General features: G+C 40.1%; 2 protein-coding genes and 2 long non-coding RNA genes across 12 annotated transcripts; 1 reads left to right on the forward strand and 3 right to left on the reverse strand.

Annotated features, from left to right (window-relative positions):
• Nucleotides 1-43750: 43750 nt before the first annotated feature.
• On the reverse strand, nt 43751-49538 carry LOC105356905. The gene is made up of 2 exons (XR_910956.3): nt 49394-49538; nt 43751-45359 (listed from the first exon to the last, which is right to left on the reverse strand). It is a non-coding gene; the product is annotated as an uncharacterized LOC105356905 (long non-coding RNA).
• A 674-nt stretch (nt 49539-50212) lies between these two features.
• meis2 (Meis homeobox 2) lies at nt 50213-125367 on the forward strand. Of its 8 annotated transcripts, none has more exons than XM_020713483.1 (14): nt 50213-50303; nt 50668-51510; nt 51987-52213; nt 53651-53792; nt 53990-54040; nt 54281-54331; nt 54744-54893; nt 62491-62605; nt 81742-81887; nt 101466-101542; nt 118218-118276; nt 119870-119980; nt 120354-120445; nt 123519-125367. In XM_020713483.1, the coding sequence occupies exons 2-13, from the start codon at nt 51499-51501 to the stop codon at nt 120410-120412; spliced, it is 1200 nt and encodes a 399-aa protein (XP_020569142.1). In that variant the 5' UTR covers nt 50213-50303; nt 50668-51498; the 3' UTR covers nt 120413-120445; nt 123519-125367. The 8 variants fall into 8 exon arrangements, with proteins under 8 accessions (XP_020569142.1, XP_011488535.1, XP_011488534.1 ...); XM_011490233.3 differs by having other exon boundaries at nt 50231-50362; nt 81745-81887; XM_011490232.3 differs by having other exon boundaries at nt 50232-50362.
• A 10186-nt stretch (nt 125368-135553) lies between these two features.
• Nucleotides 135554-190533, reverse strand: c22h15orf41 (chromosome 22 C15orf41 homolog). Of its 2 annotated transcripts, XM_011490238.3 has the most exons (12): nt 190227-190533; nt 189877-189977; nt 178240-178285; nt 177120-177184; nt 176267-176327; nt 173028-173100; nt 166586-166665; nt 166225-166274; nt 164838-164905; nt 159016-159081; nt 158677-158782; nt 135554-136665 (listed from the first exon to the last, which is right to left on the reverse strand). In XM_011490238.3, the coding sequence occupies exons 2-12, from the start codon at nt 189975-189977 to the stop codon at nt 136503-136505; spliced, it is 879 nt and encodes a 292-aa protein (XP_011488540.1). In that variant the 5' UTR covers nt 190227-190533; the 3' UTR covers nt 135554-136502. The 2 variants fall into 2 exon arrangements, with proteins under 2 accessions (XP_011488540.1, XP_011488542.1); XM_011490240.3 differs by lacking the exon at nt 159016-159081.
• LOC111946850 lies at nt 161233-162537 on the reverse strand. The gene is made up of 3 exons (XR_002872633.1): nt 162359-162537; nt 161918-161979; nt 161233-161274 (listed from the first exon to the last, which is right to left on the reverse strand). It is a non-coding gene; the product is annotated as an uncharacterized LOC111946850 (long non-coding RNA).
• Nucleotides 190534-287761: the final 97228 nt, after the last annotated feature.

Raw genomic sequence — 287761 nt, forward strand, 5'->3', positions numbered from 1 at the left:
ATTCATAACCCCTGTTGTTAAAGTAAATTATGTCCAACACAAGAGGCCTTCAGCTCTCATCTCTGTTTGCCTAGCTGTTGGACAGGACAAGTTAAAAAAAAATAAACAAATACCGGAGCTATCGTCAGCGACACCTAAATAACACACGCTCTTTGACATAATGCAAATCTTCGATTGTTTACACAATCAACATGAATCAGCTGATTCTGACATGGAGAAAAGTGGCTCTTTATACGTTAGTAAAGTGTTGGATAATGTCGCAAAGCCACTTTTCTCTGCAACAGAATCGGCTAACTGCATAGGCTTTTCACCACTAGAAAGTGTTGCATTTCAGCGCAGGGCTGCTTTTCTCAAAATTTACTAAAGTGTTTTTGATTGTGTAAACAGTTTCAGACTTCTGCTACATTCAGACCAGTCGCGGCAACTCGCATTCAAGTGTGAATGCCCATAAATCCACGTTTTCGGCTTCTGCGTTCAAAACCCTTGTATTCACGCATCGTTAAGCAAGTTTTTAAGTCTGTTCTTGGGCTCTCTGTACAAACAGAGCATTCACTCAATGCATGCTGAGAGGTCAACCAGCTCAATTTTCGACTGCTTGAATGTCAAACAGTTAAACTTTGACCAATCAGGGACTTGGATTTGGTAGTTACGTCTGAAAAGTGTCATTTTCAAAACATGGATATGCCAACCGTTGTAATCATTTTCACGGAGGGGAAATCAGTAATTGCAATTTGTGCTTGGCCGGATTTGTGACACCATTTCATATATTGGAATAGAGAAAGAAAAGAAAAAGCCTGTACCAAGATTTGAGAGATTTGCACCACTTTGACATTTAACACCGAAGCCTCTTCCAAATGTAAGTGAAGGACAACCGCTAATAAACAGTAGAAAAACAAAAGAAGTATCCCCTGCCTGCCGCTGCCTGCCTATCTGGAGCTGGTCCAGTGTGAACCCCACAGGCTCAATGCTCTTTCATGAAACTGTGTATGGTACATTCTTTAGCGCACAACACATACCTGTTGTGAATGTAGCATTACGGTGGTCGAAAGATTGTAAACACTAGGGCTAAAGCTCTGTTGTTAAAGCAGTTATTGGAGGTAAATTGTCTCTTTGTCCCCAATCCCCATCCTGTCACTTGGATCCAGTTCTGCACTTTGCCACAGCTCTGGGTATGACCAAACCTCTTATTGTCACATCAAGCTCTGACAGCACTTGGATGAATATCTGCTCTGTGTTTACTCACCTGTTATAATGCACAAGCATATGATATCTTGGCCCTTTGCTATTTTCAACAACAATGATGCAGGTGGAGGAAATTCTATTGTTTGTTGTAGCTATTGAAAAATCTTCCCATCTATGGTCAAAGACTGTCACCACATAAAAGTGCCAACTTGATCCTTCCGCCTTATCCTATTGGTCAGTTTCTTCTGAGACTTTTTTGATGTTCTCAGATTGAGGATGGTCTTCAACATCACTGTTTCGGTCTCTCATGTTAGATTCCAACAAAGAAATAAAAGGTTAAGGGTATTTTTCACAGGTTTTATTCAAGTTTGTCTGGCTTTTCTGACAATGATAATATTGGCTTGTTCGAACCAAGATTCTTGACTTGACAAAGAGCTGATGGGCTTACATTCTGAGAAAAAGGTGTCATCCAGGACTTATTTATCCTACAGCAACACAATGAAAGCAAGGAGTAGATTTGTCTGGTGTGTGCATTTTTTTCTTTTCTTCTTTTGTTTGTGGGATTGTGCGTTCATGTGCAGATCTGTGAGCAACCCATTGTGGCCAGACACCTGCCCACAGGCTCCTTGTCTGACTGATGAATCAGTGTCTTCAAGGTGTCTTTGAGGAGGTCTATTGTATGCCTTTGTTCCACAGCGTCCTCTCCTGTGCCTCCTTCCACACACTGAAGAGAGAATAAATCCAAAGCTGCCACAATGAATGGGCCTCGCCACTGTCCCATCAACAATGTCTTCAAATTCTGAATGGAAAGAGGAAAAGGACGTCTGATGTAGGGGACTGGCTATACTCTGTTTTTTACTTAACTATTTTTTATATGAATTTAAAAAAGGTAAAAAGATTACTTTTGATCATTTTTCCCCCTTTGTTAACTTCATTTCCTTCCTAGTTGTGATGTCACACCTGCTTTCATTCATGCGCTGCATTGTCTGTCACAGCAGATTACATACAGGGGCTTGTGCCTTGACAGCCATCGTACAGTATCAATATTGTGACGGCTGAGGAGCCACCCGTCTTCACATCTCTTCAGAGTGCAAAGACAATTGAAAAGAGGGAAGCGTCACAAACCTGACACCCAAGTCACTTCAAGGAATCCCTTTCAAGAAGAAACAAAACCGCCACCTGACACAGCAAAGCTCATCCCGGACAAGAGTAAACAGCATAAAACAGAGGGTATTTCCACACAGAACAAAGGAAAATACACCTGCAGAAGTGGTTAACATTTTGGGATGTGAAATTAAATGTGCTCTTAAAAGTTCAAGGGATTTTGATTAGGCTACACTACCCTGTTGTGTATGCTTCTTTTAATGGTTTTAAACAATTTTACTTGGAATAAAAAAAGAAAGTCGATCTAACATCAGTGATTTTTTTTTTCTTTTGGTACAATGTCCATCAATTACTATTTTTTACATGTTTTTAACCAAATTTTGTAATTACCTCAAATGTAGTGTAACTCATTAACCCCAATTATGCTTCCTGGAGTCTGTCAAAATCACTTGTTTTTTTCTCCAAAGCCTTCCAATAACTCCAGCTGGTTTTCTCATCAGGCAGTTTAATCTGAGTTAGACTGGGACATAAGCCAAATGAAAAAATGTTACAGGAGGTTAATCACTCTGAATAAGTCTGTGTGTAATTTGTAAATTTTCAAGTTTTTTTCTGCAACTACTTTGCACATGGTTTCAATAAAAGTTAGATTTTATTTTATTTTTATTTGCTGTCTTATAAGAATTTAAGGGGTTTTCTGATTCATGGGTTTAAAGAAAATGCAACTACAGGATTTCAATAAACGACAAACCAGTTTTTAAACCTTTTTGTGGCCCTGAAAAACTATTTTCAGAAAAGCATGGATCAATAACTGAAGTTCCTAGGGACCAAAGAAGAAAGGAAACACAGAGAAACAGAATGTGTCAGAAATATAAGTAATACCCAAGGGGGAAGAAAAACATCCCAGGGTGCTTACAAGATCAGCATGCCACTGTACAATTACTATCACTTTGAATTTGAAATGGCCATTTAAAGGGCAATAGAGCATCCTGGAAAATTAAACTGGAGCCTAATTAGCACACTCCAACCTGACAACAGAACAGCTTTCAGCCTGGCTGAGCAAAGCAGTCAGGCAAGAGGATGTGACTGACTGGAGAACGACGAAGGCCCTGCCAATCCTGCTCTGAACCGATCACCCACTCAACTGTGAGAAACCCTAATGCACACACATGCACGCTGCAGAAGCATTTTGATCTGGTTTATTTCATTGTACTGTGATGTGTTCTTCATAAAATCATTCTGTGATGTTCAAGTGTTAGGATGTTACAATTGTAAGATGATTTAAGGTAGCAGCACATTTTAACAGTGTTTCTACATTAAACAGCTACCATGTAAAGTTAACACTGTCCCAGTTTTCCAAATGCTGTAGTCGGTGATTTGTTTGGTTTGTGATCAGTTTTACTCTTGACCTATGATAAATGAAAACTTTTAAAATGTTAGTGGCTCAGCACAATACCTTTTCTAATTTAACTTGTATTATAGGTTTAAGTTTAAACCTGCTGCAACATTTTTGCATGAAAGCAAAAGGAGTCCAAAGGGGTTAATTAAAAAACAGACAACAGAATAGTAAAGGTAGAATTGTCATTCTCTCCTTAAAGACCCACTCCAATCATCTTTTGATCTATTTTAAGTGTTCCCAATGGCCTTTTAATCATGCAGTTTTAAGACAAAATCCAAAGATTTAGGTTGTTTTCTAGGACATAGTTTCTGCGAAGCAGCATTAGTTCATTAGAAATTAATCTCTGAGTTGGTGTGGAACTAACTCTGATCAGGGAGCTCAGCGCCCAGCGTATTTTCTATGACACAAATAGCTCTTTTCCAAACCACATGTTTTGTCTGCTCCTAATTCACAACAATTTGAATAAAGAAAAACTCAGAAATGCTATTTTGAGGCTAATTTTCTTAACATACGTCCTCTATCGGAAAAATGCCACATAACATGTCAAAAACATGATTTAAATCAGAGTAGGTCTATAAACTATTGACAAATCAGGAAGAAATGGCATTGCACCATCCTGCCAGAGAGGAGGTAAAACTCTGGAAACCAGATAAGACATTGTCAAGACAGGTTTGTCCCTCAAATCTACACACTGGAGAGGTTCAAATCTGTGTTTCTTTAGCAGATTTTTTTTAACAAAGGTCTGTGGCTATGTCGTCCTCAGTCCAGACAAAACAACAGGTTCACTTCACTTAAAATCTTTATTAGCACATTCCTGTTTCTAAGTCTAAAAACAAAATTGAAATTATTTAGATAGACAACAAATAGTTTTAGGAGAATAAATCAGTGCTTTAGCTCTAAACAGTTTTGAATCCCAACAAAACGTGTTAAAGTTTAATTTTAGTCAGAAGACCTTCAGTGTGATTTATTTGTCCTGCTTTTGCAGATAATTCCCTTCCTCCCACAAACCAGAAATGTACATGTTAGATGAACTAAGGACTAATGCCCTTTACTTTTAAGGAGTGGACGTGTTTGCGTGAACCGGAAATGGACCGGTTACCAATGATCTCAAGGATCGTTTTCATCTATTCCCAAAATGCGGGAGTAAAGGGAGCATCCAGAAAAAGGAGAAACAAAAATTCAAAGAAATAGCATCAATGAAATGTTAGGTCTGTTACAGTTTTACTGCACACTTCTCCATATTGATTGTGGGTCAATCAACAAAAGACTATTTCCTCTGGGCAGATCAATTGAAACCTGCTCCAGAGACCTGTGTGACCTCTCCATACCACAGGCATGGAGCACGGCTATTGTCTGAAAGCACAGCTAATTTCATTTGACTCAAATGTGGAGCTCAATCACTGCCTATTAGCTTAGATGTAATTAACCCAAACTGAGTTATTGTGCTTGATGACAAAGAGGTTTCTATGCAGGAACCTCATTGTCAGATCATTGTTTTCATGTTCTATGTCACCTCAGTCAGAGGTTGACAAAAACTAAACAGTCGCCATCATGGATGCAGGTAGTAGAGAAAACAGCCAAATTATATTGAACCATTAGTTATCTGGACATTACAATGGGGGCAGTAAATACTTATATTTTCAGGTACCTGGTTGCTTTCAAACCAAAGTAAACAAGAGTATACAATCAGAAAAAATCAGAAATCAGCTCAGTCAAAAAATTGATAAACAGCAAAAAGATATAACCAATATTATTGTTTACTTTTTTCATTTTTTTTTTTTTTTTAGAAAGAATTAAATTCCAAATGCTGGTCAATACCAAGTACATCCATACTGCTTTTTTATTGAGTTTATATAGGGGCTGTTTATCATTGCAACATCATTGTGCAGACTCCCAACCAAGCGAGACACAAAAGAGAACACAAAAACACAAAAATATCGATCTCAAAGACGACATTTTTTTTGCACCCTAATCTGTAATGAGTTATGATAGAAACTCAATAATGAAACAATAGTCTGTTGCACATCAACTTGCATGTTGGCAAGTGGAAACATTTCGAACAATGGTTTGGGAATAAAGAAAACCAGCAAAGTGGGATTGCTTGGTTTTAATACAAAATAAAGAAAGACAAACTCTGGCAGAATGTAGCTTTTGTAAAGCATGGTTTTGGAGGTGTGATGATCAGGGCCATAACCAAAGGTGCAACTGCACTTTAAAATGATAATTGAAAAATAAAACACGATGTTTGAATGATCTAATTCTAGCCCATGTCATTCTATTCACACAAAAAACCTATTCTATTAAGAACCAATCAAAATTCCTCCAGATGGAAGTAAAGAACTACCTCAAGTGACTCACAGAGGAAATCAAGGATGTACTTCTGAGGTTCTTGATTATTTTATTGTGATTCCCACAAAAAAAGGAACATTAAAGAGAAAGAAGTAAACCTACTGGCACTGATTTGCCACATCATTTCAGTGAAATGTCTGATGTAAGTCAAAGAAATAATAAAAAGGCTCAGATATCAAAAATGCAAATCATTCACTTTCAATCACCCTTAAACAAAATGACACAAATACTATTAAAATCCATGTGATCTTATTTCACCTCACAATGGTGTTAATGCATCTTTCTCGTCTGGAGTGACACAGTGTTTTTTTCCCTCAGTGACACACATGGTAATTGACAAAGCCTGGCTACACTTTGCCAAAGAGCATTGAGCTGCCGTCTGGCAGAAGAATACAAATTCATCTTGAAACCGGAGGTGCTCAACAAAACTGCTGCCAATTATCTGAAGCCCTGTAAATGATAACTCTGTGACCACTCAAGCATAAAACAAGAAGATGAAGATGAATCTTGCTCTTCCCCATCATTGCATCCCATGTAATTGACAAGCTCTCACTCCCTGTTAAATTTAGGAGATTACAAATATGAGCTGAATCTTGAGCACCCAGTCTCTCTGCTCTAATCACACGGAGAACCATCCGCAAAATAATCTACATATTTTAATGAGGTGCCCATACCCAGGAAGGTGTGTGCAGACGTTTAACGGATTATCATCCACCGTCCACTCAGTTCTGAAATTGAATAAATATCTTTCATATAAATACATAGGAAGCTCAGCAGATAATGAGAGCTTTTTTCTCCAACTTGCATATATTCTTCACTATTTCTCTCTTCTTCTTGTAGATAAACTCAGCTTTCGCTTCCCTTCTGAACTGTAGTCTTACACTCAGCCTGATTAGTCCCAAGCACTTATTGGACAGAGAAGATGGAATATCCGAGGCTTACTAATACCGACTGTGCAAGGGTTTATTACTTCCAATGTAATCTTCATGAGAACAGGAGTACGATGTAATGGTTTTAATAAGGAATTTAATCTGCTTTCCAAATCAAGAAGTTTGGGGAATTCTGCAACATAGATGACTAAAATTAGAAAGTCAGTAGAAGAATAAAAGGCAGGAGTTGAGTCAGGGCTGTCAAAAAGATTGAGTTACAGTTTCCCCACAACAGACAGAGTAACTGCAAAAGACTACTTTTTCCCATTTTCTTCAGACTATTAAACCACTTTTATTACACTTTGCTCTATTTTGTTTGATTCTACAAAGTTTTTCTTTCAGAATTTACCTGGTACCTTATTTGGTGCTTGCTCATGTGTTCCAGCTGTATGAAACCAGTGTGACTACCACCGACTGGATACTGACCGCTAAGAGAGTGTACTCACTCATTTGAGGGAAAGTAGTCTTGCAAAATGTGAATTATTTTCATTTGGGTCAGCCAATCAAGTAGGTATGATGCAACTCCTTGTTTGTTTGTTACTTATTTGTTCTGTTTTTTAATCAGTCTCAACTCGTAAATTATGCAAAAGCCAAAAGGTCCTTAAACACGTTAAGTGATTCATCATTTCTGCTGCTGTTCTATCACTTGGCTAAGAAAGACATTGCATGTCATCAATGACTGACAGCTCCCAATTTCATCAGCAGCTGTGGTGGAGCTGCAAGGAAAGATAAGGACATGCTGTGTACATCTAAATGGCAAGACAGGGTCATGAGAGGATCTCCTCTTACTGCTGTTGAATCTGTATCCAACTTCTATTTCAACGTTTGATTGACCTTTCTCATATGATAGTTACTTAGCACTGCTCTACGTGACAAAGACAAAAGCATAAAACAATAAAGAGACCGAAACACCTGAAAAAGAGTCATACTTAATTGTCTTTTTTATTCTACATATCTTGGAAAATCGATAAAGGCATCCAGCATTGTCATAAACAAAACTCCCTTTCTGAGTACCATATTTTCCACACTATAAGGCACACCTAAAAGCTCAAATATTTTTTCAGAAACATTGCTTATGATCTGTAGCACCTTATATATGGATTATTTCTGGTGTTGCTTACCGTACTTATGTCAAAGTGATTTTGCAAGTACATAGTACTCCGTCAAAACGTTTTTTTTTTTTTTTTTCACGATTTGCAAAAAGGTGGGGTGTTCTTGTGAAAACAACAATATCGCTAACATGTTGTAGTGTTGGGCTGTGTTTTTTTATGTGATGCGAGACATTCATACGCATTCACACATCGGTGAAGCAGGGATGGTGAAGTGTCTTGGTCAAGGACACAACAAGGGTTCACTGAGGGGAAAGGGGATTGAACCGCCGACCCTTTGATCATTGGCCTACCTGATTATGTCAATAACTGTTATAGCCATTCTATTCTACAATGTACATTTACATATATAGTTATATAGCTAATGCTCTCTGGATAGATGTGAATTGCATCTTGTTGCTTTGTACTTGTGATATGTGCAATGACAAAGTTGAATTCTAGTCTATTCTATTCTAATCTATTCTGTTCTAAACCTTACCAGATTGAACAATTAGATAAGTGGGTTTTCAACTTGAAGTACCCTTTACTTTTATCTCCTTAAATCTCCTTATTAGGCTTTATACAAAAGGAAAATAATCAATCCAGGGGGTAAAGGGAGGGGTTGCACAGGTGGTGGAGGGGAGCAACTTAATGTAACTTCTATTTAAATCCCTAAACATATGTAGTCTGGACTTAGATCTGTGTCACAGTTTGTTTGCGTGTGCCCTCCCTTGTAATGTTCTTAGCACCATATTAACATGCTGCCTGTTGGGGTTTGTGTGAAGAAATGGTCCTTGGATAGACTACATTCAGTCTTTAACTATGTAGAGTACTCGGGTCAAGTGACTTAACCTAAGTATGTGGGGATGGAGGGCTTTAGAGAGAAAAAAAAGCCAAACACCTAAACAGAAGAACATTTTAATTACAGTTTAGGTTTCACTGTACATCTGTTACTGGAATATTAGGAAAAGCCTCCCTGGTAAGCTAAAAAGGTCAGTAAGATAAAAGCAGTCAACCAGGATATTTTACAGGTTATCAAGAGCACTCAGCCACAGCTTAATTACCAAATTATAAAAGGATTCATTTGAACTATTGTAAAAAATGTTCAATAGAATCATATAGCTTTGATTTCAGAAAGCTGCAACAATCCATGGACGACCTTGTTCATGAAGGAGGAGGAAGAATTTAAATAAAAACAGCAAATGACAGAGGGAAACAACAGGACGTTTAAAGGAGAAACGAGACAAGAAAAAGTCAGGGGTGTAAAGGGTAGAAGAAAAAGGAATGCTTATTATCCCAGTCATTGAGCGGAATAATAGGACAACAAAAAGCCTCAATGAGCCCAAACCTAACAGTCTGCCTGCCTGCCTGCCTGCCTGCCTGCCTGCTCTCCAGTCGGGGCTGATGTAGTTAAAAAGATTTTGGATGATGGACTAAGCTCTTGCCGTCCCTACACCAGTGACCCAGAACAGCCATCTTCCTCTCCCCATGAGACCCCCGCAGAGCAAACACTGCAGGGACATTAAACACTCATACACATTTTTAACCATTATCCTAAATGGCAAGGACTGTTCTTTTCTCCTTCCATAAGGTTTGATCTATTGAATAAACTCAAATTATAATCCATCAATTAATTTGTACTTAGGCTTGTGAATAATGGAGCATTATATCAGCCTTAGAATGAGCTTTGGGGACAATAGATATCGTGTAAAAAAAGTGTAAATCTTTTTGTTTCAGAAGGATTTCCTTTTAAAATGTAGTTTAAAAAAAGGTCCTAATGACTTTGGGGTATCTCCGTCATTTTCTGAAGCCACAGTTCCTCTCGTGAAAAAAGACTTGCATGGCACTGCCATGGACAGCATGCCAGACCTATTGTCAGTGTCAATACTTGGGGGTTAACTCTGTCCCAGAGGAACATCACTTAAATTGTAGCCGTATCTTAACCACCTGTGTCATGTGAACTAAGTTTGATCCCTGAAACATTTCCTGTCCCAGAAGAGAACATAAGCTTCTGTGGTGAAAGGAGGGCAAATTCCCAGTGTGTGGACTTCCTTTGATTACAATAAGATTTGCAGTTAATTATGTACAAAGTATTTTAACAGCACCGGCTGCTTGGCGTTCTGTGTCATATTGGCATTTAAAGAAAAGCAACTATAGGAAAGGCAAGAGTTCAATGAGACCTGTAGACGTTTAAACGTGTAAATGGAAATTCATGCTTTTTCACTTGATATGAAACCTTGATGACATTTGGAAAAGTTCCCTTATAAACTTAAGAAGTATAAAGCAAATTAAGAAAATCAACAGATGTATGAAGACTTTTTTTATGTAGATAATGTGTCTCAGCTGGTCGGGGAATTCCTGAGTCCAGTCAGAAGATTGGAAGAAAATAGTTTGAAAGAAGATGGTTTAACGAGTCGTTCCTATACTGAAGAAGTTTATCAGATTTGGTCTACCGTATTTTCCCCTCTATAGGTTGCTTCGGAGTATAAATCGCATTGCAAACGATGGGAAAAATGTATTAACTAAGTATGGGACCAAAACATTTTTTTTAGCTTCATGAAACATAGGAGGAACTGAATAAGTGTCTAGGATGTCGGCGTAACATATAAACAAAATAATTACCATAACCATGGCGTAAAGAACATGCTAACATGTCATACTATAGATATAATTTCAAATCACTAAATCCATTGAATTCTTCATCCCCGGAGTCACTTCTCAACAAGTCTGCTATACCAAACGTAAAACTGAGCGGCACTTCTTCTGCGTTGTTGTCTGTAGCAAATACTGATCAATGCATCTACAGTGCTCTCTAGCAGTTGTTGCCATTTATTTTTTTTAAATCACATGCACCCACAATACACCCCAACCCAGTTTTGCAAATATGCGACTTATACTCCGAAAAATATGGTAAAGTGGGTGGAATTTGCTGAGATCACATTTGGGGTAGTTTGCTTACACATGAGTGCAAGACAAACTGCCTGGAAAGTCATGCAGCCACAACAGCTGCACCAATCCAATGGATAAAAACCAAGAAAGATATCCAACAACACAGTGCTTGACTTCTCCCTATTTATCATATAGTAATAAATGCCAACAACTCTTCAAATCTTTATTTCCTTTCAATTTGGAATTATGTTTTTTGTTCACACTTCTTTTGATTCGTGCTGTGGGCTTTTTCATTCAGTCCTTATGCACAGCGCCAACATCACTTACTCTTAGTGTTTCCTTTAGCGTCTTTGATAATCCAGCTATACGTGTGACTTCCATTGCAAAGTGAACTTTTTTTCCCATTCAAACCCTGGCTCCATGCAGCTTTCACACTTATCAAATCACGCTGACAATCCGAGGAAATATAGACCAAACTGGAAGTGAAACAACACTGAGATACCGTCAAAATATTCTTTTGTTGGATCACTGGCTGACAGTTCACGTCTGCATTTGGACCCTTTGGAAACAAAGAGGGGTTTTTAAAGATTGTTCTAGTAAAATTGTTGTCAGTTTCCTGCTGCCACCAAAGTCTACCTCCCTGATCTGGCAGAAATATGGTTCAAAGCTAACTGTGAATCAGCTGGTTGACTACTGCATCAAACAGCCAAGCATGTCCAGATGGTTACTGTGTTCAATTTCAATTTCAATTACAATTTTATTTATACAGCCTAAATTCACAACAACAGTCGTCTCAATAGGCTTCGTACAGGTAATTGTACGGTAAACATATATCAAAAAGGATCATAAATGCATAGAATTAAATAGGATAATACTAAACTTTAACTTAATAGACTAAACTAAACTGGCATCCCTGCCCTGTGTTCCAGGCCAAATCTAAAAGTTTTAATTAACAGAAAAGAAAACAGAAGTCCACTTTTGTCAGATATTGCTCTGATTCCCTTGTGGCATGAAGGAGAAGGAAGGGAGCAGGATGGTGAGATGGCTTCCTTTGTGAGGGTGCAAGTCTGCAGACAAGTTTGTGATTACAAAGCGGCTGCGATTGTTAATTTACATCCGCTCATTCCTAGCCGCTGGTTTTAATTCCGCTATTAGAGTATTAAAAGCGCTGCTGCCGGAGGCCCCATTACTCTGTTATGCGGGGGATGTTGGAATGAAACTGTGTTATTATATAAATACCATTGCACTTTTGACTCCAGGAAGCTACTTCCTGAGGTGCAACCCTTGGTCATTCAAGGCCCAAATTTACAGTAACTGGCCAGGGGTGGACGTTCTTTTCTGACACTTTATTTCACCCCTTTGCGCTCCTTCTCTCCCCGCTCCCTTTCTCCTTCCCACCCTTCACAGACACCCAGGTTTCTCATCTAATTTTAGGAATGGAAATCTCACTCTTTGACATGTCCTGGGGAGGATTTTCACCTCAACCAGCGGCACAGATGTCCATCTATGTGACGTCCAGAGGCGAGAATGTTCCGCTTTATTAAAAAGTGTGAATAAAAAAGCACTACTTGGGAAAAGAGAGAGACATCCAAAGGTTGTGAAGACATATTTGTCCAATTTTTATGATATAATCACTTGTTCTTACCCCGAGATGTCTATTTTTTTTAATTGCTGCTGTCCAGTAAGAGTCATATGGGAATCCTTAAGATAGAAAAATGCTGCATAAAGTTATTTTAGAAGGATGATATCAGCTTACAAAATAGGGGGAGGAAAGGGAGGAAATAAAAAGAAAACAATCCAAACTCCCTGTCAATCAAATTAGCCCAAAAAATGGAAAACTGAAGCTTAAAGACCCACTCCAATCATCTTTTGATCTATTTGAAAAGCATTCCCAGTGGTATTTTAGTTATAATTATGCCATTTGTAGCCAAAATAGGAAAACCTGTATAGTTTTCTAGGACATAGTTTCTGCAGAGCAGCAGGAGTTCATGAGAAATTCACCTCTGAGTTCTGAGTGGGACTGCCGGCACAAAGTAAGCCCACCTCCTTTTTCCATCATCCATGTGTTTACACTCCATTCTGCTAGTTTACAGGCCTTCACACTCTCTGCCTAACAATACTCGTGCAGCAAAAATAGCAAGCAAAATTGCAGCTATCCAGCCATAGTTTTGAGCCAGATGCCACCTCAGATGAGGAAAACAAATATGTTAATAGATGTATTTGTCTACAAGTGGATGCATCAGAATGGAGCGGCTTAGGGAGCTCGTAACTCACCCTAGTAGCTTCTACGTCACAAGTTTTTTCCAATGGCATTTTTTGTCTGCTCTTGATTCAAAAATATTGAATTGAATGGAAAAAATACACAATGATAAATGTTGAGATTGATCTTCTTTATATATGTCATCCATCAGAAGAATACCACAAAAACATTAAAAACCCTAAAAACACAATTTTCTTGGGAGTGGGTCATTGAAAAGTTAAGTTTTGGAACACCATAATCTCTTCCTGCTGACTGTACAGAAAGCAACAATTATGGGCTCATAAGAGACAGTGGAAGAGGCAAAAAAGAACCCAGGAGAGACAATTAATATTCATCCTTTTATTCAGATGTTGCCACTACACTGACAGCCTTACCGTCTCACTGGTTCACAAATGCAAAGCTTGGCCATCAGGAAAAAAAGCTTTGTTTTTCTTAGTGGCTTTAAAAAATAAAAATAAAAAAAAGACAAACACTGTTTGGCAAGAGCTTTAGTAAGGCTTTAATTCAAATACAAAAATTCCTAGTTCTCCAACAGGGAATGATGCTATTTCCCCCCTGGTGAGTCTTTGGAGAAATCTTCAGCTCCCCTGTGCCTCTCTAACTCTCAATTCATTTCAAGAGAGTGTGTGATTAGAAACTCCCCCCTCTAAATTACAGTATCGCATAAAACGGTATAATTAAATTAATATTGGATGTAATAATTACTTTGTGGATTCTCATTTTTCATACACACAGCTGCTTTGTTGCTCGAACCATTAGCATTTGTCTGCTGCAATTAACAAAGGCTCTAATGAGATTTCTGTGGATGCATGAGTGTGTATGCGAGCGTGACTTTACCGGGCCTTGTTGGAGTGCGTTAGCCCCGTGCGCCAGCGTATGTGTGTAAGTGCTGAGGCACGCAGATTTGGCTGCACGGTGTGGGTTAGCTGGCAAGCGCCTCACACGGACAAATATATATAACAGCTCTGCTTCTTGTGACACGTTAAAAGGGTTTTGTCATCGCAGATTCTTTACGAGTATCTTAGGACATAGTAATTTAGCTTCAATGAGAACATGAACTTTAAGGAAAAGGTGGAAAAGTTCCTTCTTTTTAATGACTAAAGGTTGAAGAATCTCAGTGGTGCCAAGAAAGGTACATTACTCTCAATCCCAACTGTAATGTATTCCACTACTTGTGAAAAATAGCTACATTTGTCTAATGCATGTCATGGAACTGACTTAACTCTGAATGATGACCCTTTCCACTGATTTCGTTCACGTTCTTGTGCTCACCAAGGGCATGAGCCATTTTCTTTAAACTGTAAGTGGAATATCCCTATTTTTGTTGCTAATAGAAGGAAAATGCACTTCAAGTATGCGCACACTGAAGCCTGAAACAAATAAATTAACATAATTTTAAAATAATTTGAGCTGTTTTAATACCAGCACGCTGATGTAGCAAGTTGCTGCACTCTTCGATTCAGCTCTGTGTCCATTAAAGAGTACAGCGGGTGTCAAAGTTGTGTATTTGACTGACAGGTGAAGCTCTCGTTTCTTCAAACAAGACAGCTGTCTCCTTCTCTTCGTGTGTCTCTGTTCTTCCGTGTACTGCAGATGCACGTTTGTGCTGCTAGTGTCAGCAAGGATGAAAATGTCGCAGTTATCTCCGTGTATAATTGCCGTCTTATTTGGTCAGGAGATTAGAGGGCTGGGACTCTTTGTGTGGTCTTGCAGATTGAACAAACACGCTCCAGTATGAGCCCTCTGTCCAGAAACCTAAAGACAGACTCTTGTCTGTGTGCTGATAGTGAGCCAGATGGACTGGCGCAGGTGATAATTTTAGTGGTGGGTTTGTTGATCGACCATATTTGGATTTGCCACTCTGTGATGTTATGTTTCCAGATGAGAAGTTTATCTTACCTACCAACTTGAACTCTGCTCATGAATGCATACTTATTCCAGCTCATTCTGATCTGTTTTAAAACAGAGGGAAAAAACCCTACGGGCTTGCATTTGTTAGTTTTCCTTGTAACAATATTTGCCACCATTAACTGCTTTGCTCATAGTGCAAAAAGCTGCTGCACCTCTCCAAGCGATGAAGTCTGCTTTGCTCTTTTGTGTGCTGTCGCTAGTCAGAAGTGACAGGCTATATTTTAACAGCCTGCACTTTCCCTCACAGTCTCTGAGGGTGGTATCCCATCCACAGCCTCACTCTCAGCCCCTGCACAATGCTACACTTAGGTCCTCACTATTAAGGCAAATTTCCATTCCAAGCCCTCCAATCTTCTTTAGCGCCCATGCTTTTATTTTCCTGCTCTCGCTCCTTCTTTCTGCTTTTCTTTCTGCTGTCCTTTCTGACATGAAAAGCGAAGGGAACGTCAGGCTCCTCTTGTCACGGTGGCTCCAACCAGCAAGGCAAAGCTAAAGGATCATGTTTGATACTGTCAGATGGGCTGGAAAATTAAAAACCCAATTAAAGTGGCAGTCCAGAGGTCAGCTCTTCTGCATATCAAAAGCCTTCCTCTAGTTATTCTGTACAAATTATAACCGTTAACAGCTCTCTTTGCTTAGGCTGCAACAGCACAGCACTTAAGAAGTAAAATAAGTGCTTTCCCCTCTCCCTTCCTTTCCAAATGGAAGCCTGCAGTCAGAGGGAAAAGAGATGAACAAATCATTAGCACATCATTCTTTTTGTTTCTTTTTCTTTGAGTGAAACACAAAAAGTGTCATTTGTGTGTTAATAATGTGGTGAAGGAAAAGCAACTACAACAGGGAGTTTATTTTTAGATTCGTGCCGCTGGATTCTTTTTTCTTGATCACATGTGATGTGCTGCATTTCTGTTCATATTTATCTTTGGCTTTTGAGGAATAGCCACAAAGCAAGCCCCCCCATCTCTCTTCCTCTTTCTCTATCCCTCTTGTTCTTTTGTGTATCCTGTTTTACCCACGATTCATTAATTCCTGTACAGTGGAAGGCAAAAGGACAGAGAGAAATGGCCAACCAAGCTTAATGGCATGCTTCTCAGTCCTGGCCATTAATATTCAGCTTAATGTTTCTGATAACAGGGCTGGGGGCCATAAGGAGCTGCTGGTCCAGACAGACTTATTAAGCAGCTGGAGTGGAAAGATGCTCGCTCATGTCGGTGATCAAATGCATGCGTAAACACACACACAAATAACACGCTTCCAATCGTGGTCAAGACACTTTGCTTTGGTGCTTCAGACGACATTAGGCTCTTTCCACTGTATCACCCCCCCATCACCAGACTTCCCTTTCATTTGTGTAAGAAGCAGCCTCAAAGGAAGTTTTACTGCATCATCTGATAAGGCTTTACTTTACTGTCACAAGTTGGTGTGCTTATGAAATGTTTGTCTCCACAAATCAGCCAAGTCTTTTTGACATCCTTCTTCTCTCCTCAGTCTTTTTCTCTTTGTGCGGAAACTCTGAATTCTCTCTTTTAGCTCCATCTCATTTACATTTAATGACATGATAATACACATTAGCAGACTATTTCCAATAATTACAGTCTTTCTGTTGCTTTTTCCTCTCACCTCTTTCCTCCAAATGCTTTTCGAAATGTTCTGGGTTTTTCCTCAACATTTTATGTTTGTGACAGAAACAATAGAATTTACAGCTCTTCCATGTTAAATCTTTTTAAATGCAAGCATAAAGGAGCAATTTTCAACACCGTATTGATTTGAGGGTAAAAAGAAAAGATGTTCTATCCTTTTAGATTCATTATATTAGACATTTTAGTGTCCTAAAATTCTTTTGAATGTTTATTTTTTTATGTAATTTGTTGTTTCCATCATTTCAGGGAATAACATCCCATTTATCTTAAATGTGTTACAACCATTAAAGATAATAACTAAAACTGGACAAATGAATCCACAATATGTAAAAATCTTCAACTAAGAAAAACAGGCTGATAAAAGGCTCGAGGTTGTCTTACAGCAAATGATCCCACCTCTCACCAACTGCAAACATTTGTTATAGTTTTTAACCAGAGACACAACCAAATAAACAAAAATAAATGAAATAAAACCCAACCCAAAGAGCAGCACCATATAAATCAAGATGCAAGTGAGCCAAGTCCTTTTACATTCGAATGATCTGTCCGGCTCAGCAAAAATAAACGGTGAATACCAATCAAATGACACCTTTTGATTTGGCCTGGAAATGTCAAGCACTTATGACAGAGGCTCATTTAGGAGAGGAGGTCCACACAACACACTCATCCAGGGAAGGGGAAAAACAGAGATAAAAACCAGCAGGTCTCACTAATACTCTGGCTATCTGCATCGAAGAGGTTTCAGCTCCTCACTGTCACATTATAAACACGACATTCTGAAGTCGTTGTGATTGGTACTTTTCAGGTTCGAACTATCGGCTTTAATTTTTTGTTACTTTAAATCGGCCACAGTTTTTTGCGATAGTCACAACTGCCCATACAGGTGGGCAGTCTACGGGCAGACAAAGGGCAAACCTGTATAGGCCACGCAGGAAATATAAACCACTTGGTGAATCCATATAACCAAATAGTTCATGCACATTTATCTCTACTGGCATGCAGTGGGCGACAGTCCATAGTAACACTTAAACAAAACGTAAAGGTGAGTAAGGGTAAAGTAGGTGAGACGCAGGTATGCTGTACGGATTTTATTATCTCTACCCGGCCAAACCTTGCACAAGGGGCCCGCTAGTGCAAGTGATAAGTGTGGCTCCTTTTGTGCAGCCTGACATTCAGAAATGAGGAAATTAGACAGACTGTGGCTTATGTGGTGGATCCCATGGGTGGCCTACGAGCACTAAAGTATCACCTGCACACTCCCACGCATGCAGCATTTGATCGGGACTAGTAAGGACCCAGTGCTTCCACTTTAGTAAAGACTATAGTGTGGTGTAAGGACAGATAGACTTACCACACGCACGGCAATGGCATGTTCCATTTTCATGACGTCCCTTGAGGTGGTCATACAAAGCCTCAGGAGAGCTGCAGGACACACCTTTGCACCTGCTTACGACCATCTTCTCCCGACAACCCAAAAATTTTGCCAAATGCCTGCTCAGACTACAACAACAACAATGGATCCATTTGTTTGCAAGTGAATGCATTGGAATAAGCGAAGCAAGGAGCTCTGATTGTAGTTTGTACGCAACAACTACAAGCTTTCTCTAACAGCAATTTTTGCACTGCTCCTGATTCACCATGATTTGAAGAAACAAATACTTAGAATTGCAGTATTAATCGTAGTAGTCTATATATATGTCCTCCATCATAAGAAAAATGCCCAGAACATGTTAAAAACACAAAAAAAACAATTTTCATTGGAGCGGGTTTTAAAATAATCAATTTGCATTCACACTACTGCTGATTAGAATTTGCTAGTTTGGTTTTCAACAAATCTTTTTGACTTGCCAAAGGACTTCCCAAGAAGCCTGAGGCAGAACAAACACACCAACATAAAAGCACATGCATGATCATCCTGAAAAAATGTCAGTTATTCTTTTAACACACATGCAGCGGCTTGGTCCTTTTGTTTTAGGCCTCTTTCCCTTCCTAAAAGGCTCCAATCCATCCTTTTTTTGTCATTTTTTAATTTTTTGGGTCAGGGTCAGTTTCCTTTTTCAGACTTAAAGCTTTGATTGTAAGTCTGACTTAAACAGAAACTTTGTAGAGCCATTAGGGGAAGTCTGGGGTTATTAATCAAAAATTTAGAATTACTCTGGAGACCAAAGTTATTTTTTTTACGTCATCTTGATCAACATCATTTGTTTGAATCTTTGTTTTATATTTTGAACAAAATCAAGTCTTTTTGTTTCAAATAAGTTCCAGGCCCTTTTTTTCTTAGTCGTTTGTTTTATTTCCACTCCATTCAAAGTACCAGTGACACATTCCTGAACTTCATATTTTGGCTCTTTGTTCACCAAGTCATTATTTAATTGAGTGTGCTGCATGGTTTCTGTCTTCTCTGTAATAATACCAAAGAGCTTTTTTAAAAACAAAAACAGAAGAAGTTTTCCCACCAATTTTACTGTTATTTTATCCTTAAGTTAATTTTGGGTAGTAAAACAAAAAAAAAGTTGGTAGTCTGTGCAAGATGTGCCATTTTTTATGGCAAAGTTCTTTTGCTAAAAGGCTGAATCATCATGCACAATCATTTTTTTTACCTTACTACTTCAGAAAATTATTTTTCTTCTCTATATTATGAACAGGATTTTCAGAGAACTCAAATTTTCTTGGCCACAGTTGTGTTCAGTTGTTGGCTCACAGTCAAATTCAAACATTTTCTAAATATCAAAATTATGATGTCTGCGGTTAAACTCAACTTACTGCAAAAACAAATCCCCTAGACATAAGTAAAATATTCCTAAAAAGTGAAAAACCTTCTATAAGCAACCAAAAATTCTCCTACCAAGAATTCTTCGTTGAAAATGTTTCAACTTTTTCTTGAACGAAGATTATTTTACTATTGCGTTTTTTCTTGATATGACAAAAGAGTCTTTAATTTAAAACTCAGTGTTCACAGTGAGTTAAACCTTTTACAACCCTTTTCAGTGTCTTGATGCGTTCTGATGTGAAAAATCTCAATTTGTCGTAGTTTTACTTAATGTTCTTTAAAGTTCTGAACGCTCATTCTTTTAAGTTGCAATCTTATTACTTGATGTCTATACTCCGTCTCCCAAATGTCACAGTTAGCTGAACTTTAGAAAACACATCCAATTCGTGGTTGATATAGAAATAAGTGAAGAGTTGCACATCTCTTTTTACAGATGTGTCTCTTTGTGTATTTGTGTGGTAATGTTTGCCTCACTGGGGTGAGGAGACTTGTTAATTAAATCAGCTTTTCTGTAGTGTCTACTGCATATTGATTTCCATAATATTGTGTGAGAGAAGCAGCCATGTGGAAAAGTGAGCAGCGTTTGCTCGCGGTGCCTCCATGAATCTGTTCCTTGCAGCAGTGGTCAAACAAATTAAACTTAACAGCAGTATAAGAGGAAGTTTTATGCAAATTACAGTGTTAATGTTGTGTGTCGCACTGTTGCTGATGGGTTCTGTGGGTGTCTTGTCTGGTGGCTCTTGTCTACAGGATTAGCTAGAAGAGTCCCGGCACATTTGCCAAGAACAGTCAAAATGTGAAACAATTTTTCTGAACTTATATATTTAACATAATTTATTTTGGTAGAAGAGTGAGTCTGGAGCTACCAGGCAAGAGGTCTAGAGGAAGACTACAGTGATCGAAGACATGAAGATAGCTGGAGTTAGAGTAGAGGATGCAGAAGACGGGGTTAGATAGAGGAAGCTGATTCACTGTGGCGACCCCAAAAAGAAAAAGCCAAAATAAAATGAAGAAGGAGATATTTAATTAGAGATGATTGAAAACTAAATGGCAGGTAAGATTTGTCAACAAAGTAGACTTTATTTCTGTTGAGCACTAACGTCAGATTTGCAGCAACTGAAAAAACAGGAAAACTCAAAGACATGGCTGTATTAAAGCCATTTTCTCTTAGCCTCCTTCAGTCTCTGTTGGCATCCTCCATACCTCTTTGCCTACTTCACATTTCCTCCTCTGCCTGCTACAATTTATCCAGCCACAAAGGAGCGCAGGATTTACTCAGGATTTTTGTTTCAGTCATCTACAGAATTAAGAAGTGTATCTTGCATTTCATTAAATCCTGCTTAATAAGATGACTGAGTCTCCCCAAAGAGCGGATGATAAAGTACCCTATGCTGTGGTGCATAAATTAGCACGGTGAGGTTAAACGCTGGAACTGACTCATGTTTCACAAGAGGACCCTATCCAGCAGTTAAATCCTATCACATAAATACTGCCAAATGCTGTCTCCATTCACCTTCCATACACAAGAGCACTCATCTAAACGAATGTATCATTTTCTTTTGCAGTTTAATGAAATCAAAACAAAGAGGAATTAGGTTACAATTAAATTTGTGGCTTTCTCCTTTTTATGAACCTGCACAGATGTTTTGAGAGACCTTAAATCACTCACTGCTTTAAGGAGTATCCACAGCCTTATTAGAACAGAGGTTTAGGAATTTGGGTGTTTTATTCCTCCTCTAAAGCAGGTTTTAGTTTCCTAAATCTTCTAAGAGTGACTCATAAAGAAGTCAAATATGAGATGGATTCCCATTGAACTCAGTCAACTGACAAGATTTGTGTAAAAATAAAATGAGATTACATCCCAGTTATTTGCACCATTGAAGATGTTGTAGATATAAACTTAATGCAGCATAAATGAACTATAGAAATGCAACTGTCCTGGATCTACAGCACAATCTAAACTGATAAATGTTAAACATTATCTAAACGTTTGGTTTTACAATACTGTATACATAGGCCTAGGATGTAGTTCTGAGTTATTACCTATTTGAGGAATCAATGTATTCAGAAAACCAATAGTTAATTGTACACATATATTTGGGTTAAAAGAATGGAAGTAGCTGTAAGTTACCGTCTTGAAGTCAACTCACAAATAAGTTAGTTGATGTTAAGTTCACAGCCGTACTGTTAATACCAAAAACTTTAATAAACTTTAATAAATATGTTATTGTTCAGTAATCACTAGTTATTTAAAGTGGGGACAGATGGACTTGAACCCACATGAGGATAGTTTTTGACTTAAATGTAAGTGTGGATCCGTCTAATTTCTGTAAAGCACACTTAAGCTGTAGAGTCGGAGCTTATAGTTGTCCTTTAATGAACTTCCACAGTCCAAGTTCTTCGTTTTGAATGTTTAATTCCCAAGAAAGTTGTTACAAAAATGTAAATACAAAAAACATATAAACAAAAGAACTTCAAGTACTAGTGCGCTCTCTAGCTCTCCAGCTTCGCTAACGGACCAAAACAAACCTCCTCACCTACGTCATACCTCTTCAGCCAATAGAACAGCTGGGCTCCAAAGTTGATCTACATATCAGTACAAACGTCTTAGAATGTTTAAAATGGCTCCAACAGTGCCGTGAATTTAAACGTAGTTCGGACACGTGCTCACTATTTTGTAACAGCAAATAGGACGTTGCCCATTTGCCAAAAGAAAAACCTAATAAACATATACAATTTGTGAAACTATTTATGAACCCACTCTATTCTGATGATGAAAACTTGGATGTTTTTATAAAATAAGTTTACATACATTTTTTTCTAATAAAAAATTGTTTTAACCAAAGCGTTGTGGTCTGTATTCGCCAAATCTAGTGAGCATCAATGCATACTAGATTTTTGCTGAGACTTGTGGGACATTTCGAGGGCTCTGGATTTTGGAATTGTTGATTCAGACACCCTGAAAAAATGGTGAATAGTGACAGAATTCAGAAACAACCTACAATTTACTTTAAAATATTTTTGTGGGGGGAGGAAGCTCCCACACGTTCTAGGGAAGATCATGTAATCTAAGATGATTTTTTTTTTAGAGACATTGGAGGTTATTTGTTGATTCCCTCTATTAAAAAAAGTTTTCTTATAGTCATCTTCTAAACAGTGACGTTTGCTCAATGGCTTCAAATGGGATCCATTAAAAAGTGAAGTCTGATAACCCAGTGATTTGGAACAACAACAAAAAAAAAGCCCATTAACAGACCGTACCCCCATGTTTTCTGTCTAGAAGTTTTTATGTATTTATTTTTTAATTTAACTTTTATTTAATCAGGTAAGCTAACAGGGCCATGTTCTTATTTACAATAACAGAAGTGGAGAAATAGGTTGAAAAGTTAAAAAAGAAAATGATGAGGTCATAAAAGAATTACATTGTACTTTGAATTATGGGTAAATAAAATCAATTTATAAAAGTGCACTGAGAAAATGCTAATGTTCCTTAATTTAACTGTTATGCATTGACGTGAATTAAAACCAACTTGTTTGCTTAACAAGCCCCCTGGTGGTTACTTGGTGAACTGACCTGTGTCCATTTCATTTTGTTTTATTCTGCAAGTCAGGGGATTTGGAATTTGTGACAAAACGAAAAACCAATTGTTTCCACCAACTCCTAGTTTCTAAACAAAACTGGTTTGTGAGTTGACCAGTTGGTAAATGTTCAGTACTGGGTGTTGGCCGTTTTTTTCCCCTCCAGTTACACAATCTTTTTACACCCTGTAACAATTTCTTATAAAATAATTAATGTTCAGTTTTTTTCCCCCTTAGTACCTAAGCATCCTTTTGTGTTTGCAGCTGTAAAATGTTATAAGTAATGTGCATCTTTATGCCCCTTCCTGTTTTCTGCTGATGTGGAGCTGAGAATGCACAGTAAGTGTTGTTGATTATTTTGATGCTTTCCAGTTTGAATTAAATCACAGTAATGATGGCCCCACACATGGCTTGTGCACCTTGATGGAGGCATTTCCGATGTTATAGTGTCATTACCGGAGATGAGAAAACTAACCAGATTTCCCTCCATGAGTTCATCTGAGCTGCACACACACACACTTTGACACACAGGTTATGAGGTAGACAGAAAAAACACGAAAAAGAGAGCTGAAGGCATCATGGAGAAGTCAAGAGTGAGGCTCATGTGTGGCTTGAACATCCCTTCTAATTGGAGTATAATTTTCATAAACCTTTTCAAACAGCTGACAGCTTCTCCTTCTCTACAACTCTTTCACTATATACTTTTTTTTAAGCCTTTAGCAGAGGGAGATGGGTTGGAGGGGATGTTGGGAGTTATGCTGATATACCAGATATTTTAGGCTTCTGGGTTCACATGGGTGTAATGGACTTATTCACAAGCAGTTCTTGTCTCTCTAATTAGTTGTCCCCCCTCGAGCCGAAACAAGGGCACTGACGAGAAAGGTTTTTTCCCCAATGATAATGTGAATGGATACCTGCAGGGGGAGATTTCTGCACTGTTCTTCATCCTGTCAGCCACTCTGGGTAACATTGGGGCTTAACGAACCTGAAAACAAGACAGTGTGTGTGGTGATAGGAGTGTGTGTCCGTAAGATTAAATCCACCTGGGTATAGTTGTGTTTTGGAGTTGGCTCTGATACAGAATTAGTTAAAAAGTCTGTTGCTTTTCAGGATCTGGAGTAAGATAGACACCGATGAGGTCACTTGTTTGTCCATGTTTTGGGATTTAAGACACCAAATGCCGTTAACAGGGAACCTGACCACATTCACAGACACATGGTGTACTTTGTGTGAGAGTGCAAGAATCTTAGTCATAGCATGTGACGGCCCCCGCTGCTTAACATGTAATGTGGTATGTGGGTCCTGCCTGTAAGATGGTTTGACTGATGACTTGACACCACGGGGATGCATATCCCAATGCATGCAATGCCACAAATGTCGCGTGTGATCAACCAAACGCTGTACTGTCTAAGTGAAAGGTCACTGCTCTCCCCATACAGCCGCAAGGGAGGTATTGGGACAGACTGCATGGTCAGCACATGGTCACATTTTGGATGCACCATTTTTTCCTGCGTGCGTAATGAGCTGAGCTCTTGTCGGAGGAGCACATGTCACCCATGTGACATTATTCCTGGACATTGCTGCCAGAGCTGGCCACATACTTTAACTTGGCCTTCCCAATAGAGCACTGGACCCACCCTCTGAAGGCTGCTGACACTGATTGATGCGTTTGTTTATTAGGACAGATAGTTGTCATATTAGACACAGTAAATCCCTGCCAAGTGGGCCTTTCCATTTTTCTAGCATTATAGCTGTTGACCAATTTAAACCCAGTGGTTAAATCTATTTAGAAAAAAAGCTAAATAAAGAATTAGGAGGTTAAAAGTAGAAAGTGAATTTTGATGAAAATCGAGGCATGAAAAACTGACACAGAAAAGAAGGAAAAGCCGAGAGACAAACATGGAGGAAGGGAGTCACAGATGTGATGGGGCCTCGGGCAATACAAGTCATTATGGTGTAAACTGCTCCAGTGGTGATGTTGTAGGCAGACCACAGAGGTCAACATCTCGGGGTGTGTCAAACAATACATGCTCGCATACACAAAAGCAGACACGAACATGGAGGAAATTGAAAGAACATCTGGACATGTGCCACCTGCCTGGAGGAAGTCATCTAGTTTACACGCAGTACAGGAGATGGGGGGTGTCCCTTCCTGGATGTGCAACCTTCATGCTAGCCTGCACCACTGGGAGAGGATGGAGGACATAGTGGAGAGTGAAGAGTGTGCCATGCAAGTTACAGGAATTAAGAGTTAAGGTAGGCACAGATTTCGTGAGTTAGGACAGGAAATTGGGATAAATACACACTGTCTGCTCTTTTGATCTCTGCTCGGTGCTGATGCATAGCAAAAGAGAAAAAAAAAGCTGGACAAAAACAAATGAACCAAAAAGTTAGTTTTATGTAAGTAATGTACAGTAAGTTCTTGTTATTTCTAGAGAGGGAAAGTGTGACACGAGCTACAAAACTCAGTACTAAGTATTGACCATCTGGCACCAGCCCAAGCTAGCGTGCCACAAAACAATTGCATTCATTAGCTTAATTTATCATGGTGGTAAGCTCAATTTACTTTTGCTTGTGCAAGAGTGACTCATTAAGATTCAGTCTGCCGTTTCCTCAGGCTGTCCTGTGATCATTCATGCAGAGTTCATGCATTTAGGACCAGATAGGAAGCTCTCAAAGCTATCTGCCAGAGTTAAACTGTTAAAATCAAGACAAGGAAAAGAAGAGGTGAAGAGAGAGGGATTATGGAGGCAAATGAGACAAAATAAGAAAAGAATGGGGGGTTAGCAGAGGAGCGGTCAAAGGAAGAATGTTGCTGGAGAAAAGTGGGGTGAAAGAAAGGCTTGGCCGTCGGTTGACAGAATGGATGTTGCAGGATTGCAGGGGAAGAGGCGAAAGAGCGAGAGAAGGCACGCACGTGACAAAATGTGTTCTGATAACTGAACAGCAGATGTCTCGCATGGAGCTCCTTTGTTGCTTGAACAGCAGGACCCTGCACTTCAGTGGGCTCACTTCACACCGCATTCATTTGCCTGCCAGCTGCCAATTTAGGGTAGAGAGAGTGAAAGGGAAAGTGAAGGAAAGGAAGAGAAAGGACTGTGGCTCACATCAGTCCATTTCTCCCCTCCCTCTGCATGTCTTGCAGAGAAGCTGCCATTTCGTTCCCTCCTTCCCTCGGTGGCCTGTACAATTAGCGATCTGCATAACCACCCACACCTCCACACACTGCCCTCACAGAGCTGGAGGGGGGGCTGCCTTTGTCTTTTGGCTGCTGTACAATGAGTCGCTTTGGACCTGGCTAGAAGCCAGAAGCAGTGGCACAAAACTACATGTTCTTAGATGGATGGCAGATACTCCAGGACTCTTGTTTCCTTATGCAGCTGATTTGGCAGGTCAGAGATGAACTGCAATGTTTTTTTTACTTAAATACCTTATAAAGCCCAGGCAAGGGAGAAGTTTGTGAATGGCAAGTTCTCATTATCCTCCCAGGTACCTTTGCTCAGTAGAGGTGTACTTTCATCATAACCACAAAGCCCACAGTTCATTAACGCCTGCGTGAAAACAAATTTGCACCCCTCTGCTAAGTGATGTGGACCAAGGCGCGATGGCATCAACGCTTTGGTGTAAGTGGCTATGTGAGGCAAGACCCCAGCGACTAAAACTTCACAGTTCACCTGATGATTGTGATCTCTCTGAGAACCTAATCGCATGACACCATGTGCCACAAAAACCCTCCTTACGACTGAGAAAAAAGAAGTTGAAGAAATTAGGACATTTTGTGGGCAATTTTCCATCACTTATCTAATTTCTTAAACTATAAAAAGCCTCGGTGATGAAGGGACTTTGCATAAATTCTTTCACCTTGAGTTCCACTGTACAGGAGTTTTTACTTAAACTGATCAACGACTGGCGGCTCATCTAAACCCTGCTTTCTTGTTATACTACAAAAGAAAGCAAGAGCAGATCCTCCTCATCGCCCACCTTGCCGTCAGTTCACAAAACGAGCAGTGGAACAAGCATTATCCTCACATTCTGAGCTGGATGGGGAGAGAACTTTTTTTTTTTTTTTTTAATCAAGAAGGGATTCTTTTAATTCATTCCAAATCGGGAAACAGGGGGAAAGGGGGGGGGGGGTTAATCTTAAAGACGTCGTTTTACTGCCTATCCCTCCGCACACTCGTCTCAAAGCTAAGGAAGCGTTGGTGAATAATGGGGTGTCCATCAGCTGTGGGCTCAAGCCCAGACTGGTATTTTCTCTGGGGATAATACAAAGCATGGTCTTAACTGGTGATTCATAATGTACAGTTTTAGTCTGGCTGCAGTGGCCGGTATTGTAGTGGGTATTAATGTCGCTGCATCTGCTCTGAAAACTGTTCCCATAACTGCAATATTTGACAGTGGTTTCCTACTCAAGATGGAAGAATAATGAGTTTATAAATATGGATGCCAAGTTTCATGTGTTCTGAACTTCAGAAGACAAATATTTTTTTATAAGTTGTGTATAAAGAGCTCTAAGTTCAGTCAAATGTGCATGGACTTTATGAAAAGGCCGTTTGCAGTGACCAATGATGGTACTTTCATTTGTTTTGCTTTCTTTTCCACCGAAACCAGAAATATCCACTAACACAGCTGTCTGGCTCTGCTGTCACGTGAGCAGCAACTATCACCTACCAGCAAGTGGAGGTTGACGAGACATTGGGGATCCGTGGAAAGGATGCTATCCATCAGTGGTTCCATTTGATATTTAATTTAGACTTTTATGAGCCTTACAGGCTGGGTCATGTCATTTTCCTCTACCTTGCTCTCTCTATAGGCATGGAGGATGAATTCCTTCAATCCATGCAGGAGTCAAACCAAGGCACCCTTAGATTTATAACTGTATGTGGCGTTGGTGATGATGCAGCACACAATTAGTGGTCAACATGTATGCGGCGCACAGGTTCGTGTCTGGGTCATACCTGGTCTAACCCTGAAAAAACCTGCAGCAACTTGGGAAGAAGTCTGCACAGACTTATAACAGATTTTTATTGGTGCTATAAAAGTTGAGCACAAGCATTATTACTTTGACAATAATAGTAAAACAGAACTGTATAGGATGATTTCAAAGGAGGCATCTTAAGAACAATATTCTTGTTAAAAAGCCGCTGAACAAAATCAATTAGTTTAGCATTAATCAAGTGAGTTGCTGAGATTGTACATTGATGTTTTGTCCTTGAGTTATGGATGGTGTGAAATAGGTGCAATTCTAAAAGGGTAACAACGAGTTTTATAAACTAATTCTCTCCTAATGGTCTGTTTTAATGTAATTTATAGCTTCATTCATTACCCCCTTTGTATTAGTAATTATTTCTAAAATACCAAAGAGCCAGCTTTTCTTTTCAGGTTCTTCTCAGGCTCTGATTTATCGCCACATCTCTGCCCTGACGCCATCTTCCCAAGGTGTGACATTTCAAAATATTTATAGCTCTGGCACATTAAAGGCCTCCCTTTGAAGGTGACCGACCGCTCTTCCACACCACTGTAATTAACAGAATCTTGGCTTGTCTGCCTGGTGTTATTTATCCACTGCATACAGTTGAAACACCACAGAAAACAGCAAGCTGTTGGCTCAGCTTCTTCGGCTCATAAACAGGCGTTTAATACCCTGAAGTCCCAGGATGCACTGCACAAATGGGCGACAGAGAGACCAGTCTACGTCAAATCTCCAAAAGTTTAATATTTTATTGATTAGATCGAAACCCTCCGTCCAAAGTGGCAATTAAAATTCAATTAAACTGACTGAAAGCATCATATTAAATTCCATCCCTTTATGAGCTCTAAGATAATGCTGGAGGACTTGAGCGTAATCATAGCCTTTTTAGATTATATTATCTTGTTCATTCACTATAAAAGTGACACTTTTAGGTATACTTTCAATATTTCTTAACAGTAACCTTCTAATGAACACATTTTATAGCCATTAAATCAACTGTTATTGGGCATTACAATAAAGAGAGACGGCTTTTTCCCTTCACTCCACACTAGAAAAGAATGAATTGTAGCCAGTTTTAGCTCATGTAAATTAACGGTCAAGCTGCCCCTGACATGTTTAATGACACTGCACACACAGTTAATAAAATCTTTCAGTGCTGAATCACAATAATTGACACTTTTTTTATCTTTATAATGTCATTATTTGTCTAATTTTCAATTGTAAAGGGTTTCAAATGTGGAAAAGGACTTAGTCCTACATCTAGGTTTATTTACATTCTTTTTGGCAACCCCTTCTCAGTCCCATTCCTTCTAAAAGCTGCTTTAAATTTTGCAGGAGTCCACACTCAACCAGAAAACATAACTTAAAAGAAATAAAATAATTAAGAAAGAAAAATAAATAAAAAACTAATCCTTGATTTTAACTTGAAGATTAAAAGTTATGTGAGTGCTTATGTTGTAACTCCACCATATTCAGTTTCTTCCATGGTTTCATCATATATCTCAGGTCAGGGAAAAGCCACGGCAAAGCCATTGATCCCAAAGCAAGCAGGCCTTTTAGATGTACACAGCAGAGAGCAGTGTGCAACAGTGGGAGAGGCTGTTCTTACCAAGTGCCTCTCCGTCTCCCTCAGTAAGACTGTTTGCTTTGTGTGATTATTTTCCCTCGCTCCCCCAGCATCCTGGCTTCTGTCTCTGTGATAAAGATATTCATTTACCTGATATGAAAATCTTGTTCACTCGGATCCCAAATGACTCTAGATAGAGGAGGAAAAAATTGGGGAGGTGAGAAAGATGGCGAGGTGTGTAGAGAGGAGGTGATAGGGAGGGTGCGCATGAGAAAAAGAGAGGAGCAATGACATGAAATATTAATAACAGCAGGAGCCGATGTGACAGGTGGAGTTTTCCTGATAACAAAACAGGGTTTTGGAGGAAGTTTTCTATCGATTTTGCTGAAACTGTTTCTTCAAGTAAAAACAGACACTAACAGTGTTGCTGTGAAAAATACCAAATTTGGGCATGATTGTCTATCGGACACTAAGAGAAATGTTTAAAGACCCACTTCAATGAAAATTGCACTTTTGGTGTTTTTTAACATGTTCTTGTAGTATTTTCCTCGTGATGGAGGACATATATAAAGAAAATTAGGCTTAAAATAGCATTTGCAATTGAGTATGTTTTTATTCAACTTATTGTGAATTAGGAGCAGACGAAAGCATGCCATTGGAAAAAGCTTGTATAGCAGTAACAGTGCTACAATTAGTAGGCCACAAGCTCCCCGCTCTGCACCATTCTGGTACATCCACTTGATCCATGCATGTCTTCATTTTCTTCGTCTTAAATTGCTCGCCATATTTGTTGCACTGGGGATGTTAGTTGGGATTGTGAGAGGCTGTAAGCTAGCAGGAGAGTGTGTAAATAGATGGATGATGGGAAATGGAGGCAGGCTTGGTCCACGCCAACAGTTCCTCCAACAACTCAGAGGCGAACTCTTGCTGCTCTGCAGAAATGCAGAATGTACCAGAAAAAAAAGTTGTTTTTTTTTTAATTTCTACCAAAAACGATTACAATACTACTAAAGATTATTGGAGTGGGACTTTGCTTTGCAAGTATGTTCACATCTTCCCATTACTAATATAATTGAAATTAACTATGTGCTGACTTTTCACAGAATTGATCCGCATGGGTGAGCAAATAAAATAGATATGTGAAGGGTAGAAATAAACAGCTTCTCTCAAGCACAGGCCCTTAGATAGCAGGAGAAAATGAGATGAAGAGATGAATTGGTTCCTCCCCTTCACAAGGTTTCCAGCCCATCTTCTCTTACTTTATTTTGCTTGGGTATATGGCTCACTCATCTCAGGTTTTATTGTCTCGGGAGTGCTGCTTTTCCCTTTAACATGGTCACCATGCGCAGCACATCAGGCAAGTTCTTGATTCTGTACTCAGTAATTTAAAGGCTTTATGGAATTGCAATTTCAGGGCTCAGTGCTTGTTTTTCTAAAATGTACTCAAGGAATTAGCTACTCCAGCCACAAATCAGTTGAATTTATGCCCAGTTGTAATACACTTTATGGGCTCATGGTACATTGCCTCAAAAACAGCAGATGTGAAATTATGATAAATATAATGAAGCCCCCCCCCCTTCCCTCTCCTCCTTGCTCACCTCTGTTCCCCTTTCCTTCCCTTCCTCTGCTGCGAGGGAGAAGGATGTGATGCGTGTTTACTTACCCCGTACAATACATTTAATGTCTTAGTAAGGGCCGCCAACAAAACCTGATTAATGTCCTCATCTCATTTATTAAAGATAAGAGTGGCACTGCAGTCAGGAGATAGAGAGGGGGCCATAAATCTCCAGCAAAATGAGCAGTCAAATAATCACTCATCAGAAATGAAATCTACATATATTAACACTCGGAGACATTCTGCCGTGAATATAAACACATGGCTTGCGGGCGGTGAAGCCGATTCCATTTATCCACATGCTCGCAGTAAGGGGGAGGTAAAGGTGTCTGAGGAGGGTGAGCACTCAGCTGGCGATGACGTCTAAGGGGGTCCCACCCTGCTAAGCGACAGTCCACCATGATATCCATGTGTCCAGGGAAGCAGACGCAGGATCATTAGAGGAATGGATGGGTTTTATGGCAGAAGCAATTAAGCATCTCCCTGAATAGGACATAATGTTGATCCATTCCCACAATTAATCAAGGCCTGCATTAGACAGTGATGAGCGACCCATGCCTCGGTGACAAAATGATTCTTCGTCCCGCGTTTGGGAATTGGGATCCTGAGGTCCATAATGCGCCTTGGAGGTGCCCCTACGAAATCCTGTCATCTATTTTGTTTCTGTCCCTGACAGCTATCAGCCTGTCTTCTGCCAGCCAAGGAACATTATCCCAACTCCCAAGGCGGTTTGGGACAAAGACTGAGCTCATGAGTGGCTCTCGCAGACAGATATGTAAAGCACGATAATGTTGCGCAGCATCAGCATCATCAGGTGGATGTTTCTGGACTTCACAGAACAAACAATATAGACTACACGCAAACAGAAAACATTTTTGCATGTCAGCCGATGATACTTGAACTGATTGATAATCTTACATTGTAGTATTTCACAGTCCAATGCACTCCTAGGCCTTTCAGAAATCAAGCAATCAAATTTAATCAAGCATGTGCCAAATTTGGATTTTGAAAGCAGACAACAGTTGAGCCGGAAAAGGCCTTTTAGAAAAACTTTAGGCTTATTAATAAAGGTAAAACAGCATTCATAAAACATTAAAGGTCATTGACATTTTGAAAAATATACTTTTGCCTTTTTACTTTGAGCTCTCAATAATCACTAAGAATGTGAAAAGAACCTCCACCACTGACAGACAAATTGTACTCACAGGTCAATATCCATCTAGAATTAGATTTTGGACCACAAACTTGTGTAGAAATATTTTTTTGTTGTATCAGAGTTTGCATGCAGCTCAGCTCAGAACATAGAACCAAGGTAAACCACATGCTTTTAACAACATGTGGTTTTTTTCAAATGTTCATTTTTGACTATATCCAGACAGTCCCATCAGCAAAATATAAAAGAATAAGCCATTGAAATCAGTAAGAAGCCGAGTATCTAAGATTCTTCTACAAAAATATCTACCAATCAGCATAATATCAGCAAGATCCACTCAACACAGCCAAGGTCGTCACCAACAGACAAATGGACTGCCCCAAAACAGAGTACTGGAATCTATAATAACTTAAAGTCTGTTTTTTTTGAGAAATCTTTTTCCTATCATATAAATCAAACATCTTCCCTTTGACAGTTCTAGAAAAGAATCCAGCAGGACAGTTTTGAGTCTGTAAAATAAACCAACTGGGCTCAAAAAACGAAAAGGTAATATATTTTTCCACTTAAATAAATCCATATGACATGGTAAATCCAAAAAGCACAGTTGTTAAATTAGTACTTAAGCTTCTGCAAGTGATATTTCTTCACTAAAAAAATAAAGTGTAATTACTTACAACTAATGGCAAATGTTTTACATATAAATTGGTGGAGATGAGAACAACCAATGCAAAAGGATCAAAAAGTAGTATTTTTCTGTCCATCATTTAGCCATTTAACAATTTTATTATAAGATCTAAGAACTGACTACGCAAAATGCTGAGGGGGTGGCTGTCGCTGTCCCTAGCTCCACTCATTGCACTTTTTATAGTTAGGGGGTTATGTTTTCTCCTACTGACCACAAGTCCAGTCCTGACTACAGTCACACCACCACTATCCTGAGTATACCTGGAGTCCAGGGCTAAGAATCAAGTGTATTACTCCTCTGCTAGGTGGACCATTGGCTAGTGTCTGAAGACCAGTGACTACAGCAGCCAAAGAGTCATACTTTAAAGGCAGATGGACTCTGGCATGACCCAACTGATGGGCTTTGTGTATTGTAGCTTCAGTTTTTCCAAACGGATGTAAAGATGAGATCAGATGTCCAGCCTCTCTGCTTTTCAGCCTTTTTTTCCTCTTTTTCTCTCCACCCATATGGCTACCTACTCAGCTGTGTTGCTGTATCATGAGATCATTACCTCCATCATTGAGCACAGGCATCTGAGAGCCTGTTAACCTGGAACAGGCTCGGCCATGCTGCTCTGTGCTGATGGTACAATATGCTCCTTGTTATTCTAGGATCATTGACGCCAAATCCCTGGCAATCAAGCCAGTTTTGTTGAAGCTCGTTGGCTCAGTGGGGTCCCATCTAATCTGCAGGCTTGAAATGAAGAAAAGACTGTTAAGGTTGGTTGGGTCGTTAGGTAGAAATTCTTTAATAATGGTGCATGTTACATTAGACCTTTTCAAACCAACGATGAGTGTTTTAAAGTCTGTGTAATGTAATTTACGGAATGGCTTTGGTAGATGGGAAATTCTCCTGATGTGTGAATAGTAGACAGGAAATGTTCATCTAAACGTGCGCACAAAACACTGCTACAACATGACAATGAAAGGCGGCTGATAAAAACTTTTTTTTTAATGCAAGTTAAGTACTCTTTGGATGCTTGTCATGGTTATGAGCTTACATAAAGAGCTTACTAAAACGAATTTTGAAATATTTTACTTTCAAAATGTCATTTTAAAGAATCTCTTTGCATTCATAGAAGCAGGCTCTCCCTGAGCCCTCTAAAAGGGCCGGCATTCAAATATCATGAAAGACTCAAGCTTCAGGTATGTAACGTGGGTTCAAAAACACACTAAACGCAGGTTCTTGAACGTGCATTTTAGCCCATTGTTTTCACACTGGACAAGCAGGGAGGGGCTTCTTCTTTTTCTACTGTTCACTAACGCATGTCCGCCACCTACAGTTAGAAGGGGTGTGGTAAGAAATATCAAAGTGGTGCAAATAAATGAAAAAGCAAAAACTCTGTCATAAAATTCTGGGCACAGACTACAATTATTCATTTCTCCTCCATGATCAACATTTAAAAAGGTTGACAATTCCACGAATTAAAAGAGACACCAAACATACTTCACTTCCAAATCCGAGTTCCTGATCGGTCAGAGTTTGACCTGCTTGAACTTTTAAGTACGTAGAGCCCCAAAACGGTGTTAGAAACTTGTGAAACTACCCTTTGAATGCAAGAGTTTTGAATGCGGAAGCCTGAAAGTGCATTTGTGTGTGTTTACATAGCCTTTTCATTTGATGTGGCCACTTGAACCCCCATTGCAGAGGGTGGTGTGAACACAGCTTAAAAGGTAAGGTGGGAATTTGGCAATGAAATTTATTATATACAGTTGCAGGTAACCCACATGAATGCAACCCTTTTTTCAATATACTATTTTGGAATGCACATCACAGTTTAAAGAAAAATAGTGACAATGGTACATTAAAATACAATAGGTAACTGCATAGAAAAGACTGTCAATTAACTATCTAAGTTTGCCTTTTATCACACATGAAACATGAAGTAACCTGGATTCTCAGGTTTACTGTACTCACAGTGCAAGCTGCAGAGGCGAAGATTCTCGTGGTCAATCCAGAACATTGTTGCAGCAGCAAACAACTGGAACTACAGACAAGACAGAGAAGGTTGAGATTTTATCTTAGTGTTACATTTCCCCATGACAAGATGCAAAACTGACAACTCTTCTAAAAATAAGTGGTTTGTGACTGACCACACTACATTATAAAACAATATCCTTTAAAACTGTGAAGATCTTCTCAGACCTGCTCCATCTGTTCTTCATTTTTATTCTTCCTTTTAAGTGTCCCTTTTTGCTTATTAAAAATAAAAATCATTTCTGTCACGGTCAAGTATTGAATAGTGTCTCCTTTTTTGTGTCCTCACTTCTTTTCACGGTATTTTTTTGGTGGCATGTGGACTTTAAAGGTTCATCCAGAAAACATTTACTTTCTGCAGTTTCTCTGTCTTAACGTTGTCTTTTGCTGTTCTTTATCATAAAAGAGGCTTTTATGTTTAAATGTTTACTTTACTGTTGTTTATTAGAACCACTTTCTCAAAAGCAAGCGAACCTGCTGTAGATTCTGAAGATAAGTAACTCAGATATCACAGTTTAACACATGTAGCTTTGTTATCGGTTTTTACTAAGTCCACTACTGTCAAAGAGGCATCTTTGCTCTGCCAAATAAAGGATTTCATCCAGTTACAGAATGAAAATACACATATTTTAGAAATGCATATTATTACTGGCATATTTGTGGGAAAATAACAGATTTTGTTTGTTTTAATTTACGCTTAGCTGTTGTCTTTATTAAAAAACAAAACAAAAAACTTTATCCTATTATGTTGTGAAACCAGCAGGGACCGTTTCATTTAGTTTGTTTGACATACTCTCTGACTGACCTCTAACTCCTGTGCTTGATGAGACCTAATCTGTGCTAGACCTGCTCTGCAGCTTGATCAAGCCCCAACAATACATTCCGGAGTTTGAGACCAACCTGGATTGAGATTTTTTTCCCCCTATGCAGCTCACTGGCCGACTGTTCCCTCCATTCTGCCATTTTCTTTCCCAACAGCCACAGAACAGTCCAGTTGCATAAATCTTTTATCCCCAGCTCAGTGCTGGACATGCAGTACTTTCCTGTTTCTGGTCTTTACCTTGGACCCTTGTCCTTTGTGGCTTTCTTCTTCTGCCATTACCTCTAATCACACACCTGTTGCCCATCAAACAGTTGGCGAGTCAATGAGTAGTTCAAAGGGGCTGGGAATTTCCACTTGTTGCTTCGTCAATGAAAACAGTCACAAAAACATCTAGTCTAAGGTATTTGCAGATGTAAATGTAAATGTCTGTGTTTATTGCTGGTATGAAGCCTGACTATTGTTGTGATATTGGGCTTCATAAATAAAACTGAATTGAATTGAAAGGCCACAGTCAGGCTTCAAATAAACATATTCAAGAAAATATTAATTGTATGAAAAATCCTGAGGAAAGAGAACATTGGAGTCAAAGAGCAAAATGTTGTTTTTGCTCCACCCACCCAACAGCTGACTGTCAAATGTCAGCTGAATGTCAATGGCATAAGCTATTACATAACAATGCATAAACTCTGACATAACCCATTTGGACATAGTGGACTTTTTAACATGGGAATCCATGGGAAGTGTCATCCAGAAACCAGCCTTCTGTGGTTTTTGGTGGAACTGCAATGTTTAGTAGTTCCTGTAAAGTTCTGGAGCAAAAGGTGAGGTCTTGGGTGAGACCAGAGGTGAAGTACAGTCATCATATGTTCCCTGCCTGATATATTGAACAAAACAACAGGTTTAATTTATTTTATACTCAGTGAAAGTAACATCACAATTCTTGTAACGCTGTGTAACTAAAACTTTACTAAAATAAAGGTTGATTAAGGTTACATGAAGCTAAATTAGAGTCATAATGTTTGGCTTATTGTAGTTGAAACTATGTATTACAGTTAATAGAGTTTGAAATTACTGTATTTACAAACTGTCATGTTCTTTTTATTCATTTGGAAGAATTCACGAGGTTGTTTCACTTCTATTTACTCATGTAGCCTATTTTTTAAGTAATATTCTTTTTGACTATGATTTTATGTTGTGTTCAGTCCTGCAACACATGGGTTGCCTTAAACTTTTGTTTTGTATTAAGTCTTACTGTTGTAGTTCATATCTTCAGTGTGTTTGTTGTTTTCTATTTTAAGTTTTTTTACTCTTGCTTTTAAGTGTACTTGCTTAGTTTTAAAAAATTGCGTTGTGCACATCAAAATACTAAATATATCCCAAACATGGTAGTTCTGAGTTACAATAAGGATAATACAATATTTTTTGAAGAAAATTTTTATTCACTGTCAAAGGCAAAAGAATTCTTGTCTTTGCAGATATGAGGGAGATGAAGAAACAATAGTTTCTTTCTGCAACAAAAGAACCTACCTACTTAACCCTCCACATAATTTTCCTGTGCACTCCTTTGCTGACTTAACACAGCAGCTTGAAATTTTGACTTTATTAACTTGACAAGTTGCTCCAAAAAAATCTAATTTGATTTGAATTCTTAAACAATTTTCTCAAGCAACATTAAATGCTTTGCTGCAAGGCTCTGACCTGAATAGACCAACTCACAGAGCTGGATTCTCAGCATTACCACCAGCAGGGGGATGAACCGGTTTTCACACGAGCTCTCCTGTGTGGATGAGAGGCACAGAGGTCATGACATCTGTAAAACATGGAATAGTACATACGCAGTTTGCTGTCATGTGCATGCTGGGACAGTCTCACTGTTCAGGACATCATTCATTCCAAAAAAGAGCCAATTGCCTTTTAGGAGGTGGCGTCAGACATTTGTCAGAGCATATTTATCATCTGACCCCGGCCATTAGAAACAGATTCATCTCATAAGCAGTTTCTGTCATTGGAGTTTGAGCGGCAGATTTGCTGATTGGAGTCACTCTGGCTGCTGAGGGAAGGAGAGCACCAGAGAGAGAGGAGGGAAGGAGGGAGGAGCGGTGTAGACTGTGACACATTTACAGTGAAGTGAAAGCTCTGATGTTGATTAATGGGCATTGCTCTTGTCACATAAACCAAATAAATAAACACCACACAAAAGCAGGGGTGAGAAGCTCATTTACAAACCCGGAAATGAAAAGTTTCACTCAGACAGACTGAGATGAAAGTCTGTAACAGCAGCTGCAAACAAGAGATCACTGCAGTGGAAAAGTTTTCAGACATTCCTTGAACTTTCCGGTTTGCACACAGTCAACTCTTGAATGTTCTCAGGCTGTGCTTGGGATCAGAGCCATGCTGCTGGATCACGGTTTAAGAACAGTTCAAAATATGATATACTAAACACAGTTTCTTTACTTTCTTCAAGCTATTGATAGAGATCAAAATTTCAGCGTTATCTTCATACGCACATTTTGATTGTCTGTTTAATTTGATGCTCTTGTCCTTCTCATAAACATTCTTTAAATTCATTGTGTTTACATAAATAAACATACAGTAATTAAGGTTGTTGCAGTCTGAAAGAGTTACACATTTTCTTATCTCTGAATTCTCATGAGCTGTTCTCTGGAAATAAACTCAAATGAAAGCCATGAGCAGCATTGTATAGCCCATATGCACCACCAGCCCCCGCCTTCGCTGCCCGCCTTCGACCTGCCCTCACTGGCTGAACGTCTGCTACACATGCCTTATTCTGCCCCTTTGCCCCTGCCACGTGATAAATTCATTTAAAAAATATATAAGTTTTCTTTTAAATGGCGGCTTTGTTGTTGGTTTTATCTCCATAGCAACAATTTTATGTTTTGGTTGCCGGGGGTAACGAACAGATCTACGTAAGTTTTGAAGAATCAGCACAACCTCAAAAACTTTTGGATTTCTTGGAAACAGAGGTTTTTTGTTAACCATACCCACATTGGTTGGGTATATTTTATATAGTTTTGTTCCGTTTGAGCCAGGGATTCGAACATGAATTATTATTATGAAATTTCCCCATTGTGGGATTAATAAAGTCATCTATCTATGAAAATCTCACAATATTCTAGTTAGAAATGTGCAAGAAACAGGGGAACGCTACTTTTGCGAGCTTGCCATGTTATGACAGTTCGAAATCTTGAAAATTGTTCCCCAAACTTCCCAAAGATGCCTGAGGAGTTAGGAGGCAATAGAACAAATTTTTCAGGAGAGGTTTAAATATGTAGCCTAAAAATAGTTTTCTGGGGGTAAAATACAAGATTGCATCCTCTTCCCGAGGTCAAAGATCAACGAAACTTTGGTTGTGGTCGTGACTTAACCTGGTGGCATTTGTGTGAAATTTTGTGAAGATCACTTAAATAAAAGCTTTATTTTCCTATATTGTGGGAAAATGTAAAAGTCTCCAAATTTCACACTTTGCCACAAAATGGCCACCAAAGCATAGGTCCTTTGGCCATCTCATTATAATTTCAAAACTTCCTTTGGATATCCCAGACAGGTTTTTATGTTTTTAGTGGATTTGGATTTTTTTTTCCAGAAGGTATTTTGGCCCCAATCTTTTTTTTTTTTTTTTTTTTGACTATTTCACCCTCTGTGATGTCCTCTTTTATGGGGCACGGGGTCGTTTACTTTACTTAAAATTCCTTTTCACTCAGTGCCTGCAAATTCTGGTGAGCTTTTGAGCATTTGGCGATGGGGGGGCCAAATCTTCACTCTGTAAGAAAGAAGAATTGCAAAAACAACATAGTACTTGTAGTCCACAACTGCTCTAGGCCTTAATAAAATGCTTCTTGCAGGAATTAATTTCATTAATTACTATTACTGTTGCATTTCCGTATATTTTGGCACACAAAATGTCAATGAGCATGGCTGCAACAAACAGTGTTCAGGTATTTTGTGTCAGAATTCCCCACAGCTGACCTCATTTGTTCTCAAACAGCGCCATGTTTTGTTTTCATCCTATCTATTACACCCCTTACAACTCATTAGATCATTACTCCTTTTAGGGGAGCACAAACATGCAAGGCTGTCTGAATGTTTTCTCTGGAATGGAGCCAGCAACCACATGACTTAATAAATGGTGACAAACATAAGCCAGGACTCACTGCTGACGTTTTATGGTAAAAGATTTAGCCTGATGATCGGTCACTATGGATTTTCTGTTTATGGTGACCTTTAAGAGCATTTATGCTTTGATCAATGTTAAGAAAATCTTGTCTGAATATGCATAAATGCAGCCTGAGCTTGTGTTTTTTTTTATTAGTCAACAGATATTATCTATCCCCAACCTTGTGCATTTCCTCTTCTGCCTGTTTTCCTCAGCTAGGACTTTTTTTTTCCTCTGTGGATCAGCCAATTCCTCTTTCTACCCAGGCATCCTGGGAGAAGTCATTTTACAGTTCAATCAGAAATTCTAATAAACTGACCTGCACTTTAATGACTAATTCATTGTCTCCTTTACTACCTCCATGGGCATAAAGCAGATTAATGACTTGAGCTAGGTTAAAAACAGTACCACTGTGCTTTTCCTTCAACTGTTATCAATCTTTCTTTAGATTTTCAAGAGACTAACGGAAATGGAAGAAAAATTAGTAATCCCTTTGATAGATGATTAAAAAAAAAGGGAGTATACATTAGATAAGTGTGGTTACGACATTAAATGGAAGTTATTTGATTAAATCACGCTTGGAACTTCTTCTGGTATTTCAGGAAATTGCACATGAGGTTCACATTGTACGGAAAAGGGATTCAAAAGAACCAAGAAAGTGACACAATATTATTTAAAAGGGAAATAGTTTAAACTCCTGAGCCATGGTCTTTGAATCTGAGGTTGTTCAAAAAGGTTGAGACGAAGGTCCAAGGGAACAGTTTGGATGAAAATTTCATGAGAGTTCTTCAACTTTTCGGAGCCTTTGCTTACTTTTCCATTTACTGTCCATCTTTTGTGTTTGGAAATCCAATGGAAAAATGGGAAAGTGGAAGGAAAAAAAAGCAAAAAAAAAGAGGTAGAGAAAGAGAAAGACAACGAAGCGGGATGACAGAGTGTACGGCTGCATCTTTGTTTACCGTTCTATATTCCCATTTCCCGCATGCACGCTCAGGCTGGATCTCAGGGAGCTTTCCACTCTTGGCCCAGTCATTTCTGACAATGTTAATGATTTAGTGGAGAACGCTCCGCAACGGATGATTTGTGACATGTAGGAAGGCTCAGAACGGGGGAGGACGAGGCAGGTTTCTGTGGGGAGTGTTTGGGATCCAGGGATGCCTTGAAGACGGTGATTCATTAAATTTAAGACAAGTGTGACATCCTACTTCAAGGGAGCAGAGCACATATGTATGGAGGGGGTAGGGGATTTTTTTTTTTTTTTGGGGTGGCCAAAGTGAGAAGAGGAGAGGAAATACAAAGGAATGCCTTGGTGTTTTTGGAGATGACACAGGAATAGGAAGCAGGCATATGGAGACGGCAGACTGGAAAATAATGGGTAATGGAGGAATTTAGCCTCAGGCTATATGGCTGCTTTGCCTACTTCTGTATAACTAGTATATTTATAATTCAAATACATACCTTTAATAATTAACCAGTAGTGAATATTAAAGAAGAATATGGGATTTGTCTTTCTGCCGATGGAATCAAGTGAAATTTTTTGACAGTAGAACACAACAAAGAACCAGAGAGTGAAAATAAATAGATTTGAGGCTAATTTTACAGCGGATGTATACATAAATATGTTTTTGTTTTTGTTATCCTGCTGAAAGCAGGGTGGAAGCTGAAAGCAATGTAGGTGTCTCCATTCGTCTTTTGGATTGTCTGCAGGCTGGAAACGTGTGCTCCGCAGTAATCAATAGAAGAACAGCGCAGCATCCAGAGCCTTTTGATTGAGCAATATACCTGATAGATGACGATTAAATCATATTAAACACAGACTTTAGTCACAGCTGTACCCCATCAGACACATTCTCTGTGGTGTAGTTTTAGGGGCAATTCGCGGAGTTCTGTTTTTCTAAAGTAAAAGAAGACACTAAGAAAGGAATTGTATGCTGAAAGAGGGTTCCCTGTACTCGAGTGGCACAGGAAAGCTCCCATCACCTGAGTGAACCAGTGTTACGGAGATAGCAGCAGTAGATGAGAACCAGAGTTTTTGTATTTTTTGGATCTCAAATGTATACAAACTCCATTTCTATCTCTGCTGTTTGTTGAAGCTTATGCGTTTCAGGGACGCGCTTGAAAAAATAACTTCATTTTAATTCATTCTTTAACCCTTGTCCTATCCTAGGCACTTTGACGTTGGGAGTTGGGTCATCTAGACCCACTAGACAGTGCACTGAACCTTTTTTCTTCAATGATTTGTGATCTTCACTGGTGTCCATGGATTTCATGAAATCTTTCCACCTTTATCCACCTTTGTCATGGTAGGGATAACACGTCAATGTAAGGATGGGGTCATCTAAGATAGCCCAAGTGTTACAAACATGGGGCAAAGTTTGTATTTTAGGGTGAATTGACAAGTGAGAAATTGGGTATTTAGCTACTTCCTGCAAATAGGTAGTGATAGACATTTTTTTCCACATTACACTAAAGGAATTGATTACAATAATATTATACTGTACACAGTTTTTTAGAGCGTAAACTGAATTTGTAGGATAGGTATCTCACAGTTTGTTGATTTCATGTCACTTGATGCAGATCAGCGGTTCATTTTATGTCAGTAATGCAATAGAACGTGAACTCTCAAAGAGCTGATCGTATCGAGGTTGTTTTTCTCCCTGTGCTCTTTATTGAAAAACCATTCATTTCAAATCTCCGACAGAAAATTGATCTCTCACAGAGAGATAAATTGACTATTCATTTATGCTTCTAAACAAATGTGGCATGTGGCATTTATTATAATTCTTTTAATTCAGCCGTCGTCGGCCCAGCCCCACAGCTGTGATAGCAGTCCTCTTCTTGGTTTTCAAATGTGGTGTAAAGCTCAGGTAATGACATCTAACCACCTCTCACTGGTGGCCTCTCTAAATCCATCATAGCATGACAGTCTGTCATGAACCACAGGCCGCAAATTTGAGCAGAAAAAAAAAAAGTTAGACAGATGTCTGCTGGGAAAGTTTTCCAGGGAATGCCAAAACTTCCACCAAAATAAAAACATTTTTGAACTTAACCAATGACGGAAAAAGTTGTTTTTCCTGCCCTCTAGTCAACATCTTGTTTTACCCTTTGGTTCACACGTTAATTATTTACTTGTAGCCACATTTCTGGTGTTGTTTTTCATAATTAAAATCTTCTTATCCTATGTCAGAAGACACTTGTGTTCTTTTTTTCTCCTATTTCTGTAAAAAACATGTCAAGATTTGACTTATTTCACCTCAAACTCTTTGCATTCAATATCAGCAAAAAAAAAAAAATCAAGATTCATACACTAATGCATATTACACTTCTTTACTGTGCTTAATAATTAATAGCCCATCCCATCTCTCTATGAATATTTACATGCAAAGTGTCCCTGGGAGCCATCCATATGCCAGGGGGAGGGAAACATGTGTGTTTATAGCATTAAACACTCAAATACAGTCAGCAACCCCATTTCGCCTCCAACCATGAAAACACTCACTAAAGCATTGCAAGTATTTTATTTGTTGTTGCACAATGTAACCCATTCAACTGCCATTGAGACGTGGCAAGTCAAATTACAGAGACTCTTTCTGTGCTGAGTTGAAATCCCAGGACACAGCTTGTCTAGTTTCAACACGACGGGATAACTTTTTTTTTTTTGGTTGATTCCAGAGCAGCAACAATGTTCTCTGCATTCGTCCTCCGTGCCAACAAGCCAAAGGTCTTGCTGTCCATGCCGCTGGAATCAGGGTGTCATCAAGCAGATGAAGGATTTACACGACACATCAGATTATTTCACAAAAGCAGGATCATGTAACGCAATGTAGTGGGAAGAAAATGATTCAAACTACTTAAGGAAGTTCATTTGAGACCTTGCACAACTTTCATCAGGAGGAAAATCAAAGTCAAACATTGCATGTGATGAATGATCATGTGGTCGTGCAGCTAATTTGGCTGAGGGCTTGTGCTGCCAAACATTAATACACTGTTCACTTCTAATCCCAGTGACAGACTTTCCTTTATTCCTCCCTTTGTGAACCAGAACCACAGAATAAATGTTGCGACAGAAAAGCCTGAGTGCAAACTGTATACACTTCCAACCTTTGACCTCTGCGAGAGCCTCCGCAGGATGCAGAAACATTGCAAAATCGCTCTTGCATCTTCACAGACACTTTAAAATGCACATAATCTGGTAATGGATGACTCAGATATCTAATACAAATAAACAGGCTTTTACTAATGAACCTGGGCGTGTTTGGTTCTGTTGCTCCTATTGGCCCTATTTACCTGAAAAAGGAAAATTTGGGTGTTGCTGCTTCCCCGCAGGTCCCCCAGCTCTCAGATCTCCTCTGTGTCTCTGGTGTGGATAAGTAATGGCTGCAAAAGCAGCACTGCTCTTTGATATTTCACTCCTCATTTGAATCAGTGGTCGCTTTATTTGACAATGCCAGGTAATTACCCGGGTACCTAGCTTGATCGTGAGAAGGGTGGTGGGAGGGAGGGGCCTGGGCTGTGGGTATGAGATGGGAGATGGAAATGGTGGAAACAAAAACATGAAAAGAAGGCAAGGGGGACAAAGACAAACTACCAGCATTTGTTTTGTTTACCTGCATTGTTTTCTGAAAGAGTTGCAAACAAGGTGGAGTCACAAATAATAGATGCCCTGTTTTTTTAAGCTTATGTTTTTGAGGATGTTTATGATAGCTTTTTTTTTTGTTGTTGTTTTCAATGGCCTGTTTTATGCTGAGAAGAGAGTAAACATGAGGTCAGGCAGCAACAGTTCTAGAAATGAATGTCGGGAGATACACTTGATCCAAATAAAAGCTTTTGTGCCCGAGTTTGGCTCATTTTATTACCTTTGGGTGACAAAGAGAAAACTGCTTCCATGAGGAAAAGAACCAGAAGAACTCAAAAACAGTTAAAGACACATTTTAATGCATTTACAGTAAAGGCACATAACACAAATATTTACATTTAACATGATTCTTCAGTTGCATAATTCTTTGAGCAGTAAACAATTTTATTCTTTTACACATAAAATAAAGTTCTTCCTTGAATAAAGTATTTGAAAAAGACTGAATGTGGGCTCTTATCAATGACGTTTATTGAATGGGAGAGCAGTGTTTACTCCCTTGTGTGACTAGAATTTCAAAATGCAGCCCTCCACGTGAATGCAGCTGCGCTCAGGCTGCGTCTCCTTGCAGGAATCCTGCAGACAACCCAGGCACGGATCTGATGGTGCACTAAAAGATTCTGCCTGCGAAAAAAAAAAAAAAACATGCCTCTCCATGCTCAAATATTCAAGATGAAATTTTAGTGCTAAAACGTTGATGTATATGTTTTTCACTTCTCAAAATCCACAAAAACAAACTTTGGGTTCTAAGACGGAGTTGTTTCAGACATCGACTGTCTCTAAGGGATGTGCAGCCTAAGTCATTAAAGCTTACTATAAATACCGGAGACTGACGACAGGAGACCAGCTAAATATATCTCTTCTTTTCGCCTTGAAGTTTTGTCTCTTTTCCTCACCTTTAATTACATTTTAATAAAGCAGCTTTAATTTGAGCAGATCAAATATAAATATACAGAAAAGTTTGCCTTCACGCATTTCTGCTGTCAGAATGAATGTCTCCTGACACGGAAGTTTTAACGCCGCACGGATTATAAGGACAAACGCGCACGATTGCGCGCGGCTTTTTTCCATCCCCCTCCGTGCGTTTTTCTTTTTCTTTCTTTCTTTTTTTTTACGCTTCGTTCTCATTTGGAAATCACTAAAGATTTGTCAGTTTCTATTCTCCTCTCTGGACAAACAACAGAGGCCACAGATTTGAATTCGATTCAAAGTGGAAGGAGGAATTAAGACAATTTAATAAGGGCTTAAACCGCCGGGATGTTTCTGAAGCGCCTAAAGACATATTTCCTCTGATCAGCCAAGGAGGGTGACTTTATTGGACATGTTTCTATTTCCAAATCCGCATAACAGCCAGCGATGCATGTATTTCCTATAATGTAGATAAGGGAAGAGAGGGTTTGATATGTAATAAAAGGTGGGTCTGTGCTGCCAGTTTAAGCCTCTTAAGCCTGATAAATGATGAGCGACAGAGGCGCAGCAAGAGGGTCACCGCTATTAACTCCTCCGTTTCCCGGCCTCCACTTAAAGTTCTCTCAATTACACGTGGTAATGTGGCAGGATACGGGCCTTGTGAGCTTTGGGTTGTTTAATTGAACTCAAATAACAATAATAATAAAGGGAGGGGGGGGGGGTAAAGAAAACACAGTCATATCTGCACGCGGCCTTAGGCTGCCCCTAAAGCCGCATGTTAGGAGGAAACAGGGGGATTACAGTCGGTGGCGTTACTAACACATGCACACCAGGTATTCTGGGACAAACAGCCAATGCAAGCTCATTAAATCAGCATTTGGTGTAGCCGAGCGGGCGTTAACGACGGGCTCTAATCTCGGCGGTGACCTGCGCAAAGCGTGTCACACAGCAAAGAGTGCGCGCAGAATGAGCAGCAGCACAGCAGCTTTCAGTTAGGAAGGAAAACACTTTGTTGAGTATTTTTTATTTCCCCACCCTCCCTTTTTTAAACATTACTTGTGAAGATAACGTAGACAAATAAAACAGGAAATTAAAAAAAGTAAAATATAAAAAATGTATCGTTCATATTGTTATTATTATTAATTAATTATTATTATTATCATTATTATTACTGACTATAAAAATGATGTAGATCGGGTTTAAGTTTGTATCTTTTTTCCATACTGTATTTAGATTTTTCCATACGTAAAAGCGCATCGTTTACGTCATATGCCTCATTTAATGTCAATTTCAGTTGGGTTCTATTAACAGCAGAAACTGTTTTTATGGATTTTTTAATTTTATTAGCGTTTTTATATTGATTTAGAGACTTTCGCACAGACTTATCAAAGGTTTTTAAAGAGATCTATCGGAGTAAAACTTTTACGTTTAAGAAACATTATTTATCTAATACAGAAATTAATTTACATTTAGTCACGAAAGAAGATTTTTAGCCACATCAGAAATTTCGCTAAAACCAGAAAAGAATATTAAGCAATGAAAGGTATTATTTAGTTACATGTGGCAGTTACAGTCACTGTGCACGGTTAGAATTTAATCTGCTGTGTAAAAGGTACATAATTTTCATCGAATTTTTTTTTTTTTAGAAAATTGCGGCTAGTTTTTAATTAACCGTGTGCTTTATGTGGCTATTTTATGTCTTGTTAGTGTCGTTTTATGCCGTGTGTTGGAGGCCTCGTCTTACATGCGCCGCACTGCCTGGCACGTTTGTACCGCTTTGAACCGCAAGGTGTCACTAGAGGGCCACAGATTGCTCCCTCAGAGCTGCTGTTCCACGCTGTGCTGGCCTCCCCTCTTCCACTCTGTGCCTGTCTCCCCCCTCCTTTTACTAACCCTCTGACACTAAACTCTGAGAATCGGTGGAGGGGAAAATGAGGCTTTGGAGCTGAAGAATTTACAGTTAGTCGCGAAACTTTTACAAGTATTTGAGTTGTTCAGTCCACTTTCTGGAACCTTATAGTCACGTTTGAATCCGGGGGTCAGAAGAAGTTCAAATTCAACGAACTGATGTCATGTTTGTGAGGAAAATAGATTAGTTGTCTGACACTATTTTTAAAAAGTAAAGTAGTATGAAATATTATTTAAAATAAAATATGCAAGTGGTTTTATTATTTATCTCACGCGTAAAACCAGAACATTTTGAACCCTTAGTAAAAAAAAAAACAATAAAAAAACTTTCTGTTAAATGAATTGATAATTATTTTCTCATTTAGGAGCAGAAAGCTAAACTGGCAGCCAGGTTGCCTCTGCACGTCTGTCCTATCTAGGATCCAACCTTATCTCAGCCTCTCTGCATCAGCTTTGCTCATTTACATAATCTCACATACTGAAGAGGGCCAGAGAAGAACAAAGTTACAAACAAGATTAGGGTGATTTTGTTTGTTCCTGCTGTTGAGCGTCAATTGTTTCTCCCGGGGTGTTTAAGACCACTAAGAGGATTTGAAGCTCGTTTCATATCACTGATCTTTTTTGAAGGAATTAAATCAACATTGCATTTCTCTCCATATTTAGCAACAGGCTTGTGCGCGAACAACCTAGCCCTGCAGGGTAGGAGAGGGGGGCAGTGGGACTGGAAGTCCTGCAAAGAATAAACAGAGGAGTGGAAGTTGGAGCTTGCTTGCATGCAGGCGGTCCCGGTTTACCTTTAGGATGTGGCATGCTGCGGATCCTTAGCTTGGTGACTGTCCCAGCAGTGTTTTCATTGACATGGATCCTCTTCAGCCCCCCACCCCACTCCACCCAAACCTCACCTAATGAATCCAAACGCAGCTGGCCGTGTCCCACACGGACACCGAGCGCTTTAACCCTAAACTGACCTCAATTTGACACCACCAGATGAAATTTTACCGCCTGTTAATGCCATCTACTGATTTTTTTCATCTGCGCTAGAGTTGTATGTGCGCACCTGAAAAGAGCCGCGTCGTGAAGTAATATAAAACTACTTGAAAAGTCTAATTGTCTATGAGAGGTGTGCTACTGGAAATGATCTGCCTTGTAAAACGCAGTCAGGTCAGAAGCGGGAGAGTTTGAGTTGGCACACGTTCTGTTTATGAGGAAAAGATCATTTCAATTAACGACTGATGTAATTAGAATATATTTAAAATAAAGAAAAAAACTCCCGAGCCTATATGAAATAATTTACACACAAAAAAACGTTGTTTGGAAACTTTAACCTATTTCGCAACCTAAATATTGTCACTAATTGGCTCGTGTGTTTATAGATTCCGTTAATTACGCACATAAATAGTCGACAAAGGAGATAGCTTTAAATTTTGACACGGTTTTCGTCATTGCCGGAAGTTTTTCAAGGCATGGATGCGTTTCTGTGGAGCTCCACATCGGGCACGCATAATTAGTTTCTTCTATTTTCACACTCCGGGTGTTTCCATCACTCTCCTTCGGGGCAAATCGCATACTTCAGCAATAAAGCCGCAACATACCGATATAATCTAAATATCTAGAACTGCATAAACTTCAAAATTCTCCCAAATTGTTTTATTTACATTAAACTTGGAAAGAAATCAGCTATGCACTCCTTCCTTTGACTGATAAAGAATGCGTCTTAAGCGTAAATCATAAAAAATATGATATTTTTGGTCTAATAATCCATCTTGAAAGCGTTTCATTTTATTGCGCCGTGAAAGAACGCACAGCAAAGCGACGTATGCAGTAAGATTTTTGTTACTTACCCTTGTTGTCCAAAAGAGGAGGGCAGAAAAAGTCAAGCCCAAGCGCACAAATCAAAGAGAACGACAGTATTTAGCTTATGAAAATATAATTCTTCTGAAGCAGAGTCTGCCGGGTTTGCTGTGTTTACAGAGCGCAAGAGAGACTTGGGAGACGCTGAATGCCTTTTCCCTCTCGCACAGCTCTGCTGCTCCTTCCCGGGGTATTGCGCGTTGAAATGTCCACACAGCCGTTTGTCAAACGCTTCAGTCCTGCACTTCCCACCCTCCCCTTCATGCCAACAAACATAACTGTTGTCAAGTTTTCATTTATTAACTCATTTCCCTTTAAAAAGAAAAAAAAACAGTTTTGTAATCGACCCTGAACGCTGCTTAGTATTTAGATTGTTGGAAGAGTTTATTGACCTTCCAACAGTAGCCACAGCCCATCTCCCTGTGCGTGTGTCTGCCTTAATCCTAACCTGTGAATAATTAATTTCCACCATAAAAAATGTCACGGAGCCACAAATGGAGCCTTTATGTAAGAGCCTATCAATACAGCCATGATGGCATATTATCACCGAAAGAGCTAAATATTAAAGGGGGGTAGATGACCTGGTTCTGTTTCGTGCGTAAAAGTGCTCGGGCTCCAAAAAGAACTTCATTGCAATCGATGGCCGAAGCTTTGCTCCTCCTCTAAACTTCAATCTTCTCACATGATTGATGATCTTGGGGAGCTTTGATAATTGACTGCTCTGAGGTAAGGCACGGGTTTCGATCAAGACGCGGATTGGACGAAAGATACATGCAAAATGACTTTCCCCACAAAAGCTTTTTTTCCTCTTGGAAAAGTTCATTTGGGGCTTAGAGGGGTGCTGAGTGCCGTTTAATTTGCTAAACAGACCAGAGTCATAATTAGCAGCGAGATTAGGAGGTATTACTGTGATATTAAGTATGCACGTTGGCTGATAAACACAAAACAGATTTAAAAAAGTAAGCGTCATAGCTGTCTATTAAACACAGATGTGCCATAGTACTTTCTTTAGACTATAGAGAACTTATTTTTGGACAAAAATCAAAATGAAAGATATCTGTTCATTTTGTTTGGTAATCGTTATACGTTTTGGTGCGTAAAAGCTGGATTCTTGTCGTGCGTGTTGCGCTCTAGCTAAATTTTATTTTGTATTAATATTCTATTTCATTATTCATCGATCTGAGCATTTTATTGTTGGTTTTGAATAAACATTCGCAGCCTAAGAATGCACTTTCAACTCTAACCTTTTCTTCTTTCTCTTCAGGACTCTTCCCGTGGAGGCAGAAATTGTGTGGGAGTTGTGTTGCTGTAGCTTTTTTACCCCCAGTGTGGAGTTGAAGCCGTCCCTGCGCCTCGCACATACTCTGCATATCACAAGATTTGGTCTATCCTCTCTCTTCTCTGGAGCTGCTGTAGGACTGGCTATGGCCACCACTACTTCCGGGATCCGTCACTTCATTCGCCCACCGCTCAGCGCTGCGAACTGACTCTGTTTCTATAAGCAAGCTAGCAGCCAACCTGCCAACACTCGCTGACACTCACTCATCTCAGTCTCGCCAGATAGACGAAATACCTACGGGGGGAAGAAAGGAGAGATCCGAATCGCCATCTTCTCATTTCTACTGCTTTCTTCTACTTTTTTTTACGGCGATAATAAAACAAGATAGCGATCTGGAGGCATTAAAGGAGACGCGGACTTGCGGGATGAAATCGGACTAAAAAGATTCGTCCTTCTCTTGAACATCATCACCGACCGTCATTCATTCATTACCTTGACAACCTCTGGCTTTGATTGACAGCTGGAGTGGCAAAAAGCCATGAGACACGACAGTTTAGTTACATGCAGGTTGTTGATGGGCCGATTGTAACCTTCACGTTGGCGCATTTTTTTCTTTTCTTTTTTTTCCGAGGAAAGAGAGTAAAACAAGAAAATTTGCAAAACTCTTCGATGCTACGAAACCAACTGAGCCGCAGAGGCGAATAGGAGAATTCGCAAAGTTGGTTGAGAAGGAATCTTGCCTCTAAATCACTCTCTAACTGGGACTGGGATATTAAATATACGGACATATTCGGGAGTTTATTGGAGCGCAGCCTGATGGCGCAAAGGGTAGGTTTTAAATCTCCAACACTTACCTGTTCAAACCACAATAGGGAGGCCATGGTGTCGCTTCTTCTCCTGTCGGGTGCTGCTGGCAAATTCACAAAGTATTCACTCTCGGAGTCACTTGTATTTTGACGTTTTTGCTGCGCTCTCACTCTTCAAGCGGAGTGACAGGCTTCGGTTTTTACCACCAGCCTCCACCACAGTCGTGGAGCAGCTTCCCGGGGAGACTCCAAACTAATTCGCTCTTTTCACCCTCCAACCTCTGCGAGCAGAGCGGAGCAGCAAAGTTAGAATGTTTCTGGTAAAGACAATCTCTAAAGCTGAGCTTTTCCACCACACTCTCCCGTCCCGTGCTGCGTAAAAAAACTCTTTCAGGCTCTTTTAGTTTCTCCGTTCCGCGTGTTGACAATGAAGTGTCCGGCATTTTTTTTGTACTTTTAGAGAAGTGCGCTCACTTTTCCCTCTAATTTTATTCCCAGTACGATGAGCTGGCTCACTACGGTGGGATGGATGGAGTCCCGACGTCGATGTACGGGGACCCGCACGCTCCCCGACCGCTTCCCCAGGTCCACCACCTGAACCACGGACCGCCGCTGCACGCCAGCCAGCACTACGGAGCCCACGCTCCTCACCCGAACGTTATGCCCACCAGCATGGGCTCTGCTGTCAACGACGTTTTAAAGAGGGATAAAGATCAAATTTATGGGTAAGCTTTTTGCTCGGACTCTACTCTTCCTAAGAGTTTCCTTAAAGTTTGAGGCTTTTGCGTAAAGTTTAGTTTCTCTTCCGCCGTTGCGCTTAACTGGTGTTTTGGTGCAGGATTGACCGCAATTTGAAGCTCTATTGTTGGTTAGGGGAGTTTTGTTGATGTGTAATTTTACACTCATTGTATAAGGCATCGTGAAGCCTGCAGTAAGTAAGAGTATGAGCCTTGAGCTTGTAAAATAATATGGGAGCTCACTGTCCTAAAGTCAGGGACTGCACGGAATTACAGCAAACACGTTTAACTCGCATAAAAAGGCAACGCACGCTTTTTAAAAACTGAATTTAACCCTGAAAAAAATAATAAAAAGGCAAAAACTAAAAACACTTCCAATAACTCCTGTTCTTCTGTTATATTTGTGAAGGGAATTTGGAGATACACACTCACACACGTAGAAGGATTACGTTCCGACTCAAGTCCACTTTTTATAAGACTATTTTCAAGCACAGAAAGAGACCGCCTGCTCTTCTGGATGAGTGAAAAGTCAAGATATGATTACAGCTGTCGCGCACTAATACGCACACAGAAAGTGCTATAATCCACAGATATAATCTGCGTGGAGTTAATCCCGCTTTTCTCTCCCTAACTGTTTATATTTATGGGAAATATTCCCGCAATCATTTATTCAATATTATAGAAAAAAGGCACAAAAGTTGGTTCTCTGGAGTTTCTATTTAATGCCGATTTTTTTCTGGAATTATTAAAAATAAAATGTGATATTTTGAGAAATTAAGAGAATAAAAAAAAAAAAAAAACGTTTTCTCAATGTCATTGGAGTGAGTCAAAGCTATGGGCCTTTCTATAGTAAAGACTACTCGTAAATTAGCAGTTTAACAGTTCATTGTGAGCGTTTGGTGTATTTTCACTGAAAGTATAATTTTACACATTCCCGCGATGTCTTTCGGCGGTGCCAGTTTGCTGTTTTGCATGAGTTTGTAGACTTGGTCGGTTTTTTCCTCTCGTTTGCACTACAAAAAATGTCAGTCTAAAATAGGCGACTATTCGAAAAAAAACACAGAAAAATAATTTTTATCTAAATATTTTTATATTTTCTTAGTATAAAAATTCAAAACAGTTAAATTGTTTTTAAATATGGCAACCAGGTGTTTTAATTGTGATTTTTACGCACGACTTGTAGCACGACCGTTAAGGAAAAGTGCCAAAAAATAGAAATAAAAAAAATTAAGCAAAGCAAATATCCCAAAAATTGAGAATTGTGAAAATAAAATTCTGTGGTCGCGCCGTCTGATTACATTTTTGGAGAGAAGTAGAGAGTTTAAGACGCGGGAAGCGGGCGCTCGTGCAGGGTGACATCTTTTACAGTGGGCTTTGTGGAGTCGGTGTGCTGCTTGAACTCAAGCTGTGTTTCTCCTCTTGCAGTCACCCTTTATTCCCACTGCTCGCACTGGTTTTTGAGAAGTGCGAGTTGGCGACGTGTACTCCGAGGGAGCCGGGCGTAGCAGGCGGCGACGTCTGCTCCTCAGACTCATTCAATGAAGACATTGCAGTCTTTGCCAAACAGGTTAATTCTGCAAAATGGAGAAAATAAATGTTGTTAAGCATGTGTCACTTTTCTTCTCTCTTCTTATAGCAGTCAAACATATATGTCTTGTTTATTTTCTTGTATATTTCTCCAAATATAATATTTTATTCTAAAAGTCAAAAAGGCTGCATTATTGACATGACAAACTAACTTTGACATTTGGTGTATCATTTTAGGTTCGAGCAGAAAAACCTTTATTTTCATCAAATCCAGAGTTGGACAATTTGGTAAGGCATTTCTCCGATTCCTAAATCGCGTCTTTGCGCACATATGTTGAACGTGTCCACAGCTTTACGCAGTCCACTGAAGTTCCTAGTGACTTCACTTCCAGAAATATGGGATTTAATTCTGTATTTCGCCTTGTGATCTTCCTGTCTGTAAATTCATAACCGCAATCATGTAATTATTGCAAAACATCCTCCCGCTTTGTCACATTAATTTTGCGTCTTTTCTTCTCTTTCTTTCAGATGATACAAGCCATACAAGTATTAAGGTTTCACCTCTTGGAACTAGAAAAGGTAAATTTCAATTGAATAATTATTATCATTATTTTTAAAATGACACTACAGCTAACTAAATAAAATAAAGTAAAATGGCGGAAATATTATGGTAGAATTGTATTTATTTAGAGTTGCGGCGCGTCTTTGCGTGCGTTGAACATTGATATTGATCCTTAGATTTAGTTGCAGTTGCTCATTATCCCTCCAGATCATGGCACGTTGTTTATTTTTGTCGTTCAACTTGTTGCTCTGGTCTCAGGAGAATAATAGCACAGCACCAGTTTCCCTATTGTGTCCTGCCGGCGATAACGCTGCATAACTGGGACTTGTTCTTAGACCGCCACAAGTGTTTCCTGCATCCTAAACAGTTTTCTCCTTTTAGCTTTTTCTCGTCTTTACTTTGTATCAACAGAATTTTTATTCTTCTCAGGTGCACGAGCTTTGCGACAATTTTTGCCACCGGTACATCAGCTGTTTGAAAGGAAAAATGCCAATAGATCTAGTCATTGATGAACGAGATGGCAGCTCAAAGTCAGACCATGAAGAACTTTCAGGATCATCGACTAATCTCGCAGATCACGTGAGTAACACACAGCTGCATAATGTTTAAAAATTGTGATGCGCCTGTTTTGCTTGCGTCTAATTCCTTTGCTGACGGCAGGGCACAAGTGGGCACTTAGGTCTTTAGTTCTGCATGAAACTGGGCATTCTTTCTCAATAATCCACTTTTTTGATATTCATTCCAAAGCCAACTTTTGGGGCAGCTCTGCGCCTCGGCGCAGCGTGATCCCGCTGTGCCGTCTGTAAACAGAGCGTGCACTCTTCTGCAAGGAAGATCTGCCGATCGATGTTCTAAGGTCAAAAGCTATATGTGATACAATGGAGCACGTTATTGTTTTAGCCCTTTGATTTGGAGCAGTCATGTGTGCATAATGCGTGCGTGCTCGCCTGTATGCTGGAGGTTTGAGGGGGAGTGTGCGCGCGCGTAACAGACGGCGCGCCAGTTCGTATATGTGAATCGGTCCAAATTACGCAGCATTGCACGCTCGAAGAGAAAAAAAAGTGAGGCAATTATCTGTACGCAGGTTTTACGTTAAAGCAGGGTATCAGCGGTATAAGCTTTAGCTTTAGGCCAATATTTAAAAAGAAAAGGGCTTTTTTATGTAGGGGCTGTGGGAGCTGGATGTGGCCTGTGCGTAAAGCTGTGGATTTTTGCAGCAGAGGTGGAGAAAGTGGTAGCCTGCTGAAAGAGATCTCAGAGCTAAAGGCTTACCATCAATGTCAAGTTCACAAGGAATATGACGGTTCGTCTGGAGACCTTCCATTGCTGTTGATGTTAATGTGTCTAATTGTTTCGTATTGATTGCCGTGTGGTTTGCCCGTGCAGTTGCTTTCTCCTTTGCTCCCCCGTTTTATGGCCGCAGGCTCCATAACGCTGAATTCAATTATATGCACCTGAAGTACAGTAGCTTTAAATTGAAGATCGATTCTTCAGTTTAAATCGCGCATTTTTGGCGCAATAAGCAGGGTCTCCTTCTGTTGTGTGCACAGAGCAGACAGCATGTATTCAGCTGGATTTCTATGGCTGCATCTTGCATGCTTGTGACAAAATGTATCAGAAGGAGGAAAATTGAGAGGCCACTGCAACAAAGTGGCTAGTTAATAGTGCAACACAAGGCCAAGCCTATTAGGAATTAAATCAGATTTAAGTGTTATGCAAAGTCTCTGCACTGCATCTGTTAAGTCTGGCTAAAGGCCTAAAATCAGTGGATTCCCTGAGAGCCCGACGCCTGAACGGGGCCAGAGTTGCGCGCAGCACCGGGAGAAGTGGGTGAGGATTCCACCGTGTTGGTGTCAGAAACAGTCCAAAACGGCAACAATTGTGATCCTGCAACACAAGTGTAGAAATGAGGCATGCTGTTGTTTATATTGCGGAGATTAGATAAACTGGCCTGTTTAGCTTCCTGGCAGATGGTGTGATACTCAAGCCAATTTCCGATGGAGCCTCCAATGCTCCAACCAGCTTTTGCCACCGTTCCATTTGTAAGAAATAGTCTAATAATTAAAAAATTAAATATGCTAATAAAGCAAATGAGGAGCAGCCATAAACAATAGCAGTCTGCATGACAGGTTATTTATCTTGGAGTCGTTTGGAGTGACCACCTCATTAGGCATTTAAGGTCTGAGGGATTTATTTTACTTTTGTGGCCCTGCTGAACTTTTTATTACTGCTGAACTGAATTTCTCCTAAAGCAGAAGATAGTTTTTCTGTTGATGGTTTCTGTTAGGGGGGATTTTTTTTAAATAAGGGCTGCATTTTCTATGAGAACGTGAACACTGTAGAGCAATAATAATGTTTGAAAAATAAAGAAAACACAGCACAGTGTGTGAGAGAGCCTGCATGAAGCTGACAGTTAAGCAGGATTTATTTTTTTGGAAACCAAACTGTTCAGGTTAATTGTGTACACTAAGCAAATCAGCACTAATTAGAACTTAAATAGTTCCGGCTGGATTATTGTTAACATTTTTTGCATCTATTCTCTGGATTTCTTTTTTATCTGTTTATTTCTGTCCTTGTCTTATTGAGAAAAGGAAGGCAGCCTCATAGTTAGATATGCTAATTTATTTAGTTAGAATCTCTCACGTCCATTTTTCTTTGCTTTGATATGCATTTTTAATACGTAGCCCCGGGCTACATCTCATTTGGAGAAAGTTGGTTTTTCTGGAGATGATGAGGCTTTTCACTGAAGAGGAGGAGGCAGCCGTTGAGCTCGTTTTTATGTATGCACCCCTTCCTTTTTTATTTTTTCCACATCCTTTCCCTTTTCCCTCCTCTCCCCTCCTTGTACCTGACGGTGGAGAATAATAAGCACAGTTTTATTTACACTTGAATGCAGCACTGTCTTGGTGATGATTGGATTATGGTATAGTGAGAGCAGGATGAGGCCTTGCTGACACTGTTGATTTCCCTCATTCGCTGGCGGTGACTATCTCAACCATGTAGCCCACCCATGGCTTCCTATCTTATTGCCCCTCCTCACATCAGCTTCATCCTATTTAAATGGAGGGAAAAAGTACGTGGGATTACACACAAAGAGTGATGGGGAAAATACACAGAGCTGTGTAGTTTCCTAAATGGCGGGCGTGCGTGCTTGTCAACCGTTTGCTCTCTTGTCTTTTAATTAATGAATAAAATTTCTGTCTCCTCTGCGCTACATCCAATTAGGGAGACAAATACAATTAACAGTGTCTGGGTATTATCTGTTTTAAAGAATTAGCCTTTGTGTCTCCTTGCTTCATTGTGCCACTCTTTCAGTAAGTCTTGAATATTAGCAGATGCATTTTCATTTCTTCTATATCTACATTGAGTTCCAGATTAGAAATTTTGCAGGATTTGCAGGCTCCAGTGATTTGTTTTTGATAGATCTCCTCTGGGAGTTCCTAGTTCCCATCCTTGTGGTGTAGGTTTTCTTAAAGCTGCATGACTGGAAAAAGGAAACAAGCTCTTTTCTGTTTGTATTTGAATCTGTGTTGCAGGTTGCAAGTGGTGCACCATGTGTACAGTCAAATGCAGTGGCATTGCACATTTAGTCAAAATAAGTTAATCTTGAGAGGTGATCTAGCATGTAAGAGTGGAGATGGGTCTTCTGTAATGTTCTGTCCTGTCTCTATACGTCACTGTGTGTAGCGCAGCCCTCTGTTTGTGGTCAGCGAGCCCTCAGGCCGAGCTGGCCTACTGAACCGTGGAGTTTCTCAGTTTTTCAGGTGTTCTAACTCGGCTCGCTTTGTTCTCTCAAGGGAGCGACTGCGTTTGGACCTCATGAAAACACTGCATTGTTGACTTGGGCCGCTCTCTCTGTTCCACATGATCGTTTTGCAGTGTTTGGATGTCTGCTCTTACATTTCCGTTTTGATTAGCATTCAGAGGCGAAGCCCTTTTGGCAGACGTAACCAATCATCACCGCTGAGGCTCATGAAAGGCCACGCTCACTTGTTGCACGTCCCTAACTCTACTTTACTTATGGCTGCAGATAATAATTCTTCATTCATAAATTCTTTACAAACATTATTTTAGAGTAATTTGTTACAAAGAGGAAATGAGTGCAAAAACTATCCCTATTTTTCCATCATACTTACACTGACATTTACATGTCATTTCATATTTCAGTGTCATTCTGACCAAGGTTTGCCAAAACCACGAGTCATTACTTTCAGTATACTTTGACACCTTCTTCGTTTGCCGTGTTTGCACGCATTACATGACCCGTCAACAAAAAGAAAGTTAATTCCTGCCTTGGAGAAAGTTTTCAGACTCAACTGCAATCAATTTATCCTTCTTGTCTGTTAAACATGATGCGGTGAAATATTAGCAGCTAAATGAAGGAGTGTTTATACTCTGGGTAATTGACGGTGTTGTAAACACTCAGGTGCTCAATAAAAGTGCACCTACACTTCTCCAGAGCAACTGTGTATAATTATGAGCTCAAGCCCACAAAAACGTGCACAGAGCCTTTTCCCTTCTTGCTCTCTTTGTGCCATGCAGCAAGATATGTCTTGAATTGTCAGCTTGCCTTATGATTTAAGGTCCTGTGTGTGTTCTTTTGGCGCGTCAGCGATTCGGTGCATGTTCAGCACGGGATCTCTGTGGCTGCTCCTTACACACATAGACACACACACACACACACATGGACACACACGCACGCACACACACACACACAGGGTTAGTCATTCTTAGCCTAAGCTTTCGCGGCTGCAAACGCAGACAGATTTCTTCGCTTCCCTGCAGGTTTCAAGGGAATTTGAGGGAAATTCAATGATGCTGCTAAATCAATTTTATTTGAAATTCCTAGGGATGTAGGCAGAGTGCAGTGAAGGAGGTGAGATTGTGCCAGGCAGGTGTTTGTAAATGAGAAACAGGGGACAGGAGTAAAAGAGACAGCAGTATTCTCCTGCTCTCCTGTGGCCTGGTTGCACTACCTGCTCTCCTTCCCATATTGTTTCCTGCTTTTATATTAATTACAGCGTGTATTATCAGCCACCACTTGCTAACCCCAGCAAATAGAAAAGACTGCCCTTGGAGACCATACTTCTTTTGTATTTTCCTCTCTATCTGGTCTTCTGGTGTACGTTTGTGCATGTTGCCATCGGCACGTATGTCTATTTGCTTGCAAGCCTTCTGCGCCTCCTCCTTCTGGTAACACTGCTCTTTAAGACAATTAGTGAAGAGCATGGAGTGAACCATGTTTGACTCCTAATTATGCTCAGCTTCAGGGAATAGTCACATGGGCTATAGGGCCTTTATTCCCCCCTATTTCTCTTTTAGGATTCCATGTGTAGGTGTAAGAAGACTGTTTGGGTGACACGATTTGTTTTTTTGCTACTTGTTTGAACTTTATCAGACCCACAGGGGTTGTGACAAAATGCTTGCGTGTGTTTGTGTTGCGGGGTTTTTGATGATGCACCCGCTGCAGCTCACAGAGGCCCTCTAAATTATTCATGGGGAGGAACGGCTGTTGCTTTTGTCGCTTTTGTGTACTGTGGAAAGTTAACAGTGTTGTTTTGATATTTTGCTGCCTTGTTTCATAGGCGAGGTCATGAATGAACATCGACTTACAAGTTTTATAAAGAAAAACGTGCGCTCAGATCACAGCATTACCTGTAATACTCTTCTTATTATCATATTGAATAAAGTACTGCGGTAGTCTTTTGGCTCTTTAACAGCCAAGCTAACAAATCTCTATATACAGACGTACAGGCACATTAAATCCGCAGGATAGCAAATCACAGCAAAATATCATTCCCATTCACACCATTAGCTGAGGTGTCTTTGAATTTAATTTAGTGCCAGGGCCATTAAAAATGACACATTACTCTGCAATGATAGCTAAATTAAGTCCCATCGATTCTGCTGTTGCATTAAAACCATGCCTCTGCTGCAGCTGGTGAGACAGAAAAAGGGAGCAAGCCTGAGTGAGAGCAGCAAGCATCATTCCTGAAGAATGATCTGTCTTTTGCCTTGCCGGCACTCAGTGTCTCATTGTGGGCACGTCGAACCCGGTGATTTTCTTCTCCTGGAACAACAACAGCTCGGTCTGAGAGTACACAGTCTAGCTCTGCTTGAATGCATAATGCACTCTGGGAGTTTGGGATTTTTATCTCCCTTTCTTCCTCTCCTCCATGTTGCGTATGACAAAGACAAGGGGATTGATGGGCTTTTCCAACATTAGTGGTTTTTACTCAGCCTGTGCTGTGTTGAGAATAACAGAAAATTACTGTAACAACAGACCTAGTTCCCACGTGTTGATCAGTGGCCCAGGGAGTGAACACATTGCAATCAACTGTGCCTTTGAGTGCAAGGACACTTTTCTTTCGGCTCACTCTGGAGGGCTGAAACCCACGCACAGGCTATTGTTCGGCATGTCTTCTTACCCCTCTTTTGAGTAATTCTCCAAGCTCTTTATCTGATTGCCATCCGGTGAACAGCTGACGCTGAGAGGGCCTGGAGTGGTGCAGAGGGTCTGAAGGGTCCTGTGTGTTTCTGTCTGCTGTTTTCAGCTCTAAGCTGTTTGAGAAAACAGCCGGCCTTCCTTTAAAAAACTTAGCAGATAAAAGGGCCTCGCTCACAGGCACGGCAGCAGCCTCGCCTCCACAGCAGAACAAGCAGGAGCACATCAGGACTGTGGACCCAAGGGAGCTTGGCAGCAGCTTGTATTGTAGCCTTTATTTCCTGAGAACTTCCATTACTCCCCAGGATCTATCCTGTGTCTTTCTCCAGTACAACTCACTCTGACTGGAGTACCAAGGCAGGCAGGCAGGAACGTTCGTCTTTGACTGAATTGAAGTTGGACAAAATGGTAAAAATGATCCGTGTCTTGGAATGCTTTTTGGCGTGTACATTTTCACTTGACTTTTGCATATATGTGTGTTTATGTGTGTTTGAGGAAGAAAATACACACAGTGGGAACTGAGAAGTGGGTTGAGGTTTTGGGAAGCCTTGGTACAGACTTGTGTTTGTTTGACTTGGGTTCTGCTCAAGGGAACACTTCTTCCCGGCTGCAGACAACGTTGGGCTGACGTTTGCCAACATTTTGTCATCATTCTCAGGTGACACTTAAAAATAGGAGAAAGCTTGTTGGGCTGCGTGATCTGTGCGGCTGGATCAGTCCTGTGTGCCTTCGATTTAGCCTGTGAGCTTAAGTGTAGTAAATGACGTGATCAGTCTGTCCTTCTTTTGCCTCAATGGCAGAGGAAATTCCACCTCTAGCCTGACTTCATGTGGCACTGATAAAGCCTTTCCTGTACAGTAGAAAATCCTGTTACTGCGTATGTTCTGTCAGGGCATGACTGGGAAGAAGGGGAAGAGGAAGAAAAAAAGCAGGAGGAAAGAAAGCTACTTTAAAGCAATGCTTTTGTTTATGGATTTATTTCAGAAGTTAGCCAAAAGAAAAAGTTATTTCTTTGTCAGAAAGCATTTGTATACATAAAATGAGTGCATGCACTCTTAGTTCTAATATTTCATTAACGTGTGCGTCTCTGCAAGCCCCTGTGCGTGTGCATGTCAGTGTGGGAGTGCACACATTTTTGGCAGATTAGTAGGAGAATCACTGTCATATCTTATTTTAATTTCTGACAGCGGTAATGATTAATGGCAGCTGTGGTGTGTTTGGACTTTTTACCTCTATATTTCCAAGTTGACACGGAAGTCTCAATTGGTTCTGGTATGAATGAACTCCACTGGGCTGTGCCATATGTGTTTAGACGATTACTCACAAGTGCTCCACTCGCAGTTCTCAAAATCAGCTGCCACATTAACAGTGCTGCGTTTTGCTCTACTGCATTAATGAAACCTTCTGATTAAAGTGCTTTGACTTATAGCCAACTGCATTAGAGCAATACTTTCTTTCTATTCATGTATGATTATCAGACCTTCTTTGATTGTCTGAAGCAGAGGAGCTCTTCAGCCTGCATGCCAGGAGAATATAAACAAGCTGAGAAACCTCACAATGCCATTATGGTTGTCACTTGCATGTTTCCAGCATACTCATATGGACTTTCTTTCTACTCCTCCCTTTTTTTTCTCTCTGTAATCCTGATTTGTGGCTCGGATTGGGACTGCGGCTGGATGCACGCATGGATGGATGGATGGATCCAACGCTCTCTCTTTTCACAAACCTCAGAACCCAGCTTCCTGGAGAGACCACGATGACGCCACTTCCACACACTCAGCCGGCACACCAGGGCCTTCCAGTGGGGGACACGCTTCACAGAGTGGTGACAACAGCAGTGAACAAGGTGAGCTGCTGTGGAAATGGGCAAAAGTGTCCAAAAGCATCCAAGAATGAACACATAAAAACACGATAAATGCATATCAATCTCAAAGCATGGAGAAAAGATGACAGCCCCTCACTTTGACCCTGTCTAATGGCAAATCTATGTTGAAAGAGTTTCTTTTTTTACATGTCACAGATCTTCCTTTCGCACTTTGGATTATCTAAATTTTTGACAGGCGTCCATGTAAACACAGTCACACCTAAAAAAGAACACTGTGATACAGCATGCTTGTAAAAGGCTTTCCAAAATGTTTCTATTTAGAGGGCTGAGCAAAAGCTGGTGATTAATCGCAAATTTCTGCCAGTTCTCACTTGATTTTTAAGCTATAATAACTTTGCTCACACAACAGCCCAGAATTATGTCACAGTGAGCGTTGTGTTTTCATGACCTCGACCTGTCAAACAGCAATAATGTATCTCAAATCCAACATATATGAATTCATTACAGACGGTGCATTTAAGCTGCAGCCAGATGTCTAGTATTATTGTCACAGTATATATCAGTTTTGACAGGTGTACTGTAAGAAGCATTCACTATCAGGGTCGTTCAGATTTAACCGCAGTATTAACATGCTGTAAAAAGTCCACCTAAAATATAATTTCCTGGTTAGCAGTAGACGCAAAACAGGTTTAATTTTTGCATGCATTATTTTGTTACCTTTTAGAAAGTATCCAGAGTTTTCTTTACTTTGTCTGAACATTTGTGGGCATGCAAACATCTTCCAGTGTCAAATGTTGGTTCCATCTTGCTGACTTTATCTTGTTAGCTTTACTGCTAAGTCAGACGCAGCGGTTGCAGCTTGGGGTCATTACTTACCACAAGATGATCTCTGTGGTTGGCCTTGGCAGAAGTAGTTAGATAACAGTTTGTACTCAGGCTATCTGAAAACAAGAAGTTTGCGATAATTTACTCTACATTTTGATAAAAGTGTAAAAGAAGAAAAGCTTATCACAATAGGAACTTAAAGTCTAACTCCAAACATTTATTGTAACAGCGTTCCCTGTTTTTAGTCAAAATCCAAAAAACAAAAACCTGTGGCGTTTTTTTAGGACAGGTTTCTGTAGAACGGCAGCAGTTCATCAGAAATTGAGATGTGACTATTGGCTTGTAGTAAGGCTGCCACTAGTTCCAATCACCCATTTGTTTATATTCTCTCCCACGAGTTTACAGCCCCTTACAATTCCAATCTATCATTACCTGTGTAAAAAAAATGGCGAGCAATATTGGAGCAATCCAGCCGTACAGTTTTAATCCAGATACCAGCTCAGATGAGGAAAACAACAACGTACATGGATCGAGTCATCTGTAAGTGGATGCAACAGAATGTAGTGGAGCAGCGAGCTTGTGGCCCATTTTCAACGTCACAGCTACAATCTTTCTCAAATGGCAATTTTTTATCTGCTCCTGATTTATAAAGAAATACTCAGAAATGCAATTTTGAGCATAACTTTCTTTATATATTTTCTATCACATGACAACAATGCAACAAGAGCATGTTAAAAAAACAAAAACAACATTTTCATTGGAGTGGGTCTTTATGTTTATGTCCCCATTTTTCTTGAAATGTGCATATTCAAGCAATAATAAAAAACATACTGAGCTAAATTTGAAATCCAGCAAATAAAACACATGAATTAGGAGAGCAAAGATATCTCTCCTGCAAAAGAAGATATTTTGCTCTCTTCTTTTTGCAAGAGTAAAAAGGATAGAACATGAAGAGAAGCCAAAAGGGAGAGCGAGGGGGATGGGGGTGGAGGGTGAATGCACTGCCTATTGATTATCTTACACACATAAGTACAAGTGACCTGTAATCCACAGAGCACTTATCGACTCCTTTCCCCACCGTATCCAGTAACAGCGGATCAATACAGGCCAAACACAGTTACGGTACGGCACCATGCTCTGGACCGACATAGGTCGAGTCTAAATCACACGAAATGCAACGTCTTAACTGCTCATAATGTTTCATACAGGGAAAAAGTGAGGAGCCTAAAATTGAAGATGTTAAAAGTGTGAAGGAAGAGTAGTTTTAATACAGAGCTTAAAAGTTAAAAAGTAGGCAAGAACAGAAGGAGCAAAAAAAGACAGACACCAAGGGCAACTGATTTAATGGTCTAATGAGGCCGTCCTCCAGCCAGTTGTTTTGTGTGAGGCATTCTCTGACCTTTCGCTTCGCTCGGGAGCCCCGCCGCCTCATTTTTCACATTCTTGCAATTACGTTAACGCTTGAAGCGCTCGCTGACTCCCGACTCTGGCCCTACCATTCTGACTGAGCCTTCCCGCTCCAACCTCCCCGCCTCCCCCTCCCCTTTCCCTGCTCCACTCCACTCCACTCCACTCCGTTCATGAACTCGCCTCCTATCTCAATACGTTTCAACATAAAATTTGTGGTCCGCACTCTCAAGTCCACAGAGAAAATATGAAATGTGTGCTTCACTTCAGTAATGGGGTCTTTAACAGCTTGGCCCCTGTTAAAAGGGGTGACAATGTGTATCAATTGAGAAAGACAGAATGGATGGGTGAGAGTGAAGAAGGAGAGGGAAAAAGTAAAAAGTGTCTGAGACCTACAGAGCTTTTTGCTTGCAGATGGCAAGAAGAAAAAAACTAAAATTTTCTTCCATCTTTCATCTTAAAAGGTGTTTTTATGTGTGGCCTTTAAAACATTTGTTTGGAACCGACACGCATCACAGAGCTGAGTTTACCCCTGCAGTCCACTACCTTCCAAAAATGGAGGCATTTCTTAAAGCAAACAGCTTTCTTGAAAAGTTTTTTTCCCCCCCGGTGGCAGATGGATGTTGATCCACCACTCACATTTTCTATAAAAAGCTTACCTGTGTCTCATTATTGAACATCATCCCAAGTGTGTGCAAGAGACCAATTCAGCAAGCTTGCTACAGTCAATTATGCAGGCTACATCGGCTGTAGGGAGTTAAACATGAGAAATGTGCACGCCTGAAGAAGACACCCAGGTGTCAGTTATACATTAACCACTCCATAGCCAAATCCATTCAATTATGTACTAAAAAAACATGAACTTTAACTGTTTTTATCTTGCTTTATATAAATATACCTAATTTTGTGCCTTAGCTCAGTCGACACTTGTAATTATTAGCTATGCATGACGACTAAATCCATGATGACATCTTGAGTGCCCAGCAAAGGAGCTTTCCTTGCAATTTGCCGGTTCTACTGTAGATGGAAAGGGCTCAGTAGAAGAGAGGAGGGAGCATTTTGTACATTTTCTCAGCAATTGAACAATCCCCATGCTCTGTAGATAGACACGCTCCCCAGAGAGGCTGGAAGAGGCAGTGCTGGAGAGGAAGGGAGGGAACAGAGGGAAAGCTTGAACGTTTGGCTCCCAGAGAGTATGCCGTACACTCGTTGGTATTGTGGCACATTTGTGTGCGTGTGTGTGCGCATATGTGGGGAGTGTGGTGAGCTCCCCCTCAGCTCTGGGTAGGGGCCCCACTCAGCGAGGTCTTTGTGGTTAAGCTCAGTAGAGAAGGGTCATTCCTGGTGGGGACATGACTCCTTGTGTCCCAGCATAAAGAAGTTGGTCTTGTCCTGCATTTTTCAAGACTTTTAACTTTAAACTTGAATTTAACTGGCATACTATGAATTTAAAATGTCTCCGAAATGAAAGGAACAGTTAAAAAGAACACAACAAGAACATCAACTTGTTGAAAACTGTCCACCCTGTGTAAAATGTATATTTCTATTTATTGTGTGTATGTAGTGCGCATGCGTTAGCAGTCTCCCTCTAAGTGCCTGTTAGAGTTTAATTTAGTGTAGTAATTAAAGCTGAACACCAACCCATAAACAACAGATAAACAATAAAGCAGACCCAAGCCCTGCTGTTTCATGGCTCACACTCCCAGCTGTTGGAGCTCTGATAATTTTCACACAGAGGCCCCACCTCCCCACAAAACAATGCTGAAGAACAGGGTGTGAATGTGTACAATATGTCTGCACGGCTGTTTAAAAGGGTGAAGATGGCAGACCTTTGAGAGACCAATGAAAAATATATGGAAAAGGTTCAATTTCACAAAAACAAAGGACTGCAGAAATTGTGTGGGGAATTATCTGCCTTAACAGACACACAAGTGGCTAAATAGCAGCATATTTCACATTAAATCAAGTACAGAATGTGCAATTTACTTATAAATCCCCAATTTTTTTTGTAAGCAGATGGAAGTGGCACACCAAAACATAAACAAACTAAAGATATATTTGCTTAAAGTCCCACTCTGACCTCCTTTGATCTGTTGTAAAAGCATTCCCAGTGGTCTTTTAATTATGATTATGGCATATTTAGCCAAAATGAAATACATTGTATTGTTTGAGGACATAGTTTCTGCAGTAGTTCATTAGAAATTTGCCTGAGTTGTGGGCATGACCGTTGACTAGGAGTAAGCCCACCCTTACCTACCGTCTACTTCCTTTCATCAATCTGTTTACACTCTCTCTCTGTCATTTCCAGCCCCTCACAACCCCAACCTAACAATATAGATTCAACAAAAATGGCGAACAATATGGGAGCTATCCAGCTGTGTAGTTTTAGCCATATGTCAGAAAACAAAGACGGGTCTAGTTGTCTACAAGTGGATGCATCAGAATGCAGCGGAGCAGGGAGCTTTTGGCCCACCAACTGTAGCTTCTATGTCACAGCTACAAACTTTTTCCACTTCATTTTTATGTCTGCTCCTGATTCACCACGATTTGAATTAAGAAATAATCAAAAATACAAACTTAAATTTATATGTCCTCCACTATTAGAAAAATTCCAAAGGACCTGTTAAAAACAACAAAAACACAATTATCATTGGAGTGGGTCTTTAAATGATAATGCTAACTTTTTTTGAGAGCCTTTTGTGAATATTGTGTTTGCTGGGGGAACAGGGCAGTGTGTCTGTCCGATGGCTTGTTGGGAAGAGGCAGGGCAATTGCTGAAAGCTGAGAGGAATTGTTGTGGAGGGGGAGAAAACATGGTACGGAGGGGATACTTTCATGATCCCATTAGCATAAAAGAGGCTAAATTATTCATGTGGAGTGCTTAATCTATGGGGAAAACTATAGTTAATGCACATAGTTTTAAAATGGATTTCTCTTTGCCTCTGCTCTAACGCCAGATTCTTGCTAGATTCAGCATTCGCAGGCATTTACGGGAACGCCAGTCGTTCTGTCTTGCACACACACATTGACTGCGTGAGCATTTGAGCAGGCTAGCTTAAGCACTGCTGCACTGTCAAGGGTCTGTGCTCTTCAGCTCATCCTTCTCATCAAGACCCCTTTGACATCCACCATCCTCTTTTTTATTTTTATTCGTCTTGCTCCTTTGCTCTCACTTCTGTCCCCTCTCTGCCTCACCCTCAGCTCTGCAGACTACCTGGCCCTCATCCAAAAGGTGATTAAAGGGAATGATCAGCTCCCTCTTTCTTTCCTCCCTTCCGCTCTCTCTTCTCTTTTTTGTCTGTCTGCCTTCTTAGCTTGTCAGAGTTTTAAAATAAGGTCAATGTCAAATAATTTTATTTATAGAGTGCATTTGGGAACAACATCGTCAACTAAGGAGGTTAATATTCAAAGTTTATGACGAGAAGGAAAACCATTGTAGGTTCTGCATTGAGTAAAATAGTTTTCCCACTTCCTCATAATGCCGCTTTGTCCTACAGTCTCCTTTCCAATCCATCTGTTCTCCCTCATTTCTTTTTTTTTTGCATCACATGAAGCTCTGTCCCTCTGGTCCATAATCATGAGCAGGCCCTTAGCGTGATCTGCCTATAGCCTGGCCTAACTTGGACAGGAACTAGGTCCTAGAGAGCAGGAAAGACACATTAACTGGGTCAGCTTAATGTGCAAACTAATGTTTGGAGAACATAGGGAAAAAATTACCCAGATTATTCTGACAGCAGCTGAGGAAAAAGCTTGTTTTGCACCATTAAGAGAAGGCTTGGGGGAGATATTTCTCTCTTTGTCTTCTCTTTCTGTCTGCCTCTGAGATGTAGACAAAAGCAGCTTGAATGAGAAAGAGAAAAGTGCATTAGAAAAGTTAGGAAAACATAGTGTTGCAGTATTGCACTGAAGTAAAAAGAGGGAAATGGCTTTTTTTTTTTTTTTGCTGGAGTAGGGGATTTCAGACTAAACAATCAGTTGGATCGGTTCACCGTACAATGGGTTTACACGCACACATGTTTCACTGCTGATTACACCAGGGCATCTGTTGACAATGAGGAGTGCACAGGGGTCTGATGTAATATGGCTAAAAGGGATTTGAGCACTTGCCCCACAGGGCATTTCCATGTCCATTAATGCCGCAGCCCCAACATTTTCACAAGGATGACAGTGCTTCAGTTCTTTAAAGGGGAGAGTGTTTTCCCAGGAAATTTTTGTCTTGTTTCAGCAAGCTAGCCCGAAGGGGGTCAACCAAGAAGTCACCCTTAAGAGGTGATAATCCAATTGCTCGAGCCCTCACCAGATTTGTTTTCCTCTTGTCTGGCAGTCTCTCGGTGTGAGTGTTTATAGAGAATGTAAACACAAAAGTGTGTGTGTGTGCACGAGTGTACCATTGACATAAATAGGGAGGGTAAGACAGCAAGATGCCACTAGTTTCTGTGTCCAAACCGGGGCCCCATTTAGGATCAGAGTGAGGTTATGGAGGCCAAATCTGTCAAAGGCACACCTGCAGGGAAACTCCAAAATCCTGACTGCCAGCTTAGACAGGGCCGGTTAAGGTGTGCTTATTTGGTGTGTAACCCTAACTTCTAATGTCCTTTCCCTCTCTCTCCTTTTGTGTTTGACCAATGGGCCCTGTGCTCTTTTACTCTCTCTTCCTTTCTTCTGCCTCCCTTGGCTCTTTAATCTCTTCCACCATCCCCACCCTCCCAATTCTCCTCCCCCTAATGTCCGAACCACACATCACAGCAAAGGTCCCTCCAAAAACCAGCACGCAGCTGAGTAGAGTGGCTTAGCGGGACTAGCTGCAGCTTGTTCACGTGCTGTGTGGTTTTTTCCCCAGTGTAAACCAGGGCTTACACACCGGAGCATGTTTTTGGAACAGAGTAAAGCAGCTCTACCCTACAGGTAGTGCTTTAACATACTGCCATCGTCCAAGAGAGTGGGAGGATGATAAAGGAACTGTGTTACAATCCGAGTTCTTCCTCTCCGCTGCTGATTTCCATGCACTCATCTTTCACGTTTATGCAAAGCTTTTTAGGGCATTATGCAAGATAAGCTCATTTTCTACCCTGATTCCCACTCTAGTGCATGCTTTAATGACTCTTAAAGCCAAGGGCTGCTTTTTTAGGCATAATAGGAGTCCCGCAGTCCCTCACTTTTTTGTGTAGCCAGGGTGCTTTTTCCACACCTGATCACTTTTGTCTACCCATTTTATGGCTATTGGGGAGCAGGCGGAGGTGAGCAATTTGACAGTGGTTAGTGCCATGAGCCCTAATGTTTATTGGAAGCAAGCGACTAATAATTTGTGATTACCCCAGAGGAGGTATTAGCCATGTTAGTCAGCAAGGATAATTTCTTATTTACATCCCCCAAGCAGAGAGCACTCTGAAGGAACACTGGGGCTAAATGCGCAACAAAACGAATCAAACATGCCAAACGAGATGCTCCATCCCGGCTGGCTGCAGGGCTGATGCTGAGGAAACCTTCATTATGCATTTACCATTATTCATTTAGAGGGTTATCAATTTGCAGAAGAAATGTTTGTGTGTGTGTGTTTGGGGGGGGGGCAAAAGCACCATATCAAACGAAGAAACGAACAAGGAAGAGCAAGATGAAAAGGTGGGAGATTTTCAAGGATTTCTTATGTCTTTGAATCTTGTCTCAATTATACAGTTTTTTCATATTCTGAGGCAGCAAATGCATGTTTAAATGTGCAGTCGCTCGTCTTACCAGTGTTGCGCTCCATCCTTGAAAGAGAATCACTTTCCTCTTATAGAAAGTGGTTTGGCTATTAAATTACATTGCCCACAATGTTTTATTGTGATTGAGACTGCAGAGATCTTCCAGTTTAAATATTGTCTCCTCGGTCATTGAATGGTATTTTTTTTGTCTTTGACTCTGCTCACATCAGGGGTTTCCTACTGTCGCTCGCAGTGTGCATTTCAGGACAGTTACATGTTTTCATTTTTCGCTCTTGGCAACACATAATGAGAAAGCTCTTTTAAAGCATCTTTCCCTTTAACATCAAGCATGGAAGACTAAGGCCCCATTAGAACAATTGGAGGAAATGTATGGAGACGGCGAGTATTTAAAGGAATGAAAGGAGCCAGAAACCGGCACTACCTTGTGATAACCAACTCTTTTTTTGTCATTATCTGAACTCCAAAACCTCCCCCTTGGAAAAACTGAAATCACCATTTTTGCTTCACTCAAAAATAAAACAATGTAAAACAGAAATGAAGAAAAAGCAGGACAATGAAAGAAAGAAAAAAAAACGTTTAACATTTTCCAAAGCGAGGGAGAAAGCTGCATTGTTTAGTACGAATACTTACTCCCAGGGATGCAGTCCTTAGACAACTGAGTGTCTGCAGGAGACATCTGTGAAGACAGACCTTGTGACCCCTGAAAGAATGCTCTTAAGGTGGGGGGAAAACTGCCTTTTCCACTGCATTATGGCCTACAGGACGGCCAAGCGGCAATACAACAAACACAAGCGTGGAAGAACCAGAATGAGCCCAACTGACTGTCAATACCAAAAACGTAAAAAAAAAAAGGATTGGGAAAATGTGTTTGTATGGTAAGGCAGGCAAACAGCACAGATCATGGTTTAAAGGACAGAGAGCTGATGAAATGATTGAAATTGTGGAGAAGAAAGAATGGAAGAAACTGGAGGCAGAGAGCAGAAAACACAGAGAAACTTGGACTGAATCGTGCCTTTTAGGCTTGGCTGCCTTGCACTCCTTTGGTCCCCCCATGAGATTATTTTCATCCTTTATGAGTCAAAAGGAAGCCTGGTTAAAAACGAAAGGTTACACAAGCCAGAGCCCAGGCCCTCGGAGTTAGAGAGAAGAAGATCCCTGCTGCAAGGGCCCTGCTGCTATTCAAAGCACCTGCCATTGTGTGGGCGCTCATCCAGGCCCATTGTTGTGCAGAAATTAGTCGTGCTCCCTTTGGCTCCCTTCGGCTCCAGAGGCATGCGGCAGACCCCCTTGTTGTCTCGGTTTCAAAAATGTGCTTGGTTAGATGCGTGGCCCGACTACCATCACCACTGGCTGCGGACCTTTGCCCTCTCTCTCCTGCAGCACAGTATCGTAATGTTTTTTTTCCCCTCATCCACTCAGTTGTTCACTTCTTAAGACCACTTTCAGGCCAGCATTCCTATAGTTTTTTTCTTCCCTTTTTTCTGTACCCCTATTCTCCTCTCTCCTTCAGTGTATATGCTTATTGTTCTTCAGAGCACCCTCATTATACCCATGGTTAGATATTAGAGGCCTCTCCCTTTGATTCTGGTCTCGTGGGGAGCGAGTGGTGGGCTGCTGGGAGCTGTAGGGCAGGCCCAGCTCTCAGGGCTTTCCAGCCAGCGTCTCAGAGAGTAGGCTTGGGGGTATTCTTGGGCTGAGTACCACCGCAGAAGCACCGGTGCTACTGTTAGTGCAGGGGGTGGATGTGAGGGGAAAATTGAAAAGTCAATAGAGAAGGCTGTCCAGAAAAAAGAATAAAAGAAAGTGTGAAACAAAAGAAGACGGATAGCTGCAAAAACTACTAATTAATAGCTCCAGAAGAGTTTCCTCTTTCCCTCTGGAACTTTATTAGTGTTTATGATCTTGTAAGGTAGGATGATTAAGAAGCAAGCCTTTCTCACCAGTAGAACAATCATTTTACAAAAATCAGAAAGCAAAATATGTGCTGCTATTTTTAGTGGACAGACTTACATCTCCCTTATATGTTGGAATATCAGAAATTTTCTTCAGCTTTAATTTAATTTATATTTATATTTTAAAATATGCAATTTTCGAAAAACAATTTTTACTTCACAAAAATTTTTAAGCAAACCAGCCCCAGAGGCCTTAATGAAAGGACTTGGATTTAGCTCAAAATCAGGGGCAGATGGTTCATCCTAGTCACATCAAGACCATCTCTCTGCATGCCACAGCCCCATTACAACAAGAAATAGTCTGGAGTAAATGTATTAAGTTCCACTTCCACCTTCTAATTTTGCCTGTCCTCTTTCATAATTCATTTGCTCTTTTATTAGGTTTTAATATTGAAAAAGGCTTTTAACTGACTCTTCCGTCTCCTAGGGTCCCCAGTTATTTGTCACTATTAATTAGGCGGATGTCAGTTTATGTTTTATACTGGGTAGACATGTAGTGTGTGCCTTCACTCTTTGGACGATGGAAATTTACTTTCAGCGAGTGATTTATGGTAGAAATGTAATTTTACTGTCCATGGCTGCATTTAAAGAAATAATATCAGGGTGGACGCTCCTGTTTCTGATCAAAATAGATGAATGTACATCATTTAAGGTACTGGTCCTTACAAGAGAAAGGGGGGTGATACCTCACCAATTTAGCTTTGTAGTAGCAGAACCCTTTCTGTGAACCAAACTGTAAATTTACAGTACCTAAAGTCCTACTCCGATCATCTTCTGATCTATTGTAAAAGCGTTCCCAGTGGTCTTTAAATTATAATGAAGCAGTTTTGGGACAAAATAAAGAAAACCTGTGTTGTTTTCAAGGACATTGTGACTGCAGAGTGTCAGCAGTCCATTAGAAAGTTGCCTCTGAGTTGTGGGCGGGACTGTTGTCTTGAAGCAACCATGCCCCCTTAATTTTCTTAATATATGTCCTCCATCATCAGAAAAATGCCAAAAGAACGTGTTAAAACACTGTTAAAACGCCATAAACACCATTTCTATTGAAAAAGGGTCTTTGACAAAATAAAAAACAGGATATAACAAAAAGAAATGCTCTTTTTGACACGTTACAGTTCTTAGAGGATAAGAATACAGCTGGAGGAGGATCAAAAAGCAAGGTACACAATAAGTGGTTGGGTTGAAGCACTTTATCCACATTTCTCAGTGACCCAGAACTCTTCAGATTAATGTTTTGGGGGGGCTGTGTGAGATGGACTTGTCAAAAAAGCCTGTCTGCATTTGTGCGTGTGTGATCGCTTGAAAATACCAAGGAAATACATCAGCAAGAGGGCAGACTAAGCCACTATCAGCTAAGCCAGATCCTCGCTCCTCACCAATCTGACTAATTTATGAGGCCAAAACTGCACTGAGGGAGGGAGAGAGGAGTGCAGGTGAAGGGAGGAAGTTTTCATTGACTCTCAAGAGCAAGGCAACCCAAAAGCCCAAGAGGGATCTCTCTGAGTTTGAACTTTATCAGGGGCTACGCTTAATCAATACTCTATTGGAAAAAGAATTAATTACTAAAGCAGAATAAAACAGCTGCATTTTAAACTGAGGATTCATCAATTCTGTAATCTCTTGGTTACAGCCCAGGTGTCAGGAGGATCATTTCAGCTCCATGTAATGAGGAACTGTGGGAGTTTAGCCCAACGCTATGCCATCCTCCTCCTCCACCAATCCACCTCTGAGGCTTTTCTTCATCTTTCATTTTTTGTATCTTAACTTCTTCGCTGTTTTGTCATTAACCTGTTTTTTTTTCTACAATACTCCCTTCTTCTGTTTTTAATGGACCAACTGTACTCATATACCCCCTCCCTCCCTCCCCAACACACACACACATCCCTGCATTCCCACCAAATTCCTGTCTTGGCAGGGATGGGACAAAAGGGTATTAAACTTGAAATCTGTGGTGCGAGAGCAGACTGGAACGGGACAGTCCCGCTGTTGCAGCCATCAGGATGGACATTCCTCCACTAAAGCTGGGAACCCGCTGCTTTTGCAAAATAAAAATGCACAAGAAATGCAAGAAATGGGGGGGGGGGGGGATGTTTTAGCTGTAAGACTTGAAAATATAACCCTAAAAATACTCAAGTCCGGAATATATTTTCCATGCATGAAATCAATGGTGTGTGGCAATCAAGTAAGGATTAGTTGAAAGGAAATGAATGGGTGGTGAATGTGAAGGGAAAGACGAGCAGCAGAGAAAGTACTTGTGTTAAAATAACCTTGTCTCTACTATTGTCACGGCCACTGCCGTCCAGTCCTTGACCCTGGTCCAAAGCCTGTAAACGGACTCTCCTTGACTTCCCATGATGGGGGATTTCAAGGCAGGTTGAGAAGGGGTTATGGGTGATGAATTGGGTTTTTAGTGAGCTCATTAGGAAACCAAACAGAGTTTAGACTGGCGGAGCGGAGCAACAGTGCAGTAATCAGTTCTGCTCGCTTTGTTCCCTGCCTCCAGGACATTTGTGTGAAAAAAAGGGAGGGTAGAGGAAAAAATCATGGCATTTGGCTGATGAGAGGGCTGCTGAGCAGGGGCTACAATCTGATGGTTGACTTGTTGATTTATAAACGTTTTAATTCATTTACTCTTTTTAACTGCCACCCCTGCACTGCAGTCAACAACCTCCACCCACATCCAAAGGGGCAGGGGGGGGAAGTATCTGTTCCACTTCTCTTTGATGAAACTAACCATCAGGTTTTTGAAATAAATCCAAGTTTTCATCCTCTTTATTTATAAAATGGAGAGTTTATTTGATCTTCAATAGTAATTGAGGGTAGAGAAGCACTTCTGCTGCCATCATTTGTGGTCTCACACTGTTAAAGCTGCTCTGAATCACAAAACTGCTGGTTAAAAAAAGCTAGTAAACAACATACCACTGCTTCTGCTTAAGGTAAAAGACTTTGAAATACAATAGGTTCTAGTGAGGATTATAAAGCCATCTCTCCACTGGCAGATGGATCCATACGGGCCCCTCCTTTTCCTTTTGTTCGAACTCATCTCTTTATTCTAAGCTTTCACAACTTTATCATTCCAAAGATGAGGAACTTGGTAACTTTTTTTCAAGAAAAGCTCTGAAACTGCTTGCTTTACTAATAAGCATTCTTGTTTAAATTGAAGAAGGGCCAAATTACTTCAGGGATACACCAAATCTTAAATATTTGATGCAGCATCAAGGGATTTAGGAGTATTTCTGTGTAACCTTGTTCTTTTCTGTTGTAACAGTTGTAAATTATAGAGTGGGTTTTGCTGATGCAGTTTTGTCAACTTAGAATAGCTCCATTGTGCAATATTTGGGGAGAAGAAAGGCATGAGGTCTTAAATACTTGCAAGGATTTCTCTTTGAATCTGATAATTTTTTAAGTTTTGTTTATGAATAAACAAGCAATGAACTTATATTACCTGGGAGACCAATTAGCCCCATTTGATTCCAACTGAGGGAGGAGCAGCAGCACTGTCGACGGCAGTGTTGAGAGAGCAGGAGGAGCAGGGTGGAGTTGTCAGGGAAGCAGAAAGTGTGAAATGTCTGGTGGATACCAAAGGCCCTTCATTAGCCACTGATCCCTGTCTACTGAGTGAGGGTCAGTCATGGGCATCACCAGTCTTTTAGTTTGCTAAAAAAAAAAAAAAAAAATGCATCGTGAGGGGGTGGAAGGTGTCTTCCCCCATCCCTTGCAATCTAGCCTGTGCCATTCATGCAAATTGAGTCCTGACATCTTTTTTTATACATTTTCATAGCATCTCTTTTTACTGGATGTCCTTTTATAGCACAAATAAATAACTTGCACTGTTTCACACATAATCAAAATTTTTAAAGGTAAACTTGTCCATGTTTTCTTACACAGATACATCTGTGCATGAGGTTTAAACATTTTAGACTTCTTTTTTTCTGTTTTTGGTTGATTCTTTCATGATATTTAGACGTGGAGGCACTTAATTTAAGTAAAGACAAGAAAAAAAACAGTAAGACACCTTACTCCTCCTTTTCTTTTGACTATTCTTCTATGGCTCGGGGGAAGAGTCCAAAAAGGGAGGGTGGCTTTGTTACCGCCCAGACTTTGGGTCATAAGGTAAAACAGTCTAACTGGCTGTTAAAAACATGTTTTATGTCCAACTCTGCCCCCCCCCCCCTTACCCTCTGTTTCTCCCCCTGTACTTCAACCTCACCCTCTACGGTAGGGATGTGCAACGTGGGGTCAACGCTGTGCCTAAGAGAGGCCTTGTAATGCTGGAGAGGCGATAGCGATCTCCGGCATTCCAGGGATGACAGAGAGAGATATCTGCCTGATGGCAGGGTTAGGGGGCTTAGAAGAGGGGTGGAGAAGAGAGGGAGAAGAGGTCCAGGAGTTGTTGAGCAACTGCCCCCCGCCCCCCCTCACTCCCTCACCCCCCTTCCTTCCCTACACGTCGCTCTTGCTGCTTGACTGCCCCGCTTCCCCACATACAGAAAAAACATCTAATTAGAAGCTCTTATTCCAGTTCATTTAAGGGAACACTTAATGATGTGTTGTTTTTTTTTTTTTTTTACGAGGGGGGGGGGTCGTTGCATGCTGTATCTCACGCAAGAAGAAACACTCAGTTTTAGGCCATGACATTCAGATATACAGCCATTTTATGATGCGGCCATCCTCTGATATGTCAGTTTTTGAAGGCGAGAATGTTGTGTTTTCTCGTTCACCTTTATCCAGTGCCCTGATGCCAAAGGGGGTGGCGTGGGGGGGCTCTAGACAGGAGGTAGGTGGCATCCGAGTTTGGCAGGGAGAAGTGCTGAAGGAGAGAGTTGGTTGTAATTGCTCTGACAGGTTTTAAGGCTGTTAATGACTCCAGCCTGAGCGCCACCAATTTGTCAGCATGCGAGCTGTTTACTAAGCTGTTGTTTTATGGTCCAGTGCAAGGGGCTGCTGCTTGTTTAAGCACAGATCAGGAAATAATCAGCATAAAACACAGGCTGCAGCGGTGAAGCCACACTAAAACTGTTCCGTTTAGAGCCCTCGTCTACTGTAAGGATCCAAAAAAAAAAAAACAACAACACCATATGGTGCAATCACACATAGACACAAAGCCACACTAATGGCTTACTTAAAGTTAAAAATCAGATGGTAGTGTGTGTGTGTTTTATCATTAAAGGGATTATGCTCCACTTGTTGGCACTTGTCTATTTTACGTGAGTGCAAAGCACATTGCTAGCATGCGGTTATAGCAAGACGACCTGTAATCCCCAGACAGTGCAGAGCAACAGAGGGTTAGCTGTTCCACCACGGTGAATAGAGCTTCTACACATTTGTGCATGTGTGTACGGGGGATAGATTGTGTGTGGATGTCAAAAGCATGTGGTCCTAGAGCGGGCAAAGAGCCCTTCGTAAATCCTGAGTAAATAGAAGGGGCAACCAGACGGACAAAAGAGGAGCCCCCACTGCTTCTCCCATTCGCTGCCATTTGGGGGAATGAATGTGCTAAACGCCGCTTATGTTGGCTGAAAAGTTAAGGAGAAAAAGAGGAAAAAGGGAAGGTTTTAAATCCCCCTTCTTCTTTTCTCCTCATTCTCTGTGACCAAGCCTGTGGGGATAGAGGTGGTGTAGTAGGAGGGCGTTGGAGGGAGAGGTGGAGGGTCAGAATGCTGTGTTAAGGCAGAGAATCCAAAGAAGCTCCTGCAGCAACGTCTCCACCACATCTTCTCCTCCTTCTCTCTATCACCCTTTATGAGTTTTTCTCCTCTCCCTCTTTGGTTAAGCTCGGGTGAGCATGCCTGACTAGTTTGGGCTGTCATGGTGCGTGGGGGGCTGCTGTAATTAGTCACTTCCATAAGCCACTGCTTCCATACTCTCAGTTCATTACACTGAAACAAACACCAGGGCCCCCCAGTGCAAACTCACTGCACAGCCTTTTATTTCACAACTAACCATAACCATGTTTGAATGTGGTTTCTAGCTATTGACAAGTCATTATTCATTCATGCAGGGGTGTATGGTAGAGCAGATAGAAGGCAAGCTTGGTGTACTGATAGCTGTAATGCGTGTTACATGTGGTCACATCTGTAATACTTTCAGGGCTGACTAGACCATAGTGGCTCTTTCAGGGACAGGGTACCCACAGATGTGAAGCACGGGCTCTGGTGTCATTAGAACTCTGCCTGCTCTCAGCAGAAAGCGAAGCACTCTTTGTACTTAACACATTTTTTTGTACCAGGACTCCTGAAGCGACCCCGAATGTGCCAACATTCGATAAGGCGAGCTGCAATGTGTTTACAGTCCTTCCCCAGCCCGATAATGAGCTCAGCCCTGAGACCAATTTACTCACAAGGAGATATATCTGAATGCATTTTTAATAACCACCCACTGGTGATGAGAGAGGGAATGTATGTGAGCGTAATGTGCACTTGGACTGGTGCTTGTTTGTTTGCTACCATGGACATTCGCTCTGTCTTACCCTCATTGCGTCCGGTCATTGTCTTCCATCTTGCCTGATTACCCTTTCTTGCTTTTTGTGCATATGAAAATACGAACAGAAACTTTTATGGCAAACCCTAAGTCAAGATCTCAACTGAAAGAGAGGAGGAGAGAGCAGAAAAGGTTGAGGGAAAATAGAAAAAGAGGGGTGAGTGGGTGTTGAGGGGGGGGGTGCTGTCTTTTTTTTCCGTCTCCAAGGGCGCTGCTTTTCCAAAAGTGCCTGGGGCTACACTCCAGCACCTCGACTCCCCTAGGCCTTTCTACTGCCTCCTAATAGCCAACCCCCATCTGTGTCACATGGCCAGATGATGGGACGCTTCCCTCTGCTCTGCCCTGCACTTTTTTCCTTACCCAATTTTTTTTCTCGGAGTGCACATCCACGCAGGTTAGAATGGAAGAGTTGCCAGGGAACAGTCAGAAGCCATTAGCGTTTGGGACAATTTGCCCTGCAGCGTTTCTTCTCTTGCTCATAAGAAAGGAGTGGGGGTGGATGCAAAGCACCAGCTCTCCTTTAGATGTAATGAGGTTGAGCAAGTTGGAGCTTCTTTATTCTATTTCTACTCCTTCTTTATTGCTTCTGCTTTGCGTTGCTCCTCATCTTGCTTTCTTTGTTTCTCCTCCTGTTGTGTCCACATCTGGTTTTTCTTCTTTAGTTTGTTGCTCAACGCATACACTATGTTTGTAGTGAAAAAGAAAGTGATCAAACTATTAAAACTGGGTGCCAACTTATTGCTTGCCTGGTTTGTAGAGGCCAAAATGCAGCAGTATGGTTTCATCCTTGAGGGCTGATGCGGGAGACAGTAAGCATGCTGGGTAATAAAGTGACAGGTCAGTCTGTAAATGCGAGCGGGTCGTCCAGGCCCTGGCCAGAGGGAAGGCTATTGCATTGCAGTGAAAATGGAAACGTCAATAAAAATTAATCTGCCAGCCTTTTGGCCACTGTTTGGTTCAATTGGATGAGCCCGACTGCTCACAGCAGGATAGGGATTTGGAGACTCGCTTGAAAATCAACACAAAACCTGGCAGCATGCAAACAAACACCAAACTGTGTATCAACATTATTCAGCAAAGCTCAAAAGGAGAGAAACAAAAGGAGGGTGGTTAAAATTCACAGCTCACTAGTTGTTTTTTAATTGACGTTTGGAAGAAAACTGGGGGAGTTAAATTCAGCTTCCGTCTGGGTCACATTTCTCAGGAAGCCCCTCGCAGTCAGGGTAGGTCTATGGCCAGACCAACGTTTATTGTTTTAGTCTTTCCTGAACAAGGATTTGTACTTAGCCTGGGATTTATGGCATTCGCCACTAATGAATGTCTGCTCCACACTTACAGCGCTCCTCGTCTGTGTCCCCATTCCCATGTGTCCTTCAGGAGGTCTGTCGCTTCTTTAACTTCACACGGAGAGCACAAAGTCGGCACCTCTGTGTTTTCCTCCTTCGTGTGGCTTTGCACTAATGATGTGGAAGGAAAACACTGCCCCGGACAGAAAGCCTTGGATGAAAAAGCAAAAGGGAAAACAAGGAGGAGAAAAAAGAAAAAGAGGAAAAAGTAGTTAGAAGTGTGGGCCCCCGCTGGCCCTGTATTCTTCATTTATTTTGCATTTGATTACGCCACCAGTGGGATCCTTTTTCTTTCCCCCTTTTTAATGTTATTAGTTCAAATATTTATGTGAGATTAAGGCTTGTATAGGTGGTTGTGATTGATGCCTCCCAAAAAACAGGAGGACGTGTGCGTCTGAATTTTGAGAATGTCAGGTCCTTCTCTTCCTTAGTAGAGGAGTTTTTTAGATACATAATTTAGATGCCCTCAAGGAAGGCTTTCAAGGCATTTGTGCCCGGGGGCAAGAAAAAATAACCATGACTGTTAAAAGTAAATCATTTTTGCTAATGCACAATTAATGCTTAGGAAGAAGAAGAAGAAAAAGGCAAAGGACAGGGATGGAAACTTTAATTTAAAGGAGAAAACGTGCCGGTTTATGTTTATGTTTACTTGTGAAAAATCAAACCCTGATGGACATTGAAACAAGCAAAGCGGCCGCTGGCTTATCATGTTAATCTTACAGTGGATGGAGGGGGGGGTGTGTGGGGAGGGATGGGAGGAAGGAGACGACAAGTCCATTATGTGCATCCAACTGCAACAATGAACCTCACCAAATCACATATCAATGCTCATGCACCTCAACTGAATGAGGGGAATTCATGAATGTGTATTACTGTACATATCTGCCTAACTCCATTCTGTCCCCCTTGGCTCTCTTCAAAGAATGGGAAAACATGCGCCATGTTACATCAAGCATGCAAATTTAATTGAATTAATGACATGAGTCCTAGTCTCAACTGTACTTGAAGGCTCCTTGTCCATTTCCTCCCCCCTTTCTCTTCCTCCTTCCGTAGAGATGGAATGAGGAACACAGCGTTTCCGCGTCCAGCCAAAAATCTGAAGTCATTAACCCTGATTCTCTTCTCTCATGCTCTGGGGCACAAAACGGCTCTACCCAGCCTCAGAGTAAACCCCTCACTGTCTGCATGGACCTTCAACTAAGGCCATTCAAATCCCCTCTATCTTGACAACTTCGCTGCACAGCATCGGGTTTACTGCAGCAATTCCTTCGGCCTTAGTGCACCACCTTTGAATTCCTTTATACATATCTGTGGTATTTGTACATTTATCCAGGTTTCGTAAGCCCTAAACTCAGCTTTGACTGCCCGTCTTTGTGTGAGCATACGAATCGCCGGTGAAGTTTGGTCTGAGATGTGATTTAACCCCGGGTTTGGTTTCCGTCCAGGAGATGGCTTAGACAACAGCGTGGCATCGCCTGGCACAGGAGACGACGATGATCCAGACAAGGATAAGAAGAGGCAGAAAAAGCGGGGCATTTTCCCAAAGGTGGCCACGAACATCATGAGGGCGTGGCTGTTTCAGCATCTCACGGTAAGAAAAAGCCTTAATGTTTGGAAGGTAGTGATGTTTCCAAACGATACCTTTGCGGATTCCTGTTAGAACAAAAAGAATTATGCTTACCTGCTAACCTCCACTCTGAATGACCAATTCAATCTATTCAGGCTGGATTGTTTCTTCCAATCAGAAGACTAGACAACAGTAAAGGCTCAACGTTTTCATGAATTAGTGAAAAGAAAATCTTGCCACTTTTTGATTTATTATATTTTTTTATTGGATTGATTGTTTGTTATTGTTTTCCTGTATTCATGAAAAAATGAGAACAGATTTAATCTTGGCACAAATAGACTAAACAAGGAGATTTGTTGAAATATATGTGTAAGACCATACTAACATATTCAGAAGAAATACTGCACTCCGTGTCTGCTTGTCTGTGCATGTCGTTGTAACAATGGGTGGCCCGCATGTCCCCACACCCTTTCTAATGTCAGGACATTATCAGAACATCAGGCTGCATTGATTTTGCTGAACAGGTCAGATTTCAGAAGGAGGTGGCTGCTCCAGGACACATAAGCTGCCTGAGTTGGAGAGGGCCTGAGTTTGTGCCCCTTGTCCCGGACAAGGAGGCACAAGAGGGGTGGGGGGCAAAGAAGAGTTGAGGAAAAGCAAGAGACTTAGTTTTAAGTTTTAGTCTTTTAGATCATCCTTGCATTAAAGAAGGTCAGGTTTCCCTTGTGTACTCTGCAGACCCCCACCATGGCCATCAGTGCCCACTCCCAGCTCAAAGCCCCCTCTCTCCTGATTACCTAACCAAAAGCCCAAGTAATAAGCGGCCAGCAAATACAGCCTAATTAAAAAGGGCTGTAAATCCATTACATATTGGTCAGGGATAATCAGGAGTGCTTTAATCACTTTTATCTATTCAGGAGCAGTGAAGCTGCAACAGCAAAGCCTTGAGCTTCGCAGGCCTTAGCGGCTCCACCACGCCAGTCTGCACGCTTATTATTCTCATCATTATCAAAATGACTTCACAGCTGTTCACAGCTCCATCCTTCCCTGACTGGAGACCTCTCACCTAACTGCACAGATCGGGTTTCATTTAGAAGCTTACAGCAGGAGTGAAAAGAAACTTATTTGTTTTCATCATTTAATTTTGGAGCAAACGTTCCTGCAATAACTTTTTTTCCAAAAAATGCACCAAAAAAAGAAAGACCATGTACAACCATTTACTCTAGACATGAGAAGGGCTCAAACTATTCGATTCTGAATTGTTTTAACGTTGAAAGTGAGGTGAGGAATGGAGGGGGGAGGGAACCCCGGGCGTAGGGCACATCTTTCAAAGACCTGGTAAATTCAGATAGAGCAAGCTTTCAAGGCCCTCCTTTCTCCAACCATTCTTCCTCACCAAATCTCCTGCTTGTGGATCTTCTCCAATCTTTATATGGGTCTTTTGTGCCTGGCTCTGGCCAGTCTTGTACAAATAATAACCCCTCCCTTTTAACCTGCCTTCATTTCTCTGCTGTTGGAAAGGACTAATTCAATTATCCCCCTTCTCTTCTCACCATCAAGCTCTCCCACCCATAAACTCTTACACACACATGCACACACCTATTAACCATTCTCCTTTCTTTTAATTTGTTAAGCAAATGTATTTTCTATAGTTGGACGCATTTGTCCAAGGGTGAATTCTTGGGGACTTTGGCCCCTGAATGGCCTATAGCAGTTCTCTGCCATTCACGCATTCATTAACTGAGGGGTGAGGAGTGAAAGGAGCGGTCTTGTATTTTCTCAAACTGAGGGGCCAGCATGAAGCTCCTCTTCCATGAGCCGCAGGGGTCTCCCTACATATGTTCTCAACATCCAACCATTGTCACATCTTCTGAAAAGCTCAAAAGGACAGGACCCCCCTTCAGAGAGAGACACACAAAAAAAACACAACACGGGCCAATAGTAACAACTGTTGGCTTTTAGATTCAGTATAACAAAATTGCCCTCTCCGAATCCCCTACTTCTCCCCCAAACTTTACTCTGACCTCACACACTTTTGGGAGAAATCACACCGTTTTTTTCTTTCTTTATGACACTCTTGTATAAAAGGTTAACTCACTTCAACTCATTTTCGCCTCCAATTCCACGTCAGCATTCCAGCTTTGGGAGACAAACAGTTTCTGCATCATATTGATCCAGGGAAACATGAAAACCTTCTGCAGAGAGGCTGACCTCTTTATGGTGAGGCCATATGCACATGCACTAGAGAGCACGTGAGCTGGCAACTCTAAATGTCCCACATGTAATTGGCAAACGGCTGTTCGGATCAGCTGGCGTTTGCGGGCAGAAGAGGGTCAGACTGTCTCTCAGCTCCTTTCGTCTAAACTCCCTCCTACTCTCCCTCACAGTGCCCCCCCCCCCATTTTTTCTGTCTCACCATGAGTTTCTGGATATCTTCCAGCCACATTAGGGGAAGGGAAATCCCAGACTGTTGGTATAAGCTTTTCAATACTACTGGGAGATTATGTTATCAGAAAGGTAAACTTCACTGTTAGGGGTAAAATGTTCTGCTGCACTTCAAAAGCATGGGCTACACTATGGAATTAAGGATAAGAGCAGCACAGCAGATGGAAAGGGGCAATAGACAAAAGGCAGAGAAGACGTGGAGGATGAAAAATAAAAGAGCAGCCATGGAAGCTTCTAACCTTTGGAAAAAGGGGATGCTCTTCTGCGTTTGGCAAAAGCAAACCCAACTTTACAATTAGACCCTTGGCGCCCTTGGCCTTTCCTTCCCTCTCGCCCCCTGCTAGCCCTTACTCACCCCTGTAAAGACAAGGGTCGGCCTTGCAATGAAAACAGGAAGCACTCAGATACAAAGATACCACTCTGAGCTCTGGCCTTGTCTTTTGACTAGTGTAAACCCTCAAACACCTATGAAAATAAATAGGGGACCTCAGGAGCAAGCCAGGCCAGTTAAAAGTTTCTGAGCGTGTCTTAACTAAAAGGAGGGAGGGAAGGCCTGACAGAGGGTGAGAGTGGTCAGTCAGATGAGTAAGTTGGAAGCTCTCTCAAGCATCAAGCGTCTCAGGTTCTGTATTGGGTCACCCTTTGGTCTGGGTGTTTGGGGAAATGCTGTTAAGCTGCTAAGCCAGGTATATTGGTCCCCTGGGCTCCTTGAAAGGGAAGTGATATGTCCTTTGGTCATTTGGAGTCTTTTGACTGTTAACTAGGAGTCAGAGCTCAGATTTAAAAAAAAAAAAAAAGTGTGCTTTTCTCATGCTACATACACACCAGGCATGTGATGAGCATTTAAGAATGGTGTTCACACTGGAGTGTCGCTACCCAACACTAGTGCATGTACTCACAGTTGGAAGCAAAGTGTCAAAATGGAGCAAATCTCGTGAATCTTGCTCCAGGCTTTTTCTTTCAAAGCTCTATTCCAATATATGAAAGACTTGGTGTCATTTGATTCCAGCCAGAGACAAACTGCAAGAATTAATTTGTCTTTCATGATCTGTTTCCAAAGTTTTGTGAATTAAAAAGGACGCTAATCCCTGATTGGTCAAAGTTCAACCTTTTTTAATTGCAATTAAAGTTTAATTGGAGTGCAATTTGAACGTAGACTTGAAAACCTTTGTAGCGACGCGTTAATGTGAGAGTTTTGAACTTGGAAGCCTGAAACGTGCATTTATGCAGTGTTTGCTTGAACACACGTTTCTGACGTCTGTGTGAAGATAGCATCACTGTACATAATTGGAGCAAGTCATGTTAGGCTGGAAAGCATTTAAGAAGGAGTTATGGAATAATAAACCTTTAAAGGCTCGTTGCAAAGCACGAAGACCCCTCTCCGGTGGATCTCAAAGATGCCTGTGAAGCAACAGGGGCCTTGCTAATACAGGAGTCCACAAAAGTGAGGAACCTTTGAGGAATTGAGTGCATTGTGCTGCAAACATCATTAGATACACAAGTGACAGTGCTCCGCCCCCTTAACCCACACGCACACACAGACACACACTACCATCCCACGCCTAACATAGCATTAGTCTCCATGACAACAGGGTGTCATCGTCAGGTCGAGCCCCCCTGTGGGAGCTGCTCTCTCTGCCACCCTTTATAGGCGCACATAAAAGAGTAAGCAAGGGTCATTCACACAAGACATGGGTGCAGGCGAGGCCGAGCCTGGCAACGGATGTTTGCCACATATGATAAACAAGTGTACAAGTCCATCCTCAAAAAAGGAGAGGGCATGTTTTTTGTGTGTAGACTAAACAGTCAGCCCCATAGTATCCCTGTTTTCAAGCTCCTCTGGTCCTTGTTGTTGTGTGTTGATTCAGTACAGGCTGCATTTAACTGATGGTGACACACATCTGCATTTAGTTTAAAAAATTCAAATACATTTTATTTTCAAACTGAACAGCTGGAAGTTGTTTATCTCTTGTGTCCTAGACGGCCTTTTTCTTCTTGGCATGGATGACATTTATTTACCATTTTTCTAAATTGAAATATTATACTTGGTGACATCCGTTTGTATGTTTTGCTTAAAATGTGTAGTTTTTTTTTATCCAAGTCCAGAAAGTTTCGGAAAAAGCAAAAGCCCCCCAGCCTCTGTTCATTTGATTGAGAATCGGTTTGCTTTTCCACCTCCTTAGGTTGTTTTGAGTTTGGATGAAGAGAGTTTAGAGACAAAGAAGAAGCAGGGAGTAGGTTTAGGGATAAGAGCAGGGGTGGGGAGGGGTAAAGAGGGGCTCCTAAGGGTCACAGAGGTGGAAGCCTGGAGGAGGCCCACACACTAATCTGTCATGTGCTTGTTTGCTTCTGGAGCCCAAAAGTCAGTTCTCCAGTCACCCGTAGCAACACAGGCGACAGTTTGGTTCACTGCCACAACTTAAATGTGTGACTATGAGTGAAAAGCTCAGGAAAAAGAGTCATCACAATGCTTCCTTGACAAAACCAGCTTCTTTTGGAGTGTTTGCAAAACAGATGTGACTGTTATCTAACACGATTTAGCAAAGTTGAAAAAAAAAATCTGTGGTAATGAATGTTGAAGATCATTGTTAGAATTATGTTTATTCCTCTAGCCACTATTTACCCACATTGGTTTAATTTTGGCTGAAAACCTGAAAACAAAGACACAGGCCACCTCTGTCTGCCATCTGTTCCAGGCCACCACAGTGGGGCTAGCACAACACTGAGAAACACAACAGCAAAAACAGCATGGACATGATTTGTATTTCAAAAATGTGCATACTTTATTAACGTTTTTGTCATAGAGAAGAAAGCGGAGAACAGAACTAGTATCAAGTGACACCACCTCTTCTCAGGCTGAACCCTTCTGCAGTTTCTTTATTCACCATCTATACCAGGGACAGCGCCACCTTTACGTTGCATTCTGTGGTATAGAGATTAAATGTTGAGTTTAAATGAAACAACCTCCAATTTATTTCATGCTCCGACATCAGACCTTTACACTTTGCCCCCTAATCCCGATCTGTCACATTTCTACTTCAAAGAAAAATAACCTCACATGAGCTTCACTCACATGTGAAGCAGCATCAACCCAGCAACATCCAAAAGGGTGGAACCAAAAGCTCTTTTTTTATGCCTCTTTTCTTTGATTTCTTTGTTTTTAATTCTTCATTCCCACAGGCTCACTTATTGACATTTAGCATCTGCTGTTGTGCATGTAAAAATGCTTGGATACATGCATAACCCCAACCCTTCTCCTCCCACATTTCCTCTCATTTCCATCCCTTTTTGTTAATTTTCGCTCCTGCTGTGCACATCTTAATTCAGACTGTTGGTTGTGGTTTTTTTTTTTTTTTTTTTTGAGGAAGCGGCTCAGAGCTTGTTTTTTTATATACATCTTTGCTCTGAGAGAGAGATTATTTAGCTCTTTAAAAAAATGGTGTTTGCAAGAAATAAATCTGACCAAAAATGGAAAAAGGCACTCTGGATAACAAAAACATGTCCCACTTTTCCTAATAGTGGCTTTATGAGAGGGGGGTCTCTTCATTGAAAAAAAAAAAATGCAGCGCGAGTTTGAGTAGCTCTAACAGAAGTGACAGCGCACGTCACAATCACAGCACACTACAAACAGATGAAGCCTGTGGAGGACAGTCAGATTTAGGAAGTCAGAGCTCTGATCAGTAACACACTCCTCTAAGAACACACATGCACAAAGCTGACCAGACTCTTTTAAGGTCCTATGCTCCTTTGAGGATAGACCCCCCGCCATCTTTGAAACATTTCCCTGCTTTTAGTACTGTCAGCTGCTGGTGCAGTCAAAACACAGATAAAGGGTAAGACCCAGCCAAGCTAATTCTATGGGAAAATGCACAGAATGATGTCATGTAAGGGACCCCAAATGGTTCATGTCCCTGATGGGAGCAAAATGTAAGATTATTTGAATGGTTGTGGTGCTGCTTTCACTTTGCTACACTTTGAGGTCGTCTTACTCATAACAAAATCTGCAGGAGGAATTTGGTTTCGCATCTTTGAGTCAGTACACTTAAATTACCCCTTATCCTTTGTGGGGTTCCACCCTGCAGGCCACTCTAATCCCCAATGGATGATTGTGGCAAGACTTGCTAAAATGATCGCTGCTGTTTGCTGGGGACCATGTAGACCAATGATATTCTGCTGCAGGCCTCCAAGCTGCCCCAGCACCACTTTGATATTCATCTCACACCAAGAGGGAAATGCAAAAGGGAAAAGGAGCAGCACAAGTGTGGAAACAGCATCCAGGCTAAAGAGGGAGAGAAGCCTAAAAGAGAGGAAAGTTGATGGATGGAGGTGCTGAGTAAAAATCAAAAACAGACTGTGTTTCACTGTTTTGTCTGTCATGGGACCCTATAGCTGCACAAAACCTCACTCCAACCATGTTGTGTGATTTTTCTTCCCTCCCTTCCTTCTCTCCTCAAATGCATGCTTTTGTTTTGCCCAGCGCTCAGTCCAGAGGCAAGCAGTGGGATTCCTGCACAGTGGGGTCCTTATAACTGGGAGCCATGTCTCTTGTTCTCACCTCTTCCCTCTATTTCCTCACCTTTTCATTTTTTCGCCCTATTGATATCCTCTCTTTTTCCGCCTCTGAGCATATGAACAGTTTTTTTTTTAATTTTTTATTTTTTTTATGAAAGGGCCTAGTCCACATCAAAGAGAGATGCTGAGCTGGTCAATTTGTTGCTAGTTTACCCAAACCTTCCCTCTGCACTTGCCATAGTGGACTCTCCCAGCAACACAGCCGTTTAATCGAAGTTCTTTGTTGCATTTTTGCCATACATTTGATTTTCAGCAGAGGTAGTTGTGCTGAAACCTCCAGATTTCTCTGTAGTCACTTGTTCCCTAAGATAATATAATATAATGCGTTGTTACTAAACACCAAGCAAAAAATATTCAACATCTTAATGACAAAAGCAGTTTGATGAAAGAAGAGAAGGGCCAGTGAGATATGAATGTGTGTGTGTGTGTGTGTGTGTGTGTATATATATATACACACACACACACACACACACACATAACTGAGCAGGTTTTGGCTGCAGATGTGAATCTCTCTGAATATTGATCATGATCAGAGCTAGCCCCCCTATATCCCCAGGGCTGCAATGGCTGACACACAAAGCTCCCCTCTAAAGCTTATAAACCAGCTTGTACAATTATTTAGATAAAGAGGGCGACAACAGCAGTGTGTGCCTCCCAACCCAGAACCTCCTTTATGGTTCTCATCCTCCTACTACCACTCCTCCTTTTCCTCTTTCTCATCCAGCGTGAAGATGAAGAAATGTAAAAAGCAGGGGGCAAAATATGTAATTAGACACACATTTCTGAATCCTCCTTAATGTTCATTACTGAATCCAGGGGCAATTACAAGTTCAAAGGGGTTTGAGGGCACCCGCATACCGCATAATCAGTCACAAATTAAGCGCTACTCATTTGTCATAGCACAGCATGCACACAGAAACACACATGCATGCATATTGTCAGAGTTGAGTCATAGATAGGCTGACAGGCATCAATTTCCACTAAGGCACAGATCTGAGCTACCCCAAGGCGCTGAGGATGCCCAATCCTCTTATGCTCTGATGCTTTGTTTTCATTAACAACAGCAAACACCAACGATACCCTCACCTCAGCCTCATACTGTATTTTTGCTCATCCTCTAATAAGTGTCTAGTTTGCAGTTTGCAATCACTGCAACCACCTGTCATATTGCCGTCCTCAGTCCGCTGTGTTTGTTTGTCCTCAGCAGTGTGTTCTTCTCCCCACCTGGCTGTGCCTCTGCAGCACGTGACAGTGTGTGTTTCATGTCTGTCCCCTGAGGTGTATCACAGTTACCTCAGGGCAGGGTCACAATGGATAATCCTGTCTTCAGGTGGCTGTTTAGCACACTGAGAGGAGAGCTTGCAGAACCGGAGGTGAGCTCCTATTACAGGACTCCCTGACCAGGGGTCACCTTTGACACTGTTTGAATACACAGAAACATGCACACATGCCCCAGCAGATAGGCAACGATGGCTTCACATGCATGGACTTTGACAAAAAAGTCTATTGATTCAGCAGGATCACTCTTCATCTCTCCTTCCTTGTCCTTCTTCATATGTCTACTGTACAACTGCTCATCTAGTCTTTCAGTATCGTCTCTAATTCCCAGATCAGTCCGAGTCTTGTTCACATTAGGATTCCCTGATATGATCTCCATGAAGTTTTGCTCTGGTGACCATGCGTTGCCTGTCCTGACCAGCACCTTTATTGTTTAAGCTGCTCTCATAGAGGAGCACATTCAGGTCTCTGGTGGATTGAATGGGGCCCTATCTTACATGGCTCGGTCTCTGAGTTGTGGAAGAGGGAACTCATTTTTCACTGGAGGAACGACATCCATCTCAGCAGCCAAACGCTGGCTGTTTCATTAAGTAGCCCATCCAGGCAGACAGATGTGTTCACCACACAGCCATGTTTGCCTATGCAAGAACGTGTATTAACCCACAGTCCTTTGGGGGAGATTAATAGGCTACCAGCCCCTTTGCATTGATTATCTCCATGCCATTTTCCCCTCCTTTCCTTGGCTGGATATTAAAAACTAATGAAGCCTATTGAAAACTGGAATCGCAAGCTTCTTCACGGATCATTTTAGGTTATTTGGGCTCAAGCAGAGAGGGATGTCTTTAAGACACAGTAAGAGTTGAATTAGGAAAATAAATGCAGAGTGCTCTGTTGAAGAAAGAAGGAAAAAAGGAAAACTAGACTACAAAATAATGTGTGTTTAAGTCAGTAAAATGTTGTCCCGACACATGAAGCAGACACACGGCAGATGTTAGCAATTCCAGAATGGAGTGAAACATTACTAGTGTCGGAACCATGTCCTAATTAGTATAATGGAAGTCTAGAGGAGCCATCTTCAGTGCTCGGAATCTGGGACTTCAAGATGGCCTTTGGTTTTTGCTGGTTTTGTTTTTGCAGAATGTGTCTGCAGCATAAATCCCTTCTCACCTCTGCCCTGATGTCATAAAACTGGGGAGTAGAGTGTGGTTGGTTTGACATTGTTCAGAAAGGTTTGCGAAGCACATGGGGGCACAAGTCCTGGGAGGTGAGTGAGCAAAGAGTTAAAAGCGTCCGTGTGATGGGCTCACCTCTGCACCAGGCCTGGTGAAAGGCGGCGGGGTGCTGTCGGGGAAAATGACTTCCTGAGACATTACCATCAATCACCAGACAGGTCAGGCCCTCCAATCCTGCTATGAGGACGGACAAGAGAAGAGGGGGATGGGGATGAAGAATTAGGTTTGTAAGGATGAAAACAAAAAAGAAGAGTGCCGAGGAAATTAGTCTGTCACTCTTGGTGTCTGGCTATTTTGTGTCGTTTTCAACCTTTACCTGTCTGAACTCATACTTTTCCCAGTTGCTTTTTTTTTTTCAAGCTCTTCATAAAACACCAATGCAGGCATTCAAGAATGGCTCTTGCTGGCCAGAGTTCCTTACTCGGCTCAATTGCATCATTAATTATTGCGCAGGCAGTGGTGTAGAAGCAAATCCAGAGAGGGGAAGAGAAAATAGAGAGGAAGCTTGAGTTAGATGGGGAGATTGGGGACAGCTGTCTTACACCTCCAGTTGGTCTCTGTCTCTCTGCTTCTGTAAATGAAGGTTGGCGGAGGGGAGGAGCTTGGGTTACCTCAGTGAGTGGTTGTGTTACATTCCTAGGAAGGGAAGGGGTGGGGGGGGTTCAACGAGTTGTTGAAAAGAACACAGACACTTGTCAACAGCCTATGAGCCAGGGAGCCATCATGCTTTGCGTTATGGCTATAGGTCAATGACCTTCTGTTGCGCCTAGACAGAGAATTATAGGGAGCAAAAGAAAGAAAATCCCCATAAAGTACTTGTCATTGCTTGTGGATAGCATAGGTTAGTCAAAAGTTTAAATAATCTACAATTTCTCTCCTCACCTATATAGCCATGTGTGTTCCTTAGTGTCTCAATGCAAGGAAGACAAGCAGTGGGCAGACTGAGAGAAAGAGAACTCGACAGGCGCTGGCAGTCATGCTAAAATGGCCTATTAGATTTAAGGAGTAAAAGTTCATCAGCTTTATTAATGGGAAGATATATAAATGAAGTATGAATTACCTGACTTTTATAGAGTGGCGAGAGTGAAACTGGAGTCCCTTATGATATAATGCCTAAGTGAGCTGTTCTGAGCGCTCTGATGAGCAGACTGCTGCGTTGAGGAGGAGGAGGAGGAGGACAGACAGTGAAGAGAGTAAGACCAAAGTGCTCTGGACCCATGAGTCCAGTGGCTGGAAGGCTGCCTGACTGTTGCTAACATACATAGCTGATCTGTTTAGCACAGAGACAGGAGTGTTTGTAGCTTCCAGGCTTATTCTTAGAATAGCATTAGCTAGTACAGTAAAAATGTGAACAAGCAGAAAAAAGGTCAATCCTGTTTTATTGTTTTTGCTCTTGTTGATGAGATTTTGGCAGAACAGCCCACTCACAATGTATCATAAAAATACATCCGTGCAACAGATGCATATAGAAAAAAAAAAAAAAAAAAGCACCAGTGCACACGAAAACACGCATTCTCCCCACCATCCTGTAATAAGCAGTAAGCTGAGCTAGCTGATGGTCATCCTCCCATGGGGCTGCTGGGCTGCTGCCAACTTCCTGCCTGCTTTGTCAGTGGATAAAGCGCCTAACAAACGAGAGCGCTGTAGCTAGGCAGGCCAGTCGGGTCAAAGGTCACACCGGCCCCCAGGCAGGATTGAGCCTAAGACCACTAAAGGGAAGAATGCACTTAAAGACTGCATGCTATTTACCAAGCTAAAAGCTGCAAAACAGTCTTTTCTCCCATTCTCTTCAAGTATTTTAACTCTTGCCACATGCCAACTGTTCTTTGAGGAACATCAAGAAAGTGAAAGATCCTCCGGGCATTTGTCAGTCCCCACAGGCCTGAGCATTTATCTGCTGTTGGGTGTTGAGCAATGCTAGGATATATCTCCTTGACTCATACACTCCCGAATGAAAGGATAGCTCAAAAACTGCATTCACTAAGAAAACAGACAACAGGTAGAGAGGAGGTGCTGACTGATCGGGGCTTGGCTGGCTTTGTGCCACTAAACTACTTGTGATCTCAAATGAATGCACCTATGGTTACTGTCAGTTGCCTTGCTGCCTGCGACATGATCTAAGGTGTTTGTCTTTCATAGACCTAAAAGAAATTCTTTCACAAGCAGAGGATAGGGAAAAGCTGAGCCAAATGCTTAGGAAGAAGGAAAATGTTGTCTACTACCCCAGCTGTCCATTAAGGGGAGGATAAATTTTGACATGGCTGACTTGACTACATTTAGCATCATTAGCAAACAGGAAGTGTCCCCTGCAGCTGTTTTTGGCTGGGGAGGGGTGTTCCTGCCTGCAATGTAATGGACAAATGTTACTCACCATGTTTGCCTTTGATTTTTGACCTGAAAACAAAAATTGACTTTACAAATGTCCTGTGATATTTTCCAAATTGGCTTGACATTCCAGGGTTTGCCTCAGGGTTTTCTTGTTTGTCCTCTGCAAGTGGCTCCACTCTTGTGTTGTGTCCCCAGACTCGACATCAGAACACACACTGGCCTTTCTGAGTGAGCAGTCTTAAGGAGACCTAGGGGTACCAAAAGAAGGAGAGTTGTGAAGAGGTGACAATTGTGTGCTTAAATACTTATTCTCAATAAGTTGGGGCACATTGAAAGGGGGAGTGGATTCTTTTGGAAGCTTCAGTTTGAAGGGTGACCCGCTAAGTCTCGAGTAAGTTTTGATTTGAATTTGAGATCAAACCCACTTTACTTTGTCAAACAAAGTCAAAGCTTATACAGAACACAAAAGGAATAGAGGATAAACCTATTAAAGGCCCTGTTGGTTAATGTTAAGTATGTTTTCCAACAGACTATATCAATATTGTCTGTCTTTCTGTGAGGCTGTGATGACCTGGTGAACTGTCCGGAGTATGCTCTGCCTTCGCCTAACAGTAGCTGGGTGAGAACCAGCAACCCAATGACCCTGAACAGGTATAACTGGATAGATAAATGAATTGATATACGTTGTAAATTATTTACTCTCCAGGTAATTTATCTGCATTGTGAAGTCCAACTATTAATTATGATTATGCAAGTTTTAACCAAAATCAGAAAACCTGTGTAATTTCTTAGGACATATTTCTGCAGAGCGGCAGTAGTTTATCAGAAATTCACCTCTGAGTTGTGGGCGGGGCCATTGTTGCAGAGTGAGCCTGTAGGTTCTGCCCATCATCTCTTTGCTTACATGCTCTCCCACTAACTTACCTAACCTAACATTACCCGCACAACAACAACAAAAAAAAGAGTTTTATGGATCTAGTCATATACAAGTTGATGCATCAGAATGTAGCAGAGCAGGGAGCTTGTGGCCTGCCGACCGTAGCACTTACAGGCTTTTACAAACAACATTTTTTCATCTGCTCCTGATTTACAACAACTTAAATGCAGAAATACTCAGAAATGCCATTTGAAGCACATATTTCTTTATATATGTCCTCCATCATGAGAAAAATGCTACAAGAACACATTAAAACACCAAAAACCTGACTTTCATTGGAGTGGGTCTTTAATATTAAATACATTTTAGTTTTTAGGTTGCTAAAACTCCATTTGCAAATACTCCCAAACCTCTTTATGCTCAGATCTTGGCTCCGTCAGCTGAAAATGTTACTACTTTTGTTTTATTTTTTACAGTGTGTATCTACATCATTAAACCTGCGCAAATGTTTGTTTAGAAGCTTACCATGCATGAGTTCCTGCATGTTTTACCAGTGACTTTATAGCTGCCAAAAGTAAGTGTTATTGGCATGAGGAAAAGTGACAAGCCCAACTGGCCTTTCATAATCTGATTATAGATCTTAAAAGCCCTTTGAGAAGGTGGGACACTAATTACTTCTCATTTCCAAGACACAACATCACAAATGTTGGAAACACAGCAGAGCCATATAAAAGAACAAGGACTTTTTGTGAGACACTTAACTCTTTAAATGTGTTAAAGCTCCATAGTCAAAATAGTTTCTGGGACATTTGTGCCTTGGCTCAGCAAAGCCCATTCCAATAAGATGTTTTAAAGATGTCCTAAAGTCAGCAGTGAGTGAGCTTGCGTGTTGACATTAGAGAAGCCAGAGAGGAGAGCAGAAAAGAGCTGGGTGCCTCTGAGCAGGCCGTTACCACAACAAAGCCAACAGACTGGTCTGTAAAACCAGGCCAAATTCCTGCCCTCTGAAATCTTTAGCGGAAACTTTGAAAAAAAGGGGGAGGAGATGAGCATAGGGGAAAAAGAAGAGGTGGAATGAAGAGGATAGGAGATGAGGGCAAATGGCTTAGCAGAGACGGAGGCAATGCTTCTGAGGCTCGCAGCGTATGGACGGATCAAACGAGAGGAGAGAAAGTGAAAAGGAGTCACCCCCTGTGATGATATCAGGATTGTGTTCGTCCTCCTGAAAGGAGAGGAGCAGCCATGTTGCTGAAAAAAAACCCTGAGAACTTGATCTGACGATAAAATCACAAGCACATCACTTCAGCTGCAGGCTCCAAGTGGGACCATGTCACCACAGGACACACGCAGTTTACAGATGGTGGCAACGTCCAACAGACCTATCAGTTAACTGCATTTGCAGTGCCTTTGGCAGAATTTTACATATTTTTGTGAAGACCATAGTCATGGTTTTCCCAGCTATCCTTTCATTTTTGGATAAAGGTTTTATCTTTTTTTTCCATTATGCATGATAACATTTGGAAATGTTTCTGTAAAATATCTCTCACTTACTGTAGATCAATTGCTAAGTCTGACGACAGATTGGGACTTTGTGGGATTGATTGCTATTTAGCCTCTTGGAGCTAGGTACAATCAGATGCTTGAATCATGCATATCCTCTGGGGCTCCCTCCTCACCTTCTTCCTCCGGTCCTCCCTCCTTCCGACTCCCCTCACCCTCTTTACTTGTTGTAGCTTGGCAGGAAAGCTGGGCATTTATGCCATAGAGCCTCTCTACAACCTTGCACTGTCTCCAGTGAACATAAATTAATGGTGTAGAGCAAACAGGCTGTTGGCTGGGGTCCAGGAACTGGCTACAGGAGCCCAGCCAGCTATTGTTGTGGGGGGCCGTGGCAGCAACAGCGGCATTAGTACTGATGCACTGCCAACCAGCCTACTAGCCAGCCAGTCAGAGAAGCAGGCAGACAGACTGGGGGCCCTTTCGCTCTATAATAGATGCCGCAAGCCTCGCCAATACGTCTTGTATTTGCTATCATCACCGTTTTACTGTCAGAGGGCAGTCCACTGAGAGCTCTTACTTTGTGTGGAAGCTTTTGAGTTTGGAGTGGGTGAGACAGAAGTGTAGTGGTATGTTCTGAATGCAGATTGTACGAGGTGTAGATGTGAGGGTACTTTCATTTGCTGTTATCAGAGTCTGGCATGCGGTGCGTGCGGTTTTCTGTTTGGCATCATGTGAGTTCTGCTTATAAGTTGGCTGTGCGTGTTTGAAAACGAAAAAGGGAGAAAAGCCGGCTTGAATCACTGAGTCATTGAGTCAGTTAGCATTCTTGCCTGTTTTTAGCCTGTTGTCAGGAAGCTGTGAAGTTTTCAGAAAAATAAAACAAAAACACTTAAAATCCTATAGTACCTCCCATCTACACTAGTCAATAGCTTCACAAATAGATCAGAGGACTATAGAGTAAGGGTTGAACATAATGTTTATCAAGAGAACGGAAGAGATTTTTAGGCCTTTTAAATAGTTATGATGTATTGAAAACTTGTAAGCCCTAAAGTTGATGTTTGTTAACTATTGAACCAAAAATCCAATATTGGATAATTAGTGCTTCTCTGTTAAAAAAAATTGAAATTCGTCTTTTTTTCATTTAATATCTCTAAATCTGTCATAATCTGCCAAAAATGCCTGATAACGCTGCTGATCGATTAGGAAAAATTGTATGTTGATTTACATGTCATATCAGTTTGATCTCTTAGTAATGCTGATGTGCATTCAATCCCACTGTCATTTGTCAAAGAAGCCAATTGTAAAGTTATTAACAACAACTTCATATTTAAAATGTGCCAATCTTACCCAAGCTCAAAACAGAATCCATATTAAAATGTCATTCCTTTATTTGATTATGCTTCCATTTGACAGTTAATATTATCATCATACTTCAGTCACTTTGATTAAAAACAAACACGATCCCAATCAATGTGTGACAGGCATTTATGAAAGGAAAGACTGGGAGTGACATTTTTTGCAAGATTAGATGCAGGAAAAAAATCTTAATAAATCCCATCAACACCTAGAAGGCAGTACTTTCCTTTAGTTTGATATGTTTTAATGAATATTTAATTTCAAAAATATGGATGCATCAGGGGTCAAATCACACCGGTCATTCTTTGTGTTGCCGTGGTGCTGGGGGTAAACAGCCAATGGCCTGTGATTTCCTGGGAGTCATTAGCATGGAATAGGTTTGCAAGCCAGTGCAACCTTATGACCTGGCTCTATAACTCATGTCCCGCTCTGATGATGTAATTAATCAGTGCAGTCCACCAACGGCCCATGCTGAAGGGTTCAATGCGAGGAGAGCAAGCATCAGAGCTGGAGAAGTGGGGGCAGCACAGATCAGCTTGGATAATGATCCGGCTGTGGGATTTGATGACGGCAGCAAATGGGTATTTGGCGACTACAAAAGTGATATACAGTACATATAACTGAAGCTTGAATGAGAATAGAAAAGGCTAGCGAAAAGTGTGGGGTGAAGTAGGAATGGAGCAGAACGACAAGCTGGGTTTAGGCGGGGGTTTACAGACCTAACACAGCGGATGACAGACCTAACTCCATGTTTAATTCTCAACAACCACAGAGGCTATTACATGCAGAAGTATCGGAGAGCGCAGAGCACATTAAACCCTGTAATTTAGTCAGCAGGTGGTCACATACACAAACATGCACTCGATCCCTGATTAATGCCAAAGCGGGATCCACCTGCATGTGTTTGTTTCAGTGTTTAGCTGAGCTCTCCTGGATGAAATAGTAGAAAGTGGACATGTGTACATTTAATTAGTGCAGCCATTAGGCTTCAGCATAATTAACAGAGGTGTTTCGGTCAAAAAGTGGTGCAGCTCTGACAACAAATAGAAACATCTCATTTCTGCCTGTAATTATTTATAGACTTTTTCCATTTTGTGGTCAATCGTCTTTTAAGGATATTGGCCTTGGTGGGTTTTTTTCTTAACATATTGAGTTGATTCAAAGCTATTGTTGAGATTATCAATATCATCTTTGTCCCTGCACTGTTTGTGTTTCATAAATTAAATAACCATGTCAGACTCCCAAGGGTCACAACTGCTATAGGTAGAAAAGACCTTGTCTTTGTGGCTATTTCACGTGAAATTTGTTCACTTGTTCCTTCATTTAAGTTTTTTATTTTGTAGTTTTCCGTTTCGTTATCAGGCAATAAATTAAAAACATATTTTTGCTGGGACAGTTAACATGAGGAGGTCATTCAGAGGATAGTCTTTCTCGAATTTCAGAGCTGTTGCAGCCTTGCAACCACCATGTTGGCTTGCTTCTCATGTGTCTCTGAAGTGTGCGTCTCAATTGCAATCATTAACCCTTTTCTGTAGCTGAGATTTCAGAGTCCCATGCTTAAGGGAAAGTGGCCACAACATAAAGTCTGGGTGGGTGGCCTGCAGTTTTAGCCATAAAAAAGCATGCATCTGCGTTTGAGTGGGAGGGGAAGGAAGAAGTCAGAAAAAGGAAGAACTAAGGAAAGTTACGCACATGCATTCATAGAGTATTATTTTTATATGCGGGTGAGTTTATTAATTTCTTTATTTATCCTTGCTTATGTGTGCAAATTTACCCTAATGATTTATAGTAAACAAGCAAATAGTGTGAGAGCATGCATTAGCTCAACAAAATAGGATTTTTTTTTTTCCAAGTCATGTCTCTGTGGTCAAAGTAAATCTCCTTACTCAGGGGTTTTGTGTGTGAGGGGGGCTTAAACATCCCCACTCTCCTTGATGAGACATCTTTCTTGTTTGCTCAAACCATTCATTACGTGGAGGCTGGTGGACGAGCTGTGCCGCTGGCCGACGTATTTATCACCCGGCTAAAGCGTTCTCTGGCTGACAGCCGCCGATTGATGACCAGTTCTTGGCCTGTTAGGACGAGGAAGCTTTAATTCCATGCAAATGACCCACTCCCAATCCCAATCTGGTCCGGCTGAATCCCTTTGTTTCCATTTGTATAAGTGTCCTTAGATTTGTACAATGAAAATCAGTGTTTTATTTTTATTGTGCCAGAAGTCTTGTAAAACACAAAAGAAGCCCACGCTGGATGAAAAAGATTGTAATCTTATGCGTAAACAACAAGCAGATGCAGGTATATATATTTAGTATTTTCTGCTGTTGTTTTGCACAAAAAGTCTCTTCTGAAGCAAGTTTACGGCCCCTGCCATTTGTGCACCCAAAGTCACAATAACTCTGTCTATGCTTGCCAAGGAAATGTCAGCACCTGGCAATCACAAAATGTATTTCTGTGCAAGAGTTATCGTCTTTCCTTTGGTAATAATTTTAGCATATTAAAAGGCACTGCGTACACAAGTACAAATCAGATTAATCCCTCTCTGCAGCAGGGACTCATTATTTGTCCAATCCTAGTTTTGTTTGTTATTAATTGAGCACATTCCACAAATGCTTCTTTTCATCTCTCGTTTAATTAAAACATTTAAACAGGCAGGGATACCTGAAAGGAGAAATTGCCTCCTCTCTGCTGATATGAATTCTCGCTTACATCAATTATTTTTGCGGCAAATGAGAAAATGCTTCTTGAGCAACTATTATCATTTCATTTTAAAATTGGATTCAATTAGCACGAGCCAGGGAAGAATTACAGGCTATGGAGTTTGCTTTCTTGAGTATGAAGAGACATTGGGTCTGAAATATCTTTTTTTTTTTTGGTACAATTTTCACCAAGTATAAACATTCTAGTCCAATAAAAAAACAAAAAACTGAAAACCTAAACTTAAAAAAGTAATATCTCTACTTTAAGATATGAAAGTTTCACCTAAAAAGAATGCATTTTGGTATCTGCATTAATTTGACATTGTTTTTAGTAAATACTTTTATACAGGTGTAAGTCTGAATGCATCTCTTCTGTTTAGAGTGGCTGAATGAAACACATAGTGTCTCGTTTGTTTCGTTTGCGTGCGTTCCGACTCCTAATCTGGCCCTTAAAGACATCTGTCACCAGCGATCACTGTTGTTTTGTCATGCTTCATAGCAGGCCCAGGGGGAGCGAGAGACCCAAAGGTCTGCCATTTATATCAGCCGATGTTCTTAAGATTGGACCTGACACAAATAGTATCACTGGCAGAATTTGTTGAAGAATTACATTTTCAGGTAGAAAATCTTGGCAAAGCCGCGGATGAGATTTTACGGGGTCCTTTTCTTTTAGCATTAGTCTGGATCCGGCTGCTCTTCTTGAAAAAGCCACAACCAGGAGACACGACGGAGAGTCAAGGAAAGATTAATGCATTCACAGCAAACCTGCACCCACTCATGTTGTTCCCTGCTATTTAAAACGATTTTGTAACAACAAGGCCCTCTAAAAAGTCTTGTTTGTCAACGTGTGCACCGAAAAGTAGCTCTTTATTCTTTGCCTGCTGTATGTAATCACTATAAATGCAGAACGCATAGACTGCATTTTCTTTGTGCACAGACAGGCTGAAGATAGGGAATAGGAACAGGGTATTATCACAGATGAGAGCTTTGACAAACTTGTTTGGCCAGCTCTGACAAGTTTAGCTCTGAATTTTGTGTGTGAAAGGGCAGACACGTGTATGCATTGAATATCCATACTGTGCAAGGGAGAGGCAGGGTTGGGTGGAGGTCACAAGACGGCACAGGTTTAGGTTACACAATGCAACAAATACAGGAGCATATTGAATACATAGAGAAATAGGCAACAGCCAGAAACCTGACTCAGATCATGTTCTCCCTTTTGCCGCTTCTCTTTGAGTGTCAACATTTCTGTGAATCTAAATGTCCCAAAAGGCTCATGAGTGGTTTTTTACTCCTCTTTCTGTGTTTGCCTCTGCAGCACCCATACCCCTCTGAAGAGCAGAAGAAGCAGCTAGCCCAAGACACGGGCCTCACCATCTTACAAGTAAACAACTGGTGAGTCAAGCTTGTCCTATCTGTACCACCAGCATCGCTCTGCTTTTCATTCTCAAAAGCCTTTACCTCGCCTCTTTCCTCCACCAGCCAAGACTGCTAATACTCCTAAAGTGTGAAAACCGTTTATGCACATCCCTCCCTGTTGTGTACAGACACACACAGCTGCTCACACAAAAGACCTACACATTGACAACCTCGGTAACGATATAATATTTAAGCTACTGGGATGTTCCAGTGTTATCAGTGCAGTTCTCTGTGGCTAAGTCAGTGCTCTTTGTGGTTTGCATTCAGCAGGAGAAAGGCAGAGGTTGTAAGCCACCCTTACAGCCTCCACACCCACCCCACCCCTTTTATCCAAAACATACCTAGTAATGTCTGGTGCCCCCTCAAACTGGCAAAACTGCCTTCCGCCCCCTCCCCATTTTACACAAGCTATATGGTGGATTAAGGTTTTGCTGGCCTGGCCAGCAGGGCCTTTGTAGATGGCTTAGCACATAACTGGGGGTGGTGGATTAAATAAAATGATCACAGAAGCAAAGAAATGATACAGGAATTACTTATCAAAATACTAGCCCAGGTTTTATCTGGAGCTTAATTTTGTTCAGTACATTCTCAGGGTGATGTTCAGATTAATTGAACTGACAGCTTCTTTTCAAAATTCTGGGAAGGTATTTGCACGGATTTCAGGTCTTACACAAACTTAATTATATGGAACCCCATTTTATCATTCTAATTCCATGTAGCGGGGGTTCTATTTACAAATGACAAGTCTGTGCCTTTTATTCACAGCTTTCCTTAATATATTTATCAAAGCGGGTTCATTTACAAAGTGCTCTATCTGTTGGATACAGGCAGGCCAACATTAACGAAGCTTTTAGGTTTATCAGACTCACAGCCTGACAAGTCACCCGAGGGTCAATTGATTTTTTGGTTCTACGATTCATTTTTTTTCTCATTTTTCCTGGCTCACAATGAGAAACACGCCTAGAGAATTAGCTGGGTTTGTCAGCCTTATCTATCAGACCCCCCCCCCCCCTCTCTCACTCTCCCCACCCCCCCTCCAACCTGACATACTCCGTCTCTCTCGCACACCCTTTGCTTTATTTCTTTCTAGCCAGGGGAAGTCAAGCTACTTAAATTGGCCACAGGAATCGTTGTTATCAGACTTTAATGCACCCTACAGTGTGGATAGCATTTCAATTACACCAGTAACCAAAGATTAGCCCCTGCTTGCCTGTTTCATGCTTCATGCCACCGTTTCTGGATGCCATGCACCTTACCTACAGGAGCAGAAAATTGAGTTGCCTTGCTTGTGTCATGGTGATTAATGCAGAAATACTCAGCTAACCTGAGAGGAGAGAGAAACAGACAGATGAGGAGATATGGGAGGATGCCCTGTCTTCTGGCTTTGGCAGAGGGTATACTTTTTTTCTAATGTATAGTTTCACAAGTTCCAGTTTACCGCCCCCCTTTTGATATGTCATTTGTGGCTCGAATGGCTACTGACATGGTCCACTGCTTATATGGCAGAAAACATGAAAGTCCTGATTAGATACAAACATCTTACCAAATCCTTGGCTGCGCCTGCATTGCACTGTAGCTCCCTTTGATGCACGGCTGCTGCCATGGCTGTCCAAAGAGTGGCTTGGATAGAAAGATGCTGAAGATGAGTGGGGGGGAGAGGCACCATCTTCGGTTTCCAGAGCTATCCCTGGGGGAAAGGATGTGCTGAATCAGGGCTTTGTTTGCTGGCACAATTGCAGCCCAGCGAGGACACAACGGTGCTCTGTGTTATAGTCAATAGACAGTGCATCTCTCTCTTTCTCCCTCCCTTCTTCTATGAAACATCCAAAAACCTTCCAACTATCACCTCTCTTCACGTTCACCTGCAACTCACCTGTATGCACTTATAGCAGAAACAAAAACTCTGAATCCCGTTGTCCTTTTACCACCTGCACACTCTGCTTGGTTTTCTTTTAGCTGATGACTGCCTCACCTGTGTTTGCAGCCCACACCCCATTAGCTGCCCAATGCTAATAAGCAGCAGAGGAAGAGGTTAAAGTCCACAATTTCACCACACTGATGAAGAGCAGATGAGGAGGCAGACTTGATTGCTCTGTTATTAATGATCAAAAGTGTATGCCGTCTCGCTGTCTGCTCAGATGTGTGTCTGGACGCCATTAGCTGACCATTAAGAAGTGTGGCTGTCTGTTAGCTTTGCTTACATTTGAGGAAACAGGCTGGAGTGTGTTGTGGGATCACATGAAATGACATGGGTCTATGGCCCAAATGGAATCGTGGAATAGGAAAAATGAGTGAAACAGCACAGTCAGGTGTCTGCACTCTAAAGGAAGCAGTTTACAGTATCTAGCTGGTTTATTTGCCTGCCTCAGCAGCTCCTGGTGTCCTGCTATCAGTCTGGGCTAAATGGGGCTTGACCGAATCCTTTCATGTCTCGGCGTTAGACCCAACCCGATGTGCCCTCACTCGCTGTCGTAAACACACACACAGCAACCATTCTGCGTTATTTACCATTGGAGCAATGCGAACACACACACGCAGAGAGTTATTACACGAGGCTGGGAGATGACGGTGATGACAGATGACTGAGAGAAACAGCATCTAAAAAAAGGAAGGAAATCGTCCCGTCATTATTCCCTCATCTCACAGGCAGCCAGTTGGTCATTTCCATGGCAGAGGGAGAGGCAGAGACAGTCAGAAAAGGAATATGTCAGTTCTTAGCATCTATGATGACGGACTGCTGTGCCACTGGAGCACTAATAACAATAAAGAGGGCACTAAGCCATACTCTATTTTTACTTTCTCTGCCCCTTCTGTAGCCCAGCGGGGATTACATGCACGTACACACACACACACACACACACACACTGGGGAGAGGCTCTAATTAGCGGCAGAAAGGAATACAATGAGTGAGTTATTAAGACACAGGGGCGGATCGCAGCCAACCTTTGCCCCCTGTCAGAGCACAGGTCACATGATAAGGGAAGGATATCCGCCAGACGACGGCGCCAAGCGGCCCTGGCCTACTGAAGAGATGAAAAATCTCTTTAGCCTTTTTTCTTTTGTCTAATTATGAAAAGAAATACAATCCGAAGCAACAGCCATTATTTCAGGCTTGCAGTAAACGAGAGCTGCTACTAGCATATTTCTGAGTTCAATAAACCAAAATCGGACCAGTTAAGAGAATCTGAAGGAATTACTTTCTTAAAGTCCCACTTAGATTATTTTTGAGCTATTTTTTAAAGCGTTTTCTAGGACATAGTTTCTGCAGAGCCGCAGGAGTTCATTAGAAATTCACCTTAGAGTTGCAGCCAGCACCGTTGGTGCAGAGCAACCTCGCCACTACTTTCCATCCTCCATCTGTTTACACTTTCTCCAGCTAGCTTACAGCCCCTCACAACCCCAACCTAACATTACCGGTGCAACAAAAATGGCGAGCAACCTCAGAGCTATCCAGTCGTACAGTTCTGAGCCAGAATCCAGGATCTAGTCGTCTACAACACAGCCAAAAGCTTTTTCCAACGGCATTTTTTTCGCTGCTCCTGATTCACAAAGACTTGAATAAGAAATACTCAATTTTAAGCTTAATTTTCTTTATATACGTCATCTATAATGAGAAAAATGCCACAAGAACACGTTAAAAAACAACAAAATGTATTTGTAGTGAATCTTCCGGGGGAAAAAAGAGACATAAATGTGTCTTTTAATGTAAAATCTTGACAACATCTCCTATCACCACCTTGCCAAGATTGTGTGGTTGCACAACATTCAGATGAACTGGTTTGCTTGCTTTAAACAGACAGCTCTGCAGTTCTTTGCTACAGGTTCCCTGTCCTCACACTCCTTTCATTTTATGGATGTCCCCTGCCTTTTTACAGTGCACTGCAGGTTCACATGCAAAATGTTTATGATAAAACACATTTGTTTGCATTGTGTGAGAACAAGAGGGAGAAGGAGGGAGTGAAAAAAAAGCTCAATTTCTTCCACTTAATAATGCATTTTCCACCCTCTCCCAGTATCCAATGAGACACTTAGGAACACTTGCTTTTATGATTCTTTTATGATTCTCTGGTTTGGCAGACAAGCACATTATGAAATGCAAAATAATAACTAATATTTTCCAAATTTAACACAAAGTTATAAAACCATGTTGCCCTATTTCCAACATTTTTACAAGTATTTAATTCTCTTGAAATCCTGCAGTCTTTCAAGGTCCTTCCCCCCCACCTCTTCATAAGTCTCTGCCTCCTACTTTTCTATTGGGTCGTTGAGGCGGCATTGGTGGACTAGTTGAGTGAAGTTGCTGGTTATCAGTCTAACTTTGACCCAGATGGAAATGTCATGCCTTTTTTTGGCTGCAACCAGGGACTCCCAGCAGTGGCCATCTCATGCCCCTGGCTTTCTAAATATACAGCTGAAGTGTGGAGAGGCTACGTATGTGTGTGAGAGTTTCACTCTCTTTGGTGTGTTTGTGTGCATTTGCATGAATGTATATGTGCATCCCAATAAAAGGAGAGGCTATCGGGGCATTGCCAACACAGGCATCATGATCCCTCTCATTTAGGGACTGCTAATTGGCAGTTAATTAGCAGAAATGACTCTGGTGTCAGATCCCAAGTGCCATTCCTCTACAAACACCCTCCTCCCGTTAGATTCATTTGATCTAACTGCTTCCTTGTTGTAACAATAATCATAAGTTTTCCAACTTTGGAAGGAAGAAAGACACTTAATGATTTATTGTGGAAAAAAATGGAACAAAATTGGTTGTAGAAGGTCTCATTCTGGCCCACAGTTGTCCCACATTCAAATGTCTACTAATGGCAAAGCGAGACACATGCTTCATTCCCAGGATTAGCCATGGGAGTCTTAAACAGCTGATGCTAAAGTGTGCCAGTGTGTTTATGTCTGCTCCTCCACTACACAGCATGCGTGTGAGTACAGAAGTCCTGTTGAAATGTTCAGTGTGATTAACAGGGCCCACTCCCACTTTATTGGGCACTGGAGGCACATTGGGTCATAGCATGGCATGGACACCCACCAAGACTATGAAGCAGCCCAGTGCCCACCTCAGTATGAGCACAGGGTTATGAAAAGCAGCTGGTGTTTTAATAAAAACTTGTTATCATGAACAAAAATGAATGCCTTCAGACTTATTTTCCCGTTACAAGTCTCTCCAAGTCTCTGGAATTCTCTCAGCTAAGACAGCTTGCAAGAGCGAAACCAGTCGAAGCAAGACAGGGAGGCGAAGAGCTGAAAGAGGCATTACACATAGAGAGCATTAGAGAAAGATGGAGAGCGATGGGAGGAGGGAGGTCTTTGTACTTCTCCGCTCCTTTATTCCTCAACGGCTTGGTTTTATTGGTAGGTTGTTTAATAACAAGGGCTCTGCGTTTGAAATGAAGTCGAGCTGCGTTTGCGTGGGCAGGCCTCTTTTTTTTTATTTTAAGATGGTAATTTCTGTTCTAGGGGTGAGAACTGGAGAAAGATCGAAAGAATACACCAGAGACCGAAGAGAGCAAGAGGGTGAGAATGTGGGAGAGGGGGATTCAAAGAGAACACAACAGGGGAAAGTAGGTTAATTTATGTCATTTGTAAGGAGGGAACGAATGTTAAAAAAAATGGTAGGTGATAGAGGGAAGGAAAGCACAGGGATGCTGTTTTCGTGAACAAGCAGCTTAATGCACACGGGCAGCCACAGTAAGCCTGCTAGAATCTCCCTGTGCCTGAGGCCATCTGTGAGCAGAATAGCAATTTTATTACTTTGTCATTAAACCAATTTCACAGCAGTATTGTTTGTTAATGAGCAGCCGCAAACGAGCAAAGATGTCACGTACTAGAATAGCAGGAAGATTTGTGACCCCAGCACTCCTCTATCTCATTCCCCCAACCTGTGCTTCATTCTTATTCTCCTGCTCTTTCTGTCATCATCTTCCTCCTTTACATCCTTGTCGTTTCTTCACCACCGTCCTATCACGCTCAGCCCTCCCCTTCCCCCCCCTATTATAAAGGTCCCTGGCTCATAAATGGGGAAAGTGCTAAAAGATAAAATGCAAAGTCTATACAGTCAAGTCTGACTTTATGAGCTTCCGTTTACCTTCAGAGCTCATTGGGACCAGTGGTTCCTCTGCACATTTTCTGGTTGTGAGGTTGAAAAGCAACATATTGGTTTGTTATTTAGCTTTAAAACGCAGGTGCCAAGTGCAAGCGCCAGCATGGGGATAAAGCCTGTGATTAGGTGCACAAGTCAGTTGGACTGAATGCAGCATGATGTCATTCTTTTGTATAGAAATAAAGCATTTAAAGAAAAGTTCTGCTGCTGCTGTAATGCTTTTTTTATATATACATATTTGTTTTTTTATGGCTCCTGTTCTTGTTTATGTTTTTACTCTGGAGGTCAGTCAGAGCAGAATCTCTGTTTTTTCATGTTTATGCCTGAGAGACAACCTGTGACAAAAAGAGCCAGAGAAAGAGAGAATTAAACTGAGGCCCCAGAGGATCAGACAGCCTGACAGAGTAGATTTGGAATAATTAGTTTTATCTGCTGAGGGAAATAGCTGGAGGAGCTGTGCGTTATCCACAGGCTGCTGCTATGTGTGCCTAGCTGGTGATGTGAATGAGCCGGCTGGATGTGGTGCATGACTTTGGGAGGAGGGGTGGGTTTTGGGGGGCTAAAGGGGATAAAGGTGACCAGGTGTAACAGAATGGCCTTGAGGGGATGTGTGTGTGTGTGTTTGTGTGGGTTCCAGCCAAAAAGGACAGAAGCTCCTTCTTTGGCTGAGCCCATTTAACTCTGTGAACCTCCAAGAGGTATTTTCTCTCTGTCCAGACATGCTCCTTCTCTCAGTCTTTCTACAGCGCTCTGTTTTTCTTTCCCTCCCTCTGACTTGCATCACATTCCCTCTATCACTGCATTTTGCGGCAGAGAAAGGCCGTCTTTTATCTTTGCTTTGTTTGTGTTGTGTCACCTTCACAAAACCTCAAGCGGCCCGACTCTTTCAGAGGAACGTTGTATTTTACGATATAAAAACAGTAGCTGTGGTCATAACTGTGACTGCACAACATTGTGTTTTTCTTATCTTGTGAGTGCGGTTTGTGCAGCAATGATTCATAGCCTCGTGTCTTGTGTGGCTCTGAGGTGCAGGCCAATAAGCCTATCATAGACGACACTATAAATCGATGGAGTCCCTCCCCGGTTAAAGCTACGTCCTGCCCCAGCTCAGACCTGTTATGGATGAAGAATCAGTTGGTGTCCGTCACATACACTTATTTTCTTAAAAGCAACCTCTAGGGGTGGAAATCACTGCCAAGAAACTGAATCATAGGAGTGTAACAATTATTTTAGACAGTGATTCAACTAATATCATAATTTGTGGTTGCCGATACAATTCAGTAATGAACCAATCACAGACCTAAAATCAATCCAAGACATCTTTAGCCAAACTTCAACCAGTGTGACTCAGAGATAAATATCTGGGTATTGAACAGTGCAGGTGAAGTTTTCCATATTCCTTGTATATCTTGCAAAAATAATCAAGTGTAAAATAATGTGTACAAACAAACAAGCACACAAGAATTAATAGCAAATCCATTCACATCAAATTGATCATTTTTTGCTGCCATCACATTCGTGTTGTCCGCTGTGATGGCACTTAGTCTTTTTAATGTATAGAAAGAAAATGTTATAGTTTGATTTGATTAACAACTTGCATTAGACAGATTGATCTGGTTGGTTTGTAGAAATAGAATTTGATTCATTGATTAATCGTTACATCCCTACTAAATCGATTGGATTTTTAACCAAATTCATTATTTGATTTGTTTTCTGACTTCTATTGAATGTTATTTTGTTTGTCAAATCTTGATAACAAAACCAGTTTGGCTGTGAGAAAAATACCAGTGATCCATACTGAACCAAAGTGGAACTTTCATTTGTAAAATTATAAATTTTTTCACTGAAAATGAACAAAAAAGTTTGTTTTTGCTTAAAAAATAAAATACATTTATATGAATAAATATAAAAGATTCAGTGAATTAATATTGCATTTTCTAAACTGAAGATCAATCTGATTTTGATTCATCAAATTTTAGACTTAGCCTGACCAACTGTAGCCGTCAATTGGGACTTATGAAAAGGAAACATTTTCTTTGGCCTCCGCAAAAAGTGTACCTGCAAATGACTTAAGCTCATTCATACCGACATGGTAGCCTCTCAGATTACAGACTTCTTTAGGTAACTTATAAAAAAGACACTGAAGCTTTCACAAATTCTGCACATTCACTAACAGGTGATTGGTTATGAGCAGAGACTTCAATTAGCAGAAAATGAGGAATTTTGTAAACAATGCAGTTTGTTCTTATGTTCCCTTCATGCAGCACTCAAACTCTCGCCCCGGCACTCTAATGAGGTTATTGAAGATTGCTGGAGAATTATCCTGCACTCTAACAAGATACAGAGATACAGAGGAAGAGGTTAGGCAGAGAAGGTGGGAGAAAAGACAGGAGTATATTATCCTAATCTAGCGTTTCTGTATTCCCAGCCTTATGAATATTTATTCCTCTCATTACCAGTGATGATGTATCAATCAGAAAACTCTGTGAGGTGGGAGGAGGGGGGCATGGGGAATATCTTTATCGCTAGTGGGAACAGGGGATGGCATTTTAAAACCCTCATCACAAGAAAAAATTAACTTCAGTTTGTTAAAAACTGTCCAGTTTTCTTTAAACTACTAACTGGAAAAGAGTAAATGTGGTCTCAATAAGAAGCCATACTTTTCCGCTATAGAATAACGTGTATGTTAAGTAAATATTAAAATCCTGAAATTAATTTTTTTTTGTTGTTCAAATGCAGTATTTTGACCTTTAAAATGACTTCAAAAGATAGAGGGCAGCACAGAATGGAGCATTGGCTGAATTGACTATGTCTTCATTTGTTTTCGGCTGTCACATATAAAGAAGACTGTTGGAGGGCTTGCTTCAGGCCACCGGGCAGAGTCCCTGTGGTCCGCTCCACAGTGTCACCACCGTTTCTGCCAGCAGTCCCCTCCATAAACAACAGCTATTTATATCTCTAGCCTGCTGCTTGGCGTTTTAGCCCTAAACTCCACTTCTGAACCCTCCTGCATGTGTCTGTGTGTGTGCATGAGAGACTGTGTGCTCGAGCAAATGTATGTCAAAGTGGTTATGTGCAATTGAAACTCTGATTAATTATTCAATAGGGAAGTCAGAGGCAAGCTGACAACATTTAACCGATGGCTCTCGTGGTCACTAATATGAGCTAGACTCTCAGACACATCATGGAAATGTACTTGATGGAAACGTTCACTCACAGGGGCAGGCATATAATGATGATTGGAAGACGACGTCCCATCGGGAGAATACCTTTCCAAACATAAATGCTCACCCACACACAAACACACACTTCTGCACTTGGCATTAGCCTGTTTTTAGAGGCTCATAGTGCATCAGTATAAAAACACTGGTGTCAGACAATCAAAAGGGTTTAGATACCACTTTTATTTAACCCCAACTGCTGTTTATTTTCAATTTTTGATATTATGCTGGTTTAACAACCCAAACCAGAAAAAAAATAAATGTACTTTATTGCTTTTGCTTTGGATGCAAAAATATGTCTCAAAATCAGTTGAGCAAAGAATTTCAGAGAATAAAATCTTTTTTAAGGGGCAGCATGTTTATCCCAATTGTACTCATGCATGTGTGTTTACTGCATAAGGGTGCAACAGATGTATTGGCAGGTTTCCTCTTGTTCTATATTAGCTAGGGCTATAACATTCATAAAGGAGGGAGAAGAGAGAAACTTCATATGAAGCGAAGGAAACAGATTGGCCTTATTTCCTTGCTTGGTTGCTGCTGCACTGACATCAGCGTTGGCTAAACGATACCAGCAATTGACATTCAATTTTGTTTGGTACGTCAAGCCTCTATCAAGTCATTATTAGCTTCCCCTGGTAATCCACTGTTTGATATTTGACACTAGCAGAGAATCACAGAGTCACAGAATGTTGATTACCAGGTACGAGGAGATGTTTGGGTAGAAAATGGAACAGAAGACAGAGAGGTGTGATGGAAAATGAAACACCGCAGGAAAAGCTAACACACTATCTGTTTATATGATAAAAGTTAAAAGTGCATTCTTCACAGTTCACCACAACTGAGAAACGTTGAAGAGCCAGCAGAGCGTCCACGTATCTCAGATTGGCTGATAGACAGTGTCGTTGTCATGTTTTTGTGGTTCACTGTATGCTTTCTCTTGTGTGATTCGCTGAAGTATGATAGCACAAAATAAAAGATAAAAGCAAGGAACCCCTTATGCAATTACATAATGAAAAACAGACATAATGAGCATTTCGTCCAGTGTGTCTCAATCTCTCTTCATACCCTGGACTCTTTGACAACGGATAATATTGATGGACTTGGTCTGAGGACACTTTAGCTCACCTGAGAAGACAAAAAAGTTAATGCACGTATATAAGGTGTTGTCTTTAGAGATGCAATGCAACGGAAAAGAAAGTTTTGCCAACAATGTTGATGAACTGTTCCCATAGTCCTGCTGTGTAGCTGATAAGATAATTATAAGTCAAGTGTTCCACGGCAGAGGTGCCAACCTCTAAGGAATTGAAGGTAATTAAGGGAAACATTTTGGAGCTGCCAGAAAGAAAGAGAAAAGATGACTCTATCTGCCCGCTTTACATCAGAAAAACTAGAGCTAAGAAAGGTTAGCCATGCTGGGTTGATACAATAAGGCCTCTTTCATACAGGTGTGTTGACGCCTGGAGCAGGTTTGGCCTCAGTCCATTCCATTCACCCTGGCTGATTTGAACAATAACTATCATATCTCTTGAAAGAAAAGGGAGGGTGAAGCGTCAAGCAGAAGATGCCTAAGAGCTGTGTCGGGGCCAAGAAAAACCCCCGCTGACGTTGTCAGAGCTTGTTGGTGTTGTAGCGAGGAAAAAAATGTTTTTTTTAGCCCTCATAACCCCCATTCCCCCCCAACCCCAATCTTTTCCTTTCTCTCCCTCTACTTCTGTGCTGGAGTCAGTGCTTTTGTGCCGTAGGACAGAGTGTGGTGAGGAGATGCAGGAACAAAGTGCTGCTGTGTGGAGCAGCAGCTGCTGCTTGCTGGATCAAAGGGGCAACAAGCGTGGTCTTCCTGGCCCAACACTGCTCTGGAGGTGTTTGACGGACAGTCAGCAGCTGGGGCTGCACAGCCCGCCTTGTAGGGGTCAGGCTGCTGGACTGCGAGGCCCAGAGGTGACATGCCCCTCATTGGTCAGGGGGAGGAAGGGGGAAGGTGTTAGATGGGAGGGTAACCAGCAGAGAAGATGTCTATGTTTATGTCCTTTGTTGTTTTTCTTGCCGTTCTTGGATACGGCTGTTATTTGTGGAATCTTTCAGAGATATTTCTTTTTTTTAAATAATTTTTACACACAAGAAATGGTTGAGTGGCGATCTTAGGGTTGAGATGTCCCAAGCACTCCACACTGCAGCACTCCACCTCATTGGTGGGGAGAATCAGAGCGAGGAAAAAAACAGACAGGGAAGCAATGCCGCAGTGCTATTGATTTATTTTAATTAGCTCCTCGTTAAATCTTGTCAGTTTGCAACACAAATATATAACTCTTTGTCTGATTTTCCTCTGGAGTCTTAATGACTCATACTCCCTGGGTTTCAAAGAGAAATGACTTCTGCGGCTAGACTGACAGAGGAACGCAAATGTTAGTCATATTGGACTTTTTTGGGGAGTTAGAGGGGGGTGCCACAAAATGGCAATGAATGGAGTAATAAAAAGAGAAAGAAAAACAGGTCAGTGAAAGTCCATGGAGGAGAGGTGAAACAGTCCCCCTTTCAGAGGCAGACAAAAGGGTGTGTGTAGGGGGGCATAGAGGCACTGTGGATGAGACAGAGTGAGAGATAGATGGAGGTAAAACTATGTAAACACAGCGATTGCTCCAAACGTGGGCCCTGCCTGACATTCTTAAAAAATGGTCCTGCCTTGCTCTGCTTCACATCTGTACTAAATCAAACAGGAGGGTGAGGTAATGTTCGCCCAACGACTCCTGTTTTAACTTAAAGACGGAAAGAAGGGATTTAAAAAAGGAAACTCGGTCTCTGATAGGATGCATTTGAGGAAACTTCCTGTTTTTATCCTCTATCTTTTTGTCTGTTATCACCACCTGAATGAGTGGAGCTCACGATAAGCTTTTATTTTGATAGTTTATGATTAATCTGCTGATAATGGAAGTTCAATTTGATGGTCATCTACTTTGTGTATAAACTATTGGAAGCAGCTTTGTTTTACTGTGAAAGATGCTGCTGTTGACGTCATGCATCACGGTTTGGGAGTTTGAAGCCCCCACATCACTTTCCTTTTTGTCACAAAGCAGAACTGTTCCTTGCTTAACATAAACACAGCCCTCTTTATAAAGCTCATTTGCATCTACTTCCTGGTTGAAGTGGTGTTTTTGCTCTTCTGCCTATTTAATTCCTTTGGGAATGAGAAATAAACTATTGCATTCTGTCCTGAAGTGAGTTAAAGTCAGTTGCAAGAATCTTTATTTCTTTTTGAAGCGGAAGCATAGAGGCAATGAGGTTTAATAGGAACCAGAGGACAGTCATGTTTCAAACGGCGATCAGGAATTGAGCAAGCACGTCTTGTTCGGATTGTGTTGCATGTAATCTTCCTACAAAGGCAGGCAGACAGGGGCCCAGGAATGCGTCTTAACTAACTGAAACTTGCCCCCCCCCCCTCCTAGCATATGGGTTTTCAAAATGGACATCCCCTCGTCAGTCACAAACTGACAAGAATTGATCCTCTGATTTTTCAAAGCTAAATCCTTTTTTTGGATGAGCTGCATTTGGAGCAATTATCAGAGAAAACACGTTCACTGTTTCTCCATCCCGCCTCACTCCGGGCTTTGGCTTGGTTTCTTTCTTTCATCGCACACTCGTCAACAAACATGTGACCCCACGCCTGATTGGTCGGCTTTCCACTGATCCCCACTGCTATTGGCCCCACTTAGAGAGTGTCTTCTCCCGCCTCCGTGCACTCTGACTCTTGCTTTGCTCCAGGGTAGGGTGGTTTGGCATGACAATTTCTCAGGAAAGGAATGCTGACAACATGAGTAAGTTACCAGGTGTGGCTGCGAGTCGGTTAAGCAGAAACAAGGCCTTTCTGACAGATCGAGATGAGGAAGTAAGAAAAGAGAACAAAGACGAGCTCAGAGTCAGACAGACTGGTTTGCCGTGATTACATCCCTAAGTGCCTGGTAACCTTTCATAGACTGTCTGTTTGAAAGTCTCATAAAGTCCTACTTGATGTTTGATCCACTCATATTCAAATTTCTTTTAACAGACATATGCCAGACAGGGTATTTAACACCTAAAGAGGCTCTCGCTGAAGGCCCCCGTGTGTGAGAACAGATATTATTAACCATGAATGCCATGTTGATCCAGCCTAGTGGAGACTCTGTCAAGTGGACTCCTGCTGCCCTGGCTCCATCATTCATATCTGTCTGTTCGTTCCCTCTGTGACATGCAAAGCCTCAGCAGTCAGAGCTCTATACCTGCCGCTCTATGTAATTACGGAGTCTGTTTCTAGTGGAAATGCATATTGTGTTCTGCTGACACGTGCTTGTGCATACGGATCTCCTGCACCCGGGCATGTCAGCTGGAAGTGCTACTGTGGGCCAGTTGGCAATGGTCTTTGAAGAATGTGCCGACATCCATGTGCATACATATGCACACGCATGCACCCGAGCACACTTAACACCACAAGGGTAGTTTCTGATATGCAACATGAAAATGTGTTTAAGGCTTAATGGCTGAACGACATTAGGCGTGCACATTAAACTGCAGTAGCCTGCTGCATGTAGGTTACTGCTTGCAGCAGGCTCTAAGCTGTATCCCAATGAATGACCTCTTCTTGACCCCCTAACCCTGGCTTTAATTATTTGTTTGAAGACAGCATGGAGTTCCCATGCTGAGAGGTACACTGTGTACTGTGTGTGTTTCTCTGCACTAACACTGAGCAGATACAGACCATAATAAGCTAGACCACCAGATGTAGATAATAAAACATAGCTTTGGGTTGGAGGTTTTTCGCCAGTGTCCCCTGTGAGTGGCGTGTTCTGCTGCGCTTTCGGACGCACTGCTGTTGGTTGCGGTCATGTCCTTGTCTGACGGTTTACAGCGCGTGAATATGTTTTAGCAAGTGGATTTCTCAGCGGCTGTGGTCAACCTCTGTATCCCCTCGGGACTTTGAATTCATCCATCTGACCATCCGTCCAAGCTGACTGGTCTTCATTTCAGGAGAATTCCAGGTTGTGTTGGTCTAAGCACACTCCATTAGCAACTCAGGGGTCGAGAGAAAACATTGTTATCAGGCCTGGCTCTGATAATCTCAATTGGCTTTACTCGGACTGATAAAAGGTCCTCTAAGGCCACGAGAGGGGCCCTTGGTCACCCCCTCACTCCCTCCAGAGCATCTCATCCACAGAGTTTACTAAGAAAACTTGTTTAGTGCTACCAAACAACACAAAAAAAAAAAAAACATCAAAAGAAAACATCTATGAAGCAGACTCTCAAAAAAGATCATTGGTATAGAAAAACCTAAATATATTCACTTAAAGTAGAAGATTTATAAAAAAAAAAGAAATAAAATAAAAGAACAATTTTTTGAACCGACATTTGGAGATGCAAATAAAAAAAGTAAAAAAAAAAAAAACAATGTCACTTTGATCCTGCAGAATCTACATCCAAGACTCCTGAAAAACCATATGGTTAAATTTAGCACCTGGGGAGAACATTCCAAATATTATGTGTTTATGGTTACGACTCAGAATAGGTAAAAGAAATGCACGTGGTTGTGATTTTGGGCTCTTCGGTTCATGCAGAAAGTAAAAAAAAAAAAAGTAGGACATATTTTTTGGCAACTGAAAGGCTCCGAGAGTGAATAGGGAGTGTGATGCCGGGAATTTCTGTTTACTTGCTCAGCTGGTTTTGATGCGGAAATCTTCTTTCTCTTTCAAGCTCCGCAGACATTTATGACAGAAGAGCTATCTGACAATGCTTTTTTGCCTTTGTTCTATCAAGAAACACTTTCCCAGTTAATAAAATGTTATCCCTAACCCTCCCTTAAATCACAAATCAAGCATTACAATCATAAGATTTCCAAGCCAGCTCTCATTCACCTTTTGGCCTCTTCTTTCCGTCTCTCATGTTCTCATATGGGTGTGTTTCATCTCGTACTGTCGGGGGGCCCACAGCACCCCTGCGTACCTGCACTCTGGATGCCCCCTGGCAAATGAGTACCGTGCCTCTCTTTTCCCAGCCGTGCATTTTGTACATTTAACCATGTCACTTTGAGCCAGGAGATTACAGGCGTTTAAGTTCATTGGAGAAGGTAAAGGCAGGTATCAGGACTTCATGGGGGATTAGGAGCCCAAATTGGTTCCAGCTCTCCCTGCCTTCTAATGACCAGTTCTCTAGCTGTATTGATGGTGCAGTGAGCCCGTATGCAGAAAAGAAAGGCACAGCTTTTTTTCCACTTTAAATGTATTAAGACCGTTGTGCTGGACAGCTCCATCTCGATTTGACGCCCTCCTTTAATATCAACCACATGGTGATATCTCTACTGTAATGTCCAAGTTTTTATTAGTATTTTTTTTTATGTTTTTGAAAGTGAATTAAAGTCAGTTAGATTGAAAAAGTTGAGCTTGGCCCGACCGGCCTGTTGTTTTTGACACAGCCCAAGGCACCCCCATTGGAAGTTAAAAAGGTTGCCCCTGGCTGGCACTCACCTCCTCATGACCTCCGGCTCTACAGTGGAAAAGCCACAGGAGCAAAGCCGGCCAGGGAGGTTTTGTGGAGCTGCCCTCACTCGCTGCTGTGGTGGTGATAAAACTTCAGACAGCCTAATTGATGGGCTAACTGACATAACAATACCTTGTGAAAGCACGGAGTGGCCCATGCCTGGTCCTCATTTCTAGACAGCTGGAAGGGGAGCAGAACCCCCTACAATGCGACCAAAGTGGGGGTCTCACAGAGGGGGACACTGGAGGTGGGGGGTAAAGGGTGCAATGAAAGGAACCATTTGTATTCTGCGTTTTTGCTAACTTAACTCACCCTTTGAAGTGGCGGTGAATGATAACACCAAAAAAAAAAAAAATGTTTTGAAGACAGCACATTTGACACAAGTGTGAACTCTTTCCACCTCTACTGTATGTATGTATAAAGTTGTGTTGTGTGTAGTTGGTTGCAGAGTTCCTGAAAGGAGGGGGCGAGAATAGGATGTGCCCAAAGCCCCTGTGCCCAAGCTGCACTTAATACTTGAGGAATGCCTCCCCTGTGCCCATAGCAACCAAATGTAATCAAAAGCTTTATTAAAAGAGAGGGGAATAGATCATATGGAACATTAAAAGTATCCCGGACTGGGTTCCCAAGTCAGCACACAATTGCCCTTTTGTTTGTTGCTGTTTTGTTGTGTGCTCCTCTCTCAAGGACTCAGGGACTAATGTTGCAATAAAGTCATGCAAAACTGTTTGTCTTTGTGGAGGCTGGTGATGAATCCTTCAACGTGTGAATGCAAAGTGATTTAACGTTTCTTTTTCTCCTCTCTGTTTTGTTTCTCTCTTACCAGGTTTATTAATGCCAGGAGAAGAATAGTACAACCCATGATCGACCAGTCAAATCGAGCAGGTAAAAACTAAAAAAAAAAGGAGAAGAATCCAGCAAGTCTTACAGTAGAGCCCATTTTTCCCCCCCCTTTCTTTTGGAAATTTCCAAGTCTGCTTCCTATGAATAACGTCTTTTAAAAATCCTTTACTGACGAGCACATCATGCCTGGAGCCCTGATTTTTTAACAGAGCACCCCTGCACCTACACTTCCCTGAAAACAAATCCCTTCTGCTCCCTCCTCCTTTTCTCCATTTCCATTTTCTATTTTCTCAATGAGATGTGTTCAGCGGTGTTGCCAGCCCTTTGCTGATTGACTCTAATTGGAGATTTCCCAGTCTAAGTGCAGAGAGGAATATTAGCCCTCTCTCTGTGAATTACTAATTGGACACAAGAGAAGTGCCAGAAATGCTAGAAGCAATTTATGAGGTATCTTTCGTTTGAGTCTGTTTTGTCTACTTTAAAGGGGTTATCATTGCGTTTTTTTCTCTTGCACTGCATTCTTTATTTTAAATTAGCTTCTCCTATGTTTTATTAATATCACTGAGCAAATTTCGTTGTAAAAAAGTATATAATTTGTTTTTTGCCTCCTTTAACCATATACATTCTGTATCAATAAACACTCAGTGGAAGAATTGCTTGGAATCAATTCCCCTAAAAAAGATTATTTTAAATGTTTTAAGGTAAAAACCTTAGATTTGGCAAACTAGAAACAGTTTTCAGACACCAACTTTTACCAAAAAGTAAACATAAGGCAGTAAAATTATTTGGCACTGCTGCAAAGAGAGGAAAGTCATTTATCTCAGGGATGGAAAAATCTGTTTTTTGCTGATTAGCAACCTCGCTACCATGTAACGATTCCCTCTCACCAGGGAAGAAATTGTTCAAAGAAACATAAGCAATGCATGGGATGACATGCACCATCAAACGTGGGCGACTTTCTACAGTTTTGTGGATTTTCACAAGGAGTGTTTTACCACAAACATGGAGTGTGTGCAAAATCAGCGATCTCAACAAACGCAGCATGACTAACGTCACCCTTTAATCATTAAGAATTACAGATTATCCAGGATAATACTGCTATATTCCTCAAATGCACTGGGGGTTTTCTGAGAATTAGATCATTAAAGCTAAAAATAAGCAAAAGCAGAGTCGAGTGGGCAAATTGATTACTGCTGTGTCTTATGTATCATCACAGATAATCAGATAAATTATTCACAATGTGAAAATATTTGGCAGTTTGAAGATTATCAATGGTTTTAGGGATTGGCATTACACCCTTTGTGCTTTCTCAGAGAAGAAATGTTTGTTATAAACTGTATCTGACCACTTTAAAAAAAAAAGACCCTCACAACTATTTCTTCAAACTGCATGCCATCTTATAACAACTTATTTCCAATGAATGTGGCTTTGAATGACACTGATACCGTGTACACACGCGTGTGGACGGGCTTGCATGTGTGGGGACCCTCACATGCATGTCTGCATGCAGTCCACAAGTACAATGTCTAACAGTATGTTTGGGCTGGAACTGGGACAATTGCTGATTGTCTGGTGTGTTCTCTCTTCTTTTCCTTCCCCCTCCCTTTTTCATGTCCACGTTTTGACTACAATCAGGTTTTCTTCTTGATCCTTCAGTGAGTCAAGGAGCAGCGTACAGTCCAGAAGGCCAGCCAATGGGCAGCTTCGTGCTGGATGGCCAGCAACACATGGGGATCCGACCAGCTGGTGAGTTCATCCACCTCATCTCATCCCTCCTCTCCTCATTACACCTGCCTTAACAGTCACCAGTGGTCCCCTTCCCCTCTGAACTGGATGGCACATAGCCGATCTTCACAGCAGCATGAGATCCAGTCACCTCAGCATGGAGAACGCCCCAACTAAAATAACAAATGATTAATCTTACTACCAAGCTAGCTTGTTTTTTCTTTCACCTCACAAAGTGGATAGAAACTCTTTAGCAACTTCATTCTTCTCCTCAACCATTTCCAACCTAAAGCTAACCAACCTCATCTACTCTATCAGTGGGTTTTTCCCAACCTTTCTGTGATTCAAACTCTTGCTGATTCCCTTTTTTCTGGCATTTATCTCTTCTTTCTAGGGCCTATGAGTGGAATGGGGATGAATATGGGCATGGATGGGCAATGGCACTACATGTAACCTCCATCTTGTAACGCAAAGAAAAAGGGGGAAGTAAGTACTGGGCCGCTTTTCCATGTTTTTCCTTTGAGATTTTATAGCTGGGGGTTTAGTGCCCCCACCCCCTTCATCACACCAGTGCAGCCTCTTCTCACTGGCCATCACTTAACAAAAAGAACTCACCTTAGCAACAGCTCTGGACTAGCCTGCAGGGCTCCTTTAGCAAAATTCCTTGAGGGAAGAGGTGGGAGGCAAAGGATGAATTGGAGGACGAAGAAAGGAAGGAATCGTTCTGGTATAGAGATGACCCGACTTGTGGCGCCAGAAAACAAGTGGAACAACAAAACAGGGGTGGGGAGAAGAAACGGCATGGCATGACATGAGGAAATTTATTCATCACAACAGCGCCATCGCTCTCCACATCCCGGACAGCCGATGCAAATGTTGGACATTTAGGGAAAAAATAACATCTCCTGGGGAAGGGGGCTGACGGGGGGGGAAATTAAGCAGGCTCCAGTGAAGCGATAAAGAAGGAGAAGTGAAACTGTCCTCCGAGTGACATAAATCTGTCTGGGGAAGGATTGATGCCCAAATTATCTTATATGCAAAGACGGGAACACCACAGTACATTATGGTCCCGGAGCGAGATATACGGGCCACGGGTGACACGGCCGATCCTTCAGTGGGGGGTTTGGTTTGAAAATCACATTCGGAGGAATGGCTGTCAGTTTGGGGGGGTGCCTGTGTGTTTTGATTATTTTTTACAGGAGGGAGACAATTTAGGACAGGGTGGGGGCCAGTGACAACCCCGACCTGGGGCGCTGAGACAAGACACACTAAGATAAATTTATGAGGCTGTAGACACAAGCATGCAAACTGTGTTGAAAAGGAAGGGACTTCTTTCACACATACAGATACTGTCTGTGTTGGCTCTCACACACAGATACACACACAATCTCCAAACAGTGGCGGTCTGATTAAGCCCGCCGTCGGGCCACAGTGCTGACATTTGAAAAACCAAGACGTATCACTACCCAAAGGCAGCAGGGCAGAGGAAATTTTATTTAACACCTAAACTCCTTTGCCCAATGAGGCACAATATAATAACACTTACCTTGATTAAAAGAACCCTTTATATGTAAATGGAAACTGGATTTTCCAAAGGGTCACTGTGGCAATTCCACCGACAGAGATCATTTCACCCCTGCAGTCCTTGTTTCCTCCGTCTTCCTTATGTTTTCATGGCTTTCTGTCTCTGCTAATGGCAGAAGAAGGGGAGAAAAAAAGAGAAAATCAGGAAGCAATGTTCCCTAAAACAGCCACACAGAGACAACATTTGCTCAGGTTGGCTAATTCTTAATATAAGGCTATATAATTTTGAGACTATTTAATTAGGCAACATACTTTACGCTTCATGACCAATTACATTAATGGCTTAATACAGAGAAATATTATCCTTTCTTGATTTGATTACACAGCCACACAATATGGTATGTTCGGTACTTAATTATGGACGGCTATTGAGCAAGACTACTGTGCCATAACAGAAAAGCACGCAAAAGATGGCAGAGAGGCCCAGTCTATCCCGTTATTGTCATCAGATGGTTTTACCACTCTTGTTAATAAAACAGGGAAGGGGGAGGATCTCTGATCTACTTAATTCAATGAAGGCAGCTCACAAGATGAGAGATTACCATCTTACAGCGTCAAAAACATCTGCTGGGCCTTTTAACAGGAGCTGCTCCAGGTTACGTTGAGGCGAGGGCACCCATCATACTCTAACACCCCCAATGATTTATTTCTTTTATGACCCCAGTAGTGAGGTTTTAAGAGACCCGCTCCGACAAACACTTGCATTTCCAATGAACTGACGGGCAAAGGGAGTGTTGGAAAACGGCACAGCTCTCAAACTGTGAGACTGATCATTAATCTTGGCCTTTGGTGTCCCTCTCTCCTCTCTGTCCTCCTCCTTTTCCCCTTACCAGGGCCCTCCAGTGTAATTTCTTAATTGCAGTGTACTAAGGTGCAGGAATGCAGAGAGTGAGCATGCCTAGTGACCTCGCACCGACCTCTCCCCACCTATTACAGCTTCTAATCCCCCAGGGGTTCACATTACAAAGCAGGCCAGCCCAGACCCAATCCCAGACCAAGGGCCCCTGGCTCCAGTGGGACCGCCTGCTCACTTGCCTCTCCCCAAGGTCCAGGTCTCTGGACCGGCCATGTTCCCATACTCCAGTCCCAGGCCCCAGAAACAACCCCCCACCACCACATCTTGCTCCTTTCTTCCTGATTACAACAAAGTCATGTTAAAAGCCAAACAGTGGCACTCCTGAGTCCGCTCTGTGTCCTGGGTCTCATCACAGTATGAGAGATGACAGCATGCTGGGCTCTCTACATGTAAGAAGTGGGGTCCACCTTAGAAGACATCAGCATACCCCCCCACACACTTCTTTGCCTTTGTGTTCTCTCCCTGCCTTCTTTTATCTTTGTTGTCCTGTCTTCCTGCAGCCTCCTTCTCTTCTCCCAAAACCCACACCATTCATGCAATGATGAGTAAGCTTAAAGTGCTCTCGTTCTTGGGATTAAAGCAAGCCTTTAGTGTTCACTGTCTTGCTGATATAACTAACTGAGCGCTAAATTATTCAAAAGCTTCTTTAAAGGATTCTAAATCAAATATGTTCAGAGAGACGCGTCCTCATGAGAGACTCCTTGTTCGGTTTGTCGTTAGATTCAGCCGTGGAATTGACTGTTCCACTTGTAAAAGTATTAGCACATCTTCCCATCAATATGCCTGCTTGGTTTTCCTCCCATCCTACAGGACTACAGTGTCTGCGGATGACTGGGGATCATTTTCCAACCTGAGACCCGACCACAACGCTATTGGGCATTGTAAACCACTCACCATTGCCTAAAATAGACCAGGGCAATAATGTCTCTCTTTACTTGTGGAAGCTAAAAGCTCTCTGACACACACAATGTCATAAAAATCTGCTAAGCTCTTTGTTGGTGAAGTTGAGTTGAAATTGAATTAAAGGCTGTTAATGGAGAAGGAGCGTGCCAAAGCTGCAGTCAGGGAACACTTTTATCGACTGCATCAATACATTTCCTCTTTCCGTCTTTCTCCCAGGTCTGCCAGGCATGCCAGGGGAGTACGTACCTCAGAACAGTCCTATCGGCATGACCATGGCCCCACACACTTACGCCAACCCTCATCAGATGACCTCTCATCCCGCCCACCTTCGACACGGACCCCCTCTCCGTGGGTACCTACCAGATCATGCCCACCATTCCCACCACGCCATGCTAATGCACGGAGGACCCTCGTCACACCCAGGAATGCCCATGCCTGCACAGAGGCCCCCTTTGCTCACTCCCATTGACCCCAGTACTGGAGGACAAGGCATGGACATCCATGCCCAATAGAATAAGGGAACTTTGTTACCACAACAGGAGCTACAACAAGAAAAAAAAAGAAAAAAACGGAAAAAACAAACAAAGCAGCCTGACAAATCCTATTTTGAGACTATTTTTAAGAATCAAAGCAAACCCTTTTGAGCAGAATTTGACATTTAAAGAAGCAGAATTCCAGTCAGCTGTGATACTTTTTTTTTTTAAAGAAACTTGTCAATTTTGTTACTTTCATCCAAAAGAAGGACCAAGCTGGCAGAAACACTTTGTAAAGTCTTCAGCTTTTGGTAAAGATCATCAAAAGATGTTTTGATGAGCATGTGTGCGAGGAATGGACAGACGCACACATTGAAAACACGTTTCACACACCCACTCAACACGCCATCGTAAACACGTTCAATACACTTTTGTGTGACATAATATTATCACTCCGGAAGATTTAAAAAAGAAACAACGGAAAGACTCCAAGAGTTATAACTACTGTAGTATAAAAAGTATAGATAAATAAGTTAAAACTTGTGCATTTTTATTTTTTATTTTGTTGATCACATGATTTATGTTTCCTGAGCTAGTTTTAGAACGAAAGGTCAACCTTTTTTCTCTTTCACACTGTGTGTGCTCCTTCCTAGAGGAGAAACTGTCTCGCAGCACAGCACTAGAAAACGAAACAGAAGGAGAAAAAAAAAGGAAAGAAAAGAAAAACACAATAAGAAGATGGAACATCTCAAAAAGGCTTCAAACCACAGAGGGCAACCAGGCCCTGCCCCTCCCAAGAACAGGGCATGATGGGAAAAGGCTGCTAAATGACACCGGATCTCTCCAGAAGATTCAGTTTGAACATTTTTCATGCCCTTCTGTTTTTTCTCCCCCTTTGATTCATCAATGAATGTTTGCCCCGTAAGTTTTAAAGGAAAAAAAAAAAAAAAAGTTCTTTGTTTGAATCGCCCAAGCACTGGATTGTGTTGGTTTTATACATTTTTATTTTAATATATTTTTTGTACCCTGGACTCTCACTGGTAAGAGCCTATCGAAGGAAGTTTGGTGGAACAGAAACATCCTGCATCGCTTCTTGATCTGCGAATCAACACACCTGCCATGGGGACAGTACAGTACTGACACAAATGTTGATTTTGTGGCACTGGAGGAGCATTTGACAGTGGATGCACCAAAAGAACCTGAAACGGGAAAAGGAAAAACAAAAAAAAGGAAAAAAAAACTACTTAAATTATGAACTCAATGCTTTTGGGAGAAAAAAAAAGCTGAGAGAATATTGTAACAAACTTCGTACAGAGTTCAGTCTATTAATTGTTTCATGTTAGATATTCTATGTGTTTACCTCAATTGAAAAAGAATGTTTTTGCTAGTTTCAGATCTGCTGTGGCATTGATATTGTATGTCCATGAATTCCTTCCTTTTTCAGCACGTGTTCCTCACTAGATGATAAGATGCCGTCTCCCTTAAGCTTTGTCAAAAATACATAAAATACTTGTATGAGGACTGTGACGTAATGTTTAAAAGGTGTTCAGTCACAAATGCTGTAATAAATATTTCATTTTTGATTTTTGTTAGATTTTTGTGTGATTAACTGTGTCGCATACAACCTTTTTCCTTCCTATTTCCACAGATCAGCAGTCACTTGATGAACTATTGTTTGTTTGCATGTGGAATTTATTTTTGCACAATGTCATAAAAGTCCATGCGTTTCCACTCTCTTTTTACGTTCTGTTTGTGAAAAGCTTTCTTTGGGCCCAGAAGTTTCATTTAGGATTTTATTCCACTCTTGAAATCACAACAACTGGCTAAAAAAAACAAACAAACAAAATATACTTAGGCTCACAAATGTCCCCCTTTAAGTGCTAAAAAACTGACAGATGCAAATTGAGGGTGCAAATCACGAGGCAAATTCTCCAGTCATTTTGGTTTTACACCAGAAGATAAACTGCAGGAACACAACGGCAAGAATTAAAAAGCTTTTCAGTTAATTTAAGCCAAAAAAGGAGATAGAAACTTAAATTTAACAAAAATTTTCTGGGACATTTTGAGCACAACAGAAGTGATTTAAATATTTTATTTGTCAAAAGCTAAACATATCAAAGATTTATCTAAATCCTTTTAACTCTTACTTTTTGTTTTGTTAAAAAAGGAAAACACATGATAATGATAATAATTAAGAGGTCTTGCTCCCTCATCCACGGTGAGAACAGAATGCAGTCTGTGTGCTGTGCTTGTTCTTGTCGTTTTGCAGCGCCGCCTGTCGGTTTATTCGGGTACTGTCGGTTAGTGTTACAGCCCATCTCTTTTTTTTTCTCTCATTCTTCTGTCCGTGTCTGCCCGCGGCCGCCTAAATCTTCGCCTCAAACCACAAATGACGGAATCACTTGACCTGAAATGTTTTTTGCTTTTCAAACAAAAGTTCGGCATGATCGTTGACTTCCGTTCTTTTCTTCTTTTTTAAATTTCTTTTCTTTGATTTCCAATTTCAAATCGTCCTCTTTTTTTTAAATTAATTTTAAATTAACTTGTGCAGCATTTAAGCAAAATTTTATATTAGTTATACAAAAAACAAAAATCAATGGTTTTAATAATTTTTTTGGAGACGAAAGTATCTGGAAAAAAATGTGAAATTGTCCTTTTTTTCAAAGTCGCTTGTTTTTTTCATAACTAATTCAAAATGATTGGAATTTTGTTTATTTTTTAAATCAATGTATTTAATATTATTTCTAGAAACAGGTTTCTCTGCAATAAAGGCAGATTCGATTTGAAGCGTCTCAACTCTTAAATATTTGAAAGATCATATATATATATATATATATATATATATATATATATATATATATATATATATATATATATATAATTACATATTTATTTTAATTGAGTATTTTAGTCTTTTTTAAAGGCTGAAAAATCGGCTGTAGTGTTTTCCATGTAAGTGTTAAGCCTTGAACAGGGATTAAAAACTGTTTTTTGCACCCCACTTTGGTTAACGCTGAAATATTTTCCCTTAAAATACCTAAAATGAGAAGATGCTCTTTTGTTTTGTCTCTTTTTTTATTCAGTGGAGAAAAACGGAAGGAAGAACCCCGCCGTTTTGTGCGGAGATTATCTGATGAAAAAGAGAGAAACGCGAGGATTACTGTGGATGGAGAGGATTTTAATATTAATAGTTTTTTTTTCCTCTTTTCTTTTTCCACTCCACTCCACTACTACCACCACCACCTCCTCTTTCTCCTCCTCCTCACCTCCTCCCCGATGAGCCAGAAGGTAGATTGCCTCTGCTGCTTTCCTTTTTGCCGATTCGGTGTGACAGGGATGATGGATGATCCAGCCGAGCTAAACAACTCCTCCCCTTCATCTCCTCCCTGTCAAAGCCAGTCCGGGCTGCTGCTGCAGGAATAAAATAAGGAATATATTCCCTCTGCTCTGCTGCACAATGCAGCCCGGGTCCTCTGGAAGACACTCTTTTTTCGTGCAATAATAATAAAAGTCCACACACAAATAACGCGCATGCGTTTCTGAAGCGCATCACCAAAAGTGAAGTTTGTGATAAGAGAGTGGGGGGGGGGGTATATGGTGGGGGAAGGGGACAACCTAAAGTTTTAGTTTCTGTTTTTCTTTCAAATTGCTGATTTGGGTGATGAAGATGAAAGCTCGCGCGGGGGGCTGACTCTTCTCCGCTCTGCAGCTGGCTTTTGCGCAGGGGGGACGGTTTGTAGGTTTTCGTGCGTGCACCGAGCGCGCACTGCCCTTCTTTCCCTTTTGAAACATTTCAGCAGTTTTTGCTCCTCTTGCCATAAGGTGTTTCTATGACGACGTTCTGCAGGCCTGCGTGAGCGGGTCAGAGGCGGGGGTCCCTGGGAGAAAAAGGGCCGCATTTGGCTGATCATTTATCAATGTCAACCGCATAATGATTCTCCCTGCAGTCCCCCTATTGATGAGGATAATTACATTAGCTCAGAGTGACTGATCAATAAAGCCGAGGGAAAATGGTTTATTATAGCACCACCAAAAGGCTTTCTGGGGGACAGAGGTGTTTTTTTTTTCTTTTTGTCTTATTTTTTCTTCTTTTTTAAAGGAGGAGGCAGGGTTTATCTGCGTAATCAACAAAATAACTCATGTGAGAAACAAAACTTTTCCATGAAGCACTTTCCATGTTTATCCTTTCTGGTTTTCCTTTTTGCAATGTTGTTTGTTTTGTTTTGAAGAAGAAGAAAAAAAGCATACTTTCCTGTTTCCCCCTTCTTTTGATTGTATGTTACATAAAGTGGTACCGAAAGGGACTTTTTTCCTGTCTTTCCCGCTTAAAAAACACTCCTCTTCCAGGAGAAAATTACGCATTTCCAAGAAAATCAGATGCATTGAAAAGGTAAAAAAAATGAATATAAAATAATGACAAATACAATAAAAAAAAAGAAACAGGTGCTTAGAAAAATACTTCTAAAAAACCAAGACCAAACAAAGGAAAAGCGCAAGGAGGATCACTGAAGCATAAATATATACGCATGGATAGCAACATTAAAGTTTTTTTTTAATCAAATCTAGATTCAATTAAAAATCTATAGAAGAAAAAGCAGATCCTAAAAATTACTCCAAAAAGTATTTCTGGATTAAAAAGCGGGAAAAGGTGCAAACGGTCAGTAAACGCGCGTCTGACCTCGCTTCCTCTCCCTGTAGGCCGTGCCTCTGCCTCGCTCCTTTCGTGTGTGTTCTTTAATTGTCAACAACTTATCCCCTGCAGGAATGTTGCAAACTCTCCCGCTTTAATTCTCTGTGGTGCTCTGCGCCAGCTTCCATTTACCGCTGATGAACGCGTCTGCAGGAGACAGCTCCATTATCTATTTATCATTTATGATAGGATTTCGGCAGACAATGGAAAGGGAGAAGCGCGGCTACAGATAGTCCCACTGATGACTCTCCTTTGGCCTTATAATGCGCGCAATGGCTTTTTGATAAATAGGAAACTAAGGCTTTTGCTAAAAATAAATCCTTAACACCGCCTGGATTTCATTTTAAAAAATGGGGGTTGAGGAAAATGAGAAATGTCAATATTTCATTTTAAAACTGTTAGAAAAAAATGATTAGCCTCTAATTTCAAAAGTTTTTTTTCACACTTCAATGATGCCTGTCCTCTTGAAAATGGGCGGCTGTCACTCCCCCCACCCTTTACACACTTCCATGCCATAAAAATAATTTTTAATTATGTAAAAATTATAATTAGTCAAATAACATAGCTACGGGGCTTTGGAATTAAGATGAAAATTGCAGTGGCCAGTCTGGAAGCTGCTGGAGATGAATAAAGGAGGGCATGCCAGTGCAGAATAAATAAAGCGCAATAAAAAGGCAAATAGCCGGAGTTTAGTCAAGCCTTGAGGTACTCAAACCTTTGTTTCATTCAGTTAAGATTTAATTAGGCGAGCCTCTGGTAACCCCCTTTTTTCTCATTATATTGCCTGTTTTTTTCCAGCACTGTGTTCTCATCGCCTCCAGGTTGTCAACATTTGACCGCTATTTTCGCGGTGAAATAATCACGCTTTATGGCTTGATAAACCATAAGATTCTCAAATAAATCTAGCATTATTCCATTATGAGACTAAAATCCTAACAGTGAGGGAAGAATATATCGATTTCCCTCATTTATGGGTTGTTGTCCTTTTTTTTCATTCCTAATTTTCTTGGGTTATTCTGAGAGAGACTTAGAAATATCTTGCGGGTAGCCGAGGGCAGCAAAGTGAGACATTTCACAAGAACTGTAAATAAGAGGAGAGGACTCAGGAGACGGGCAGGGGGAGGCATGGGGGGGGGGGGGGGGGGGGCTCCCACAGTGGATTTCTCAAAAAATATGAAGACATTTCTCCGGTGTATTGATTAATGATTCCAAAAGCACGATGCACTTTTAATTCCATTAATTAATAATCTCCATGTTGGTGACGCGCAGACATGCAGGGGAGCTGGAGACTCCCTCCACACCCCACCCCTCTGCGCGCTGCTATTACGTGGTGGCGACCCCTTCTGGAAGCCTGGCTAAACTGGCACAAGGAGGAGGGGGTTCGCCTCTCTTGTTTTGACACAAACACAGCCGCTTTTCATTTTCCCCCTCAGATTTTCACTTTTGGCGAGAATTCTCGAAACCTCTTCACGCATTTGTGCCCGTGGGCTTAGAGGTCCCCTGCGCGGGCGCAGTACACGTGACCTCCAGGGACCCCCCCTCCTCTAATTTATTCGCAGGTATAAAGCTCCTTGTGCATGTATTAGGAGGCCACGTTGATGGTGAAATCGATAAAGATGGATTGCCGGGTCAATGCGCGCTCTGCACCTGGGGACTTGTTGCCCGGCTGTTTGTGCGCGTGGGACGCGCAAAGAGAAATGAGCGGTTAATAATATGCGGGCAGCGGGAGCAGGCTTTGTCCGCGCCGCGGTGTTTAAACTGGAGGGAGCGAGGCGAGGGTCTGCAGAGCAGAGTGCGGCATCAGGCCTCAAGTCACCCAGCCAGCACCGCCGTCATTAATCACGACCCACTTGAAGATTAGAACTGAAAGTAGGCTACAGAACCGGCAACCATTATCGTCTCGGGTGGCGTTTAAAACCTCTCCTTACTTTTCAAAACAAAGTAATGGCACCCAAGCCAGACAATAAGAAAACAGTTTTTACGCACGTGGTCCTCCACAACTGTAGAAACTCATTTAATAATATTAATACCTATAGATAAAACTAGTAAATAGAACTAAGAATAGAAGAAAATAATTTGTTCATATTTTAGCCTACATAAAGTCATTAAAATAGGTGCAAAGATGTGTTAATTTTTATATTGTTAAAAATATTTTTTTTATTAAAATTGACATTAGAAGAAAATATTTATATTTAAAAAAATACAAAATAGTCAAAAAAGTACAATGATTTGAATGAATTAATACAATCCCTATATTAAACTACAGTGAATGCTTTGTCTCAAAATATGTAAACAAGCCATTCATAAAGCTTTTTTTTAATCTATTTTTATCATCTTCCTACTTTTCTTTTGGATTTGTCTATTCTAGTTAGGCCTGACGTTGCCGGTGAGGCAGTGGTCCACGTCAGTGGCTAAAGATGTGAGCATGCAAAAGGAATATTTCTTGTGACATCCTGTGATTAATCTGATTAATTTGCCACGCCGCGCGTATTTTCACCATGGCGCGGGAGAGAGCGGCAGGAAAACCCAGCTTTGTCCCTGTTAGCAGCCGGAAGCTTCAGTGATGAAAAGCAATAGCATGGTGTCAAGAACTTTTTTTTTTAGCATGTCACTACAGCTGGAGGGAATAAATAGGCAACCGAAGAGGAGCAGAAGGAGGAAGAGGAGGAGGGTGGGAGTGTGCTGTCTGTGACATAAGGCCGTTTGGGTCTGTGCCCACTGTGAACCTGGGCTTTCATAACTACTCTGCACAATAAAAGGCTTGTGTGTACTGTCTCACAAGTTCAACTTTGTTTCTCAACAATGACTCCAGACTGTTGTCAATATCCTGATAGCCTTCATCTGCCAATAATGACAGGCAGCCGGCTTCCTATCTTATCTGAGGGCCAGGTAGCGCCATACCTGGGGGGAATAACTGCTGCGATAAAAAGTGTCTGGCCCAATAGAAAGACTCTTGTCTGTCTGTGAGGAGTTAATGGAGAACGCCACTGGAGACAGGAAGTCCTCAGAAAGTGAAAAGCACTTTATTGCGCACCTGAATGGTCTGGCATAGAGTTTCTCTCAAACCCGATGGGAAAACCACATTACAAGTCCCTACACAGGGTCATTACAACTGTGCAATGGAGTTCAAGTGATCCGTTGCATTTGAATGACAACATCACATCAGTCTATTCATTCTCTCTGCTTGTGTGACCCAAGAATGATCCCTGTGGGAGTGGGATGTAGTCAGAGCTGAAGCTAGTCTCGCTCTCGTGTGCAAAACTCACTGGAGTTTACACGCCGCCTCGTCCGTCCACTCTGAGTCAGAGCAGCTGCAAAAGAAGCTGCTTTCTTGCAGCAACAGGTTTGTGGACTCGTAACCCGGCACAAAGCGCCATGACATCATCAAGCCTGTAAAAATGAACTGCAACATCGATCCCTTCGCGAGTCGACCTCCCATAAGTCACATGCAGTCGACGTGGGACATGTGTTTGGATGGAAGTGTATATTTACCTGTCACCAGGAACTCAAGGACGACGCAGCAGCAAGGTTGTATCCACACGGCGTTTTGGCCTGAAAATGAGCTGTAAAAAAGATAAACAGCCCCATGGTTGCAACACTGGGGTTTTCAGCAAACCAGTTAATTGCTCAATGCAGGCATGGTCCAACAAATACCCCAAAACATCACAGTGAAAGTCTAAACATGTCTTTTTCTTATAACATAAGGATCACATTTCCATTGAAATGAACTCAAAATAGTATCCAATCACACACGTTCTCCGAATGTTTCGAAAACTGATTTATTGGAGACGTCATCTCTTCCAGGATTTGTTACAGCAGGATAAATAATGCTAAGACCTGTTTGGACAAACGCAGGGGTATTTCTGAATGAGAGCAGAGTAGGCAAAATAAACAGGGCCGGGCCCACTGTTATCTTCAGGATTAGTGAGTCCGATTATGCCCTGGACTCAAGTGTTGTTCTCATAATAGATCAGAGTCGCTGGTCCACGCATCCCATAATATCTGCCATTGCCATGGTTGCCACCAGTGCTCGATAGCCACACCTCATAGTTAAAGCAATAACTTCATAAATAAGCTTTTGGCGGCTTTCATTGCACCACCATTCCTGGTGAAACAAGAGAAAGAGCTAAATTCAGCCTCTAGCTAAATGCAACTAAGTGTTTTTCTCCGACCTAACTTAAGCGTGTACTACACACCTCTAATTACATCCAGTATTTTTGTGATCATCCTTGGCTTGACTCCACTAGCCAGCAGTTGGTCTCACCCCCTTCCTCTGTTACCAGGCCTCCACTGAGAGGTGGCAGTGTTTCTGGGTCATCTCCGTCACAGACCAAATGCCACACAGTGGAGCTAACCTTTCCGGTGTCCGATGCTCAAGCTTCCATGTACGTCATCATTTCTGCTGTGCCAAAAGCAAACTCCCTTCTTTAGCTGTAATCACGACAGTAGATGTTTAAACAGACAGATGAGGTTTACCTTTCAAGATGCAGATTTGTAGTGTATCAGGTTTAACCAGAGGAAACTTTAAAACAAACCTTCTAGATTTATTTGAAAGCAGGGTTATGCATTATCGTTTTTACAAATGGGAGCTTAGCTCTGAGTGGAATACCTCATTAAGCAATAAGCCCAGTTAACGCCCGTCTTTTGCATAGTTTCCACAAAGTTTTCTTTTACAGAGCTGTTCTTTTCAGAAACCAACTGGCGTTGTTTGTCGAAAGCTATCACAAAGTGTGAAATTTTAGGATTTATTATCTGATCAGTGTCACAAGTGATTCTTGCATGCTTTTTCAGACCTAACTTTTTGCTTTTGAAGCTATGCCTCTGCTTGTCCTATACAGTTGAGTCACTGAAAGCTCAGTTTCAAACCTTCCCCCACCCCTCTGAGTGGGCTAATGCGTCATAGTTGTCGAGTTTCCTTCAAATATACCATCTGTCTTTAGTCCTGTCAATCAAACATGTACCGCTTTGCCATTTGAAATCCCACCCCCCCAAATCCATTTTTCCACACAATCCATTGTTGTTTTTAAATAACGGCATCTAAATAGCAAGTAGAACCTGCTAAAAATAAAAAATAAAAGAAATCTCTTTGTAACAGCATAGCAATAAGCGCTTTTGATTCAAGCCCTGCAGATTTAAAAAAAAACCTTCAATTTAGCAGCTTTGACTTTTCCAGAACCTTTACTTATTTCCACCCCGTAATGCCTTGCTAGCTGAGGGAGGTGGAGATGATCCCTACAAAAATCTCTGTGCTGCCTGAGGCAGAAACAGGCCAGAGCCCTCTTCACATAAATAACACAGGAGCATGGAGAAAGTCCATTTGGTGGTCTGCTGGAGGGATGGAACCAACCATCGAGTCCCAGATTCTGTGCTCTTTTTTTTAAATTCTCTGTGTTTCAGTGGTCAATCCGACAGCTTGGCTAAAGAGGCATAAAACAGCAGGATCTGGATGAAATCGGGCCAAGGCGCACTTCTGAGAGGATAGCAGACTTCCAACAGCCCGAGGGCCAAGGCCATTCAGAGCGGATACAGCAAACCGCAACAAACTGTGCTGGCACGAGGGATTTACACATTTAAAAAACGTTTGATAACAAAGAGGAATTTGTAATTCACATGCTTTCATTCAAAGAATGTCCATTCAACTTGGACAATCTTAAGAATCAATTGAGTTAATCCTGGATTCCTGGTGCTTAAGGAAGTAGACTCTCCAAACTGGCCTTATATGGAGATCACTTAAGAACACTTTACTGTTATTGTTGTGACAAGAACAATGAATCTAAAAAGGGGGTGGAAGAAGGAGGCCAGCAAAAAATACTAAATATAAAATATCTGGTGATTAAAATCAGTCAAAAACATATTTTTCTCCCCTTCGCATTTGCATCATGGAAAGCTCGTCATGTCACTTTGATGCCAAAGCCTGCCTTTGAAGTATGTTTATAAAAAGATTCATTTTGCAGACAATGTATGCAGAACCTAATTTATAGAAGCTGACCCTGGCTCCTCTTTTGTACAACAGCCATCTTGGAAAACAATGGCAGGAAGGCTTAAAACTTGAGAGGAACTGAATCTGCTGTTTTCCATGTTTTCTGCTCCTGCTCTATAGAAAACGTTCCCAGTGCGAGTAAAATGGCTGTACTTTCTGTGTCTAACAGGAGTCATAAAGTGATGTCTGAGCATACCCTGGTAAGGCAGTAGGGTTGGGTTTAACTGGACACATGGGGACAGTTGTTTTGTACCACATGGAGCAGGGTGGGGGCTGACAGAGGAAGCCACTGCCGCCTGGCGACCTCGCGGTGACCCAGTGGCCCTTCTCATGGAGGGATCAAGGCCTAGAGGGGAGCAGGCTGCGGGTTAGCAGTTTAAGGGTAACAAATCAAGCAACACTTTAATGGTATTTAACCCCCACATACCGCCTCTCTGCAACTGCATGAAGAGTGCACGACTAAAGCAAGGAAAATCACAAAAAAATAGGTTAAAAGGAAATAAAGCAGTCAATTTTGGTCATTGTAAAAAATAAATACAACCACATCTTATATTCAGATCTTAGAAAAAGACGTAATTCAACTATTTTTGGTTCCACCGACAACATGGAGAAAAGGCACCACACACACGAAGAATACCTTGTGATGGAAAGTTCTTCACCTCTTCCCTTTCTTTGCTCTTATCGTTTTTTCTGTGCCATAAAAAGGGAACGGGATAGGGACCTCCTATGGGCAGTGCATATCTGCCTCTAAAAGCATCAGTCAACTTTATGTTCACCTCTGCTTCTCATAGCCTTGCTGTGTTTCTTCCATCAGTATCTGCTCATAAAACAGACCGGGGTTATAAAGATGTGCAACAGAAAACCACTACATAGTCATACACTTTTACATAGTAATCAGATGTTTCTATGGGAAGAACTTGCAGGGAGACAAAGAAGAACAGATCAGCTTGAGGGTGATAATCCATTTAAAACATTTAATTTTTAACAGTAAAAAGAAAAAGTTTTATCCCAACATATGAAGTTCTTTTTGGTTGAACATAAAAATGTATTAAAAAACTTAAAAATGTTTGAAAAAAATACATTTAAGGTGAAATAAAATGCACACAAACACACGATATTTAATATATTTCATATTTTTATTATGTAAAGCAAGCATTTTGTTACTTTTTTATTTTCAAATAGATTTGATCATTTCTTGTCAAATATTTTGAATGACGAGGTATTCCAAAAAAAAAAAAAAAAAAAGGTAATTGTCCAGGATTTTCCACATTTAAATGAAATAATTACAAGAATATCAATCACTCAGTATTGAGAAAAAGTAATTAAAATTAGTCCAAACACTAAGCAAGACTGAGTATTTAGGTTAATTAATTTTAAATTCTGGAGGACGTTGGATGGAAATTTTGGCATAACTTTTGAATGGAACAATCCATTTAAATGAATGTCCTCTGTTTATGCATGTCTGTTGAGAAATACAAAAAGAAATGTGGGGGGGAAAAGGTCACAGTGAGGCCAGCTTAAATCAGAAATCATCCTGTTTAGCCCTCCTGAAGAGAGACTGAGAGGGCACCGAGTGACGCAGGTGAGAGACAGACGTCCACCAAACATCCAGACCGCACCTCTCTTATCTGCCAATGGAACGGAGGAGGAAGGAGTGACAAAGGCCAGGGCTTTGGGAGTGATAAGGAAGGGTCTTGTGTCCTGCTTTGGTTCTGATCGTACTGTGGGTGTCCTCTGCAAGAGGCCATCCAAGAGCCAGGTAGTCCTGCACAAGCAGTCTGGTTTTTCACAAATACAGAATGTGGTTATGTGTTTTATGTGCAGTCACTTTAAGACAGAGAATGAACAAAACAAGAGATGCAGAAACAGGGGGTCAGGTGGAGTTCAGGGCAGATTTTTCACGAGTCCTATTACGCTACAGGAAAACCAAATTGCTTCCGGATCTAGGCATCCACCCCTGCATAGTTCATAGTCCACCTCCTAGCCTCCCTCCCCTTTCCTCCCATTCAACCTTCCATCCTTCTAATTTATCTTTTATCACTTCCGACTTTTCTCAATCATTGTCCTCCTTCTGTGCTCTCTGGTGATTGTTGATGGGTGGCATGGCAAAGGGTGACTATGTCAGTGGGGAAGCAGTCTTTGAGTAGGATACCTCTGTCTCTTTGGCAGTCTAGCTCTCCAATAAAACCATACCAGTATATGACAAGTCCTGGACCAAACCTGAAACGAAAAACAAAGAAAATCATTTTCAGCTGAAGTATGTGCATGTTAAAGCTTTTTTTGGATTTTAAAACCAAAGGTAAAAAATATGTAGTCAGTAAGATGATATGAGTGAGATGCGTCTACAGCAGATAAGTCGGCCCATGGATGTTTATTGGATCAAGATCCAGGAAACTTTTACTAAATAAAACTAACAAGAAAAATCTCCAGGAAGATAAAATTCTTTCTAACAGGCTGATACACACTTGATCACATTACAGTGGCAATGAAGTAACAATAATATGTGAAATTTCAAAGTCCTGCACCAAGGCCTCTGTATCCTGTCATCAGAAGCTTTTGGCACAGAACAGAGCAGGCAGAGGTCGACACAAAGCCTGTGACTTCAGCTTGCTGCATCTGGTGGTTAATGTCTCCCAGGCCAGCAGTGTCCAGCTGTTTCATTCACATGTGCTTTGAAAGTAAAACAACTTTGTGTTAGGTGGTTTGCACGATTACTCTTGATGGCTATCAAGGACTTGTCCATCAGATGAAAAAATGTAAATCCATACTGTTTAAAAATGTGTGTTTTCCTGCAGTCTTCTAGCCTGCAGCTGTTTTTCTTTAATCCTGAAGCTACTGCAGACTGGATTTGGTTCTGCTGGTGTCCAGGATCCTCTCTGGAATGTGAAACAGTATTTTACAACTTCACGAAGGAAATAAATTATGTGTAAAAGTATTAGCTAAGCCCGACAGAGCACCCGTGGCCCTTCTATGCCTCAAATAGATCATACCTATTCTTTGAACATTTGCTGCAACGCATGAAGCCTTCGCCGCTGAACTTTGACTGGCGAGCACTTAAGGTCCCACATGCATGACCAGATTCAGGGAGCTGAAACAGCTCTAGTCCCTGGTACTGTTCTCAGACAGTTAACAGTGTTGTGAAGCCTCAGGAGATCTAGACAGGAAGCTAGCCAAAGAGCTACAGAGGAGAGTGGAAGTTCACTTCCAAGGTAAAGTACACAAAAACTTCAATCTAAAATGTATTATTTAAGACTGAAAATTTGACTCAAATACTATGTTGACACTTTGTGTGGTTACATTCTACGAGGTTGTAATGAATATTTTGATAACTGACTTTAGACTTTGACATTCTATTGTGACAACTTCAGTTCTAAACGTGTGCATGGACTGATCAAACCTTGCAGGCTGTACATGTGATGTGTTGACTAAGCTTTGCGGGAATCCATGTTTTACATATAGTACTTCTATAGAGACAGACACATGTACAAGATGATTTGTGAGAATACATGGCCACCCCTCCTCTCCATGCTTCTGCACTCCGCTCCTGCGTTCTGCGCCGCACAGTTTGTGGTTTACAGCGCTGTATCTATAAGCAAAAGAGGCCAAAGCCAACAGGCCTGCAGAAAACCTGCAAGTTCACTTCAATGTCACACACACCGCAGCGTCTCTGAGCAGCCAAGCTCAAGAAACCGTCATTTCCCTGGTCTGCTGCTGCGCATGTGTAGCATCTCTTAATATGGAAATGTTATGGAACCCAATCTAAACATTTACATTAGACAACTTGAGGAAAAGGGTTATTCTCGTTTTTCTATTAAGCCGCTGTGCTGAACGTATTTCCTGTGCACTGGATGGGAAGAAAAGAGGTTTTGAGCAGTTGAGAGGGGGGAACTCTGTGAAAAGGTTAAAACTGTACATCAAAAGATAAGACAGTGGAGCATGATACATCATGTCCCAAGTCTGTCAGGGGAGGGCCGAGCACAAATTAAAACTAGCAAAATTATAAACACTGGGGAGCAATGTCACCAAGGTCTTTCCATGCTGAAAATAAAATAAATGAACTTTGAAACCCACTCAGCATTAATACTAGTGAATCCTACAAGGACCTTGAGGAAAAAAAAAAGTGAAATCGAGCGTAGGAACAATAACAGAGGGGGAGGGTCAGGGGATGACTACATTAAATACTTAAAAAAACAAGAGCAAAAAAAAAAATAAAAAAATAAAAAAGAAAGAAAAAAAACATTGTAAACGTTCCTTTTTGTCCTTTTTTAGTTTGTGCAGTGATAATTAAGGAATTAACCTGAAATGTAGTTTAAATTTACAAGCAAATGATGGTTCATTATGTGGGCTTGCAAACCTTAACCTGGCGTGTAGTTATTACACAGACCAGTACTAAGTCAGACCAACTCACTTTCAATAAACAATAAAACCAATAAAACCTAAGTATGTAACAAGGCAGTAAAATTGTTTGTGAAATGCAGCTAATTTCAGCAAGAGGACCACTTGACAAGTCTGGGCGTGGGCTGCGACTGCCAGCCATGCTTTTGTTAGTGTTAATGAGCGACTGGTGGTCACATTTTAAGCAGGTGCCAAGTAGCTTACTAGAGGAGCTTAATGAGAGCAAGACACTCAGGAACAAAAACGCTTAAATGGAGAAGAGGGAGCGTTATTAGCTGGCAGGACACAAACTGCATGATGTGAAGCCAAGCCTCTGAAAGAGCGGAGTGCTAAATGATACCTCTGCATTTTAAATACTCAACCAATGTAATTCAGAAAAAGGGTGCTGCTTTTAAAATATAGAAACACTTTGGAAAGTTAAAAACGCTGATGTCTACTGGAAAAAATATTAAGAGCATATTTTCAACCATGTTGCATCATCTATTATTTGTACCACAAAGTGTTCATGAAGTGAGAAGAGGAAGTTATTTCCAAGCAAAAATATTTCACAATCTTCTTAAAGTGCTCCAAAAACTTTCTTCCATTGGTGTTGTGTCTCAACTGCAGTCAATCCAGTTTAAGAGGGGAATTTTTACCATAAAGTAATGTCAAAGACTTTGCTTGTTTTTCTGCAATTTTTGCTTGTTGCCTTTTTCTTCCTGCACCTAAGCTATATTGACTGATTTACTCAAAAATTCTTACTAAATGTTTATCATTTATACATTAAATACATTTATCATGTATTTAATTAATGTCATCCCTAAAACAAGGACAAAATAAATTAAGTGATAGAATTAGATAAAATTCAAATAAGCATATTTGGATCTAAATTTGTATGACAAGAAACATTTCAATAAATAAATATTTTAATCAATGAAACACATGCTTTCCTCAACTAATTCATCCTCTCACAGTTTGTGTCGAGATAGAAGGTCAACGGAAAAACCCCAGAGTTAAATGTTTCAATCCATGGCACAAATCGAGGTTTATTTGATGTGGCACATTTAGTGAGAAATACTTGAAACCAACCACTTTGGCTAAAATAAATCACATTACGTGATGAATTATCAATAGAATCAAGACAAATTTCCATGGAAAAGAAAAAAAAACAACCCTTGACTTCACTTTACATACCACACAGAGCCATTTTAAACAAAGCCGCCAGCAATGATTTAGGCAGAGCAAGTCTCTACCTGAAGGTGAACTCTACGTCTCTGAGGTCTCTCTATAAAGACTTCTTTGTTTCAGAATCCATACATCAGGTTACAGGGCAGGGCCATTAAAGAACTGCCAAACATTAGATTTAGCCAGTTTTTTCTCTGCATTTCAGAATGCAAGTATAAAACCTGCTCAGCTTTAAAAACTAAAAAAAAAAACAGATGGCTATGACATTTATCAGGAAAAAAGTTTATATGAATAAAAGTATTTGTGTTAAAGAAACTCTGTGTATATTGCAAATGACATAAAATATGCCTCTTTAAAGAAAAATGCTCATTTTTATGGGTCAGTCACTGCTAGTGTCTACATTAGGTATTTTATGTCACCTCCGTGTGTGCTATAGGTGCTTTAGCTGGGTGACTGCTAACTGTAAATCTAGCTGTTTGCGTATTTCAATGCCCGTGCAGTAGTTGTTTGTAGAGAGTCAGCTAGTGTGACGATGATGACACGAATGATAAGTAAAGCTTTTGTGCACAAATCAAATATTTAAAAGCTGACTTTGCCTAAAGGGGCATCCTGGAACAAGTGGGTAAATAGTCCATTATAGCAAACTCTACAGCCTGCTCATCATAAACAATGGGAACTGAGAAGAAGATTTAACTTCTCTGAAACAACTTGTTAACATCTCGAGAGCTAAGATTAGTGGACTCCTTTTTTCCCCCCGTCTTTCTTTCTGATTTGTTTTTAATGATATATACTCATTTTACCTTATTTATCCGTTTGCAAAGACTGAATATTTTTTTAATTCGTATTAGCTTAACCAACTGGGACAACATAATAAAATTGAACAGAGGGCAGGATGTTGACCTTTGTTGAAAGTGCTTCGTACTGTTTGTATTTAATACCCTTGTTTGAGCACTGCAAGTATTTAGCAAGATTATAGTGCAAACACAATGTTCATTTTTTTAAGGTTTTGCATGTTCTTTAGCATTTTGTGGGGAGGTGTACCTTGGCATGTTTAACCTAAACACTTTAAAAGAAAGAAATGAAAATGAATGCATTGGAATAAAAAATTGTTGCTTTAAGTATGCTTTAAGGTAATAAGAAGGATGGCTGTGTGCTGACTAAACTATGAGAACGGCTGTGACTCCCGGATTCCTGCTCAGCACTGAAGACTGTAACGTATTTTGTTGAAGTATTTTCAATTACCGGTAGACTTTTTTGGTGACTTAAATATTTTAGCTACTTTAACATTTTATTCAAAAAAACAAAAGAAAATTGTTTAGAAATAGTTAAAAAATTTCAAAATGATTTATTTGTAGGACATTTTGACATTAAAACGTAATATCTGAAAATATTTGAAGTGGAATATCTAAAAACTTCATAAAACGACAACAACAGGTTCCAGACATATGGTTTAGCTTCAAGTCACAGTTTTTGTAATAATACTGAAGTTGTAGTAGTGTAGTAGTACATGTAGTAGTGTTAAATAATACTAGTATTTAGAATACTAAAATTGGTAATTCATTAGAACACTTGATAAGTGATAAATATTTTTAGGAATTATTTAGATTGAATAACCTATTTCTGATAGTAAAAATCTAAAATAGAACAGTACAAAACTAGCCCTTCTTTTTGCACTTTGAAAAAAACAGCAAACACCTAACATTTTTTCCATGAACCTTCCAACACCACAAGTTTTTATCTAAAATTATCAGAAAAACCTCCTTCGACCTCACTTCCCCCCAAAAAAGCTCTTAGCCACGCTCTCACACTAACCCAAAACTTATCACCCAACACACTCACGCACAATCTGACAGCAAACTGATAAATTGAGTTCTACATGATTATGTGATTAAGCTGATAAACATTAGAATGATTTCAACTCTGAGAGCACAGGGGGAATATGTGGAAACCTTGCTCCAGGCACCATGCGAGTCTTACAAACAGCAACTGTTTGTATGACACTGGGATTTCCAAACATTTTCCAGCTGAAGAGGCGAGTTTTAATCAGTGTTTGGAACTCGTTAAGTCTCTTAACTAGGCATGTCGCCTTACACATTAGCAGCACATATCTGAGGGACAAGTGTGCTCTGTGTGTGACCTGTGTGAGCCGTCCCCTGTCAGATCTCTCGCGTCACGGTGAAACAAGTTTTGACGCACTCCGGTCTGTGTTGGATGTAGAGTCAAACCAAACAAGGTGTGGTCTAACTATAGTTTTGTCCACTATTTAAAAGTTGGTCCAAACAGCAGAGGGGAAACTGAATACACAACCAAACAATCAAACAAAAGCAGCTCTGTCAGGACAAAAGACCGCTCTAGAGTAAATGTTAGGACTTTTTTTTTTCCTCCAAAGTTAGAAGGCATTCATGATTTTCACCTTCATAAACTGTTAGCAGCCTGTCGGGTCAATGGAATTTTTGAAATGCGCTGGCTGAATAAGGGTTAACATTCAGATAGTCGGAGCACACTTGATCTTTTCTCAGATATCGACTCTCCATTCCCTATAATGGCCCTCTATATCATGAAAATGGCTTGATCTCTTCAGTTACTGCACTCTGATTGGGTATTCATTAAGACTATCTGGCAATATTATTAAATTATACTATCCTGATGGCCACAAATGGTATCTCCTTTACAACAACTTCCGCTATGAAGCAGGCATTTTAAAAGTAGTTACAGGACAGGATTAAATAGACGTTTGTACAATTTTGCTGGGGAAAAAATGTTCAAAAGGCAAACAATACATGCTTTCAATGTTTTGGGGAAAAGCTTAACCATCTGTAAAGCCAATTAAAGTAAAATGAGTTAATTTGGAATATCTTTCCAGCGAGTCCCGCTAGCCTTTGATGAGTCCCTGTGTCTGTGTGTTCTATGTCGAGACAGGAAGCACCCCATGGTGGGGAGTGAGCCGGGTGGGGGCAGATACACTGTGCAGACAGAGAAGACCACATCGTCATGGGGATACATGCTCCTTTAACCTGTTACTGTGAACTCCCAGCAGTCCTGGCCGATAATTGCAACTCGTCTCTGGGGAAACACAGTCAAAGGCAGACAGAGGGACAAACATTTTGTATCTGCTGCTCCTCCTTGCCCTGCTCACTCCCGGTCTTAATCCTGCCCTTAAGCCTGATGGCTAATGTGTTTTCAATTTGGGATGATCCCCCCCCACTACAGGCATGGCCCTAATCAACAACAGTTTGTACTGTAACCCTATCTGGCCCAGCTAGGGCTAGCGTCAGTTTGACCGGGCGCCTGCAAATCTGATGTGTCCAGTAAGGCAGAGTGTGTATATGTATAGATTTCATGTTTACATGTGTGGTCATTAACATCTAAGCCTCAGACTTGTTTTTTTGTCCTCCACTTTTGCCATTAGATTAAACATATATACATCTATGTACATTGATTACAACTAAGCACAGTTACTTCACACTTTACAAATGAAACATATGCCTTTGACCACAAGTGTACATAAAAACAATGATTATTCATTTTGAAATGCTTTCTGTAGAAACCTTGCATTCACCAAAACAGATGATCCATAGATGTATTTGTTTTTTTTCCCCATTTCTGTTAGATTTTAGAGGATTTTCTTTTAAAGGACAAAGGCTTATTGCTAATTCTCTAAACAAGATGAAGTGTTCCAACGTGACTAAAAAAAAAAAAAAAAAAAACATCAGTGGCTCCTTCTCTCTGGGAGGTTCAGGTTAGATCTAATATAAATCTCACCATCCCATGGAGGGCTAAATCAAAAGTCATGGAAAAGGCAGGTGTGAATATTTGTTGTGTAGGCCTCCTGACCCCTGCATCCATGAGAACAACTCTGCCCCAAAATTAGAGCGCAGTCTCTAATGTCTCCCTGAGAGAAAAAGAGGCCTGGCTTTCATCCAAGTCAGCACCTTTGGAAGTGCAGTCATGTTACCACCACTAAATCAACATGTCAGCACCCAGCCTAGTGAACTTCTCCAACCAGACTCCACTGCTTACGGCTACCTTACACACCTAATGAATTGGTGTGAATGCCTATCTGTCTGTTAAAACCTAAGACAAAGGAGTTAGGAGAATGAAAAAAAGTGGGGGGAAAAGAACAACGATTTTATTTTAAACTTCACTCCAAAACTACGGCTATGTCCACCCAAACGGTGAATTTGGTCATGTTCCATAAGTGGGAAGTTGTCAGAACAAGCCAGCCTAAGCCAGGTAAAGGTGTGTTCACCTTCAACCTTGTTCCAAGTGTCTAAAATGGATGTGCCTCAAGGAGAACGGAGGTGAAGGCCAGTGTGTGCTCACTACACAGTCTTGTTTACATTCCTATATGTAATTTTAGCCCCCAGGGGGAGCAAAGCAGGGGGGCAACATATCGTTGGGGTTCGTCAGTGTTCAATGGGATAGCCAATGCAATGGCGGGACTTGGACATCTGGGGGGCACATAAATACATATAAAGATGAAAGAAAATAAGCCCCAGAAGTAAAGATAAACCAACCTACCAATGCCATTTAGGTTTATTTCTTAATGGTTTTTACAATTAAAAATGAGAAGATACAGATTAAATGAACATCTTCTCCATATGTGTAACTACATACATGTTTGTCTAAGTAGCGGCAAATACCACAGCAAGACTTAGTCTTACTAACAGCCACAGATGACACATGATACCCACAGTGTTTTTTGCTGACAATCAGGGGTGCAAATCTAATTTCATTGTAGTTTTTAAAAATTTGCTATGCAAACAAAACAATAATCCTTGCTTAGAAAGGAAAGAGTTGGGGGTGGGCTTATGTGTGCATGTTGGGATTTGTCTACTTATTACTCCCAGTCCAGAGCATCCCTTCAAAAGAGCAAGGAAGCATAATGTCCGTTATGTTTGCAGGGTTCGTGTGTGAACACACGTGTAACAGAGAAGGAGAAAGAGGCTCAGAGCTTATCGAAACTAATTAGGCAAGGGATCAGGGTGGAAGTTAAATACTGGGCTACATGTAATGAAAGAAGCAGAGTGAGGGACATCTAGGGGTCAGGTCCACACCAAACAGTGGTCCTCAGGCAATCTGGTATTGATTTTTTACCCGTTTGGGGAAGAAGGAGGATGGGAGGGAGGGAGGCCACGGAAAGGCAGCAGAGCAGAGTCTAAGGGTCTCGTGAGTTGTCAACTTGACAGTTTAACCCCTTTTGGAGTAGAACAAACAAACAGAAGGATCTTCTAGGCTGACAGCGTTGATCTGTCATAGCGATGACACTGCAAAGCCCCACACAATGCCCACACAGGAGGAACAAGTGGGGAGCAAGACGGGAGGGTGAGTTAATATGAACAGGGACATTCCCCAATGGTAAGAAGACTGATAGTTTCCTCAAATATTTTAAAAAAGGTCTTTCTCGTATCAACAGTCTTCTTTCTATCAAATTAGTTTAGTTTAAAATTAGGTAAGGATTAATATTATGTAAATAGGGACAGATCTTGGATGTGATTGTCCATTGTGAATCATTGTGATCGTCTGCAGATACACAGATGTCAAAGCTCCTCTGATGTCATTCAGTCCGTCACCCCCAGCCCCTTCCTTCCTCAAAATGCAAGAAGAGCCTTTCACTCTTCCTTCAAGACTGCCTCATCATTTTGTCACATTGCCAAAGGGGATTCTATTAGTCTGGTCAGCTCTCACTTATACTTTACAAATACATAAACAAACGGAAAGGACGGCTGACAGAGCTAAGGCATTCACGTGAAATTAGAGTGGCCTCTATTGTCCCTTTATGGCCTGGGAGTGCTCCATCATGACGGATGCTGCTGGGTCCTTCACTTGTCAGAAGTTGTCAGAGAGGCAGGGAGTGTGGATACACACAGTTGACAGGTAATCTTAATGTCTTCAATTAGTCCAATTAAACCTGTCATAAACAATTGGAATGGTATTCAGCCAAACAACACAAACACATAAATGGAGGCACAACAGCAGAGATGTACACACTCACATCCAAAGGTCTGCAGGGTATTAATGAGAAAGGTAATGGATAAATCAGTGAACGGTTGACTTCTCTTTTGTATCAAGGAGGGGTGTGTCCCCATCCCTTGCTCTCAGCTGTGCACTGCTGCTTTCTACCTGGTCAGTTCAAATTGTACCATCTCCTTTCATTAGCCCATTGCAGGCTGAGAATCTGAAGGGCCGTGACAAAATTCATCTGAGACGAGGGAGAGCAGATTGCCTGAAGCAGGTGCTATAAGGGAGATAAAACAAAAGCTGCACCTTTGTAGAGCTGTGTGTGCACAGATGAACTTTTTGCGTGTTTCTCAGAGAGATTTTTCCTTGGTCTTCACCTTCCATTCCTCTTCTTGCTTTGGTAAATAGATAATGACACAAAAGTGCTTTAAAAAACAGAAGGGACCACAGAGAGATCAGCCATGCACACTATTGGTGCGTTAACAAAGCAGCGGTGAAATCTAAATATTATTTTCAGGGTGACTAAAACCGCCCCCGCCTTTGTGTGCCAAAAATGTGAAATTGCAAGAATTGCTAGACTTTTTTTGTCTTTTATTCATAGGTGGTACCAACATGCCATTCATCTGCTTTATCCTCCTTATCTTTCTTTTATGAAAATACAATCAACTGCCTGTAATTTCTATTTTCTCCTGGGATAATACACAAATCTGCAGGAATTATACATTTAAATGCATCAAACAAAATGTGCTTCGAAAAAAACCCAGTTTCATAAATTGTGCTAGGTTAACCATCAATATTTGAGGAGCTCTACGTTCACATACCCCTGATATTGTGTAAATACACTCTGGAAACCCCCACATCAAGCATCAGCAAAGGGGTTTTAAAGGCAGCATTAGTCTTTGGACATCCGAATGAACAAAACACATAAATGCAACACACACGCACACACAAAAGATGTCCACGTGTAAGACCACGATGTTGGGTTTCATTCAAGAAGTCAACCTAGAGCAACAAGACAAACCAACAGCTATCACCAAGATCTGTGATGGATCTTTAACTCCATTTTGATCCCAACTTCAAGTGACAGCTGGTAAACCATCTAAGAAAGAAAAAAAAGGAGAAGGAGAGCAGGAAAGAGAAAAGCCGTCACAGGGAAGTTGTAATAGGAAATTGCTGTTGGCAACTATTTGTTCAAGCACCAGAATTTTTTTTTTTTAATGCCAACCCAGCGCGCCCCCATTGGAAAACGGGGAAGGTCCCTCTAATGAGTAATCTATTTCAAAGCAGTCGTGTCTGGGCATGACAGTTTACTGAGAGGCTTGAAGAACTGGTAATTACCAGTGTTACGGAGCAATTAATGAATATTACACTGCGGCACTCATGGTGGTGACTGTCAGCTCCCCAATAAAAATGAGCACTCTTCAGCTAAAGGGTGACATTAATTGGGCCCTTAATGACTATGCAGAGGAACCAAGCCAAATAGGAACAAAACAGGGGACTCACTCTGACAATAGCAGAGGGCTGGAAATTGGACTAAAAATGAGATTAATTGCTGTTTAGAAAAAAAGATGGAAAAATGTGGTAAAGGAACGAGGGAGAGAGGGGTTAGAATTACAGGGTGCATAGAGCAAGAACTGTTCATACCGGTGACAATTCAATTAATTATTTTACACTGTAGTTTCTCTCTTTAAAGAAATGTAGAGCAGCCTTAAAGTTCAGTTTTTGGCTGTCTGGCTATAGAGCCCAAAATATAAACAAGTACTCATACATTTCCAAGATAAAGTCAAAGGGTTTTTATGATTAAAAACATCCACAGTAATTTTAAAAATACATGACGACGTTTGCATTATTTTCCTGAATGTACAAACATGCCCAAATGTCTCCAATTGTATTATATCTATTTTTCTACCAAACTATACATATGTATTTTTAAATACTTAGAATTAAAAGTATTAAAAAAAACTCAGACAAGGATATTGTCTTAGAATAAAATATTCTAAATTACAGATTAGATTTGAAGTGTCCTCGAACACTTAAAATCCTAAAATGTTCCGTAAAAACATGAGGCAAAGAATTCCCCAAAAGAAAATCTACCACACTGCAAGTTTACCACCTCCAGAAATGTTTGTTTAGAAGAAGATCAAGGATGTGCTGAAGAGATAAAATAAAATCACGATTAATGGTACAACATCTAGGCATCCACTGAGCACCACCTGAATATGCAAGCTTCAATTTGCGTGAAAAAAAAAATGCATGCAAAACATGTAGACATTTGCATACATTTCGAATTCTGGATTTCCTTCCTATTTAAATATGCAGTTAGAAATAGTCCAGCACTGCCTCTTGCACTGTCACGCTGTACACTCACACTGTCATTGGTCCTGATAGAACTCTTCGGCTTCAAAGGCAGCTTTGCAGTGGAGAAAAGAATGAGCAAATATTTGAATTGCAAAAACACATCATTTTCTGAGGGGAGAAAATTGAAGACAACTTTTTAGAGGCCAAGGCGATCCCAACCCCCAGCAAACCAACTTCTGTGCAAAGCATTAAAAAAGTCAACACATTCATAGCTTAAGCTCTCTGCCTACAAATTTACCATATCCAAATTTGTGTAATAGGCTATGACATACTTGTGAGGGGCTTGCAGGGGTAAAAAATAAATAAATAAATAAAACTTTAATTTGAGGAGAAAACCATAAAATGTTTAAGGTGCTGCCATACTAAGATGAAATCCACCATACAAATCCAGGGACCCCAATCATTTGACACAGGTTAGACTACAAAATGAAGTGCAATTAGTAATTTAAGTCTTATGTAGAAGCTTGAAGAGAGGATCACATCTATTTTTGCTACAAATTTCAATGTAAATAATGAGAACTTCTGAATCTAAAAGCACATTTTTGGTCATGCAAAAATAAGGATTTTTTTTCCAAGGGTTTTTGCAGCGACTTCAGAGAGCTATATCTAGTGGTTTCTGTTGGATGTCTAAAAATAAACAAAGCAATATATTACCTTTAAAAGTTCCTTTAAGTTTAGCCATGAAATCCATTGAGGCAACTGCATAAAATTAAATAAACATCCTTAAAAATAAAGTCTTAGATTTCGAATATTCTGAACACAAAATAAGGATTACCCAAAGCAAATTGAAACATTCTCCACATCCAAACCCAACCAACAGGCTACGCAACTCTTTTAAGGCCTATTTCTGGGTTTCCGGCTTATGCGTAGACAACCTGGAGACAAGTTTGAGCAGAAATCAAATCTGAGTGATTGATAGCTTTACTTCAGAATGACCTCTGTCTCTATGGGCTTTTGCCTTAAATCATTGTTGGTGATAAGGGCCCTCCGCCAGCGCTCACCTTGGTATGTTCACCAGCACAGCTTATCTACGGCAGGAGGAAGTATGAGTAATAACTAAAGACAAGCTACAACAAAACCACTAACTCCACCTTGTCAAACAAAATTTACAACATATATCCATTTGCCCCCCACCCCCACCCCCCGTGCTGCTGTTAAACAGTAATTATGAGCACCAAAGAGGATTGCGAGTTGAGAAGATTAACCAGTTACAGAATGGTGGGAGTATTTTGTTAATACCCATGATTTAAGCAGACTTCGCTTTAAATAATGAGGCTAGGACTAAAAAACTCCACCCTTCCCCATTCATTTGCAAAATTCTGGATGAGATCATTTAGTTTCAGTGTTGCCAAGACTGTGTGGGGAAGCCAAACTTTGAATGATGCAAACACAAAGAGGTTAGAGGTTGTAGTTTGACAAGGGAGCTGACAGGAAGTGGTGGCAGAGATTTTATACCCAACAATGCAAGACTTCTAAATAGTTTCCATTTGATTATATATGAAAATGTGTGTGCAGGACAGAAGGAGGGACATCAAGGAAGCAAGAGAGTCCATGCTCCACAGGCAGTCAAAATGAAAAGAGAGACCAAACATGACATCAAACGTTGCAATTAGCTGACCCCTTTCTCTCAGAGCCACAGTTTGGAAAGGACTGCCTTTAAAACTCTGATTAAAATATGTTTGCTTTCTCATTCAAAATGACATTTGACAAGGTTAGCAATATTTCAACTAACTGCAAAAACATTCTTGGAGACGTAATCCCTTTTTTCCATCAATTTGCAGGGGAGCAGGTAACCTCAGAGTGAGTTTCCCATGAACTCAGTGGTTCAGTTAGAAAACAAACCAACGAGAAGAGAAAGAAAAAAAAAAAAGAGGAGGGAGCAGTTCAAAGTTTCACTCAAGTGTGTTTTGTTTCACCCGGGCAGTTGAAACTAAATGTTTTCTGATCATTATTCAGAGCGTTCATCCCCTTTCTAATTCAAACCGCAGCATATATCTAAAACGGAGTAAGAGGTTTTTGTTTTTTTTTAACCAACATTTTAAGCAGAGAGCAAAGGGGAAGGCTGTCAGCAAAGTTCGTCACACTGGCAAATCCTCTCATCCAGATGAGAAGGGGTGTGGTGTTTAAATCTGTTATTTCCAGTAGGAAACTAAAACAGAAATTTCAATTAATGCAAGTGAATTTTAACTGAAGTCATCAATAAATACTTCTTTTTTTTTTGACTCGTACTACTGTGCAGCCAGTTTTTTCTTTGGGATAATTATAGTATAAGTTTAAAAAGCTATTAGCTTTAAAAAGAAATTTGGTTAAATTTGGTTAAAAAAAAGAATAAAAAACATGAAGTGTCTGCAACAGCTTTACAACTGCTGTGCTTAAATACTAGTTGAACTTTCCGTCATAAGCCCTCCACGAAACAGCTTCATTCTGCCTGTTCCCCTCCAATCTCAATGACACACAAGCATCTCTTTAGAAAATAAAATAGGAGTGTCATTTAAAATATACTCTATACATCCCTAAAAAGATGGATTCTTGATTTAACTTGGAGGAAAATTCAGGATGTGAATGTGGCAGACGTTTCCGAATTTAGTGGAAACGAGAAATGGATTTGACATCATTGCAGCGACTGTTTAAAAAGGGGGCGAGTGCAAGCCCAAAACTCTGAAAAGTTTATATTTCACTTGCTTAGAAATGTTTGCCTCTCTTATCTTGCATCAGTCTGAAGGAAAGGATTGAGTTGCATCCGTTTCAGCCTCCCGCTTCTGATCAAACGCTATCGACAACAGACATAGTTGGAATTTGGATAATTACTCTGGTAACTCCTTCAGGCCTATGCTAAAGGTTTACAAAGGTGAATTCCATTAATGAAAAACAAATGTTCAATATCAAAACAAGAGAGCTGTAGAAGCAATCAATTTTTGATGCACTTTTCTAGTGGAATCAGACAAAGTTTTTGCAGATGAATCTGTTGACCTGGTACAAACGTATATGAGCCCTAAGAACTGATGAGCAAAATCAGATGGTCAGATAAAGGCCTGGTTGTGTGTCTTTGATTACATATTCCCAGTAATACATAGGCATGCGGAGATATTCAAGCTATCAGGCAATCAGACCGCAGAGAGATGTGAAACTCAAACCAGAGGCAGGAGAGTTTTGAGCTGCCTGCGAGCAAAGTGGCAGAGAGGAGGGGCATACGATAAAAATCTTAAAAGATTTAAGAAAAATAATGTTACCAACAGATTTAAGTTTCAAACTTTAGTCAAGACAGTTACATTTTTAAATGAAAACATTGTATATGAATGAATTATCATATTCTGTAATTGTTTTACAACAATTAATGATTATTTTACTAGTTTATCATAAATATTTGCAGATATGCTAACAATACTCAATGGTTAAATTCATCTTTCTTAAAGATGAAAAAGTTGTTTGCGGCATTTATTAAAAAAAAGAAAAGAAAAAATGTAAATTACAAGGTCTCTGTTCAGAACTTTAATCTTTGCAGGAGAATCTACAAATAAAAATAACAGCAAATTTGTGTTTTACCGACTTTGTTTTCATCCGCTGTGTCCTCCAAAAAACACAAATAACCAAAGAAATTACTTCACTCAATTGAAACAATAACAGTGTCGGACACAAAACAAAAGGACTAAAAATTAAAAAACAAGCTAAAAATCAGTCAAGGGAAAAAGGAAGTAAGCACAAGTGGGAAAAATAGGAAAGGAGCAAAAGAAAACACGAAACAAGGTTATGTGAGGGACAGTGGACCTATAAAAAGAAGCCTACTGTCTGGGTTATCTATAAGGAACCACTTATCACAAGCGACCAGCTTCACACAGTGACTGATGGGTCTCCACAGACCACGAGGGCTCCCACATTATCTGGTACACACAGAGCTGCTTCTTAAAACACAAAAGGCAAAAATATGAAACATTTTTTTTGCTTGATTTTTTTTTCCTCCAGAAACAACACTTCATTTTTGCTCTGTTCATTTTATGCTTATTTACATGGATACAATACAGACAAACAAATACATAAATTAAAGCCAAGATAAGCTGACCAAATTGATGCATGGCATTTAGAGCATTTCAACAGCAAACCAAAGCAGCTCCTCTAATATTAAACCCTTAGACATTAGAACATTAGGGTGATACTTCAAGAGGTTCAAAAAACAAAATCAGAGAGTCAGATCAGAAGGTATAACTTAAAAAACGGTTTAAACCCAAAAAAACCCGTAAAAGGTACCAAAAGAGCAATTTCTAAAATAGTTTTTACAAAAATCTTTTGGCAGTGTACATTTTTCTTGATTAATGAAGTCACTTCCAACACTTCGTTTACTTCCACAGCTGTCTACAGGACACAGGAAGGATAATCAGAGATCCATATACCTGAGCTACAGATATGCTCTGGCTAAACCAAGTGACTGACAATTATTTTGTAAAAGCTGTGGAGCCGTCCGCATAAAGCCTTAAAAACAACAGTTATAAATGTTGAAAAGTCACCAAAAAGATATCATTTTGTTGTAGCCTTTTTCCCCTTAGTAAATGAACTTTTATTTAAATTAGATACAGAAAATTAGGCATAAATGCAAAAACAACTTTTTGAATATTTGCAAATCATAATTCCTGTCGATTTCTAAAAATGTTCAGCAGATGGATGCGTAACTTTTTAGATGGACAGTTTTATATTCAAAATCCCATTTTATAAAAAATATTACTCCAAGTTCAACATCACATTAGGTAATGTAGACCAGAATATCTGATAGACACTGAAACTCCTGTTGGACTGACCTTCCCAATTCATGCTTCTCCCCGAGCTTTTGACAAATGCAGTCGACTTCTTTCTGAAATTAAACCCAGCCAATTGGTATAGGAGGGAGAAAAATGAGAACGGAACATTGAGACTAAGAAAATAGGAGGGGGAAAGTGTGCTTCGTAACCCTGAAGTCATAAATCGTGAAAGCTGACAAAAAAATATCTGTGTTCATCTTTAAAAAGTTCCAGACCCAAACTGAAATTCACAAAGCAGACAGGCTTGCACCTCATTTTACTGGAGGCTTTTCTCTCCGTCTTACACTGTCACAGGAAACAGGTTGACAGGAGGAAGGGGTACATATCGCTTGTTCTGCTGTCTGTCCAGCCCCTCGTTGAGTGTACACAGCGGCCATGTCAAAGCGGCTCTTACACTCAGCAGTAAGTGACAAATTTGGGTAATGTATGCTTGCAATCCGACAGAAATAAATAGAAGACATGGAGGCTTAACCTGAGCTAAATCCTGAGGCTGTTGCAGACCTGAGAGTGCGGATTACACCCTTGACGCCTTAAACAATGCGCACAAATGTGCATCCTTAAAAGCATGAAATCCTTGAAGCATCAGAGCTGGCTTGTCATTTGCCATTAATATTCCAAGTTGCTTGTGCTTTGGGGGCCAGCATTACACTTCTTTGTGATGCTGTGCCCTAAAACAAACACTTGGAAAGCCCTAAAGGAGTCACCACTGTGCAGAGCTATTTTTCCTAGTGCTGGAATATTCTACGGTGGGTTGTCATAACAAAGAAAACAATAAAAGAGGCCACGTTCCTGCACCGCATGGGGCATTCATGACTATAAATACTGGAATGGCTATGCCAGAAGCTTCTGAATATTAAATTGTTCAATTAAAAAAAAGAAATACCCCAACTTGAATTTATATTAGGAACATAAAAGGAAAAAGCCAGCTGCACAATAAAATCACACAAGTAAGTCAGTTATTGCACAGACATAAAAAAAACAAGACGAAGTAACTTGACTATAGGCATCCGCTATTCTTCAAGAACTCCTGTAGGTATAGAGATTTTATCGTTCAGTCTCCTCTCACACATATCTGATGGGGACTTGAGGTAACGTATGGGTGGACACAGGTCTTAGAGGTGTCATACTGTCACCTAGAAGCGGCAGCACTTGCCTTAGGGGTGGTCCTGGGATGTCCAGCCACATTGTATCAGCAGAAGCCTCTGGTCATCTTCTCTCAGGTGACATGCCCTATCTGCTGTGGCTATGTGATGACCTTGCATCTGAGGCTTTTACTACTATTGTCTGAACACAGAACCATTAAAACTGCGTGTGATGAAGAGGCTTTAATGGAAGAATCATGTGGATGGTGAAGTTACAAATATCTATCAGCATTTTTATTCTTTTTCCACACTTTTTTTTGTTTTAAAAAGCTGGAGAAATAATCACATCAACTCAGAAATGGCTATCTCCAATTTATTTACTATAATAGATTTTCAAATTAAAATGATAGACACATCCATTAAAAGAAGATAGAGATGTTCCATTTTTAATTATAAAAAAAATATTCAATGTCAAGAACTGACAGGATTCCTATGGTTCTAACCAAATTAACCAAAAGTAAAAGTTAAAGCATACTGCTTTTTTTTCTTTAGACAATTTGACAAAAAGCTGATGGAAACATCTGAAGAAATGTAAAAAAAAAAAAAGAAATCAATGTGTAACAAATTACTAAAAAACAAACAAAGCCACCAGATGAAACATAATACCCATGGAAGAATTCAAGTCTCAACAAATTTCCACATGGTCATGTATAATAGCAAACCAAAGAGCCTTAACCCCCATTTCATATGAGGGAGAAATGAGGCATACTGTCCCATTATTTTGCTATAAATCATGTTTTGTGGACGGCTGACAGCTTTTTATCAGATCTAACCTTTTCAAGCCTCCATTAAGAGCGCTAACATTTTCAACTCTGACACATTTGCAGTTTACGAATCGCACAGCTGATTTGCTTAGGGAGGGGCTGAGCTGGCACTCAAGCTTATTTTCACTCAGCACGCCTGTCATGTGTGGTTGGGTGGAAGTGGGGGGAGAAAAAAAGAAACACCAAAAGGTCCTAATCCAGTCATATGGCTTTACCTTTTTGATCTTCAAGTTTGAGTTTTTCTACTTTGAGGTAAAAAAATGAACATATTTCTAAGTTATTTTGTTGACCTACTAAGGTTATACAAATGACAGACAGCAATTAGAACCCATTTGGAGCCTTTAATGGAGAATTTGTCAGTGGAATCCAGATGAAAAAATAATTTGAGGTTGTGAGGAGCAAAGACAAAACAAAAAGATAGCGAAAAATAAATCTTAAACTGCACATTTTGAATCTTGTAGATGTTTTTTGGTGACTAAACATTACCAATATTGAATGAAAAGTTTAAAAAACCAAAAACAATTGACTATAGCTTGTTGTTTGTTGGGTGGTGCTATTTCATATAGTGTCTCAGCATGGGTACAGAATGAGCATCAATTCTGCTGTCTTTATCTGTGTAATGTAACAAAAAACAAAAACAAAAAAACTTTTAGATTTAGATTTTAGCTATTTGACATAATCTGGAAGCGCATAACTAACCAAAACAAAACTCCTTCTGCATGAAAAGTGTAAAGAAATCCAAACATGGATTATGATGATTTATGCCAGCTGTGACAAGTTTGGAAAGCAGATTATGAATTACAGTGAGTACTGCAGTACAATGTAATACACAACATACATTTGAAAGCAAAGCAGCAATTTAACAATTTTTCCGAATGCTTTAATAAACAAAACTGTGATCATTTGAAAGCAGATTTTTATGCTCCATTTAAAGGACTTTAATCAAAATGTAAAATTACCTTGCAAATCAGGTTTTTGATTGAAAGAATCTTATAAGAATTTTTAGAGCCATTATCTTAATTGACATTTTTATTGTTTTTGTTTTTTACAATTTTTTGGGGGTTTGAGTCTTGAGATAAACACGGTACAGTGTTGCTGTTTAAAATTCACTTTTTTTCATTTAAAAATGGAAGTTATATAATTCTTTTCAAGTAACAAACCATTTCTGCCTTTTGCATTTAATTCAAATACAGATATTAGAGCAGATTTAACTTTAAAATACTATGTTAAAAATGTACAAGTAGTATTTACACTATGTTCTTGAAATACTAATTGATACAGAAATCTGTAATTGTGATAACTAACCTAAGCTAAGCTAATTAACTACAGAAAAAAAGTACAAGAGTAAAACCTCAACTGCAGTGTTATAAAAAAAAAAGTTTTCCAGGTAGAAAATGATTTAAGCAGACCATAATCAAGGTGGGATTGTTAAGTAGATGCCATACAGGAGTTCATATTTCATTACATGCTGTGTTTAACCTTACCCACTTCTTCTAAAACACACAAGAGGCTCATTATGTGTTTAATATTCACAAGCAGGTGAATAATTTTTATGCAACTCAGATAGTTGGCTAAGATTGATCACTTAATTATCTGAACATCCGTCAGAGCAGAGGGCTTCCTGGCTTTGGAACATCCCCGGCTAAGATTGATGGCCAGAATACGCCAATGGCTGCCGGTTTACCATCTCACCCAGGCACTAGGCCTGAATGCATCATCTGAATCTACACAATACTGTTTTTCCCGTCATTTTTTTCCCCAATCCTTTGGCTTTTTTTTTCTTGAGAGCATTGTAAGTGAAGCATCATTACCCCTCACTCCACTGAAGAGGGGTTCATTATTGGGTTAGTGTGTTGGCAAGACTATTGCCTAGATGATAAATGCACTAAGTGAGGGCTTTAGAGGGAAAATTAGTTATATATGTATAATTTTTTTCTTTTTGTCTTAAAAAACATGTCTTTACTCTGCAGTGCTCCAGGGCAACTGCAGAACAATTAACACCAGCAAGCATCTCAGTTAAAGCAAGGAGGGAATTCATGAAAAATAAGCAAATCACTGGAAATGTCAATCGGGGCAAAAAGGTAATTACAGAGACTTGGGTGTTTTTCCAAGGGCAATCAAAAGAAAACCAAAGGATTTAAAATCAAGGACTCACAACTGACATTGAGGAATGAAGCAATAGATGGACGCACCATAGATCAAGCCTCTAGGCCCAGTCTTAACAGAAATTGCTTAAAAAATGAAACAAAGTAATGATGCTTTGACATATCTTGTTTTTGCCCCATCTCTCTATATTTGTGGGAGACTAAAGGCTATTTCAAATGCTGCGTCAAATTTCCCAAAATTGCACATATGTACAATATTGCATACAAATTAACAGATGATTATCCATTAAGTCAAAGAATACCTGATAGTTCTCAATTTGAAATGCCAACTTTCATTTGAAATGGACATTTTATCTTGTTTTGACAAGTAATTTGTTTGTTTATGGTTACTGTTTTTTTCTAAATTGAAACCAAGTTGTATTTTTGCGCGAAAAATGTTAAGGATAGACTAAAAAAAGATGTCTTAAAAGCTATTTTACCATTTAAAAGTGAACACCTCACTAAGAGCGCCCCCCCCCCCCATCTATTTAGATCCAGCATGAGTTTGTGCAGTTTTACCAAATAAATAAAAAAAATAACAAAAATAGGTTCCATAAAGATTTTAATACAGTCCAGTGGGCACTATAACTCCATTATTGGGGTCACTTGATGACCCTAACCTGCTTTCTTGCTTATATCGTTCCTCATTTATTAAGTTACATTAGATTCTGTTAAATAACAGAATCTGAATCAACATTTTTGATAACAATGTTTTATTGAAAATTAACCAGAATTGTATGATGCGAAAACTTAAATGTAGCTAAAAAACAATTTAAAAAAACAGCTTGAAGATTGACTTTTTTGATCTCAAAAATTCCAGAATTGAGACCCTAATCTGCCAAAGCACATGTACTAGAAACAAACGCTCAGAAAGTGAGGCAGCTCGATGCTGCCTGGCCTCGGAACGGAGAGCAACACTTGAACAAACAGGCACTTCTGTGACATCTGACAGCATTTCAGCTGGCCATCCTAGTCGATAAGGATCAGGGCTGAAGTAACAAACTGTGACTCTGTGTCACAAGGGGGCACGTATGGAAGTAACATGTGTGAATGACAGACTATTGCATGTTCATCTATGTCTATAAATGCTACCACACAAATTCCAAACATTTTCTCAGTTTTTAATCAAAACTTTCTTCAAGATGTAAAGAGCATGTGTCTAGCATAAACTGTGACTTATAGACTATATATAACGGCTACAAAGAAAACTTAATAGGGGGCAGCATGAAACACACATGCAAGCTTTTAATTAACCAGGAAAGATCCATACAATCTTTTTAATTTGTAGTTCATTCTTCTTTTTGAGAGCAGGACTCTGATTGGATATGAAACAGTACACAATTTGACATTATGTGATCAAGAAAGGAAGTGAACTGTGGACTGTTTTGTTTTATCCTGACAAAATTCACAAATGGTTTGTAAAAAATAAAAATAAAAATTGATGTTAAGATTTTTGGGGATATTTGCATTTTTATTGCCTAGTCAAATATATGAAAAAATAAAGGAAAAAGCAGACCTGTTCCAATAGCTCCAAAACTGTTCATTCAGGTACGTGCGATGGCTGTGATCATCTCCAAAAGAAGCTTTGCTTTCAATCCAGTGCACAATGTGTCCTTCCACAGCTTTTGAATTAAAAACAAAGAAATAGTGTTATATTTAAAAAAAAAAAATCATCTAGAAAACTAGGAAATAGACACAAATCAAATATACAATGGTAGGAATATTGTTGAAAGTGTTTTACTATAATGAATGAAACAATTCTGGCATTAGCTTTACAATTTAAAAATGAAGTTATAATTCTTCATTATAATAAGGTCCTTGTTTGGAGACAAATTAATCAAATGCAACTGCTCACCAATTGGAACCTCAAGAATGATGTCAGGTGTTTTGTCATAGCCCATAGTTCTTAGTTTGTTTTCATCTAAAGAAAAACAATAACTTCATTAATAAAATGTGCAGGGAAAGTCAATGTTGTCATTACACACCATGGTATAGCAGCAGAAGAAAAAACAAAAAGGGAATGGAAGTTCAATAAAATAATGAATAAAATTTGGCACATTTGCTGTCTTTGCACAAAAATTGTAATGTCAAGCTAAATGACTGCACTTTAGGATATAGTTTGGCTACACTTTGTAATAATACAGCAGGGAAAAGAACAAGGCTGGCATTACAGATTCTGCACGCCTGACCCCTTGCCTGTTCTGGCTGCAGCCATTGTCCTTGACTCCTGCTGGGCTTTGGCCATTATCCCGAAAACACCTGATTTCTCCATTAAATCTCAGGCTGACCAGGTCATTCAGTTTCAAGGGCCTGCCTCTTTGTCTCCAGCCAAGCTCAACTAATGGGGCATGGAAGGGAATTGAGGGGAGATGGAGGGTGGCGGTGTCAGTGATGGGGATGAGGCAGTATCAATATAACAATGAAGAAAGAAAGCTCAAGACAGGTTAGTGAGAGTGCCAGTGGCCTGTGGTACAGAGGGGCATCCTGGATGTAGTAATACTGGATTAGATTAGTGTGTTTGCATTTGTGGCATGATGGGAACCTCTGTTCGCACCCACTAGGCTGTTGACATTCTCTTGTGGCTCTGATCGTCGTTTTATGTCCGCTTTGATTAAAATTAATGGTCCATTCCTGCTGTTGGGTAGCTTATTTCCAATCCATTTATCTGATGGGGTGAGGCTGCTTTAGTGGCCCTCGTGCTCCTTGAACTCTGACAGTTTTGGAACAGTCCTTCGTACAGCCCTGAAGAAAGGTCAGAGCTCTATGTCCAAATAAATGATATGGTCTTAACGATGGAGGGAATGACTTTTATCTGTCATCATTCATCTAACCTTGGAGGCTGATGGGATGAGGTGATAGGAGGAAGAGATGTGTGTAAAAATTCCATCTCACAATACCTGGACTGACCACTTTAAATTCATTTAGTTGAAATAGAGGATTCCAGCAATTAAAAACTAAAATAGATGGAAAATAATTGATAATTTACTTCAAACTATTCTGCTTTTTGGTTATTCCGATTTATACCACTGTTCATTCATTTTAAATGGAACCACTTGTACTTTCACTCAAATTTGTGAATTGAGGATAAGTATGGTCGGTAACGCTTTCTTTTACAGTAAAGTACTTACAGTGTACTTAAGTGGTATTTACATGGTACTTATAGTGTAACTACTGGGTACTTTCAGGGTACTTACATGGTACTTTTTTATGGAATTTACTGGGTACTTACAGTGTGTTTACATGGTACTTTCTATGGGACTTTACTGGGTACTTACATTGGTACTTTTTGTGTCTACTCTGTACTTACATGGTACTTACTGTGTATTTATATGGTACTATTTGGTTCATACCTATGTGGTACATACTGGGTATTTATAATATTCTTACTGGGTATTTACATGTTGTGCAAAGGTGTCTTTTATGGTACTTACCACATGTAAGAACAAGGTAAGTACAAATAAAGTACCTTGACCTTTAGGTCTGCACTCGCTGCACGTTTCATGGTATTTACCATGAATTTACCACAGAAACTACCCCTTAAGTACAGTGAAACTGTAACTGTAAAAGAAAGTCAGCCCTATTTCCACTCAACTACATGGTACTTTCATTACTAAATACTGGGTATGTTCACTTGAATAGTACTTGGTACTTACCCCTTAAGTACACTGAAACTGTAACTGTAAAAGAAAGTCAGCCCTATTTCCACTCTATTACATGGTACTTTCAGTAGTAAATGCTGGGTATGTACACGTATTACCATCCCGTACAGTGTACATGAACACACTTGGTCTTCTGTCCTCACCACATGAGACAATGCTAACCTGTTGGTAAGGGTAAAGTAACTACATTGTAAAAACATATTCTGGCCTGATTACTTCTTGTAACATGAGGCAAGTTTAAAGAGAAACAAGACAGCTGTGAAAACAACAATCTTTAATATGATACATGTCTGCAGCATACAAAGTGTCATCACAATGAAATATGTTTTAAGTACAAAACAGTACAAAGGAGCATTCCAAAAAACACATTATTGGCCTGAGGGTCGTGCTTTTTGTCCATCAAAATTCTTTCAGCAGAGTTTGGTAACGGTGCAGGACTTCTTCAGGGTTTGTAACTGCAAGAAAATTCACAATATGAGCTCAAGTGAACATAAAAAGCATAACGACTTTGATAAAATACAAAATAAATTGTACTTATTTAATCATTTCTGTAATGAGTTTGATAAATTTCTGTGAATTCTTTATAGCTTTGACTGTAATGCTTGAAATTAATCAATTATCCTCATTTATGAACATGACAATAAATTATTCACAACTTTATATTTTAGTTACATAAACAAGAACAACAAAAAAGAAATCAAAGAAAAAAAATCAAAATTGCCATAAAAAAATCAAATTTGTTTAGACAAAGAATGACAAAAGCAATGTTTTAATTGGCAATTGCTGTGTGTATTTATTCTTTATAAATATTATTCGCACCTACAATTTGCATTAGCATGAAAAACATTGCAGTGTAAAAGAAAAGGAAAAAATAAATAAATAGGCAATTTCAAATTCAACACAGTTATTCACAAAAATATGTTTTAATTTTCAAACATTTACATTCACTGTTGGGTGGTATTGTTGTCTCTATCATATTTGAAAATAAATAAATAAATAAAAATAAAATAAAAACGGCGAAAGAAAAGAAAATGGGGAAACGGCATTTAAACTCTTCATTAATGTAAATAATATGTCCACTTGGAGGATTTAGCTTACTTTAGCTTACTCTCCTGTGGCTTCACGGATTCGTCTGGGATGTCTTCTTCACCATAGCTGATCTAAAGCGGTAAAAAGACGGAAGTACGTCATCATTATTTTAAATAAACGCCTTTCTTTGATTTTCCCAGAAAGACGTGCGCTCAGTCAAACGACCACAGAACAACAGACTTTATCATTTAGGCTACGTGCTTGTTTTACAGGTGCCTCTCTCCTGGTAAGTAACAAAAATGTTTGTAGATTTTCATTACAAACTTTGAAAATGTATACATGAAATAACTGAAATTATTGCAGCAAGGTAGACAGGCTCTTACGTCACGTTTCAAACACAGAGATAGCGGCTTGAAATCACGAGGTTAGCTTCTTTATAAAGTTTGATCAGTTTAAATATTTACATGTAATTTATCCAATATTTAAAAAAAAAAAAAAACACTGGCTTACCTGCCAGATGAAGAGAAATTCAAACTGTTGCGCGCGCCTCGAGGTTCTCCGGATTAATCTGCACGTTCACTTTGGGGGTAGTTGTGCTGCATTCAAGTGCGCTGGGAATTTGCAACTTTACTTCCCCTGCCATACTTAACAAAAACACACACTCGGGGTGTTTTTAGTATTAAAACTAATTATTTAGCCTTGTTGTTTTACATATTTTCCTGACATTATATAATATATATTTAAAAAAGTTCATTTTTAGAACAATATTTAAAAAAAGTTAAGTTTTGAATAATTTATTATCATGTTTTTAAATGAGGATAGTACTTGATTAATTTCAAGCATTACAGTCAAAGCGATAAAAAAATTCATAGAGATTTATCAAACTCATTACAGAAATGATTAAATAAGTAAAATTTATTTTGTATTTCATCAAAGTCGTTATGCTTTTTATGTTCACTTGAGCTCATATTGTGAATTTTCTTGCAGTTACAAACCCTGAAGAAGTCCTGCACCTTTACCAAACTGGACAAAAAGCACGACCCTCAGGCCAATAATGTGTTTTTTAGAATTCTCCTTTGTACTGTTTTGTACTTAAAACCTATTTCATTGTGATGACACTTTGTATGCTGCAGACATGTATCATATTAAAGATTGTTGTTTTCACAGCTGTCTTGTTTCTCTTTAAACTTGCCTCATGTTACAAGAAGTAATCAGGCCAGTATATTTTTTTTTACAATGTAGTTACTTTACCCTTACCAACAGGTTAGCATTGTCTCATGTGGTGAGGTCAGAAGACCAAGTGTGTTCATGTACACTGTACGGGAAGGTAATAAGTGGCATTTACTACTGAAAGTACCATGTAATAGAGTGGAAATAGGTCTGACTTTCTTTTACAGTACAGTTTCATTGTACTTAAGGGGTAAGTACCAAGTACTATTCAAGTGAACATACCCGGTATTTAGTAATGAAAGTACCATGTAATAGAGTGGAAATAGGTCTGACTTTCTTTTACAGTACAGTTTCATTGTACTTAAGGGGTAAGTACCAAGTACTATTCAAGTGAACATACCCGGTATTTAGTAATGAAAGTACCATGTAGTTGAGTGGAAATAGGGCTGACTTTCTTTTACAGTTACAGTTTCACTGTACTTAAGAGGTAAGTACCAAGTACTATTCAAGTGAACATACCCAGTATTTAGTAAGGAAAGTACCATGTAGTTGAGTGGAAATAGGGCTGACTTTCTTTTACAGTTACAGTTTCACTGTACTTAAGGGGTAGTTTCTGTGGTAAATTCATGGTAAATACCATGAAACGTGCAGCGAGTGCAGACCTAAAGGTCAAGGTACTTTATTTGTACTTACCTTGTTCTTACATGTGGTAAGTACCATAAAAGACACCTTTGCACAACATGTAAATACCCAGTAAGAATATTATAAATACCCAGTATGTACCACATAGGTATGAACCAAATAGTACCATATAAATACACAGTAAGTACAATGTAAGTACAGAGTAGACACAAAAAGTACCATGTAAGTACCCAGTAAAGTACCATAGAAAGTACCATGTAAACACACTGTAAGTACCCAGTAAATTCCATAAAAAGTACCATGTAAGTACCCTGAAAGTACCCAATAGTTACACTATAAGTACCATGTAAATACCACTTAAGTACACTGTAAGTACTGTACTGTAAAAGAAAGCGTTACCGTATGGTCTTAAGATAAAACTATTACCAAGAAGTAATTACATCTCTTATAGCTTAATCTCTACATTCAACGAACCCTTTTAACCTTTTGGATTCACATATTACAAAGCAAAGGCACAAATCATCAGCACAAAAGTTCAACCTCCAACAGTTTCCTTCTCAACTCTGTCTTTTGAAATGGATTGTAAGAGACAGGAATTTGGATGACTGCAGAAGACAGATGAAAGATGCACAAGCGTTATTGTAGGATGTTTTTAAAATTAATTAAAAGAATGTGAAAACAATGTCTCTATTTTGCATAAATCTATTTAAAGTAGCAAAAACTACTATCTTTCTATTAATCTGCTACTACAGATACATATGGATGCTAATTTAGCTGCTCATAATCTCAACATTTTAAATGTTTTCCAGAATTAAATGAAATAAAGACACTATTTCAAATGATTACTATTCAAGAAAATGAAAACAGAAAAGCTAAGCTGATAATTATGAATAATAATAGCCATATATGAAATCAAAAGCATTTCTTTTTAGAAAGAAAACCAACTGCATTCCTCAAAGTATTACATTCTTTAAGTTATGTTTTGTACTGTTTTCTGAAATGGTGCAATAAAAAATTGTTCACAAAAAAGTATTACATTCTGATATCAATACATGTACTTGGCAACAAAGTAGTAATAAAAACCTTGGAGTCCAAGAAGTAGTAAACTTCTCAAAAAATACATAAAGAAACATTTTTAGTGTCACATTGAAAATAGGAAAAAAGGAAAAAGGCTTACCCAGAAAAGAGAGGTTCCTCTCTTTTAGCTTATCACGCAGGAGAACCTCATGCTCTTCGCCGATGGCACTGGGAAAAAAAGTCAAGGAATCCAAAATACAGTACATCTACAGCACTGTTGTATATTTTAACTAAGATACTGAAAACGTGTAGTAAATGCTGACTTAACTGCATCCAAAAGTTGGTTAAAACAACAAAACAGAAGTTATTTAAAACAGAATAAATGCATGCCAATACAACATTTAATATCAGCAATACTAAAGAGCAAAGATACTCCTGTATTAATCAAAAAGGAAGAATGAGCCAAAACCCCCATTGAATGATTTGGGGGATTAATACAAATTCATGCAATTTACTGTAAAAGGTACCTTTCACAGAGTCAAAAATCACGAGACAGTTCTTCCCATAGGAAATGACTTTATAATAGTTTGTAAGGAAAGTTTGAATTATTGAATGTATCTTTAGCCAGTAATTTTTTTTCTCCAAAAAAAAAAGCTCCAGAAAAATCAAACGGTCTTTTCTAAAATTGTTAAGAAACATGGGTTATTGCGAAGTTGCAGGTAACAAATTAATTACTTTATATGACAATCTATATTCTCATAGTGTGGCATTAACAATCACAAAGGGCAAAAAATAGATTCTGATTAACACATAAGCCATTTTCCTTAAGTGCACATGTGAGTCTTTGAAATTAAATAGCAGTGGGGCGGTTATTATGAACTTTGAGGCAGAGTAACAGGCTTGCTGAAAACACTGAAAGGGCTGCCATAGAAAAGCAAAAAAAAAAAAAAAAAAAAAGAATCGAAGGAGGAGGGCAGGGTGCGAAAGGGTTGACTGGCTAAGAACAGAACAACACAACCGAAGACACACAATGAAGGCTAGGGAGACACAATGCCATACACATTTAAAAACATTTAAACAAGTGCACTCCCCATGGAAATAGTTGGTGTGCTTCCCAGCTGGTTTCCCTCAAGAAGTGTGGTCCCCCATTCAGCCTCTCTGCAGGGCAACGGCCTTACTAACCAAGACTGCAACACTAGATTAGAGGCAGGACAACAATACAGTGAAGAGGCATATTGGTGTCAATATGAGGTGTTTTAATGAATCCTATATTAAATATAGTCCTAAAATAAATGTTTTCATTTAAATGAATACATTTAAAATAGTTCTATAGATTTGAAATGTAGATTCATCAGATTCATCTATCCTCTGGTTCCATTCCATCCCTTGGCTTTGAATTGCTGCAATGGGCACAGTTGGATTGCAGACAGAATAAAACACCTCCTCTGTGAAGCAGGACTTTTATTTCAGGTGAAGCCAGACACATCTTATCCCCCTTCAATGGCTCCTCATCAATTTCAGGCTTAACATTTTATGGGATAGGATACTGTTTGATGCAGTCTACCAGCGGTCCATAACAGCAGTCATTTATTGTGCACTGAAAAGAGGGGAAAGACATATTAAGGCATGGCAAAAAGGGGCTAGAAGTGTTACAAGAGGTGAGGGAGCTGATGGGGTGGGAAACACAAGACGTGCTAGTAGTTTGGTTAGCATTACAAAAACTGTTATGTGACCTGTATGGTAAACATGGCTGCCAGATGTGGGTGTTAGTTTCTCTAAGAACATCTCATAACTAAGTGGGTAAAATACTCTAATGTGAGAATCTATGTAAAAATATGGATTATGAAACAAGTGAATATTTCATTATAACCATGTTATTCTAAATTTATGGAATATATAAAATCTTACCTGGTAGATATTTTTGGCCAGAACTTGGTCTGGAATTAGTGATGGGTCTTTCAACATGCTGTTCAGGACAGGTTTGGAAACTGAATAAAAAAAAGAAAAAAAACATCAAAACAAAAAGTTCATATCTACAAAACATGGCTAGCAACATTATGGCAAAAAATGTTTTATATCTTGCAAGGAATAGGGAAAAACACACTCAAATTCAGTTAAATGTGGATACTTTTTTTTCTCAACACGTCTTCCAAAAAGTCTACATGGCATATCTGTGTTATGAACATTAACCGTTCTGCATCCATCATCCCCATTCTTTCTCTGTTAACAGTATAAATCAGAGAGAAGGAAGCCTACCAGGTTGAGTTGCTGCTACTGTATCAGCAAAAGAAAATCTCTAAATCATTTCGAAGAAGATCTGGATAATATGGATTGGATTACTGTGTGACAATATACATACATACATAAATATACCAGACCCAGTACATATTCCTGAAGATTTTATTCATTATTCAGGCTTGAATAGCGCTTTTATCAGCACTTGAGAGCTGAATGTGTAATAGTTTATTTTAGACAAAAAGGAAAATAAACACAAAAATAATTTCTAATACATTAAGTGACATGTGAGCTACGTCTTCCTTTCTACTCTAGCTACTTCTAAAGAAGAAGTAGTTAGAGTAGTTATATTAACTATCATTGAAATGACACACAATGTGTAAAATGGTGAATGTATAAAAAAAAACATTTCTTCTTTTTCAATATTTCTTTCTTTATCTTTCTGTCACATTATTTTTTTCCTTGTAAACGGTTTTTGGTTTTGGTCTCTGCGAGCTACAACGCTCCCCCAACACAAAACCCAACACAACCTCTCAGAGCTGCAAGGCACAAGACTGCGCTTTATTTCATTGCTCATTTTTCTCAGAGATTGGTACCTTCATACTCGGATCCATACCGTGCTCCTGTGCAGTGCAGACGGCAGTGAAGAAAGAGGGTTATATTTCCCCTTGAGTTAGGACACCTCATGACAAATGATAATGGATAATCAATAAAGTGGGAAATATGAGGGAGCAAACTTTATGAAGCCAGGAGACATATTACTCCCCAACAACACTGGTTTCCCTTAACAAAGTCACTACTCGACTGTGCCTAATAATCTGAAGGAAAATCAAAGTACCCACAACCACATCAGCAATATTGGCAACTTATTCCACTTTAATGGCATTTTGATTGATTTTTTTCCCCTCTTCCTAATGGTCGTTTTATAGATTTGACGCTGCTTCTGCAAAACAGTAGCTTGTAATAAACCTCCCTGAAGGCAAGCGTTAGCCATTAAAGCTCTTGTCTTACTAGAGCTCATAATTGGACGTTGAAATTGGACGTTGACCACCATCACAATTTGGTGTCTCAAATAACACAGACTTGTAAGGGTTGGACTTCTGTCTCAATCGTCTCTACAATCCTTTGATATTTTGTTTAATAACTATAATAAGTGATATGAGACTGTTCTCCTAATTTATCTGAGCGATGGGGTTAAAAATAGCCATAAAGAGGTGACCTTGGCGCTGACATTGTGGGATTTCAGCCAAGCACTGACCTGATGAAAATGGAAGGCCAGGCTGCTAATAAATCAGGATGCTTTTAAAATGAGTTTACCCTAATGCTCATTCATCACAGTCTGTAATGCCATTTGCAGGCCGAGGATTCGCTGCTGTGCACAAACACAGCAGTAAATAACAACAGAGCCCTTGCATCCTTCGCGTCGCTGCAGCCTCCAACATCAGCATACATTTATTAAAAGACGCCCCCGCCTAGCATGACAACACACCTCTGTGACACACCACACTCACACTCAGAACCCAGCCTTCCTGTTTAAACACACAGACTCAAGGCACACTCAGAAGTGCATATAAAACCCCATGCAGGAAAATGAAAAGCATAATCTGAAGAACACCAGACGCAGAGAACAAAGCCCTGCAGCACAACTTTGCACCTTGTAAACATTCAGCAAATTTATTGTAATTGTGCCATGTTGGTATAAAATCGTACAAAGGTGCTGTATCACCCCTCTGCCTCTCTGCAGGAAGAACAGAAAAGATACGAATATTAGATGAGAAAAACTACACCTCCATAGGGATTTGCTAAAGAAAACAATTGTAAACAAATTGTGAGTCTGCTTTCATATTTGATTCTTAAACAAGGGCATCAAGATATGACAGGGTAAGTGCAACTCAGCAGTGCCTGGAGTTTCCATTGCTAACTTGTGTCATTTGTGTGTACTTGCCTTTACTCTGAAAAAGTCATTATCTCAAAAGGAAAAAAATAAACAGAAACCTCATTAAATTGCAAAATTTGCTGAGGGAGTACTGTAATAAACAGTAATGGATGGCAGTTGTTATTGCCCCTGACACTGATGAGCTCTTCTGCAAGTTTGTTTATTAATTAAAAAACCCAATTCTTTCCAGGGGTGGGGGGCTGTTAGCCATTTCCTGTAGATGCCATCCCACCCACACCCCATGCGCAAGCCATTGAGCTGTGGAGGGCCACTCGTTCATCAAACTTCATGGAGCAAGGGAGAGACAGGTCCTGATAATGTGCGCCGCTAAAGCTGATTTTCCATGATGAATCTCGGAGCATATAAATTGGCTAATATCTGAAAACATTTACAGATACTAGAGGAATTGACTACTTGTGGGACATGATGGATGAGGCTCTCCAATGCTGGCCGACAGCTCTGCAAATCTCTGCGGCTGCCTAAAGCCATCATTTGATTTTCCAATTTACTCCTTTTAAATTTATCCTTCTGCTTTGAAAAAACAGAAGATAGGAAAGAGTAGGAGATGAGAGGAAGCGAGAAAAAAAACAACATATTTATGTTTTTAACTACCTGAGGTGTTGTATTGGTTGTAGTTGATAATATAAGGTAGAATCTCCTGTGCAGGAGGAGCCCAGTCCCTGAAGGGGTTACTGGGGCAGAACTGATCTGCTTCCACCCGATTCCTCCTGAAAGCGATGAGATGAGACTCTACATTTTAGTGTGTGTGTGCACATGTATGTGTGTGTTTCTCCAGAGTAATGGTAGACCAAGGGTGGCTCTGCAATGGAGAGAGGCTTCTCGGGTCAGGCCATTAGACTGTGGCAGAGTCAGACTGGAGCTCCTTTGCTGAAAAGAAGTAATTAGTATACTTGTCAAGTGAAGTGCCACGGTGCTGCTTACCTCCCTCGCACCCACCCCTTGCATACATAGATACACGTATAGATCCACACGTGGGCAGTAACACTTGAGCGTACTTATTCCCCCCATTCTTGCTAATGAAGAGCTCTTGCTCCCATTATTTGAAAAAAAAGGCTGCACATATATATATAAAAAAGAGTGGAGAAGTGCAAGAGAAAACAGAAGGGCACTTGAAGACTAGAGAGGAGGAGCATGAAGAGCTAGAGTGGATACTGAGATATTTTGTCTGGATAGAGCATGATACAATATTTAATTATCATCACGCTTTATCTGCAAAGAACTAAAGCGATTATGAATTCTGTCAAGAAGTTAGAGGATCAGAGCGGACACTAACGTTCTCACAGTGTTAAAAATCGAACACGGGACATTTATAACCTTGCGTACATGGCTTCTGTAAAGGAATGTGACAATAAATCTTAAAGCCAGTCGAATCACATAGTCACAAAACATGGAGTAGCAATCTAATCTGGAACCGGGCCTTGGGAAAATGGAAAAGGTCAAATAGCTAGCAAAATTGCCTCCTCAGAAAAGTATGTCTAAATCTAGAGGCATATCAACTCCTGTCAAAGGAGGAATAGAAAGAACGATGAGGAGATAGCAGAAGGGGCATAAGAAAGAGCACGAGCTCCCCCGATTTGTCTGCTGGTGGCTTCTGAAAGGTATCTAATAACAGAATTGGAATGTCAGACAACTTTACTGTTTGATAGCATGTCCAGAACAAAACAATCAAATTTGCATACGGAATGCAAAGTATTTTTTTAGGATGTATACCATACTGCCCAATTTTAACAGCTTTTTTTTTGCTAGTGCTCAAATAAATAACCATAATAAACTTTTTTATCCAACATTTGTAGTAATTTCAACAAATATAAATGTCTTTCTGTTTTTTTTTTATTTTTATTTTGGACATTTAATAATTTCACAAGGTTTTTTTTGTGTAATTTAACAAAATACAACAGAACTCCTTAGTAACTTATAATAATTAAGCTTTTAGTTTTTATTTTCAAAAACTAATTTAATAAAACAACAAACTGAAAGGTTTTGATTAACAAATGTTATAAATTTCCTTTTCCTTGTTTTTACTTGATTTTATGCATTTGTTTGCAAAGAACTTTAGAAATATTTTAATACAAAAGAAAAAATAATATATTGATGTTTAAATTTACTTAGTTAAAATCGAATAGTTCCAAAACCTGGACTTATAAAACACATAACTCATATAAATAACTACCATATGAGAGACACTTTCCTATATTTTTTCCTCTTTTTTTTGTAGTCGTATTTAGTTTTGGGTTTTAAGGGGAAACCCACAGTTAAAAAAGTGACATAAAAAGGGCAGTGGAAATAAAAATGGCAGATGTGATTAAACATCTATGTTTAAAAAGTACTTATAACAAATTCTAACCTAATTTTGTGCATACTGTTTATTCAGAAAAAGAAAATATCAGGATATAAAAAGGACTTTCAATATAAAAAAATCTTATGATTTCTTGTTTGTCTTCTGGTGTGCTGTTTTCTGTTAAGCTCAATTATGTCAATCGTTTATGAATGTTTACAATACACCAAATGATAATTTATTTTAATTAAGTTAACTGCTTAAACATTAATATTGGACAAAAAATAAATACTTAAACTAAAATGCGTTTCTCCAGAAATATGTAAAACACAAGTTTCATCTACAGTGGCCCAGTTTCGTCCAATTCCCTCGTATACTGTCTGGTTTCATAAAATAATGATGATTATGGATATTGAGTTCATATTCAATAACAGATCAAACTGATCTAAAAGTATTGATTAATTTACAAGCAGGCATTCTTTCCTCGTGTTTCATAATGGCTGTCTCCAATACCTGCGCTGAATCAAGGTCGGCAGGTTGGCGATGCTGTCGTCATTCTGAGGTGTGGTGGGACGAGGCGTGGGGGTGGGGTGGGGGGTGTAACAACCAACAGGCAAAGCAAAACAAGAACGGTGCAAAAAACAATTTAAAACTATGTATTGATCTGAAGCTGGTGATTGAACATTTATTCTTCAGTCCCAGAGGCCCTATTCATGTGTCTACTCAATGTGAGTACAACTCACACACAGACACACTTGGAGGTTAAAAAAAAAGGAAGAAAGGTAATGTTACTCATCCAGTCTGAGAAATACCCCTGTTACAAAAAAAACAATGGTACTTTCCAGTAAGTGCTTCTTATCTGAACCTACAAACAAACACAGAACTAACCAGTTTGCTAATCACCAGCAAAGATCTTTGTTGCCGTCTGATGGTGAAAACACAACACGGATGCCCTATATAAACACTCAGACATAACCATCTGATCACAAGTCACATGGGAGCTAAGTTATATGTAAAGGCCATTTGGGTCAAGGTAAGATTGCAAGAAAGCTATTCTGGAACAGCTAAATGAAGGAACCACCTGTAAAGGTTTCACCTTGTGGATTTCCAGCAACTTATTGGATGTAGATTATTGCGTTTCTGACACGTGTCCTTTGCCTGATTTGAATCTATATTTTCAACAGAGTCACGACTGTAACCTTTCTTTTTAGCTTGTAAATGTGCATAGTCACCAGCATACTCAAGTTAAACAATCATTGCAGAAGATTAATCTGCTTCAACTCTTTTCTGAACAATAACTAAGCATGTTATCACTGTAGAAAACAGGGTGCAGGCAGCATGCTTTGAGGCTTTCCTCGATGTTTTACAAGCCTCTGAGTCTAGTATTTTGACAGGCAGTGGATAACAGTAAATCTAAAACAATCAGATCCTTGACTTTGACAAATGGTTATTCTGTGGTGAAGTTAAACATGGCACACATCCACATAACCTCTTTCTCGATTTAATCTAAAGCACAGATTTTTGTCATTATGTGAATTACTCCTAAAATACTGAATATTGCAAAAGAAAAAAAAAGAAGGATCTCAAATCCAGTCTTTGCAGGACACTGTAGGTCCCAGACTGACAGGAAAGAGGAAGAAAATACATTTTCACAGAAACAAACATACGAAAAAAAACAAATTATTAATAATATTCGAACGTTGACTGGGGGTTGGTTATTCTTGGATTTTCCGATTATATGCTGCAGGTACTTGAAACTTATGTTTCTTATTAACGAAAGGAGAACTTTGAAACACAGAAGATAGACATCAGTCTGGACTAACCGAAAAAAAAAAGAAAAAAACAAGATTACACAAATAATTAAAATGAGGAATTTTACATACGCATTTCACCGTTCATGTCCTGAAGAAATCTGTCCAGGACAAGCCGAGCCATCAGAGCAGGAGACAGATCCACCTTAAAGACAAAACAAAAACCTGCATCGGCATGACTCAAAACATGAAATGATGTCTTCTCAGAATTCCTTTCACTTAAATACATGCGTGTGGAGGAACCGCTACTCTTAATGAATGCTCAATTTACAAACCTTCATATTTATTCCCCTGACTTCATCTGGAGGCAGAGTGGGATCTTTTAAATAGGCTAAGAATTTTAGTGCTAAAACTGTACTAATAGTTTAGCTGATGTCACAATCACAATAAGTTGACAATCCTTATGATCTTAAACCATAATATTACAATTTCCAACCTTGACCCTAGCTTGTGACAATCCCTGTTTCAGTTAGTTATTTGAAAGCCATGCTTGCAATAACCTTTCCCACAGGACCAAGAAATCCAGTATTTCACAGCCCAGCTATAACGGTGAATCGCCTTCCTTTCTGTCAAACAGAAATCTCCAGTCTCTCATCTTGTAAGAAACAGCAGCTCATGCTATGCCCAGACAAAAGGCAATGGAGAGCTTTAATCATAGCATGATCACCAAGGCAAAACAGCAGCAAACAACAGGACACGCCTTGGGGACTGTGGGGAAGATGCCTCTGATAGGAAAGATGCTACCTATGGCTGCAGTTTGCTTTGAACACAAAAACACCTGAAGAGGGGAGCTGTGTTTTCGGTTCGAGAGAAGAAAGGAGCCATGACAAGTCAGGGAGCACTAATGATTGATGCTAAAGGTGCCTGCTGACCAAACTATTGTAAGGACGTTGCAGGTTCCTCCATTTTAAACCATATAAGCAATTCAAGTTTGAAAAAATAGGACAAAAGTAGCTTGGATTAAGAATAAAATATGCAAAAGTGTGCTAAACTTTTTTACATGACTGGATTTTTTTCTGTATAATAATACCGTAGTAGTAATAATATGCGAGGAAATATAAGATTATTGGTGTTTAAAGTCCCACTCTGAACATCCTTTGAGTGATTTCAAAAGTGCTCCCAGTGGTCTTTTAATTGTGATTATGCTAATTTTAGGAAAAAAAAAAAAAAAAAACTGTCATTTTCTAGGACATGGTTTCTGCAGTTGTTGAGTTGTGGTGGGTCATCTGGGTAGGTCCCTCCTCCAAGCAGGAGCCCCCATTCCATTTGTTTGTTCCTGATTCACAACAATTTGAATAAAGAAATCCTCAAAAGGGCAATTTTGAGGTAAATTTTCTTCATAACTGTCTTTCATCACCAGAAAAACGCCACAAGAAGATGGTAAAAACATGATTATCATCAGAGTGGGTCTTTAAATTCTCCACAAAAAAACATCTCTGCATTTAAACACTGGTTGAAGAGCACCACCCTTTAAACATCCTACTAAAAACAATCTGTGAGAAGAAAAATGTTTTATTCTTGCCAGCACAAGTGGGACCAAAACTGGATTTGTTCTTTTTAGCTTAGAACAAAGTGTTTCATCTTCAACAGGATTTCTCCACATTAAATAAAAACAATAGGAGTTTCCAAACAATGTCTTCTTAATTTAAGTCGTATTTGTTTAAATTTTCTTTTTCCATCAATGAATCAGTTTGTAAAACAAACCTTGCATGTCTATAACGAATAAGGGATGGAATAAATATCAAATACCACTTTTCTTTTTAAAGTGATGGTGCTAGTTTCTTGTTTCCCCATCTCCTAACTCTTACAGTATTTTTTTCTATCCTATATTTCCTCTGTCTCCTTACTGGTCTGCCCCCCATTCATCCTTTTGGATAACAAGAGAGCATCAGATTTCCAGTGACCTGCATCAGAACTGACACATGAAAAATGGCAACATTAGCAGCGAGGCTCAGTCTGTATAAGTACCGCCTGATTAGTTCAGGTGTCTGCATCTGCTTAATTTTCATATTAATCATGAGTCCACGTCGATTCTAAAGTCAGGCAGCAGCACTTCACACCAAGACTGGAAGCTGTGAATCCCTGCTGTAAAAATATGGTTGTCTTGTGCTGAAAAGCTAAAATGCACAGTTCCACGGCATCCGTTTTCAATGGTTTTCAACTGAGCAGCTCAGAGGCAAAAAATATCCATAAATATTTTTCATCGTTATTGATTTTCATCTGTTGATAATATATTGTCACTAAGATTTGGAGCCACATCAATCAGCACTCTGGGAGTCCATAAATGGTGGATTTAAATGCTAAGTAGATTATTAAAATGGCAGTTTAGGGGTTCATAGACAGAAATCATTGTGTTAAATGTAATCCTTTTATGGGAAAAAGTCAATCAATTACATAAGGAATGAATAGTAGAGGTTAGCCTTATGTTTATAACTGAAGCATGATAATTCAGATTTTAAGCTCATCTTTGAATCAACACTAATGAAGCTAATTAACATTTTAAAAAGTATACCCCTATTAATAACAAAGCACAACAACAAAATAAGTGTTTGATTGTATACATGAATAAATAAAATAGTAGAGCTGATTTAACTAAAATTATTATGTGATCTCTGAAATATGCATTACATTATGGCAGTATTTTATTCACAATTTATTGTAATACTATATTGTTAAATAAAAAATAAGACAATTGAACCTTAGAAGTAAAACAAATACAGCATCAATGGAAAGTGACTTTATATTTGTGTAAGAAATTATATAAAAAATTAGTTTAAACAAATCCTAATAGTAAATTCTAAGAAAAAAATCTATTTTGTTTTCCTCTTTCTTAATAGTGTTATTTCTGTATTAATTATAACTTTCATGCAGATTTACTTGGCTCACATTCCCAAAACAGAGTCCTTCTCTAACCTCCTAAAGTAAATAAGTGGCAAAAGGACAAGGAGAGGAATTAACCGATGACCCTGTCCTCACCTGTCCACGGATTGTGACAACTCTGCCTGAAGTGCAATTTTGAAAATGACATAATAAAACAGAAAAGGTATTTACACATCTGCCTAATAGAGCTTGGGGCTAATTACATTAAATAATTGGTAAAAGAGTGGGCCATTTGACCAATTTTGATAATGATTAACAGGCAAGAGAGAAAACTTTAAAGTCAAAGCAAACTCATATATTTGTTGAAAGAGCATCGCCCACCTTTTGAATAGAAAAAGATGTTTTTGGAATATGGATGTTTAAGTATGACCTTCCTTTGTCAAAGGTTAAAAAAAAGAAACAAAAGACGTTCATAAAGATTGTGATGTTACCTCATTGGCCATCTCCAGCAGGACAGGAGCGGTGGGACGTGCCTTTGCTTCATTCAGATACCTTCATAGAACAGATAAAAACATGAGTGGACTTTTAAAAGAAAAGAAAAGGATAAAAACAGCCCACAAAGGCAGACAGAAGGGTAGAGGGGGCTAGACCAGGCTAGCCTAGACATGCTAATGCCCCTGATGACTCTGCTCTGGGTGGCATATGGCAGACTGAGTGTGGTTAAAACAGCACTGCTTGGAGGGCTTCAAATTTCCCTGAAACCAGACAAGCATATGATAGTTTGTTAACCCCCACTGCTCAGAAAAATGTTTTTTGTTCCCTTCCCCAGTTAATTTTTTTTTTAAGTCTTTGCCAGATTGTCTCAGGTTTGCTATTTTTTGTGGCTTAGAAGAACATTAAACTAACCTTTATTCCCCCAGAACAATGACCCAACAAGATAAATAACAGCAAAAAAATGGTCTCTTTTTATGGCCTTCTTTTTCATTTTTATTTCAAAAATGTTCCCTGAATTACATATGAACATTATAGGAATGGAATGTAAATACCCTGTGTCTGTTATTTATTTTTGAGTTCCAAGTTTGACATGGAAAACAGAGCTTTGGCTTAGCAGGTGCAAGTGGAGGTCTGGAAAGAATCCTGAGGGGAGGGATTTCTTTGGGGGAAATTATAACTGTCATGGTGGCCTACTTTCTGTCATGCTTCTTTGGCAAGACTTCCCTGGTCAAAGAGTGGACACGGAGAAGGTGATGTAAAAGAGTGGGAGCCATTAAGGGAAAACAAACAAATCGCAAAAAGGTTACAATAGAGACTCAAATTAAAAACAAATGCTAAATAAAATGGTACCTTTGGTAGTGACCTTCAATGACATCTGCTGCATGATGTCTTGATATTGTTCTTTTAGTTCGTTTCTATAAAAAAGAAAAACATGTATTCATTTAGATAGAAAACAAGAAATAAATAATTTTAGAGATAAATTCTAAACATAAAAAACTAAAAAGATTTGTCCTAGTAGCAAAATGATATATAGTGGAGAAACTTTTTAAATGCATGCAAAAGTTGATGTTTCTGTAAAACAGCTTTTTATAGCTGCAATGAATGTTTCAAGTCCCGACCTCTTAATAAAATGCACTCTTCTCTATTCCACTCTCTATTCTTGAAGAACAAGAGATTCTGGGCTCCCTGTAATGTAATTTAAACAAGTATGCTGGGGGTCATGGTGTCCCAAGGAAATACTGTTCGAATGTAGCTTCACCCCCCTCACTCAAACCTTACATTCATTTCCCCCCTTTTTCGATCAAGGAGTAACATTATTGGACACACGTCCCGCCATTTCCATACAATTCAATTGCCATCCTTGCAGAGAGGCAAGAGGACAGAGGATAATAGAGGAAGAGCATTGGTTAAAAACAACTTATTTAAAAACTACTACACACATAAAATGTAATTCCACAGAGACGGCCAGTGTGACTGACACCTGTCAGTGGGATGATAAATGACTCCATTTCTGCCGGTGCTGCCTTCTGCCACTGGCGGCAGAGGCCATTTATCATCATCCGCTGTCAGCCGTGGAAAGCAGCAGTGACAGTGCGAGTCAGCAAACATTTAGCGCACGCAGCCGCACTACACGGGGAAATTATTATTGTCAGAATAATAATGGTTTAGCATAATTTATTACAGGTCCACCAAATAAGCAGGGGCTAGATGTTATTAGACAGATGGATGGGAAGGCTTGGCAGACATCCACTGAGGCTCAGGCAGGCAAAAGACCTCAACATGAATGTGAGGAGGAGGAAGAGACGGAGGTGGAGGGGGTGAAATAAATGGGGGTGTGGGATGGTGGTGGTGGGGGGGGGGGTCCTCCAAACCAATCAGAAAGCTGGCAGTTCAATTACAAAGAAATAAAGGGACATTCATCATTCAATTAGGCACCTGTCAGGGCTCACAAAGGAAGAAAACTTCTAACCTGGTACTCCAGGGAGAAGATGCTCAGAAGGGTGGACTGCGAGTGACTGGAACAAATAAAAGAAGGACAAAGTTAATTACCAGAGTGCACTGCACAGAGACAAAGGGAGAGGGGAGCTTCAAAGCTGGGGCCAGCTGCCCTGTAATCTAAAAGAACAAGAAAACAAGTGTGGCAAAGTTGTTCCAGATGAACACCTCTGACAAAGCATTCCTGCCAAGATGACGTGGGGGACAAAGAAAGGGAAGGTTGTGTGTGGTATGAGACTTGAGTAATGTATAGCTTTGTTCCCTCTTCTAGTCATAGCTGAAACTCCTTTAGTGTGGTTATTATGCTACACTAAAGGAAACCACATACGGTTAAAATACTCCATCGTGGCCAATCAAGACAAAGGAGAGCTGGAGAGAAATTACCAAAACAAATCCAAGTAGATGACTGAGTTCATATGGAGTACATGAGGACGCCCGTAGTCCAGATTCAGTTATTGCAGAACTGATGACAATCTTGGACTTTTTTGTTGGAGATGTCCAGATCCAATCACATGGTAGGAAATCGGGTTGATCACGTATTTTCAGACTCGATCAAAATTGTATGTTGCATCCCCAACAGGGATCAAAGGTTTAGTACTCTCATTATTATGATTAGCACTATTTATTTTAAGATTATTATATCATGAGCGGATCACAACATTTTATTGCTGTAAAACACAGCACGATACAGCACTATTTGAGCAGAAGACACACAAAAGCAGTTTGGTTTTTGACTTCCGGGCTCAATAACTCTTTAATAAATATTAAAAACTTACAGCTGGTATTGGCTTGTCTTCTCGCAAACAACGAACTACAAAGCATTTTAAAAGAAACTGACGCAGATTTTATTCTTAATGACAATTAAAAGGAGAGATGGCAATAAGATGGGTGCTAACCATCCACAAAGTGCAAGCTCCAGGAAAAATTGATCCAAATAAAAAAGAATAGAAAAAATCTAAAATGTTTTAAAAGAAACCAGACTGAATAAATGGATCGATGATGTAAGCAAGTCATAGATATTTATCATCATTCTCATGCTACAACAACAATTTGGGAGAAAGTCCTTCCTTATTTTTTAAGAATTTTCATTAAGATATGGATCACATTATATCAAAAATTTTAATATCTCTGTTTTCAAAATCGAATTATTCTATACAGCGTTTTTGTAACTTGATTGCCATAGCAATACAAATCATGGTTCTTTCTTTTCTTTATCTCTTATCAATGAAGGTGTGCGAATCTTTTAGGAATCTCTTTTCATTGCGAGTGATTGGCCTTAAAAATCTAAACCCTCTCTGTAAAAAGCTGCGATTCACAGTTCAATGGGTTGCCATCAGCAACATTCACCTTTAGCTCAAGTCAATGTCAAACACCTGGCAGAGACCAACCTGGAAAACAGGCGAGGCCGTCTGGGAATTGCAGGCCCAGAAATATCCATTCCCAATCCCCACAACATCTTCTTACTTTCCTCTGATGTTTAAATGTACTAAATAAATAGCCAAATAATAGGAATACAAATATGAGCATAATTTAATATAAATGCTGGAAAACTATTATTTTTTTAAGATATTTCACAAGCCTTTTAAATGTACATATAAATATTTCAAACCTGAGGCTCCAATCTGCAAAAATAGGGTAAACATTTATTTTAGGTTTTGAAGATTTGAACCCAAATCGACAGCAAAACTAAAAAAGATAAGAATTTCTTTTGTGACATTTTATCAGTAGTTATTACATTTGTTCAATGGTTTTGGCCAGTAATGTTATTTAAAGACATGTAACCTATTTTCTTAAAAGAAAGGGATATTTTGACATTTTGGATATAATTTTTTATTTTTTTATGGTTCAAATGTTAACAGTTAAATATCAGAAGCACAGAATGAGTTTTAAAATAAAGTTTAGGGTTGAAAGGATAGCAGCAATTAGGCAGATAATTAAATGGTCAACTGTGAGCACAAAAAAGAAAATTCTTACACACTTCAACCTTCCACCTGAGGATTTCTGAAACATTATAGCTTTATTGTTGGCATGGGACCATGAAGACTCCCCAGTTAAAACAGACATCTGTTAGTTTTTAAATGGATTACTCTCTAAAATGAGCATAATTACTATTTAATTGCTAAATTTAAACTGTTTAACTGTTTAAATGGACATAAACTGCTCTTAATATCTATGAAAACATACCTGTTCTAAATTCACTAAGAACTTTTGGGACTTGTGTTTTAATTTCTAAACTCCATCATAGTCTGTAGCAAATGTAGCAAACATGAAAAAATATTTAGAGAGCAACATGAAGCGATAACTGCAGTTAGCGCAAAAAAAAAGGAAAATAAAGCTCAGACTTTTTACATTTTGTGCGTAAAAAATCCGTTTTTAAAGTTACTGGGCTTTGACAATAAATCATGGCAGGTTTTATACACAACGTGCATTTACTGCGAAAACATTTTCATTTTATGCTAAAACTCACCTCATTTAATAAAATATTTACCGTATGTTTGTGGAGATATAATCCATTATTCTGCTCCATTTATATTTTTTCGTAGTGTAAAGCAATACAAGAGCTCATGGCTTTTCTTTTTTAATTTAAAACTGTAAAGTTTGTCTCCTGATCCTTTTGTTCCATCTCGGGGTCACGGAGCCTATCCCGGCCAGTTGCGGGTGAAAGAAGGGGACACCCTGGACAGGTCGCCAGACCACAATCACACACCCACGCACAATCCCACCTATGGACAATTTAAAGTAACCAATTAACCTATGTTTTTGGATGGTGGGAGGAAGCCGGAGTCCCTGGAGAAAACGGGGAGAACTTGCAAACTCCACACAGAAAGGTCCCCCATTGGTGTTCTGTTTCAGGTCCCCCAGCTGGGACTTGAACCACAGCCTTCTTGCTGTGGCGTGGTGCACAATGGCGCTAACCACTGCGCCACCGTGCACTTTAAAATTGTAAAGTGACAAAGGCAACGGATACAACATATTAAAGAGAAAAAATAAAAAAAAATGCAATAAATGACTTTTTTTCAATGACAAAAATACATGATTTTCTTTAAAAAATATATCAATAAAGTTATGAGTTTATTAAAACAAAAGTTATTGTAAACATGCTTAGAAAATAAATATCTTAGCAGTCAGGGGCTTCAGAAAATCTTAAATGAATGAAGCTTAAATTGTATGTATTTCTACGTTTCAAAAAAACTTTGACACCACATTGATTCAAAAGTCTATGACACAGACAACCTCACTTTGACTTAAGGCACAAAAATCTTCTCTCGTGAAAATAATTTCAAACATGGGGAAACAGACGGCTGGGTGACAGAGGAGCGGTTTGGGAATCATTCACTCCCAACCTAATTACCCGTCCTTACAACATAAGACGCAACATTAATATGCACTGGCACCCAAAATAGTGAAACAGTAGATTAAATTAAAAACAATTAGAGACTTTCACTTTGTCACCGAGCTGGTATGGCTGTCTGGTCAGTGCTTCAGGCTCTATTAAGCTAGGATGTCCACGGCTGAATTTGACAAATTCTGCAGTGTACAACTGCCTTTCGGTGCAATGTTGGTCATTTATAGCATTTTTAAAAAAAATAGAACAGGAAGTGCAGAAAGGAGGCGGAAAAAAAGGCAATGAAAATGAAAAGCCTTGAAAATCCCATCAGCCTAATTAATAGGAGATGAGGGAAATTCAGGCCATCAATTATATTCACAATCTTCCTATTTACAAATAATTAATTATAAACAATAGCTGTAATTTGGGTAATGAAAGCCACCTGGCTAATGGCATTGGTATCATATGCTGTGACAGTACTTAGCATTTGGTGGATCAGCATGCAGGGAGCATTGCATGGTGCAGCTCTTCAGGGCATGGAGCTGGCTAATTGAAGCACTGCAGATATTTTTCTGGGGGCGAAGAAGGAAACAAATCAGAATGCAATGATATAGATTAGGAAAAAAAAAGGTGTTCTCTTTTAAAAAGTAGGAAAAAGATAAAAAATAAGTTCAGATTTGATATTTAACTGCAACCCAGCAGACCCTTTACTGGCGTAAATGTGAGTTTAAGATTTATGAAAAGCTAGGATTTATAAAAATCTTGAATTTCAACCAACTAACTTTGTATTTTTCTCTCTGCGGATCAATATTTTTGTAAAATGGAAAAACAGCTCAATGCAGACTATAAGGCTGCATATGCAAATGCTCCTAATTACACATGCTGACAGGCAAAATGCTGGCATCTGCTTCTCAGCTAAGCTTACCGTCATCAGCAGCAAAATAAACATGTAGGAAAAATCTTTATGTGTTAATGTATAAGTGTAATATATTTTGACAAGAAACAAACAGGGATCCCAGCAAGTCAAAAAGCTCCAAGCAAATACTTGCGCACTGATTAGACATGTTTACACTTCAAAGTCTTATTCTAGGAAAAAAAAATGCTAAAGCCAGTTTGATACAAAATCAAGATATCTTTTATCATGATAAATGTGGAGGTAAACAGATTTTCAGTTTTAGAAAAAGTCTCATAATATATTTTTAAAAAAAAAACAGAAATGGGATATAGACATACATTCCAAAGTATTCCCTTATAGCCCCCATCGCTTTTCTGCAGAAGGCCATGAAAGCCTATAGGCCTGTGGGGGCCTATGGACAGAATAGCTTTAACAGAGACACAACAGGGCATCTCTACCAGGACAGTCGTAACAGCCAAAAATCTGACCCTTACACAGCTCCTCCACTGACTTTATTACAATCTTTAAAATTTGTGTCTGCTGAGATGCCTGAGATGTCAGCAATGTTAACCACTGGCGGCAAAAAGACCAAAACAGTGTCTACCATCAGCACCATAATTGTGATATTACCTAAAAGAAAGCGGGGGACTGTCTCAAATTTTTCTGAAGCAAAACACATTAAAACTATTAGGTTGCCACTGTTACAGTATAATTACTGTCTCCTGCAACCTCTCAAGGAAAAATTAAAATGAGCTCCACATTATCCATCAAGTGGCGAGTGTTCTCTGGTCTGGCAAAGAAACACATTACACTGACCAATTGCCTACTCCCCCCCCCCCCGGCATAGCTTGGGAGCTTGTACCATCCTGGGCAATTTGTTTCATTCTCCTCCTGCAATTGATCCCACTATGCAAAGGGACCCCAGGCAAGACAGTTAGCTATAGCTGTCCAATTCAACACACTGAACTCTTACAAGAAATGCCATAGATGTTTAAAATGTGTCTTTACTGTGACTCCAACACTAGAGGACTTATTCAGTTTTACGCTTACTGACTATAAATACCTACTGTGTACTCAAGTTTTTTTTTATATTTCAAGGTTTTGTCTAATTTCTTTGTAAGGGATATATTTTTATTTTTATTTTATTTTTTTTACAAAGAGAAGGAAACAAATGTTTTATTGGCCCATATGGCCAAAACATTTTTTTAAATTTTGTTGGACAGCATTCACAATATGAAAAGGAAGTAGTTAGTCTAGAGCTTCCTAAACAAGTAATTGATTGCATCTATTATTCATGAACTCCTTAGCCTGACATGAAGTTGTAAAGTCAGCACAGCTTCTCCTCTTCTTGCAGCTCTCCCCTCTGCTTACACTTCATTCATCCCTTCACCCTTCCAATACTCATCTAACCACATAAAGCTGTGGAATTAGTTTGCCAGCTTCTCAGTCTTCAAGGGTTGTACCCCTAAGCCCCAACTGCCAGTTTGCGTTTGGGTCAATGTGGGCAGCCAGAAGTGTGGGGCTGTGCACTGGAAGCCGTTGTGGCTGCCCCCACAGGCTCTGCACTTGATCAGTCTCTGTGTAATGTCATTGCCACTTCCAGCCTACAAAATGGCTTTGGTATTCTACCAGTCCAAAACTGCAAAAGGACTGATCTGATGAACGTGCATTTTTACACATTAAGCCAAGAAGAAATCCAAATGTTTGCTTAATTTTTCGAGAGCCATTGTGATAAAACTCCCCCTAAGATTATGAAATGGTATGTTTACACATTTTTGAATTTTAGAAGAAATGAAATTGAAAATGACTTAAAGCAATATATAAATGCATCCAAGAAAACAATGACCTTACAAAAAAAACTGAAAATTACAGTGAGATTACAAAAACTAACTAACTTTGACAACAAAACCACTAAATACAGAGCTTGCCAGTTAAACACATCTAGTGTTTTTCATATCCAAAAGTTTATTCATTTTGTGAACAAAGAGGTGTAAACTATAGCCACTATTAATAATCAATGAGAGGGTCCCTTTGCTTTACACAGAGAGTACATATTACCATCAAAACAGTTTCTCTAGCCAAGAAATCACCATATCAATGACACATGCCACAACCACCGGGGCCCGGCGCTTTCCTTCCAAAGATCACACCAGATAAACCCCAAATAACAGAGAAATTAACAAATACTTGACATTTGCTCAACATCCATTATTCTGACACTTCTTCAGAATTTCAAAAGGCTGAACGCATGCTTAATCAACATTCATATTCCCAAAGCACGCTCCAACACCATATTGCAGCCCGCCTCACTGCTGATGAAAACGGCACATTAGGGCCCGATTCAAAAAACATTCAGAGACTCCTCACAAGGGAGTTTTGTGTGTGTGTGTGTGTGTGTGTACACAAACGGGAGGGATGCTTCACACTTTACTGTTTAAGCTCTCTCAAAAACAAAGCATCTGCCTTTTTTTTTTAACTCATCTTCCTACTTCCATGACAGTGAGGGCAGTACTGAGAGAACTGAATTGCAGTCTAAAGTGGGGAGGGCTAAGTCATTACATCCAAATTCATTCATAATACGGCACAGAAGGACTCTCAAAATCCCTCCCTCTTCATCCTACCCTCCTTGCATCGTCTCTCTCTGGGGACAAATGCAAGAAGGACCGGGGTCCCCTCTAGACACAAGGGAAGTCGAGCACAGCCTCAGAGAGCAGCCCATCATTTCCAATTCTAATACATTGCAGAAGAAAGGCCTGATGGGACTGATTTCACTTTTTTCTTAACCCCAACACCCCCACTCCCCCTTTTTTAGTTAGCTTTCTACAGTCCAGATACTAGACAGGACACCCGAACTGGCTATGAGGAGGGCAAGACAGATAGGGCAAGAATGGGGGTTGATATTTGCATGTCCCACCATTGTGAGTGGGGGTAAAAAGTGACAGCACCGTGTCCAATTCTTTTCCCCCAGAGCAGCTCGGCCCCGGCAAGAGAGGCCAGGCTGACAGATGACTCCCAACATCTGTGTTATGCAGCCGTTACAGATGAGGGACTCCACATTGCCATCACTCTCTTTCTGTCTGTCTATAGGACACTCCTTCTCTCCTCCCACTAGCCTTTTCATGGCACGACCAAAAGACTGACAGACCGTGCGTGGAAATTACCCTGAAATGGTCTATAACAATCATCTTGTTCAAAGTTCAGATTTTCTTCCCTCTGAGTCTCCAATCAAAAGCAATGACTGTGAAATGATTTTGAACTTAATACAACACTCAGAGACCTTAACTTATGGGTTATTCATATTTATTTAAATCCCAATGCATAATTTGAGCTATTGAGTTACTTAATTTTAAGGTTTAGAACTGTGCTTCAGCATATAATAAGCCCCAAATCACATGCGTAAATATTTTTCAATGATTTAGTTAAGGTCAAACTGGCCAAAAAACTTTTTTAACTAGCAGGGAAAACAATTATGTTTGAAAAAATTATACATCAGTAATAATTTACAGCCAAAATCTGTACCATGAATAAATGTACATTTAAACTTTGTATTAAATGGGTTTATCTGTATTTAGTGTGTAATAATAAATTCTATCACAACTTTTTTTGTCATTTAATTTTATTTTCTTATATATTATTGCACATAGCCATCTGCTAAATTCTCATAATGCTACTTTAATATTTATTTTGTTCCATCAACCAAAGTCAATTTGCCTTTGTCACTTTCTAATAACTCATTAAAAATGCTCCAGATGCAGAGCAAAAGTAATAATTAGGACAACACTAGGGGTTTTATCCCTATTAATACCAGGACAGCATCAACTCATAGTTGGTTTATTACAGTAAGTAGAACTTTAAATTAGTCAAACAATCTACAGACAGCTAAACATTATTTTGTACACTAGACATTCACTGGAAAGCGGAATTACATAGTAGCCAAATCCTCTCTGCTCTGTCTCCCCAGCTACAATAACCAAACAATTTTTTGCCCATCATTTCATTGCATGCTTGTCCACAACAAACTGCCAATCCCCCCCTATCTGCCCCTCCCTGCCAGCCTTTGCGTGGCCAATATTTACGCAGTGGCTAGGCTCCCACACGGTCCGAGGGGACAGGAGGGGTGTGGGGTGGGGGTGGCTGACTGCTGTGCCTGAGCGCATGCTAAGAGATGATGGATGGCCTAGTCGATATGTTATGTCTTAAGAGCCTGATTTCCTGCCAGTCCAATCACTAACCCTCCAGAGCCCAGCTCAGCTGATTGGACAACCAGAATAATTTTGCAGGCTGTGAAAACACTGCTGCCGTGCCTGTCTGTCAGGCTCAGTGACGAGACTCAGGGATTTTAAAGAGCAAGGGCCTCCCCAAGATTGGTTATGGGGAATGAAATAATAACAATAACCAGCAAGACTAAACAAAGAGGCAAGCACTTCGGGGGGCAGGAGAGAGATTGTGAAAAATTATTGGAATGACAACTGCCCAACATTTTCGCAAATCAAAAATACTACTCAAAAAAGGGGATAGTTATCTCCTCCCGTTTGGGTTTTGAAACTACATTAAAAAAAAAAGGAAAAAGGAAAAAGTTTCCAAACCAAATAAAACAAAAGATTCTGTATCAGAAGCTCTTAAAAAAATATGATATATTCTATAAACTGCTGAAAAAGAGAACAAAGACACAATGAAGCTGCACTCCATTCCCTTTAGGGAAACAAGAGATTCTTCCAGATTGGTGATTAGGGAACACTGAACGTAGGAATCTCCAAATACATGCGACTTTGTAAGTGACCTCGATGGGATCAGTCGTTGTGTCCTTCTGGCCTTGGGGGATTACACACATGTAACATTCAATAAAGTGAGGGCCTTCAGTGTCAAGGAGAAAGGCAAACACAACCATTAACCTCTCTTTTCGATTTTTTGGTGCACAGGTGCTGTACGGCAAAATAGAATGTAATGCCAATACAGGAACCTCCATAAAAAATTATTATTTAGTGGAGTTTAAAATAGATTGTCTTTGACTCTAAAAGCATGACAAATACCTATTTTAATCTTAATGCAATTTATGCACACCTTTTCAATTGATAAGTATAAAAAAAGTATGCGTTTCATACTATTAGTTTAACAAAGTTTTATACTATTAGCTAAAAAAGGTACCAGTTTCTTAGCTTTTCCCTCTAACCCCAGAGATGTCAACAGCAACACGTAAATAACACATTCTTTACATTGTCTGAATGTTTTAATGTATTTGTAACTAACTGTGGCTGCCTCTTGGCCAGGACTCCCTTGCAAAAGAGGTTTGTAATCTCAATGGGAATATCCTGGTTAAATACAGGTCAATAAGTAAATAAAAACGATAACGTGAATCACATGATTCTGACGCAGAGAGAAGGAACTTTGCATATCAGCTTTGCACATTATGAACATAAAGTGTTGCATAGCAGTATGCAGTCGCTTTTCTCCGCAACAGAATCAGCTGATTTATGTTAACTGTGTAACCAATTCACTACCCGTACTGTACAGTGTTGCATATCAGCCAAAAAAGCTGCTTTTCTCCGCTCACAATCCACTGGAATTACGTTAATTATGTGAACGGTTTATGAGTAACAGTAGTCAAAAGAAACTAAACACTCGAACTAAGGGTGTTTTCAGACTGGACACATTTGGTCCGCTCTAAGTGAACCAGAGTTCGTTTCCCCTGATAATCCGGAACAAATGTTCAGTCTGAATACACCGAAGCGGACCCTGGTCCGGTACCAGGAACCCCATTCTGACCCATCTTTCGAGGTGGTCTCGGTTTGCTGTGATGGCACTTGGTTGTTTTCACACTATAGTAAAATAACTGTGCCTCAATACAAATGGTGTTTATTTAGAATCAATTTATTACCTTTTGTAAAGATTTTATAATGGTATAATTCGATAATAACTAACAGATTGATCTGGTTGGATTGTAGAGATATAAATCAATTCATTGATTAGGTCGATTGATTGTTACACCCCTAGTATTGAATATAAAGTACATTGTCTCAACTTTATGCAGACTACTTAAATATAAATAATATTGAAGAGCACTGTGCACATAGTTGGCAAATAAGTGGTTTAACGTCAGAAATATGTGGTAGAATTTCACAGATATACCTGAGATACTGGGCTGCACGGTGGAGGAGTGGTTAACGCTCTTGCCTCAAAGCAAGAAGGCCCTGGTTTAAGTCCTGGCTGGGGGGACGTGAAACAGAATCACCAATGGGGGACCTTTCTGTGTGGAGTTTGCATGTTCTCCCCATACATGCATGGGTTTTCTCCGGGGACTTCGACTTCCTCCCACCATCCAAAATCATGCTTCATAGGTTCATTAGAATGCAGTTTTTGAAATGGTAGAATAATCTAAACTGTCCCTAGGTGTGAATGCGAGTGTGAATTTGTGTATGATTGTGGCCCTGCGACAGACTGGCGACATGTCCAGGGTGTCCTCTGCCTGCGCTCATGAGTGGAAGGCTCCGGCAGCCCCGTGACCCCGAAAGGGGAAAAAATGGGTTTAGAAAATGAATGAATACCTAAGATATCTATTGGAGAATAAGCCACTTTATTAATCTACACATGAAAAGCTCAATGATTGTTTTAAATGTTAGCTCTGGCTTTGAAACACAAATAATTGCAATTCATTTTACCTACAGGTTGATAAATGGGGTTTAAGGTGACTCACAGAACAGCAGCAAGTTCCACTAAAATTATACCTCTAGTTTGTGGATGTTGAGCAAAAGTGGCGTTCTGAAGCCCAGTAGAACAGTACCCAGTAGAACAGTAGTCCCAAACCTTTTTGCACCACTGGCTGATTTAATCCTTTAAATCCAGAGATGTCTGTGGTGACACCTAAATAACACGTTAGTTGGCATACCATATTTTCTGCACTATAAATGCACTTAAAGACTTTTATATTTTTCCAAAAAACAACAAAGTGCACCCTGCCTGACTACATACTGGTTGTGCTTTCTGGTGTCGAAGTGACTTTGACAGGTACACGATACTCAGTGAAAAATTTTATTGTGAATAGCCAAACGCAGCTAAAGTGTTTTAGTGGTACGAGTCCATTTTTATTATTGTATTATTTTGCTTTTTTAAGTAAACATGAAAACCAGAATTAATGGCAATTGATTATTTGATTGATTAATGGTATAGTGTTTCATAAGGTTCAGCCCCCTACTGTTATTCCACATGAGAATAATAAAAACTAAACATTATACCACACTGACAGATTATAATGGTTGGATAAATCTATTCATTGATTAATCATTACAGCCCTGGTTTTTACTCAATTTACATCTGCATTTTTACTTTAAGCCTCAGTTTATTTTGAAGAAGGAGGCTGATATATTAAAGGTATTTCAGTCTGTACCACTTACTTAGGAAATCTGTCCTTCAGCATCTTCATACATTGTCGTGTAGGTCTCAGTTGTTCAGTCGACCTCACAATGTCTCTATATTCAGCTCGGGACAGTCTCATCTGCATTTTGAACAAAGAGAAAGAATTCAGACATTTGTCATTGCAGCAAATGTTAGACTTAAAGACAAAATTACTGATGTGATAGCTAAAAGATGCCCTGCTAACCAGAACTATCTTTAGCATACGACTAAAACGATGCAAAAACGTACGTTATGCACATATTCTCTCATGTATGTAGGAGAAAATAACATATTTCCTGAAATAAAGCTCTAAAATGACAGAGAAAAAAACAGCAAACTGCTTGTTTACCTTCAATTCGTGCTGCTTTAGTGTAGCTTCGGTAGATACTTCCCGCTAGGAAGTTGAAGGGCCAGAGCCTGTGGTATTGACGCTCTGATTGGTCCACAACACCCACGAGGTCAGTATTCTAGTAGGCGATTGGCCAGTCGAATTCAGGAGGGCGTTGTCAACCTAAAACGTGTTGCAGGCTGCTACCAGTGTTGACATCCAGCTGGATTCTCATCTTCTGCCTTCGATGTGTAAGTCATGTGACACGTTAGGTGTTTTCCTGAACAAACGTGCATTTACTTTTAGACAGCGCTCGTTTGTTTGAGGGGCAAGCTGTGGAGAAACGCACGCGTTCAGCAAGAAAAAAAAAGAGGTGGTTTGATGTGTGTGACTGTCAAACTCAAAGGCTTTAACTCAAATGTAATCATATATTGCATAAAATCCTCGTGCATTGAGGATGTTTGGAGCTGTAACATCTAATGAATACAGTTTTCTGTGGTGCTGTACCGATTCATGATTTAAATATATTAAAGCAATAGTAAAAACAAAAAAAACATGTTTACACTTCAAATTCACAAGTTTTAAAAATAGTATTTACTTCAGAGAAACTTTTAATGAATGAAAATAGTTTTGGGGGGGGGGTAGAATTTTTTTTAAAATTGAATTCAGTTTATTGTATATTTTGAACTAACACCACTTATTTCATAAAAATATTATTGTTATTTTGTGATTAAATGTTCACTTGCTATAAATATGAGGTCACATACATTTTTTAAAACTTAAAAATTCTCTCATGAATAATCTGCTTTTACAATAGCATCGTTTAGCCAAACCAATTCTCATTTTCAAATTAATTTCCTTCTCAAATTACCAAATAGATATGCATTTTTTGTGCTTTTAGTTTGCTCGCAGTGTTCAGGAACCTAGCAAATAAATAAACAAACAAATAACAAAGCACTTTCCTCAACAACCTTTACGCTCAAATTCATCTGCAGGCTGGTATGATGACATCAAGCAATTCAATGTCCGTCGGACAATTTCTGTTTCCTGGGTGGACAATTCATTGTTGGGTGGAGAGCCTCCGTCTGACCTGTGGTGCATCAGAAAATGGAGCTCATTGTTGGTGGGCAGTGTAGTATGAGATCTGAGATGAGCTGAGGTCTCGGGCTGTGTGTTTACGCGCACCGTCCGTGGGTCTGAAAGGGCTCTGCGCCCAGTGCTTACTACAAAAGGAAGCTGTGTAGTAGGATTGGTACTGGCAGATAAGATCAGCCCCTCCGAGGAAGTCTGGTCTGATTGCTACAAAGGGCTGAGGTCAGGGGCAGAAGGAGCAGTTTATTCATCTAGGTATCAAGATCAGGGGTTTTGGTGGGCTGCTGTGCCTTTTAAAAGGATCAGTGTAAGGCGATGGCATTAAAAGATTTAAAAAATAAAAAGGTGGGGGGGGGGGGGGTCCAAAGGTGATGTGCTGTGATGGACACTAAAGCTCCAGGATTTGAGTGTTTTTTCCCCCCTGTGTTTTACTTATAATTGGTGTTTCTTGAATGTGAATCTTTGGTATGAGAGCCACGCTTCACTGTGACACGAGCTGATGCAAAAAAGCAACAGAGTGAATGGCAAATGAGGGGCACAAGTAAAGAAATGACTATTTTAGAGGCTGATTGTAGGCAGGGCAGTGGCTCACCCTGCCCTGCTAACCAGCTGTGAAGCGTGCTCACAGTTGGAGAGGAATTTACAAAGGATGTCTCCCTCTGATATGCAGGAGATGCTGCACTGATCTTTGCTTCGCTGCTCTCGGCACACTATTGTTGTGTTAAGCACCGTGCGACTAATGGTACTTCTATACGCCTAATGCTTTAAAAACACTTACATTTGACTTGTAGTAGAGGAAATCTGCAACGCTGTGTAGAAGAAGAAAAATCTGTATAAAAGAGTTTCTATTTTTTATTTTGTTTGACTATCAAATGTACGGTCTGTACCTGGGATTAATTTTGTATTTGCCCGTGTATAATTTTACTTTGACGTCACACCGTTCGAAGAAGTTGCTTATCGTGATTAATCATTTTGTGACTGCCTGCACAGCCAGAACATTTGCTAAAACCAAACGTTCTCCCTTTTTTTATCTGTAAATTCTGTGGATTCAATCCCAAGAACCGCAGATTTGCTATTTTTTAAAATCTGGAATCTCTGCTATAAAAATCTCTGTTTAAACATGAGGCAAACTAAAAGGCAGGAAATGCCTGCAGTATTAGCAAGGTATCAGATTCACATGATCACAGGGGTACAGCATGACTGCCTCCTGAAAATCCCACATCCATATTTTACATCACACAAGACAAGACACATGTGTTTCACTCAAGCTTTCAAAGCGGATTCTTCCCTTTATTTTATTATCCTATAATGAAATTAATTAGACAACATGTAATTAGAAGCAATTGCACTTACCCTCTCCAATCCACACACACGCACACACAGTTTTGCCAAACTCCTGCACACAATTTGGTTTTAAAAGGTTAGAAAATGTGCATTGTGAGTAAATCTAAAGCATTAATAGGGGATTGATAGTATTTTGAGATTGTATTTCATTCTAAACGGCAGCAGGCGGAAACAAAGGCTGCAGCCCAAGCTCATTAATCATTGTCAAGGAGTTGCCCGGGTGCAATTTGCATGACCGAGGTGGCTGCACATGATGCCGTTCGGACTGTGTTGCTGGATCTACCTCAATTTGGCTAGGCTGTTAAAGCTGTGTCAATCAAGAATAACCCAATAACAGTATGACAGAAGAAGACTGAAAATAAAGCTCTTCTAATTAACAAACTTTCCTTCATCTCCCTCCCGCTCCCTGTCTGCCCAATTTCTGTGTTGGTTTGGACTAATTAAACTGGGCTGATGACAAATGAAACAAGTGTGTTACTTAAAAAATGTGCATAAAATGTTTCTTAAAAAATTAAGGAAATCTATTCAATGTTTATATTTGAATATTGTGCCTGTTTTTTATTGTTTTTATTTTTTTTAAGTGAGCAGGGGTGTGGCCTTTCAACTTTATTCTGAAAGAGTAATCACTTTTATCTGTAAAGGAAGCTTTTATGCGGGTTTTGTCTGGGTTTTTTATTTATTTATTTGTCAGTCACAGTTTGGAGCCTCACTAAGCCATTGTAACTGGAGATAATTGGGTTGAGGCGTGATGCAGGGAACTTCAAAACTGAGGAGCAGTTTCACAGAGCAGTAATTTTTGCCTCTCTACACCGAATTACAACTAGAATTAGAATCTATCAGGGAGCAGGAAAAAAAACTAAAGAAAACCCATGATGTATTTTAACACCAATAAAGGTATGCTTCTGGATACATGTGGCAGAAGTCAGGCGCACACAGAGAGACACCAACCATCGCATCACACAGACGTGAATGTGGCTTGTCTGGTCTGGCCTCTCCACCTACCTCTGCTGCTGTACGGCTCACGCTGTGCTCCCCACCCACACACACACATACACAATCCCCTAATATCCTGGAGGCATTTTTCACATTATCAAATATTGTTTGATGTCTTTTTTTTATTTCTTGATGATTAAACATGGTCACCAAACACTGGTCTGGATTGTTTAAAATTTAATTTTGGGGCTCTGAACTACCTGCAGAGGGGCAGAGTGGTGGGGACAGCCTTATTTTATGTATGCTATTTTTAACACTGAAATGCAAGAGGACACACAATGAGAAACACAATAAATCCTGGAGGAGAATCATTAGTGGAGTACTAGTGCTTTTTATGACCATTGTTATTCAATGCTGTATTGAGATACAATAAATTATTCTGTTTATTATGGCTTTATGGATTCAGTCCAGTATTCAGCATAATTATGTTTTCTTATTCTGCATATATAAATTCACTATCCCTTTTTTTTCAGTGCTATATATATATATATATATATATATATATATATATATATATATATATATGTATGTATGTAAAATGCAAAGTAAGTCTTTTTTTATTTGCCTTGCATACATCTGAATATAATGCGAGCTGCGTATAGACAAACAAGTTGCCCCAGGAATCTAGGATTTATGATGGAATCAACACTGTGAGCAAACAAATAGGCAAACAACTCTCTCCCCTAATGCCAGCGTGTCAAAACTATATTGGATACTTGAAATATTTCTGTATCTAAGGCTGAACAGCAACCATTGTATCAGTCTAATGATATTATTCTCAGAAATTTGGAGTGAAAGAAAAATGGCAGAAATGAGCAGCACCATTGTCTGCCCCGTTTTATTTAAACAAATTGCAGAAGCGGAGCGACACAGACGGAGGAAGAGAACGAACAAGTGAGCCAGAGAGACAAAGAGAGAGAAAGTGCTGTGTGAATGAAAGGTTATGTGTCGTCCCATGTGTTTGTATTGTCAATAACTCGGGAAGGCTGTCAAGAAAGTAGGGAGATAAAGGTCAATAACTCAGGCAAATGTGTTCCTATTTGTACACTCCTGCTGATAGCATAGCAAACGTCAGGGCCTGTGTCTGACACCGCGCAACAATAACACAAATAGTGAGGCTAACACCAGAATAGTCATTATTATTGCTGCTGCTGCTGGAAATGAGAGGGAACCTCAGCGCACGGCTGTGACAGCTGCTGAAGTGTCACTCAAACAGCGCTCCATAATGAAACACACCGGAAATCAGAAAAAGCAACACAATAGTGTAAACCGAATATTTTTATGCCAAATTTTTTTGATAATTTTTTCTAATTTTTTCCATCTGAAATAATATTTTGAGAATTTTCCAAAATATTTCAAAAACCATTTTATTGATATATATATATATATATATATATATATATATATATATATATATATATATATATATATATATACACACACATTTTAAAATGAATTATATTTAGTTATTAATTTATTTGACAGGGACTTTGCACATAAAAAAAGCATGCATTCCATCTGTAATCCCTTGATAGGTTTGTAAATACGTCTCTCTAAATCTACGTGAAATTAACAACAAAAATACAATATGAACATAAATGAGACTTAGTGTATATAGTAAAAGGGTAAAACACAATATAAATATAAATTAGCGATAGGAATAATAACAAATCTTTTTTTGCAACTATTACAAGACATGTTTTTTTATCAGATATTATGTATTAAATATTGTTGATATTGCCTGGGCAAAATTGAGTTATTTTTGGTTTAACCATCTTCTACATGTTTAATGACAGTTTTACCCTAAACTGCCAAATAAGAATTAAATAGAAAACTTACAAGAAATTGTTTTGCTGTAATGTTAGATTCTCATTTATTTTTCATTCTTCCACAAGACTTGTTTTTTTTTATTCTGCAGCTGTTTAGTGCATCTCTGTGGCCTTGAGTGCAATAAATGTGCAATTAACAGACGTAACTAATTCATGAGGAACATTGTGAAACTAACGAAGGGCATAACTACTGTACAGACACCACTGTCATTTGTGAATATTGTTATTGTTCTGCCTTTAATTGTTGATGGAGGAGGGGGCGGAGGAGGCAGCAGCCTGTTTTGAATATACGTCTTCTGTTACCATAGAGAAAAAGGGAAAACACAAGCTCCCTCCTGATACTTGTGACTACGTCACAGTGTGTGAGGAGGTGTTAACTTCTGTTAAAACCGGTCTACAAATTACCCTTTTTAACATTTAAAGAAAGTAGGTTTGAAGTAGAAAACCCTCCGGAAGAGCGTGAAATCATCTGGCCATTCATCTTTATTTGTGGTCAAAGGAAGGGATTTCTATGTGCCATTAACACACACAAACATACACTCTTGGGCTTTTTTTTAAATAAATATGTTCTTTGACTTTGTCACAGTAAAACTGGGGTTTAATGATTTTTTTTTTCTAAAAGAAATAAGTGCTAGTTAAAGCTATAAATCATTTTCAGTAAACGGAGAAATAGAAACGCTGCTCAGAATCAGTGCATCTCATCCCAGGTCCGTTGTGTAAACCTGAGATGCTTATTTTCTGTTGTCACCAGCACGCAAGTCTATACAAATTTGCAAACATTGTCCCATTGTTGTGAGCAGATAAAGCTAAATGTACTTTTTATAAGTATATGAAGTCTGCAGGGGAAAGCGGATCTCTTCGTCTCTGTCGCCCTCTCCACAGTCAGTTTGTTTGCTGGCTGTGGAGCCTCTTGGTGGTTTACATTACATATGATTATGTAAATCTGGAGCTGTTTCTGTGCATTATGGGCCAACGCTTGTCAAGTTCTTTTCTAAAGCAGTCAAGTTGCTATTTCTGAATTCTTTTATTATTTGAGAGTGCAACAAAGAAAGTCTTTTGTTCGCTGTTTGGTGCACACACTCTTTGGAGCACGCACACACACAGAGGCCTGCATTCCTCTTGCTGTCCATGACTTACTACTGTCCCCTAGTGGTGCATGAGTTTGCAGCTCCTTTCCTCTTCCAACAACTTTCCACACTTGAATTAACCTGAAATCCTCGAGCCTTTGTCTCGCTGTGCTTGTGTGGGCTTTTTTTTTGTTTCTTGCCTTATCACACTCAAACATTTAAAGAGCTGATTTGTTTAATTGTATGACAGAGAGTTCCAATTATGCATCGCTGTGTCCACACTGGCTTCACTCTCAATGGAGGCCTCGAACAGTGTCAACAAAAACAGGAACCCTGATGTTTTGTGGCTATTGTGGGGCCAGAGCCCGTGTCAATAAGGCATTGTTCAGTCTAAGTGCCAAACCGAAACTGCAGCGAGAATGTTATCAGACCTGTAGAAATAGGGTGTGTAATGGTGCTAAAATGCAAGTATGATTGTTTGGACGAGCCCAACACTAATGCGCACAGGGAAAAAAAAGACTTGGAGGCTTAATATGTTGCTTTTGAAGTCATGAAAACATCCTTTTATTTTTATGTTTTTATCCTGTCTCACTTCTCTTTTTATTTCTAAAGCCAATCTTCCTTTTTCCAGATTCAAGAAAATGCTACTGTCTGTTCTTTATTCCAAATCACTGTTATTCCAGCGGAAATTGGCACGATAATCTGGAATGATGGTAATAAACAACAGGCTAAAAGGGTCAGCCTGCACTGGCAGCGCACGGACACACACTGATAAGCCTCTCATGTCACAAGATCAATTATACAGGTTATGGAGGATGGCACCTCTGTCTCCAGTGCCCTGTCCCTCCTGGGATAACTCTCCAATGAGGGGGCTATCACTCAAACCCAAACCACATTCATTCATTAGTCTGTAAAGATGGACATCAATTATTCATTGTCTTGGTGGCCAGTGGATTGTTTCTGTCAGCAAAAGGCTTATTGTATCAAAGGTTAATTATGACTTGCTTGATTCGGTGTGAGATACTGTTTCAGTCATCAACTAAAAATATTCTCCACAACACGTGTGACTTGCTATTTCAAGTTTTTACGTCTGGAAAGGGTCGTCACTCCGAGTCGCAGCCTGACATAATCCAGCTATGTGACCACAAATAATTTACAATACTCAGTGCTTTTCCTTACAAGAAATTGTCTGCAAACCCCCGTTTTCTTCTACAATCATCCCAAAAATCTCCTCTTTGACCAGTCTGTAAAAGGATTTTATTAGAATGTTAAAAGGTCCTGCGGGATCTTTAGTTGAACTCTGAGAGTCAGGAAGGGGTAGAACTGGAGGACAGACTGAGCTGGGCTGAGACTTCAGCACTTTTCAGTAATGTAGAATGCTTTATTCACACAAGTGATCATAAAATATTATGAAATATGTATATTTATAAGATTTAGAATAGTTTATTTTTTTTGGTTGTCATGTATCTACTTTTCTATGCTATTCCTAATTTTTACGTGGAGTTTACATATATTTATTTTATCACTATAAGGATTGAAGACGATAGTTTCATCACCCTACAAGACTTGCCTGAACTTTAACCTCCTTTTTCCTTCCTTTGACCCACAGAATGCCTTCTGAGAACATGTCTGAGTCAAGTGCCTTTTAAGCAAACAGGTTGTGAGTGAGGCAATGGTGTAGCAAATACACATGGAGTGTTTTGGAGATTAGCATCCTGTTACAACACATCGCAGCCCACTTCAGCCTGGTGTTTGCGAAGCTTTTCTGTGACAAATTTGACTTATAACTCCAGAAAAGTTGTTCAAAGCAGCTGATAGCATTCATTGAAGGATATATGGTTTGGAACTATACACTATGTAAAATGACTTTGTTGCTTTTTAATTTCAAATGATGTTAGAGCACTTTGGGGTATTTTTAAAATCAGTTTTATTATGCACCCTTTGTGTCTTTACAAAATAATTTAAAAAAGCAACTTTGGAACTAAGCTTCGTATGAACACACCGCGGTAAAATCTTGGTATTCTCCAAATGCATTGTTTTGTTCCAGAGCTTTTCCGATTGTTCCAAGCTGCATGCAGGTGTCGTGCATTTCCATAAATGTAAACACATTAACGCAAAGCAAAAATCATTCAGAGGGAAAAAGAGAGACAGGTTTGTACGTTTTACTGAAGGATAAACAGAGTGACAAGACGAGAGAGTGCAGAGCTTGAACTTGGCATAAAATCTTGAGCTGAAGCAGACTTTCACCCCAGCAGTAACAGCTCCTTGAGATTGTGGGGAAATTTGCTTTGCTGCGTGTAAAGAGACAATTCAGAAAACATTAGTTGAGTGGACATTACTGTCTTTTATTCAGACAATGGCCATCTGGTTTAAGTCACATAATACAGCTAAAATGTGTACTTTTTTGTGGATTAGGTTCATGCTCGCTGTCTTGATTTGATTTATTGGTTTATTTCAAGAATTAATTGTAGACAATACAACAAGGAATCACAGATATATATTTATATATATATGTATATATAATCTTAGAAATAAAATAATGCATTATTTTTTTTAAAAATGGGGGAAGAAAGTCTTCACAGTATTTGGAGGACAAGTCTCCCTACAGCCTGTTTTATTTTGTGGCTAAAAATTGTATTTATACCTGGGCTGGTTATGGAGAAGGTTCCTCCCTCGAGACGTCCTCTGACTGTTTACAGGCCACCTGACAATGCCTCTACAGATGATGAAGCAGCTGCCAGACTTCCCCCATTCCCTCATTTTCTGTTTCCTCTGCTCCCTTACCCATGCTTTCTTATTCCTTTCACTCTTCCTTCCTCTTCTTCTTCTTAGCCTTCCTTATCCTCGTCTTGGCTTCTATCCGTCTGCTCCAGCTTCCGGTGCGTTTTACAACCATTCCCAGCGCTCCCCCTTCAGCGGACCCTTCTTTTCGCTCTGTTTGTGTCTGAGAAGACAGTTTTCGGCTCCATTTTCCTCCCCGATTCTTCCTCCCTTCCTCCACGCCATGAGCTGGATAGTCAAATAGACTATAACACACACAAACCCACTCACATTCTCACAACAGAGACTCTGTTCAGGTTTTGTTTATGATGGGGAAAGGCAATATCAAGATTGGTTCAGAGTAGTGTCATCACATGAAATGTATCGCTGTCAGGAGTGTATTTTATGCGCCTGAGCTCTTGGCCCAAGCCATTTTGGGAAAAAGAAAATATAATATCTGATGACCTCCTATAGTATAAAAGTAAACTATCGGTTGTAAATCCGATGCACAACTACAATTTTGTGTGTGTGGAGGAAAGACTGTAAGCTCTCAATGACATAGGAATACTAGTAGGAAAATGTTACTGGTTGCATTAAACTTGAATAAAAAAATTGATCAAGTTAAGTATAAAATAATTATCATCAATATGTTGGTGTCTAAAAAAAATTCCATAATCACATTTCCTTTTCTAGACATTCAGATGCCTGTTCGATTTTCTACAAGACATAATTGTGTTCATGCATGGATTTTATTCTTTAAATATTTTATTTTTGGCGTGTTTTTCTTAATTTGCTTTAGCTGCTATCACAATTTTTGAAAGGATCATATTTCTTAGTAGCAAGTTATTTTCCCAGCAACAGTGTGTGCTCCCAATGATGTTCTCCATTTCATTTCTTTCTTAAAAATCCAAGCTGCCTTAAACTCAATGAGCTGTAGCGCATTAATCTGGTGTGTGGAATGATTTTGCACCTGTAATTAAGTATCAGTTTATGTAATAGACAAACACTAATAACACCCAGAGCTTTTCTGGGTGCGCCCAGTGGCACCTATAGCTCATCCATCAATGCCTCTAATGAGGCTCCTCAGACAAGCCCAAGAAGGCTTTGCAGGCCACTCTGTCTTATTTTGCACAATATAATATATTCACTATATTAGCCACTGAAGTCCCCAGTAAGTTATGAGCCAAGATGATGAAGATGGTCAAATGTATGTTGCTGTGTTCTTTGCAGTCATGCCTTAATGTTTGTTAATCTTCTTCGCAAAGTTCACCAGCAGCTTTTGAGTTGTAATTTATCACTCTGAGCATTTGTATAAAGTTCACTTTTTCTCTTTATTTGGCCGCAGTGGCAAGCCATACAGGACGAGGCCTCAGTGTTTACCCTACGGCAGAACAGGCTTTGGATCTAGCATCTGAAAGAAATCCAGAGGTTTTTGCTGCACATTTCGCTTATGAACAAATATTATGAAAGCCAAAATTTGAAACGACTGAGTGCTAAATTAGGTTGGCCTCTGTAAACCTCTATTGAGACGATGTGTGCCGCATTAACATCTGCATCAATCATGCAATCAGACAGTGGTCTTTGTTTTATTGAGACATGATTGTTGAAAACTTGTAACAAATGTCTCACATTTACTATTTACAAGAAATAAATCACTTAAGGTCCCACTCTGATCATCTTTTGATATATTGTAAAAGTGTCCACAGTGGTTTTTTAATTATGATTATGCTAGTTTTAGTGGTTGCACAGTGGCAGTAGTTCATTAGAAATTTGAAGGCAGGATCATTGATGCAAAGTAAACCCTCTCTGGCATCAGTCTGTTTAGATTCTCTCCCACTCACTTACAGCCCCTGACAACCCCTACCTAACATTACCAGCGCAAAAAAAAATGGCAAGAAATATTGGAGCTAACCACCTGTACAGTTTTAAGTCAGATACGGAAGAGGAAAACAAAGACTTACATGGATCTAGTCGTCTACATGTGGATGCATCAGAATGGAGTAGATGAGGAAGCTTGTGACTTGTTGAAGCGTTTAGGTCACACCTACAAGCTTTTTCAAAGAGCATTTTTTTGTCTGCTCCTGATTATAAAGAAATACTTGTTTAGTTTGTAAGATAATTATTTCATGACTAGATCTACAAAAGCATCCAAGTTTTGCCTCCAAAAAGTGCATTGAAAGTTGAAAAACGTTTCTAAAAAGAAAATGTTTGGATAATGATGAACTCACATAAAACTGGCCTCTCATCTTTTTGTCTCGTCCTTAAATTGTCAGTGTTCCTCTCTCCCGATTCGTATCGTAGTTTGTACATGCGCCCAGATACATTTTTCCAAACGTTCACACCAACCCCATGATAAGTGTGCATTAATGTAACAATTCAGACAGCCCACTCTTAAAGTACTTTTATACTCCTTGATATTTTTTCCTGTTTGTCAGTATGAAAGCCACAGCAGTCAGTGTGTCAGCGGGTAATGACAGAGGAAGTGACGTCTGACAAATATAGCCTGCCACTGCGGCCGTCTCTTAAAGCGCAAAAAGAGGTGGCCGCTCCTCAAAGCTAATGGAGGAGGAGAAAATGGCTGTGTCACTCCTGTCAGCGAATTATGCTTTAAACCTAGACAGTTGTTGTGGCTCTTTGAGACCCATAATTTTACGCCATTAAAAGTGCCAAGGGGTGAGATGGAGGGAAAAAGGGAATAGGGAGGTGAGCTCTGAAGTGAAAGCAGTTTTTCTACACTGTGCTCCTTATGGGCCTGATCCTCTGTTTCTTTTGTGCTAGAAACTTTTGCCGTATTTTTTTTTTTTGAAACGCCTAAAGACTAGTTGGTACTTTAAAGTGATCATAACGTCAATCGGGTTGCTTTGAATTACCCGGCAATCTCAGTCAGTTTTTACTATCAGCCTCTACACATATGCAAGTGTGTGGGAATGAGGAAAAAAAACTCCAAAGCTGCCAGCAAATGCTGGAATTTTATCCTTTCTTTTCAGCAAAAAAGTTGACTTTGAAAGTATGTTCTTAAGTACAGGTTTAAAACAAACTCTGGGGCGAAATTCCGAAGCCCTGCAGGTTAGAGCAATTCTGAAGCGTCTCTGCAAATTGCAACTAATTTAAAAAATGTTGGCAGGAATTGCTGTCACTTGTCCTGATTTGTATGCACGGCAACCTTTCTCATCTAAAAGAATACTAGACCCACAAGGTCTTTACATTACAGGCAAATATTTGCAATTATGATGAACTTGGCCGGCTTATCTCAAAAGGAACAGATTTGTACTGATGGACAAGAAGACATTTTAATGAAATAAACTGCTTTGAGTTGATGAGATAAAGATTGCTCCACCTCAGGGCTCACTCAGATTAAATTATCAAGATGGCTTCATGCATGCCGCTCCCATTAACACAGGTGTGATAACCGCCTCTACTGGATTTGTTACATAAACTGCTTAGGAATATCTCTCGTTCTGAATTTCTTGACTTTTATCCTTCCCCCACAAGTGCTAAAGGCCTAACAAGTTCTCCGGTGCTTCGCTCAGAAGGATGAAGTAATGTTAAAACCACATGTTTTCTCTGGAGGCTCAGTGAGTAGAAATAGTGATGCATGTGGGTTTGTGCACACAGAAAGACAGAGGTCTGATGGCTTTCCAAACACCTCTGAAAGGAGCTCAGTCTCCTTTGCCTTCACACTGTGTTGATGTTGGGGCAAGAAGCTGTAACTGGCAATGGGAAACACCTGTGCTAGGGTGAGCAGCAGGGCATTGGAAGGTGGGAGGGGGCAGTTTTTGGGGGGTATGCCCATGATTAGAAGAAAAAACCAAGCAAGAATAAAGCATGTGTCAAAGGATTGACTTTCACCATTTACCCACTGTTGGATTAACATTAATCCTAAAGTCTTATCTAAAAAATCAAAAAGGTCTTGAAATGTATTATGCTGTAAAAACTGAAGATATTTAAAATAATAGATTTGTTGTCTGTCACTTTAAAGACCCACTCCTATTATCTTTTAAAGTATGTTAAAAGGGTTCCCAGTGATCTTTCAATTAAGATTATGCTTTTTTTTAGCCAAAACCAAAATCATATTTTCTGCAGAGTAACAGTAGTCTATTAGAAATTTGCCTCTCTTAACCCACTGTCCTGCTATCTTACAGCCCATTACACCCCTGACCTGACATTACGGGTGCAAAACAAATGGTGAATAATATCAGAGCTATATCCAGTTTTAAGCCAGATGCCACCTCCGACCAAAGGAAAACCAAGACGTAGTCATGGATATATTTGTCTGCAAGTGGATGCATCAGATAGGAGTGGAACAGGGAGTTTGTGCCCCGCCCAGCATATTTTTTACATAACAAATGCAATATTTTTCAAATGGCTATTTTTCAGCTGCTCCTGATTCATGACAATATGATTAAGGAAATACTCAGACATTCAATTTTAAGGCTGATTTACTTTGTATATCTCCTCATGAAAAAACATTTTATCATGAAAAAAATGCCACAAGAACATGTTAAAAACACAAAAACACAATTTTTATCAGTGGCTCTTTGAGTCCTTATTGAATAGACCACTGCCTCTGATGACACTCTTTAGAGTATAAAAAAATATGCATTGTTATATCTTTGACAAATTTGCTTCTCTGTTGTAATAAAAAAGGTAATAGAAAGTCTAAAGGCAATTCACATGGGCTCACCAGGTTTATTGCTTTCCGTGAATAGCAAGAGGCGGCCAGGAAAAAGTGCACAAAGAAGAGACATGCAGATCCCATACGGACACGGAGAACACACAACACAGCAACATCTTTACAAGCAAACATTTTACCCTGCTGCATATCCATCAGCCTCTCCTCAGCGCTCCCCAGCGCTTTATCCTCAAGTCAGGTTGATCATTCCATCTCCTGCCTCTCTATCCTGAGGTTCCTGCTGTCAGTTTATCAGACTCTTCCTTTTAATTTTGTGCTTTCCACTGTGTAAGCATCCATCTCTGCTGTCTGCGGCAGCGTTAGAGGGATTCAGAGCATGGTGGTGCTCGAAACAGGCTGATGTATAGCCTACAACTGACAAGGAGAAGCAAAATACAGCATAGTAATCATCACTTGACAAAAGACATTTCACTATGCTCTCATTGTCAATTTTATTTACAGACATTCCTTACATTTATGCTGAAATATACATGTGCATTTGAATGTACACCTTTGATTTAGATGGGGCATAACTTGCTTGAGCGTCTCTCAAGTTCAGCATGTCTTTGAAGTTCAGCGGTTTGTCACCTTTTATCATTGCCCTCTTTTGTTTCATCACCTGTTTAATATTAAAATGTTGTTCAAGGGCAAAATGTATAAAATAAGAATCAGAACTAAGTCTAAGACATCCTGTTCTGCAGTTCTTTAGTGGATATTACACAATCTTCATTTTGCATTTACATTTATCAGTGGTTAAATCTGGCTGTGATAATAATGCGCCATCATGGTGATAAATTAGAATTCAGTTGGAATCCAGTGTAGAAATCGGCAGATTATTATCATGTTAAAGTCCATTAGCTTCAATGCTCTTCCTTCAATTTGGTTCATCCAAGATTTAAAAGTATTTTTGGTACTCGATTTGACATATTATAATATCATAAATTTAATCTTAATTTTGGACTCCCCAGCCACGTCTCCGTAACCATCCCCTCATCTTCTCATTATCCGTTCCTCTCCTTTTCTTTTCTTCTCTCTCTGCATCAAACAAAATTAATTATTGTATGTTTTGTTTTATGAAGGTGTCAGGAGGAAATGATGAATGGCTTGTAATATCAACAGATTAAAGACACGACGTGATGAAGGACGCGCCTGCTCACCCTGTGATGATGCGTACCGGCAGACGCGTGTATTCGCACGCTGCCCACACACACAGTCTCTGGGGCCACTGATATCTGTTTTCATATTTGATATTAAACTACATGGGGGAGCGATTATGGCCACAATGTCATTACCAGAGGAAGAAGGACATAATGGAACTGAAATTTTCAAAAAGGGTCCTTATAATTGCTGTCTGGGTCCTTCTTGCTAAACCCCAATATTGATATGTACAGTTGTCCCCTCATTATGGCCACGGATGAAATAGAGCATTTCAGCATTCTTTAATGAGCGCTGTACCAGTGAAGGTCATCTTAATGGGGTTCAACTTGCTTTTGGGAGCCAGAGGTAATATTCTAATGAGAAAAAGTCTCGATACCTCTCCAGCAATTTCTGTTGCAGCCGTGGATGCCACTTTATCGTTGACAATGCGCCGTTTTTGAAGACCTCTCTTGTCATTTGCAAGATTGCAGTGTCCTCTTCAGTCGTATTTTAGTGGTCCAGCTCAAGTGCAAAATGTGTGCATGCAGACACACACACTCATTATCATATTTCACATTTGTTTTGCTCCTATGCAGTGTTTATTGAAATCTACTATTTCTTCGTAGAGGATGGAGGGGGAGTCAAGCCACCATGCAAAAAGGCTGAACATTAGACTCCAGTGAACAGCAACACAGCAGCAGTGACAGAGACGTGTTTGAGTGCTTCATGATTTTGAATTTGCTTTCACACTTTTTTGCGTCAAATGCTTAAAGCCTTAGTTGATGGTTATGTAAATATAAAAAGCGTCTGTGTTTGGTTATGAGTAATTCGTGTTACGTTTGGAAAATCTGGAAAAAATTGTGATCAGAATTTGCAAATATACAAAAGCCAACTCAGGGTGATAGTTTTGCATGGTCTAAGTCAATGCAATGTTTTTATCACTTCTTCTACTAAAGTAAATCCTACATTTTAGACATCTTCGTGTTTGCAGCAGTGCAGTGAAATACTTTTAGTGACCAAATATTTCCTTTTCTGGGTCCAGAATTCTGTTTACTTCGTGTTCGCTTGTTAATCCCAATCCTTCCGTGTTCTTTATAAATGAAGAGATCTTTGACAACTGGATGGCTTTCTGATTTTAAAAGCAATTCAAACAGTTTTCAGTGTTTACATTACTCATAAAATTTGGTAAACAATTTTGTTCTGCAATCATAGAATCCCCAAAAATAGTTGACGCTCGTTGTTTTTGATCTCAAATGTCATTTCATGTTAAATTGTTTTCCTGAAGCTTCAGGAAAACCAAGCATTGCACTCACAAGAAAAATGTGCACATGGGAACTATCTTCAGTCAAATGAGAAGCTGTATGTTTGACTTCTGAAATGGTCCGTGTTTGAATGACCCGTCTTCTCGTGATGCACAACAAATAATTAGACATGATTTATTTTAAAGCCATCTTTTTACATTTATTCTCATGCTTAACATGGTACTTTTCTACCACAAGATATGATCATTTCTCACAGAAAATATCTCATAAACGTAGTTCTCAATTACATGTATATTGGACATGCATGTTCTTTCTTTTTAGGTCAGGTCATTAAACAGGACTCCTAAATATTTTCATTTTGATTTTTAAAGTCATGGGAGTTGAAAGAGAGGTTAGGAGTCACATTCCTATTTCCTTTTTTGGATACAAATGTACGTGTAAAAGCCACAAATCTTCAACATTTTACTTCCCATCTACACAGTATGAGTTTAATCCAATACTGAAAAAGATTTTACCTGAAATATAAAGCTTGGGGGCAACCGCACTTTGGGGAATTGAAAGGAGCATTTTGTCATATTTTATTCAAAGCAGGGAAGACTTGGAAAGAGTGGATAAATTTAGGTCTGTTTCCTCTTTCTTTGATTGACTGAAATAGTATTCTGCAGACAAGCGAACCTTTACAGATGTGTAAGCGCAGGATGGAGCTTAGAAAGGGAAAAAAAAACACGGCAGTGAATATCATCTTGTAGATAAGACAGCCAACCCACTTTCCACAGGCTACATCCATTTTATTGCATCTGGCAGAGAATTAAGGTATGTGTGGAGAAAAAAAAAAAAAAAAAAGGACGATTGAAAATGAAACCCGCGGCAAAGAGCACATTCGTGCTGACTTCTTCCTCCCCGCCACATAGATATTAGACTTTGATTCTCACTTGAGGTCCTCTGATGAGGATGATGAACCATAAAAAATGATATAGCTCAATAAAAGTACAAAAAGGCCCGAGTTCGTAAAGAGAACCTGGGGGCCAAGTTGGGTTTGGTTCGCGCCGATGCAATTCTTCTCTCTCTGCTGACTTTTAAAGATGATTACCTTGGATATTTATAGATGAAACATTTTGCGATTGGAGGGAGGGAGCGTGTCTGAATGTTTGTGTGTTCTGAGGCCTGATGGGCTCACACAGTTGCACCGCTTTACTAAAGATATATTGAGCTGTTATGTGTTTCACTCCGGGTTAATATAACGTAACTGTCATTACTGCTGTGAAAAATAGGACAGGAAAAAATCTGTAAACGGTTATCACTGGCGGAATTGGGAAATAGACTGGTATTGACACTTATTGAAAGGACAAAAAGGGTTTTTTTGGTCACCTTGAAAGTCTAGTGTTTTTATTTATGCTTCCATTTATCATAATAAAATTATGCCAATATTGAAATTTGATTGTGGAAATGTGCAGCCAGGGAGGCGCATAAACAGAACAGTCCTCTCCTCCCTTCCTCTCATTGATTCTTTTATCCTCCGCCCTCCACCTAAGCAGTGCAGATTGGAGAAGGCAGGCGCGCGTGAGCATCGGCTCCCTCCTCGTCAAGCACTGTGATGTGACTGGGACCGTGTGATCTCCACGAGAGAAAACCCTGATCCATGCAGGAAATAATCAGGGCAACACAGGCAGGGTTCAGAGAAATGCAAATATTTTCAGAGTGCTTAAAAAACAATACCACACACTGCCAAATACAGACCACCTCCACCCGACGACTCCCAATCCTCACACATACACACGCATTGAACCACAATGCACAACTCACACATGCACCACACAACAGAGAAACAAGAAAAAAGAGAAGAAAAAACAACCCCCCCCCCCCCCCCCCCCCGACAAAACTCTCCCCAAGTGAATTTGCATAAAACATTAAGCTTAACAAAATGATTACACCTGACAAGTTGAGTTGGAGGAAGAACATCGCCAGTGGCAGCCGGTTACTTGCAGATCCTGCAATCATTCTCTCGTCAAGCAACTGTTTCATGGCTGCCTTTGTAGGCACTGTCATGCTGCTGCATCGTGATTAATCCTTCGCTTTTGTTTTTCTTTTCTCCCTTCCACCCCTCTCTGTCCCTCCCACAAATCCAATAAGTTGCCCTTAAATCAGGTTACCCTGCACCTTGCAGATAGGAGTATTGTGATGGATATACCAAAACGCGTGCCAGGCAGCAATGTTTTTGTGTGGAAGCACTGTGAAATTGTACTGCTGTGATTCTGCATTATGGCACAAAGTGTTTTTCTTGTAATGCAATTAAATGTGCATGTAAGCCACCCCCATACTCCCCAAACTATTGTGTGCTCTATTTAATAATTTTATACACGCTCTTTTGTGACATTGCCATTTAACCTGAGGTAAAAGAGAATAATTTGGGGGAGTATTAAAAGAATAACTTTAGAGTGTTTGCTATAGAAAACACAAGCTGGATCATTCTGAGCGGGGGAAAAGATGACAATCAAAACATTAATATCCTTCTCAGCCTGCTAAAAAATTCTTAGCTGAGAATACTTTGCTAAAGGATAGCTTGAAGATAAAGAAAGACAGAGATTATTGCCTCCTTTCATTTCTACCCCCCTGGCAGCGGTAGGTATGGTAATATGGTTTCTGAATATTTGCGAGCACAAACTTAAGAAATGAGTGCTGATAAGGAGTGACAGCAACAGAGGCAGAGGAGATCTTCGGCATGACAGGCGATGTCAAAAACCCTGGTGACGCTGTCACTATGACAAACTTTTCAAAAGAACAATGCACTCACACACCAATATTAAAGCGAGCTGCTGTCTCTGACAGTGTTGTCCCTGCAGTTAAAAAATGGAAACATCACCTAATTATGCACACAATTTTCTCTCTGAACACTTAAGCCAACAAACTTTCAGCATATGTCAATATGCTCTGCAGCGAGCCTGAGCACCAGAAGCTCTTTGCTGAAATGAGAGATGCCTCTCTTTTTCTTAAAAAAAATAATAAATGAGGGGAGCAAGTAAAAGACTCTGATGAAAATTTTCTTTTTGGTGGTTTTAACATGTTCTTGTGGTATTTTTCTGATGATGGAGGGCATATATAAAAGAAAATTATGCTAAAAATTATATTTCTGAGTATTTCTTGATTCAAATCATGAATCAGGAGCAAAAAAAGGCTGTTCATTAAAGCTTGTAGCTGTGACGTAGATGCTGCAATCGGCAGGCCAAGAGGTCCCTGCTCCGCTCTATTCTGATGCATCCACTTATAAACAAATTGATCTATCTGCATCTCCGTTTTCCTCGCCTGAGCTGGTATCTGGCTCCAAACTGGATGGCTGCAGAGCTCTGATATTGTGCTTCATTTTCGTGCACCAGTAATGTTGTACGGAGGCTTAGCTAGCAGGAGAGCGTTTAAACAAATTCCTCCATGCTAACAGCTCCGCCTACAACTTTGGAGGTACATTTTAATTGAACTCCTGCCACTTTGCAGAAACTATGTCCTATAAAACGACACACATTTTTTTATTCAGACTATAAATGGCATAATCATAATTAAAAGACCACTGGGAACATTTTTACCATTGATCAATAGATGATCGGAGTGGGACTTTAAAGCTAAATGGATTTTTTTTTTTTTTTGTGGAAATGACAGTAGACACAACGCTAGTTTGAACATGCATAACTTGTGTGCAATCGGAAACACCTCCACAAAAGCAGGTGTTTGTAGGACGTGCGGGTTATTTTATTGAGTTTTCTTTGCCGTGCCTTTATTGTTACCACCAGAGACCCAGTTGGCCTGCTAGAAGCAGTGAGGATCATTACTTTCAAAAAGAACCAGCTGGCTCATTGTTTAGACTCTGCCAGCTGTGTCTATTTTCATAACCCATTTTCCTTTTGTTCAGCTACACCTCCTCTTTATAAAAGTACAGAGACAGGAAGACAGAGTTGTATTTCACAATGTTCGTGAACTTTTACCCTTTTGACGGCCTAATGCTCAGCGCCTTACTGCTGGCGTGTGTGCCTGCGTGCATGCGTAAGTCTGCACATACAAACTGTGAGTGACTGCCAGGAGGAAGGCGAGGTCTGTAATCACCTAATCCAAACATACGCTCAGGGAATCTCATTACTGGACCTAACGGTTCCATTTGAACCTTATCTGGTTTTAATCAGCCACCTCTCATTTGGAGAAAAGCAGAGAAACTTGATTCCTTTTTTCTACAAGTCTGCTATCAGGGGCCTCCTGTTTGTCTTGTCTGTCACCGACTTTTACAGTTAACAATATTTTCCTTCGCAGATTTGAGGAGGAGCGATTGAAGTTGCTGTAAAAAAGCTGCTTTTAGTCATCCAACTTGCAAGTAGCGCAGTGTGACATCACCAGTTTTGTATGTGCAGAATGGGCTGCTGCAAGGGGGAACTCCTGCTAACCCCACACCCTTTCACGCTAACCCCAGCTTCTCCCCAAGCTGCCTGCTCTCACAGCCCTCCATCCCCATGCAAACAGACATTAAAACGAAACCTGACCTGGCCCTGGGATCTGTAAGGTGCTCTGTTTTTTTCTTCTTTGACTTTCTTCTTTCCCTAAACAGGGAATCCTGCCGCTTGTGTGGAACTGTACGTGTGTGTGTGTGTGTGTATGTGTGTGAGTGAATGGGACAGGCAAGACGGGAAGGTCAGAGAAAGGTGAACATGAAGTGAAAATGAGAGACTGCACGTGAACTGTCGCAAGAATCCCCCAGATTAAAAAGGTTGAGAGTTTGAGATAATCGCAGGATCTGGAATTCACAATAACAAACTGGCCATATATCTACCTGTCTCCGGCCTTCCTCCCTGAGACGGCCACAGGGTCAAAGGAATGGCTGCCTTCCATCAACAGCTCTTTTTTTTTCTTCCTCCTGCATTCTCAATGAAGTGTCTACAGATATTGAATGTGTCTTGTGCAGACAAACTTTGAACTAGTCGACCCTTAATTTGTTGTTCATGCAACTGCATTTATCTTAAACTTGTTTATTTTTTGATTGGGGCTCAAACTGACTGGAGTTTCCATTCTGCATTCTGTAAAGACAGAACCGTGTACTGCCGATGCTGCATCACCCCTGTGACTGTGTGGGACCTGAGGTGAGAGGTCTGGAGTTTTGTGGCTGGGGTTTGAAGCGCTTCCTCTGAGACTTGGATCGGAGCAGTGGGCTCAGCGGCTGCAGTGATTTCTGGGTTGAATTAACAGTTGAGCAGGGGAGCTGTAACTTGTGTCTGGAGGGGGCTGTTGGGGTCCAATGGAGGGCCTGATACTGCAGGTATGATTTACATAGCTGTGAGACACTCCAGGATCTAACTCTGCGCAGACCCTGTCCTGTGGGAATTGCATTGAAGGAGCTGCTGCATTGTGATGCTTGTGTGATTTATGTTTCCCACGTATTCCTCCTTCCATTCCTTGACAGCTTAATTATTTATTTCTACTTGTGATTATTTGCTTCAGTGCAGCAACAAATACTGCATATTGCGTGGCCATTCTGTAAATTGTGGTTTGCAGCCCTGAGACCGACTGGGTACCCATCTTTTCTTCACATGTTGTCTCTGCAGAGGTCAGGCTTTGTTGTTGTCCATGTACCTGTCTAGATACCAAGGATAATTTGTACCCTTGGCTGCTGCATTTACAGTAGGGGGAAAAAGCTTTACAAAGAGGGCAAGGGTTGCCGATTGAAAGTAAGTTATTTCGTCAGGAAAAAAAAAAAAAAAAAGTCTAGCCCATTGCCCAAGGTTAAAACTTTTATTCACGGGGAAATCGCATCATGAAGTACAATCAAGCCCCCACATAGAACGTTTTAAAATTCCTTTAAAGGACGGGTTTCATCATTTTAAATTACTAAAGCCAAAAGACTACAAGTTACATTTCTCAAATCAGTACCCTGCATAATTTGACCATTGTGCACAAATAGGGGGTTGCAGGGCAAATCTAAATTCATCTATTGATTAATGTTGCAGGAGAAGAAACAAAAACCCTGGAAAGACATCAACGTCAGCAGATACACAGCAGACTCTTTAATTCCCTGCTCACTGCTTGGTGCTTTCATATTATTTGCTTTCGCAGTCGAAAATCGAAAGGTTGTAAAAATTGACTTCCTTTACAGGCGGAGAGAAACACATTTCAACAACATTGACAGCAGCCAAACAGAAAAGCCACTGGCCAGCATTTAATTATTGAAGACATTGATCAACAAAGTGATTTGTGTGCTGTGGTTCGGTTAAAAAGCCTAATTGAGTCACGCTCTTCTATAAAAGGCTCTAATTTGTTCATTTAGTCTGGATCAGATTGATCATTCGATGACCTTGATTTCAAACAGGAATTCGGTTTTTATCAGAGAAACATACTTTTTTTCAGTAGTAATGATATGAAAAAATGAATTTTACGAGTAAAGTTTGATACTGATCATAATTATGTGCATGGGAATAAAAGGGCATAGTTTTAACACCCGTTGAAAGTATTCATATTTTCAGTTTATTTTCAGCTGTTTGCAAAAAAAATTCTCCCAATTGGATCAGTAGAAAGAGAACCCTCAGATTTCTTCTTATAGAGCTGCAGTTCTCCACGTCTCCACAAGATTGTTTTCTCTTCCCACGTCAATAAGGACGGAGCTGGATCTATCAGACACTTGCACAGCACTGGGTCTTCCTTGGTCCCACTATGCCCCCACACAACACAACACAAATAGGTGGGATTATCAGGTCTAGTCATGCTGAGCTTCAACGTTACACTTTTTAATTATTAGCTACACAGCATCAAAGTGAGATTATGCCTCATCCTCATAGCTTGTGTGTTGTGTTAGATCTAAAGATAATAAAGCATTTGCAAAAGTTTACAACTTTGTGTCTTCATTTTTCAATCAATATAGAGTTTTTTATTCAAATCAGGAAATACATTTTTTTCAAAGCTTTTTTTATTCATATGGCACTTATTAGCAATTAGAAATAAATACTTCAGGTGACCCAAAATAGTTTGTAGAAATACTTTCAGGCTATTATCATTTATATTAAATTCAGTTGTATTTTTAATTGTCAACAGAAGCAGTTAGACTCTATTTTTATCTTATTGCTCAGCCTGGTGAGAAAAGTGACAGGTAAGCATAGGTGGGTGAAGGGAGCAAGATATTTTCATCAGCATGTGTCTTTTAACGCTTTAAGAAGGATGTCTAATTGTCCGACTTTGAATGTAATGCTTTTTCAACAGTGCTGGAGCTTTGGCTTGTTTTCCATAGTTAGTCTGAAGGGAAGATTGAAACAGGAGATTGGAAAAAATATATAAATTAACTTTTTTTTTTAAATAAAAGATTGTGGAAAAAAATGGCTGTCCATTTTCTGGAAAGATATATCAGATGAGATGGAACCAAGCATTACGATGAAGGCAGCTGTGCTTTTGGCACTTTTCACCTGAACACACCATGCCAGCACTTCTGAAGGGAGGAGTCTTAACTTTTCGTGAAGATGTGGGTGGTGTCTGCAACACAAAATCACTGCTTTGCTTGTTTAAAACAATAAAGTAGTTTTATAGGCTCTGAAGGCAAAGAATTATTTAATCAGTAAAACATCTGAACAACTGTAAGGGTTTTTTTAGTTTTGTGGAACACAAAATACAAATAATGGAGAAAATGAAGAAGAAAAAATTGGTTGTGCCACATTTTCATTTCTTCTTTGATGACAGAGGGGGGGGGCGCTGGCCAGTACTATTACTAAAATAAACTGTTATCCTTGGAAGTATCTTTATTGTACTTTGGCGCAAACATTTATCATGAGGTCATAAATCTTCATGAGTGAAAGTTGTTAATGACTCCAAACGACAGTGTTGGAAGTGCTCCGTCTCTTTCGTTAGTCGGGCTTGGATTGCAAAAGACAGAGCTGCGGCTGCTATAGTGCTTTACCGGTTCCGAGACTCCCCTGGGCTCGCCATAATGGAACACTCTGCCAAGTGGGAGCCCTGGCTTCATGCTGGGCCTGTCTGCATCCAGCAGTTTATGGAGACGCTGCATATAGACTAACACTGACAGTGATGTCTGGTTGTAGCCTCTTACCTTCCTGTCTGGTTGATCTAACTGTCTTCGTTTGTTTTGCTCTTTTTCTTTGCCCCTTTACCCTCTCTTTCTGGAATAATTCACACTACTTTGTGACACTTTGTTTAAATATAGACTTTAAAGATGTGTTGAACAGGGTCTGCTCTCAATGTGCTTCCTGGATCTGCGTTATTTCAGTCAAACAAATACAGAGATCGGCAGAAACATCAATGTGCACTGGAGTTGTTTAATATTTCCTTTCCTCTTTAGATGTAGACATGAGGGAAATATCCATCTCCTGGGATCCTGACCCCATGAGGACTATTCATATCCCAAGCGGAAGTCTCAACTGTGATGCTTAGACAGGGCAGGAGGTGACATTTGGGGTCCAAGGCATCACTCTTGGACTTTAAGGGCTTCAGAACTTAATCCTTTTTTAGTCGTAAGTGGAGTGAAAATAAGCATCACCAGCAGTTTTTCTACTTTTTACAGCCTTGCGTCATTTCCTGCCTCCCCCTTGCGTTTGATTATATACTCCCCTCCTGCATGAATACACATTTAAACATAAACAAACTTGCGCCATACTCTGACTCCTCCATCTTTCCTATGTCCTACAAGCACTAATGAGTCTTTCAGCTGAGTGATGATAGACTTGTATTTGTTTTCCAGACTGAAAATGTTTGGGAGTGTGTCTTCACTCTCTGTGCCTTGGGCTGGATCCAAGGACAGATCCAGAGAAATGGGAAAATTATTTTGTGGTATCCTCCTCCTCCCAGAACAGTTTTTCTTCAACTGTACGTACTACACATAAGCAGTATTTCCTTTTTGTCACTTCTCAATTTGTGTTCTTCAAAACAGCTACCTTTCATTTACTGTTGCCCATTTGAGGATGTGTGCAAACTCAAAACTAATCCAGTTCAGTCGTAACAAAATGACAAAAACCTGGGGAAAAAAAGTCAAATAAATGTTTTTGGCACAATGTTGGATTCATCCTAAAAGTTTTTTTTAATTCACATCCAAGAGGGAGACGATGTTATACTGGTGTAAGACCCAAAGGCCAGGGAAGACAAAGCAGCATTGTGGGATACATAAATCTGATGCTCAACATGTGAGCTCATTTATATCAAGTTTTCAGCCCATGTGGATGAGACAGGGAGGGCCTATCCAAACACTGGCCTTCCACAGACGCTCAAAAGCATTCACTCCATGCTTGGACTTGTGCCATGCAGCTCTCTGACCCAGCGTGAGGAGATTGTTGGGACTTGAATCCATGAATGAAAACAGTGAGCTATTGTGAGGCTCAACTCAGCAGGCTTTGGTGTTTTGGGGCCTTATCACTTTCTCATATTACTTAATGGCGGTCTCCATAATTTTTCCATTATTATTAACATTTTCCATCTTAGATCCTCCATCAATGAGAAGGATGGAAAAGTTACACTGAATTTCTTACATACCGGTAATTAGCCTACTTATTTTTCCAGTTGCCACTTTTAATAAAAGAAAAATTGCTGCAGGGTCATTTATTTATTTATTTATTACAGATTTTGGTTTCTCTGTAGATTTCATGAACCCAGACATAGAGACATGATTACCAACGCCTTTGTAGTCTCTACAAATTAAATAAACCTAATCTCTCAACACCATCCGTGTCTTCCATGCTTTGTAACTATACAGTCAATGCTGACATGTAGCAATGAGGCTGAAATCCTTGGACAGTAGCTCCTCCCACACACGGCAGGAGCATCATGTTTATGGATACTTTTTTGAACAAGGCAGAGGATGTAAATTTGCCCTGTTTGGTGCAACAGCAGCATTATTCTGTACTTGATTTAATTTCCCCAAAGTGGGGTAGAATTATTAAAGTTTATTTTTTCATCTTTGCATAAAACTCTCATCTGTACAAACCTTCTTCTATATCCAGCATGAAGTCATTGCAAAAATGTATTTATTTGATTATTTGATTCATATTCCAAACATTTCTATCATTTATAAAACTTTGTTTCACTTTCTTCATTCAAATGTTGACAAGGAGTCTGTGATTCTGCAACTACGTAATCTGTGTAATGGTTTCAAACATTAGCAAGAAAGCTCCATTTCCCAAGGCTTGAAAGTATCGACCTTGCAAGAGAAGGATAAAAAAAAACTACTTTTGTTTAGTCCTAGGAAATATTACTTTGATGTGTGAGCTCATCTAAAGTCGTGTGCAGCTCCATGCTGTCCAAAAAAGAAACGTAATATGCAACAGAGGAGCTGAAAAGATATGATGCCCAGTACATTAACCCCAATAAGCTTATGAACTGTTTGCTGCTGATGGATAGAAAACTAAAGGGTATAGAGGAAAACAAACTGATGACTGACCTCTTTATTAATACTTCTCAGTTTAGCTCGTGCTGGTTTGCGGCGCCTTCCGTCCGTGAAACCCGGGTTCGACTCCGGGCTGCTCCCTGTTCCCTTCTCTACCTCTGCCGGTTCCAAGCCCGGTTTGAGAAGGTTGCGTCAGGAAGGGCATCCGGCGTAAAACATTGCCAAATTTACCATGCGACTTGTTCGCTGTGGCGACCCCTGATGGGAGAAGCCGAAAGTGGAAGAAGTCTACTTACCGGTAAATATTTTGAAGGTTTCTACGCATTTCATGATCCTAGAAAAATCCCTTTTTAATAATTCACCCTTAAATAGCTTGTAGGAAACAATTCTAACCCACACAACCCGTTCAGTTAAACAGTTTTATTTAGTTTTTGTCTGTTAAAGCCTCACAATCTGTCCTATTGGGATGTGACGAGCAGTTGTCCTTTGTCGTGTTCCTCCCTCCTGTCAGAGAGGAGGATGACAGGTAAATGACCTCTGAAAGTTCAAATACTGTCAGCCTGCAGTCATGAATGCCCCTGCACCGCACAAAGCAACATGCATATTTATGATGTGGCATAAACACTGCCCTTACATCACACTGGCAGGCTAATGTGTACCCCCCATGCCACTCATCTTTCCCTTCAGAGCTGTGATGACACAGATCACCAAATGAAGAGAAGTCAAAGAGAGTGCCAGACTTTGTCAAACGTTATGCCATGATATTTCATCAATGCTAACAAAAGAAAAACTTTAATCTGCCTGTCGGGGAATAATTTCTGAAATGTGTGTAGTAAGAGAGTGGCTATTCCATCCTGTTTTTAATAGAAGAGGTTTCCACTGCAAAAAGGTGCATGTTTGAGCACCGCTGTCAGGAGATCAGTCATCAGAGCCTGTCAACAGCGGAACTTTTATAAACTCTGGTAATTAACAGAAGATGAGCTCAGACTTGTTGGAGACCGACATGCCTCAATACAGTCCTTAAGAGGAGGAGGTCAGGCAGCTGGAAGTGGGATGTAGAAATACTCTTGTGTGGCATTAGGTTTGTCCAGTTTGAGGGGTTTTGGACATAAAAGTTCAAATTACTGAGTCATTTTCATGTGTAGGAATCTAGGCAAAAGCCGTATAGTAGTTTGGCCCTGGACTTCCATAAAAAGAACATTTCTCAAATGAATAATAAAGAAACACATTACAAAATGAAGCCATCCCAAACAAGCAAAGTTGACAAGTTAGAATTGCATTTTATTAGAAGCAGAGTGCACTGCCAGTTTATGTCAGACACAAACGTCCTATCAGTGATAAATAAGTGACATCACAAAAGTCACAAAAAATTGACATTTATACAGAAGATCGGCATGTTAAGCAGTTGTTTGTCGTCTTGCACTCCAAAATACGGGATACTATAAATGAACAACTGAGGTTTCAAAAATCCCGTCAGCAGCCGTGGCGCCCTGATCAGAGTGTACCCCTTCTTCCCCCAACAGCTTTTGGGTCGGCTAAAGCAACCCTGTGACCCTGAAAGGGAGTCGGTAAGTTCTGAAGATGGATGTATGGATGGATGGAGTTACAAAAAGAAATCCCAGAATCAATTTATAGACTATAATATACTCTACATTTAAATGTATTGAAGTCATCACCTTTTACAGATAAAACTGTTGAACACACTCAGGTCATCTTGTCTACAAAAGAAATGAAACATTCATTTGAAAGTTCTTTCCAATGTTCCTGCAGAACTTTCCATAAATGTTTGACACTTCAAGGTTGCAATGCTGTTCAGTTCATCTCGAAACAGCTCATTGGCATTCAAGTCCAGAGTCTACACTGACCATTCAATGCTTTAAAGGTTACTATCTTGTTCTTTTGTCCGTAGCTTAGATTTATGTTTTTGGGCCATTATCTTATTGTTGGATGAACCTCTGACCAACTGGGCACATGCCAGAGAGAACTGCATGGCACTGAACAATCCTGTGGGAGTTGGGTTTTTCCAAGGTGACTCAAGGTGTACAAGTCAGGAAAATACCATCACACTTACTCCTCTGTGTTTGACAGTTGGTATCACACACTTTGGAGCCATTCATTCCCTTTGTGGATTGTGAACTTGTCCCCAGATTCTGCATCAAAAACTAAAGATTTTAAAATTTGATTCATCCGTTCATAACACCATCTAGTTGTAGTCCAGTGTTTCCTGGTCTTAGCCAAGGATTTCTTGCTGCAACGTATCAACAATGCAACTTTAAATCTTCTGTTCAAAGATAAAACTGAGATTGGCTCACTGTGACTACAAGTAAGCAAGTAAGAAAGAACTCAGGGCTGGACTTAGATGCAGAGTTTAGAGCTGTTCTTCTCAGGTAAATGCTGTTGCTGCGGCAAGGGATAAGACCAAACACACTGGCACAGGACAAAGGGAGACTCAGACTATTTAAGACATGAGGGAGGGAATCACAGGTAGAAACAATCAGGGAGGATTAGATGATCACACATGTAGGGAAACACACCAGGGCAGGAAGTAACAAGGCCTGAAACGAGAGGAGATTTAGTGCTTCAAAATAAAACAAGAAGTGCAACACGAGACAACACAAGTGACAGATATTGACCAAAAGTCAGAACAAAACAGAAGACTGACGAGAAATGCCACTTAGATTTTCCAGTTTTCTTTCAATTTTAAAATGGTCTTATTCTTGCCATTCTTAAAACAATGCACAATGTTTAGCTGTTCAAAACTGTTCAAGAAAAACTCGCCAAGGTTTGGTACCAGTGTTAATCCCAACACTTCATGCAGAGACAGTGGTAAGTGGTAATCAACCTCTCTTGCACATAAATAGCTTGAAATTATTAATTCATTGTGCTATTCACTGGAAAGAGCCTTTTTTGTGTAATACTGAAGTGTACACAATTTTCTGTTTTTCCTCTTTTCCCTAGCAATTCACAACTTACTTTTGTTGCATTTCAAGATGTTAGTTACCAACCTTTGGAAAAATATCTAGGATAATGTTGCTGTTCTAAAACTTTTTCCTTTTGAAATGAGCTCAAATTATTGAGCAAACCTTTCTTTTTAAAAGTGGGAGGGGTTTTTGGGTGATTTTTATTTTATTTATTTTTTACTGAAGTTAATGTAAGATACAAACTAAAGTCAGAAATCTCTTTTTCTAACCAGTTATAAAGCTTTTTGTGTGAATGTTTAACTCTCAACTTCAATAGAAGAGTAAAGTGATTGCATTTTCTGCAATACTTTCATGTGTTAGAGAGGTGGAGTTGTTAATAACTGGGGACAAGTTCTGGGTTAAACCGAAACAATTGTCCACAAGTGGTGTGAAATCCTTTTTAGTCTCATGTGAGGTGCCCCCATCACTCTGCCGCACCCCTGCCTATCTTTCCTCCCAGCAGGGATGCCTTTACAACACTTTTGGCTTCCCCCGGCAAAGAAGCCAGACTTCCTGTATTTCTCAGTCATGACACACTGCATAGTAGTCAGACAATAGGTCCAGTTAAAAGACCTGCTATGAATCCAAAAAGCTGTCTAGTTATTAAATAATTGTGCTCACACACACCCCCCCTCTTGTTAGCTACTGCAGATCATTCTTTTTATATCTCTTGGAAATTACTGATTCAAGAACGAATTATTTTCTTTTTTGTGCCACACACATTCAGATGTTCCTATGCTGAACATTTTCTGAGCATTTTCTTAGACAAAAATATCCTTAAAGCCTCCAGAAAATGCAAAACTGCACTTTCAACATGAAGTGAAGCTCATACAGCAGCTTCCCTCAGGTCAGCCAATAACAGAGACATTTTTGAAAGATGTTTCCTTAAAATTAGGGTATTGAAAAATGTGTTTCCTTGCCGCTTCACTTTTCACATTAACCTCTGCTTTAATGGTTCTCTTTGGGTGAGCAATCTTATGAAAGGATCCACCTGTGCCAGTCGTAACCAGAAAAAAAAACGTCTCTGGCCAGAAAGTCACGTGATTTGAAGAGTCAACATCCGCTGCAGCTGTCTGTGCCTTCTCAAGGCCTTCAGTGTGGAAGCAGACTGGAAAGATCAGTTCAGCCTTGAATACTATTCCCTTTTTTATTTGTGTTACAGTCAAGCTCAGTCCTCCAAGTCAGCCTGTCAGGTAACTTTGGGGTCATTTTGTCAGTCAAGTTGACACAATGCAACATCCAAGGACCTGCTATGAAGCAAGAACAGAACCTGCAGTCTGTAATGTTTAAGAAAAAACATCCCTGGCGTGACTGAATCAGCCACAATGTCTAATAAAGAACAACTCCTGCAGATGGATATTTATCCTTGTAGGTGTTAGTTGACTGACAGATGCTTTGGAATGTTGCGTGAAGCTTTTTCACAGTTCAGTGTCAAGGTTACGGTGCATCACACAAATCCGTGCTAATCGTAGCCTCTAGTAAGCTCCACCTGACAGCCAGAAACTCAGACTGACGAGGAATTGTTGACATGTTTTCCCAAACCAGCATGCCCAGCACATTATTTCCCCTTAAGCCTATTCACAGTAACTGGGAGTGCTGAAAGGATTTTGATTGTCTGCTAAAGTATTTAATGCACAGCAAATATTTTAGACACTGCTCACGGTGCGGAAACAATATATACAGTTTCCAGCATTCTTGAATAATCAAGCGGAACAAAACAAACCAAGTCAGTGGGAAGAAAGGAGGAAAAACATTGGCTTTTTGCTGTGTGAGGATGACCTAATTCTACAAAAATTACTTTCTGTTTTAATTTTCGTAAAATTTTCTTTTGCATAAGCACTATTTTGTAAAAATTCATCTTGTTGAGGACTTTTACCCTGATAAATGATTGAAAAGATCACAACTGGAAACTTTTATCAATGACAGCATTACCGTGAAATGAAGTGTGTGCTTCTGCCCTGTGGTGTTTAAAAGGATTACTGTAAAAATACAATATCTTCTTTGTCAGCACTTAAGGTCTATATAGCCATGCCTCAGGATATCCCTTTCCTGAAAGGAAGGATTGCTTCATTTTTTTTCCCAACTCTTGCGCTGCTCATCACATTAACACCTCATCCTCCTGCTCATAATGGAATTAGTCAAAGTTGATCAGGTTTATCAAATGAACCAAGCAAAAATGTGTAAAAATGGTCTTGCTTTCAGCTTGGAGCAAACATCTCTTTGGGCAATTTCCATACTTTTTGACTGCATATTTCAGATGGATTGACTGTGGCTCCATCCTCCTGGATCATCTATCATCTGAGACTCCTCACATACCCCTTCTCCTTGTCCCCTTTCCAGATGTTCTGCTTTGACTTCCTCTCCATCTGCCACTCTCTCCCTGATTCCCTCCGACAAAATCAATGTTAAATCCATTTTGCCATATCATACCACCAGGGTCTATCCAAACTCCGGATGGTAATGATGGGATGATAACCCCGGGGTGAGATGTTCAGAGTGGGAAGATTTTGTGTGATCAATACAGTTGGTGTACAGTTTGCAAGGTTTTGTTTTAAGAGGGCATTGTACTTTTTTTAATGTGGGTTGCATCAAAATAACATTTTCTCATCATCCAAATGAGAGAAAAGGATATTTTTATTTGCTTCTGAAAGTTACACCTGGTAAAAAGTAACAATTTTAGGGTAAAAAATACATCTGATCAGGGTCGCCTGATGAGCCTTGATTTTTTTCTGTCCCTGGACAGTAGGAGTCATATGAGCCACCATGACATCACTCCATTAATGTGCTCCTCAGCCAAGGAGTGCAAGAAGAGTGGCCTTTCCTTTGGGGGGAATTCAGTTGGGGTCTTTTATGTTATGGGTTGCTGCAGCAAAAGCTCGCTTAGAGCCAGCCTTCTGCTTCCTAAACATGGATTTAATACCCTCATTAATGATATATGACAAGGGAGATCAATGCAGACTGCAAGTTAGAGCCCTGGGTCTATTTGTGTGTGTCTCTGTGTGTGTATATTTCAAAGTTTTGGTTGGTGCACAGCTTTTTGTGCACTGCCTTTATTGGGAACATGATGTTACAGATCATCTAAAGTGGACTGCCTCTGGTTACCTTACACTTCAGGAACAGATGGGTTATCTGGTTTAGTTGGAGAAGTCCCACCATCCATGCCAGAACAAAGAAGAGCTTATACTAAAATATAGGAACAGCTAAGCAGTGTTGGTGGTAATGGATTACAAAGTAATGAATTACTGTAATACAATTCATTTTCAGTAATTGAATTAAAACTAGACTACAGAAACCCTCATTACTTTATTGCTTTCATTGTGGTGCAGTAAAACTATTGGTGACTAATAAAAGAAATTAAATCATAACAGTTGACTCTGACATTGTCTCTTGGTCAAATGAAACAAAACAGATACTAATAAAAAAGTTACTGATGCATGCGCACAAATGCAGAGTTGGAGATTGGTCAAAATTTTAAAAATTAATTGATTGATTTGATGAAATGCCATTTGTAGTCCATTTTTTGTGTCATTAGATGCGTCAAGTTTTCATGTTAATCGGGATTAATAAAGTACAGACAAATAGTTTTTTTTTTTTTATCGCACTATTCAAATTTTTAATCTATTACTGTATTATGTAAGGTATAATTCCCTATGAGGTGTCTGTTATAAATTAAAGGACAAAGCAGAGGACTGATGAAGTGGGACAATTTCTACCCTTAAATCCATTCATTTCTGTTAATGGATACCTGGAAGAGAATAATCACACTTATGCCAAGGTCATTTATGAAAGGAATAATTTTGAATTAATTATTATTGCTTTAGTATTGTTTTTTTTTAAGGTATAAATCTTTTTTCAACAAAAAGTGGAACTATTTGATAGACAGTGTGACTTGTTGTCAAGGTACCTACACCTACCTCGCTTTGCAGCAGCGGAGGTAAGTGGTATAATCCTGAATGTCAGGATAACTTCACCTCTTCCTGCTTGTTTTTGTCCAGTCACAGCAAAGAAACAACGTCTAAATAGTTTAATTCCTCTGGTGTCACCTCGTCGTGTCCCTCCTTTTATATTCTCTTCTCTCTTTCTTTTATGCTGCATTACAGTCTTCCAAATGATCACATTCACCTAACAGGTTAAAAGAAATTATGAAGTATTTTGTATGGTCTTGCTGTTAAGATAAAACTGTGAAATATGTCAACATATGTTTTATGGTATTAATAAGAATTTGGTGGTCAATATACAATTGCTCAGTAAACTGTTCCTACTGTTTTTTGATGTATTAAATGCGAGCACTCAGACCCAATTCTTTTTTCTTAACTGTTCAAGATTTAAAAAATACCCCTTGGTTAAAGTAAAGGTTGGAAGTCTGTTATAATAATAATAACAATAAAAGAAACTTTATAAATTGTATTATGATCTTTTTACTGTGCTACAATGTCACAAAATTTATTAAGAATACCTCAAAATTAGACTTTTCACAGCAATTATTAGGTTTGAAAAAACATAGATTAATTAATTGCAGATCATAATAGTTAAAAAAAAAAACAATTGCATGACAGCGCTATGTTTAGAATTTTTTGTGCACAATCACTTTTCAGTGTTGACGGCATTGAGACAGATTTTATATTTATGTGGTCCATTGTAAGTAGACTGTTAGATACAATCCCCTATACTGGGAAGGAATTCCTATTTTCAGAGCATCCAGGTTAAGTGACACATTTGAAAGGATAAAACTGAAGCATCCACCTCTTGACCAAGCAACAGTCTATCAAAAAAGGACCTATAGGTGAGGGGATAGCTTGTAATAAAGCCCTAGGATCAAAGTCTGAATGTGATTTCCAGCCAGCAATGGTCTGGTGAGCAGGGCCCAACAAGACCAGCCATGGCAACCATTCAGTGCTTTATTTTCTTATTAGATTGCTCTCCCAGAATTCCATTTTTATCCACAGAGATCTGGCCAGTGAATCACCATTAAAGGGCCCATCAAGCTGTCAGGCCATCCGGAGTGCAGGTGCAGTGGGCCCGCTGCACTGTAAACAAGCAGCACAGGCCCCTGAATAATGGAAGCCCTGGCTGTTTTATGTTGTTCTGCGGGACTTAAAGAGATTCATCTCCTGCTGCTTTTCACCAAGTTTGCCTCACGACTCTGAGGAGGGAGACGGGGCTCAGGAACTGAGAAGAGCTTGGATGTGTATGAGGAAGGTGGGGGTTGAATGGAAATTCTTCATTCACATTGTGAGACAATCGTTACCTGTAAGTCTCTGCCAGAGAGCTTTGTTTCTGGGAAAAGGGTACTAAATGAAGCATTTAATGCCTGGCTGAGCACTGACACTAAAAACGGAGTCTTCTTCATATCTGGCAGATTTTCTTTCTTTTTTTTCTCCATAATTTGTTCTGTAGTTAAGGGGGCTCCAGTTCTTTGTGGAGCAGTGGAATGTCTGACTTAAGTATTCGAGACACCAGACAATTACCCGCCGGTCCTTGTTCCCTCAAGGTCAGAGAGAAAATGGAAGTGCCCAAGAAAAACAAATGCAGACCATAGTGTAGTTGTCACACGCTCCACTAACACATGTGAGGGCTGGATCCTCTTTTATTCTGAAATAAATTGCCCTGAAGAAGGGCTCGCACATAAATGGCTCTTGCATAAGCAGCAATAACAGAGGCATTTTTCATGATTTGAGAAAATGGTCCTCAGGAGTTTTTCTCATGTCATCCAGGCTGAGTGACATCATCCTTCAGTAGATTATTACATGCCAAAGATAGATCGGGTTTTTCTGTGGTTCTTTTTGAGCCTAGGGTAGTTTGTGAAAGCATCCCAAATTGTACACTTAACAGAAAGTGGGCAATTCCCACATCACAGTCATATCAAATGAGCTTCAGTAGTCCAGAAAGAAGAATTTGCCTGTCTTAGAGGAAAATGTGGGGAAGTTAACACCTTTGTGGCCTGTCTGTGGGGATGTCTGGTTGTCATTAGGGGTGATGGACAACAGTTCAGGCAGGTGGGGATCGGTGCTTCAGGTTTGATGACAGTCTTGCAAAACTGTAAAAGAAATTATCCACGAGGAATGAAAACAGCACTCAGCGGGTCAGTCAGGGAAGACTGACGAGCTAAAACAGATGATGCACATCCCGGTGAGTTCCCCATTTTTTAGTGCCCCGCTGCACATCCAGCTGTAAAGAGCTCTGGGTCGCCACATCTGGCCGGTCTTACCTCAAGGCTGATGCCTGAATACCTGGGGAGAAAGAGTTGAGATTTAGAAGGGGAGGGGGCTTGTCAGGACAGACCCAACAAAAGCTTGGTGGCTCCTGACAAGCTAAGAGAGCCTGCAGACATGTTTTCTGTCTCCGTTTTATTATAATCAGCTTTTAAAAATAGCTTATTGCAACAAGGGAAGGCTTTTGTGTTACAGAGTAAAACATCTGGTGAGTTTCTATTAAATGACAGATTAAAAACACCTAAATGAAGTACTTTTACAGATAATAATGTATTGATGCTTTGAAAAGTGGCAGCTTATTGATTTTTAACTAAAACACAATTTATTATTCCTTTGAATACATGTATTTAATATAAAATACAAGATTTTATCAAGAAAAAAAATGTATAAACCTTTAATTTCCATAATTTCTATGAGCCTTTTATTAATTCAAGTGAATGCAGAGTTACTCATAACTGATATGCTGCAGTTGATTTGTTAGCAGGTTTCTAGTTGATGAAACTGCTGTTTTTTCCTTTTCGGTTCAATATGGTCCAGACTTGCAGCCTCTGCACCATAGGGCTTCAGAGGAGAAGAGGCCCAGGCCAGAGGGTGCGCAGGCCAACACGAGGTGACTGAAGGACACAGTGTGGGGTCACGCGGGGGCTCTTCCTGCTCTGTGTGTTGCATGCCCCAGTGCTCTGGAGGCCAGATCCTGATTACTGCACTGGGATCCCGCCGCAGAGCGTTTTCATTAGGGAGAGGGCCAAGATCATCCAGGAAGGTTCCGGCCCATTAAAACATTTGAAACGGTGAATGAAAGGCGGGGGCTGTTGTAGGGTTTTGGGGGACAGTTATTTTGAAAGGGGAGAACTCTGCCGAAATACTATGAAACCCTCTGTGACTAAATACACCACAGATCCTCTCGACCTTTATCTAATCATAATTTTTTCACTGAGATCTGCAGCCAATTTTCCTGTTATTTAGAAGAAATTGTTTGTAAAATTCATGTTCAACTGTCCAGGAAAATCCATTCACAACAGTACTGCTCAGCTGCATGGAAAACTGCATTGTAAATAGGGAAAAAAGGATGCATAATATAAGAAGTAAAATTACCTGCTTCCTCTTTTAGACTTTTGATGGAAGCAGCTATCACATACTGTCATTTTTCAAGTAAGTCGGAGGGATCAAAGTGACTGCATGGAGGGAGAAGGAGGCTTTAAGTGAAACAGATGATTGCAAAGTACAGCTTTCTCATTTCCAAATTAGCTGATCAATCCGAGAAATAAAACACACCTGTAAATACAGAAACTGTTTTTCTTCACCTGGAAAAAAGAGCAAGTCACCCTGAATACACTTAATAGATAGATAACTATTATACAAGCTTAAAGTTAGAATGCAAAATGTATAAAGTGTAACTGGATCTAAACATTTAACACAACTGCAAAAATAAATCAAATGAAACTGAATGATAAGACAATTAATTTTTTGTTTTCCATATTGGGCTTTACTGTACATGTTAGCAAAATACAGTTCAGAATTAACACTTTTATAATTGACACTGGTGTTTAATGCTAGTTTTTTGTTTGTTTTGCATAAAATGACTTGAAGAGAGAGCACATATTTTTCTAAAAAACAAGTTTAATGGTCTTCCACATGCATTTTCTTACTGTAGTTGTGTAAATATCTAAAATCAAGATCTGTTCTATTTTTACCACTAGTTAAAGATGAGTAGATTTATTTAATTTCCTTTGTATTTATTGCATCACAGACGAATCAAATTTTCAACCATCAAATTCATCTGTTGAACTACGTTCAGACCACCGCTGCCTCTCAGACAAGCAACCACTTTCAAACGACAAGTCTATGTACACTTGCCTAAAACCGCGTTTCAGACTTCAAAACTCTCGTCTCTATGTGTCGCAAATAAAGTTTCTTTCTTTTGGGTTCTACGTACAAAACACACGTCGATGTAACGCTCGTTCAAAGTTAAACCAGGTTGAGCTTTGACCAATCAGGGACTTGGACTTCATAGTGACTTACAGATGGCATTCCTTTTAATTCAGAACCGTTGTAAAATTGATCATGGAGGAGAAATCCATTATTGCGTTTTGTGCCGGGTTTTTATGACACTTTTATGACACCAAGTTTTTCATATATCGGAATTGAGCTGCAAAAGAAAACGCCTAGAGAAATATTTGCACCTCTTCGACATTTCCCACCAAGTCTCTCCTATCTGTAGGTGGCGGACGAGGAATAGTAGAAAAACGAAAAGAAGAAGCCCCTGTGTGCTTGGCCCGTTTGAAAAGCATTTGCACGCGTTCTTGTACGCGCTTTACACGCCTGGTGTGAACGTTGCATCATAACCTTGTTCATCTCATCTGAACAACAAACATGGACATACATGCTTCACCGGCCCTGTCTTCACCACAGACAGATCTCCAGCCAATAACAGAAAAAGCTGGACTGGGTCTTCCAAACCAGCACAGAGTGAGCTGTTGAAGCTTGATGTGCATTTTGTCATTGAGGCACAACAGGGAAGAGTCTGATGGTAAGCGCTGTGCAGTGCAGAGGGAGGAGTGGGGGTAAAAGGGCTCTGTCACTTGGCAGCAGAGGCTGCAGAGTGTGCCAGCACAGCTGTCCAGCAGGCGTATCATTCAGCTCCCAATGTGCAACCAACGACCAATCTATCACTGAAGCAGCCGGGAACACAAGGACACAAAGGTGTGAACCCAGCATGCTCTACTGACAGAGTACAAGAGCTTTACACATCATAATCTTCCCTCTTAGAGTCACATAAAAGATTTTAATTGTTTCTCTTACAGTGCAATTTTCTGAGGCGTCCCAATAACAGCTTGAGCGCAGTCCGTTTTACAAAAAGTACTTTGTTTTTACACGTTCATGTTAAAATTTATACTTGCTATCTAGCGATAGAAGCATTAAAGCTCTGTACTTTCAGAAGAATGTAATTCAGTCAGCTGTTAATAACTCACGGGGCGCCAGGTCTGCGGGATGTTTCTGTTTGAAAGACAATGGTGAGAGCAGATTTAATGAGCAGGCGTTTCTCTCGTGTGCAGGGTTTTTGTTTACACTTTCATTACATCTCTTCTACATTATCTGATGCCTACATCCTGAGTTCAATCTCGCGGTTAGGTTTTAATCTCCTGACGCATGCGGCTCACTCGCCCTGCTGTCCTGTGCCACTCAGGGAATCGGAGAGGGGTTATATTACAGCACATGAATCAAGGCAAAATGAAATGCACTCCAGACGCTTTCAGATGGTTTTAATTTATGACGGAGCCCTGTGGACACACACAAAAAAATGCATTAAATGTAATCTGATCACTTTATTCAATGCTGAATTTATGAGCAATTTGACTCTATCTTGCTGAGTGACTGGTTTTAAAAATAGTCACTAAGCTAGATAACATGCCTTTTATTCTAACACTTAGTAATAAGATTAATATTTATAGTTCTTTACCTTACTCAGGCCCTATAATACTATGTAAATTAGGCCTGTTAAAATAATGAAATTGGAGTAACAGCTCCCGCCAGTTACCCTAACCTGTGTTTAAGTTATTAAGGAAATCCCAAAATGATGATAAAACCTGTTTGCTCTGTGAGTAAATTTGATTTATCTGGTGTCATTGTAGAGGGGATTGACTTTCTCTGTGTTCTCAGTTGTGGTTTGTGCTCCATTGATGTCTCAGTTGTAAAAACTGTCTCTCCTTCTGTGTCCTCAGAGATCAAATCAATTATGAGAGCTGGATATCTGTCGTTGGACCAAGTCCATTATGGTCAACCCAGCAGGGTATTTGGCTTGTACATTAAGAGGTCCACAGGCATTTAACGTGAAGTGAGAAGAAGCATCAAGTTTTAATGCTCAAAGCCACAGAAACCAGTGTAGAATTAGTCTGACTCATTACTTGGCAGCAGTGCCTTGTGGCATCAAGGAGGAAGTGCAAAACGCTGTCGAACAAATATCTTTTGTCCTCAAAACCAAGTGATCTGAAGTTGTTTTTAATCTTTTGCTCTGCTGAGCAGATAATGCATGGCCACAAGCAAGAACATTAGCATACAGTCACACCATTTGTTCCAGCGTGTATGTGTGTGTGTGTGTGTGTGTGTGTGTGTGTGTATGTGTGCATGCAAAAACTGAGGAAGTGCATCCATCAGCAGTTTCTGGTACATGGTGAAAAACAAAATGGCCTCTTCCTTCCTTCAACTTTGACCCTTTGCTGCAACCAGTGACACCTGGTTAGCAAGGATGTTCCAGCGAAAGCAAAAGCACATCTCCTTCAAATGGCCTTTTTTTTCTTTGCAAAGTAAATGATCAAGACTCTTTACTCAGATAAAGAGGATCTTGTGAAGGTGTCCTTCACAAAAAATTCCACATTTTGGATTTTCTTTTTTTAAGTATGCTTGAATATAAGTACAGAAAGTATATTATATATCAGGGGTCTGCAACCTGAGGCTTCGGAGCCACGTGTGGATCTTTTATTCTTCCAATGTGGCTTTTGGCTTTAAAGGTTAGTTTGTTTTAGTTAGTTGTTTTGTGTTCAGATTAGGGTAAAAAGCACACATTTGTATCTTTTACTGCATAAGTGTCTGTTCAAAGGTAAAGTTCTCAAGCTATATAATTGCATTCATAGTTTTTTTTATTTTTGTTTTACACCAACGTTTTCATGGTTAAGTTGGCTTTCTTGTATTTTTTATTCCAGTTAATATTCCAGTAGGAGGATCTTGTTTGATACAATGTGTTTTATTTTAAAAGGAACTTGTAATACAGCAATTGCAATGTTCAAAGCTGCATTTTGTAAATGAATGGCTAAAAGGCCACAAACATAAATGTAATGTGTTTACTAAACAGTGAAAGTGGGACTTTGCAGCTCTCGCTCGATTTGGTCCACTAAGATAATACACCCAAAGGGTCTAGTTTTTGGCTGCACATCTTTTATAGTACATGTTAATACAGTGTAGGAACTAACTGAATACTACATTTTAACTTCAAGCCTTCTGCCTCACTTTTAGCATATTCTAAATATCCCTTGTGCTATCTTATGTGCTCCAGATGACCCCACCCTTACATTGACGTGTTATCCCTACCATGACAAAGGTGAATAAAGATGGATGGAAACCAGTGTAGATCACAAATCATTGAATTCAATTCAATTCAATTTTGTTTGTATAGCCCACATTCACAACAACAGTCGTCCCGATGGGCTTCGTATCGGTAATTGAAAAAGTTAAACATAAAATCAAAAAGATCATGAATACATAGAATTCAATAGGAAAATACCAAATTGAAATAATAAACTGACTAAGCTATACTGACATCCCTGCCCTTAGACCCCCTTCGCGGTAAGGAAAAACTCCTAAAAAACCGGATTCCGGAAAAAAACAAGAAACCTCAGGGGTGCCCACATGAAGGAGGGATCCTCCCCCAGGACGGACAGGCGATTACCAGAACTCATAGAGAAGAATTAACTTATCTAACTCTAAAACTACATATTTAAAGTCCAGCAAACGAGCTTCATCCAGACGGAGTTGGGGGGACAGTCAGGGACGCAAGTCGAGCCGGAGACAGGATCCACAGCCAGGTGTAGGAGCAGGAGCACAGACGAGGTACACGGACAGGTACAGGAGCACGGATGAGCCAACTGGAATCAGGAAAAAGGTTCCGTGGTTCAGCGCACTGTCTTGTGGGGTCCAGATGACCCAACTCCATACATTAAAGTGCCTTGAATTGCACAAGGGGTATAGCTGTGGAACACATAAATAGACTACTTTTTCTTAAGGCTAGCTCGTAAATATTTTTGCAAAAAATGCGCTTTATGCATTAAAATGTCTTTTTGCTGCTTCAAACGAAAACAAAGACATCTTTAGATACAGTATAGACCGAAAAGTTAAACATTTTCTTTGGATCCTTAATCCTATTTCATAGCTTTAAATCTTGTACTCACTTTATTTTGTTTATTCAAGCCTATTCATTTGTTCACACAGATTTTTTTTTCCTCATTTATAAAAGTTGACATTTTCGTCCAAGAAAACAAAAGAAAATAATCTTTTAAAAAAAAAATGAACACTGTGACAAAGGTTAATAGTGTCAAAAGTTTCTTCAAAGACGATGAACAAAGCACCAAAATAAAAGAGAAACAGTGGATGATGCAAAACAGTTGGCCCGTTGTATGTATTGGTGCACAGCATCAATCTGAGCGTAATTGCTCCAGTTGTACTCTCAAACTCAGATTCTATAAGGCCTGTCTGCATGAAAGCTCGATTTTTGGCATACAGCAGAACAGCAGAGAGCCAAATCACAGTAAGGCATGTTTTGACAAGAGTGTGATGAGTGTCCACACACTTGTGTGCTCATTTACAATTAGATAAGTTAACTTCTACCCAGAATGCCTTTCAGAGGCTAAGATTCTGGCTGCTTTATGTTCGCCTTTTCAAGTTTAGAGCACTGTGTTGCAAACTTTTTTACTTAAACAAAGAGAGAGTTCTGTACTGTATTCCATCCCTTTGCAAGTGTTGAAACAGTTACAAAGACTTGGCTGCTGGTTTTGTAAAGAGTGTGGAAAAAAGGGGAGACTTTTGGATCTGGAAGAAATTATTCACGGCTGTAGTTCAGAGGAGCGCTCACATCATGAGCTCTGACAAGTGTGCAGCTCTGAGAACGTCGCTGCCAGCCTGAAACTCGGTACGCCTTCCACAGACACCATTAAGAACTGGAGAATGGCACATCATCACGCTCAAAGAGGAACAGAGGAACCGCGGTCGCATTTCACAGCACTGAAGTTTGTTTTGAGGGCTCGCCAAAGTGATTTGAAATTTAAGTTTAGCTTTTTTCCTCTGAATATCACACCAGGATCTTTTAAAATTCATTTTTCCTGTTTGTAGTTGAGGGAGCACATAAATACTTTTGATGTTTTATGCTTGGCTTGCATCAAACTTTCGTCGCCTTTAAGTCAAGGTTTGACACGAAGAAATAAATGTCATATAGAAAACATAAATCAATAAAAATCATTACTTATTTTTTAAAGACGAGAATTGCACAGAGAATTGCACAAAACATATTTTGAATAAACCCATGCTCTTTTATGTGTTTAATTGCCCTGTCTTGTGTTTTAGGGTCCAGAGAAGAAAGGTTTACGCATTCAGGGGTGATAACAAAAGAGCTTTGCTTTAGGCCGAGCATGAGGACAATGGCATGTCACCATTGTATGCAGACATCAGAGGAAGTGATGGGACTATAGGGCCATCTCAGCCTCCCATAATGACCCAACACTTCCCTCAGATGCATGTATTGGAATATGCGCTCCTTTGTACCTTTCGTCTATTATCTGACTCAGAAAGGGCCTCCAGCTATGAAGAGCTGCCGTGCCTGGCACAGACTTACGGTGTCTGATGGTTAGAGAGGGGGTTCAAACAAACCGAGTCTGTGAATTATGGAGTAAAGCTTGCTCAGAGCATTGTCTAAATTAGCTGGTTTCATATGCAGAGTCCTCCTAATGCCTAGAGGTCAAACATAAACCTGACATCATTCAAAGACTTTTTACAAGAGAATTGTCTAGTTTTTACTATATTTATAACCATCCCTAATGTGGGACTCCAACACCACAGTGTAAATCCTTCGCTTCAGCCTTCTCTATTCTTCAATCCAAACTAACTTTCATTGCTAAATGAGAGGGAATGGCTGCTGCTTGCTGACAGGTTATTATTGATCACCTCCAATGTGCTGTCAAAGCTAGATCTTGCAAATTGCAATGTTGGTCTCAGCGTCTTGTCCATCCATCCAGGAGGTGCGTGGCAGGTCACAAGCTGACCAGTCAAACGTCTGTCTTAAAGGGCAATTCAATTTGACAGTAACAGCATTACAGGAAAACAGCCGGGGTTGAAAAAGACGGACGGAGCAGGAAAGATGGGGAGGAAGAAAGTCTGAGAGGACTACAGCAAAATGCTGGAATCTTTTCTGCCTCGACTGTTGCTTGAAAACCCAAAAGGTGTGTCTGGGTTAGTGTCATTTTGAACAATTTCAGATAAATCGTGCCAGAATTAAGAGATTTTCGTTTGTTTGTTTTTTCTAAACCAGAGAAGATAAAGTAGCCTTTTATGTTTGTGCACTAAATATATTTTGCTGAAGCAACCTATTTGGAAATCAGCCAGCAGAAATAAAATGAAGCTGAAGTAGAGAGGCCATTAACTTAGAAAAGCTGCTTAGCTTTGCAAAAAAGAAAAAAAAAAACAGCCTAGAAAATAAATTTAAACTGATATTTTATGGGGGTTTTTTCTACGTGGATAAATTAAACTTCTGCTTTTGTTTTCATGCCTTCTCTCATTGTCACTTAAGCCTGCTCCAACTAAAGCTCTGTATTAACCATTAAGACACAATGTGTAATATTATTAAACCAGCAGCTTGTACAACAAGAGTCACTTTTGCTCTGTGTTTTTACATCTGAGGTGCCAAAATAAAACGTAACTTTGGTGCACATTTTTGAAATCTTCAACATTTTGCTGAGTTTTCCTTTTCATTTAATTATGTAGTCTTGTTGTCTCTATTTATTCATTTTTCTTTAGACAGTACCTAATTTGGCTGCTAAAATAAAATAAAATGAACGACCTTGGGAGTATTTCAGGCAGGCAGCTCGAGCAGTGCGTTTACCTGGTTACTCCTCCCTGCAGGCGGGTCAGCCTAATCAACTCACCTGTTCAGCTTTCTACTTAAGTTCAAGGCATGCGGTCCAATCCCTCTTCATCCATATCCGCGAGCTCTGCGTTCGTCACCCCGACCTCCTCCCCAGCTTCCACCTGTGAGCTCTGTTAGGGGTAGTTTAATACCCAAAGTTTTCTATGGAAATCTTTGTTTTCTGTATCTGAACGGAGCCTTATACCAAACTAAAAGAAATATGGAAATAAATCATCTTTACTGCATGAGTTGTCTGACTGAAGTACTTTACTGGTCAAGTTTAGGAATTTAAATTATTACATAAGAAGAAGAAGAAATTGTAAAAATCTGAAAGACACCAGTTTTATTGACTACAAGAAGTCGAAAACCAAACAGTAGATGGATGAAATCAAAAGTACATAAACACTGACCTCCTCTGGAGCGTGGCCTCATATGAGATTCACTAAAAACTCACTAAAAACCAGCGTAGGTTGCATGCACAGCATTCTGCTCATAAACAGAACAGTGGAAATCAGTCACAAGAGAACATAGTGTTAATTAATTTAACTTCTAAACCCACTAAATTCTGTTCGGGGTCAAGATGTCGCAGGACCCTACCCAGTTACTGTTGGGCTAAGACAGGGTTCACCCTGGACAGTTAAACAGTCCAAGCAGGGCCACACAGAGACAGACAACCACAAACTCTCACATTAACATTCCTAAGAGACAATTTACCAATCAACCAAAGGAGCCTGTTCTTGGAACGCGGTAGGATGCTGAAGTGCCTGGAGAAAACCCATAGATGCACAAGAAAAACATGCAAACTCACAATAAAAAGGACCCTGCCGGGATTTGAATCAGGGACTTTTCACCATGAGACAATGGGGCTGACCACTACACCACTATGCAGCTTAAAAAGTAGTAAAAAGCAATTATTTACAAAACTAAAATTAGACAGAACTTATTTGCTCATTGATTTTTCGGAAACGTATTAATCACAAACCGAAATCTATCGCAAATTGGTTGTAATATATTGTTGTTGCATTTTCCTGCCCAAAAAATATGAAAATAGCTATTGGTTCTGGAAAAACAAATTGAAAAGAAATCAGTACAGAGTCAAAACTGTAGTTGTTGATGTTAAGTACTCGTAAAAATACATTTCATGCACTGTTTCTCAACTGTTTCACGGTTTTGCTTTTGCTGTACATGCATTTGTGACCCACTGTGTTGTAAGATCCCATCAGGAAGCAGATTTCAGACGAGCTGTCCGAGCAAAACCTGATGAACCTGTGAGCCTGCAAAGCTTGAAAGGCAGATCTGAGACCTGCTGAGGAGTGATGACAGCTGTCATGGCTCCGCGATAAAGTCAAACAAAAGAGAGGCAGAGAGAGCAGACAGGAGAAAACGAGAAGAAGAATAAGCAGCTTCAATACTTTTGTGCTGAAGATACGAGAATTTTTGGGGTGGTGGTGGAGGGAGGCTAGAGAAGTGTGCAGATTTCTCCTATTCAGCATAAACTGTGTTTGATTGAGAAATAAATAAAGGCTGTTAGTGACCACATGAAACACTTTAGCGCTGCAGGGGATCCTGCTTCTTTTGTTTAGATGCTAATATGTTGCTGTGATGGCAATACCGAATGAAGGGGTCCTCCTCCGCCTTTGATACATTTTATCCCTCTGCATCTTCTTTACTTGCCCGGCACAACAAGACGAGTATCCCTTGGAGAGTAAATGAGCTCCTTTTGTTACAGGCTGGCCTGCAGGCGCTCACCGGCTATCAATATAAACATATGGGTAATATCTAACATTGTTGCTTTCTTCTTTGGTGCAAAAGATGCTTTAATTTGACTGTTCAGTATTCTTAGTCAGATCAAATGTGGCCATCCTAGAGTTATATTTCAGTTCATCCGTATGTTCATATTTAATGTATAACTACGATTACTAAGTTGTCTGGGGCGCGGGATTACAATGTATTGTAAGTGACCTAGTCTTGTCCTCTGTGTGAAATGAGCCTGCCTGCCACACACAGGGTCATTGCATTGGATCAATTTGCGAGTCTGGCTATGAGGAAGGTGTGTGGGCAGGCTGAAGTGCAGACGCAGAGCAGGAAATGGACAGGAGGGGATCAGAATGAGTGATTGAGAGACAGAGTTCGACTGAGGAAAAAAAAAAAAGAAAACACCAAACTAAGAGGGGGAACCTTCTCAAGTTTCATTTTAATAGCATTGGGTCATTTTTCTCCCTTTACGCTAAGAACACGCCTGGCCATTAGGGCCTCCCGGTAGAATGTGTAAACCTCCTGCTATTAAAACCACAATTTGCAATGTCAGCTCCTATGAGCCAAATCTATGACCACACCAAGGCCCTTCCCCCTTCTGCACAACTCCGACCGCCTTTTCCCCTTTTTGTAACAACTTTCAGGCCACAATAACCATCATCAGTTAAAGGTGGCGGGTCCATTACACTCCCCATGTTCACAGAGCCTTGCATTAAGCTAATATTCTATTCCCAGAGTGGCCCAGCCCTTCACACACCTCATCAATTATTAATCTGCCAGCACACAGCTAATGTTTGGTTTGAATTATTTAGGCCTATCTTCATTTATCAATAAACATAAATGTTAAACAAAGAATGCTGATGAGTACTTGAAAAAAAGTTTATGAGATTTTTTTCGACGGGAGGTGATTAATGGATGTCATATTTACCGGTAGTGTTCCAAACAAAGGAGAGAGGGTTATAAAGGCGGGCAGACGGCGAAAGCGCATGAGCAGGTCATTTTGTGTACAGTCAACAGTGTCAGCACTTGAGCAGTAAAAAAGGGAAAACATCACTTTCAGTGGACATTTAGGTTGATGCAACCTCGTTCTTTTCTTTTCCCCCCCAATAAACGCTCTCTCTCTCATGAAATAAGTGAATCCAACTTTGAGTCCCGGATATTTGCAGTTGCTGAAAGCTCTTACAAATTAGTCCAGGTCTCCCCCGGGTGCCATTACAGCTCAATACCCCTGCAGTGAGAAAAAAATGAGCCCGTCCCTTAGATGTTCAACCTGTTAAAAAAAGAGGGAGACTGACCTCTCTGTTTGCTTTGAAAGAGAGGCCTGTCCAGCCACTGCCTTTTGACTAATGTGGAAAAATAGCCAATTGTCACCGTTCTCCTAAAGCAAATACATTTGGATACTATAGATGACCTATGGAGGCAGGAATGATGCCGAATGGATGTGAATGAGTGCAGCTTGGAGCTGGATGCTAGGCAATCACTTATCACCCAAGAAGTCAATGCCACATTTACCATGGCATCCTGGGAATTCTGTGCCATCGTGCCCTGCAGCAAACAGGATGGCTTGAAGGCGATGATCTATGTTTAGCCAAAGAAAGCATGGACTATGTGTACTCTTCAAGGGTGCTGCTAGAGTGGGTGGGATTGGTTCATCTCCAAAATACTCAAGACCCTCATCTGCAATCCACCTGTTATTATTAAACTGTCTGAATCAACAGATTATGTTTCCAGCAGCACAAAGAATGACAGTCTGCAATCGTGAAGATAAGAGACAAGAGCAGCCATACTGTGATCCCCAGGGGTGTTTTTTTTCACATGTGGTTTTAAATCACTGACTGGCATTTTCCCTTCACCATCACAGCCCAGAGTCGATGCCTACCTCACCATACCACGTAAATCTCCACCCTCCCCACCTCCACGCTGTCTCCTGTGTTGGGTAAACAAGGTGGAACCATCGTCAGCGCGGTTAAGCCGCTGGCTCATGACAGAATGCTGAATGAGTGATTTAAGGTTTCAAGTGAGCAGCTTTCACAGTTAATTAACCTGCTGATGGCTGTGCGTGTGTGGAGAAGAGCGAAGGATTCGAGTGAAAGACAGCCTTCCTCATAGGCCTCGCCATTTCAAGTTAAGACAGCCATGCATATCTCTGCGACACCGAAGCTGAAGTTTTCCAGCAGAGCAACCACTCACTTGTACCTGGGGAAGCTACTTGTTCTGACTCTTCTTCTTTCTACCCGTTCAAACCAAAAAACAATGGACAGCTCAACCCCTTCCCTCCTGTGATCCAAAATAGGAAGTACCCATTTCAAGAAGCCCAAATCCCATAGACTTCTATTGAGAAATAGACAGTTATTAATAGACAGTTATTACCCAGTTTATTTGTCATTTTATTTTATTAGCCTGGGTCTTGTGAGAGTGTTTGAGTCGTTGGTGAATTTACAGGTAGTTTTTCCTTTTTACCTTTATGTTACACCCATTTACAAACCCCTACACAGGGGTGTAACAGTCAGAATAACATCTTAACATCTTCTTTCTAATCCTTTTTTTCTTTTACAGATATTTTTTCCTTAGCACAAGTTATTCAAGTATTAACTGACCAATCAGATGCCTCAGTAGAAGCATGTGGTTCTGATGTTGACAGATTTTGGGTAGCCAATGGTAACAGACTTCACCCATGCCATCTGTGAAGGCCTTTTCCTTCTTATTTTGAAATTCGTTTTTCCTGTGTCTCTTGGGCTCAACTCGGATGAACCAGGAGTCAAAAATTATAAAACTAAGAATAAAGGTCAACAAATGCAAAATTACGGTTCGCATATTAAAATATTCGAATGGTTCTTTTTCAATGGCTTGCACAATTCTCCCAAGCCCGCGTTATTTACTGTATAAAGGGAAAGCTGAATACAGTCTTTTTCCATTGCTCAAATGCACAAAATGTTATCCAAATTCTAGAAATGTCGATAAAACACAATTTCTCTGTTTCCATTATATTTTAATGTGCAAATAAACACAAACCAACCCACGCGATACGTTATTAAAAAACACAGATGTGAACAATACCTTGATTTACAGCAGATACATTCATATTTCTGTCCGTTTGTATCTCATTACAATGCATGGAAAACACAGAGGATGTTTAGAGATCGGATTTATTTTTTTAAAAAGCTCTACAATAGCATCTGTAATTATGTCTCCATGTCTGGGTTCATGAGATCATTCAGTCTCCCGCTGCAAAAACATCTTTCAGCCGCGACCTCCATGTCTCTGTAAACCACATTAGTTCAAGAGAAAAAAAATAAAAAGAATCAAACTAAAGGATCTTTTTATAATTGTCTTAAAGAAAATAAGAAAAATATCATAAGATTTAGGAGGCCTGAACTGGCTGCCTTTCCATCCCGCAGCGCCTCTCTGTCTGTGCGCAAATGTGCTCCGTGCAGGCTGCAATGCCAGGATCTGGCGAAGGCTGGCGACCTGTCCAGGCAGCATTCCTTTCATCGTCCAGGAAACGCAGCGAGGTTGGGACTCACGTAAAGCTCACTCCTGTTTGGCGACTGTAGTTGCCATAGATGCAATGACTTAGAGAGGCTCGGACCAATCACCGTCGACTGTTTTCAGCATGGCGGCGCCCATATCAGGAAGCAATGGTAAGGGATTTGGCCTCATTTCGCGAGAGCTGGAGGTAAGGTATTTTCTATGGGTGATGTCACACCTCAATTCGGCCGTTGTTTTTACAGTCTATGGTTCAAACATAAGAACATGTCATGGACTCCTGCAGTGGCTTATGGGGCTTAGACTGGGGAGGTAAAATGGATCAACATGCTCAGGATGTAGTTCTTGGACCTGGAGTGCTTTAATAAAGGGGAATGTGTTATTCAGCCAGCAATTTGAATTATTGCTGGCTTAATTAGCACATGTGGCGCCAAATTAAAGACAAAATTCCATTTGTTTCGTTTTTTAGTCTGTCGGAGAGACTTTGAAAGACAAATTTCCCACTTTCCAAATCAGTAATTACAGAAGGCCACAGCCTCTTAAGATGACTTGGCATTGCCAAGGTCTAAATATTAGCAACTACTTGACTTGTAAGCTGTATTTAAATAGGAGGAAGTCACTCCCACTGTACGTTTCCAAAACACTTCCAGTCATTGAACTGGGAAGCCAGGGGAGGGTGTTTGTCCAAATGGAGAAAAAAAGCCACACTTTGAACGTGGAACAATAACAGTCATCTTCAGGTTTCTGAAGAAACCTGAGCTCTGTTGTGCTGAAAGGCAGGTCTTCACCTGTTAACAGATCATCAGCGCTCCCTGGGGTCACTGCCTGTTTTTTTTTCTGCTTTGCCACCCAGGCAGCAAAGATTTCCTGGAGGACAGTGTGTCATTTAGTTGTTTTGTTATTTCATACCTGCTTTGAACTGTCATGTGTCTACCTCACGCCTTTTTAATTAAAGTTTATGTTCCCCTATTTTTCGACAATGATGTACTTTAAAATAATTTTGTTGATTATTTTTCCTGTAGAGTTTTTTGACGGAAGCAGAGACAAATCAGTGAGGTATTATAAAATACAAAATACTTTCAACCTTGTCTTTACACAAAAGTCACTTAATAGTAATTTAATTTAAAACAAAGCTATAAAAATATATTATGAATAGGTATTGTAAATAAAAAAATCATCTACAAGATTAAATTGTTGGTGTAACATCGAAGCTACTACGGCAAACCACAACATCCCTGCTCCGTTCCACTGTGATGTAATGTAGAAGACTAGATCCATGCATGTCTATTTTTTCCTCGTCTGTGCTGGCATCTGGCTCAAAACTGTATGGCTGGATAGTGCTGATATTGCTCGCCATTGATGATATTGCTGATATTGCTCGCTATTTTTGTTGCACCAGTAATGTTACGCTGGGGTTGTGAGGGACTGTAAGCCAGCAGGAGAGATTGTAAACAGGTGGATGATGGGAAGGGGGCAGTAAATTTCTAATGAACTCTTGCCGCCCTGCAGAAACTATGTTGAAAAAATGTTTTTATTTTGGCTAGAAATAACATAATCATAACAAAAAGACTACTGGGAATGCTTTTACAATAGATAAAAAGATGATTGGACTCTAAGCTTTCAGGTTTTCATCATAAATGGTGACTAATTCACATTTTCCTTGAGGCACAGCAGCTGAAATAATTTCCAAGTGAGGCCAAAAGCTCATATCAGAACAGGAAGCCATTAATGAATCGTATCCTTTTTTAAATACTTTCCCAAGGACAGTATAATTGTCTGTTCGTATGCCTAGCTCCAGGTTGTTTCAGATTTTTCTCTGATAAGTCTGTCTTGTCTAACTAAACTGTACAGCCATGGGTTGAACTGAAATGGATTGTGGGGTAATTAGGGGAGCATGTTCAAATGCTGCCTGTTTTCCTTTAGGGTTTTAAGTTAATGGGTTTAAAGAAAAAATAGTGGAAATGTATGCTACATAAAAACAATATCAGCCCCATACATAAAAGCGTATAAATAATGGACAGAATATTGCATCTGTGCACTTCAAAAGTCTAATTCCCACTGAGACGCAGACTGCTCAAATATTGAATGAACAATAAAAGGAAATGTAAAACAGAACGCCATACCGCTGATCTATGGCACTCAGCGATGCAGCTCTCTTTAAAGGCATTCTAGCATTCATTTAGGACATGCAAGGAGAAAACAACTGCAAAGTGTATTACCAGAAAAGATAAATCTATCTCATTAATCCCTTATTCTCCCAGGCTAGGAGGCATATTTAAGGAAACGTGCAGAACTAGTGCTGTATGCTTGGATCTTTCACACAGATGGGCAGACAGGAGATGGAAGGAGGGGGTGGGGGGTGGGGGTAGTGTCAATCTGTGCATCATTAGGTGGCGCAGTGACAGCAAGAGGAAGAGGGGAATAACAGAGAAGAAGCTTTCACAACACAATGATCAATGATGTCTTATCATTTAAAAGATGCAGTGTCTCCTTATTTGAAGCTTTGCAAAATAGTAAAAAAAAAAAGTTCAAGGCATGCCAGAATGAGAAATAAAACAGAAAATTTTTACAACGACTGCCTCTTTACATCGTGGTATAGAATTATTATTTACCAGCAAAATCTCAATAGCGGAGGTTCTTTAGATCACTATTCCATTGTGCTCTCTCAGTGTTGAATGGTCAGAATTACCGCCAGTAAATTCGATTGATTTTGGACAAAAATGACATTGATTTTTACCCATCTGAAACGACAGGGGAGTCCATAAAACAGATAAAGAGGTCATAACCATTTTACCATCCTGTAGAACTCCATGGGAAAGATTTAAGGGGTCATGAAAGCCTGATGGTTGAAAACGAAGCCTGCAAAAAGCCCAACAAAATAAACCAAGAAGGCTGCACTACAAAAAGGTCCAGCTATAAATCCATTTAAAAGGGTCAAAGGCAGTCTCACTGACAAAAAAAAACACAAAAAAAAATGAAGACTAATTAAGACTCTTAGCTCCCAATTTACGGTGAATAGCCACTATTCTAATTTCCAGTGCAACCTGATAATATACAATTCTTCATAAAAGAAAATACATTGAAAAAACATTCTTATAGTTTTGTTGAAATCAATTAAACCTATTGGTATAATATTTGATACACACATTTTTCTGACACCCCTATTTATTAGCATGATCCAAATCTTTCTTAAAATCTAGTTTTATATAACTTGGCTCATGTTTTCTGCTCTGTAGTTCACCACTATTCCACTAGAGGCAGTAGAGGGACTCTACCTGATCATTTCAAAATGGGTGCCTCTTTGAAAGCCCAAAAATATGTTGGGGGGGGGGGGGGGGTATGCAAATTTTAAAAAAATTGTGATGACTTTTAGTTTTTTTCTTCTTCTTTTTTTTTTTCAAAATACCGGTATGCAACAATTGTCTATATTTATTCTTTATACAACATTTTCATTTTCACCAAGTTAAAAATGTGGGACATTAAGTCAATATTGTTCCATCTTAAACTAACATTGTTGTTAGCAAAAACGAATTGAATCACTCAACGTATCATAATTGATACTATCTATATTACATATGTTGGAAATTTTTCTTTTTTCTGGATTTCATCAGAGTTTAAAAAACATCTTAATTCCGAAACATTAGAAGTGTCAACTGAAAATTGTGAGCTTTACAAGGTTAAGTAAAATCAAAAAGGAAATTTAGGCTCACTGTTCCGGGAAATTTTGTTAATAAAAATTAGGCAAAACAGTTGGAATGAATGCTTTCTTTTTTTCTTACCTTTTTTCGTACTTTGATAATAATATTAGCAGAAGTCCTCAAAGATGGTCCAAATTTAGTTTTTGTTTTGTCAAATTTAAGCAACGGTTGAGAGGTGTTGTATTTAAAAATGTATACACACATAAAGATTTCACCTTGGCACTCCACCAGTGGCATCCAAATAGCAGCCAATGATATTGATTTCTTTTTCTCCAACTTTCTTGAGTACGTTGGTAACAAAGAGTGAAGGAGAATGTGATGAGCTTCTGACTGACAGAGCTGACAGAGGACGTGTCAACAGGCAGGGTTGCCTGTGGTGTCGACCGATACAGAAAAATTACTAATTTATTTCTTGATTTCCCTAGTCTAGACAAAGAGCTGAGGAGTCTGTATCTGGGAGGCCAAGATGGATTTCAGTCCTGTCAACATTTTATTTCACCTGCCTGAATGAAAACTGACTTACAAGTGCTTTCTTTCACCTGTGCGTGATCTTCAACTGGATCAGTTGTGGCAGGCTTTGTGCAGTGAACAAAAGGAGTGAACATTTTAACTCACACTATTGTAATGCATCAATCTCTGTTACCCTAAATCTGATTGCAATTTAATACATGTTCCTAACTTTAATTCTGACCTTTATATGTAATTTTATCCTAGCCCTGCAGTACTGTCCACTTGGACTGCCCATCCTGAGGAGGTCAGTGAGTGGACTAGAGTAATACCTCCAAAGAGGTGATAAAAAAACACACTTTGTGCTTTGCTCTTGTGTTGCTTGTTCTCTCTTGTTTTTCTTTTCTTAAGGCATCATTTATGTTCATAAACTATAAAAGTTTGAAATTTTGATGGATTGATCTGGATGTGTGTCTTGTGTCTTGGAGATTAAATTTTTAAACTCCAAACAGAAATTGTTCTTTAAAAAAAACAAATGTTTTCCATTTAGTCCTAAAATGAGTAAAAACGAATAAAAAGTACTTGAGAACTAAAACACTCCAGTACGATGAAAACGCTGTTGGTTTCTGACTGACTTTCTTTAAACTTCCAGTATAGATGCTCAGCAGAATCAAATCCACACAATGTCATCCAATTTTAGCTGTTAATAAAATTTATTTTACTTAGTGAGATTAAATATTTGATTAAGGCGCATAAATAAAAATAAAAATAAACAGTGGAATGACTCAAATGATAGATTTGTGGGATAGTCCTTGAACTGCTCATTCAAGTGTGTTATTCCATCAGTTTTTATATTAATACCAGAGGTTTATCTATTAAACTGCTAGGTTTTTTTTATTATTTACACTACAATTCAGAAGATGTATTCAATTTTCTAGCATAACTTCCAGTTCTATCAAACCTACCAGTCTAGATTAACAGATAAACTTACTAACAGAACAAACATTCTTGATGTGTCTGTGTCATAAGTAGTGAAAATTAACCTGGGCAACAGAACAATAAATATGCTAAATAAAAATGACCCACCCCCCCAACCACAAAAAAAAAAAAAAGAAAAGTTGAGATATCTCATTGGGGATCATGTTGGCTCTACCAAATAAACAAAACAAAGCAGTTTTCCTTTTTGCATCATAAACAAATGTGTTTTACATCAGCGTGCATTTTTCCTAAACATAAAGAAAATGATACTTTCTAAAAAAAGTTTTTGGTTTTGTGGGTGAAGTTTTTTTTCCAAATTTATTAATTAGCAGCGGTGGAGTTGTTATTGGGCCCAGAAAATTCTAAAATTATTTCTAAGGATGTATATTGTCTTACATGTTTTGAAATATTCCAGAGCCAAGTGGAAGACAGTCAAAAAGTTATGACAACTCAATGCTTAAGTCCCAGAGTGTCTCGAAAGTGCAATACATGCAAAAATACAGAGGAATCCAATGACAGAGACTCATTTGTTGCCTGTGATGTGTCCACTGATAGAAATGAGTGTTGCCTGGGGGTGGAGTCCACGTCTCCCTATCTCTGTCAAATGGTAAGGTACCGTGCACAAGGGAGCTTTGGAATGAGCCTTTGTTTTGGTTGGCTCTCCTCCTTTTGCTCTCCTGTCATCCTTTGATCATGTCAAGTTCTTGCTCTATTCCTCACTTTATGTCTAACCTCTTGAGTTTGATGGGAGAGAAGATGCATTCAGGACCGCACCAGGAGAGAGACAAAAGTATCCAATTCACATCACTCGTTTCTCCCCACAAGGCCATTCCTGTCCTCACCTTGAAGCTCCCACCTTTCAAGATCTCCATTCAGGTGACAGAAGGTAAGAAAATACCTTTGGTTACCCCCTGATACAAGATGAGACTTCTCTGTGGTATTCTTCTAACCAAAACTTGGGTCAGCACCTGTGGATTTCACGGCATGCAGATGGAGAGGGATGTCAAAATGCGCCAGTCCTCAGTGTGGTTTCAGGAATGAACACTTTAAGTATATTATTCTTGAAAGTTCAACTTCCAAGACCTTCAGGTGTGAAACCTGAACCACTAAGTACATGTGCCGTCACCGTTAAAGGAATTATTTAATCAAATAGCAGCTAAAATGAAATTTCAAGGTAAACATGTTTTTCTAGCCTTGCCTCTCACTCATCTCTCTGTGGTCTGTGCACAGGAAGTGTCACCACTCTGCTTTACTTTGGTGGGTGCTGCCCTGCTTCAAATGCCCCAAACTCCTTCAATAATATCGATGTACTCCACAGGCATTTTTGAGTGATCCTGCTGTCACAGAAGCATAATGACAGGCAGTGCAGGCCTGATTGGATCTGCGCTACACCAAGGTTGGCCAGCACACTGCCAAGCATTGATAAAGTGTCACAGACTTCAGTGCTTTGATTAGCCCTTCGACTAATGCCATGCTAAGCAGAAACATTACTCTGCCCCCGCTAGCTATACAGCTAGACGAGGGGAGGGCTGACTGAGGGAAAGGGAGAAAATATACTCTGCAGGGAAATTAACCAATGTGGATGAAATGGTGTACCAAGGAAATTCTTGGATAAATTAACAACGCAATTACATTACATGACACACTGTAAGATGGATGAGGAAAACTTGGCTGGTATTATGTTCTGTTTTCCAAATTGCAATTTATTTGAGGGCTCTAATGGATGCCGTATTAAAACATCTTGGGCTGCGGTCAGATTTCATTGTGTGTCACCCAGAAGTGATTGATGAACCTCTCTTCCACGCCTCACGACCCCCTCACCCACTCACGTCCTCTCCTGCAGCCCTTTACTTCTCCAACATTCCGCTTCTTTGCTGCATTTTCCGCGCGTTTACTGGGAATTTGGAACATTAGCGATGGATCCAGGAGCTTGCGATTGATTTTTCTTATCCTTTAATTTCCCCTCTTGCTCCTGCAACAAGGTGATAAATTCTGCACTGCTTGCATACAGAGAGCTGCTGTGCTTCTCCTCTGTCAAGCTTCTCTCAATCACAGGCAAAATCAGTCGGATAGAATTCCAACATCTCATCAGGTCCGTCTGATCATCCTTTGCCTTTTCATGTGCTTTTGATCCAGTTGCAGGGATAGCTCCAGCTATTCTTGAAATGAAAATATAATCAAAAGTATTTTTATTGCTGTAGCAAATGCATTAGTGCATAAAGGACATCTGGAAATCATCTGCAGTCAGCCTGCTCAGATATGCCAATATCATAGTGATTTCATTGTACCATTCATGATTACTTAAAGGACAGTAAAAACCACATGTTATCTGCTTTGAACTTTAGGAAACGCAGTTTGACCTGAACAAATCTAAAGCAATCTTTGATTCTCATGTATTTTCTTTATGACAAAAAACATCCATGTTCCTCTGCAGCTGGAAGTGAGTCATCCTTGGAGGCTCATGATAATAACACTCACAATAAACCAGCACACGAGAAGCCCAAAGACTGGTAAACTATTTAGTTTATTTATTCATTATTTGTTTATTTTGGTTTTCAGGTTGTTTTTTTTGATGTGGGAAAAAGGATAAATAATGAATGAGCTGCACTGACGGGACACATACTTCACTTGGCAGAAATGGCTTTTATTCAGTCGACCTGTATTACTCTAGCACTCGCTGAAAGCGAAGAGAGCTGCACGGGAAGAAAAGATGTTCAAACCAAGTTCAAAGAATGTTGAACTCAAATGTTTCTGATGTAAATGACCTAGTTTTTTATGCATGAGCTAGCTTCTAGTGCTTTGAGATCTTAAAAAAAATGTGGCATTTAACACAATCTGATATTAAACTAATGAAGTAATGGATTGCATTTGAACAATTGGGTTTAAATTTGCAGGACAACATTGGAAGGATAATTCTTTCAATTTTTTTCTCTTTTCACATGGATGTCACACTCTATAAGCCATCCCATGAATTTCTACTTTATGGGATTTAAAATCTGGTATTTGACAATTAACATCAAATTTGTTTTAAGGTGCTATTTATTTTCTTTTTCTGCACTCTTTGCGGCTTTTAGTGAAATTTAGCATGGCTCTCTCTTTTCCCGGGTCTCTTGGTTAAAAACAAAAGTGAGCCTAGAGTTTCTTTTGGCTGCCACATGGCTTTTAGAGGGTTTGTCTAAACAAAGTTTGGGGTTCGTAAATAACAACGCTTATCTTGCCATCGAGGCTTCCAGATGGCGGTTGAGCCAGACCACCTGCTTTGGAAATGTCTTTAGTTTAAAAACCTTGTGGAGTAACGCAGACTCAAAACTGTCTCACAACAATCCTCTCTTCCACACACATCTTTTAGCTTGACTGGAGCAAGGGTAAGGAGAAGCCCTCTGCTCTTTTTACCCTTTGACTCCATCTCTAGGGGGCATTTCCCATCTGTGTACTCCCATTCCTTGCTTTCTGCCCCCCCCCTTCATCCCCACCATCGCTCTCTGCAGACTTTGTCTGCAGAACAAATCGCTGGACAGGGAGGGCTTTCCTGCAGGTCCAGATCTATCAGGTTAAAAAAATGACACGTCTTTAGAAGATTGTGGGCAAAAGGGAAAAGAAGCCCTGCTTTCACAGGAGAAAACATAAACAAAACTGTTTTCATGTGATGGTTGCCAGTGGCACACAAAGAAAAGTAGAAGAGGGTAAAGAAATGATGCCTACGATGGAAAGTCTTTTGAGTGACAGCCTTGAGAGACAAGGCATGAAACATAAACCTCGTTTTTAAAGCCTGAATGCAAAAGAATGCTTTATGGGTTATCTTTACAGTTTGTGTCAAGAAACTTTATTCTTTTTTTACCTTTAATCTTTTTTAAATACATTATAAAACAGAACTTAGTTATATGCTGAAGATCTTAGTAAATAAAAAAGATATTCATATAGATCTGGATTTTTGTGATCAAAACAGGGCAATCTTTCAGGCTCCGTGTTGATTGCTTTAAAGAGGAAAGTCTTGCACATCACCCAATTGTCTGTTTTGACATCAGACTTTGATGGATAGAGTCTCGGTGTTGTGGTTAAACCCACAACCCCTTCGCCTGCAACTCTTTCGGAGGTCATGAAATGCACCACTGTACATCAAACAACCAACACACTCTAAGCCACATCATCCAACATGACACGTGAGACAACACTGACCACAACTATGGCTCGTCCTCTTTGATGGTAAAATGCCGGAGTGTTTATTTACATCGGGCATCCTCATCGCCTGTCTGTCATTTGGTTGCCACACTCCGGGGTCTTTGAAGTCATAGAGGAAAGGGGAAAGGGGAAGGGGCACTAGTGGAGTGGCCCGCCCAGTCATTGTGAAGAGAGACGGCCATATTGGCAGCACTTGTTGGAGACACATGGGCAGCATCAGACACAGGGTCTGGGATTTTTTGACATTTCATGGCAGGAGAGGATGCAGCTGCATCTGATGCAAGGAGTGGTGCAAATGTATTCAAAATCATAGCATTCATTAGCAAAAAGCAAAAAGAATGTTGACAGAGTAACTAATAACAAGCAGGAAAATATAAGAAATTTTGAGAAAATATACAGATAAATGAGTTGTTTCTCAAAGTAATGAAAGCCTCGGCACCTCCTGCAGTCCCCCTCTCATCCCCACAGTGTTAATTAAAGCTGAAAGGTCATAAAAGGTGGGAACCAATAACAAGGCCACATATTATGTTGAAGTTGCTTCTTTTTCTTACAACCACTTAATAATTCATGCTATCACTGAGTCTAAGGAAGCGCGGATTCTCTTCCCCACAGGAAGCCTCAGACAAGGATCATCTGTCCACTGGACTCATGGTAAGTAAGTGTGGGCCACAGTACATATCAGGCCAAGCCTCAGCCTCATAAATAAATATGGCGATTGTTAATGGGGTTTAAAATTACTTTGCCATCCAGCCAATGACTTGTGTGACCACCGTGGCACTCAAGCACATGGAGGTTACATGGCTCTCCAGATAGAATATCTGGCACCACTGATACCACAAAAATGGCCACAAAGCCTCCACTTCCCCTCTGTCCTTGTCATCCATCCTATCTCCGACCATATCGTCTTATTCACCTTTTGCTTGTGTTTCAAGGTGGATACACTTAACTTTTTTATCCCTAAGTGGCTGTTACTCACAATCGCTTTTTTTTATTTGTTTTTGCGTCAACTGATTTCTATCAGTGTTGGAGAAGTCCACATATCTGCAGCCATGATTCTTTCCCCTATTTTTAATCCCCCATCTTACTCCTGAATTGATTTCTTCTGTTTGATGCGTTCAACACACTAATAGCCCTGCTGGACCTATGTAAGGCAATACCTTTCCGAGCTTTAAAAGATATACAATAGTCCTGTTTGTTGATATTTTGCTTTACAAAAAATGTCCCACTCTTATGGATGCTGCAATGACTTTTACAGGGAAGATTGTTTGGTACTGTAATGCTATACAAACAAGTTCCATTTTATCATCTTGTTCTTAAAAAGGTATTTTTTTTTTTAGTATTAGGAATGCAGAAAGAAAAGCCAAATTTCTGGTTATCTTGTTTACCATTATTTATAAAATTGAATGACTATGGCCAAAATTTGGCTTATACCGGATGTTCATTGACTTTTTTTTTTTTTTAAGCGGATCAAAGTTTTTAAAAAAACAAACAAACAAAAAAACAGTAATTTTTAGCTTTTTAGTCTCATTCATACTAATAATTTTCTTAGAGATGAGTGTTTTCTTTTCTCCAGTCTAATTTAGTGTGTTTTCCTCCAGCTGGATTGCATGCCTGTATCTCCCCCTCCAGGACAACTTGGATTATGATTTCAGTCTCCCTGAACACGAACAATCTCCCCTCCATCCTCACACTCTGAAATATATAAAAACAGTAAAGGTAGGGGGGTATCCTGAAAAAAGTTTGTCCTTTGTATTGGAACGCTCTGTTCCAATACAAAATAATTTTAAGAGAAGCATGCTCCATTCCCCAAATTCTGTTTTCCCTGCCCTTTTCTCATCTGCCTCCCCATCTCCCCAGCGCCAGCCTGAGCTGATAACAAGTGAGTGCACTCCCTGGAATGATGGATGGGCCTTAGCTATGGGCTTGTCAGGAGAGGGTGCCGGGCCATATGGAAGTGGCATATGGAAGCTCATAGTGGAAGATGGGGCAAAAGGAGGGGAGTGACAGAGATATACATTAAAGACACAGCTTTGCTCTTAAAAATGCAAGGTTCATCAGTTTGGTGGGTAAAATCAGTCAGTTCTGCTTCCTTCCGTGGGACTGGAGGGAAGCAAACAGAGGCAGATGCAGGCTTCTCTCTTGCTGTTACTGTGTAACATTTATATTTAGACTCCTTTTAAATCATCAGCTTTGCACTTTTTTGTTGTTTAGACCAGAAAGTTCTACAAAGACAGACACAGAATAAAGAAAGGCTTAGAATTATATTGTATCAGCCACATTTAATTCCCAGTTTAATACAGATGAATGCCTGCACACAAGTTTGCCCCAGCTTTCCTGCGAACAAGCATTAATTATGTCTTCACATCAAGTGATGAGAAGTCTATTTTTACCTTTCTATCTTTGTCAGCGTGCACTAGTTTTTGTGCGTGCGGGAGTGGATGTGTACAATCATCCGTGAACATGTGTGCCTGTCTCTGTCTGTCTGTCTTTCTCCATGCCCTGTGGAGTGTCTCTGGGCCCCGAGGATCTCTGTTTGATTGTTTAAAACCCTTCTTAATTGGTGCTTTGTCTGCACTCGCCTAAATGAGGCGGGACACCCACGGCGGGGGTTCCCGTGGAGACTGTGGGCCGTTTGACAGCCCCCACAGTGGGGCCTGTCCCACAACCCCTCAAACTGCCAGCCGGATGACAGGGGCCCGTGCTGCACCACCCTGGCCAATTAAAACTCAGCTGTCAGGACCAGACTCTACACCAACACAGTGTGACCGATTGCGGCTGGAAGATACAGCAGAGATTGAGGAAATGTGTGTTTTGTGTTGATTGTGTTTATGGGTTCTGGACATAAAAACTGATGAATGAACTATTGTCATCTCAGGCCCTTTTTGTGTTTGTTTGTGTAGTCCAAGTAGTTTGGTGTCAACAGGGGTTTTGGTTAAAAGTCATCAAAGTAGCACTATTGCATTTGACCATAAATGATAGGATTTTATGTGTGCTAGACTTCATTATGAACCTTTCTGACATGCTATATGGTGTAAGATTAAGATTTGTAATCGAGACAGTCATTTGGGAAAAGCCCTTTTGCTTTTTTTTGGGGGTGGTGGCTTAAGGCTAAAGTCAACAATTGTAATAGAGTGATGTGAAGAAGCTAACACGAGACTTTTCATTGAACCGCAGAAGAAATCAGACTGCTGCCAACCTGTATCCCAAAGAGATTATCTATTTTTTTTCTTTCACAGGTATCTTTCTGATCCTTCTCCTTGTCTATTCTCCTTTTTAACCTGAGCTAGAGTTTTAAACATTGGAATGTCACAAAATCTTTTTGCCGGTCACTTAGAAAGACCCTAAAGCAGACATGTTCAAGGTCCGTTGCATGTACATTTCCACCTGCCCGCAGACTCCTTTCATAAAATCCATAATGTGGGGCCCACATCATTATTTAAAGATTGTGTACAATTTTTTGATTGTGGTGGCTTGATTACATTTTCCTATTCACCATGAAGAGGCACTACCAGACGAGACACGCTATAGTATATGACAAGCTAACTAGGAATGTACGGAGGAAAAAATTGACAAATTGACAGTGAGTTTGGTAAAAATGCATTTCAATGTATTTGTTCTATAAGCAGAAATTAAAGTATTTAATTGCAACAAAATGCTAAAAATTTGTTCTTTTACATTGAATGTTGTTAAAATAGTTAAAAGAATGTCAGGCTGAATGGTTGGGGCTAACGCATTTTCACCTCACTAAATTTGGCTCTCATTGCAAAAAAGCTTAGATGCCCCTGCACTAAAGAGTCAAAGAAGTAAAAGAAAAATGAATACTGGTTTCTTATGTGCACGAGAAACTTATCTGGTGCTCACAAAAAACTGACTGGTGCACACAGGAAAGTGTCTGGTGCGCACAAGAAGCTAAGTGGTCATTTGTGCAGAGGAGACCTGTTAGTCACCTGAGAATGAGCTTATTGAGTGTTATTTTACATTCTGACTCGCCTACAAAGACATTGCAGCCTCATTTGTCTGATGTCACTGTTATGCTATCTCTGAATGTCACCTTAAACAAGTTTTAAAGTTGCGTTGTTGTTTTTTTGAGTGCAGGGGATACACCTGCTTTGATCACATGATGCGCTGCACACAAGTTTCTTTGTCATGCACACCAGATACTTTCACGTGCACAAGAAAAACCAGACCTAATTTTTTCTTTACTTCCATGTCCCTTTAGGAGCTATGTAGTCACATGATCATTTCGGTGGGGAAAAAAAAATTTCAGATTAAAATTGGAATAACTTCATTTGGACTGAAATGGCCTTTACTCATCTGCACTCATGGTAGTAGGGACAAACAGTATTTTTTTAATTGTTGTTATGTCAAGGATGTCAGTGAAGGACTCCCTGAAAACTTTTGGCTAAAAGGAACTCTCCTATAAGAACTTGTCTTGAAGTTCAGTCATGGCATCTGGACTTAAAAGTCTGCTTCTCTCAAACGACATAGACTCACTTTCCTACAGCCAATACTACAGTGGAAGGTTTTCTCTCTCTTTTTACAATGGCAGCATCTCTGTAGGAAGACAAAATTGATCTCCCTATGTACTTTGGGAGAACACAACCTCCCAAATGACTTCATTAGCATCAAGAGGAAGATATAAAACACACTGGGCACCAAAAACGGAATCCATCCACAGAAATAGAGTTAAACCAAACAAAAACAGCAATCTCCTCCTCTGTACTTGTGTTTTCTTGTTTTCTAAATGTTTTATTTTTGTGCCAAAGCCAGTAGAAGCACAGACAAGAGCACAATTCCCATTTGTCTTTTTTTGCTGCTTTCTAGAGTGTGCAGTGTTCACCCCAAAATTGGGAGGTTGTGGGTTTAAATCCATGATTGGGTCATACCAAAAACTCATAAATAGAACGCAAAGCTTTCCTGTTTGACACTGAGTATTAAAGGGTTAGACTGAGGGGGTTAAACCACTAAATGGTTTCTCAGCTCAGCCGTGACTGTAGATCTCCACTCCCCCAGGGGACGGGTCAACTACAGAGAACAAGTTTTGCGTGACAGATAACGCAACTTTAACTTTTTTCCTACAAGTGTCTGGTGTTTTTTGTAGACACTTGTACTCTAAACTATAAATAACTTGGATAATTTGTTTAATTTGCTACTTTGCCACTTAAACACACAGAATACTTCATACGTATTTTAAAATAAAAACTTACATTGCATTGGTTTTTACATTGGTTTTGAATTTCTGATTAGCTAAACACACACAAAGCACCCACTAATTTCACCACAACATTATAAGCAAACAGAAACTAGTTATTTGTCAGGTTTAAGGGCAACAGATGAAGTACAAGTATGGGGTTTGTGTTCAGAGACATTGGCCATGCCAAGCCCTTTTTTTAATGACTAACAAATCCTTTTCAAAAGCATGAGAGTTGCATTTTTGGTGGGATCAAACACAAATGCTGTAATTCTTCCTAAATCCTAAATTACTGGATGAAATTTTACTAAGTGACCAATTAAAAAACAACCTTTAAAGACATGAAAGTGCAGCAAAACAATAATTAGGTGAGGTCATTTGGGACTAAAAAAAGCAGACTTGAGGCGTGATCCAGGTTTGTAATTCAAGATTTTAACCCTAGGCATGTATTCACGTTAATCCCCACTGAGGGCATAATACAGTTATTGGAAACTTTTCACCTCATCATAATCATGTTCAAGCATCACATGAAAGCTCAGCTTTGTGATGTAAAATCCACAGCATTTTTTTCCCCCCAATAAAAGGGATCATCTTACCTTATGGTCTCCCCTTTGAATCCTCGGCCTCTCTGTGGTGGATATGGTATATGTAGTGAACAATATAACATTGTTGTGAAGGTGCTCTAGCACTCTACCCTTGGGCGAGTATGGGTAGGAGCATGATGTGATTGACAGACAGCTTCTGTGGGGGTAAATAATAAAGTCAGATACACTGCAGCAGCATATCTACCGTTCACCTCTTGTGTGGCTGAATAGAATTGCCAGTTATTTCTTAGTTACGGCTAAGGTGGGATTGTTTCTTGATAAAAAAGTTGCAACACAAGTGCAGCCACATAGACACAAATATTAGGCCTTCTAGCTGGAAAAAGTCATTTATAGTCTAAATTGTAGGAACGCTGACCTTTGTACTAGCTTCATTAGAGATATTGGCATAGATTGTGCCTGGCCATGTTGCAATGCGGTAATAGTGTGCACATGGAAAAATAGATGCTCACATATGCTCATGCACACAGATGCACTCCTCTAATCTTCTGCGTCCTGCATCTGGAAGTTGCTCCATGAAAAGTGGCTTCTTCCTGCTGTCCCTGGAAACATTTACCAACTAGTGAAAGGCTTCTTCTGGGAGCTGGCCCACATCCAGTAACACTCAGGCTTCACAGCTGTCTTACAGCATTTAAATGCAACATATGGTACCCAAGTACTGTTGTTTTGCCACTAAAGAACCTGTTTTGTCACCAATCAGGAAATGTAACATCAGCCTCGCTTGGAAAAGAAGAAAAAAAAAGTTTGCAAAATGAAAGCTGGGCTGTAAGAAAGAATGATGGGTTGTGTTATTTATTTATCTATTCATTGATTTTATCAGACTGTTGCTAATTTTGGCAGTGATGACAGTCTGATTTTCAGTTTGTGAGTTTGTGAAACAACACCATCTGTGTGCTTACTTCTAATTACGATAATAGCCACAAATATTACTGCAACAGTTCCCCGTGACAAGCTGTTACATGCCAACGTGTGAAGACTTTCCTGGTTTGATAGGCACAAGTTAGCAATTACACTGATGTAACTGAACAGCAATGCTGCTTTTTAATAAGCAGGAGGCCTCGTATTTGTTTCAGTTGGCTTAGGTCCCAAGAAGTAAATTATATCCGCACTGTTGTAGATTTCCTTTAATTGCCTCTTTATCTACACATTATCTTTGTGTTTCACCAGGTCACATCCTGAAAACAAAAAAAAATAGCTTCCAGAAGACAATACAACCTTTGTGATGCATTTGATGAGCATGTGATTGCAATTTCTAAATTCCACCTGCTGTGCAACACACCCTACTTTACCTCAAAAGCAATTTTAAACATCAAAACATTTCATTTTATGACACATAATGAATCGTGTTATCTTCTCAATCTTCTTATTACATTTTCTTAGTGAGCATTTGGACCTAAAATCTGACATTAACAAATGGAAGTTAATTAGCTTCACTCAGAACACGTTACAATCAGTTTAAAGGTTAATGTTTCTGCTAATTTATAAATGCAGGATTGCTGTCAGCATCAGAGGAAAATGGTTTTGTAAGGGCTGACATCGTAAATTAAACCTGCCAGATCGTCTCTCTGTGCTGACAGATCAGGAGATGCCGCAGTCTATGATGTCAGACAGGCAGGCAAACAGCCTTGGGGGACAGTCCCTGCTCCTTCCCTTCCAAAGACCGGAACGCCAGGAATTATGTCACTTTGTAAAGGTAGGTGGGCGCGCAAGCAGGAAGGTAGGGGGATCCAACCTTTAAGGTCTACGCTTAATGGTCAAAACTGTCTGTTTGATGAGATTTTAACTGGGATGAAATGAATGAACATGTCACTGCCGTAATAACATATATATAAACATATATAGATTTTTTTTTTTTACCAAAATATGTCAGAACATTGCTTTTATTATGGGAAAACTTTGAAATGGCCTCTGATCATCTTTTAATTTTAAAAGTGTCTTTTAAAAATGATTATTCAAATTTTACCCAAAATGAAAACGTCTGTGTCGATTCCTAGGACAGTCTCTGGAGAGCAGGAGCAGTTTATTAGAAATTCACCTGTGAGTTGTGGGTGAGACCGTTGTCATAAAGCAACCCCACCCTCCCCTCCCCATTGGGCGAGCAGGGAGCTTGTTGGCTCCCAAGTGTATTTTTGACGTCACAAATAAGCTCTTTTGCAAATGGCATTCGTCTGATTCACAGCGATTTGAATAAAGAAATCCAATTTGGAGTTTAAGTTTCCTTTTTTATGATCTCCATCAGAAAAATGCCACAAAAACATGGTAAAAATACCAAAAACAATTTATTGGATTGCTGTCCTGATCAGAACACGAGACGGACCCAGATGCTGAAACCCGGAAGGAGGAGACAGGTAAGTGGTTGGTAAGTAAGATTTATTTTACTGATCGAGGCAAGACTGTCGGTTAACGTGGCTGTAGATCTTGGCTGAGAAACTTGGCGCGGAGTGATGCTGGCGCTGTGGTTGTCAAGGCGAGACTGGAGTTCAGGATGAGTGGTGTGGCTGTGGTTCTAGAGAGAGGCGTGGCTGGAGCTCTTGATGAGTGGCGTGGCTGGAGCTCTTGAGGAGCACAGAGGCTGTGGCTCTTGAAGGTGCAAGGCGTCAGCATGAGAGGAATGCTGCTGCTGCTCGAGGTGGGATTAGACTCAGGTGACTCTCGTGGCATGAGGTAAACCTGAGGCACAGAAGACAAGACAAGATTAGCGAGGTACGAGATAAGGGGAGCCAGCCGTGGATCTCAACAAGACTAGGCACCATCAGGGTTAACGAACTGGTGAAGAATGCTGGAGCTGGGTTTCCTTATGAAGCAGGTGACTTGATGAGGTGAGTAGTCACAGCTGTGAGTCAGGAGCAGAGCAGAGCTGGGAGGGGGAGGAGTCTGACAGAGGCACCATGACAATTGGGTCATTAAAGGTTGTGTGCTGTTGTGAGGTTGTATTAATCATTTACCGAACAATTTCTGTTTTATATTGATTCATGAATATTAGATAAATGTCTAGAGAAAAGGTGAGGAGCTCTGTCATCCTGGAGGACCTTGGAATAGAGCTGCTCCATCACATGGAGAGAACCCAGTTGAGGTGGCTCAGACATCTCTTTTCTCCTGGCCTCCTCTCTGGGGAATATTCAAGTCATGTTCCACTGGGAGGAAGCTCTGAGAAAGACTCAGGACTCACTTGAGGGACTTTGTCTCTTGTTTAGACTGGAAGCCCCTTGGTGTGCCCTCGGCAAGACTGGGTGAAGTTTCTGTGGAGAGGGAGGTCTGGGCACCTCTGCTGCCCCCATGACCCAGTTCTAGATAAGCAAAGGAAGACAAATGAATGGAGATCAGTGCCTCTACAGGAGTCACAGTTATTACAACTAAAAAAATATAAAACCCTTAAAAGTTAAGTAAAAAACATAATATAAATAAATGCAGACACTTCCATTGTTTGGTCCACATAATGAAGCAATATTTTAAAAGAAATGACATTTACACTGTAAAAACTGAATATTGGAAAAGTAAAAAGTCCCCTTGTTTCTGGAAAATAATTCTGATTTGGAAGAAAAATAATCTTATAAAGAGAGTTTTGCAATACTTAATTTCAGAAAAAATGTCTTAGTGACTATAATTATTTTCTTAAAACAAGAATTCTTACACCATTGACATTTATTTATTTATTTATTTAATTTTTGCTTGTTTGAAGAAAATCTGCTAATGGGAAAAGCCTTTTTGACTAAGGGGCCTGTTTTTGAAGTGTATCTACACGCATGCTTAGTTGGATATAACAACTGTTGCTTAGAAAAGGATTATTTTATAGTGTTATAGCCATTTCCTGAAGAGGCAGGAGGGACATCATGGACAATGCTAAGAGTGCACCGCCTTAATAAATCATTTTACACAAAAGAAAGCACACACACCTGGGTACACACACCTGGACATGCGTTTACAAATTTCATTCTTGCTATTTTTGAGCCCCGCCCAGTGCAGAACAAGAAGTGCATGACGGTGCTCTCTTGGACATGAGGATTTAATAGGTGACCCTGGCTGCATGCTGGGTCCCCCCGCTGCCTGGGCTCATCCAACTGTAAAATGAGGCTCAGGCAGGACCTGGCTGATAATGAGAACTGGCATTTTGCTCAAGATAACCCCAGGAAAATAGCTTCTATAAATACCTCTATAAATGAAAGTCTACCTTGGCCAAAGACTGCGTCAGGGTCTCTCTCTGAAAAGGTCACTTATTGCCCTGTTTCCACCACAACTCACCATGGTCTCATTCCCCTCCTCCCAAGCACTTTTCACTTTAGATCATCTTGTAACTTTTTTTTTTTATTTCACACTTTTTATTTTACTATATTACAGCTGTCCTGAGACCTATGAAATGCTCTTTCAGTGTTGAGTTATTTTGTATTTCCTGCACAAGTCAATTGACAAATCTTGAGGTTTGAAAAGTGGGCGTAAAAGTTTTGTTGAGGCGCAGACACAGATATTTACCTGATATTTAACTGAGACAGATATTTAAATGTGCCATTTGCAAAAATAAAAAATAAGCAAGAAGAAACACTGTAAAAACTTAAACAGATTAAAATGACTCAAGGTTTGTGTTATTCAACTTGTTATAGAGCTGGGTTACGTCTTTTTTTTTTCAGTTTGATATTTTAAAAGACTAGGCTTTTTTAAACACTTCTTTGTAGTACTCTGATGCTACATTCACACAGAACTAAAACACACATTCAAGCAACCACTTTCAATGAAAAGTCTATGGCTGACTCCAAATTGCTTCCTTCTGGCTCGTCCCCGTAGCTCCAATTGTAAGGGCATTTGAAGCTGTAGTGGTGTCCGAAAATGTTTTTTAAGAGGGAGCCGCAATGTATAAGGGCTGGTGATCGCGTGTAAGCCCAACAGATGTGACGACACACTGGATCTGTGAGCACAGACAGCTGAGCTGTGTTGGCTACAAAGCAGAGAAGAGCTCTGAGAGAATTGCGTGGAGGATTTTCGGATGAAACCTGTGCATTTCCAGACGACCCCCTCCATGGTCCGACAGATAGACTCATTCCGCTGAAAAAGCTCATCGTGAAATAATTAATTCAATCTGAAAAACAGCGATATGAAATAAAAACAAAGCTACTTCGGAAAATATTGATTTTGAAATCTGAGGTTCTGAAAAAAATAAACTGAATTATAATAATATTCAACATGAATAAAAATGAATATTTTAAAATGCTGTTTTAAAATAATGAACAAGCTTTTAAAGCAAAATGAAATATATTTAATAATATTATGGCTAATTTAAAATCTGTGTTCAGGTTTTTCACAATTTCATTATCTCTTTATTGTCATGGCACGCTAGGCGAGGCAGACCCAGGCGCTGGACCCCGGAAGGAAAACACAGGTGAGTAAGATGGTAAGTGATTGTTTTAATATTATTGGGAGTTGCTTGAGATCTTGGCGTGGCTGGAGGCTGAGATCTTGACGTGGCTGAAGGCTAGAGAGCGACAGGTGATGTCGCTGCAGGTATGGCTATGGCTCTTGGCGTGGCTTGAGGGTTCTTGGAATTCTGTGAGGTTCCTCAGCTCAGGTAAAGAGGAGACTCAGGTGTCCACTCATGGTATGATAGTCCTGAAGGCGAGGCATTATAAACGTTAGAAGAGAACTAGAACACATGGACTAGAAAATCCATGACACCAAACTATGCACCATCTGGGGCAACAAATTGGCGATGAATGCTAGTTCTGGATCTCCTTATGAAGGTCTGGTGGGTGATGAGGTGAGTAGAGACAGTTTGGGACTCAATAGATGTGAGGGAGAAGCATTAGGAGTATGGAAGCAATTGGGATTTGGCCTACGTCAACGCGCATAAATACACATTTCGGGAATCCAAGGAAAAATTACTACATTTTTTGTGAATGGATTTTGCATTTGGATCAATTGACCACAACAAAGGGACTTGCATTTCAAATGATTATTTGTGCCTTGTTGAATCTTCAAAAGCTGTTTTTTCCACAAAAACAACAGTCCCAAGGATACACAACATTCACAAACCAAGTGGGGAGAACTTATACTTAAGCTTAATTATGGAAGAAATGGAAATCTTAATTTCAAGGTTCTGATAAAAAAGTGAGTATGCATAAAAAGGCTTTGAACCCTCTGCTGTAAAAAAAATTAAAAGATACAGTAAAATACCCTGACATATTAAAGAATAAGTTTAATTTCTGATGAACTATTTACTTCTCTTTTGGAGCTTTTATGACATAGAGGAAGCCAAGGTTTCTGAAAGCAAGGTCACCACTTAAACTTCGCTTACCCCCCATTTTACTGCCTGTGGGCAACTTAAACTGATTAGCCTCGCCCTTATAGGAGTGGTTGACCTTCCAATGCAAACTGCACTAGTTATTGATTAGTATTCATATTGATTCCTACCCAACACACACATACACAGATAAATACACACTCATGCTGGATCAAAAGCAAATGTTTCCATTGATTTGACAAGATTAGAGAAGACCAAAGGTTGCCAAATTAGTTTAGATGCAACCTGCCGATGGGATATGACAGCAGACTCTGTGGGGATTACATTTAATGGGTGTTAACTGAGGAATAGATGCGGCAGGGCTCTATCCATCGGCAGCTTATCAAGGGACACGATGCAATAATGCAGTCGTGTTTGCCCTTTTAAACACGAGAGGTCATTCCAATTGATCTGGCATACTAAATCCAACTTAGCATCAAAAGCAGATACATTCATTTCACCGTTTATAGGTTTTTAGAGGAAAACTTTACACTGGTGAACAATTACATACCCCAGTTTTCTGAGTATAAGTCGCAATTTTTTTGAAGGGTTTGGGTGCGACACTTACATGTGATTTTTAAACGGCTTTTAGCATGCTATTCTTAAGCCTTTCAAAGTAAAATGTATCCATATACAATAAAGACCAAAAGTTTGGTCACCTTCCCATTCATTTGAATGAGAAGGTGTCCAAACGTTTGGTCTGTACTGTATATGATAATATATTACCTTTGGCACACTAAAGAACACAATTTTTATGAAATATGATGTCATGGTTTAGGTTTCTTTGTATTGGTTTTTGCTTTCCATCTTGTTTCTGTCATGTTTGAGTTCTGTTTCCTGTTTTATTTTGAAAGGTTTACTGTTATGTTATGGTTTTGAGTTTTACTTCCCTAGTCCCAATCTCTCCTGATCATGTTCACCTGTGTCTTGTCAGTGCTGTGTGTATTTAAGTCTTGTCTCTGTCTTCCTTTTGTGCTGGTCCATTAACGTCTCTTCCCTGGCTGTCATGTCCATATCCATCTCCATCTCCTGCCATGATTTCTAGTTTTGCCCACAGTGAGTTTTGTTTTGTTACCCTGCTCTGCAGCACCTTTTGTTAAATAAACCCCTTGCCCTGGAACCGTGTGCCTCCCCTTTCTGCATTTTGGGTCCTTCATGCTCACCAGCCCCCCCCACACACACACACATATGCATATGACATATGACTGAAAGGTCCTATCTGCACTTTTCTTTCCTTTCTTTTTAAATCAATTTTCAATTTTTTTTCTTTTTAAAGTAAATTTTACGTTGATTATTTCTATGATGTATTGTAATTTTAATGCATTTTTCTGTCTTGTGAAGCACCTTGAATTACTTTGTGTACGAATTGTGCTATACAAATAAAATTGCCTTGCCTTGCCTTTGTGCATTTAAAAGAAAGCATTTTTGCTGATCACCGCTAGCTCTACGGATAAAGTGGGTTTTTGTGTTTGTCTGGGGACGGTGCTGGCAGCGCAGACTCTTCCTGGAAGAGGCTGTTCCTCATTTTGTGATATCACAATGTGAGAACCTCCATGCTTTTGTGGAATTGGAGGGGCTGGTGCTCAGAGAGCAGAGTTTTAGAGAAAATACTCAGGGATGCATGAATCGATCACCGATCATATATATATCAGTGAGAACTGTGAGGAAGCGGTATTTAACTCCTGAAGTGGCTGCAAGTTTTATTGATGTTTTTAAGCAAACTCCTGCTCAGATTTTACCTGCACCCTGTGATTTTATTGTTGATCATTTTAATAACAGACTTCAGTCTTCCATAGATGCAGTGGCTCCACTCAAAACAAAAACATTAAAAGCCACTCCTAAAATCCCATGGAAGACTGACGACATTAAGGGTCTGAAGCAGAACTGCAGGAGAGCAGAGAGGAGATACAGGAAGACGAAATTAATAATTCACAAAGACATTTTTAAAGAACAACTCAAAATCTACAATAACTCAGTTAAACGGGCCAGAACCTCCTATTTTTCAAAAATCATTTCAGAAAATAAAAACAACCCCAAATTTCTTTTTAAAACAATTGATATTTTAATAAACAAAGACTTCAACAAGTCCTCCATGCCATCATCTAATGCTGCATGTGAGGACTTTGCAGACCACTTCATGGGTAAAATCAATGCCATAAGATCAAACATTTCATCCATGCAGTACACTGATCTTAACAGACCTCCAGCATTGTCTTTACCAGAAGAAACACTGGGGAGTTTTGTCCTGGTTGATGCAGAGATGCTTGGTCGAGTTGTATCCCAAGTAAACACTACAACCTGCCTTTTAGATCCCATTCCCACTTCACTTTTTAAAACATTTTATGGATTCTTTGAGTCAGAGCTTTTAAATATAGTAAACTGCTCTCTTCAGACGGGGGTCTTCCCCTCTGCCTGTAAGACGGCGGTGGTGAGGCCCCTTCTGAAGAAGAGTCAATTAGATCCAAAAAATCTGGATAACTATAGACCCGTATCCAATTTACCATTTTTAAGTAAAATAATAGAAAAAAGTGTCGCTACTCAACTGCATGAGTTTTTAAATGCCCAAAAAATTTTAGAAAAATATCAGTCTGGTTTTAGGAAAAGCCACAGTACAGAGACGGCTCTTTTAAAGATCGTTAATGATCTTAGATTAAACTACGACTCACAGAAACTTTCTGTTCTGGTGCTACTGGATCTTAGTGCCGCTTTTGATACAGTAGATCACCAGATTTTATTAGACAGACTTAGTAGTCTAGTGGGCCTTTCTGGAAATGTTCTTAAGTGGTTTTACTCTTACCTGACAGATCGACACTTTTATGTAAGTATGGATATGTGCTCTTCAGGAATCCACGAAATAAGCTGTGGGGTTCCCCAAGGGTCAATTTTAGGGCCAATACTTTTTAATTTGTATATGTTGCCTCTTGGGGAGGTCATCAGGAGACATGGCGTTGACTTTCACAGCTATGCTGATGATACACAGCTTTACATCGCCGTGTCTCCTGATGACCTTGAACCTGTCAACACTCTTTTAAACTGCATTTTAGATATAAAGTTGTGGATGGCAGAAAATTTCTTAAAGCTCAACCAGGACAAAACTGAAGTTTTAATCATCGGTTCTGAAGACAAGAGAGAGATGATTTTACCACATCTTCATAATTTTAAACCTTCTCAATGTGTGAGAAACCTGGGCGTACTTTTTGACTCTGAGCTAAATTTTATCCCACACATTAAAAATGTCGTTAAGACAGGATTTTATCATCTCAAAAACATTGCCAGAGTCCGCCCGTTCCTCTCTCTTGCCAGCACAGAAGTGCTAATGCATGCTTTTATTTTCAGTCGTTTAGATTACTGTAATGCCCTGCTCTCTGGTTTACCCAAAAAGTCTCTTTCAAACTTACAACTTCTACAGAACTCAGCGGCACGAGTTCTGACGAGAACCAGAGGGCGGGAACACATTACACCGGTTTTAAAATCGCTGCATTGGCTCCCTGTGCGTTTCAGGATTGATTTTAAAATTCTTTTAATGGTTTATAAGTGTTTTTATGGTCTTGGGCCTTCTTATTTAAATGATATTCTTTTAAAATATGAGCCCTCGCGGACCTTGAGGTCTTCCGGTACTGGCCTCTTAGTTGTTCCCAAGGTGAGGACCAAAACTTATGGTGAGGCTTCGTTCTGCCATTATGGTCCTCGCCTGTGGAACGGCCTTCCGGAGAGACTCAGGGCCGCAGAGACAGTAGAGGTTTTTAAGAAGAGGCTCAAGACCCACCTTTTTAATTTAGCTTTTAGTTGATTTTAACTGCTAATTTATTCTATTAGTTTTAGTATAGGCTATTTTATTTATGTATTTATTTTAATTTTATGCATCTTATTTTCAATTTTATGTTTTTTTCTTTTCTATGTTTTTAATTTTAGCATCTTATGATTTTAGCCCCAGTGTTTCTTGAGGGGATCTTTTCCTCCAGGGATTGCCGGCTTGGTCAGCGGTTGTTGCTGCAGTTGTTGCCCTTGCTGGGGCGGCTGGGGTCTAATTTTACAGCTTTTGGCTGTGAGGGGGACCCCGGTGTTGTCCCGGTCTGGGTGGGCACTGTGGCGATGTTCCGGTGGCCGGGCTGGCTCCTGGTATGAAAGGATTCCCAGATACTGTTTCCTCACAGCAGAGCTAAGCCATACTTGTTTATTTATTTATTTATTTATTTATTCTTTTACAGTTACATAGTCATATTTCATTGTACGTGGGAGCCATGGGTCATGTGGTTTAATGGAGGGGAGTGGGAAGGGTGAAGGGTGGGTTGGGGTTTTTATTGTAATGTTGTGTGTTTACTGTTTTTAGTGTTAAAGCGCTTCGAGCTGCACAAAGTGCATGAGAAGCGCTATTTTATAAATAAAGTTTGATTTGATTTGATTTGATTTGATATATATATATATGAGTGTACGCTCAGTGGCAGGGTCAAAACAGCCAAGCAGACCCACCAAGGCTGGAAACTGAACAGTACTGGAAAAGTATATGGGAGAAAGACACAGCACATAACAGCAATGCCCAGTGGCTGGTCTCTCTGAGAAAAGAACATAGCAACCTCCCTGAACAGAATCCAGTAACCATCACAGTGGCAGACATCCAAGAAAGAGTCCCAGGTATGAAGAACTGGACAGCACCGGGCCCTGACATGATACATGCCTACTGGCTAAAGAAGCTTACCGCACTCCATGAGCGCCTGGCAGCACAAATGAACAAGCTGCTAAGAGATGGGACTCACCCCGAATGGCTAACGGAAGGGCGAACGATCCTGATCCAGAAGGATCCCTCAAAGGGTGCAGTCCCATCCAACTACCGGCCAATAACCTGTCTGTCCACAACATGGAAGCTGATGTCGGGCATCATTGCAACCAAGATAAATAGGCACATGGATCAATTCATGAGTAACACACAGAAGGGCATTGGTAGAGACTCCAGAGGAGCCAAACACCAACTCCTGGTCGACAGAACAGTCGCTCAAGACTGCAAGTCACGACACACCAACCTGTGCACAGCCTGGATTGATTACAAGAAGGCCTATGACTCAATGCCACACACATGGATCACTGAATGCTTGGAGCTGTACAACATCAACAGGACTCTAAGAGCCTTCATAGGAAGCAATGAAGCTGTGGAAAACCACCCTTGAAGCCAATGGGAAGCCACTTGCACAAGTGTCCATCAAATGTGGGATATACCAAGGTGATGCTCTGTCCCCACTGCTGTTCTGCATAGGTCTCAACCCCCTCAGTCAAATAATCATCAAGACTGGCTATGGATACCGACTCAGAAATGGGGCCAACGTCAGTCACCTCCTCTACATGGATGACATCAAGCTATATGCCAAGAGCGAGCGTAACATTGACTCCCTGATCCACACCACCAGGATCTACAGTACTGACATTGGGATGTCATTCGGGCTCGAGAAATGCAGCCGGATGGTGACAAAGAGAGGCAAGGTAGTCCACACAGGAGGGGTCTCACTCCCAGAAGGAACAATAGCAGACATCGAGGACAGTTACATGTACCTTGGAATTCCACAGGCAAATGGCAACCTGGAGCAGGCAACAAGGAAAGCTGCAACAGCTAAATACCTCCAACGAGTAAGGCAAGTCCTGAGAAGCCAGCTCAATGGCAAAAATAAGACCCGGGCAATAAACAGCTACGCACTGCCAGTTATCAGATACCCTGCAGGAATAATAAGATGGCCAAAGGAAGAGATACAGACCACGGATGTTAAGACACGAAAGCTCCTTACCATGCATGGAGGGTTCCATCCCAAATCCAGCACCCTGAGACTCTATGCTAGCCGCAAGGAAGGAGGCCGAGGACTAGTGAGCGTAGAAGCCACTATCCAGGATGAAACATCCAAGATCCATGAGTACATCAAGCTCAAGACCCCAACTGACAGTGTGCTCAGTGAATGTCTCAGGCAATGGAGAGCAGAGGATACAGTGCTGGAGGACAGATCCTCATGGGAGGACAAACCCCTGCATGGGATGTACCACCGGACCATAACTGAAGTGGCTGATATCAAGAAGTCCTACCAATGGCTAGAAAGGGCTGGCCTACAGGACAGCACCGAAGCGCTCATCCTAGCAGCCCAGGAACAAGCCCTGAGCACCAGAGCGATAGAGGCTCAGATCTACCACACCAGACAAGACCCAAGGTGTAGGCTGTGCAAAGAGGCGCCTGAAACAATCCAGCACATAACTGCAGGGTGTAAGATGCTGGCAGGGAAAGCATACATGGAGCGCCACAATCAAGTGGCTGGAATAATATTCAGGAACATGTGTGCAGAATATGAACTGGAAACCCCAAGGTCAAAATGGGAAACACCTCCGAAGGTGGTAGAGAATGAGAGGGCAAAGATCCTGTGGGACTTCCAGATCCAGACTGATAGGATGGTAATAGCAAACCAACCAGACATTGTAGTGGTGGATAAAGAACAGAGGAAAGCCGTTGTGGTGGATGTGGCAGTGCCAAGCGATGGGAACATCAGGAAGAAGGAACATGAGAAACTGGAGAAATACCAGGGACTCAAAGAGGAACTGGAGAAAGCATGGAAAGTAAAGGTGACAGTGGTGCCTGTGGTAATTGGAGCACTCGGGGCAGTAACCCCCAAGCTGGAGGAGTGGCTACAACAGATACCTGGAAAGACCTCAGACCTCTCAGTCCAGAAAAGCGCAGTGCTAGGAACAGCTAAGATACTGCGCAGGACCCTCAAGCTCCCAGGCCTCTGGTAGAGGACCCGAGCTTGGAGGAGAAACCACCCGCGGAGGGTGAGAGGGGCGTTTTTTTATATATATATATATATATATATATATATATATATATATATATATAAATATATATATAAAATCTTTTCACATGTTCATATATTTAGTCTATTATAGTTAACTATTTTAATTAATATGATTTACCTTTTAAGCTGAAACGTCCGTTCTTGGTCCCGTATTTTGTTTTAATATTAAAATCTCCCAAAAGTGTCACGTAAACTGCAACCTTTTTCTTTTATTATGCATTTTTTGGCATCTGCGACTTATACTCCAGAGCGACTTATACTCAGAAAAGTTCTTTATATTTTGTCTTTAGTGAAACTAGAACTTTAAATTGGTGCTAGATCCCGGGCACTTTAAGTCCAGGTTTTGCAGATTCTCTTGTCTTCCTTTTTTGTTTTATGTTTTTGGGCTTTTGTAATGTCATGTTTAGGTTATTTATCACTTTTAGGAGATATTGTTTTAAAAAAGTTTTAAGTAAAAGTAAACCAAGTCTTTTTCTCTTCTTAATAGGTTCTTATCTTTCTTTTGATGAAAGATTTTTTTCTGCTTTTTACAATTTTCCATGTTTTCACATGCTGTGACCTGGTTTGAAAATGATTTAAAAAAGAATGACAGTGAAGGGTGTTTTATATAACTAATGGTTAGTTTGTTAGAAATACCTGTTCAAAAGAATTGAAAACTATATACTTTTCAGGATCCTTCTGCACCTACTCTTAAGCAATTACAGGTTAAACTGCATCAATACAGTCAGTGTACACTGAGTAACAAACCGAAAAAAAATGTATTTTTAATGAGATTTTCACATCCCTAATTGTTTAGAATTCATCTGCACTAGTTACCGTAGATATCATATGTGTCTGCCTGGGTCAACATTAACAACAGCTGCTCTTCACCGCAGGAAGGCAGCGGTTAATAAGCAGTTAAAGCAGAACAGTCAACACGATCCACTCCGCATGTCGAGTTTTGAATGCACACCATATATTTTATTGAGGCGATAAAAAATTTGCTTTGGTCCTCATCAAATATTGATGCTCTGAGTGGGACAAAACGAGTGAATAAGTCATGAAAGACTGACAACACAACACTCAGGGAAACAGAAACCATGTAGACTTCAGCAGAGTGTGATGTGTGAATGTTACCACAGAGAAGAACCGCACAAAAGGAAGAATAAAACAGGAAAGCAGATATCCGGAATGTATTGTATTATTGCAGTTTACTTAGAAAAAACAAACCATTGATTAATGACACAGCTAACTTTACATAGCCTATACTTCATTCTGGACAAGTGATCATGTGTGGTCCTCACCACTTTGATAACTAAATGACAGTAATTAAAAGAGCAGGATTAGACCCACCAGCTGCAAAGATGACTACTTTGTGTTTGTCTCTAGTGATTCCATTTAGCCAATGTCCCTTTTTTGGGTCAGTGAGTTAATCCTAAAAATATGTCCTGCCAGAGTCGTGCCATTTATCTGGGTGGGTATTCTGTGTCAAGCACAGCAGGGCAATTCTCTCTGGGACTCCCCTTGGCCACGGAAGAGAGACCTGACTGTCAAACTCACACATTATCACCACAGTTATCTGATCCACCTCTTTTCCTAAGCCCTCCTCAGTCTGTTGCCAAAAATATCTTTACCATGTAACATGCCAGAAAATTAGCAGCTTAGTGTGCCACAACGAAGGAGGGAAATTCAACTGAAATTCTGTTTTAGTGTGATTCAGGGAATAATGGCACACCCCAGATATTTTGAGTTCATGTATCCTCAACGGGAAAAAATGAATACACAAATTTCAATTTCAAAGAAAGCCACTGCATTTAGTTTGCCCATTCAAAGTCTGAAAACAGCAACAGTTCAGGCTCTTTTCAACCCCACGCCCATAAGTGTTTTCCATTTTTAAATTATTTTCTGGAACAGGAATTCACAGAACTGTCAAGAACCAGACAGGGCTTAAATACGGCCATCTCTAGGAAGTTGACTGCAGCACAAAAAGGGCAAGAGAAGCCATTTTGGTGCTGTCAGAGGGTTTTTGTGGCTCTAAAAGGCTCTTGTGATGCGCTCTGACACTGAAGGCCTTGCATGGTGCTTTTAAGAGCTCTGCGTGGGCACTTTGTGCATCACACACTGCCAAGCAAGACAAAAACATACCTGTCACTAAAAGAACACAGCAATGGCACTTAAAGAGATTCCTGCATGCCAACAGAGGACTTTGGCAGACATTGTGAAATATTTGTTGTACAATAAATGTTTTTTTTTGTCTGGAGCTAAACCTTGATGCCCCGGTTGCTTTTGCAGAAAAGGTTGCAGTTCCACTGTATATATAAATAAATGGGATTTAAACCGAGACTCTGATTAATTATGGGCAGAATATAGAAAATTATTGAAAAATCCACCTTTTTTAATGTTAAAATATTGTTGAACACACTTTTCTCGCCAACAGAAAACAAATATTTTTGGCAAAACTTTTAATGTGTTTAAGTTCACAGTCTCAACCCATTAATGGTGTCCTTCATGTAAATCCATTGCCTCCCAGGAAGGTCACAGCATGCAAAACAAACAAGAGAGGACAAAAGAGAAAGAGAATCCTCCATAACCCCCCCTGATTTTCTTTCTTGCTGCTCTCTGTTTGCCTCACCCTCTTCTACCTTTATTTGCTGCCCTATTAACAACTCTTACTGCAGCTATAATTACGCCCCTGTGATCTTCAAGAGTGGCGGGCACGTGTCATCTCCCTCCCAGGGGAGCCTGGGTAATTACCAGCATCCATCCAAGGGCCTTTGCTCCTGTTCCTCGGTCACCGCGGAGATAATCACATTGCCGCCGCCAACATCTGTTCCCTGGGCGAAAAGTCCAAGTGGCCTAAGACTGTCACACTACGCCTTCCTGTGTCAGGATTGACCCCTGACCCCATCCAAGGTTTCACAGGTTTTTATTTGGTTACTTTTAAAAGGCGAGCACGAAAAAAAGCCAAAATGGCACAAGGATAATAATAACTATTGACTAAAATATTATATAAATGACTATAATTGCTTTCCACGTGTGACCATGCATCCCATCTCATTTTAGTCAACTACAGCAAAACTTTTGTATTTGACTCTTTTACGTAAAACTATGCAGACTTGCTCTGCTATTATCAGGTAATGAGAACCAGTGGCCTTGATGGAAATTATTTTCTGTTTTCATTTTATTTGCATAATTTCTTTATTTTATAGCTGTGGCTCCTGCCTATTACCCTTTCATTACATGCGTTTTTATCTATTCATCTGCAAGCCTGCTTTATTTGTACAGTGCCTTTCATGCACAGAGGCAATTCAAAGTGCTTCACAGAGAAGCTTTGGCAGCGGTGAAGCAAAAACATTACAAAGTTACAGGAAACAAAACCAAAAATGTGAGTGTAGGTGGTGCAGCATGCCTGACAAAGACAAGAGTTTAGGTTGGGACTTAAACACAAATACATTTGGGACACATTTTATCACTGCATTAGTTCTTCAGTTAGGATTTATACCAGCTGAGCTCTTCCTGCAGATCCCGCAGTCCACAAGAAGATCCACTGAGTGATCTACAATCCAGTTGTAATGGATTTGATATTTATTTGCTTTTAGTATGTTGCAAATAAAAAAAAAAGGTTTTTCCATCCAAATCACAAATAAAACTAAAAACTGTTTCCAAAAATGTTCAGATAAAAAGAAAGGGCTGCTTATGTAGAAGCAGTCAGAGAAATATCAAAACAACTTTACCTGTTTTCTCACTCATTAAGGATGTTTTGACCCTCTCCCAAACTTCTTTTTTACTACTCGAGAGCAGTTAGACAGCTTTAACCACACAAATTCAAAAGAGAAAGGGGGATTAAATGTGGGCTTGTTAGATGAAGGGACACTTTAAATGAAGATACATTGCACATTTGCCGCAGATGAGGTGGCACAATATAAAGAAGCGTAGAAGCTTAAATAATGAAAAGCTTCTTGATCAAAGGGAGCAAAAAAGTGATGTATTTAAGCAGGTCACAGTCTTAAAAAGCTGTTTTATTTATGCGCTTTTTAAAAGAAAGTCACAGTCAATATTTGGCAGCTGTGACATTAACGAGCAACGTATTATAAGGGAGGGGGCTTCATAAATATGCATAAAGATATTAGTGGGGTGTTAACAGTAAGCACCTGTCTACTTAACTATGACAGGAGCTCTGTGAGTGACTTTACAGAGTAACCCCCCCAGCCCCCCACCACCACCACTCCTCACACAGCCACATGTGTCCTTTGCTTAATGTTGCCTCTCTTTCTGCCGGTGACAGTGCTACTGACAATCCAACGTCAGGAAAAAGTGTTTTCTGAGATGTCAAGCATCAGTGGTGAAAGCTCAAGGGTGGAGTTGCCCATTCGCTCTGCTGGCCCGTGTCTCCTCTGCCCTCCCAGTATCGCCTATTGACACTGACTCTGCTAATGCATTTATTTAAATATATATACATTACATTTCAGGATAATAACAGCACCTGTCAAGTAGATTTTTAAATCCAAACTGCTGAAAGTGAAAGGGTTACCCATCTTTTTTTCCCTGTGTTCACTGTGAAAAGTGAGACGCTCCAGAAGGTTTTAACTTTTGACACTGAGGGATTTTTTGCAGCTGGCATGCGCAGAACTGCATGATAAAGTTTTTATCAGACAGGAGGATTAATTGTCATTTATTATCCCCTCTGATGTAAAATGTACAGATGCTTTAAATTTCACTATTTGTGACAGGATCTCTGCAATAATCCAGACTTGGCATTCAAAAAATGAAGATATGCAAAAAAGGGAAAGCTATTAAATGTTGGAATATTTCCCATCACATTTAGGAAAAAACTAAGGGTTTCTGTAACTTACCTTCTCCGATTTGAATAGGAAATTCATCTTTTTAATGGATTTTCAACTTAGTATGCGATAAGAGCTCATCAAAATTTAATCAAAAGCAGAAAAATAAGGACTTCTCTTGGCAAACTTACCATCAAAAAGAATAAAAAACTGAAACAAAAATATAATAGAAGCTGGAAAAAAGTGATGACCATCTGGGATGACTCAACATCCATGTCAGGGATTGCTGAATGGACCTCTAACTGTCACACACGGTGGGATGCCAGGCTCAGACAGATGTGGGACAAAAGGTGCTGTTGTTTACCACTATGTACCTTCCCTCCCGCCTTCCCTTCATCTTCCCATCTTCTTTCTGCCTCAACAGGAGATGGGGGCCCCCTCCTGTGGCAGTCAAGCAGGTGCTCTGTGGCTGATCTGAATGTTCTGGCAGAGAAATAGAAGGGTGAGAGCAGAGAAGGAGGGTTACGGTGGGTTAAAACCCAACAAGCTGTGCAGGGAGGCTGTGCTCTGTGTATGTTCTTCTCTTTCTGGCACCAGGTGTTGCTCTGCCTGCATCCACCTGCTCATCCGAAATCTATTTTTTCCCTAATCTGGACTTTAGCATTTTGCCATGCAGATTATTTATAAAGGCAAGGTGTGGAGGCAGATGTGTGGAGGACAGGGAAGTTGGTAAACATGCATCTTATCGCCATCTGACCTTGTTAGAGTTGACTTCCTCATTTCCTTTAAAAACAACTTTGACAGCTTCAAGGCCAGCACTGCAGACATTTTGAGCGAAGATAAACCATGCAAGGGATTTTTCAAGAACTCCGCCTGAAATACACAACCTCTTGTTAGATTGTGCTATGCTCTCCTTCCTTTCACTCATCTGCTGAAGTTTTCTTCTACCCTGTTTCTGTGACTTTAAAATCCCACTCAAATCATGATTTTTTTTAACCAAAATTGAAAAACCTGTGATATTTTCTAGGATATAGTTTCTGTATAGCAGCAGTACTTCATTAGAAATTTCACCTTGGTGGTGATGCGGAGCAGCCCTCTGTTTACACCCTCCCCTGCTATCTTACAGCCTCTAACACCCACAATCTAACATTACCGATGCAACAAAAATGGTGAGTAGGGAGCTTACGGGTCTCAGTGTATTTTCAATGTCACAAATACGCTTACTTTTCACCGTTGTTTTTTATCTGCTCCCGATTTACAACGATTTTAAAAAATAAATACTCAGAAATGCAAATTTAAGCTCAATTTTCTTTGTATACGTTCTCCACCATGAGAAAATGCCACAAAAACATGTTAAAAACACAAACAGCATGATTTTAATCGGAGTGAGTCATTAAAGATAGAAATATTTGAGACATCCACACATGTGGAAACACTTCAATTCAACCTTTTTACACTTTTGCCCTAACCTTTGTTTTCAATCAATAATCCTCTTTAGACATTCAATCTGTGGAGTTTTCTTTTAACCTCAAATTGTCCTGCCACTTGTACCCCAGTTAAGATGATGAAACTGATCAAAACGGAGATGAATGTAGTTGAGCAAGTTTGTGCAATTTTCTCAGAGACATTTTTTATGAATGCGTGATCGATCTCTGCGCATTTGTTACCTGGAGGGCCTCCCCTTGACTGCCAGCTATTTGAGACCTAGCAAAATATACCTTGTGCTTACAAGATGGATGGACTCTGGCTGGTCTGACAGAGGTCAATGATTTCCCTTCCCATGTCTGCCAAGAAGTAAACACTGGGACACAGACAGCTTTTTCAGCTCTGGAGCGCATGAGCTCTGCAGAGAAGCTCAAGATCCCTATCTTGGAGAAAAGAGAGAGTACCTCCCCTCCCCTTTTCCTTACCCCTCCTCTTCATCTCCCCCCCGACCCTGTCCTCTGTCCCCTTACTTTCATTATGCATTTTTTGTTTATGCTTGGGCGCAACTGTGGCTGCTCCTGATGGTTTGAGGTCAGGCGTGACTGGCCACGGGTTACTCTAAATAAATACACAAGGACTAGCCAGGAAGGAGCGGGTAGTCTGCGCTTGCTGCCGATTCACCCTTGATTAATCAGCTGGCAGATTCAGGGTGACTTTTTGTGTACATTCTCCCCCACTCCCCCCTCCTCATTCGTACACCCTCCAAACCCATGAGAGGTGAAGGAATCGGGACAGCACTGACTGCGGCCGTCCAAACAGCAAAGCAAATGGAGCGTTGAAGCATGGTCCTGCTCGGAAAAACATGTGCATATCTGATTTACAAACATGAACTGGAGATGGGCACAAAAACACAACGATGTGCTGTATTGCTTCTGACCAAACACGGCAGCTTGTGGTGTCTTACTGAGGTACTTTACCAAGATCTCAGCGGGAGCTGGCCTGTGGTCACATACAATGAGAACTGCTTTGTGAGGTAAAAGTGCAGTTTTGCATCGTCAAATCCCTTTTTATAATTTATTTTTATTTATTTATCTGAATCTATAACACAGTCACTATAACTGTTTTCTCACTTGATCGCACTAGAAATACCAGAAAAAAAGCTTTTACACACAGCAGGCCATAAGCTATAAGGGCATAACTCTTCACCCCCTGTTCCTTCACCTCGCCCTCTTTCTACCCCATCAAACACCTCACAGCTGACTACACGCCAACCTGCTCCAACGTTTCCTCCAAACCCCTACCTTGGCTGCCATCATTAGGGGTGGCGCTGTTCTCTGACCTGTCAGATCCACTCCACCATGGATCAGTAGAGCTTCAGTCAGACCATGCAGACTCCTGTCACTAACACTGACCCGTCCCTTTCGTCTCGGCTGTGCAGCTCTGGCCTTCACCCCCCTTTCTTCATCTCCTTCCACACACCCCGGCCTCCAGGCTCACGCAGCTGTCCTAACATCCACCATGCATGTTCAAACTCTCAGCCCAAACTCTAAACCTAGTCCCCTGCCTTACCCTCCAGCCCTTGAGCCTCTGTTGCCCCCAGCATGGATCGACCTATCCTCAGGCAAGGTGTGGCCCCATGTGGCCCACCTGTCCGGAATACAGGTTATCAGCTCTGATCCCCACAATAGACGTCTGCCCCTAACCTGCCGCCTGAGGGGATGAGGAGATGGAGAAACTGAGAAGTGAGAGCAGATTGAGCAAAAAAGGCGAGTGATGAGTGAGGGAAGTAGAAAAAAAAAGAATTGAGAGGATAGAAAAGGTAGCTTCAGGGACAAAGTTTTGCCTGAAGCCAGGGATGAGGCAATGAATACCCCTCAAAAACTTGCAGGCAGTTGGAGACCACCACAGGCACTTCTTCTAAGGGAGAACACGGGAGCTTTCAGGTGTGTGTCAAAAACTAGGCAGCATGCCCTCTTTTGTCTGATTCTGTTCCACAGCAGCTTGTTTTGGCAAGCGAAAACATCCTCCATAACAGTCCAAACCAGACAGCTAAACTGGAAAACTGAATTTGTAAAATTCCTAATTTTCTTTTTCTTCTTATCTTTAGACTTTTTAACAGTGTGTTTTTGACCTCAAATCGCCCTCTTCTTGAATAATGATTTATCTTTGGTCAGTGTTTTCATCTATCAAACAACACTTTGATAGGTCTAATTGTGTGTTGGCATCACCCATTCAACAGATTTCTTATCTGTTGTCAGACATAATTTGTAAACTCAAACCATATAACACCAATTGGTGCAAATTGTCTTAGACCCAGATTATGAGCACTAAAAAGACGCAGTCAGATCTTAGAATGTCATCATTTCTCAAGCTCTTTTGTTTTGTGTTGATATTGCCAGCCACTCAGTAAGGTTTGGTTTGGGATTGTGGTTGCAGACATTGTAATCAGGTCTCAATAATCACACTGAAGTGAAATGCGCCTGGGGCCCATGCCAAGAGGCCTTTACATGGGGCGCCGGGGGCTGCTTGCCTGCAGACACAGAGGGCTGGCAGATGGAGGCTGCCATTAAGCACCAGCAATCAAAGAGCACAACCACTGAGCAATTGAGAAGAAGAGCATGTACAAGATTCCTACTCATTAGAAGCATTTATAGAATCTGTATGATACTTGATTGTGCTGATTGAATACGACTTAATACAGGAATTTGTTTGGTAATAAAGGGGCTTAAATGAGAAAGACAGCAATACATCTGGAACAATTCTTGTAACACAGCTGGTAATGGTATACCAAAGGCTCAAACTGAAGCTTCAATTTTCTTTGCCTGTAAAATGTATATTTTCAACAAGGCGCTACTAAATTTCCTCTCTGCTCTGTGCAGAGGATGTGGTCCTGTTGGCTTAATTGAGCCAGGACCCCCTGGATGCATTGGGTCAGTTTGCCACCGAGTGTGAAGCGGCTGGGATGAGGGTCAGCCACTAAGTCTGAGGCCATCGTCCTTGACCATACAAAGGTAGTTTGCCTCTCTGAGTAGGTGGAGTGCTCCTACCCCTGTCGGAGAAGTTCAAGTATCTTGGGGTCTTTTTCAGAAGTTATGGAAGATCGAGCATTTGAGCGATTGGCAAGCAGATTGATACGGCATCCGATGTTTGCAGTCACAGTGGCGATCCGTTGTGGTGAAGAGAGAGCTAAGCCAGAAAGCAAAGGTCTCAATTTACCGGTCAATCTTCCTTCCATTACTCACCTATGGTCATGACCGAAAGAACAAGCAAAAGAGGAGCCGAAATGAGTTCCTCCGTAGGAGTCCTGGGCACTTTCTTAGAGATAGGGTGAGAGCTCTCCCAGAAAGAGCTCGGAGTACAGCCGCTGCTCCTCCACATTGAGAGAAGCCAGTTGAGGTGGCTCAGGCATCTAGTCCAGATGTCTCCTTGGCCCCTTTCTAAGGAGGTGTTCCAGCCATGTCCCACTGGACGGAGGGCCCAGGGAGCACCCAAGACACACTGGAGAGACTACGTCTCTCGGGCAGCCTGGGAACATCTCGGGGTCGCCGCAGAGGAAGTGACTGAGGAGAGGAAAGTCTGGGTATCTTTGCTTAGACTGCTTTCTCCACAACCCAGTCCCAGATGAGCGGAAGAAGATGAATGGATGGATAGATGGATGGATTTCCAGAAGTTATCAGTTGACACTGCAGCTGCTTCAGTTGTCAACATACTTGTGATTTACACAACGTGGTGTTGTTCACTAGAAGGCCACAGCATGAAGGACGTTGTAGAAGCGTGATGGTTTCAGATGAACAGTGCTAGAAATCTTCAAATGATCCAAGTAAAAAGCATAATGGAAAAAGACATCCAGATGCTTAAACGGAGTAAATTAGTTTAATTTGGGCGGCAGTGGCTCAGGCGGTTGAGCAGGTCGTCCAATGATTGAAGGGTCGGCAGTTCGAACAGCCACATCTTTATATGTGCAATTCTTAAAACACAGTCAACCTAGTGTGTGGAGTGTTTAGGAGAGACGCAGGATTTAAACCTCAAACCAGAACAGTGACCATTAATTTCAGATTTCTTCGGTAAAAATATACTTTTTTTAAGCGTTTACATTTTTTATTGAACATTGGTATTTGTGTGTGATTAATTAAAGGCAATGAAGTATCAGAGACCTAACCAGGACAATTTTAAGCACTTGTAGCTCACTTCACATGTGTTATCTGGGCCAGATGTAGCTCAAATGTCAAAAGACATCTTTGAAGTGGTTTATAGAAAGTGTTATGAGGGCCATCTGTGAATCAAAAGCCATGGAAAAGTTCTGGCCAAAGCCTTTTGATATGTAACAGTGCTCAGACAGAGTAAGTCGCAGTCAGCACTGACAGAGATACCAAATGTGTGTTCAAGAAAAAGGGCAGATGTGGGCCATGTTTGGACCATAATACTGGAGGGTAGAGGCTCACATTTTTCACTTGTTTGTCTTTGTGAGTTCTGCTAGTCAAATTTATTTTTAACCATCATGCCTTTTCCCTGTGTTTTAGCATAGGCTTTCCAGTGTCTTTGGAACATGCAACTGTTTCCAGTTTTACCTCCTGAGAGACCTATATAATCACTGGTGGATGCAGTGGTGGAGTGGCTTTTTCTCTGGCAAGAAAGCCGTGCTATCACATCATAAATCACAGAGCGACTTGTTTATTGCATCTTCTTATGGTAATGGCAGGTACACAACAGTGAACAAACACAGCAGACATGTCCAACTCAGCTCCGGACCACAGACCAGGAGAGGATGTAATGAGGCTAACTGTTCAAATACACCTAAGTGAACCTGACATTGTTTGTGCAACAGAGTCCTCTACTGGATCTCACCATCAGCACTTTGTAATTAGACTTTCTATTTCAAAAATAGCACCTCTTTGACCGTAAATCCTTCTCTGGAGAGCTTCAGGCTTTTGTGTTTCCTTTTCTGTAATTGTCTTGTATCTCTGCATCATAAATCTCTCAAGAAAGAGCCATTAGGAAGAATGGCTGGCAGAGATTTTGCAACAGGGACATAGCTGGTCCATCTCAAATGAGAGGATGTACAAATGCTGTGTAAAGACACAAGCGTAGGCAGTTGCTGCCCATTCATAAAAGGTCAGATGACAGCATGTCTGGCTTGGCAAAGCTGCCTTTCATGTCAGCAACAACCCAGCTGGTATTGGGGATTTCTGTGGTCGGAGCAGTTTCCTTCCCAAAAGCTAAAAAGAACAGATTTTTTTTTCTTTTTACAGGAATCTATGTCTGTGTTTGTGACTGCGTTGTAACTGCTGGAGATATTTTACAAAGCAGTCTGTTTCCTCCACTAATTTGCTTGATTCACTGCATCTCAGCCTTGCATGTACGACACATGACTGACTCATTTTATTTTCTGCAACATCAAACAAGGTCTTAGCAGGTTGGCTTTGTCCAGAAGAACTAAGAGGTTCTTCACATATTTTTCCTTTTCAGATTAGCCATACTTTGCGGTATTTGTTTCAAGTGTTTGGGGCTTGAACTATGGTGACAGTCCATTCTGGGAAAACAATGTTGGCAAGAAATATTTCTCACAATGAAACGTCCTTTCTTAAAAGTTTGTGTACACAGAAATCTATCAGTGTGGCTGTAAAATTATTTCCTCTGATAGACTCCAGGGTCTGCTGAAGAACATCGCAGGAAGTGACAGCATGTTACTTGGAACAGTTGCTCCAATATGTTTCCCTATGACCTTCAAAGGACTGAAATATCATATTATCCTAAATTTAGCAGAAAATTTAGAAACATTAGATGAATGGTGGATACCTTAAAAGGTGTAATGCTTATGCATACTAAACATTTCTTAATAAATAAAAAAAACTGGCCACAAAATGAAAAACTATTCTAACTGAATGTGTCCTATCATTATATTATATTGTGAGCTATATATTATAATCATATGAGAGCCAAAGAACAGAATTATAAATGGCTTTAACCATTGAATTAAATTTTTTTTTCATAAGTGATGATTAAAAATGAATCACAGTGGCTCTGCTAAGTGTTAAACACATACTGCGTACAGTATTACAGAGTTAATGGAACAGATAATTGACAGTGAACCATAGGAGGTTAATAATAGATGCCTTATTGGTTCCTATCAATTTGTTACAGTGAACTTCAATGTCTTAAGATCCTGTATTCCTGGCTTTGACCACATACATTTTTATTATATGAATGTCCGGGATTCACAAAGACAAAAGTTTGATTTATGCAAAAGTATGAACTAATAAAATTAAAGAGATTATCATTTAAATTCACATAAATTTACAAACCTCTTAATCCAGTTTTAGTAACATATTACAATTAAAAACAAAAAATCTTTAAACCACACGTTTTACATTCTCTGCAAATATTTTCAAAATAGCTAGGATGCATTGCATTTAGCACAATTCTCAATAACTTTTTACTTGTTTTTTTTTCTTTAAACAAAAAGCCTTAATTAAAAATAAAATGTACTGAAAATTCTACTAATTAGTGCACAAATCCATCTATCAAAGACCAGGAAGCCAGAATGTATGTTCTGTGATGCCTCGAGGCAGAACATGACAGACTCTGCTCCTTAGAAAAAAGGTGAATACAACAGGTCAGCCAACATCCAGACATATATCTCTTACCTATTTTCTCCCAAACTATTAGTGAGCAGAATGAGTGGAAACAATCCTTTATACAGCTCTGCATACAAGTGCAGCCAACTGTGAGATACTGCAGAGGGTTACAGAGGGTACAAATATGGAACCTAAAATAGAACATGTTTAAACAAAATGCAATTTAAAGAACTTACAAATAAAAAAACGGATTCCTGTGTTAAATCATTAAGTTGAATCGGTTAAAGTCCCACTTTCCACCTCCTTGATTCATGGCAATTTTATGCACCAGAGGCTCATTGACTCATAATCTGAATGAATGTAAATAGAGTGCATTGGAACACAGGGCGTACAGGGTGCCATGTATCACTAAGAGGACTTAAACAGATTGAGAGCGGACTGACAGATGAACCTTGGTGGAGATATGCGGATGTGTGCATGAAGACAGGAAGGTGTTGGAAGGTTGAGATTATTAATCATAGCAATTATTGAAAGTGTTTTTCGCTGACATCATGCTGTGGACCCATATATCAGCCGTGAGCAGCAGTCTTATGACTTAGTGACACAGGCTGAGTGGAGGACATTGAGCAGTAAAAATTAGCAAGTTGCACAGAGTGAAAAATGCGACCATCAGAGAGCCGTAAGCAGCCAACATTCGTCATTCCAATCATTTTATTTTGGAAACAGGGCCTCGTGGATGTTATTGTTTGCATCATTATTGCATTTTCAACCTCGAAATGCATTCCTTGACAGATTAAAATCTTTTATTTTGGTTGGACTATTGTATCTTAGGAAATAAGTAGGCTACAAGAACAAACAACAGCTGAGAAGGAAACAAAAGAAGTGCGACATAAATTGACAATGTCAAAGATACAGACGCAAATACAGCTTGAAATGTTACACGAGTGTGTGAGTATTTTTAGATCTCTTTGTTCTGTAGAAGAAACAGATCAGGTTTGTAAACTCTCAAGGCAGGAATAGACTTCCTTAAGTGGAATTGAGCCTTTCATTGAACTCAAAGCCCAACTTTAAAGAAAATTATACATCATCTCTTGAAAGATTTTAGACAAGACTTTTATTAAAACCTTTCAACTTTTTTTGTTTTTGTTTCCCAAATTTAATAAGTTGCTCTCCGTTGTGAGCTGCACTTCTCATTCTTCCACATGCCTTCATTCGGCTGTTTGACTGCTGTGAAAGAGTCACATTCTTCTTTTTACGTGACACTTATTTATACACTGAACCGCTCTTTCGTCATGCTCTCTGGAAGCTTGCTCACCACCCCTTCCTTCACTAAATTTAAGATGTTGTAAACACACTCCAGCCTTTCCCTCTTTGGAAGCTTTCAGGAACATCAGAGGGGTGCCTGCGTTTCTTACAGCCGCATCAGCTCCTCTGGGCAACCGCCCAACTGGCGGTGAGTCTGCTGCCCTGACCCTGAACCTTGAATATCTGAGGTTAGCCAAGGGCCAACACCGAGGCTGAGGGCGGGTGTGGTGGCAGAGGTCAGGATGAGGGAGACAGACAGCTATTAAACACAACAGAGGAAGGCCCATCAGGATGTGTCTTTTATAGTCGGCTGGTACTTGAAGGCATCAAACGTCACTCCTTTAGAGGAGAAGCAGGTGGTCCAGCGAACAGATGAATCCTGTAGGGGTGGAAATGATGGCTTCAGTGTTTTTATAAGGTCAGGACGAGGTCAGTGAAGGGTCATTCGCTGTTCCCATATAGGAATCATTTTACGTCCATACTACATAAACACTCCCAGAAACCTATTCTGCCACTAATTCAAAGAAACTACCGGTATACAAAACATATTGCTTGCTCTGAAAACTAACTCACTGGTGTTTGCTTTTTTTCTCAAAGTTTTTACCAACAGCAAAAAATGCATTCTAACATAACAGAAACTCCTCAAGTGATGTATCACCATCAACCTACCCTTCAAATGACCCCTCATCTCCAACCGACACCTCCTACCCCCTAACACGCCAAACCTCCAGCCATCCAACCTTTCCTCTCTCTTGCTGCCTCTTTCCTTGTTTCTTTTTCATTACAACTCTCCTGTGGGGACTTGAACTTGTTGCCCCGTCTGAACTAGGGTGACAGCTCACTAAATCACTGCACTTTAGTGGTGCAGCCTCCTTTTTTATACACTTTAATCACCAGACACCAGTAACTGGGGATATTGGGCCCAGAGTGTGGAATTCCTACTCATAAAAGAAAGGAACGGGCTGCTGATATGCTTCTCATGGCGGAATCGCAGCAAGAATTCATCTGCTTCCTGGGAGGGAAGCCAATGGAGGTTGGAGTGTACAGGTGTGCATGTGGGGAGGGGAGGGGAGGGGGGCTCTTCCCTGTGAGTAGCAATCAATTGCCTGGGATCAACAGGTTTTAGGCCATAAACCTGAGGTCATCCACTATCTGGTCGACATTTTCTCATCTGAGGATGCCGGTGTTGATGCTGGTGGGAGGCCTTGGAGTTTGTTTGTTATTTATGGTTAGTCACAGCTTAAGGAATGGTGCTGAATGATCTGAAGCCATCTTTTACCAGCAGTCTGTCACAGCCTTGAAGTGGTTAACCCCCTGTGTGCACATGAAGATGCAGTAATACTGGAAATCTTACGGTTCTTATGAGAAGGAAACCATTATTTTTACACTTCTTTTGACTCTGTTAAGAATTGATCATCAGATGGAAACAAACTCCAACTTTTAGACCTTATACTGAAAACAAAACGCCGGTATGTTTTTCTCTTCTTGCTTTCTGGATATAGTAGATATTTGCTTTGATTAGACCAGTTTTTGTTTTTCACATGCATGTCCTTCTTACTCATCTTCTGTTTAATATCCAAGCATTAATCCTTATCCTCCCTAAGGAGAACCACTTCATGCAGCAGTAAACGTATTTAAAGTCAGTGTTGACACTGGACAAAAAGTTAGACAAATACCCCTGGCCAAAAAACCACAAGACAAATGGCAGACCTGAACTTGCAAAGTCCTGGCAGTGACTGTGCTGGTTTGACTTAGTTGTGGCCAGATATTTAGCACAGATGACGTCTTGCTGCAGCAGAAGAAAAAATATATGGCCCGGGTATTTGAGCAGATTAAAAAACAGATTTAATAAGCGGAATGAAAAAGGAGCTATGGATTTGGAAGGAGACTTGAAAGCAATCTGATTTGCCTAAAGAGTACTTAAACTAATTAGAAGAAAAATAAATTCAAATACTTTGTTTTTGATGACAGTCAAAAATTTGTGACATTTCTAGCACGTTTTATGTCAAACACCATGTGAAAAGATAAAAAAAATACACATTTAAGAGGCAACATTTTCCATCAACAACCAGGTGGTGTAATTATGATTGTGCCAGATGTCATCTGTGTGTGGAAACAACCACACACAGACAGCTCTCACAGACAGACAGCGGCCCCGTGACAAGCTATCTACACACTCTCAACACATAACCACATGCATCCACACAAGAAGACACTGTGCCACACACACTCTCCTCAGAGATATGGGGCCCGCTCTGACAACCGCCAAGTTGACTTGGCATAGCTTGGACTGGAGTGATCCAAGAAAAGCAAAGTAGACCCACAAGAGGGTTGGGGCTTTTGTGTTTGTGGAGTGTCAGACTTCATCACGAGGGAGACCCATAACAGGCCCAGGAAGACCTTTGAAGCTATGGGAGGAGTGTGTGGGAATCGCCTCAGTGGCTACTTCTGATGTCAGCTTCGATATTCTGATTGCAGGCCATTTCCTGGATTAGAAGTGTGTTTGTCGGCATAGAGGGGAACTGTCAGCGGATTGTATATCAGAGAGCAGACGAGCTAATTATTGCATCCCACCAGACAATTTGAGGATTATAAACTCTTTTACTAACACAACATAGTAGAGGTCCTGTTGACATTGCTTTTTTAAACTTATAGTAGACTTTATTTACATTTTGAAAATTAATTTAGGGCTGCAAAGTAAAATAATTACCAATAAAAAACAATAAATATGGTGCTAAAGATTATTCTTTAAATGTTTGGGCTTTTTATAACAAAACATATGGATGTGCAGAGAAAAGGTGGTTTATTTCTGTGGATGTATTTAATAACAGACCTGGATGGCACAGCGATGACGCTATGAGTCTAGTGGTTTGGATCTCTGGAAGAAGAAAGTCTCTGTGAACCACGAGACTGATGATCCCCGGAGTAAAACTGTCTCTGGCAGCCTGGCCAGGTGATGGGGTGCATGCAGTTTGCTTTGGCTGCTTTATAACTGGTTGAATGGTGGCCTACCATAATGGACCACATCCCTTTGGCAGAAGCTTCTGAAGCTCCAACCATTTGAAGCTATAATTTTTTTCCAGGACACTAAAAGTAGGATTTTTGAAATCAAGAAGAAACATCCAGGAAATTGCAGTTGTGCTTTTGAAGGTTGGTTGGTCTGACTATTGCTCTTCTTTCTGAGGTAACTTTCATCTTTTGAGAGTACTTACTAGAGTTGAGATCATTTGGCACTGGATGGGTTCAGTATAAAGAGCAAAGCTGCACAGTTTTGCTCTTCATTTATGAATTTTAGTGTTTTCTGTTTGGATCTATGCAGGTGGCCACATAATTCCCTTTTTGTTATTATTATTAATAAATTGTTATTTGTAGAACTAAAAAGTGCTTCCAAAAAAGTGTTTTTTTTAATGCCCAGTGCACCAATGTGGAAATACAGGCCAAGTTGGTAATTTTGACCAAAAAGAAGTAAAGAAAACGTATTCATGCAGAATTGTGATCAATAAGAATTACAAAGAAGGCGTTTGAATAAAATTGTAACTATCTAATGCCAACATCACCAAGGTGTGTGGGCTTTATTTTTTATCTTTGCTGCACCTTTTAGGTAAATTGTGCAGCTCAACATTTTGTAATCTGCTGTTTGCTATAAAAGGATCTATGATTTGTCATAAAAATTCAGTTTGAAAAAGAAAATTAAACCTTTATAGAAACGCTGTATCACAGTAAGACAATGTTAAAAAAAGGGGAAGGACAAACAAGGACTTGTAATTTAGATGACCAAACCTATTGTTTATAGCAATCTCAGGATTTTTACCAGAGCGGAGGAGTCCACATACTTAAACATCTCTTTTTTATTTTTATTTTAATTTTTTCCTGTTTGTGAGGAACTAAATGCAGCTAGGCTAAATTCCCATCAATGCAGGATACTAACATCGAAAGAACAAAAAAAACAGCCCATATTTGAAATGACTGTTTGCAGACTGGGGCTGATGGTAAGGACGATTTCATGTTCAAATACAATTTGGATCCAACCACAGCTTTTTTTTTCACATTCTCTCACATTTCCAATCAAGAGCCGATTAGCCTCAGACATTAATGAGCCCACTAATCCATTTGGGCCTCCTGTGATAACAGTTAATTGTCTGTAAAAATGTGTACAGATCTCCGTTTGGGTTGTTTACTAACTGATTTGGATGTGGTTGGGCCCTAAAGAGGTATCATTAAGCTGATAGTTCTTTAGAAAATGAGTGCCTGTTGGAGACAACTGCAGACTGGAGTACAGTTAAAAATAGGCCTGTCTACTTTCAGTCATCAGTCACTGTGGTGCAAAATCATCACAGCATCAACACAACATTTTATAGTCATCAGCCCTCATTAAATCTAATCTAAAAAGAAAAGAGAAGGAAGTATAACAAGATTTGTTTATTTTTATATGGATTTTCAATTGTTATAGCGTGTTACAGATTTATTTTTGTTTTTTGCTTTTGGGGTTCCTCCATTGACATTATTGAATTTTAAATGCACAACAAGTCTGTGGAAAAAAATACCTTTGTAAATTTAGCGTGACATACACTTAAAAAGAGACTTTAGTCCATGAAAAAAATGATGAACTCATGTAGTTTTGGCTGAGCTCTTACATTATAGAGTTTTCAAAAAATGTGCGTTAATTTGTTTGTTTTTCATTAATATGGAAACTGCACAAAATCCTTTATTTTTGAATAATAAATAGGTTTTGAATGCTGGTACCATAATACAAGTTAATGAATGAAACTTGTTTGCTGTCCATCTGATCATTGTTCCATTTGTGTTTTACCAATCAAATTGAAAAAGAAGACAACCTGCATAGAAACTAATCAAAGCCCACTTTAGTTTCTCCTTTTTTGATGTTTTACAGGACTTATTTCAAAAGGGGTCCTTTATCACATTATCACTGAAAAATCACAGGGACTTTCATGAAAAAAGTGTCGCTAATTTATTGTTTTATGGGACTCTGAGTTTCACCTCATGGGTCATTTCATTGAGCAGCTTCAGTAACACTAAAGACTATTCAAGCTCCCATTGAAGAACCACTCCAATGAAAACCGGGTGTTTTTAACCTGTTTATGTAGCATTTTCTCTTGATGGAGAACACACATAAAAGGTTAAGCTCAAAATTGCATTTCTGAGTCTTTCTTTTTTCAAAACGTTGTAAATCATCAGCAGACAAAAAGTGCAGTTAGAAAAAGTTTGCAGCAATGATGTAGGTGCTTCAGTCGGAGGGCCACAAGCTCCCTGCTCTGCTCCATTCCGATGCATCCACTTGCAGACGACTAGATCCAGAAGATTGTTTTCCTCGTCTGAGCTGAAATCTGGCTCAAAACCGTACAGCTGGACAGCTCCAATATGGCTCGCCATTTTGTTGCACCGTTATATTAGATTGGGGTTTGAGGGACTTTAAGCTAGGGGGAAAGAGTGACAACAAAGGGATGATAGGACATGAAGACAGGCTTAGTCTGTGGCAACAGTTCAGTGCACAACTCAGAGGACAATTTCTGATGAACAATTGCTGCTCTGCAGAAACTTTGCCCTACAAAATGATGCATTTTTTTCAAATTTTGGCAAACAATAAAAGACCCACACTTACACTTTAATAAATTAAATATCAAACTCCAAAGAGTTCCATTCTTCAGCAGAATGTGTGATGCAGATTGCGTTGTTATGGCATAAATCTATAGTCAGCACAATGCCCCATTTTCAACTTAAT

The sequence above is a fragment of the Oryzias latipes genome, chromosome 22 (genome assembly GCF_002234675.1).
Source record: "Oryzias latipes chromosome 22, ASM223467v1".
Lineage (NCBI taxonomy): Eukaryota > Metazoa > Chordata > Actinopteri > Beloniformes > Adrianichthyidae > Oryzias > Oryzias latipes.

What these genes read in the sequence shown, in the direction of transcription:
- meis2 (XM_020713483.1), top strand. An exon ending in TTGCAGTCTTTGCCAAACAG is followed by an intron (nt 53,793 to 53,989) that starts GTTAATTCTGCA and finishes GTATCATTTTAG; the next exon opens with GTTCGAGCAGAAAAACCTTT. An exon ending in GGCTGTTTCAGCATCTCACG is followed by an intron (nt 81,888 to 101,465) that starts GTAAGAAAAAGC and finishes TTGCCTCTGCAG; the next exon opens with CACCCATACCCCTCTGAAGA.
- c22h15orf41 (XM_011490238.3), bottom strand. Translation starts at nt 189,977, where the DNA reads ATGAGACTGTCCCGAGCTGAATATAGAGACATTGTGAGGTCGACTGAA. An exon ending in GGACATGAACGGTGAAATGC is followed by an intron (nt 166,666 to 173,027) that starts GTATGTAAAATT and finishes TTTTTTATTCAG; the next exon opens with TTTCCAAACCTGTCCTGAAC. An exon ending in TTTTGGAGCTATTGGAACAG is followed by an intron (nt 136,666 to 158,676) that starts GTCTGCTTTTTC and finishes TTTTCGTTTCAG; the next exon opens with GTTTGGTCCAGGACTTGTCA.